Source organism: Sceloporus occidentalis, unplaced genomic scaffold, assembly GCF_023333645.1.
Source record: "Sceloporus occidentalis isolate IW3139 unplaced genomic scaffold, rSceOcc1.0.p SCAF_2, whole genome shotgun sequence".
In the NCBI taxonomy this organism is placed as follows: domain Eukaryota; kingdom Metazoa; phylum Chordata; class Lepidosauria; order Squamata; family Phrynosomatidae; genus Sceloporus; species Sceloporus occidentalis.
The window spans coordinates 116117384-116405741 of record NW_028316982.1 but is presented as its reverse complement, the minus strand read 5'-3'; the positions used below and the strand labels follow the sequence as shown (position 1 = coordinate 116405741).

At 40.1% G+C, this 288358-nt stretch overlaps 1 protein-coding gene and 1 pseudogene across 3 annotated transcripts; both read left to right on the top strand.

Moving 5' to 3' along the window:
- The first annotated feature begins 11849 nt into the window (after positions 1-11849).
- Positions 11850-50439, top strand: BMS1 (BMS1 ribosome biogenesis factor). Of its 3 annotated transcripts, none has more exons than XM_089510675.1 (23): positions 11850-12028; positions 17451-17657; positions 19353-19543; positions 21320-21399; positions 22598-22786; positions 24258-24400; positions 26755-26876; positions 29675-29871; positions 31066-31205; positions 32878-33644; positions 34442-34543; positions 35832-35983; positions 36943-37024; positions 37757-37833; positions 38419-38604; positions 39409-39597; positions 40780-40960; positions 42757-42815; positions 44761-44883; positions 46214-46361; positions 47479-47654; positions 49159-49320; positions 49947-50439. In XM_089510675.1, exons 2-23 carry the CDS (start codon positions 17482-17484, stop codon positions 50175-50177), a joined length of 3873 nt encoding a protein of 1290 aa, XP_089366801.1. In that variant the 5' UTR covers positions 11850-12028; positions 17451-17481; the 3' UTR covers positions 50178-50439. The 3 variants fall into 3 exon arrangements, with proteins under 3 accessions (XP_089366801.1, XP_089366800.1, XP_089366802.1); XM_089510674.1 differs by having other exon boundaries at positions 11851-12028; positions 17432-17657; XM_089510676.1 differs by lacking the exons at positions 11850-12028; positions 19353-19543 and having other exon boundaries at positions 17482-17657.
- A 54811-nt stretch (positions 50440-105250) lies between these two features.
- On the top strand, positions 105251-280557 carry LOC149318912 (heparan-alpha-glucosaminide N-acetyltransferase-like; annotated as a pseudogene).
- The last annotated feature ends 7801 nt before the right edge of the window (positions 280558-288358 follow it).

Sequence of the window (288358 nt, the reverse complement as noted above, 5' to 3'; positions counted from 1 at the left end):
GGCAAAACAAAGCTGCTTCGGGTCACTTTGGAGGTATGCTGTTTAAACGACACATGCATCTTAAGAGGCCAGAAGCTGCTAAAGCTGTGCTCCAGGCCTTAGGAATGGAGTGCGGTTTTGGTGCAGCTTCTGGCCTCTTAGGATGCATGCATCATTTAAACAACATACCTCCAAAGTGACCTGAAGCAGCTTTATTTTGCCCTGTCTGTACAGGCTTACAGTCTTTCAGATACAGTTGGCCCTTCTTATACACGGATTTTTTATACACGGATTCAAGCATACACGGTTTGAAAATGTTCCCAAAATGTATAAATTTACCTTGATTTTCCATTTTTTCTAAGGGACACCATTTTGCTATGTCATTACTGTATATTTAATGGGACTTGAGCATACACGGATTTTGTTATACACGGGGGATCTTGGAACCAAACCCCAGCGTATAACAAGGCTCCACTGTAGTTTGAATTTAAGCTGTCTAGGGCTTTATAGGTCATGACCAGCGCTTTGGATTGTGCCCAGAAACAAACTAGTAACAACTGGAGCTGTTTCAACAAGAGAATTATATTCTCCCTATTACTGGCCTTGGCCAGAATTCTGGCTGCACATTTTCAATCCACTGAAGTTTCTGAACAGTTTCCATTTTTTAAACTTTTTTTAAAAAAACTTGTTATATTAATGTGATGTTTTTCACTGTGCTTTTAAAACTGTACTGCTTAAAGCATTTTGAGCCACCTTGGGTCCAGTTTACCTTAGGAGAAGACAGCATATAAAGAAATAAAGTCATAATAAATAATCAAGTTACTTGTGGGGACTGCAGTTCCCAGAATTCCTCTGTACAAGCCAAATCAAGTGATCGTTCTGAAAGTGTCTTTTTCCCAGGGTTTCAGGATCCTTCTTGGAATCTCAAAGGTTGATTCCTTGGTAAGACGGGTAAGGACTCCTTATCCCACCTACAGCAAATTCCCTTCTATGCCACTTGCCTAGCCCTCTGGGTTTTGGAAAGCTCTGGATCATGAAAGGGCTGCATCAGAAAAATCCTTATTGCCCTCTTGCACTCATATTTATCATCAGGAAGAATTAGACTCCAAGAAGCATTAAATATTATAAAACTTCCTTTGAAATTTGATTTTTGTTCTCTCCAACCTGAGTCCTTCCAGGTAGATTGAGAAAATAAAGAAAGCAAGTCAAAGCAGCATTAAAGGGAAACTGATAAATTATTCAGCACCTCCAAAGGAACAGTCAGATACATCCTCCCTCTCTCAGCCTGAGGAGATCTGGGCCTATGGGGGATGATATTCTATGTGACCCCCGGATTAGGCACCCTGAAGTGTTCCTGGTTTCTTTCTAGAGATTAGAGGTTAGGGTTAGGCCTTGTAATATATTACACGTGAGGCTTGGCCATTGCTTTAACTAGCCCTTAAAAAATGGTTTCTGCACTGAACTTTCCCATATTCCTTATCAACTGCCCATCTGTGTTGCCTACACACCTCTACTGAGCTGCTTTTATTCTTAAAACTCCTTTCTAGTTAGCCAGGGTTAGGCAATGTAGTATATGTTTTCAATGTACGCTTCAATAGAACCAGTAAAGATTTTTTTAAAAATATGAAACTTGCACATTACCTGTAAGCCTTATTTTTCCAAGGCTACAGCCTCAACAGACTGGCGATAAAGGCCGGCATCGGGCGGAGTGGGGTGTGGCATCTGTATGACGCATGCCCCGACTACATCCCCATTCTGATGTGACACTTCATGTTCCACCGGGCCCCATGGTGCTTCTCTGGCACTGCGTCCAGATGACAAAGGAGTGCTGAAAAGCTGTGGTGCCAGTGGTTATGGCGCCCTTTCAACAGCACAAAAAGGAATTGCTTTTTGTGGCTCCATTGTGCACAACAGAAAGGCCAGATTGGGGCTATGGCATCTAGTTGCCACGGCCCCAATTCAGTGCTGAAAGGGGCAGCTGCAGGCTGCCTCTTAGGGGCAGTCTGTTCAGCCCCTGAGTGCTATCGTTTCATAATATGCTGAAGAATGCTTGATTCTTAATTGGACAAGTCTTCATCTTTCCCCTGGGAACCCACACTTCACCCAATACTGAGCCAGAGGTTGTAATGCAAGAAAAGGCATAGAAAGGTTTAAGAATGGAACCAGATATGAGATATGCACAGTTAAGCAGCAGCTCCAGATGAGTCCCTTAGCCAGGCTCCCCAGAAGAAATGCTCCTACCAAGTACAGCAGTGGGGACGGCAGGAGCCACAGCCAACTTCAGCACCAAGGCCAGCAACTGCTACTCATGAAATACCAATTGCAGTGGCCACAGCAGCAATATAACCAGCAGTAGTAGCTCCAGCAACAACACTCCCAGGAGCAGATGCAGCCACAATACCACCAGCACTAGGCTAGGAGGAACAACGGGTTCAATATCAATAGCACTGGCCACAGCCCTAAACTTTAGACTGAAAGATGACACAATGGAAACTGGGAAACTAGAGGATGCAGAAGGGAAGGAGGAAACAGAAGAAGCAACAGAACGTGGAACCATGAACTACCACCTGCAGTGCCCCTGGCAGCAATATGGGCAGTATGAGTTCCAGCAATGAAATCCTGAGGAACAGATGCAGCCACAATACCACCAGCACCAGACTAGAAGCAACACTGGGCACAATACCAACAGTCAACACTAACCACACCAACAAGTGCAGCCACAATACTCTGTGATTCATCTCTTTATAAATCTGCCACATGTGTGCATGTTGCCTTGATAGATTAAGTGCCTTGAAACCAAGCTGGATAGAAGCTGGCCAGCATGTAATCGCTGGTTCAGCTTTTGTCCAGTTTGGGGGCATGTGGCATCTAAACACCATGCTCCCAAGCCAGCAAGAAGCTGGCTTTACCGGGCCATCTGTTTCAGCCCTTTGTTTATTTTAAGGGTTTCTTCTTTCCTGTTGAAGTTGTTTAAGTGTTTGTGGATTTCATTGGCCTCCCTGTACATTCTGTCCTGAACGCTGTTGGCATGGTCCAGAATTTCAGTGTTTTCAATAGCATTTTATGCCCAGGGTTGTTTATAATGTGTTCTGCTACTGTTGGTTTTTCTGGATGACCCAGTCTGCAGTGTCTCTTGTGTTCCTTGCTTCATGTTTGAACACTGCATTTGGTGGTCCCTATGTAGACTTTGCAGCTGCACAGTATGTGGTTAAACCCCTGTAGCTGTGAGAAGATGCCAGCCACAGATGCTGGAGAAACACCAGGAATAAACTCTTCCAGAATATGGCCACATAGCCTGAAAAACTCACCCAAAATGATGGATGCTGGCTGTGAAAGCCTTCAACTTCATATTATCCATTTATTTATTTACATTGGCCTGTTACAGACTGCCAAAATAAAGCTGCTTTGGGTCTCTTTGGAGGTATGCTGTTTAAATGATGCATGCATCCTAAGAATCTGGAAGCTGCACCAAAGCTGCCCTCCAGTGCTTAGGAATGGAGTGTGGCTTTGGCGCGACCTCCGGACTCTTAGGACCCATGCATCATTTAAATAGCATACCTCCAAAGAGACCCCAAGCAGCTTTATTTTGGCAGTCTGTAACAGGCCTTAGTATTCAACCTTTCTCCCTGGATGGGACCCAAGGTGGCTTACAATAAGTCTATCAATTAAAAGCAAATACAGTTAGAATAATGACAATGATAAAATACAGCACACTCCAGTTAAAACGTGATCTGCAATGGGAAAACACTGTAAACGTTTTGTCCATTTTCCTTCCTTCCTCTTCACCTTTCTCCTGCATCTTATTTAAATCAGGCCCATGTTGTTTAAATCAGGCCCTGAGAAAGAAATTTTAAAAATAGCATAGAAATATATGGATATCTGTTGTAATGTTAATGTCAAGCGAATGTACTTATTTCTAGATCTCTTACTATTGTTCAAGTGCAATAACATCCAAACAATGATATCTTTATTGGTCCAACCAAAATAAACAATTACATCTTGCATGCTTTCGAAGTAACACTGGATTCTTTATTAGGCAAACAGGAGAAAGAAATTGAAGATGTTAGTCCTAGGCCTGTATTTTCTGATTCTGGTCTTAGTTCAGATGGTAGGGAGGGCTATCTGCAGACTGGCACCTCCCCCTTTGGCCATGCAGTCACTGGTAGATTTTCAAAAGAAATTCAATGTCTATTTGCAATTCAAATATTTGCAATTCAAAGAAGGCATTTCCTTGGATTCCAGCATATCTCCTTGTTTGGGTGTTATTGGATTTGTGAAGCCACAGGCTCCTATGTAGGTAGAGAACACTGAATATCTCAAGACTTATTCATGTTTTGCATCAGGAAAAGTTTAGGTGATCTAGAGGCAAAGCATACCAATCAGTCCCAATATTAGAAAAAAATTGCTTTACTTTTGTTGGAATCAGAAGCCTCAGATGGCACTGTCTTTTTCCATAGGATTCCCCTGTGACAGCTCAAATGTGGTATCTTGAAATCCAAAAAACATCTAGGGGTAGCCGTGTTGGCCATATAGCAAATCCAATAACACCCAAACAATGATACCTTTATTGGACCAACCAAAATGCACAATTACATGTTGCAAGCTTTCGAAGTTACACTGGCTTCTTCATCAGGCAAACAGGAGAAAGAAATGCTTCCTTCCTTTTGTGAAGCCACAAGCATTGTTGAAATGGTTCTTTGTGAATTCTGTTCTGGTCAAAGAGGGTAAGATTTGTGTGTATGGAAACATTCTCCCTGGCATATTGAACAACTGACTACCTGAAAACCATATAATTATCAAGATTTCAGGGGTATCTAAATTTAGCTGATTTTCTTTCTCTTATGCAAACTAACCAGATTAAAACTGTTGAAAATAATCAGGCAAAAAAAGGGAGTGGAGAACTACCTGTTTTAAAAACCCTAAATTTCTGGTGAAGTGCATATGATTAGGGATTCCTTGAGCCCTGTCTGTTACCTTTGCTTGCTGAAATACAGTATAGTCATAGGAGCACCTTTATCAACTTTCTTTCCTGAGCAACTTGGCTTGAGATTCAAGGGGCTGATCTTTGCTTTTGTGCTATTGTTTAAGTAAAACCTTCCCCTGAGCAAGAAGACTGATAAAAGTAAGAGGTAACCTTTTAGTTCTGACAGATTACAGTCACTCAGCACCTATATCTTGTTACACACTGGTGCCAGCTAGTTTTGCTTATGCTCTCCCTTTCTGTATTTTTTAAAATGTATCTCATAGTGCTGAGTTCAAATTCGCACAAAATAGACAAAGCTGGTTAAAGTAGAATATTTTTCATTTAAGATATGGCCTCTATATCAGAACTAACATTTAACTTAATTTAATTTAAGAGGTGGAAGATAAACTAAAAACCATCTGAAAATTAGGTAGCCCAATCTAAGCAGCTTTTTCTCTGAAGCACAGATTAGTTCATGTTACTAGACATGATACATTTGCATCACATTCTTAATCTTGCTGCACTTCAGTTTTGTTTTCCATAGCAGCGTGGTATAGTGGTTAGTGCATGATACTCAGGTTGGCATGTCCCCTCAGCGATGAAACTAATACCCATAAACCAGACATAGGATGCATTCACACTGGAGAAATAATCCAGTTTAATACCACTTTAACTGCCACGACTCAATGCTAGGGAATTCTGGGAATTGTAGTTTGTTTTGGCACCAGAACTTTCTGACAGAGAAGGCTGACTGTCTCACAAAACTACAGTTCTCAGAATTCCCTAGCATTGAGCCAGGGCAGTTAAAGTGGTCTCAAACTGGATAATTTCTGCAGTGTGTTTTGGACTATTGTCTTTCCACCTAATGCATTCTACAGAAAGGGTTGTTCTGAACATAAGGTGGACAAGAAGCGGGACATCATGTCCATTGCCTTGAACTCATTGGAGAAAAAGTGTGCCATGAACTAGCCAATAAAGAAATTACAGTCATAACATAGGTCTGCAATGGGGAAAAAAAGCCTTTTCAATATTGTAGCTGTTTTTAATGTATTCTGGGGCGCTGAATTTGAAAAAACAAACAGACATAAAAATAGTGCAACACAGATCTTTCACGGTAGTTTTGATCAAATGTGGATGCTGATGTTCTAGTGTGATTTCTTCTAGTGCTTTTGGACTAATTTCTTTGCTTCATATCAGCCAATTAAAGTGTGTTTTAAAGTCTGTTAGTAGACTTTAACCCCTTTCTTACTGCTTTCTCTACCCTGCAAAGAAATCTTACTCAGTCATATATTACAAAATAAAAACATCAAAGCAAGTTTTGGAAAAAAAAACCTGTATGTGATGGAACAAATCTGAGGTCATTTTGGGATTTAGAACACCAAATTCCTATAAAACAACAATGCATTTTAAAAGAAGTTTTGATGACCCTCAGTTTTGCAGGCCTGTGAAGTTAATTAATAAATTAATTACTCATTCCATTTTGCCTCCCAGTCACCATACTCCATGCACCTTTGTTATATTTTCACCTGAAAATGTTGTACAGATTGACTCTCCCTTATCTGGAATTCTGAAATCCAAAATATTCCAAAGTCCAACAATTGTCCACAAAGGAGGCAGAGATAGTGAACCCTTTGCTTCCTGATGGCTCAATGTACACACACTTTGTTCTATCTACAAAATAATTGTATATATTATGTATAAAATTACCTTAAGTCTATGTTTATAAGGTGTATACAAAATATAAATGAATTTCATGCTTAGACTTGGGTCCCATCGCCAAGATATCTCATTATCTATATTCAGATACTCCAAAATCTGAAAAACTCCAAAATCCAAAACACTTCTGCTCCCAAACATTTTGGATAAGGGAGACTCAACTTCTACTTGCAGTCTCGGTGACTTTGATGCCCACTGATCAGAAAAGAAACCAAGCCTTAAGAATATTTTTCATTCATCATAACTCCTTTGATTCCCTGCTTAACCATGAAACACAGGGAGTGACTTTGGGCAAGTCACAGTCTCTCAGCCTCAGGGGAAGACAAAGGCAAACCTCCTCTGTACAAATCTTGCCAGGAGAACCCCATGATAGATTCACCTTAGGGTCTCTATAAGTCAGAAACTACTTGAAGGCATACACAACACACACACACTTCCTTTGATCTCAACTATCCTTCTGATATTTTTGCAGGCTTGTTGCCTTAGACACAAGCAGGACAAGTTTCTTCAATTGTCAAAAAACAATAGAAGGGAGAAAGAGGAAGCAAATCATGCCACCCCACAAACCTTCCCAGAAAGACCTCCCTCCCAGAAAATCATGACATCTGTCCTCCTGGAATGCTGTAGATTTCTCAACTGGGGCCTCTTCTCTGCTGTATGTCTTCTTTTTCCCCACTTGATAACTATTGTCCACAGAAACATGGGGATAACAGTATCTCTTTTCTTCTAGGGGTGAATGTTAATGAATGCCTTTATAAATGGGCCATTTATTAACTTGTGGAGGGTCCTAATCTCTCCTGATAAAAATAAAATGAGTTTTTAAAGTGTAGATATATAAAAATAAAATCAAGAGAATTTCTTTCCCTGCCTTCAGGCAGCACTTGTTTATACAAGTCAATACCAAGAAGTCAATACCAATATACTCAGTCAATAACAATAAGTTCTTTATTGTGTGTATATTTTAAAGCCACTTCCTCTTAAAAGTGAAAAGAAAAGCTCAGATAAATTTAATTTGTAGGTTGTAGAATGTAATGCAATAAGTAACCTCATGCTCTCAGCCTCAGGAGAAGGCAATGGCAAATCTTCTCTGAACAAATCTTGCAAATAAAACCCAATGATGATTTCGCTTTAGGATCGCCATAAATGGAAAACAACTTGGAGGCACACAACAATAATAAATCTCATATTTACAATTACTTCTGCAGATTACTTTTTCTGCCTGTAAACAGGCATTCTAAGGTTGGGGAAAATCTTTTTCACATTGCAATCATCCTTTTTTTATGACAGGTTGAGCTAAAGATATGATATGGTTAACCATTGCCTTTTAACTGATTAACTAACATTTGATTGCTGCTTGAGCCTTACTGTAGGTGCCCTTTCGGGACTAATGTGGGAATGTGAACTTAAGAAATAAATAAAAATTGTTCATTTAATTATTCATTAAATAAAGGTTAATAATAATAATAATAATAATAATTGCTGAGAGTAAGTTGGAGTGCAACAGCATCTGGATGATTCTCACTCCTGGAAATCCAGTATGCCATTGCATGCAGATTTGTTTTCCATGTGCCGCAGCCCTAAGTGTTAAATATTTAAAAACTGTAAAGATACAGATCTTTAAAGGTGCCGATAGAAATTTGGCATTGTTACTGTGTGGTTAATCATAATCTTTACATGAGTTTATCAGCTGATAACTTGATGAAATTCAGCTATGTTTGCTTGTGTGTGTGCCTCTTCCAGTTGCCTGTCGACTTGTCAGTTACTTGAAGACAGACAACCAATATTTGAAATGATTAATTACTCTGTAAAAACTGATTTGCTTAATCAAATATATTTATTTACTGAGATGACAACGCATCTCTAATATACATGCAATTGGTTGCTGATTAATGTTATTTCTGTCTTTGATCAGGGTGACTAGATGTTCTCCTTTTCCAAGACATGCCCTACCTTTCAGCCTTCTGTCTAGGAGGCATTTCAAAATGTCGTCTATTTTGAACTTGACTAAGAAGCATGAGTTTACATTTATATTCATGTTTTAAACTTTTATTTGGTAATACCCTACATTTTCTTGAATGTCCTCCATTTTGCGGTGCCTTGTCCTCCTTTGCAGTTAGGACATCTGGTCACCCTGATCATACTTTATGCAAGAATTTTTTTAGTGTGATAATATCATGTAGGAAATAGCTGTACCTGGTTACAGTTGGCATAAACTTTGGCCTTAATTTGAAATCATCAGAATTATAGCACTTTGAGACCACTGTATCTGCTATATGGCCCATCCTATGGAAATCTGCGATCTGTCTTTTAGTGAGACACTAAGGTTCAGAACACACTGCAGAAATAATCCAGTTTGACACTGCTTTAACTGCCCTGGATCAGTGCTAGGGGATCCTGGGAATTGTAATTTGTTGTGGCACCAGGGCTCTCTTACAGAGAAGGTCAAACAGTCTCAAACCAGATTATTTCTGCAGTGTGTTTTGGGCATTAGCTTTCTGCAAGGTAGGTTAGAGGACTGCCATCCAGCTTTCTAAGAAAAGACATCTAACCACAAATCTCAGGATTCCCTGAATATTTATGGATTGCCTGCTCCTTGGCTAGTTTTAAATTTGAACTGAAGCCATTCTTGTTTGCTAAAGCATTTGGAATTTTGCATTAACATTGTTTTATAATTTTATATTTGATTATGTGTCAGTTGCTTCTATAGTATTGTATTTTACTTGCATGATTTGTTTATAATTATTGTATAGTTTTTATTGTATCCTTAGTTTGTACACTTCTGGCGGGATTTAATGTTTTGTTTCTGTAAAGGGCATGCAAATTTATGACACTATATAAATAAACAATAACAACAATAATAATGATAGTCAAAGTGCTGTAACTGTGCTGTGTGGATAGTCTTTCTCTCCACATTTCCACACTACCCTCTTATAGTGCTGGCTGCTATTCCACTTTTACTGCTAGTGCTCTGGCTCCCTCCAGTTGCATTCTGGGATTTGTAGTTCAATGAGGCCTAAGAGCTCTCTGGCTGAGGATTCTAAATGCCTCTCCTTAAACTGCAAATCCAAGAATGCAACAGGAGGAGGCAAACAGAGCAGTTAAAGTGGAACAGCCACACTGAAAGAGTGCAGAGCAGAAATGTGGTCTGTATGTGCCTGCCAAGCCTGGTTAGTATTTGGTTACAGACCATATTCCATAGGATTTTTGTAGGCAAAGAATACCGTCATTACTTTCCTCTGGCAATTTAGCCTACAGCACACAGTATTCCCTGGTGGTCTCCCATCCAAATACTAACCAGACTTGACCCAGCTTAACATCCAAGATCATACAGGTCAGGTGCCTTCAGGATATTTAGATCTTAGTGTGGATACACCTTTTCTTAATTTGTTCTGCTTATAGAGTGGAATGTTATACAGTAGAAAGCGTATATCTATGGAAATGGAGAGGATGAGGTGCTGCAGCTCCTGTTTCTGCATAATCATGATTTAGTAGTTCAAACTAATAAAGGAACAAAGCAGATGGAGAGAAGAATAGAGTTTCCAGGGATGGGAAATGTGTGGGGGAAGCATCTGGTTATCAGAGGCAGGGCAGCATCTAGACTGCAGAAATAATGCAATTTGGTTTATCTTAAACTCTGTAGCTCCATCCTATGGAATCCTGGGATATGTCGTTTTACTTTTTGTGTGTGGTCATTTCTCATTATTTGTGTATCTTACATCACAATTATTTTCTTTACACTTATACTTCCAGTTAATGAATTATAATCAATATACTTCTAATATAACTTTTTAAAATCCTAAATCAATCATATCTTCCTTTCTTTACAGAGTTTAGTTTACTTCTTATATACACAATGTCTTCCGGGAAGTTCCGACGGACGTGCCTTCTTTTCCTCCTTATTTGTATATCTTGTTTTTCTTCTTTTCGTTATTATTTCCTCTTCTTTCTCTTCCTCCTTTTATTCTCATATATATATATATATATATATATATATATTCTTTAGCTTTCTCTGGTGAAGAGTGCTGGTGCCTCACAAAACTACCAGTCCTACATATCTGAGGAAGTAGACTTTAGTCTAGCAAAGCTCCAGCTGCCACCTTCTTTCAGTCAGTCTCAAAGGGGCTACAAGAGCTGTCTCTACATTATTATTATTATTATTATTATTATTATTATTATTATATCCAACTGATGCATCTGAGGAAGTAGACTTTAGTCTAGCAAAGCTTCAGCTGCCACCTTCTTTCTCTCAGTCAGTCTCAAAGGGCTACAAGAGCTGTCTCTACATTATTATTATTATTATTAGCCAACTGCATCTGAGGAATTAGACTTTAGTCTAGCAAAGCTGCAGCTGCCACTTTCTTTCTATCAGTCAGTCTCAAAGGGGCTACAAGAGCTGTCTCTACATTATTATTATTATTATATCTGAGGAAGTAGACTTTAGTCTAGCAAAGCTTCAGCTGCCACCTTCTTTCTCTTAGTCAGTCTCAAAGGGGCTACAAGAGCTGTCTCTCCATTATTATTATTATTATTATATCCAACTGCATCTGAGGAATTAGACTTTAGTCTAGCAAAGCTGCAGCTGCCACTTTCTTTCTATCAGTCAGTCTCAAAGGGGCTACAAGAGCTGTCTCTCCATTATTATTATTATTATTATTATTATACCCAAGTGATGCATCTGAGGGAGTAGACTGAAGTCTAGCAAAGCTTCAGCTGCCACCTTTTTTCAGTCAGTCTCAAAGGGGCTACAAGAGCTGTCTCTACATTATTATTATTATATGCAACTGATGCATCTGAGGAAGTAGACTGAAATGTAGGAAATCTCCTGCTGCCTATTTCTATCTTTTTTAGTCTCAAAGGTGCTACAAGAGCTCTCTAGATACAATCCCAGGATCGTGTGGGATGGAGCCATGGCAACTTAAAGTGTCGTCAAGCTGCATTATTTCCACAGAGTAAATGCACCTATAGTAGTTGCTCAGTCTTTGGTGCCCCAAATATCCCTTTCCTTCTAGTACGGAACCAATGATTGCCGGCTGCTGTTTCCGGGGGGAAGGTATAAAGGAACGGACGCGTTCTGTTTAAGCCACATTTGGTTGCCATGGTTTCCCTAAGCATTGCCTTTTTTTGCCAACGAGGCTGTTGTTTCCGGGAAGTGGGGGGAGAGGAATGGGAAGAAAACAAAACTGAGCCCCCCCCCCGTGGCTCAGAGTCCGTCTGCCATGGTTCCCTATGGGTGTCCCAAGTAATGTCTTCCCCCATGGTGGCGGAACTAAGTGTCGAGGGTTGCTGTTTCCGGGGGGAAGAGAGTGGGAGACGGAACACTGGGGCACATGGTCTCTTTCTTGGGAGGAAAAGGGACGGAGAGGAGCGGAGGTGAGTCCAGGCTGCTTCGTCCTCCATGTTATGACGTTGAACGGCGGCGGAGTGGGTTGAGTGTCGGACTCTGGGTTCGAATCCTGGCTCAAGGCATGGAAGCCCATTGGGAGGCCTTGGGCCAAGTCACACTCTCTCAGCCTCCTCTGAGCAAACCTTGCCAAGAAAGCCCCATGATAGGCTCACCTTGAAAAGGCTCGAAGGCACACAACCACAGCAGCCCCACTCTAGACCAGTCTTTCCCCCAAACAGTGCTCTTTAAGGGAAGTCTAGGAAAGCTCATGCTGGCAACTTCTTTCTTTCACTTAGTAGATTACCATGCTGCTCTTAATAGTGCTGCTATTCCGCTTTTCTGCTCTGGCTGCCTCCTGTTGCATTCTGGGAATTTGTAGTCCAGTGAGGCCTAAGAGCTCTCTGGCTGAGGAGTAAACTGCAAATCCCAGAATGCAACAGGAGGAGGCAGCCAGAGCAGTCAAACTGGAATAGGAGCAGTATAAGACTGTAGTGAGGCAGTCTCCTTAGTCTCAAAGGTGCTACAAGTCAGTGGTTCCCAAACTGTGCTCTTTCAGGGGATTTTGGACTCCAGCTCCCAGAATCCCAGGCTGTTGGCCAACATGGCTGAGGCTTCTGGGAGCTGGAGTCCAAAATCTCTTAAAAGGTACAATTTGGTGTACTGTAATTCTCTCTCTCTCTCTCTCTCTCTCTCTCTCTCTCTCTATATATATATATATATATATATCAGTGGTCCCCAAACTGTGCTCTTTCAGGGGATTTTGGACTCCAGCTCCCAGAATCCCAGGCTATTGGCCAACATGGCTGAGGCTTCTGGGAGCTGGAGTCCAAAATCTCTTAAAAGGTACAATTTGGGGTACTGTAATTCTCTCTCTCTCTCTCTCTCTCTCTCTCTCTCTCTATATATATATATATATATATATATCAGTGGTCCCCAAACTGCTCTTTCAGGGGATTTTGGACTCCAGCTCCCAGAATCCCAGGCTATTGGCCAACATGGCTGAGGCTTCTGGGAGCTGGAGTCCAAAATCTCTTAAAAGGTACAATTTGGGGTACTGTAATTCTCTCTCTCTCTCTCTCTCTCTCTCTCTCTCTCTATATATATATATATATATATATCAGTGGTCCCCAAACTGCTCTTTCAGGGGATTTTGGACTCCAGCTCCCAGAATCCCAGGCTATTGGCCAACATGGCTGAGGCTTCTGGGAGCTGGAGTCCAAAATCTCTTAAAAGGTACAATTTGGGGTACTGTAATTCTCTCTCTCTCTCTCTCTCTCTCTCTCTCTATATATATATATATATATATCAGTGGTCCCCAAACTGCTCTTTCAGGGGATTTTGGACTCCAGCTCCCAGAATCCCAGGCTATTGGCCAACATGGCAGAGGCTTCTGGGAGCTGGAGTCCAAAATCTCTTAAAAGGTACAATTTGGTGTACTGTAATTCTCTCTCTCTCTCTCTCTCTCTCTCTCTCTCTCTATATATATATATATATATATATATATATCAGTGGTCCCCAAACTGTGCTCTTTCAGGGGATTTTGGACTCCAGCTCCCAGAATCCCAGGCTATTGGCCAACATGGCTGAGGCTTCTGGGAGCTGGAGTCCAAAATCTCTTAAAAGGTACAATTTGGGGTACTGTAATTCTCTCTCTCTCTCTCTCTCTCTCTCTCTCTCTATATATATATATATATATATATATATATCAGTGGTCCCCAAACTGCTCTTTCAGGGGATTTTGGACTCCAGCTCCCAGAATCCCAGGCTATTGGCCAACATGGCTGAAGCTTCTGGGAGCTGGAGTCCAAAATCTCTTAAAGGGGACAGTTTGGGGACCACTGCTCTAGGCAATTCGGCACTACGTTCTTATAGTGCTGCTATTCTACTTTTACTGCTCTGGCTGCCTCCTGTTGCATTCTGGGATTTGTAGTTTAAGGAGGGGCATTTAGAATCCTCAGCCGGAGAGCTCTCAGGCCTTACTGGACTACAAATCCCAGAATGCAACAGGAGGCAGCCAGAGCAGTAAAAGTGGAATAGCATCACTTTAAGAGAGTAGTGCAATAATGTGGGCAATGTGAAGTGTTAATGGAGGGATAACCTTAGCTCTGGTCCATGTAGCAAGTGCTGATTTGAGGCAGTCGTTGGGAATGGAGGGCTGTGCCCAGATTATTGAGGCCAGATCCTGGCCCTGATTCTGCAGGTGGGAAACAAGGGTGCAGATTCCCCAGTTTTGCCGCTTTCAGGTGGAGGGAAGATTATTGTTCTGTACCTGCCAGTCATTTCTGACTTATTGCCACCCTATCATCATCAGCAAGAATTGCACATAGGACTTTTATTGTCGTGTGCCTTCAAGTTATTTCTGACTTATGGTGACCCTAAGGAGAACCTATCATGGGATTTTCTTGGCAAGATTTGTTCAGAAGGGGTTGGCCGTTGCCTTCTCCTAAGGCTGAGAGGATGTGACTTGCCCAGGGGCACCCAGTCGGTTTCCATGGCTGAGCTGGGATTTGAACCCTGGTCTCCAGGATCGTCATCTAATACTCAAACTACCATGCCATGCCTCACCCAGAAAAGGGCTGCAGCCCCGCTAAGAGAGCAGGGAATTGCTATAATTTGCAAGACAAGGCCTGTTACCATTCTGTGAAATTAATGCAGTTTGACCCTACTTTCTTATGGCTCTGTCCTATAGAATCCTGGGATTTGCAGTTTGTTGTGGCACCGAAGCTCCCCAGTGAAGAAGGCTATCTTCCAAAACTAAAAATCCCATGATTTCCATAACATTGAGCCATGACAGTTAAAGTGGTGTCCATCCTCATTAATTCTGCAGCCTTAGTTGATTTATTGTTGCAGTTTGGCAAGGAGTTAGGGTCTGTGTACTTACTTACTAGATTGCTGCACTACACTTTATAGTGCTGCTATTCCACTTTTACTGCTCTGGCTGCCTCCTGTTGCATTTTGGGATTTGCAGTTCAAGGAGGGACATTTAGAATCCTTAACTAGAGAGCTCTTAGGTCTCACTGAACTACAAGCCCCAGAATACAACAGGAGGCACCCAGAGCAGTAAAAGCGGAATAGTAGCGCTATAAGAGTGTAGTGCAGTAATGTGGTTAGCTAGTATTCTCTTTCTTTCCCAATTATTGTCGTACCAGGGCTCAGTAACATTTATCTAAAAGTGAGTAGACTACATTAAATATTCATTATCCTTTCATAGGTGAGAAGGAATAATCCTAATTTCATCTTTATCTGGGGATAGACCCTTTAATTAAGACTAATGTCTTAATTTCCCAAAAGAAAAATATTTTTGCTCCCTCACTCTGTATTTGAATGACAAATTAGTTGTTACTTAATGCAAAATACTTAATAACATCACCAAGGTCTCAGGTTTTGGCCCATAAACCTCAGGATTTGGGATGGTCCTGAACTGAGAGCCCTAGTCCAGATGCTGGGCTACAGCACCCATCATCCCTCACTGATTATGCTAGCAATTGGCTATGCAGTCCAGCAAGATCTGGAGGGCACCATGTTTCCCATCTCTGATCTATACATTCGTACACTTATTTGTACAGTTATTCTCACGTAACATTCAACATGTGTATAATATACACAGACTGCTAATCTGCACCTTTGTACAGTTTTGTTTTGTTTTTTTGCATATAAAGGATGTTCATCAGGAATTTCTGAGGCCTGGCTATGAAACAGAAATGGCTACACCAGGAACTCCACAGAGGAAGTGTGCCTTTGTTAGTTCTGCTGGAATTCTCACCAGTTTTTGATGCCAGTGACATTCTTCTGGGTTGCTTTTCAAGAGGGACCTGAAGGCACAGTTTTGCACTGGCACCAGTCCTTCCTGAAGCAGTGAACCCAGAAGGTAGAGTAGGAAGATGCCTGTTTGATATTCCAGACTGTTGGCCTGGGGTGTCCCTTAGGACTCAGTTTTGTCCCCCCTAACATATACATGAAACCAATGGGAGAGGTTGCCTGGAGTTGTGGTGTTCAGTGGCACCAGTGTGCTGATACATTCAGCATTCTTCTTTTTCCATGGAATTCCAAGGAAGCTGTTCCATGGAATTAAGCCAGTATCTGTTGTTAGTAACAGAGTAAGCCAGTGTCTGTTGTTAGTAACAGAGTAGATGAAGGCAAACAATTGTAGTCCAGATGTTCCTGGTCGGTCAGAAAGCAGATAAAGGAATAATAGGGATCCAGTCTGTCCTGGACAGAGTTACACTCCTTCTGAGATTGCAGGTTCATAGTTTGACTGTATTCCTGGTTTCAGTCCTGAAGTACAGGTTTCAGCGATGGCTGGGAGTGCATTTGCTCACTTAAAGCTAGCATAGCATGTCAGCTATGAACGGTCCTAGGAAAGTCAGATTTGACTGTGGTGCAACCTGCTTTGATTACATCCCTATAGGATTACACATGCTATGTGGGCGCTACCTTAGAAAACTTTTAAAACTTCATCAGATCTAAAATTCTGTGGTCAGATTGCTGGCTGGGGCTGGTTATATGAACTCCTTGTCTTGTCTGCCTGGCAGACTGTATCTCTCTATATGAGCCTGCTTGAATTTTAAGATCTTCAGATGGCTTTCTCCATATTGTGAGTAAGGCAGAATATTAAATAAATAAATGCTGTGTATCATTTTCCATACAGAAGGGCATTTCTTTCCTGACAAGAAACCTGTTGTGAAAATAATTCTTTCAGACTGCAATCCTACATACTATCAATAAGTCCAAATAAGGATACAAAGGTTGCTAGCAGGTTTCTTCCATGTAGTAAGGGATGTTTTGCATTACAACTCCCATCTGTCTCATTCAACATAGCCAGTGATTACAAATATGGGGGATTGTAATTCAAAACTGCTAAAGGGCGCTGGGCTGGGAAAAGCTGCTCTGGAGTTGACAGGGCTTCTCTATTTCACATCCTTTAGCTGAGGAGTTGAATATAAAGCATAGGAAAAGCTACTTCCACTAACATGTCTTTGATTAATTATATAAATAATAAATACATACCTTCTTTAAAATCATTGAAAAAGATACTAGATTATATTGGATTATAAAGTTAATACAGTATTGGAGACAGAGTGAAAGAGGAGGTTATTTAGATTGTAAATTGGTTTGGCAGTGGGATTGTTACAAAAAAAAATTAGTTTGCTCATATTTTCATTCATGTCATTTGGGAAAATGTGTACAAAATGTCCACATGTTTTCACTCATGAATGCTGACTAGCTGTACATCTTGAAACTAGAGTCCTTTACCAAGTACTCAAGATTGCTTTGCATAATGATAGGAATGTGTTGGTATTAATAGTTGTTGAAAGGATTTGGTTTCTTATCTATGTGATAATAACACCTTATATATAATAGATATTTTTGTTTATTTGGTATCGAGAAAGACATTACTTCTATTGTTAGCTGTGGTAATAGCTGACCATTGAGAGAAAGCATGGAGGAAAATGACAAGAAACGGCATAGCAAGAAGCATAGTGGACCAAAGGCTGGGAAGAAAAAGAAGCGTCACTTGAAAGATTTAGGACTCGAAGATGAGGAAGATGCCAGGAAAAGAAATCCAAAGGCCTTTGCAGTTCAGTCTGCAGTCCGGATGGCCAGAACATTCCACAGGTATATTGCAACTTGATTTTGTTATTCTCACAGTATTCCTCTCCCTGCCCCTGGTAATGTTTTAGAGCAGTGGTTCCCAAATCTTTTTGGGTCACCGTCCCCTTTCCTCTTGGGATACAACCCTAGGCCCCCCATGCCTATTTCACAATATTATGTCTACTGTTTTGCTGCAAATTTAAAACAACTTATGTTGCTTACTACTCCCTTTGCACCCACTCACCTTGGGAGCAGCAACTGAACAGGTGGTTGAGTAGCAACCAAGAAGCCTCTTTCCTGTGCCAGCCTTTCAGTAAAGGCTGGTGCAGGCGAAAGGCTTCTCAGTTGCAGCTTGACTGGTTGCTTGGTTGCTACTCCCTTTGCACCTGGTCGTTGTCATAGCAGCAGCCATGCAGCTGGCAGAACAGTGCCAGAGAAGCATCTCACCCATTCCAGCCTTATGGCAAAGGCTAATGTGGGCAAGAAGCTTCTTGGTTACTGCTCAGCCAGCTGCTTGATTGCTGCTTCCAATGTGACTAAGTGCAAAGGAGAAAGCTTCTCTCTAGTGAGGATGGACTCTCAATCCTTCCTCATTGGGGTGAAGAGAAGAGCAGCGGTATACATATAGTGGGGTTACAGAGGCTACATGCTCTGGATTGGAGACCTCTTCTCTTAGTCTTTCCAACGAAGGAAAGCAAGAGCAGGCTGGAGCAAGCAAAGCTTAAACAGGACTCCTACGTGAAAGCTCCTTTTTGCTGCTGCTGTTTCCCGTCTGCCGTGTACTCTAACTCCTTGCTCTAGTCAGTCAGTCTGTCCCAAAATGGTGCTGTTCCAAGCCACAGAAATGATGGCTTGCACTCAATCCTTGCAAGAGTTTCCCGCCACTACTAGTGAAAGATGTGGCTAAGAGTGAGCTCTCATGGGAAGGTGAAGAGGGGGAGATAACACCACACAAAGAGAGGCTTCGTGGTGGTTTTAAGAGACCCTGAAAAGAAGTTTTATGCAACCCTCGTCCCCACCATGCTCTTAGACCACTGGTTCCCCTTTCTTACACACCAATACTTTAACTGAAGGCCCCACGCCCTTTCCCCCTCACTGACCCCCTGCTGTCCCCTTTCTCCTTTACTGCTCCCCTGGATCTTTCTTCCACCCCCAGCGGGGGCATACCACCCACTTTTGGAATCACTGTTTTAGCTCATTTAACAATGAATAATATCACATATGACACTAGGAGCTTCAGGAACTCTTCTACAGTTGGAATTACTAACTATATAAGAGATAGTTATAGAGTTGAGCTGTCTTCAGAAATATATCTACAGAAGTTTCTGCTGTTTCTGTTATGGTTCATGCATGCATTTTTGTTGTATTTTTATCCTGTTCTTAAGGGAGATCAGAGCATTGTTTTAGCCTTGCATTAAGTTTATATGAGCTTATATTGAATGACTTGCTGAAAGCCATGCAGAGAGCTGGGCTCCAAGCCTAGCATGTTATCACTGTATCACATTGGTTCTCATAGTGCTTTATAAGATTCCCAAGTAATGTCTGTATAATATAAGAATGAATAAATATCTCAGTGTAACTGATGGCATAAAATATTCTATTAGAATTTTGGGGTGCTATGGCAGTTTTTAGGATTTGTTTGTGGGGTGGTGAATTATTTGCATAGAACCAGTGGATAAACAACAGCTAATTTAAAGTAATTTTAATGTTTAAATACAGGACTCAGGATCTGAAGACAAAAAAGCATCATATTCCTGTGGTTGATCGCACTCCTTTAGAGCCTCCCCCAGTGGTAGTGGTTGTTGTTGGCCCTCCAAAAGTTGGAAAGAGTACCTTGATCAAATGTCTCATTAAGAATTTCACAAGGCAGAAGTTAGTTGAAATCCGAGGTCCTGTAACAATTGTCTCAGGTAAGAATAGATGTTCACATAAAAGTCTGCATTCTGCATTTATTGCTATTCAGCCCAGATATCACACTAAAGCATATGTGATGCTAACTTAGTCTGGAACCTGAACCACCATAATTTGAACTTGCAATTGTACAACAGGCAAACATGTTTTAGGGTACTTGTTTGCTTTTGCTTTTGCGTTGTAGGTTTATTCTCTGTAGCTTCAAAAGGTGAAACAATAGTTGTAGCTGTGGTTTGTCCGTTCAGCTATAATTATCACAAGCTATGAGTTACAAATTCATTTTCAAATCATATTTTTTTATTCAGCTCTGTTGGCTAAATTATATGGTTTATCAGCTGTCATAAATAAGCTTCCTTAATCATAGTTTGATGTAATTTATTAATTTGAGACACAGTCAATAGCACTAATTTCCTGCAATGTAAACTGAAGACACCACCCATTGAGAAGCTGTTTTATCAGGGTTGCAGAAACTATGGCGGGATACAGACCGCCCAAAAAGGGCGATCTGCCGCCGCCCTGGTTTGCTGCGCGAGGGAACCGCAGCGGAAAAACCGCATGGCTCCCTCGCACAGCAAAAAGAACCCCCAAAAAGCGGGTTCTTTCTGCAGCGCCATATGACAAAGGTGCTGGGACGTGCGGACGCTACATGTCCATCACGTCAAAATGGCGGCGCCCGTATGTACAGGGTGCCGCCATTTTGACGCCCTCGTCACGTGCGAGCAGCGAGTCGCATTTGGAAGCGCTGCGCCTCGCATGTCACGACAGCGCACCGTAGGGCCTGTCTATCCAGCGCCAAAGTTTCTTCTAGCTTTTTCGAACCAAAGAGGAGAAAGGAGCACTACTGGAAGTGAAAGATATACCACTGTAAACTGAAAGAAGGGAAAATTTTGAATTTTCCAAACCCATATTAAGACTTCTACTACCAGTCCTGTTGGTAGTCCTACCTAGGGTAGATCCATTGAATCAGTGTGGGTTACACAGGTTTTTAATTTCTATTCAGCAGTGGATCTACTGTACTATGGACTAACAGTAGGATTCAGGTCTATCGGAAAAATCCAACCAGAACTGAATGTTTTAAATACTGTTGGTTTAATGCAAAAATTGTGTGTTTGCTGAATTCTCCTGTTGAGATCATTGTAATTTTAAGGAATAAGATACCATCAGTCTTCCTTATCCATAGATTCTGCAGCCACAGATCCAACCATCCATGGCTTACAAATATTCACACATACACACCCATCCGAAAAGCAAGTTTTGATTTTGCCATTTTATATAAATGACACCATTTTACTATGACAGATTATAATGGGACTTTAAGCATCTATGGATTTTGGTATCCACAGGTGATCCTGGAACCAAACCCCAGCGGATACTAAGGGCCCACTGTAGTTCAAGGCTTTCATCTGATATCTAAATGTTATAAGTAATTATCAATTAAATCAGACATGGGAATTGTACACCCTGCCATGTGTTGTTGACCTGAGTATCCTTGCAACATCTGGAGGGCCACAGAGCCCTCACACATGAAAGCAAATATTGCAGAGAATGTCACAAGGGTGGCATCACTTGGAAGAATCTAGCATTGATTCCCACCCATCCTGCCTCAGGTGGGGGAATGCATTTCATGGCAGTGTGGCTTTCCTTGAACAACAAAATAGTTGCAGCCCTATGTATAGCCTGTCAGTTAATTCTATATTTTTACAACTAGAAAGTTTTCTTTTACTTTATTTAGTATTAAAAAGTAATGTTTTCTGCTTCTTTTGTTTTCTTTACAGGTAAAAAACGTAGACTAACCATAATTGAATGTGGTTGTGATATTAATACAATGATTGACCTGGCTAAAGTTGCTGATCTGGTATGTTGATACATTATTTGATGAACAGGCTTATAGCAGGTTTTCTTGCTATTAAACCTACATTGGAAAAAAATTGCATGCTAATTCCTAGATGTGTATGATTCAAATTTTTATATAGCGTTGGTCTCTATAGATAGTAGTTGTGTTGTGTGATCCTTCATGATTACTCAGAATAAAGTTGGACATATGTTCTAGTAAAAACAAGAAAGAACTTTCTTGCACATTAAATATGAATAAATGGGTTGTAATAAGTGCAGAGAGAAGGAACTGAAATGCAAAAAGATCACTCAGTGATTTTGCTTTAACAATGGTTATTTTAACATATAGTGATGAGTGGTAACTAGACATTCTTGTGTTGATGAGTTGTTTAATTCAGTGTTGTGGTGGCTCTATCCCTAATCAGGTAACATAATGTACAGTTGAATCTTTTGATGGATTCTTGTTTAGTTGTTTCCCTCATGTATGTGATTGAATCCCATTCTTAACTTTGGACCCTAAAATCTTTATCTGTGAAAAAACTTCAGCATAATTGTTCCACATAAATCAGTCCACTGTATTATAGTTAGGTCTTACGATTGCATTATTCCTTTTTCGGTTTTATTTGTTCAAATTAATCTTCCACTTGGAAACAATTATTTGCCCTTATTTAACCTGCTTGTTACAATTCTATTTTAAGCTTACTGGGAACTGTGGCCAGAAGATGGACACAGATGATGTTTTCTAACATGAAAAATTCCTTAGATTAAGAAAAAATATATTATTTCAGAGTAAGAGTAGAGTTGTGTTTTTCTTATGCTGCTAAGAAATCTAGATGAAAATCAATGAAGCTAAAAAAGACTAACTGAAGAAGTGTATAGTCATCCACATTATACATTGTTGACAACTTTGTATTTTCATATACATGTGGGAAATGTCCCTGCAGTGACCTCTGTTGGTAGTATAACTAAGGTTATATATTGCAGTTATATATATTTTATTTGAAAAGAAAGAGCTATTTATATTCACTTGACCATTGTTCTTTAAATCATTGTATAAATTCTTCCCTCTATTAATTTTTCCAGAATGCTAGCGAAATGAGATTTCTTCCTTCTGAAAATCCCCTTGGAAACTGTTATTTTAAACTGAAAACATGTTATAGCTCATTGTTGGTACATTCATTTTTCAATTGACTGTTGATTTTTTTTAATTTCTCTGTCAGGTTTTGATGCTAATTGATGCTAGTTTTGGATTTGAAATGGAAACATTTGAATTTCTGAATATTTGCCAGGTACATGGCTTTCCCAAAGTAATGGGTATTCTTACACACTTGGATACCTTAAAAAATAACAAGCAGCTTAAGAAGACTAAAAAGAGACTAAAGCACAGATTCTGGACTGAAGTGTATCAGGTATGATCTTGCAAGAATGGTGCATAAATGAAGTGCCCTGTGTGAAGTAAATCTGAAAAGGAGAAAGACACAAGTGCCTATATCATTTGAGTGGGCTTTGTAGTTGCACTTAGAAGTATAGACAGTGACACTAATAAACAGAGTTCTACTTCTTTGGGTGATTTTTACACTATTTAATTTGATTCTGTCTTGAAAATGTGTCGGCTTTTATAGCTGAATGTGTATTTATGGATAAGATCAATGACTTATTTATTTATTTATATTTATTAAAATGTTTATACCCAGATTTATATCAAAGTTCTTGAGGCGGCTTACAAAAAGCATTAAACTGGGTTAAAACAATAAAATTAAAATAAAAAAAATTAAACTGCAGCAATAAGCTACAAAGTTCAATATTTGAGAGGATTATTACATCATATGTGGCAATTATCCCTAAGAATGCAAATAAATAGTTATATGGAACAACTCTCCATTAGTTGCATCATTTCTCTATATTTGCACATTAACTTGTAACAGTGTTGTTTATGCTTGACTGTGGCATAAATCCCGTTGTTGATTCTAATTAGTCCCATCAATTGGCTTTACATAAGTAAAGTATTCATTCAGCAATCAGTTAATTGAGTCTACTGTAGTTGAGACTAAAAGTTACATTCTGGTCAGTTGTGGGAATTGGAAGCCCTTTACCCATGTTAGATTATAGCTCCCAGCATGCCTCACCAGTGATTATTTCAGTTTAACCACATCCAGAGTGCTGCCCATATAATTATGCCTTAGTGACATGCACTTAATCCCCTCCAATAAGATCCCAGCAAGAAATGTTGACTGTTGTGATCTATATAAAATATGTGTTGCTTTGCTTATTTTACTGTAGTTTTTACCCCCTCCTCCACCCCTCTTATTTTACTAGAGCTTCTTTTTTGGTTCTGTTAATCATGGGGTGAGGAAAGATGAACAAGAAATTGTGTAAGGCACTGAAGCTTTATTCTTCTAATCAATAAGTCTTATAGACACAGAGATGGTTTATCCTTCACAGTAAGCCAAGGAGCTGCAGAAAAGATGTTCACCTGCAGTATGTACGTATAAGAGTACAAGCACTGCTCTGGTACATACTGCAGGTGAACAACTTTTCTGCAGCTCCTTGATTTGCTGTGATGGACAAACCTTCTCTGAGTCTGTAAGGCCAGTCAGAGTTTCTGTGATTCCTTGCCTTGTAATCATATATGAATTGAACATTTGTCTGGCTTCTGAGGCCTTAATAAGTACTGCCCACACAATTTCCAGCATATTGTTGCAGTCATTCATGAGGGAAAAGGATGAAAATAATACACCACTATCTTTGTCTAGAGTTAAAGCAAGCACATAATCCTATGTTCTGTGCTAAGAGGAAATCACAGCCTTCCTAGAAAAACAACTAAGTAGTGCATTGGCGCAGTGGTAATGAGAGAAATGTCTTTTGTATTTGTTAATTTAGGGTGCCAAATTATTCTATCTCTCTGGGATGGTACATGGAGAATATCAAAAACAGGAAATCCACAACCTGGGACGCTTTATCTCTGTTATGAAATTTCGTCCCCTTACTTGGCAGACATCTCATCCATATGTTCTGGCAGACAGGTAATGTTTGTATTAATTTTGTTTGTGTGGAGCCTTCTCTCATGCTAGATTGTTTTTGTTACATGAAATTGTTGATATTTTATCCTTGCAGAGAGAGTGAAGTTAATAAAATCTTTCAGTGCATGGAAATTGTCTAAATGGGCCAGAGCTGTTACATGTACGCTGGGAAGATATGGATCTTAACTGTAAATAGCAATGATCTCAAGTGCTGTAAAGTTAACACTATGGGGGGCGGACAAATTAGTTAACAGCTGAGATGCACAAATTATCAGCTCATATGTTACTACAGAGAGAGATGTAAAAATAAGATGCTTAATATCATGAGCCTGAAAGTAGTGGTGGGAACCATGTCACTCTTCAGATTTTGTTGAATGGGAGCCCCCATCAGCCCTAGTTAGCATAGGAGTTAAAGGCTGACAACATGTGGAGGGCTCTCATCCCTGTTCATAGTTTAAAATCCTGCTAATGTCAAGGTCGTGCCAATTTAGATTATTATATTCCCCTCAGTTTTTAAAATTGCAATTACCTCTATTGTGACTTTCGGTATATAAATTTTTCTAAAGAAAATTATGAGTAATATCCAAGTGAACTGTATTATGTTTTTTCAGAATGTTTCAATGTATAATGAATTAACAGTATCCTTCCCAAATGAGCAGAAGTGGCAAATGGCTCTTTGGGGCAGAAGGAGGCATGCCAACTGGATCACTTGCTTCCTGCAATCTTCCCCACACAGTAATGGATGATAGATTCCCTTTGGGCAGGAAGAGAAGGAAAGGGCAGTCCAGCAGGAGTACGCTCTGAGACGCTTTACTTCATTCAGCTTAAAGGGCTGTTTTTTCTTCAAGTCTGGAGATGGGGAAAGGTTTCTGTGGCATGCATTTCCTGCCCATCCAAGTGTTCTAAATACTGGGTCTAAATACACCTCATAGACACACAGACAAATATATTTGAGGCATGGGTTAAACTTGAGGCATAGCTTCACTCTTCCAATCTAATATGTGTATACTTCCGAAAGTATCTTCAATCAAGTATCTTCTTAGCAATTGTAGATAAAGGTAAAGGTAGTCCCTTGACATGAATGTCTAGTCGTACCCTACTATAAGGACCAGTGCTCATCTCCGTTTCTAAGCTGAAGAGCCAGTGTTGACCACCTGAGTCATTTTCGAACATGTGGCCAGCATGACTGCACTGAATGCTGTTACCTTCCCACTGAAGTGATACCTATGTATCTACTTGCATTTGCATGTTTTCGAACTGCTAGGCTGGCAGAAGCTGGGACTAGTGATGGGAGCTCACCCCATTATGCAGCACTCAGGTATTGAACTGCCGACCTTCTGATCTTACAATAGTCAGAATTGGTGTCTTAAATACTAAGGCACCACATCCCCTTTTAGCAATTGTAAAGTATCCCAATTACCTCCCTGCATTATCTGGTGCCTTTTGTCTAGTAATTTGTTCAGAAGTGCACTGTATTATCTGGTAGTGCCACTTCTACTGAGATTTCTCTGCACCTGTCTGAAGAAGTGTGTGTTGGAGCACAACTTGAGCTATGCATTGTCAAAGCAGAGGGAGGTGTTATACCTACCTTAGATCTCTTTTGTCAGATGTAGAATGAAAGGGGTTTCTGACATGGTGGCTTAATTTATTAAGAGACATTTCATCCCTTTTGCCCGCTCTCTACTATAGTGTCTGCCAAGCTGTTGTCCAAGTGCTTTCAGGGTAGATTTGATTAATTAAAATCACTACTCAGAAACATTCATTTTAATCACCCCCCCAAAAGGGCAGCCTTCTTCACTATAGGCCTAATACATATTTACACCTCTCATAGTCACAGAAGACTCATTCTTGCGGGTATAATTTTAATATTTACAACCAGATGAAGGTTTCACTTTTAGAATAACAAGTTTTCAGGTTAGTTTTACTGTTATGTATAAAAAAATACTGATTTGGTTATACTATTAGAAACATGTCATAGATAAATATGCAATTATCATGATGTGAATTCAGTTTAATAGGTTAATCATTCATATTTGGACAACTTTTGTGCTGAACTTTATTGGAAGGAGAACAATAAACGTTACCCTGATAGTAATAGTTTGTATAGTTTAACTTAACTAAAGCTATAACAATATAGCTTATATGTTATTGTATTTAATTTGACTTTTGTTGTTCCCGTGCCTAAAATTGAGATACAGTGCCTAAAATTACAAATAAGAAAGGTTACATGGTAAAATTCAGGTTCTTGCTGAAGATAAGAAGGGGCTGTTATAAGTGAGGGCTATCTATGGTATCCATGCTAAATTTTCCTATTTCATTCTTTCTGAAAAACTAAGTTATTTCCTTATATCCTGTAGAATGGAAGATCTGACAAATCCAGAAGATATCAGAATTAATCCAAAATGTGACAGGAAGATTTCACTTTATGGTTACCTAAGAGGAGCTCACATGAAAAACAAAGGCCAAATACACATGCCAGGTTGGATATTATCATTTTTATTTTCTTATTTATATTTTTTTATTCTCAAAGGACCATCTTGGACTTTAAAGGCTTCCCATAGAGATGATTTGCATACAGCTTGATTCACTGGAACGCATATGGAACCTTTACTTTTTTAAATCTGCATTTCCTCCCTGTAGCTATGTGGCAGGAACAATAATTCAATTTCACATCCCTCCATTCAGTAAAATGTTTTGCTTTTATAAAGAATTTACAAGAAATTAAGTAAATATTACTATCTCCAAATTGTAGGTTTGGGGGTAGAGTCACTGATATTGCAGTCTTAAGTCCCATTGGGCACATTGAGACTTACTTCTGAGTAAATATGCATAGTTTTACATTATAAATTGCTTGCCCAAAGCCTCCCAGTGATTTAATGGGTGAGGTGAGAACTGAACTGGAAATATCCAGCCATGCTGCTCAGCAAAGCAGACAAAATTTTGCATGAATACTGGAAAGTATTTTCGCATATAAAATATCTAGGACTCTTTTATGGGAAGTTTGAAAAGCCATTCTAGAGTTTGAAGTGGTAGATTAAGGAATTGTAATTAAAAATGGAAGAAGATTTAGTGGGAAATATAATAGAATATAACAGCAGAAAATGTGATGATCTCAGTAGACCAGGACCAAAGAATACTAAACTATCAAAAACAAGGGCAACACAATTCCAGTCATTTTCAAAGTCTTTTGAAATCCAATTACAGTTCTCCCTCCATATTTGCAGGGGTTGGGGGAATGAGACCTCCACGAATATGGAAATGTCGTGAATAACTCCGCCCCCACTCATAAGCCAGTTAAAGGGAAGGGTGAGTGAGGGAAGAGGAGAAGGGCTGAGTCCTCCTTTTTTCCCCACCTTCCTGTCCCTTTCATTGGCTCCCTGCCCCTTCTCCCCGATCCTCTCCTTGGGCAGCCCAGGGAAAGGATGGGGGAGAAAAGGCAAGAGGTGCCTTGTCCTCTCCATGACCCTTCTCTTCCCCGATCCTTTCTCTGGGCATCCCAAGGAGAGGATGGGGAGTAGAAGGCAAGAGGTACCTTGTCCTTTCCAAGACCCTTCTTCCCGATCCTTTCTCTGGGCATCCCAAGGAGAGGATGGGGAGAAGAAGGTAAGAGGTATCTTGTCCTCTCCAAGACCTGTCTCCTCTGTGATCCTTTCCCTGGGCAGCCCAGGGAAAGGATGGGGAGGAGAAGGCAAGAGGTGCCTTGGCCCCTCTAAAACTCTTCTCCTCCCCAATCGTTTCCTTGGGCTGCCCAGGGAGATGATTAGACAAGAGAAGGCAAGAGGTGCCTTGGCCCCTCTGAGACTCTTTTCCTCCCTGATCTTCTCCTTGGGCTGCCCAGGAAGACGATCATGGAAGAGAAGGCAGGAGGTGCCTTGGCCCCTCTGAGACTCTTCTCCTCCCCTGTCCTCTCCTTGGACTGCACAGGGAGAGGATTGGGGAGGAGAAGGGTCTGGGGGGGGGGGCAAGGCACCTCCTGCCTTCGCCTCCCCGATCTCTTCCTGGATTGCCCAAGGAGAGATTGGCCAGGGAATGGGAGGAGGAATGCCTACATTAGGAGCCTTGACCTTGCGAACAATCGAAACCGTGAATCTCAAGGCCGTGAATATGGAGGCCTGACTATATGCATTTATGCCAAGGGAAGCAAAGGCTAGAGCCTCAACCCACCATAGCTCTCCATCCCAAAAGTTTTATTTCCCATCTGGCAAATTGAACTTCCAAAAGTCTCGTGTGTATGTGATTTGTTATTCAAATGTAATTTTGTTCTCTGGACTTGTATTCTAATATAAAATGCTTCTGAAAATCAGTTTTTAGAAGTAAGAGGACTGTCCCTTGTTTCTGAAACAAAGATTGTGTGTAATGGGTGAGGTGAGATTTGAACTGGAAATATCCACACTTAAGTTCAGTATTCGTAGCTACTATGCTACTTAGCAAAGCAGGCAAAAATTTTGCTTGGATATTGGAAAGTAATTAAAATAATTTAGGGTGTTTACATTTAAACAGAAAACTGCATCTTTTAGAAGCTTGTTTCATGCATTTGCCATCTGGGCGTGAAATAAAAAAATGGAGGTAACGTAAAGTACTAAGGAGTACATAAATTGTCTCAGGAGTTAATTTAAGTTCATTTATTCTATAGAATGAAGAACACACACACACACACACGTGAAGAAAAGACATACAGTTCTTAAATGAAGAAAAACAAATTTAAATATATACATAGTTATAATTGCTCCATTTTTCTATGTGTTGAAGGAATGCATTATAGTTCTTAATATTGTAATCTGCTTTATTTGTTCATGTGGGCCTGTTACAGACAGGCCAAAATAAAGCTGCTTTGAGTCACTTTGGAGGTATGGTATTTCAATGATGCATGCGTCCTAAGAGTCCAAAAGCCGCACCAAAGCCTCACTCCAGTCCTAAGGACTGAAGTGCAGCTTTGGTGCAGCTTCCAGACTCTTAGGGCACATGCATCATTAAAACACCATCCCTCCAAAGTGACTCGAAGCAGCTTTATTTTGGCCTGTCTGTAACAGGCCATGGAATAGGAATATGAGAAATTAATATTTAAACTGGATGCTAGGATTCAGTGAAATAGGTAGCAGGTTACCAATGGTCAGAATTGACAGCCGCAATCTATGTGTATCAGATTTCTGTATCTAAAGCGTTATGGGAAATCTAGCCCATATAATGCTTCACTGACATGATTTACTGTCATGATGATTTTGATTCATGAATGGTTACTTTTAATAACATTTCCCACTTCCATACCTTTCCCATCAGGTGTAGGGGATTTCACTATAAGTGACGTCAGTTTTTTACCAGATCCCTGTGCGCTTCCTGAGCACCAAAAGAAACGTTCCTTAAATGAGAAGGAGAAGCTGATCTATGCCCCATTATCAGGTGTTGGAGGCTTAGTATATGACAAAGATGCGGTTTATATTGACCTAGGGGGAAGTCATGCTCATCAGGAGGAGGAGGTAAGGCTTTAAGGCTCTGGATTTATTCGTTATTCTCTAATAACCCAGTACTAATTCTTGTACAGTATTGAAGAAATCAGTTCTAACTATTCTTGGTTTTCTATCCCCATCTGCTTGATAAATTATCTTTTTTTGTACAGAATTAATCTTTATGTGGGAAATCTGTAATATTTTGTGTCTAGTATGAATGAAAGTACAGTGGGCCCTTGAGATCTGGTAGGGTTTGGTTCCAGGCCCCCCATGGATATCAAAATCCATGAGTGCCCAAGTTCCATTAGCTGCAGTGGCATAGTGAAATGATGTTCCTTATCTAAAACAGCAAAATATTGAGAATACTGTGGATGGCTAAGAAGACAGACAAATAAGTTCTAGAATAGATCAAGCTAGAACTCTGTGGAAGCTAAGCGGCTGTACAGACCAGCAGTAAGCGCCAGCATCGGGAGGGCATGGGGTTGTGGTGTTTGGACAACTCATGCCCCAATGCTGGCATCACGCCACCTGCCTGACCACACGGCAGATGGCATTGCGGCACTCCTTTGGTGCGGTGTTCACATGTCACACAACAAAAGGAATGCTGAAAATGCGGTGGCAGCAGGAAGGACACCCTTTTTCTGGGCCAAAATGAAGAAGCATTTTGCCACTTCTTTTTGGCCCAGAAAAATGCCAGATTGGGGCAACAGCATGCGTTTGCTGCGCCCCCTTTCCAGCACTCAAAGGGGCGGCCTGCTTCGCCTCTAAGATGACTAAATTGATGTTGTCATTTTGGCCACATCATGAGGAAAAATGAATCACTAGAAAAGAAAGTGATGCTAGGAAAAGTGGAAGGCAGTAGAAAGAGAGGAAGATCTCATGCCAGATGGTTAAACTCAATCAGGGAAGACATATACTTGGTCCCACAGGACCTGAGCAGAGAGGTTGAGGACAGGGAGACTGGGAGATTTATCAGCCACAGGGTCACCATCAGTTGAAGTCGATTCAAGGCAGTTAACAACAACAAATGTAAGTGGATATATCAAGTTGTCTGAAAATGACTGCAAAGGTTTTTAAAGTTTGGGTGTATTCCTTACAGTTGTGTGAAGGGAGAATAAAGCTTGTTTCCCCCCTAGCTTTTTGAATCCGGTGCAACTGTCTATAATTAATGATTGTAAATGAGGTCAATAGAAAATAGTTACTGAAGCAATTTTGTTTTTCCAGGATGGTGTAAGACCAAATCATGAACTAGTCCAGAGCCTTATTTCCACACACTCAACCATTGATGCCAAAATGGCTTCAAGCAAAGTGTCCCTTTTTATGGATTCCAAACCATTAGAAGCTGAAGATGTTGAAAACCAGAAGTAAGTTCCAGGTTCCTGCTTAAGTGAAGGCAAAAGTTCTTGATTACAAAGAGGAACTGAGAGAGGAGCATTTACACCTACTGATTTTACATTTAGTCCTTCTAGAAAATGTAGATCTTATTAAAATGTTAAAGAAGTGGCTTGGACCCAGGGTACTTGGAGGACCGCCTCTCTCCATATAATCCGCCCCACACAGATCAGCCGGGAAGCAAATGTTAAGAGTTCCGGAGGCTAGATTGGCTATCACCACCAGGAGGGCCTTTTCTATCTCGGCCCCCAAGCTCTGGAACTCGCTCCCCGGCGAGCTCCGCTCGGCCACCTCCTTAGACCAATTTAAGAAGGGGCTGAAAACACACTTTTTCGAGCAGGCATACCCCTGACTCCTGACTCCTGAATGCTCTCCCTCCCCTCCTGACAGCATTGTTGAGCTGGCATGAGATATGGTTTATTTCGTTTGTATGTGGGTTTTTTTAATGTATTCATGTTTTTAATGTATATGTTGTGAGCTGTATATGTTGTTAAACCGCTTGAATCAATGGAAAAGCGGTATATAAATAAAATTTTATTATTTATTATTATATAAGTTAGGTGCAATCGTTTAAGAACGGCTATTCTGTAGATCACTAGGCAGCATATACATGCAGGGAGAACACATTCATATTTTTCACCTGAACAGTACCCAGTGTACTGATTGGGTGAAAGAGACCAATGTTCTCTACCTAGCCATGTCATCATATAACCTTCATATGCCTGGGATTCAAAGATATAGCCATGTTAATCTGTAAAATCAATATGTAGAGAGATCTTGTAGCACTTTTAAGATATGAGTGTGAATTTTACTTTAGAGTTTTGGGAAATTCCAATATTTGCTTTAATTGAGGCACGTAGCCCTCATAATGAGAGCCAGCTAAGTATAGTGATTTATTTGAGTGTTGGACTAGGAGGTTTGATTCCCCCATTCTGATGTTGAAACTCACTGTTTGACCTTGGCCAAGTCACACTGTCTCAACCTTAGAAGACATTGGTAAACTTCTGAATAAAATCGTGGCCCAAATACCCTATAGGTTTGTTCTCCCTTCCAAAATGCTTGGGACTAGAAGTATTTAGGATTTCAGATTTGTCTTTTCCAATTTTGGAATATTTGCATATATATAATGAGATATTTTGGAGATGGACCCAGGTATAGACACAAAATACATCTATGTTTCATATACACCTTATAAACATAGCCTGAAGGTAATTTTATGCACAATATTTTAAATCATTTTGTGCATGAAACAGTTTGTGTACACTGAACCGTTGAAAACCAAAGGTGCCACTATTTCAGCCACCCATGCAGACAATTTTTGATTTTGATGTATTTTGGATTTCGGGATAAGGGATACTTAGATTGTATAGAGTCACTGTATATTAGAGTTGATTTGAAAGCACATAACAACAACAGAATCCTTATAGAGAGAGTTCTTAAGTGAATTTAACTGTAAGAAAATAATTTAGTTTAAATATACAATCCTCATTACTTCAGTGGTAGGATTGGGTTATTTCTCTAGACCAGTAGTTAAGTTAAAAAGTCTCTAGTGTCACTACAGTGAAGTAAACTTTTAATATCTTCATTTTTGAACAGTTTGTGAAACCTGACTTGGTACTTGTCTTTTTCTGCTCATTTTGAAAGAATTTTTCCAATGCCTAAAGAAGAAAAAAAATTTGACCCGCTTTCTGGGAGGGTACGGCGGAAGGCAGTGTTTGAAGATGAAGAAAATGAAGATGCAGGCATTGATGAGGAAGATGAAGAAATGTCTGTGGATGAAGATGAGGATGGAAGTGACAGTGACAATGATAGTGACAAAGGAGAACACAATGATAAAGGTTTTTCAGATCAAGCTCTGATTTTGCCATCTGCCAGACATGTTAAAAAAGAAACCAAAGAAGTAACACTAGCAGAACTACCAGCCTTTGCTGACAGTGATGACAATCTTGAGATGAGTTCAAATGAGGAAGAAGAAGAAGAAGGCCTTGATAAGGGCAGAGAAGAGACAGATGGGGAAGGACAGGAGTGTGAGGGAGAGGAGATAACTGATTCTGGATCTGCACCCAGAAATGCAGATTTAGTTAATCAAACTATGCATTGTGACAAAAAAGACAGAGAGTTAAAGAGTAATAGAAACTTGAGTAAAATAGTAGGTTCTATTACAGAGTCTGGAAATGGAACCATTGAAGAAACATTGGCATGTGAATCAGAAGACTCCTCCTTGGAAGAGGAAGGAGAATCAATGGATGATTCTGACACTGAGGAATCTGACAGTGAAAATCCCAAGCCACAAAGTACTGATACTGAAAAACAGGAATCGGAGTTTGTAAACTATAATGATGATGTTGAAGAGCTGTTGAAAGAGGAGGAGGAATATAAAGAAGCATCTGACTTTTCTGCAGACACAACTGGTAAGTACTTAGTCTCCTCTTGTATATCTGATGCTACATTTATATGTAGAATTCATAGACATTGCCATGTTAGTTTGGAATAATAGTATGCAAAAGGATCTTGTTGCACTTTAGAGAGTAACTATGGTGTGGTGTGGTACAGACCGCCAATAAGCAGAAAGGGGTGGATGCAGGCTGCCCCAAAGGGGTGGTCTGTACTGTGCCTATGTGAAAGAAGATGTAGCAGAAGATGTAGATGTAGTAGAAGATGTAGCCTACTTGCTCAGCTGCAACTTGTATCTTCTTACAACTTTTGCACAGTTAATTTCAGATGCTACAAGGTTCCTTTGCATACTGTATTTAGATGTGGTTGCCAACTTTTCTTTGAAACTGTACAGTTGCTGAAAAAAGGAACTGTTTGAAATGGTTTACTTATCGATTATGTCAGTCAGCCTTCCTATCAAGTTTGGAGCCTTCGTTTGCTTAAAATCTAATTCAGTTTTATTGATGTCCAGTATTTTTTACTTATTGTATTGCAGTTTTTTGAACCAAAGCTGAAAACCTGTGTACCCTTGCTTGTTAGTAAGCTTCAATTTAATTGGACATGATGTTAAGAAGATTTGTATAGGTTCATACAACAAGTTATATATTTGACATCAGCTAAAGTAAAATCACACTCAGAAACTGAAAAATTCAAAGTATCTCTTGGAAATCATTGCCAGCAAACACAATTTATAATGAAGGTGTTTCTGAAATCATTGTCTGATTAATCTAATCTAATCTAATGGAGATAAGGAAACAATATTTTCTTCTTCCAGGTGCACTTAAATGGAAAGAAGATCTTACTCGAAAGGCAGCTGAAGCTTTTCTGAGACAGCAGCAGTCAACTCCCAATCTCCGTAAACTTGTTTATGGCACAGGTAAAAATATTCTCCCCAGTATTTGCTAGATAATGAAAAAGGGGATAAAAGGATAGCCTGGGGAAGGAGAGTAAAAAGAGCAGGAACAGGCAAAATTGTGAGCCTGTTAACATTTCTGCTAGCTTGCATGCTGATTGTAGTTAAAATTCTTGTTTAGAATTTGTTTGTCCTAGAGTCTATATTGTGATGAACATGATAGTTGGAGATAATTTCCAGCTCTGTGAAGTGATGGGTAGAAGGGAGTTTCTTCAACAAATAATAGCTGAGAAAGAACAAAGTTTGGCAAGTTACAGCCTCACAAGACAGAAATAATCCCATGGTCATTACAGTGAGTGAATTTACTAACTATGCAAGGAGAGATGAAAGCTAATGACATCAAATATGGATTGTTATGAAATAAAAGTATCATGGCTACTTTTAGAGGAAGAAGCAAGAATTTTATCAGAAATAAGGTTAAAGGTCTTGTCTTCATTACTAAATGATATTCAAGGTTCTTCACTGCAGCACAAATAAAAAAACCTCACTTGCCTCAAGCTCTGTGATAGATGTAGAAGACTTGTGGGAAGAGTGGATGTTTTGTCAGCTATGCTGACATGTGCGCTATGTTCCAAACTATAGGACACAGTGGCTTAGTGGTTAAGATGCCAATTCTGATGATTGGAAGGTTGGCAGTTTGAGGCCCAAGTGCCATGTGACAGTGAGCTCCTATCAATAATCCCAGTTTCTGCCAATCTAGCAGTTCAAAAGCATGCAAATGCAAGTAGATAAATAGGTATCAATCCAGTGGAAAGGTAACAGCGTTCTGTGCAGTCATGCTGGCCACATGACCACAGAGTCATCTTTGGACAACACTGGCTCCTTGACTTAATAATGGAGGTGAGCACTGCTCTTACAGTCAGGCATGACTAGACATTCATGTCAAGGGAAACCTTTACCTTTATAAAACTCATGAAAGCATACAGGGAAAAAATGTGCACTACACACTTTTGAAAAGTTGTTTTGTGGACTACAGTTCCCAGAAGCTCACTAGCATGGTCATGGTGGCAGATTCTGAAAAATTCTAGGAATTTTCTTGAATTCCAGTGTTGCTTTCGTACTGGAGGACAAGAAGCTACCAACTCTGATAATGGTCTTGTGGATCATGACTTCTTAGATGTACATCTTTATAAAATAGCTATAAGTGTTCCATGACTGGAATGAGGGGGCGGACAGATGATGAACGACTGTTTCGTGGAGAACTGAAGCACATAAAACTTTATTATAGCTAAAATGTCTTGTTTTTATTCAGTGGCTGAGGATGAGGGAAATGAAGAAGAAAATGAAGAACTTGGAGGATTGTTCCATGTTAGCCGTCCTGACAAAGAATCAAAACGAAAAGCTGATGCCCTTGATTGCTCCAAATTCCCTGTTGAAGCGCCACAAGACTGGGACTTGGATGAGGTGCTTCTACTTGAAATGCCTTGCTTACATTGTTCTGAGAACTGTATATTGTAGGGTGGTCACCTTGTGATCCTTACAGAGCTCAAGCAAGTAAAGGAATAATTACAACGAGCTGTTCCAGAATGCAGATGTTTAGGAATACTGTACAGATATAATCCTTTTTGTGCTAGTTGCTAGAAGCAGTGAAGGTTGGGAGGAGAGGGGTGCTGGTGATAGACACTGAATGTACTAGTTCTTGAAATCAGAGATCTCCAGGAATTGTTGATCTTATTGGAGAAAAGAACAGAGTTGTGTCTTGGGTTTGGAAAAGGGAGAATTAATTGATGTTGTGTCAGAATTAGAGTGAAGATAGCTGGCAGTGCATGGCCATGTCAAATAAAAAGAACAGGTGGGGAGCATATTTTAAAGGGAAGAGCAGCTGTACTGGAGTTGCAGGTACATGTAACCAGGATTTATGGTTTTAGGCACTTAAGACACAGGTCACCTTTGTCTAGAAAACTGAAAGAAGAAGAAAAAACCATATTGAGACACAACAGGCTAGCTAAACCCCTCACTTAAATGCTGAGCTGAGCCAGTTCTGTTGACCCTGTAAGCCCTTGCTTGTAGGAAAAAATGCAACAGATAAAATGTTCTTTTTACTTCCTTCAGAAAGCTGTGGATTGGCTGCAGCAAATAATTTGAAAAGAGTTCAAATGTTTAGTATGGCTATCTGAGATCAGTGTAATTTACAGTGATTACATTGATAGTTTTTTTCTGTGTGTGGGTTTTTCAGGCTACATTGATAGTCATCTCTAATATGAATTTGTAACATATAAAATGTAAATATACATATGTATGACACACAAATATCTATATGTATGTTTATATTTAAAATATTATGTTTATGGTGTTAGATTTCTCTCCTCCTTCCCCCCCCCCCCCTTTTATCTAATAAATCTGGTACTCTACCCTATTTGCAGGTTAGGAACAGTATCAGAGACTGTTTTGTGACTGGAAATTGGGAAGCTGATAAAGATGCAGCAAAACTACTGAAAGAAGATGGTAAATTGCAAACTTTTATTTGCTGGTTAGTTATCTGATAGCTGCAGTGATGGTTCTTTTGTAATACTGTATGTGAGTGAAGCTGCTTTGAAGAGAGAAGATCAGAAATAGAAGGTGCTGGAAATGTCCAATGAATCTGATGTAGAAAGGCGAGGAAGTGTTTCAGGATGTGTAAAAGCAGATTGTACATCCTGAAACTGGTTTGAGTCTATCATTAGTGAACTAGAGGCTCATGCAAATATGAGTAAGGAAGGAGAGAAAATGATCAGTTCCTCATTTAGGAGCAACTTTTGTATTTGGTTAGAGCTGCTTTGTTTGGGAGAACAGCAGTATCTGAGAGAAGATTTTTGTTTGATATATTTCTCTGGTTAAGAAAGAATAGGATCTGAGGATGACTGGGATTCCTTGGTTGGGTGATCTGAGTGGCACTACATGCATTTCCTTGTTTTTAATGAGGGATGAGAATTTAGAGAAGCTTGGAAAAGAGGCTTCATATAGCCTCTGTAAGTTACGGCATTATGTTTTGGTTTTTTTACAAAATTAGTATGTTTTTAATTTGTATATTACCAAAACCCGCTCTTAGCCTAGAAAGAAGGACACATAACCAATCTAAGTAATAGATAGGACTCAAAAGCATGCATGATTTAGAGTTTTCTGGTTGTATAATGTCAGATGACTGTACAAGAAGACTAAATTGAAAATATTAATGTTTTTGTTTGCTGCCTTTTACAGAAGAGTTATATGGTGATTTTGAAGACCTTGAAACTGGAACAGTACACAAAGGAAAACCAGCTGATCAAGGAGATGAGGTTTGAGGAAAATACATATGATTATCAAAGATTACTTGCTTAACCAATATGCAGCACTACAAGTATAGAATCATAGAATCATAGAGTTGGAAGAGACCCCAAGGGCCATCCAGTCCAACCCCCTGCCATGCAGGAAATCACAATCAAAGCATCCCCGACAGATGTCCATCCAGCTTCTATTTAAAGACCTAAGGAAGGAGACTCCACCACACTCTGAGGGAGTGTGTTCCACTGTCGAACAGCCCTTACTGAAGACATTTTGATTCTTACTGAGTTTTGTTGCATGCATAACATCCAGCCTTAGCTAGCCTTTCTTGCTGTTCAGTTAATGTTGTGTATAGAATATGATGTGACTCGTGTATGTTTTTGCTTCAGTACAGATAACTCATTCTCAGCTGCCAAAAACATGGCTTTATTTGTTTCTGTGCCCGCCTCCTCTTTGGGGGAATCACCTTTCTTTGCATAAAGGTAGTGGTGCTGCATAGCAGAAATTTCATTAACACTGTGCAAGGCCATCACACAACCCATGGCTAGTGGTTATTTTATAAAAGGCTGAGATAAGAAAATACCTCCCTCTTCTCTTAGGGAGAAAGTGCAGAAGAAAAAGAAGACAGTGCAGGAGAAGATACCAAAACTGTTGAGGAAGAAGAGGAAAAGAAAAAGCGCATGGATAAGAAACGTAAATTAAAAGAAATGTTTGATACCGAATATGACGAGGGGGATGCCACGTACTTCGATGATCTAAAAGGGGAGATGCAAAAACAAGCTCAGGTATACTCAACAGAATACTAGAAAATCTTGTTTGAATCTCACCTTTTCTACCATATTAAGGGCTAACTACTCTGTCTCATCCTCAACACTCATTTGCCATGACGATCGTAAGGAAATGTATATGAAGTGGTGTGAACTCTATGATAAGAGAATGGACATTTCCTTGTGTATTAATAAGTACTGAGAGAAAACATTTGAAATACTTGTGGAGGATATGCAATGGTGGAACTCTGCTGAAGAAAAATCTGTATAGGTGATAGTGAGAAATAGATAATGTATAAGCTGATAATGTCATGCAGTAGTAAAAAAGCAACCATTTGAGGGTTTTACTCAGAGTTTATTAGGTGCATACATGTTGCAGACAATCCAATGAGTACAAAGGCAAATTATTTTCCTCCCACTAAATCTAAACATTGAGGGAAATTGAAGTTTCTTATTAGCAGTGTTTCCCCAATATTCTGAATTTGCTCTGCTAGCTGGATTCTGTATATTTAATTCCTGGCCTTGCAACTTCTAGTTGGGTAGAAGCAGTAGGAATTCTCTAGAGGCAAAATGCTGTCATTGTGAATCTCTCGGCTTCTTTTAACATGGCATCTGACCAGGTTGCAGAGCATCATTGCAAGAAGTGTGTTTTGTCAAGTGCCCCATTATTTCTCTCCAGCTTCCTGCCATTATATTCATCTGCATAGCATGATGGGTAGATGACTGATCAAAAATGTTGATTATCTGAGTGAGGGACAATTTCTTTACTTCCTTGTTTTTAATTTACTTCTTTCTTTCTTTGGTCCCCTGAACTGGACATAGCTTAACAGGGCTGAATTTGAAGATCAAGATGATGAGACCAGAATTCAGTATGAAGGTTTTCGGCCTGGAATGTATATCCGGGTAGAAATTGAGAATGTCCCTTGTGAACTGGTGCTGAATTTTGATCCACACTATCCACTTATCCTGGGTGGCCTAGGAAACACAGAAGGAAATGTGGGATATGTTCAGGTAGGCAGACTTTGCTGTTTGTTAAAAGTATGGCATAGGATGTTCTTGCACATAACTTGCTTGTATATACAAACCTTTTGTTGTTCTTTTGATTTGGTTTTAAACCTCTGAAATGAGTGCATGAGATGCTTTCATAAAACTGTGCCTTGACCAAGCCTGATCTTTACAAACTTCTGTAGAACAGAATAGCCGCCCCGATTGTTCTCAGAGGGGCGGGATACAAATAAATTTTATTTATTATTATTATTATTATTATTATTATTATTATTATTATAGAACATACCTATTAAAATACTGTACAAGTTCTTAGCTAGTGCTTATGTAACAATTTGCAAAACAGTGGCCTAAACGTCATTGTTAGTACCTACTAGACTCGATTTATTGACTTAGGGAATTTATGGAAGCATTGATTGACCTCTCAGCAATGGATTTATTCTAGGTAAGATTAGCCTTTCAGTTCAGACATGTTGTCAGCTTTCCACTCATTGGTGGGGAAGGGGGCAATACTTTAAGCATCTGTTTGGGATGAAAGTTGTGAAAAAAATTTCTGCATTTCCTAGATCCTTGAGGCTTAGTGTGTTTCAAGTTTTTCTGTTTAGGAGCGCAAAGTCATACCACATGTACAAGTTATTATTGTTGAGCTAGTGGCTAGCAAACATTCAGTATTTCATTGATACCTTTATATACAGCAAATGCAGGGACTGCTAAACTACTTTATATACTCATGTATAAGTCTAGAAATTTTAGTCAAAAAAATTGACCCCCAAAACAGGAATTGACTTATCCACAGGTCAATGTTAGTACTGTACTTTAACTCTGATTTTAAAAAAGAACCATGCACTAGTGAAAGGCAAATCTGTCCTGGAAGCACCTCCCCTCCTCTATTCTCTCATCCATCCAGCTTTTAGGATAAGTACAAACAGTGATGCCTTCTGGAATTTTGTTAAGTTCTTTGGCATTGTTTTCCTTTGCTTCATCTTTTAGATCCTTTGCCCCTAAATTTTACCCTCAACTTATCCACAGGTCATAGCAAAATCCATAATTTTGGCCCCAAAACTTGCCCTCAGCTTATACATGAGGTCAACGTATATATAGAGAGGTCGGCGCATATATACGGTAACTGATGTTAATTATGAGGTATGCTTTTGTGAAAACATACCACTGTTTCTTGCTTTTCCTCAGATGCGCCTGAAGAAGCATCGTTGGTATAAGAAAATACTCAAGACTCGTGATCCCCTGATATTTTCATTAGGCTGGAGGCGGTTTCAGACCATCCCTATGTACTACATTGAAGACCATAATGGTCGTCACAGACTACTTAAGTATACACCACAACATATGCATTGTGGGACAACTTTTTGGGGTAAGAGCAAACTCCTACAAATTTCTATCTTCAGAAAAGCAACAGTAATCTCTTATAAAGCTGTCTTTAAGCAGGAACCCCTTTCCTCTGTTTTGAACTCAGCGTCCAGAAACCTCAGCTTGGCCAGTATAGCTAGTAGTAGAGGATCATGGAAGTTCTAGTCCAAAATAAGTGAAGAATCAAAAGGTCCTCATTCCTGTCGTTAAGTTAGCATGGAAATGCTACGTAAAAGGTAGAGACATTGATCAAATCTGTAGGTCTGGGAAGGATCTGAAAGCTGTTCTGATCTCTGTTAGGAAACAGGACTGTTTTATCACCAAGCATTTATAGACCAGCTACTTTACATAATTGGTCTTATTGTCACTGGGCTGATACAGTGCAGTCAACATCTTGTGCACATAAGATACAGAGTTAGTGCCCCATACAGACAGGCCAAAATAAAGCTGCTTTGAGTCACTTTGGAGGTATGCTGTTTAAATGATGCATGCATCCTAAAAGTCTGGAAGCCATGCCAAAGCAATGCTCCAGTCCTTAGAACTGGCGTGTGGCTTTGGCACGGCTTCTGGACTCTTAGGACATTTAAACAGCATACCTCCAAAGTGACCTGAAGCAGCTTTTATTTGGCCTGTCTGTACAGGGTCTTTGATTGCTTGTTGGTAAGTGTTTAGAGCAAGGGATAACAATCAGAGCACCCAAAATGACAATTCTCTGGTACTGGATATGAATACAGTATTGGCAAATAGTTTTAAAGTGAAGTGCCAGGCAAACTATATACATGTGAAATATCCTCACCTCCTTTTTTAGTTACATAAAGTCACTCCTCCTCCTTTCCAAAACAAGAACTAAAATTAATCTCAGAAAATGACTTGCTCTGTTGTTGTTCTTGTTCTTGTTGTGTCTTCAAGTTGTTTCTGACTTACTAATAAAATCACTTCGAGTAATCCTTGCCTAAGAAAATGCTTTAAAATTCATGGTGTCACCATAAGTCAACAAGTAACTTGCGCATATTTTTTTTTTTATTTATTATGGTATTTATACCCCGCCCTTCAGCCCTAATGGCTCTCAGAACGGCTTACAATTATTATTTTTAATTAGATGGTTCCCTGCCCTCAGGCTTACAATCTAAAAGACACGACACAAAAGGAGAAGGGAATGGTGGTGGGAAAGGGGATGAGGTCCAGTGGTTCTTCCCTCCCTCTGAGGCCTGAACCAAGGCAGATGGACTAGAGGGAGGGCTCGTCTTCTTCAGGCTAGCCCTGATGGAGCTGGGCCTGCCTGGTGAACTCCCTCGCAGGCTGAAGGATGACAGTTACGGAGGGAGGAGTCTCTTCCTTCACATAAACATATATACACACACAAGGTGGACTTATCATGGGGTTTTTATTGGCAAGATGTGTTCAGAGGATTTGCTTTAGTCTTCCTTTGAGGCTCAGAGAATGTGTCTGTCCCAAGGTCTCAAAGTGGGTTTCCATGATTGAGCAGAGATTCAAACCCTCGTCTCCAGAATCATGATCACTGTATCATCCTGGCTTTCCTAGACTTCCCTTAACATACTGTAATATGTTTACAGTCTGATGGAAGTAGTCTGTACGTGTTTTTAAACCTTGAATAACACCCATGTTCCTTGATGTTTACTTATGCAGCCATTTGATAAATTAAACTCTTTCTATCATGTTAAAGGGAGTCATCCCATTTTGAACATTGTTTTTTGCATACTTTCTCAATTTTTTTTCCAACAAAAGGTACACTGTTGAGTCTTATCCTCAAGATCTTGGTCAATATTTGCTTCTTTGCAGGTCCTATCACGCCACAAGGGACAGGATGTTTGGCAATCCAGTCAGTCGGTGGTGCAACTGTAAGTATTTTACTGTAAACAGTTTCCTATCACTTCATGACTGCTTCCAAGTAGAGAAAGAATATCCTCTGATTGGCTTGTTCCTCCCACTCATTCTGATAGGCAGGAAAAATAAAAGCTTTTCAGGATCCCAACTAAGAGGAGCAACTGCTGGAAGGGTGCTCCTTTTCCTGTCTGCTGCTCTGTTAGCATGTGTTTTTGCTCTTTACATCACTTTGCAAATTTGTATGACTTGTGTAGGAAGATAATGGTCTTTCAGGTAATCTGAACGCAAACTGTGTAGTGCTTTAAAGGTCAAAACCAATACTTTGAATTCTACCTAGAAAAGTTAACCAGTGAAGCTGTTTCAACAGGGAAGTTATATGTTCCCTGTAACCAGCCCCATTCAACAGTCTGGCTGCAGTATTTTGGATTCACTGAAGTTTTCAAACAGCTTCCAAAAGCAGCCCCATGCTGAGCATATTACAGTTGTCCAAATTGAATGTAATCAAGGCATATGTCACCATAGCCAGATATGACTTTTCAAGGAACAGGCACAACTGGCACACTAGTTCTAACTGTGCAAATGCACTCCTGGCCATAGCCAAAAACTAGGTATGCAGTTCCAAGACCAGGTGCACACTCAAGCTGCAAACCTTAGGATTCAGGGGGAGGGTAGCCCCACTTGGTGCAGATGGAATCCCCTGATTACAACTTGCAGCTAACCAGGAGTACCCCCTTCTTGCCTGGATTAAGTTTAAGTTAGTACACCCTCATACAATCCTTTACTGATGGCAGAGACTGGTTTAGTATAGAAACAGCTTCCTTGGAATCAGATGCAAAGGAGATACAGTGTTGATTATCATCAGTGTACAGGTGACACTGAACCCAAAACTCTGGATGACTTCTCCCAGTAGTTTCATGTAAATATTAAATAACATGAGTGACAGAACTGAGCCCTGAGGAAAACCACAAACCAATGGACAGGGTGTTAAACAGGATTCCTCTAGTACCACTTTCTGAGTCTACCCCTCCAAGAAGGATCAGTACCTCTGCAGAACATTCCAGAGAGGCAACCCAGAAGAATACCATAATCAGTGGCATCAAAAGGCGCTAAGAGATCCAGCAGAACCAATAAGAACATACTCCACCAGTCTATTTTCCTGTGTAGATTATCTGTGTAGGTGACCAGTATTATCTTCATGTATTCATCATCTCCAGCAGTCCCTTTTGGGCAGCTTTTAAGAGCCAGAAGGGCATGGGTCCAGTATGCAAGTGGTGGCTCTCTCATGTCTTTATTCTGCCAATTTTAGTTTGGTTTTACAGTTGTTGTCTTTAGTCATTGCTTTGTTTTATACTTGCAATTTGCATTTTAGCAGATAGTGCACTGCCCACAGAACTCTGCTTCGTATGTGGTTTAAAAATGGAATGATAAGATAAATAAAATAAGAAGGAGGTTTCCAACCATTGGTCCACAGGTGTTTCTGGACTTACGTTCCTTGATGTCTAGCCAGTATAGCCACTGATAAGAGGGTGTGGGTGTGGTATAGCAGTAACATCTATGGACCTACAGGCTGAGAATAATTTATTTAAAATCACAGTATGAATCCCTGAGCCATTGTGGTATAGTAGTTTGAGTGGTGGAAAACAGCTCTGGAGACCAGCCATGGAAACCCATTGGGTGATCTATGGCAAGTCACACTCTCTCAGCCTCAGAGGGAAGTGAAGGTAAACCTCCCACAAATCTTACCAAGAAAACCCCATGAGAAGTTCACCTTTGGGTCACCATACTGTAAGTTGGGAACAATTTGAAGGCACAGAACAACAACCCCAGTACGCACAAGGCCAAAATGTGTAAACTGAAGGTAAAAGTAAAACTTTAAGTCTGACATTTTCAAACTTAACTGTAGTTCTGAAAAGTGTGTGTGTGTTAATATAAACATGGCTGTACTTTGATATATTTCAGCCTGATTTTCGGATAGCTGCCACTGGAGTTGTGCTGGACTTAGATAAATCTATAAAAGTTGTGAAGAAATTAAAGTTAACTGGTTTCCCATTTAAAATTTACAAGAATACAGCGTTTATCAAGGTATGTGTTTGAGAAATAATGTTTTTGTTGGTATGTGTTATGCAATCTCTGTGAGAATTTCATTTTGGTAAAAAAAAGTTTCTTAGACAAGTGCCAATGAAATATTGGCCGTATGCCACTATATTTATGAAAGGCTTTCAAATTAGCATAGTCATATTTATATTTACAGTAGGCCCTTGGTATCTGCTGGAGTTTGGTTTCAGGATCCCTTGTGGATACCAAAATCCGTGGGTGCTCAAGTCCCATTAAATACAATGGATACTAAAATTGTGACCTTTATAAAAGCGCAAAATCAAGGTTTGCTTCTTGGAATATATATTCAAGCTGTGAATCAATGAATAAAGAATCTGTACATATGGAGGGCCAACTGTATCTTCAAAGGGTTGAATTAAAGGATTTAGCAGCTGTACTTTCCTCATTAAACTTCAAATTCTAGGTTTAATTCTGTGAATTTTGCAGAACTCGATAAGTTTGGACAACTGGAATAATGTGTCAAGGATAGTCCTATCAAGGTTTATAATTCTGTAGTACCATATGTTAAACCACCTGTAATCTGGGAATAATAATACAGTATTGGCCTGCTTTACAGGGCTGTTGTAAAACATTAAAACAAACTAAACTGATAATTCTTCCAGCATCACATGCTCAAGAAATGAAACAAAATACTTGCTCATGTATTTGTTGCAAATAAAACAAAAACTAATCACAATTTCAGTGTTTACTTTAATTTGACCTGTATTTGACCTGTATTGAATTCCTAACTCAATACTGGTTTGGATTATTTTGTGTATTTGTTGTTTATTCTGTTTACAAATAAATAAAATGTGTATTCCAAGGGATAATCACCTAAAAGTATTAATAACAACTTTAAAAATGCCAGGCTTTCCTAATAATTGTACTGGCACCCATTCATTCTTACTAATGAAATTTATTAAACATTTTTTTAAAGTCTTCCATAGAAAATTTGAGCAGTGAATGATTTTTCAGTCACATCACTGCTGTCCAGTATTTGATGAGTAAGCATTCACAAATTAGTTCAAATTCTATATAGCCAAGAAAGACTTGGATTTATGTTTCTTTAAACAAGCAGCTCTCTCTGCAGCATCAGAAGCCACTTCTAAAACAGGAACAAACTTTGACTGGCCATGCCTTAACTCAGCAACTCTAAAGTAGTTCTTTTTGATGTTGACCAACATTTACAGTGCTAGAAATTTTTAAGACCCATTGGTAATTAATTATATGTATTATGGTTTTCATAAATAAAGCTAGAAAGTAGTTAACAAGGTATATGTTAAATGAAATACTTTTGCCTTTGTTTTGTACTATGCAGGGGATGTTTAACTCTGTATTGGAAGTGGCAAAGTTTGAAGGTGCAGCCATTCGCACTGTGAGCGGTATCCGAGGGCAGATTAAAAAGGCCCTGCGAACACCAGAGGGTGCATTCAGAGCAACATTTGAAGATAAGCTGCTAATGAGTGGTAAGCTTGCCTTTACCAGTTATGTACAATTTAGATAACAGGATTATTGACTCATGTAACCTGTCTTCCAAGACAGTTTGCATTCTTATAGCAGTATTATTGGATTGATTCCACAGTGCTTTTTGAGAAAGAAGCTGTACTTTGACTCAATTCATGGAGAGAGATCTATTGTTTTAAACTATGTCTTTGTGGAAATTAGTGATTGCTATATCAGGGATGAAAGCTAGGTCTCATTCAAGAGCTCAAAAAGGATTCATGTTGTGATTTCAGTATATATATATTTTGTTGGTAGCAGGGAGTGGAAGAGATGAGTGAAATGAGCAGGATATGTATAAGGCAAAAACAGTGTTGGGGCATTTATGATTTACTTTGAGACAGTAAAGCCTATTTTTATATTACATTTATAATCTACCATTCCTCCAGTGACTTCAAGGCAGCATACATGTCTTTCCTCATCCCGACTTTATCCTCACAGCAGCTGAATGAGGTAGAGGATCAGACTTAGGGAGAGGATCTGACCCAAGGCTACCCTGCAAATTTAATGGTGCAGCAGAGAGTTAATTCTGGATGTCTCAATTCTGTCCCTTCTATTACAGAATGAGTTGACTGAATGACCCAGTGTATATGATGAGGGTTCACTTTATTGAATGTGCCCTATGTGAAAAACTCTGTTGAAATAGAAATATAGTATACTGGTGAGCTAAAACATTGCTCCCTCGGGTGCTAATTTCCATAGCTAAGCTTTCCAGGATTCTTCCACTTCATTCTGTACAAATATGGACAGTGTCTAGGAGGAGAATGTTGAATGGGCAAAAGATCCACACATGTAGATTGAGGTTCACATACCAGTTCATCACTGGGCAACTCTGTGTTGTTTATTTTCCGAAAACTGCTTTTATGCTACATTGGTTTTTCTGTGTACCACTTCTAGGCAATACCCACTCAAGTTCATTCATATAACAGAATAAAACTAAAAAGCTTCCGTGCAATATACTTAAAGCAGCAGCCTGAAAACATTACACAGCCCAACACATTAATTTAAAACCAATGTAAACAATGAAGGAAAGTGTCTGTTTTTTAAAAAAGAAATTGCTTAACTGTTTTCTCCCCTTTTCAGATATTGTCTTTATGCGAACATGGTATCCCGTATCCACTCCAGCCTTCTATAATCCAGTGACCTCCTTGCTAAAGCCTGTGGGTGAAAAAGACTTCTGGGCAGGAATGAAGACAACAGGCCAGCTAAGGCATGAGAAGGGCATCAGACTGAAACAAAACAAGGATTCCCTGTATAAGGTATGGTTATCTGTGGTGTGTGCTCTCTTGTTTTATTACTGAAGATATACTGAAGGGCAACCCTTGTACCACACCCAGAAGCTACAACTAGTGTAGAATATGGCAGCCAGACTGGTTACTGGTATATCCAGAGCCAGTCATATAACACCAGTGCTCAAAGATCTGCACTGGCTGCCTATTCACTTCCGGGCACAATACAAGGTGTTGGTTATCACCTATAAAGCCCTAAATGGCTTGGGCCCAGGATACCTAGAGGACCGCCTCTCCCCATACAATCTGCCCCGCACTCTCAGAACATCTGGGCAACAGCTATTGAGGGTTCCAGGGGCCAGACTAGCCTCCACATCAAGGAGGACTTTTACCATCTCGGCCCCGACCCTCTGGAACTCTCTGCCCATTGAGCTCCGCTCGGCCACCTCCCTGGCCCAGTTCAAGAAGGAGCTGAAGACTCTCTTGTTCACACAAGCATTCCCTGACACAGGGTTCAATTAGTCTCTTCCCCCCCTTTATGTCAGCAGTGACATGCTGGCTAGAATGTTTTTAATGTATATGTTTTTAATGTATTTGCTGTTTTTATTGTATGTATTGTATATGATTTTATGTTGTACACTGCCCTGGTTTATAGAAGGGCGGTATATATATAAATAAATAAATAAATAAATAAATAAATAAATAATTTATTATTATTATTATTATTATTATTATTATATAACTGATAGTTATTTCAGCAGTACTCAATAGCATTGAAAGAGTGAAAATAAGTACAGTGCGCCTGTGTCATACGCGGCTTCCAGCACCGGAAAGGCTTCTCCTGCACCCCAGAAGAAACAATGAGGCGTGCACCTGTGGTGCGTGTCCCACGGTGCACCGGGTGTGCGCCACGGGAACAAGCCCCATTGTTTCTAATGGGGTTTGACTTTACACGGTATTTCCCTTATGCAGCAGGATCCGGAATGGATCCCCCACATAAGGGAAGGGCCAACTGTATTGATTTTATCGTGAAGTGGCAGCTAATAGAACACAGTCTTAAAGAGAATTTTTTATGTGACATAATTTTTTATATAAATTTCATCCCACACATACATTATTTGAAAGAACTGAAGAAACACTGTGCTACATATTTGGAATTAGCAATGAGATTTCCAATAACATCATTTGTGTCTTTTCATGTCCCTACCATTTTACACTCTCCCATTAGCCCTTTTCCCTAATTTCCTATTTTCCATAATAAAATAAATGAAAATGCCAAACAGTGCTTCCATCTTGCAAAACAAATGTTTTTCTGGGGTGGGGAATCTGGCCCTACAGATAGCATTGGACTGCAAATAATATAATTCCAAATATGTCAGTAGTTCATAACAGAAGAAGGCATAAGTCAAATGATTTTTCACTCATTTTCATTCAGAAATGTATTATTAATATGAAGTGCCATATGTGAACAGAAAGCATTTGCATGAAAAGTAAAAGAAATATTGCAATTCAATTTATGTTCAACTTTTTTTAGCAAATTGTGCGGGAGAAGAAACATTTCAATAAGCTGCATATCCCTAAAGCTCTTCAGAAGGCCCTGCCTTTTAAGAGCAAACCTAAGATGCGAGAAGGAAAAGGAAAAGTCACAAAGGACAAGTGGAGACCAGCTGTTATCAGGGAGCCTCATGAGAAGAAGGTAAGTTGTCTTCTGTGTTTTGCTATATTCCTTTCTTGGACACAACTAAAATAACAGTTTAGGAGTTCGTTCTTGCATTGACTGATTACATATTTGCATGCTAACCTTGTAGTTCAACTTTAATTATGTATTTCTATTAAATATCAATTGAACTAAAATGATTTGGAGGATTGCCATTTACTTGGAATGTTATGTCATACACTGGAGTACTTCAGTTGCTTCTGCATGTTCTAGTCTCAGTATTAAGTTACGTCAAAGAAATTGGTCCTTTAATAATTCATTTTTTGTTACTATATGTGTGTTTTTAAATCAGAGCATGGGAAAATAACTTTCTGGATTACAGATCCCAAACTCCTGGCCGTTCTGGTTGAAGAATTTTGGAAGTTGCAGGCTAAAAGCATTAACTTTTTCATGCTTTGTGTAAACCTTTGTGTATATTACCAAACTCCAAATTAGTGTATATGTTGATGCAACATCCAACAGCATATATTGCTTCAGCTACCACTGAAGTCCTTTTTTTGTCTGTAGTCATTAAATCCTTTGAATTGTACTGTGCTTGACAGTTCTTATGCTGTTTGTTAGTTTTGTCATGTGGCTCTCTCATACCTTGTTCTTATTTTGTTCAGATTGCAGCACTTCTCTCTGCTTTGAGTACAGTACATAGCTACAAGCTGAAGAAAGCCAAACTGAAACACCGTCAGGAACTTAAAGAACGTCTGAAAGTGAAACAGAAAGAGGAGGAAGAGAAGCTTAAGAGGCAGAAGGAAGCAAAGAAGAAACTCTTCCGCATTATTGGACAGAAGGAGAAGAAGAGACAAAAGTCAAGTCTGAAAGGGAGTGCTGAACGAGAGAAGTGAGTTTCTTTTTCCAGTCTTTAGGAAGTGAAAAGACTTTCTGCTCTGAGGTTTTTCCTGGAAAGCAAGACCCTACACCCCATCTCTACAAAATACTGCAATTGGTTTCTGGACTCCAGTGAACTTGCCTTAGAGGAAACAGACATCAGATGTAAATTATTATTTGCGGTGTTCACTGCAGTATGCTTAAGGAATTCAAGTTCAAGCATTGGACATAGCACAGTATCTGATTAATCATTAAAGTATTTTACATAATATTTTCAAATTGGATTCATCTGTGTTTACTGTTAGAGCAGTTTTATTTGCTATCATGAGTACAAATATATGATAAGCTGTTTGTATGTGGTTTTAATGCTGACGTGTAAATTACACAGTCCTTACATCCCTTTACTAAATTAATTTTACCTATAAATTATTGTTTACACATTGAAATATATATCAAGTTTTCTCTTTCTTTTCTTAAGAGATGGTACATGGGTGCCCTTCCTTGACTATTAGCCACATCCAGTACAGTTGGCCCTTCTTATAAACTGATTTTTTATACACGGATTCAAGCATACACGGTTTGAAAATGTTCCCAAATTGTATAAATTTACCTTGATTTTCCATTTTTTATAAGGGACACCATTTTGCTATGTCATTATATTTAATGGGACTTGAGCATACACGGATTTTGTTATACACGGGAGATCTTGGAACCAAACCCCAGGGTATAACAAGGGTCCACTGTATAATCATAGTAAGGGTATATGGTAGCTGTACTCCAAAATAACTTGAGGGCACCACATTAACTTACTCCTGATATAATACAACCAGCTCAATTTCTTTGTGCCATTATGCCATTTTCTTGTCCACATCAGTAACAACCAGTTGAAGGAGAGTTGCACTGTATTATGATGTTAAGGCTCATGACTGAGGTGGAAGAGTCTAGCTGTTATTTCTTATAACATGTAATTTTACCTGACGTAGGCTCCTCAGCTAAGAAGACTGATCACCTTATGTGTCAATTGCAGCTTCTAAAGTCCAGGTTCCTTGTTTATCTTACATAAAAAGAACAAAGTTAATTAAGCACATATGACCTCTGATCTGTATGCGCTCAAATCCATAAAGGTTTATTGAGATCAGGCTTCTGAAGAAAATGGAGATAAAAGCAAAGGGGGTCTTTTTGCTCCTCATGGGAATCAGTTTTGTACAAGACAACAGAGCAGGTAAGAGAACATGTGCAGTTTCTGGAAGCAGTGGTGTGGAGTTTTAAATTTGCAGTTGGTAGATAAGTAAAGAGAGGAATCAACTCAGGGCAGCTAAGCAACAGAGGCAAGACAGTCTTGGCATATTTAAATATATAAAATATATTTTAACAGGGCTTTGTAGCAGCGTCCCAACTGTGGAACTGACTATGCAAGTACGTTAGGCTGGCTATATCTTTTTTTAGCTTCCTGTGGGCAGCTATGTGGAAGATTTAATATTTGAAAATGCTCTGTTTTAACTGTTCTTCAACTAGATTGTTTCTAGAAGGTTTTAAAGAGTAATTTAATGTGCTCTTAAAATATTTTTTGAATCATGCACTGCTTTAATAGTTTCTGTTTGTTTCAGTGCCCTTGTCCCCTGGAGGTGATGCAGAAATATTTTAAATTTATTATCATAACAAAACATTGCTTACAGTTGCTATAATTAACATTATATTATCCCTATTACCATGTATGGATGTCAGAGCTGGACAGTCAAGAAAGACGATAGGAAGAAAATCAACTTATTTGAGATGTGATGCTGGAGAAGAGTGCTGAGGATTCCATGGACAGCCAAAAGGACAAACCAATGGGTCCTAGAGCAGATCAAGTCATAAATATCTCTAGAAGCCAAGATGACAAGACCTAGACTATCATACTTTGGTCACATCATGAGAAGGAATGAATTGCTGGAAAATGACAATAATGTTAGGAAAGGTGGGGGGAAGTAGAAAGAGAGGAAGGCCACATGCTAGATGGAGGGACTTAATTAAAGAGACCACAAATATGAGTTTGCAGGAGCTGAGTATATCAGTAGAGGACAGGGGGGCCTGCATATGTCTCATCAAGTTCAAGACCAGCAAAAGGGCCCAAGCTCGACTCAGGCTTGCATCCTTCCGAGGTTGCTAAAATGAGTACCCAGACTTGAGGGCAAATTAGCTTACTTGCTGTTCACCGCTATGATCTTTGGAATAGCGGTATATAAATAAAACAAATTATTATTATTAATTAATTAATTATTATTATTATCCATAGAGTCACCATGAGTCGAGATCAATACAAAGGCAGTTAACAACAACAAAATCAGTCATCTAATATCTTTCATTTTACAAATTAGAACAGATTTGCCTGGGAAGTTAGCTTTCTGGTGAAAGCATAAGAAGACAGTAAGCCTTTGTTACCCAATGGGAGATCTTGGGTGTTCCTTTGCCACAGTATTTCTCTCTGGGTATTGAACAGTGGGGCCTAGCCCACTTTCAGGTGAGTCAGTGCTGCAGCTTGCCCAATAGTAGGCAACCCTATAGTGAGGCTGTATCATGCAGCCTTTTCATTGGATTGATGAAATATTTGCCAGACTGAATGCAGGACAGGGCTCCTATATGTTTAATAGTTAACATATTTTGGCAAAGAATGATACAGCCTTAAGTTATGCCTTGTGGAATTATTCAACATCTCCTCTCCCTCCACACCCAACTTTCTACTATTTTATCCCCCACTCCATAGAAAGCCCTTGATATCTACAGGACTTTGGTTCCACCTCTTTCCTTTCAGCTCAAGAATATGAAAGAGTTAAATTAATCTTAGTGTAGAAGTGCAAAGATAAAAGAGATGAAATCTCAGACAGCTGGGATTAAATTTTGTTATTTTTCAGCTCCATAATGCAAAGCTTAAAGGCTGGTCACAAAATTAACCAACCTCTGATGAGCTTTGGGAAGAGTTTACATTGTGTACAATCACCATTTGCTAAAATACCGCGAACTGTTCGCTTGCTTCTTTTCATACAAAATCAGATGAGATAGTCAGTGTGGTAATAAAATGTGAGGAGGAGAGATAAAGCCTCCCTGCCCTGTCTTATGGAGTGATCCATTGTCATGCTGATTTAGTGGCAGTGATGGGTCTAATCTTGTAGATCTGAAAAACACTTTTCCATTCCACCCCTCTACAGATTACTTTCATAGATCTGCTCACCTCCCGGGAAGGTTTTACAGTACTTAAACAATAGAACAAAAGAGAAGGGCAAAAGAGAACATCAGCACAGGAGGGAGAGGATATGCTGATAGGTGTTTCCGAGATAGACATTATCCTCTGTTACAGCGGGAAAAACCCACACCAGACCAAAATGAAAGGGGGAAGGTTAAAAAAACAACAACCTTGAAACACAAGGAATCTTGTGGTACCTTAAAGACTAATAAGATTTATCTGGCATAAACTTATGTAGATTAAAGGCCACTTCATCTGCAGTGTTCTATGAAAGCTTATTAGACTTTGAGGTGCCTTAAGACTCTTATGTGGTTTTTGCAGATAAAAGTATTCCTATATTTAATGCAAGAAAGACCAAACTGAGGCTAAAATACATTGGCCATATCATGAGATGACATGACTCATTATAATGTTGGGTAAAGGGAGAGGCAGTAGGAAAAGAGGAAGGCTGCTTTACAGTCAATCCAGTAAGCCACATTCCTGAGTTTGCAGGACTTGAGCATGGCTGTTGATGACAAGGTGTCTTGGAGATCTCTCATTCATAGGCTTGCCCTAAATATTATACTGGGCATCACTTGGGTTTACTAGGCAGCTATCTTAGGTGTGGAAGAGAGGAAAGCAATTGAATTTCTGGAGATACCCCTTTTGCCGGAAGGAGAATCCTAATACAAAGTCCAGATGATGTTGGGCTGCAACTCCCTTTGCTAGCATATACTGGTGAACGATTACAAGAGTTGCCACCCAGCAACATATGGAACTTGCCCTTTGGCTCTTCCAGTCGCTTTCACTTTGGATTTGTTCTTCCCATTTGCCTTCAGCTCAACTCTGAATTATGCTGCCCTTGTCATAAGGTTTTCTTGGCAGGATTTATTAAGAGGAAGCTTGGCCTTTCCTTCCTCTAAGACTGAGACAGTGTGAATATGCCGAAGGCCATCCAGTGGGCTCCCCTGGCTGAATGGGATTCAAACCCATATAACCTAGAATCCTACTCCAACACTCAACTGCTGCATTACATTGGTACTCTATAATTACAAATTAGGTTTATATCCCTCTTTTCCTCCATCGTCTCTTCTGCTTACTTGATCATCAGAATAAACTTGTGAGGTCACTCCAACAAAGAATGGCCAAAGATCACCCAACAAATTTCATGGCTCTATAAGGACTTGAACGTGGATTTCCCAAGTCCCAGGTCGCCACTATAACCAATACACTATGCAGGATCTACAGCTTCCATTGAAAAAAGAACAGGCTAACAGCGGGGATACTGTGTCAAATGTAAGTGATTGTAGGTACTCTCTTGTTAGAAAACATTGTTCTTTTTTTGCAATTAGACAATGAATTGAAGCTTGACCAAGCCCTGCTGACTGTCTGCAATTACCTTCCTGAAAGAATTGCTGTTTTCTCTGAATCTGATGGGTGCTACAAAGTAAGTAGAAGGAACTTGGCTCTGTTCAACAAGTAACACGTGGGTTTTTTTTGGTAATTTTGTGTGTATAACTGCCTGAATTTGGAGAAGGCGAGAATTGGAAGTGACAAATGTGTGTTTAAGGAGCCAAATTATGTCAGTTTATGAAGTGATAGCAATTATTGCAGGCCTGTTTATAGAGCTGAGAAATAAAATTTATAATAGACCAAGAGGCTATCTACTTCAGAGATTGGAAAAGTTAATTTGTGGACTATACCTGAATTCATGCTGGTTTTGTTTTCTTCTAAATTGTTTCCCAAAAAAAGGCACCAGATCCTGTCTGATCTTGCAAGCTGAGCTGGGTCATCCCGGTTAGTACTTGGATGGGAGACTGTTAATGGCAGTTCGGAGGGTGGGTGAGCAAGACAACAGGAGGTGGGGGGAAGGCTCATACCCCCTCTCCACACATTCCCATTCCAGGCACCTGTGCCAGGTGACACCAATGCTAGGGATGCCACTGACTGCATTGCATATGGCATGGCTGGACAATCCCTCCCTCACACTGCCATACCCCCAAACATTTAAAAAGAATTTTTGCATGATTTTTGTCCAAATCCCAGCCCCACCCAAATGAAGCAAAATCTCTTACAGTTCATTCCATATCCATAGATTTTTTATCCATGGATTCAACCATCCTTGAATACACACACACACACACACACACACTCCTAATTGACTTTGCCATTTTATATAAGGAGCATTATTTTACTATGCCATTGTATTTAATGAGACCTGAATATCCACAGATTTTGGTATCCAGGGGTGGGGCAGGGTGGTGTCCAAGAACAAACTCCCAGGGAATAACAAGGGCCCACTGTAGTTTTGTCCAACAAACACCACACTTGCATACACACACACCGATCCCAAACATTCTGCTTCTGGTTGGCTGCAACTTGACCAAAACTGAAACCGGGAATGACGTGGCATTATTTAGGGTTGCAATGCATGTGCCAGTGTGGACTGTGAGAGGAGATGGCACAGAGATGAAAATGGCCCCCATCCCATCCACAGTTGCCCATATCTGCAATACAGGCTAAAGATTTTTAACATAGCCAGGACCCAGCATGATGTAGAGGCTTGAGCATTGGACTATGAAGATTTTCTATTGTCATTGAATTGTACTTGCTTTTCGGATGTTCTGCAAATGTGCAAAGGAATCATTTCTGCCAAGCCATTCAGACTTTTTAATCATTTATGACTTATTCCAGTAGCACAAGGCTTCCATGATGTTTCAAGAATGATAGGAGGGTGATGTAGTGTGGAAATCTTTTCCCCAGTGCACAAGACTGATGGTATAAGTACAATTCCTTAACATTTTTTTCCCCATGTGAAAATCTCTTATGATTCTGGATACCAGGGTTCGAACCCACACTCAGCCATGAAAACCCACTATGTGACCTCGAGCAAGTCACATTCTCTCAGCCTCAGAGGAGGGCAAAGGCAAGCACCCTCTGAACAATGTATCATAGCCATTCAGTTTCAGGCTGAGTTTTAGCAGCTTTTTAAAAAAATAGTATTTGGACTTCAGTTTTTGTAATCCACCAAGACAGTCTAGTGTCTGGGGGATTCTGGGATCTGCAGTCCAAAAAAGTAATTTTTCCACACACTGGCTTTCAGACTAAATTCACACTATTTATTGTACCCATTCCATTCCTGCTTCCTGAAATGAGAAAGCTTCATATAAACTTCAAGCAAAATATATGCATATTGATTCAAGTATGAGCTGGCATTTACATGATCTTATTTGTGCTACAAACACTTCTGCTCAGTGATACCCTGTGCTTGAGATCAGAGCTTAAAAACATTACGTTTTTTAATCACAACTCTGAAGCAGTTACTATTTTTTCCACACACACACATCCGTGCTTTAGCGGTGCTTTTACATTCCTGATACATTTGTGCAAAACAGAGGGGGACACTTTACAAAACCTGGTTTTAAAAAATAAATTATTTATTATTTGTATTTATTTTATTTCTATTCAGCCTTTCTCCAACAACTGGGAAAGTAAAGAGACAGAACTAACTGCATATCTTCCTGACTTGGCCATGCTGCCTTATAATTATTATGATGGAATAAGACACGCATTTAGTCCATTGCCTGAGAAACTAAATGCAATAGTTTAGTTGGTAAGCAGTCAAACTTTGGCTCAAGATCTTATTCTTTTTGCAGTGGCTTTTGGGGAATAATGAGCATTTATCAATGTAGGATTCCACTTTTCCAGCTGGGACCATAACCCATTGAATATTGATCGAAATGTCCACATCTTTTCTACCTAATAGAATTTCTGGGCAAACTAATTGTTTTCTCTCCTTTCATCTCACTAAATGAGGTCAATAGCAAGGACAGAAATAGGAGAGGTAGTTTTAAGTGCTCTTGGCATCAAAGCTGGCTTTGGAACGGGTGATGCACCACAGTTGAATTCTGACAGCACAAAATTGTGGTTTATAAGCCACAGGCAGACTTTCCAAGAATGCTAAATATGGAGTTGCCTCATATTATTGAGGGAGTAGCTTTAATGCAGAAGTTAAGTCTGCTGAATATTTTTGATTTCTATGTTACATATGCAGTGGTGGTCCCTTAATATTGCAATCTTTCATCCACCTGCCACTAAATCTCCATGAATTCAAACAGGTCTTATTGCTGAGGAGACATGCATGAGATTGTTACATAATTCAGTGGATTTATACATGTTTGATGGTGTTCAACAGCAATATAAAAGGCCTTCTAAAAGACAATCTTGTACAGGTTTACTCAGAAGCAGTTCCAATTGAGTACAGTAGGCTCTAACCCAGATAACTGAGTAAAAGAGAAGATGAGTGTGTGTTGTGTGCCTTCAAGTATATTTCGACTTATGGCAACCTTAAGACAAACATGGGCCTGTTACAGACTGCCAAAATAAAGTTGCTTCGGGTCTCTTTGGAGGTATGCTATTTAAATGATGCATGGGTCCTAAGAGTCCGGAGGTCGCGCCAAAGCCACACTCCATTCCTAAGCACTGGAGTGCAGCTTTGGTGCAGCTTCCGGATTCTTAGGATGCATGCATCATTTAAACAGCTTACCTCCAAAGAGACCCCAAGCAGCTTTATTTTTTGCAGTCTGTAACAGGCCATTGGGGGTAGGGTTTTCTTGGCAAGATTTATTCAGAGGTGGTTTGCTATTGCCTTCTCCTGTGACTGAAAGCATGTAATTTTCCTAAGGTCATCTAGTGGATTTCATGCCTGAGCTAGGAACTTCCAAAAGTAATAAAGGTGTTGTTTTTCTCCCCTTTATGTTCGCTTTATTTTCACATTATTTCAGGTTTGCAGAAATGTCGTGTAATAAACCTCCCACACTTGCAGTTTTTTTCTACTTTAATTCTACTTTAAATCCTGTTTCTGAGCTAGTGTGATAAAGTCCTAAGACACATAACATATCCGGAAGGAAAATAAGGGCAATGTGAATAAAATGACTGCAATGATCATTAACCTGATGATACTGTTGACTGTACATTTTGCATTTTTGAGTATTCAGCACTCCCTTATGGCAATCAGTTTTTCTTTGCTCCATCAGCAATCAGCTAGTTTAAGGCCTGGTCAGCAGACAGGCACAACTGCATGTATGACCAACAGTGACTTGAATGTTGTGACTGGTAACATCCTGCCACTGGAGAAGATCCCAGATAAGATGTTTGCTTGCCTTGGCCTCAGCTGTCTCAACATTGCTTGTGCCTAAACATGATTTTACTGGTAGTATAACTGGGGTTCTTGCTGTTGCTGTGTGCTTTCAAGTCCTTTTTGACATATGGCAACCCTAAGGTGAACCTATCATCGAGTTTTCTTGGAACAGTTTGTTCAGAGTTGGTTTGCCATTGCTGTCTTCTGAGGATAAGAGAGTGTGACTCACCCAAGAGGGTTACATTTAGGCCAGTTTTACACCAGTGAAGTCTTCTGAGGGACAAGGCTGGTGTTTATACATAGTAGAAAAGCCATTGTGTTGCAAATTATTCCTGAAAAATTATTAGTGAAAGTCCTGACTCTGCTTTCCAGAAAACAAAAATAAACCTATGAATAGATAGTATAAAATTGATAATAAAAGTTAGTAATTTTAATCAGACTTTTAAAATAAATTTTAAAAATGGCCCAAGAGGTCCTATGCTCAGTGTCTTCCTATGTTCAGAGGTCTTGAACCACAGAATATTGAGGGTGTTCATTGAAAATAAAAAAATGGACCAGGAGGGATGCATTGGCCTACTTATATCCTCTGAAATATATTACAGAATCCTTAGGAATGGCCTTAGGGTTTTGGGGGTACAGACTATAAGGTTGAAACACACATTTTTTTCAGAAAGGATGAAAAGAAGAGAGTCACTTGTGTTTCTTTTCTCTATGTGTGTATATGGCTTCAAGTCATCTGTCAATGTATAGTGACCATATGAATTTCACAAGGTTTTTGGGCAACAAATATTCAGGGGTGTTTTATCAGTTCCTTCCTCTGACATATAACCTGCATCACTTGATAATTGGCAGGCTTCCATCCAAATACTAACTAGGGCCTACCCGATTTAACTTCCAAGATCAGGCAGGATCTGTTGCCTTTAGGATATATTCGCTAGAAATCTCCCACCAAGTGATCAGGAGGATGGAGTGGGAGGAAGGAACCATTTTGACTTGTGCACCTCCCTTTGCAAGTCCTAAAGAGCTCTTTAACACTCCTCTTCCAGGTTGACTGGAGCCATGAAGGGGGACATTTTTTCTAGGCTTGATGTCTGCCTTCACCATTTTATTGTGAGGCCCAACGTATTCTGATCATGCAATTGTTCTTCAGATCCACCCTTCTCTGAAAAGTTTTCTCTCATTCAAATTATTGCTCCCATGTCAACGTATAAACTATTCCTTTCTTTCCTCAGTGTTTGCCACAGTCTTTCCTCGTGGTTCCACCAGCTTCTACTGGAGCACCTTCTAACATGAGTGCAGTTGTTAGTTCTCACTTTGCTCTCACAATCACAGTATTCACAGAAGTGAATGCTACTGACCCAGTTTGCAGGTAAATGGTGCAAAAATGTTGAAAATGAATTTCAAAGAAGGACTGGTGGGGTGGAAGAAGTTCTAGGGGCCTAACCTGTTTGGTTGGAACAGTGAGAAAACAAAATATCATATGAAATAAATGTTGGCATTGCAATAAACTAGAGAGTGGTTATGATGTCTGTTGCTAAATTTAGAGAGATGGGATGGATGGTACATCTTTTCCTGGGACCAGTGCCAACTGTCTGTGTCCCTGTTTCAAAGCAGAGGTTCTTATGTAGGAAATGGTGCAAACTGAAGGTCAGTTCATACATTAATTAAGCAATGATGTCTTTTCAGGATTGCATATTTGAATGAAAGTCATGTCAACAACATTCTGCCTACAGAGGAAGTGGAAAATGCTGCCCCGTTGATTGTCTGGCCAGCTTCTGTAACTGGGTAGCAAGCAAGGGGGATGGCCATCTTGTCCAAAGCATTAGGCAACAAAATGCCTCTTATTAGTTCTGATTTAATTTAGTTGAAAGTATAAAGCGGTTCTAACATAGGGATTCTAAGCCAGGAGGTGGAAACTAGGGGGCCACATTAGCCCAACAGGAGATCCTGGAAAGCTACTTCTCCCACCACAAAAATAATAAAAAATGTCCCCAGATGACATCTAGGTGTGTATGGATTCCCCCCCCCCCCCCGCCATGTTTTTAGTCCCTCTGGGACATATTTGGTTAAAAAGATGCCCGCTTTTTAGCAATAGAAAGTGAGCTGAAGCCACTTCCTATCTCAGAAAAAAACCCTCTCTTGGGCATAAATTACCCACTCGAGGACATTTAGGGGCACCAAATGAAAAAAATATTGCCAAAATTGCAAACAAAAATGGAACCTTTTGACTTCTGGTGCCACAAAAATGGCTCTGGAGGCCACATGTGGCCCATGGGCTGCACCTTGCCCTTATGCTTTATATCAACAATCACTAACAGGGATGGGGAATGTGTAGTTTTCCATATAGTGCTGGACTGCAATTTGCAATAGTTCTAGCCAGCCTATCCAATGGTGAGGAGTCATGGGAGCTGCAGTTGGAGAACCATGAGTTGTGAGTTGCTCACCCATGTTTTAAATCCTGAAACATCATGCTTCAAAATACAATGTATTAATCATGTTAGCTGGAAATAGGAAAATTAATTCACTGCTTTTAATATTGAGAAGGGGTGCAAATTAATAGATTGTGTTAATCATTAACAAATTAGATTGGTTTAAAAAAGCAACTGTGACATTTACACACAATGGCTTGTGTAATGCTTCACCATTGCCTCCTGGTGGTACATTTTATTATTGATTCCTTGCTGTTAATATTACCAATATGTCCTTAAGCTAATACTTCCACGCTTTCTCTTTTCTGCCATCTAGACTTCCTCTGGCATACAAGACCTTTTCAGTTTGCACAGCTGAGCTTTTGCAACATACAAATGCTTGCTATTCAGAGGTGTTGGGCTACATAGGTCCTTGCAAACCACTTCAACAGCCATGGCTCCTCTGTGCGTTTGTGTGTGTGTGATGGTGATTGTATGTGTGTGTGTGTGTGTGTGTACGTGCGCGCATGTGCGCAAGTGCCTTCAAGTCACAAATTTCCATGACTTGATAATGAAGCGTTTTAAATAAACAAATAATCAAATTTTATATTGCTTAACTGTAGCTAAAGCTCAACAGGGTTTTGAATTAGATTTTCTCACTTCTGAATCCAGATCACGCTAGCTACTGTACCACACTGTTTCTCAATCTATAAAGATGCAGATTTGAGGCAATGTATTTTAAGTCATGCTTGACTATCAAAAGAACAAGTCAGTTTACAGAAGTGAAGAGATTTAATCAGGAGGTGCTGGGAGAGAAGGCTGAGTGGGTTTGGCCTCACTTTATTGTTGTTGTGTGTCTTTAAGTTGTTTCCAACTAATGCCAACCCTAAAGCAAAACTATCATGGGGGTTTCTTGGCAAGTTTCTTCAGATGGGGTTTGCCACTGCCATCCTCTGAGGATGAGAGAGTGTCACCCAGTGGGTTTACATGGGTGAACTGGGATTCAGAACCTGGTCTCCAGAGTCCTAGTCAAAATTCAGTCCAGGGCTCTGCCATATGATGAGAAAGTTTCAAGGAGACTCCTGGAACCCCAAACTGAGAGGGCAATTGTTTAAAATGGTCAAAACCAGTAATGAGAAATCTGAAACCATAGACCTTCTGCAAAATGCATTAGAACCCTAATGCTTGTGCCACTACTTCTCTGTGGAAAACCATAGTACTGCTGGAGCCTAACCTGTTCTTTGAGTTTCTCCAGTCTTCCTTAAAGCATCCATTCACTGCCCTTTCCTAAACCAGATAAAACTTTTCCTGTCTGTCAGCTTACTATTTAACAAAAATAAGATATTTCAGAGGTTCCATTCCCGGCCTTGCTTGTCCCTGACTGGTTCTGGACTACCTTTCTAGACAAGGCCCAGTTTTGAGAAGGACCTTCTTTCTCTCAGGCTGCATCCACACTGCAGAAATAATCTGGTTTAACACCACTTTAATAGCCATGGCGCAATGCTTGGAATTCTGGGAATTGTAACAAAGCTGCCACAACAAATTACAGTTCCAAGAGTTCTATAGCATTGAGCCATGGCTGTTAAAGTGGTGTCAAATTGGCTTATTTCTGTAGTGTGGATGCAGCCTCTGTGAGACCTAGGGTTGTCCGGTGAAATAAAGGACAGAATTCCTGTCCCTTTAATAGTTGTGTAGAAGAGGGAATTTCAGCAGGTGTTGCTTGTGATGCACAGTCATTAAACTAACAGGAGCCCTCTCTCATTTTTTACTTGGGAATCTTACTTTGAGCTGTGTGTTTATTTACTAAGCAGTGCGATCCACTTTGCAACATCACTGCAAAGAGGGATAACAACAGAAGTGGTTTGGCATGAAATAGTTTTGCTCATTGTCTGGTAAGTAACATGGAATTGTACTCTGCAGATTATGTTAAGGAACCAAATTGCATGTTAAAAAACATTACAATGAAGAAAGCAAGTACAGTTGTTGTTGTTTTACAATACAACCAATATAATAATACAACAATAGGTTACAGTCTAAGACCTTCCATGAAAAACATGAGTGGAACATCTGCATTTTTGAAGCAGAAGATACAGGGTTTGTATATCTCCAAAGATGAATACAGCAGAGCAAACTATCTGAGAAATGAGCAGTGAAAAAACAGTAAGCCCAATTTTGTGGGGAAATTAGGTTATAAATAGGTAAGAAAGGGATGTAGCTATCAGGAGGCATTAAATATATACTATTCACAGAGAAATCTGTGTTGTACTTGTTCTCTTTCTGATTTGTGTCTGTGCACTTTTATTTAGATGGAGAGCATTATATGGTGAACAAGGTCAGTTTTTGGCGTCTGTTGAACCTGAGCCTTCTGGAGAGAATGCAACAAAAGTCTCTTGTAATTTAAGTGTGGAGAAAGATCCTGTGAATAGTTACATTCGTAAGTATGCACACTAATAAGTCAAAATATGAAGGGAATGGACTAATGTGTCACAAACATGTTGAACAAACTGCCGGTTGCTGCGTCCGGGAACTGCAGCAGCCAAACTGCGCACCACTTCTGGTGTGCGATGTCCAGACGCTGTGCGTCCGTGACGTCAAAATGGCGGCACCCATCTGTATGTGGTGCTGCCATTTTAACATACTCGTTACGCGCGAGGGGCAAGGTGTGTCAGGAAGTGCGCCTCTATGGGTCTGTCTGTAACGCACCTGAGTTTGCTTGAATGTGGATTTCAATGAAAAGCTTCACCAAGAATGTGTTTCTTTTTAGTTATTTCAGCCTACAGCCAACTCCTAATTCTAGAACAGAAACTCTGAATCAGTTATTGAATGTTAAGGTGTTGATTCAATGGGTTTACTCTGGTTAGGATTAACTATATGATTTAGCCTTGTATTTATTTTAAAAGTCTTTATATCCTGCCTTTCCTTAAGATTCCAAGGTGATTTAGAATTTGAGATTTAAAAAATCCCATATCCATTCTTTTTTATCAGATGTTTATATTGGAATTTTCATTCCCTGCTGGCATATTGAATGATTTGTTCATTGAGGATTTGGGTATATTGAATAGTCTGTAGTATTATTTTTACAGTATGTTACTGGAGCTTGCTAGAAGATTATTAGTCAGGCATCACAGCATACTGGGCTTCAGGTGAGATCACTCTTGTGAAATCAAACACAATGACCCAGAACATGAAACATGAAAAGCTGGCCTCCCTGAAGATGCGATATTTGTCTCTGCGTTTGCAGATTGTTAGCCAGATGTGGCTCAAATGGGTACAATGATGTTTTATCTTTGCTAGTCTTGCTGGCGTCTCTTGGGTGTTGTCCATTGAACTGTATCTACTCAAGAGGAATGTAGTCTTGCACTAACTTATCATTCCTTACTTGTTCGCACTCCAGTCATCAGATATGCAATCTAGATATGTTGCAGCATTACAAAGCAATATGTTTTCAGTCCCTTGTAGTTACTGCACTAAACATTTTACTGCTGCAAGAGGAATACAGGTACTTTTTTTTCAAGGCACATAAAATCAAGAAGAATCACAGGTTATAAATGGTTGTTCTCATCATTCAAAAGGTTTGAAATTTAAAAGCTAAAATCAGTCCATTTTCCTTTTGGAAAAAACAAAAAACAGATAAGTTGTTTTTGAACTTGAACAGACAAGCCAAAATAAAGCTGCTTCGGATCACTTTGGAGGTATGCTGTTTAAATGATGCCTGTGTCCTAAGAGGCCGGAAGCCACGCCAAGGCCATGCTTGAGACCTAAGGACTGGAGTGCAGCTTTGGTGCAATTTCTGGCCTCTTAAGATGCATGTGTCCTTTAAACAGCATATCTCCAAAGTGACCTGAAGGAGCTTTATTTTGGCCTGTCTGTTCAGGCTCTTTGTTAGGAAATTGGGAGTGATGATCTATTCATGAGATGTTCCCAAGTATTGGCTTGTCAGTTTTTGGGAATAAGATTCTGGAGCATTTGCACAGCAAGCTTAATACACCAATGCAAATAACAGCTTAGCTTCTTTGATTGGTATGGATTCTAAAGAATATAGGACAGGCTTACAGACTAAAAATATTCCAAATCTGTTGGCACATTGTGTTGATCTGAAGCCAAAACTTAATCTTTGGAAAGACGATTATGATGATGAAAGATCACATATATCAGAGTAACCAAGGTTGTGAAGATACTGTTTCAGAAACTCCTTATACGTGAGCTGGTCTTAAAGCTCAATTAGTTACTTAAACCATTAAAATTTTCAAAGTAAGTTTGTACCAATCTCAACTTTATTAGATGCTAGTAGAAGTATCAGTTTCACCTGGGCCAGAAACCTCTTAGCTCTCCCTCCCATTTTTCTTTGTTCTTCTGTTTCCGCCTCTGACCCACTCCTTTTCTTTCGCACTGATTTTAATCCCCTTCCCCACACTGTGCTCATTAAGCCTTTTCATCTCCTCCTTTCATGTCCTAGACACCAGTAAGTCTTTGTCTGTCAACTGTTTGAAACATTCTGAGTCTTACAGGAACATAGTCAAAGTAGAGCTATTCTGGAACATCTATGGATCAGTATGTGAGCCATTGGTGTTTGCAGCAAATTTCCAAGGAGCTCTGCTAATAAAATTATAATACAGCCCCCCACCCCAAATATGGTACTGATATCTGGCACACTGGCAAAAAGTAAATAAATAAAATCCAGTCTACTACATCAGATTTTTTTCTTTCTTTCTTTTTTATTATTTTTAATTTTAATTTTCCCCATAAAATCCATACATTACACAAGAAGCACTGGTTTAGAAGCTCAGTGAAGAACGGAATCTGCCAACCTCTTGTCTCTAGGGGAGATTGGAGACACCTAGTGTCTGAACAATGTATGACTATAGACAGATTTTAATTAATGATAATATGTGGTTGTGATAAATTATTCTCAAAATTCTGGAACATAGACTCCAACCATACAGGGAGAGAGAAATCCCAGAAGTCAAAGCGGGGTTTGGAAAGGAAGAGGCACTAGGAACCACATTGCAAACCTAAGATGGATAATGAAGCATACCAAGAAATTCCAGGAAACAAATCAGCATGCGCTTCATAGACTATAGCAAAGTGTTTTGACTGCATAGATCATGGAAAATAATGCAGGACTCTTCAAGGATATGGGAACTCCACTCCATTTGATAGCACTGATGTGAAATCTGTACTTAGCACAAGAGACATCTGTCAGAACAGAATATAGAGAAAAAGAATGAATCCCAAATGGCAAAGGGGTCAGGTAGAGCTGCATTTTATCATCCTACTTGTCTAACTTGTATGCAGAAAATGTCATATGAAGAACAGGTTTAGGTTCAGAAGAAGGAGTGAAGATAGGAGGAAGGAACATCAACAATCTAAGATATGCGGATGACACCATGCTACTAGCAGAAAATATCACAGACTTGGGAACATTATTAAGGAAGGTCAAAGAAAGTGGAAAGGCAGGCTTACTGGTGAACATAAAGAAAACAAAAATAATGACCATGGAGGATCTACTTACCAAGTGTTCAGTGCCTCCTGTTGTTGGGAAAAGGAACTGTCAAATTAAGGACTAATCAAGGGACAGTTCTTACTAGCTGTACTGTGTTGGTGCTGATTGTTTTTAGTCAGACAGTGTGACTCTGAGCTGACTTAAGTGCAAGTTTAAATTGGGGGTTAGGGAAACATCACAATGCAGGTGTGTGTGGGGGAACCCATCTAGATTTACCATAAAAACAAATTATGGACTCCTAATTTCAGACTTCATGGCTAGTCTGCAAGCAACCAAAGATTTCTTTTTAAAAAATTTAAACTGTTTATTATTATTATTATTATTATTACAGAAAAAACACTGGCTCTTATCTACCTTCCAACTATTGCCTTTTCCAACCCTAACTGATACGTGTTGTATTTTATTATTGCTTTAGCTATCAGATCTTTTTCTCAAAGCTGGGATTCATGATCGCCATAAAGTATGTATGTGCCCTATGTCTGGAGTGAAATATGTATATAACTGTGACTAGGATTAACAGTACAACATATAATTAAGACACACAAACTAATGTCATGAACAAATAACACAATGGCCAAAAGGTGGAGATGGGAAAAACAAGAGGGACCTGGAAGATTAACTTTGGCCTGATGCAGACAGGCCAAAATAAAGCTGCTTCGAGTCACTTTGGAGGTATGCTGTTTAAATGATACATGCATCCTAAGAGTCCAGAAGCCACACCAAAGCCACGCTCTAGTCCTAAGGACTGGAGTGCAGCTTTGGTGCAGCTTCCAGACTCCTAGGACGCATGCATCATTGAAACACCATACCTCCAAAGTGACCCGAAGCAGCTTTATTTTGGCCTGTCTGTATAGGGCCTTAGTATGACAGCTTACATAACCCTACATGGATTTAGACTCCCATCAAAAAATTTCCAAAATGGGGCCCCACACAGATATTAAATATAAATTTAATAAGAAAGCTATTTCCATGATGGTGTTGCAGAGTCAAAAGGGGGGCAGTATGCAACATGTGGGACAAGAAACTTTGACAATGTGTTATATAAGGAGAGCCAATGTGGTATAGTGATATGAGTGTTGGACTAGGACTCTGGGAACTCGGGGTTCAAATCTTCTTTCACCTATGGAAACTCAAAGGAAGCCTTGGGTGAGTCCTGTCAGTCCTACAGGAAGGCAGTGGCGCACCACTTCTGAATTTTTTTTGCCAAGCAAACCTTATTATGGGGTCACCATAAGTCAGTCCACTTGGCAAACTATCGCAACACCAAATGCTTGTAAAGGAAGAAATAATCTGTGGGATAAGAGAAGGGTATTCCAAATATGACATGCCCTTTATTACATCTGCTAAATTATTGCATGCCATACATGTGAAAACATAGAATATGAATTGTTAATATACATTTGCTGTTGCTTTGTGCCTTCAAGTTAAACCTACAGTGACCCTAAGGCTATCATAGGGTTTTCAGGGGCTGAGAGTAAGTGACTCACCCATGGTCACCTAGTGGGTTTCCATGGCTGAAGAAGGAACTGAACCCTGATCTCCAGAGTTGTAGTCCATTGCTCAAACCACTACACCACACTGGCTCTCCAATACACATATAATTAATAATTAGCTCCAATAAGTGGGCATGCAACAGAATGTTGCAGTGTGGAGTGCTTCTCTTCAGGATTTTAGCCAGCCAGTTAGGCCTCCCCCACCCTTGGATATTCCATTCTGTTCCCCTTCTCTGTTTTTCTTTTCTCTTCCCATAATACCCAGGCTGCATCTGCACTGCAGAAATAATCCAGTTAACACCACTTTAACTGCCATGGCACTATGGAATTTGGGAATTTGTGGTTTGTTGGGACACCAGAGCTCTCTCACAAAGAAGACTAAATGTATCACAAAACATCACTTCCCAGAATTCTATAGCACTGAGCCGTGGCAGTTAAAGTGGTATCAAACTGCATTATTTCTGCAGTATGAGTGCAGCCTCAGTCAGCATCTCAGGGCCACTGTGTCTCCTTCGCCCTCATTTAATTGTTTGTGAGAGTTCTTCCCACTTTAGGATTCTCAATTTTAATAATAATAATAATAATAATAATGATAATAATAATAATGATGATGATGATGATGATGATGATGATGATAATAATAATAATAATAATAATCTACAAACCTTGGATTTCTCCTAATACCCCTCTCCTGTGCATGAGTTGTACTGTTTTGGATACTCACATTCATAGAATGAATTATATTATTATATTTAAATGATCTCTTGCCTGAAGGAGGGATCTGGAGATCTTAAGCCTGTATAAGTTTTGTGACTTTTTGGTTGTCCTAATCATGGTATTAGCATGATACTGTATGGCTGCAATTAAATGATTTGCCACACGAGGGAAGTACACACAAGTTCATAAATTTCTAATCATAGGCTGAACTGAGAAGGAATGAAAGGACCCAGATCACCAGTACAATATGGGGAATAGGTTTCATGTATACAAAAAAACATTTTTAAAAACCTCTAGTTTCCTTGTCTCACTCAGATCAGAGTTCTCCATACGCATGCCAGGCCCAAATGGTGGAAGTACACAGGAATCAATGGAACATAATAAATAGGACAGTGTGCATAAAATTTCCTTTTGTTTTGTGCTTTGGAATAAAGAAGACCACTGATCAGAAGTTTGTTTACTTATTCTCATCATCTATTGAAACAGAACCCTACCTTTTAAAGAAAAAGGAAGCTGCTGTTGAGAAGGAAGAAGACCCCAGGGATACTGAAAGTTGGCATGAATTGTATATGGCGTTTTATTTGTTTTGCTTATATATATGAATTAGAGAACGTGGTTTGGAAACTGAGTGTTCCTGTCTCTTTTCAGTCCAAGTAATGCTACTGGAACAATTTTAAAGCAACATTTAATTCCATCCTTTGATGAAATGGTTTACCACGGAGACAGAAAGGAGAGATTATAATTAGGCTAATCCAACAGCAAAAAGAGAAGAGAATATTTGCTTAGAAAATAACAAATAAATGACCCATATTTCCAAATGTAATAGTAGGCAGAGCAGACTAAAGCATGCAGTACTGGGTGTGGGGGTGGGGTGGGGAGAAGGAAGCATTTATCTTCTGCTCTTATTCTCTTTGTTTTTGTTGTTATATGCCTTCAAGTCATTTCTGATTTATGGCAACCCTAAAGTGAGCCTAGCACAGGGTTTACATTGCAGGATTTGTTCAGAGGGGTTTGATTTTGCCTTCCTCTGAGGCTGAGAGAGTGTGACTAGTCCATGGTCACCCAGTGGATTTCTGTGGCTGAGTGAGGATTCAAACCCTGGCCTCCCAGTGTCCTAATACAACACTCAAACCTCTATACCAGGCTCGTACTTTTCATCTAAAGAAGTCAACAATGAAAGTTCACATATCATGACTAGTTTGTCCTAAAGAAGCTGATGCATGCCCCAAGTAGCATCTTTTCTTCTCCAAAAGACAGGTGCAGGATAAAAGACCCTTCTCTCCACAAATCCTCTGCGTGTGCCACATGCATATGCACAATCATTGTGTCCAAAGAGATGGTGGGGTACACACGAATTGTCCTAGCTAGCAGCTGCTGCCACCACCCTGTTTCAGTATCAAGCAAGAGACTGATTCTGCTCCTCTGCATATGAGGATTCAGGGACTGGGTGGCTTGGTCTTGTGTGCCCAACACAGAGACCTGCTCCCTTCAGACTTAAAAATTCAGAAAGAAGATATAAACAAGGGAATTTGGTAAATTGTACGGTAGGAAACCTGTGTCTCTCCTGATGATAATGAAATATATCTTCTATGAACCCAGCTGGTGTGATCAGATATTAGAGATGTTGTGAATCCTGTTCCCACCACATCTGGAAGGTCACACATTCTCCAGCTGTCCTATGTGGTGGTAACACTGGCCTGTTGTTTGTTGTTAACTGCCTTCCACTGCCCCCAACTCATGGCAACATCTCTAAGCTTCTTTCTCCTCCATTGCTCTGCCTAGGTCCTGCAAATTCAGACTTGTGAGTTCCCTAATTGAGTATATCTATCTAGCGTGTGGTCTTTTTCTCTTTCTACTTCCTTCTATCTTTTCTAACAATATTGTCTTTTCTAATGAGTTATGCCTTCTCATGATGTGGCCAAAGTATGACCACCTCAATTTGATCATCTTGGCTTCCAGGAAGAGATCAGGCTTAAGATGCTAATTATGATTAACAGAAGGCTGGCAGTTCGAGGCCCAAGTGCTGTATGATGGGGTGAGGTCCTGTCACTAGTCCCAGCTTCTGCTAACTTAGCAGTTCAAAAGCATGCAAATACAAGTAGATAAATAGGTAACAATGTAGTGGGAAGGTAACAGCATTCAGTGCAGTCATGCTGGCCACATGACCACTGTAGTTGTCCATGGACAACTCTAGGTCTTCGGCTTAGTAACAAATACAAGCACTGCCCCCTACAGTCGCTTATCAATAGATATTCATGTCAAGGGACTACCTTTACCTTTACCTGTATATTTTTATTCTTTAGGATCTTTTCTAATTCTTTCATAGCATTCCATCCCATTCCTAATCATCTTCTGAGTTCTTGACTGCAGTCTCCATTCTGATCAATGTTTGATCCAAGGTACAAGAACTCTTTTTCTATTTCCATTTCCTCATTGTCTAGGAATGATGGCCAACAAACTGGAAATGATCAATATACATCCTCATCCACAAAAATGGGAGACACAAAAGACTTCTGCAATGATAGGACCATAGCATTAATTTCCCATGCAAGCAAAATTCTGCAACACAGACTGCAACCATACATGGAGAGAGAAATCCCAGAGGCCTAAGTGGGATTCAGGAAAGGAAGAGGCATTAGAGACCATATTGTAAAAGTGGCCTGGCTCTCCTTTAAAGCATTGAGAGGGTTGCTGATACATGCAGAACGTTTTCACTCATTTAAAACACTTCAACAGTGTCAAGTAATATTATAGGAATGCAAAGAAACTGCAGTGTGCAAAGGGTTGGAGACACATGCAACAACAGCCACAACCAAGTGCTTTGTTTTTTTAAAAAACATTGCAAATGGTTTCTTCTTTGTTGTGATCGAGGCGGGTGCCATTGTCTTGGTAAAATTTTGGGGAACAACATTGTTTCAGCTTGAATCTAAATAAGCAGACATCATTGCTGCTATTGAACATATGTTCGTATTTGCCTTCAAAACACTTGCTGATTTGTGGTGACCCCATGCATTTTAAAGGAAAGACTACTCAGAGGAGATTCTGCCAGTTTCTTCCTTTAAAATAGATATTAAAAAAAAAATGTTCAGAAGAAGGGCTAATCTGCTTTGTATATGGAGATTTGGATTGTGTTTGGAAATGATGGCAGACATATTTTCTTCTGTTTGGGGATGTAAACTTATCACAGAGACATGAAAAACATTTCTACTCTGACAGCCATAACAGGCAGGGGGTCTCAGACCATTTTCTTTGTGAGCAAGATTACATGTCATAAAGCTGTCAAGAGAGCAGCCCTAATTTGACAGTCTGTTGGCTCTAGAGGCCGCAAGATGATATATGTTAGAGATGGGAATATTTAAGGCATGCCACAAAGTCCTCATGAATGGCACTGACAAAGGGCAAGTGAATTTTATGGGCAAGTGAAATTGTCTTTTCAAAGAAAAGAGAAAGCCATTTTCAGTGCTGTGAGGAAAGATGTCACCCAGCACACAGTGTTTCTGAGGACTTGGTGTATTTTTGATTCTCCACTGGCCTCAGACTGTACTTGTGAATATTAATGCTGTTTGTTTAAATTTAGAGAACTCACACTTTACCATTTTGCAAATGGAAACATAGACACTCCTGTATGAAGAACACGACTTGCAATTCTTCCGGTATTCTTGATGCCTCTGCCCTAGCTTCTGAGAACCCAGCTTCTTGAGATGAGGTTATGTATACATGCCTTCAAGTCATCTGTTCACTCAGTTGAAATCCACATGTATGTGATTGTTTTCAACTGTCAGAAATTTGTAGCACAGACCTTACACATCACCTGTAGTTTTGCAATGAACTGGATGCATTAGTGAGCTGTCCAGAACAGCTTGCTATGATATTTTAATTTTACAGTTCAGTTACAGGAGTTGATTTTGGTCCACACCCTACTCTTTTCTATAGGGGCAAGAGTAGCGTACAACAGCATTTCTGCATTTTAACTATTCTTTCTCTAGGCAATTCATAAACCAAGGAAAACAAATGATTGAGGGTGCTGCTACTCAAGCTACGTGTCCATAGATCAGTGCTGATGCATGAGCCATTAACTTCTGGTCCCTGAAGAATTTTCAGGAAAGAAAAAAATTGCAAACAATGCATACAAATATGGTATCAATCCTTGGCGTGCTGGGGAAAATTTACCGGTCCTAGAAGTGCTCGTCTAGGGGATAAAGAAGGCCAAATGAAATAAAACAATATTGTATACAAAACCCATAATGGATCTTAGGAAAGAACAAGTGATATTGGTGAGCACTTTGTCCATCAGGGGTAGGAGCCATGTGGCTCTCCACTTGTTGAATCTAAGAACTTTATTGCACCTGTTTTTGTCTCCGTTATGGTTACAGAAAGAGGACGCTTGTGTGCACGTGCAACCAGACAAACACTGATTTTATCGCACGCCAATGCATTCTCCAAAAGGCCCCGTTCCATCCCCTTGCACCAACCGTCCCTGTTCAGTGCTGATGGGCGCCATTTTCCTTGGCTGGAAGACTTCTGATCAGAACATTTCACGCGTCTCAGCACTGAACGGGGATGGCTTGGTGCCAGGGGATGGAATGGGGCCTTTTAGAGGATGCTTTGGTGTGCGATAAAATCCATTTTTGGCCGGTCACATGCGTCCTCTTTCCGTACCCGTAATGATGAAAAAAACGGGTGCGATAAAGTTCAGAACTCTGAGAAGCTCTAGCCGACATAGTCAATAGTGAAGAATGAGGAGAGGTCTTTCAACATCTGGAGGACTGCACAAGGCCCACTCCTGATCTCTGTGAATGAGTTGGAGACATAAACCATCATGCAAAAAATTCAGATTCATTCAGATCCAAAAATTCAGGGTCCTTGGTATCCACCAGGGTTTGGTTCTAGGACTCCTTGTGGATACCAAAATCTGTGGATGCTTAAGTTCCATTGAATACAATGGCATAGTAAAATGACATCCCTTATATAAAATGGCAATATATATATTTCAAGTTGTGAGTGCTTGAATCCTTGCATATGGAGAGCTGACTATACTAGAAAATAAGGAGAGCCACAAAAGAATGGGAACGGTTGTAATATATATTTATAAATCAAATCTTAAGATAGTTATTGGTAAGTGCACATTTTAATTTGTGGACTTTAGAGTGAACAATGTGTTTGTTTTGAAGGTACTGGTGAGTTACTGTAATAGAGAAATGAGGTAGGAAAAGATTAAAGGTGTTCTAACAAGGAATGTAAGTGCTATGTTACTGAACACTTCATTCAGTGTATTTTCGGAAGCACTTCTGTTCAAAGTGGTTATAGGCACATTTACTTAAACAGAAACTATAAAATCCATTTGTTAGATTAAAATACACTAAGAAATGATCAATAAAACAATGAAATTGAATTAGCACTTATTTAGGCAATTATTCTAATTTACAATTTCAGGCTTTACAACATGTTGGCTCTGTTGTTACAACGGCTTCCTCTTGTGTTCTCAGATGAGCAGTTCAGCCACTCTCCTGCAGGAGACATATGGGACTCCAGGATGCTTCCCATGTGGATCCAGCTGGGTATCCTCAGTGAGTCCATTTCATACGGAAAATGTAGCCTGTGCAAATGGTGAAAATTCAAATTCTGTTTCTAAACTTCCTGGGCACTTCATTCAAACTGAGGTGTTGTTCTTAGATACATAGGCTCTTTGCTGGTCGTGTAGCCAAGGATGCCAGTACTTTAATGTTTTGGACTTTCTCTTGGAATTGAAGAGAAGCTTTTACAAGATGGCTGCCATGCTTACAATCACAATCCATTCTTTTATTATTTCTACAACTAGTTGTTGTATGCCTTCAACTCATTTCTAACTTATGATGTCCCAGGGCAAAACCATAATGGGGTTTTCTTGGCCAGGTTTGTTCAGAGGGGTTTGTCATTGCTTTTCTCTGATGCGGAGAGTGTGTGACTTGCCAAAGGTCACCCAGTTGATTTCCATGGCCTAGCAGGGATTTGAACCCTGGTCTCAGGGATCCTAGTCCAACACCGAAATCACTGCACTTTGCTGGCTCTCTTACAACTACTAACCTCCTCTGTTCTATGTACAACCCTCAGGCTATTTTCTGCTTCATGCTGGGAGGACAGGCAACCAGCATTAGAACTCCCTTGCAGAACTGCTGACCCAGTGACTGTGGGACCTGACACCAAAAAGTGTAATGTTTCCAAGACCTGCTTTGTTCTCACGCAACAAAACAAGCTGCCATAGTTCTGAACTGTAAAGAATTATTTCAAAGGGGCCAGCAAATGAAGCAGAATGGATCGATCTTTCTTCTTTATATAAATCCCCTTAAACTGTTATTTCTGTCAAAGTGCTAGGACTGTCTCTTTGGCTAGTGTCCTGCCTCATAGTTTTCCATATTTACAGGTTAATCTATCCTTCCTTTTTTTTCTATCCATATATGTTAACACAGGCATCTATGGGGGAAAGCACTCATTTATTTAATTACACTTAATCCATGTGATGCAACTGGGGTAAAGCAAGTTCATGGCCTTTCTTTGCAGCGGAGTTCATTTTGTTCTCACTGCAAGTTTATACTATTAAACTGGTACATCCAGTCAATATCTAATTTAGCACAGCAGGCAAAGCTCACTGACAGGTCTGATGACAAATGTGGTCCTTGCAGGCAAGTAGCAGAAGAGACAAACAGAGACAAAAGGCCACAGGACTACCAGAGGATTAGCTGTTGTTCTCACTTATTTGTTCAGCTGGTTGAGCTGAAAGAGAAGCCAATGTTAAGGTTATCCCCTGATCAAAAGTGTCTGGTAAAACAGGTAAAATCTATTAACCAAGAGTGTGATATATGCAATGCCATCGTTACAGAGTAAAATTAAAAATGGTAACAAGGGAGTCCTGAAATAGAGGAAAACACAGTTAAATGGTCACTGCAGAGCCGGCTCATCTATGTAGGCGAACTAGGCAGCCGCCTAGAGTGGCAAAATTTAGGGGCGGCTTGGCGGCTTTTTTGTATATTTTTTGCATAATTAATATTAAAGTGAAATTTCATTACAGCAAGCAACGTAAAAGCAAGCTACTGTATGATGGTTTCTTTATACAATGCCCAAAGCATAAAAGTGTGCCCCCCTGCGTCCATGGTACGGTCACATGGTACATCATCCGCCTTCCACATGTGCCAAGGTCAACAGCCCCCTTTCTTCTCACCACCCACCCGCCTTACGCTTGGTGCCACAACACACAACACCAGTCGCCAGTCGTCTTGAGTTCACTGTTTACAACAAACAAACTAGTCTGTTTTTGTGTTTTGCTTTTTTGGTAGTGATCATGCAATAGTGTTTCAGTGTTTGTGTTTGATTTTGAATGTTTGCCTAGTACGTTTAATACTGTGTTGTATTCTTATGACAAGTTTTAAACTAAATGAAGAGGAAGTTTTAGTTGTTTAGGTGAGCACTGTATTTATTATTACATTATCTTAGGGGATAGGGGGCACACAGCCGCCCTGTATTATATGTCTTTTATCATTACGTAATCAGAAATCATTTATTGAAACTCCATTCCAAATGTCACAGCAATAAAAAAAAGTCTTTAACCTGTAAAAAACTAATTGGCCTTTTCACTGATTTGCAATACTATGGTGAGAGTTTGGAACCTAAGTTTTACGTCATGTTTAGCTTTAATAAACGAAAAAGCGGAAATCAAGGGGTGAAAATAATTATGAGGGGCGACGGGGTGCCAAAATATTTCTCACCTAGGGTGGCTAAATACCTAGAGCTGGCCCTGGTTCACTGAATACATAACTTTAAAGGTCTCTCCATACAAATGAGGCTACATCAAATTGCAGACCCTCCAGAATTTAACACTGAAGGCCAAACAGGTTTCTCAGGAGCAATATTAATCTAACTTTGCAACTAAAATGTATGCATGCCAGTAAATCAACCGCTGACTCTCAAGTAAGTTGGTCTTTAGTCCTGTCCTTTTCCTTAGGTGCCAGGCCATTCAGGCACATATGTGTTTATGCATATAGACAGGGTCCACCCCTTATAAATAAGTTTGGAACAGTTACAAAACTTCTGCATGGATTATGGTGGAAGGCAAGAGAATGCTTGTGATTTAATAGTTCCTAGTCATTTGGCTATGGATAGAACACAGTGAATATCAGAAGGAAAAAGAACTCCCCTCAATTCAGCAAAAATTACACCAGAAATGTACAAAATTGTTTTGACTTCACCCTGAACACATAATAATATACATATATTGTGAGAACATAGTGGCATTTTCAAACTGTCTCTTCCCCTCTGTTACTACCCCATGGGCCCCTGATTCACTCCTCATATTTTTATGTATCAAAAGTGCAATAAAATCTATAGGCTGAGTGATCCTTCCATGACCCTGCTACAGGTGATAATAATAATAATAATAATAATAATAATAATAATAATAATAATATATTTATACCCCACCTCTCCATTAAGGTTGAGGCAGCTATCAACATTAAAACATTAAAATACAATAAAATACAATGTCTGCCAAAACCACTCACCTACCATAACCAATAAATCATAAACAATAGCAATAAAAATAAAACAATCCCGTTAAAATTATTAAAACGGACAAGACAGGGTAGTCAATGGGGGCGACTGAGATGCTAATCTGGGAAGGCCTGTTGGAAGAGATCTGTCTTGACCACCTTTTTAAAGCTGTCATTGTCAAAAATGTCTTCTTGCTGTCTTTTAGTGTAGTGAAAAAATTGGAAGATCAAGGCACACATGCCCAAAATAATAAATCCAGGCTACAAATCCTATGTAGGTATCATTCAGACTTTATTGTTTTCTCATGTTGCATCACTATGGAGTTCCAAAGGGAAAATTCAAACCATAGAGGAAACATGGTTTCACCCTGGCAGCTGAACATATTTTAAAAAAACACCTAGCTTTGAAATGTTCCTTATAAAAATGATTTATTACATGACATGGTTTTTCAGATATCAAGAATATTCAAATGGAAAGAGTACAATGGCAGTGGTTTTGAAGTGGGAGTTGGTGGGGGTTGTATTCTGGACAAGACAGAACATTAGAAGAAGATTTTTTTTCCTGGACCTTAACTTGATGGATCTGGAACCATTCCAAATGGGCAAGAACTCCCACACTCCTTTTAATGAAAGAGATCCTATCTCATAACTTAATTCAGAGAGACGTTTTTTAAAAACATCTTTCTATTCTCTGTCACAAAAGGTACCCAGAATAATTTGGAGCTACCTTCTTCCGAATTAGTATCAGTACTGAAAACATGTATTGATTGTATGGATGTTCATAGTTTCTTACAAAGAAGCACTGGGAATTTTTGTTTTGGTGATGATATGTCCAGAATCAGCAGGGGGGAAAATACTCAATTTCAACCTGGGTTAAGCCTCTGGTACAGAGATAGCTGCCACATTCTGTCTCTATGCAACTTAAATTTGTTTTATGCAGAACTCATATGGTCAAAACTGTGCCCTGTTTAGTAATTCCCAAGGCAGGTCACACAAGATGGAGGAAGCGACAGAAGGATTTCAAGTAGAATGAAGCCAACATGTAGGTGGGATCATCCACTCTGTAGTGTCTATCACAGTGGATAGTACTTATGGGTCATTGCTTCTCACCCTCGGTATAAGGACAATGAAATGATATCTGCTTGAAGGAACATGTAAAGATATGACAGAATTCACCAATAATGCCAACAAAGATTGTGAAGATGTATGACAGAAGTATCTCCATGGTTCAGAAGATACAGATCCATTCATGAGCTATTACTGACTTAGCAAAGGGAACGGTAGAAGGCAACCATAACTGAAGTACTTCATTTCCAAAGAGGATGAAAGGATGCTATATATTTTGAGTGAAGAGATCAGAAAAAAAGAATGATCCTGGTAACAAAAATGTCTGTTTATTGAGACAAATAACCAGGGCTTCAGAAGCCATGGATCATGAGCACTGCTTTCTCTTCTTGTCTTGATACTAGCTTCAACAATAAAATCATGGTTTATGTTAACACAGAGTTTCCTGTTACATCTGGCTTTACTTTGGTTAGCAAAGTAGGGAAACAGGTCATAAAATGATTATGTGACTATAGATATGGACATGGTACTCAGAACTGAGCCAATGTGTCAATCCTTTTGGAGTTTCCACCATATAAGCAAATGTCTTTGACTGTATAAGATGATAGTTCATGTTATAAAAATTATGCTGCAAAATCTATGTTGATTGGCCATGGTTCTACAGACCAGTGTTGATGCCAGGTCTGAGGGCACTCTGAGCAAGATATCATGGGGGTTGGGCTGGCAGCAATCCTTCCAAACATGTACTACACTTGATCTTAGCCAAAAGGCTGAGAACTGCTTCCAAACATGTTAGTGAGCCCATTTCTGTCCCTGCTCCTATTCCATCTGGCTGTTTTACTCTCCCTCCTTCCACAAGATTACAAAGTGTTTGGAAGGCTATTCCTTCTCTTGCTCAATGTTGTCCTGACTATTCTCCTGTCCCTCCTTAAAACCCATAAAGTCAATGTGGCAAGGAGGAAATGGATCTTTTATGGTTTTTCTTTCTTTGAAACTGTTAGGACAGCTAGGCTATAGCACACTATGAAGCAAACTGGTAACATGAAAAGATTCCAGCAGTTTGCCATTTTTCTTTCCCTGGAATGTGTATAAAATAAGTAAGGATTTATGTACATATGTGGAAGAGTCAGGTGAGGATAGAGGTGGAGGTGGTCTTGCTAGGCATCTTACTGTTCTCTTTTGTCATCTAGTAATGGCGCAAGCAAACTCAGGGGCCAACAATACACTGCTCTTAAAAGTAGAATTCTGATCATTTACTGCACGGTTTCCAGGAGAGTATTAAGGTTTTTCCCACCACAACCTTTGAAGGTCGGGCTCATCTAGGTTCAGGATGTTCTTTTCTTTCTGTTGTTAATCCCTTTTCCCATTATGTGTGTGTGTCTGTTTACTTTTGCAGAGGCACTTTATGTATTTTGAAGGACAGCTTCCTATATTTTACGCAAAGTACACCACAGTTTTTCTGTGACCTTTTCCAAAGGCATTTGGAAAGCAGGCTTCTTATACTTAAGAGCACGGCAATTCTGCATGCTCTGTGATGCGGTGGAGATAAATGATTCCATTTAATAGGAAGTACTGCTTGGAGCTGTTAATTTAGCTTTTGGCAGAGTTGCATAAAATGATCCTATGCGGCAATAGATATTAAACTGAAAAAAGTACTTCATGTGGCATGACAGTGTGCATAAGCAGGGTAAATCTTGGCAGCTGATTGTAAGGCCACTATGGGATGAATGTATGGACAGCTTGTGCAGTTATTAAACTGTGGTAAGACAGATGTGCCTGTTGAATCACTAATGCCAAATAGCACAGCTCCTCCCATTTGTGTCACCATATAACTTTAGGGTTTTGCTTAGCACTCATAAACCTATTGAAAGCAATAAATTGCCTGTTAAGACTTTAAGGAGGCTGGTGATTGGAATCAACCAAGGACTGACTTCACTAAAGAGAGACAAGTTCTTTAGAGAAATACATATTAAACACACACACACACAGAATGGGGTCTGTTACCACTGGCTACATGACTTAAAGAAGGAAGAGGTATGAAGGTGCAAGTGAAGTCACATTTGAAAACATTCGTCTATAAAAGGTGAAGCCATACAGCAGGCAAGACAAACTCTAGGGAACTCTAGAAAGCACATCGTTACTTGTGCAAGCCTGGTTTCTTTGCTTCCATCATCACAGGCCAGTTTTTAAAAGGCTCTGTGATTTCTTGCTGTATAGGTCAGCCACATCCATCTAGTCATATTTAAACAAAAAAGAAAAAAAAATGTTGTTATTACCCCTCACATACACAAAGTCCCAATGCCTTACAGTTTGGTGAGCCTTTTTGTAAAATATTCATGTTTTCATTTTAAATGCTGCACTCTATTCACAGCTTTGTGAATAATCCATGGCAGTTTCATTTCCTTGTTTTCATTGAAAGAAAGGAAGGATTATTGAACAGAGGAAACTGGACAAATCATTAACAGGAGGAAGGGAGGAGGGGGAGGAAAAAGACGGCATGTAGCAGCACCTTCAAGACAAGAATAACTGGTTTTTATTTTAGCATGAGCTTTCATGGATATAAACTTGCTTTCATCAGATTCAGTACAGTCTGTTATCCAGAACTCAAGATATAAAGCCTATGTTCACAGTTGTAGGGGCGGGATGGAATGTAATAGGCTCCAGAAAGATGCAAATCGTGTCCCTTGCCTTAAAAGGAACATTCATGTTTTTTATATTGCCTTCCCTTCACCCTACCCTTTGAAAACCTTGTTGAACTAAAAGGCTAACTAAAAAAAAGGAAAAACATATTACTTCTTGCCATTGCTAGGATGTACAGAAAGCTGGCACTTTAAAAAAATAGTATAGTTAAAGTACACAACAGCATGGCCATTTGCCATTGTAGGGACTGCTCATTCAATCATAGAATCATAGAATAATAGAGTTGGAAGCAACCACAAGGGCCATCCAGTCCCACCCCCTGCCATGCAGGAAATCTCATGGTGTTTTTATCATAGCTGTGAGAGACTGCATAAGAGGGGAAAACCTGTGGCAGGGACGGATGGTACAGACCATGGTATACAGTCCATGCAGTAAGGGTCCTCAGGTGATAATGGACTGTAAATCCTATCATTTCTCACCAAATCCTAAGATGGTTTGGGGTAAAAGGAATGGCTGCTGCACAGCATCTGTACAATCCTACATTTTCTAGCCCCATCATACACAATTGTGTATCTAAGCACAGACAAGGAGAAATATCTGTTATGAACTTTCAATAGGTTTCTGATCATTTTTAGTGCTATACTTTATCTTTTCCTTTAAGCTCCAGGAGAGAGGAGCACCTCCCACAGTTCATAATTAGAAAAGCAGATTTGGTTAGGGCTGCACCAAGAGAAACCTGCAAAGGTTGAGGAAGTAGGCTCAAGACTACAAAAGCTCATGGTACCAACGTCTGTCTTTCAGTTAGTCTCAAAGGTGCTGCAAGACCCTTTTGCATACTGATTGTCCAGACTAACATGGTTTTGTCTTTGAACACAACATTTATGAGTTTACTAAAGAGATTAATGCATGGGAAAACAGACATTGGTTACATGTGATTTGTATCCGTCTCTAACGGATCTTACTGCACTGCCCCATGCCCAGGCAGTAGGCAGTAAAAGCCCGTATGCAACCAGCGCTTCTGCAGTGCCTTTTCACAAACATGATTTTCCCATTCTTAGAAAGGTGCTGGAGAAGCCCAGGTTGCATATGGGCTGTCTACTTCCTGGGCACAGGTTAGTGCAGAGATGGATACACAGCACATGTAACCCGTGTCTTGTTTTCCCATGCGATAATCTTCTGTGGCAACTATAGTTTTTCAGTTTCTTCTGTACAGACAGATATAAACATTGTGCAGAAAACCCTTCAGAACTAAAGCTTGGCAGCTCTTTATATGGTCATATCCATTAGAACCATTGTGGTGTTAGTGGATGAAGCGTTTGACTAAAGACTAAGGTCACCTGTGTGCTTGTTTCTGGCCAAAGGAGTCACCCTTTCTCTTATCAAAGTTTGGTTAGGTGAACAGCCAGTGGAACCAAACATCTCTATACTCTGCTGAAACGCTGTCATCTCACCACAAGGCAATTTTGTGTCCTATAGGTTTTGGCTTTTAGATGTCAAAATGTCCTTTTAGTTAACAGTTAAGATTTGTCATCAGTATGTGTCATAGAATCATAGAGTTGGAAAGGGTCTCATGGATCATCTAGTTCAACTCCTTGCTCAGTGAAAGATCTCAAGTTAAAGGATCTCCAGCAAGTAGATGTCCAGCCTTATTTTTTGAAGATGTCCAGTGAAAGAGATCCCACAAGCTCTCTAGACAATTGGTTCCATTGCTAAACTGATCTTACTGTAATACAAATTATCTCTCCTGGTACACACTGTTCCCCTACACACATCCGAGGAACAAAGTCATTGTGATCTATTAGGCAGCATGTTGGACTGGGACTGGGAAGAACCACATCTGCACTCAGCCCTGTAACTCATTGGATGATCTTGGGCCAACCATTTTCTCTTAACCTAGGTTACTGTACAGGGTTCTTGTGAGGATAAAGTGGTAAGGAAGAAAGCTTTATGTTGCCAAGAGCTTATTGGAGGAGATGTGTGATATAAATGTTTCAAATGACTAAATAAGGTAAATTCATTTTTAAATGATTAGTGTATGGTCCAAAATTCAGCCTAACCAGTTGTGCCAGGTATGGGCTTTCCTGCACAAAGATTACTTGGACACAGTAGTTCACACATTAGTAACTTCCTAATTAGACTACAGTAATGAACTGTGTATTGGGCTGTATTGAAGACAACTGAGAAGCTACAGTTTCTGCAAAAATGCAGCAGCAAATTTGTTGATTGGAATAGTATATAGGCAGCACATAATACCAGTCTGGTAGCCAAAGTCTCCTCTCTCAACCCAGGATTTTCTCTGCCCCGTCCCAGATCCGCCCCTTCTCTCTTGCTGCCCCCCATTCCTGGAACCTTCTTCCTCTGCGTGCACGGCTCATCACTTCCCTAACCAGCTTTAAGGCTGAGCTGAAAACCATATTGTTTAGGGAAGCGTTCTCAGGGAATTTGTGATTGTCATCTGGCTGTCTGATAATGTTTGATGTGATGTGATCTGCTTTTATATTTGATGTTTTTAATTTGTCTTTTCTTTCTACATGGTAATTTTATCTATTCCTCTATTTAATTCTTATTATCTTAGAGTGTACGCCTTGGGCAGGCTTTTATTTACTCCTTAATTTTACCGACTTTGTACAGCGCTGTGTATAATTACAGCGCTATAGAAATAAAGTTTAATAATAATAATAATAATTAAAGGAGCAACACTGATTGCCAGTTCACTTCAGGTCTGAATTCAAGGTGCTGGTGCTGACATTGAGACAGCACTTGAAGGAGTGTCTCTCCCTCTGTATATCTGCCTGAGTCTTGCAGGGGACAGTATGGCTTGGAGGAATTTGGGAGAGGGCCTTCTCAGCTGTATTTTCTCCTGTGAGTTAGATGGGAGTAACTTTCAGGGCTTTTGTGCTATTTTCATGGTTCAGCACCTTTTGCCATCAATGAAAAAATGATGGCAAAAAAGTAGTGATCTGATGAGAACAGCATATTACATGTCAAAATGACAGTACTACTACTATCACTACTACCATCACTATTATTACTACTAAAAACTCTGAAAGGTAGATTTGGTGAGAGATAGTGATGCCCCAAGAGTGCATGGTAAATTCCAAAAATAAGAGGAGATTTGAATATAGGTCTCTCTGTCCAGTGCAAACATTATTCTGTACTAGTTCTCTCACAAGAGTAGATACTATACAAAATGGTAAAAGGTAAAGGAAAAGATTCCTCCTTGACATGAACATCTTGTCATAACCATCTGTAGGCACAGTGCTCATCTCCATTACTAAGCGGAAAAGCCAGCATTGTCTGAAGACGACTGGTGGTCATATGGCCAGCATGACTACACAGGATGCTGCTACCTTCCCACCAAAGTAGTACCTATTTATCAACTTGCACTTGCATGCTTTCAAACTGCTAGGTTGGCAGAAGCTGGGACAGGAGCTCACTCCATCATGCAGTACTTGGGCCTCAAACTGCCAACCTTATGATAGTCAGAACTGGCATCTTAACCAATAAGCCACCATGTCCCTTTATACAAAATGGTACCAAGAGAGAAACATAGTGGTAGGAAAAATGCAATTATTAATGTTATAAATTTGCATTATTAGAATGCTAATTAATAATATGCATAATAATAATAATTGCACAATATACAAATTAGGTGCCTGGATTTGTTAAAACTGTAGTATGGTGATCCTAATTGCTGTGTGGTGGAGTATTTTGTGCAAATTGAGATCATGTACATTTTGCACAATTACAACTCCAGAGGGACCCACATGAACTGACTTGTCTCTGTAACCTTGCATGCAAGTTGTCACTCTGGAGAAAATAAGAAGCTGCTTAGGTACTTAGTGTCCATGCTAATTAGAAATTTCATTCTGATACTCCATTCCAAGTTCATTGTTAGTTGGTAGCCAAGAACAAGCCATATCAATCTCTTGAATGGTATGAAACTACTTTGAATGGGTTTTTTCTCCTTGTGCTAAGTAAATGAGGTTAAGTATGATCACAATGGAATATATATCACAAATATGTGCATTGTTGCTAATTTACTGCATGAGATCAGTATATCTTACATCAAGATGCACTCAAACTTCATGTTGTCTTGCAGGAAAAATATGTGATTCTGACCCACATCTGTAGTGACCTGAAGTGTTTGTCCAGAGTGCAGTGATATTATGTATTTCACTTATTTCTCACCTTTTTCTCAAAATGGGATCCAAGGTGGCTTACAATAATTTGAAAAAGATCCAACTAAAACATTAATTTACAACAGTTAAAAAGGAATTCAATGTCAGCATGATAAAAAAACTTGCTTAAAGCAACCAAAACACTTAAAACATGTTTCAGACACATATGATATGACAGTCTCAGGCTTCTTTTGGATATTGCATGGACAATCCAGTATCCTTTTCAGATCTCTTCAAAGGTACTTTTATGGACCACAATTCTCAGACTCCACCAACCAGTAAGAACCCAGGCCATGTTGGCTAAGGAGATTCTGGAGCTGTAGCCCAAAAACTAACCTTTGAAAGTTCTGATCCCTGTATGCCTGCATTTTGTTGCGTCAGTCCTGATATGATCTGGTCATATAGTGGACCACTGCCTTTCTCCCTTTCAGTTCAGAGCAAGGGTAGGAGAGTCTAAAGACTCACTCACAGCAGGGCTGTGTGTTATTTATGTGAGAGGAGAAGAGGAATGTTTATTGTCATTTTCCTTCCAAGGGGACAACTAAGCTAGCATTAGAGCTTTCACTGCTGTTTACTGTGGGATTTCGGCAGGTCCTAAATCTCAGCATAAAGTGTGGTCTCTTCTACATTTCATAAAGAGCAGATTACTAAACTATACTATACTATACTATACTATACTATACTATACTATACTATACTGTCAAACTGTACTTCAGTTAGGCAATGGGACATGTGGCAGGACCAGGCTGGCCATTAGAGAGAATGAAATGTGGCTCTCTCAGGCAGTGATTTTGGGTGGCCTAAAATTGCTAGCTCCAACTACAGTAGACACACCGAACCAGTGGTACTTATGTAAATTTTAATTTACAACCTCCTTGTTAATTCAGTGAGTCTGCTCTAGTTAGATTTTAAAAAATGGGTTTAGACCTGGGGTAGGAATGATATGGTCCCATAGAGGTTATTTGGCCTTACGTTGAAGTAGTAGTGGCAGCCACCAGCGTAGCCAATATCAAGGGATAATAGAAGTTACTCTTCAGCAACATTTGGAGGCCGCTTGATTCCCCTCCTTAATTTAAGGCCACAACAGACAATTGTTAATTATTTGTATTGTCTTTATTGTTTTTATTCCCAAGGAGAAGACAAATCCTTGTTAGCTTTTCTGCACTGGGGGAGGTGGAGGTGGAAAGGAGCAAAATGTTTTGGACTAGCCCTGGGTTACTTACAACTCCTCTGCCCTCTACCAAGGGGACGAGTGGGGGGCTCAGGAGAGATAACCGAGGCGGTGCTGTCACTTCCCTCATAAATCTGCCTCTTGGCACAAATAAATTGGTCCTTAGAAGGAACTGCAAAGCATAACATACCATAAAATATGATGATAAAACACCAAGCAATCCTTCCGTTCAATTTCATACAGTTGTCTTTGTGAGTCAGTGCTTTCAGGCTACGTTAATTCTCAGCATAATTGAATCCTATCATCTTTGTGCCATTCCACTGGAGGGACCTAGTCTGAAAAATGGGAGAGTGGTTAGTTTATAGACTTGGAGGGAAAGCGGACTTGCATTTTGTTACAATAAAAAATAACAATCCTTCTTTTCAACAAATATGAGAAAACCAGTAGGGAATAGATAAGTTACTTTCTTTTATGTGATGCACAGTAGCTTGTGACTGAATAGAAGGAAGCTAGTTAATCCTGAACTTTTCGAAGACTTTCCCAACACATTGAAAGAGAAATTCCTTGTTCCTGAAAGCCACTACTGGATGGTGGTTGTCATGTGAGTGAGGCAGTAACTACCATATAGATTTTAATCAGAACTTTAAGGGAACTATCCCAAGTGCTGGACTTACGTTGGAAATAGGGTTTAGCACCACGGACATTTCCTTTAAAGTCTGAACTATAACCCAGAGTTGTTTCACTGCCCATCAACATGGGAGCCACCAGGGCCCACTTCCAGAGTGGGGATGTACAGAACTGGTATGAGCAGATGTCTGAAAATACTACAAGCTGAGCCAATAGGGTAGATCTTAAATAATACATTACAACAAATTGTCCAAATTGTATTTTGTATCCTTTGCTGTACATCGCTTTGAGACGTACTGGGTAATTAGGATTCAGTTATTTTTGATATCCATTTACTGAGCTCCTGTCAGTACAACATGCATAATCACATTATTGTGCACTGTTTCTCTGGGTAATAATATTTTTCCTCCAATGGGAAACGTGTAGAACTAGTGGAGTGCATGGGGATGGTCCAGGTACTGCATGTTGTTTCCTCAGTGGGTGCTTTTGCAATTTTCAACCCTTCCAGCCTTCCCCCAGACCACACATTTTTTGTCCAAAGAACAGAGGACATATCTTTGAAGCCTTCAGCAATTCACCTTTGAAACAGGTTGTGGTCTCCCTCTGCACACGATATAGTGTCAAAATATACCCATATTTCAAAACCAGAAACAGACTTCCACTTTTTATTTTTTCAGGGTGTGTGTGTGTGGTGTAGCTATTTGTGTGCTGGACTCAGGGACGTAGCCAAGGGGGGGGGGTTCTTGGGGTCCGGACCCCCCCTTCTATTAGAAAAATGAATGGTGCGTGCTGCTGCGCTGCCACACCCAAGCCCCATTATAATGGTGGCACTTAGTCTGGACCCCCCCTTCCTAAAATCCTGGCTACATCCCTGCTGGACTATGACTCTGGAAGACCAGGATTCGAATTCTCATGCAGCCAGGGAAACCAACTGGGTAACCTTGGGCCAGTCACATTCTTTGCGCCTCAGAGGAAGTCAGTGGCAAACCCACTTTGAACAAATCTTGCCTGGAAACTCTATGATAGCTTCATCTTAGTGAATGCACGCAACAAGAATCATGCTGGAACAGAAAATTGGTCAATGGATCCACTGCCTACCCTTTGTAGTGTAGTGGATAGAGTATTGGAGATAGACTAGGGGGGGAAACAGGGTTCAAATCTTACTTGGTTAGTTTGCACTCTTAGCCCTGAGACAGATTCATACTATAGGGCTATTTTGAGATTCAGTGTAGTTAAACAGAGAGTTCTTGGAGCAGGAAAAGGATATTCAGAGGTTGGAAAAAGCTAACTGGGGGAATCTGGGAATTGTGGTCTAAAACATTTTCAAAGTTCCAGACAAAACAATATTTTGAGGATTGAGATCCCTAACAGAATTCTCAGCACTTTCAGAGGAGGGGTATTTAGGATTCTCAGGCAGAGAAGTTCTCTGCCTGAGAATTCTAAATACCCCTCCTTAAAACTGCAAATCCCAGAATGCAACAGGAGGCAGCTAGAGCAGTCAAAGTGAATAGTAGCACTATAAGAGTAAAGTGTGATAAACATCAGAGTAATCCCAGAAATTACTGGGAGACAGTTTTAGTAGTGACTGTAGTAGAGGTATGAGCTGCACAGCTCCTCTGAAAGGCATACTCTATGGAGTTACTATTTGTGAGCTTGCCATATAGAAAATTTGTGAAGTAAACTTGCCTCTGCTTTTAGGCAAGTCAAAAAAGAACAGTTATCTGAAGGCCTTTTTGTAATAGCAGGAATAGAGCCCCCCTACAATTGTTAATTGGAACCACTAAAATATTTTCAATTATGATTAACTTCACCCTCCATAGACAGCTAAGAATTTCAGTTCTGGCAGATGAAGAGGTTCAGAAATCTACCTAGGCTGACGTTGTTCCCAGGATTAGTTGAATGTAGTCCAAATGATATCATCTCTTCAGGATTTTAATATGTTGGAAACGTAACAATTTTAAAAAACATAATATTGGCTAAGATCCTATGCCCTTTCAGCACAGCATAAATATATGTCGGCATTGATGTGCTGTATTCTGTGGGTTGTGTAGCCAGTGGTTCAGTGAGCTATACAGCCTTTTCAACAGGGTTCGGCACATTGTCTTAATTATTATCCCTGTCAGTTCCTATCTTCTGGGAATTACAGTTCCATATTTGCATATATTAAGTTCATCTGCTTCTAACTCTGCACAGGATCAGGCTCTAAGTACCTCTTTGCATCTAAGCCACTCCTCATGATTTGATTCTCCATTTATCTATTGAAATTACTGGCTAGGTAACTGCATTGGCATTACTTGGAGTATCATGCCAGACATGGCCTCTAGCTCATCCACCTCCAGCCCTAAATGACTATTCCTTTTCCATTTGAATGCCAGACATCATTAAGCACAGTGTTTTTTCCATGAATCCTGAGATTTTAATCAACTAGACGTGAATCTTGGCCATGATTGACTTTTAAGAGTTTGCGGTGCTATTAAATGTAATACTGTACACATGTATGCACATACACATATATGTACAGAGTTAAATCTTTTCTGGAAATCAGTGAGCTAGTGACAGCTTTGCTTTCTGATATACACGAACTTGGTTTCATGCTCAAAATTATTTACAAAATTATGGATAAAATGACCTTTGGGCTATGTGTATAAGATGTATACAAAGCATACATGAATTTCTTGGGTCCCATCTCCAAGGTGTCTCATTATGTATATGCAAATATTTTAAAATCTGAAAAATACCAAAATCCAAAACATTTCTGATCCCAAGCATTTCAGATAAGGGAGACTAAACATGTGAACTAGTACCCTCTGTGATGAGCTACTTGAGACTGCTGAATGAAGGAAAGAGGAACAGTCTTCCTCCTAGGAGCCAGTATGGATCACAGCTTGGCTCAAAGCTTGAAGAAATTACTTTTCCGGACTTTTGGTCCAAGAGCCTCCAATCACCATGGCTATCTCTGGGATTCTGGGTGTTAAAAGTCATGTTTTCAAAGTCAGGCCTGGTGTCTCTTAAAGTATATCCCTTTCCCATGGATGCTTGGGCCCTGGTTTGGGTGTGTGCGTGAAATTTCAACTGTTGTCATTTGCTTTGTGTGAACAATACATGTAACTCACCAGTCAAACCTGAAGTTCTTAAGTGGCAAATGTGTAGTCAATTAATTAACTCAGAGTTCTAAGATGAGATAGTCTCAGTTGCCCTTCCTTCATCACTGTATCCCCTGCATGCTGATAGTGGTAGCACTGCTACTGCTTTGTAAAATAGATCCAGGCTCTGAAGGCACTTGGAACATACTCAAATTTTATTCTTTTTGAAGAATGTAATCAAGATTAAATAATGCATGGCACATAAAATTTACTGGCTTATTTAAGGCAGTACATGTTAATTAAGCTAACAAGAACCCAAGAGCAGCCAAGTTGCTGCGGAACAAGTAATAGAATCCCTCCCCATATAGAATTATTATATACTCACCTTTTGGTAGTATTTTGAGTGTACCCACTGATTTACAGGAAATAACATATTGATCTAATGTCATAATTTATTCTTGGGTGGACATTCTTTAGATGTTTCAGAAAAGAATGAATGTAAAGAAACTGGACACTTTGGGGATAGTAATCCACCCTGTAAAATATTATAAAGGTGGTATGAGGAGAGAGTTGTTTTCTATTAAGAGAATTATCCTTTCTCTTCGTTTACTGTGGTTGAAGGTCACTCCCTCTTCGCCATGCTTCCTCACCTTTCAGAATAGATTGCAGTCATTCCCAGTTCATGTTCTAGTGATACATACTTATGATTTCCCCTCAGTCTCATACCTTCCCTTGACATCTTTTATGTACTCTTTTACACATGGGTAGCTCAAGCATGCCATCCTATACAGATGTAATCTGCATACTCATAAACAATCTGCATAAGAACATTACTTAAACAAACAATTCACCAAATTGTTTATCATAATAAAATGGTCCTAACAAAAAATCATTAAAGTGCTGCTGATACTCTACCCTAAAATAGTACATCTTTGTGGGTTCAGCAGAGGTTTTATAGGATTGTGCTGTCAGAAAGTTTCTAGTCGCTGATATGTGCTACATGATGGGATTTGAAGCAGTTCTGTATTTTACAGCCTTTTCCTAGTTAGTGACTTTTATTCATTCATTCTCTCTATGCTCTCTTTCTTACTGTACTATCTTTCTTCTTTCAGATTTTCCACACTCTCAGAACGGGCTCCAAAAATGCACAAAACAAAAACATAACCCTCATCAAAATCTTCTAGAACAAGTATAATTACAAAAAGTGTTGTGCTTCTGATAGCATGTAGGAGACTTCACTTAACATAAAAAGACCAGAGGTTCCCAGATTTTGTTCCTGTTCTTTATGATTTTATTTTAACAATTGATACACATTTGTTTATCATAGAATATTTTTTTATCCGTTCCTGGTACGATCAGAAACTTTTTATTCCAACTCCACAGGTTTGTCTGTTTTATACCCAATATAAAATCAGAAAGTCCCAGATTTTGTTTTATATTAGGTTAAAATAAACTAAGGGCCCAAACAGACAGGCCAAACTAGAGCTGCTTTGGGTCATTTTGAAGGTATGCTGTTTAAATGATGCATGCGTCCTAAGAGGCCGGAAACCACAACAAAGCCATGCTCCAGCCCTAAGGACTAGAGCGCAGCTTCTGGCCTCTTAAGATGCGTGTGTCATTTAAACAACATACCTCCAAAGTGACCCGATGTAGCTTTATTTTGGCCTGTCTGTTCAGACCCTAAACTGGGAAGCTGGTATAAAAAGTCTTTGATCCTACCAGGAGCTGACAAAAAATATTCTGGACAAACAAATGTGTATGGATCAGCAAAATAAAATCAGAACGAAGAGGAAGAAAACCTGGGACTTTCTAGTCTTTTTAATCAGTCTGGATGCATACATAATTACATGAAAATATGTTTATCAGTTCACATAACTGTGTGTGTGTGTTTTTAAATACAACCCAGTGGCAGCTATATACCCTGATCTGTATCCTGGATTTGCTTACTTATTACTTAAAATATTTATCACCCCTTAGCTAAGCAGGACCCTCAAGGAATCTGTCCCTCAACAGATAGAAACAGAGAATAAATTCTTTCAAAACAGATCAAGATGTGTTTTAAAAATGCACACAGTTAAAACATTTCCCCAAGCCAAAGCTGGTGTTAAGGATTAAAAAGCCATATGAAACAAGGCTGGCTTGATGGTCTACCAGATGTTTAGCAGGGTAAAACTAGCCTGACTCATCTTAGGAGGGAATTTCACAGCTGAGCTGTCACCACAGAGAAAGCCCCGTCTCATGCATTCAGCAACCGAGGCAGAACTTGCAACAGGGTCCTCTGTAGAGGATCAAAAATTCTAGGCGTGTTCATATAAGAGGAGGCAGTCCTCCAGATATTCTGACTCCACAATGTTTAGGGCTTTGTAGGTTAAAACCAACAACCAGAATTGGGCTTGGAAGTAAATTGAAACATAACTGTAGCTTTCAAACACTAAGTATTGTGTATAACAATGGTGTCATTGGGAGGAAATTTAGGCATGAACTACTGTAGGCAAATTAGTCTTACCTGAGAAAGAGTACAGCTTCCACACCAATCAAAACTGGGCAAAGGCATAATTAGAATTCTAGTGTATTTGGAGTCAAACAAGATATCAATGCATATTCTCATAAGCTTCTGAATAGGTGTATCTACAGTGTGAATGCACATTCTGTATATTGTGTGTACACTCTAGTGTACATATTGATTGTAATGTGTTATCCATTCATGGGTGGGGCCGGTATGTGTGGATTAAGATCATGCTGGCGGATGGAAAGTCAGACACTGTGTATGTGAGGCAGTAATTAAAGTACTGTGTTACAGTATCAAGAGCAGCAATCTGTTTTTCAAATCAATAAAGGTGTCAGACAGCCAAATAGCTGGAAGTTACAATTCCCCAAACTCCTGTGCAGTGCTATTACACTACACCTTCATAGTTAATCAGTTGCCTAACATCTGTGAAACGTCTCCTTGGTAAGATGCTGAGGGTGCATCCTTCATCTCCCTGACCAAATCTGAATTTGGGGATAACGATAAATGCTATTAACTTGGTAGAAGCATGGGAAAGACAAACTAAATCTGCTTCATTTACTTAGCAGAGACTTGTGCTTACTGAATGGCTGCATTTGGAATGCCTGCTCTTCATTTTTTCCCTGACAGGTCAATGAAGCAGAACCATCCATTTCATTACTGGAAATGACCCAAGTCCTCCTGCTGTGTGCATCTATGTCTATTCTTTTTATAATATCAAAATTAATGGCCACATACAAGCGCACTTAGTTGCTTACAGCAATGTAGTTGAATTTTCATTCTTTAGTTTAAAATGTTTTCTTGAAATTGCTGAAACCATGCTGAGTTGGCGCTGTCACTAGACAGCGTGAGGTAGCTGATGCGAAACGCTGTGCAGGACAGCAGAGAAAGCCTCCCTAGCTTTTCTTCATAATCACCTCCAAACTCATTCTCCTCTGCTGGAGGACAGAAATATGGGTCATGCAAACTGACCTTGTTATCAAGCATGCTCTCAGAACATATGAGTTAGTTCATACACGTTGGAGTATATATGTCTACCACAGATCTTGTAATTTTGACAGACAGTGTCCAAATTGGACTCCAAAACCCACATTCACACAGAATTCTCTTAAATAGGAATTTTACTGGACAGCAGTGGAGATATACACAACAGTTACACCAAGGAATAGAAATGTTGCAGCAGAGTTTTACACATGGCAAAATAGAATAGCAAACTTTCAGGGCTGCGGGGCTTTGGAATTAAAAACAGTTTGAAGTTGTAGGGCAGTGCTCCCCAAACTTTTTAGAGATACCACCACCTTTCCCCTTCTGGGACAACTCTAGCACCCCTAAAATCTATCTTTTGATATTAGATCTATTGTTTGTGAAGCAGCCAGCCATCAAGCAGGATCTACCCAGCTTGCTACTTCCTCTGCCTCTCATATATGAATACGCAGTGGCAGTGACACAGGCCTGCACCTTCCTCTTGCTAAAACCTTCTATTTAGTTATATTTAGTTCCTTGGCCAAACCAACAATAGCAACGAGACTGTGAAACTTTGACCTCTATGTTCCAAATTTAGACTTACCTATTTGGGGAAACTCTCTCTCATATATATATATGAAAAAGGTTATTTCAATTTCATTCTTTCTTCTGTCAGTAGTAGATTAGTTGTGTATTTTCCATTATAATTGGAGCTTGTTGACTTGCCTTCTACTGAGAGAACTCAAACACTGGAGTATGTTCCATAGCAACTAGATGCTGATGTAACAAAGGTCAGAATGAGACCTGAGAAGTTGTACCTTCTGTTAAGCTGCTAGTGACTAAACCTCTTTACTACTGCATTTGCGATGTAAGATTTGCACACAGAGCTATCTTAGAGTTTTCAGGAGTTTTTTTTTTTTTAACATCTTCACCAACAAATGTGTTAGCCTATATGGAACCTAAGGTTTGGACTCATCAACCAAAGACCACCTTCAGTGAAGAGAAAGATGTTCATCAGAGAACCATGTATCATAAGAAGAGAAAGATTGAGTCTGTGACAACTGGTTACATGACCAAGGGTGTATCTACACTGTAGAATTAATGCAGTGTGACACCACTTTAACAGCCGTAGTTCCATACTATGGAGTTCTGGGGTTTGTAGTTTTACAAAGTATTTAGCCTTCTCTGCAAAAGAGTGCTGGTGCCTCACAAAACTATAAATCCCAGGATTCTGTCGGATAGAGCTATGGTGGTTAAAGTGCTGTAAAACTGAATTACTTCTGCAGTGTAGATGCACCCTAAAAGGCAAAGGAACAGGTGTGGGAGAGAAGGTGAAGTCAAGCCAAATATCACTTTATAGGCGGAGAAGCAGTACAGCAGGCAAGACAAAGACTTAATGCATCAGAGAAACATAACTATGGAGATTATCGCACATGTTTTTCTCCCGAGCTGGGCAAGGGCTGGATATGACCGTAAACCACTTTAAAATGGATGTTTTTGCACGTCTCTGTGCCCAGCTTGGAGGCACTGCATACCCAATGTGGACTTTGCAAAGAATGGGATTTTCTCCATGCCCAGCTCGGCATTGCGTACCCAATCTGGACTTCTCCCAGACTTCACAAAGAAGTCCAGTTCGGGTACGCGGTGTCATATAGGTACGCAGCGTAATGGGATTTGCAGTAGCTTTTCAGTAAGATCACAGTCTATTTCAAGTCTGCTTGTTGCCATGTCATGAACTGATGTGGCTGATTCCAGAGAACAGCAAAACTGAACATTTGTCAGGGCTTCAAGGGTAGTTTTTATTTGGTTTGGTTTATTATTTTATACTGTGATTAATCTTTTTGCAATTCCTTGGTCACACATACAAAGGTTGCCTTTAAAAAGCAAAGTGGAGATAGGACTATGGAGAGAAAGTTCTAATGGAAACAACCAATTTATCAATTGATACTTAGTAAAACCTTCCTTTCCCACAGATGTATATCACTAGAAGTGATGGAAGATATGACTTCACCTGTTTTTTGAAAACAGATTGAAGGAAATGCTCTAGCTATATCCAAAAAATGCATCTCAAGCCACAGTGGCATTGTCCTTCAAATGTTTCCCCCATCTCTTCTTTTAAAAATTGCTTATCCATAGGATTGTGGAGATTATCTTGTATAAGTGAAGGGTTACATTAGACGTGAACCTAGCAGTACAGTCATTCTAGTGTATGGACTCAGAGAAAATTTTAACACATAAGCAAAGCCCTTCAGCATTAGGATTGTGTGCAACTGTATTTGACTTGAAAATCGGCTTTTGGAAGCCTTAATTCTGTTAGCTTTTGGACATTTTATGCATGTGTGTGCGTATAATGGTTATTCAAGGTTAGCACAGCAGCACTGAGGCAAAAGTGAGTCCGTCCAAGGCAATATTTATGAATGGGCTTTCATCTCTCTCTAATTGAAATTAGCATTGAGTCATCTTTTTTTCCAGTAACTTTGGAAGGAGACAAATTTAACTTGACAGAGGAATAAAAGGTCTGAACTCAAGCTCTCCAACAGAGAGCACAAAATGTGGCCCAGATCATAAATTACACCCAGGAATTATAATTATAATGCATATGCTAATTGGACTCAAGTTCCATTTTTAGCTGTTCCTGTACTGTCATGAGGACAAGAAGGGTATATTAGTATTTTCTGCAGAAAAAAAAGAGAGCAAAGCCAAATAAGGAGTATCCTGTGACTGTAAAAGTTTGGCAAATTCTGAAAGTATTCTGTCTAACCCGTGTCTCCTTCAAGCAGAACCAGTTAGCCATGGTGTTTTAAAGAAGCCTCTGCTTTCAGAGGCAGCATACCGCTGAGTATCTTACTATCCTATTTTAGCAGCTAAACAGATTGGGATGGGAGCAGGAGCATCACAAAGTGAGTGCAGGGTGTGTGGATTGCACCAGGTGACATCCTGAGGGGAGGGTGACACCTTTGCTCCTCAAACATCAGGCCTTAGGCAGGTATGGGTTATGGCCTTTGCCTGCATCCCTTTAAAAAGCTGGAGAGATGGTATGAGTGGAGCAAGGCTCAGTGAGAAAGGAGAGGCCCCAGGTTTTGATTAATTTCTGGGGCATCCCACTAGGGATCCTCCTATAGTGAATTTTCTGTATACCAGATGGCTTGCATTTTAAGGCAGATGGTTCAAAGCATCCTCTTCAAATTTGAGTGAATCCAACAGTTGAGTAAAGTGTGCTGCTCCACCAAGGATGCCACAAATATGACCATCCTAAACATATCTATCTAGCCAACTCTGAGGAAATTAGTGGAGTGCTTTGCCAGTATCCCCAAGTGTAGTTTATAAGTCAGCACATCCCAAATGTATCTTCCCAATTTGGTGGAAATCCATCTAGGTGTTTTTGCATGATGCAAGAGTAAATAGACAAAAACATTTTTTTTAAAATAGATGAACCCTGAGTGGGGTAATGTGTCACTTGCGGGAAAAGGGGTGAGGACCAATTAACACTGACATTTTTGAAAATGTATTAGTGAAATAGTCAGAATTTAGTCAGAATTTTTCAAGATGAATGCCTCTCTCTGTGTGCCATTCTCTGTAAATCCCATGGTCTGGACCAACACTCATGGATTAATCAATGTGTCAGTTAATGCTAACATACTGGTTTTAACAAGTTCTGTTATCAGTGTTTATACTTGTAAATTGTCCAAACTCTGCTACTAGAACATATGTCAGGTTCTAAGATTGCTCCATATTCTCAGTGGTTGGAGAAGGACACTGCTATAACCCATGCTCAGTGCTAGAGAAAAGGTATCGTAAACACAAGGTGGAACCTGGGAGAGAAGCTGATGTAAGATGGGGAACCCGTGTTGATCAGATTTGTAATGCAAAAGAACTGAAAAGCACTATTTATTTTATTTCATTTCATTTTCATGCCACCTTTCCCCCAGAAAGGGACCAAAAGCAGATTTCCCTACTTCAGCTTTAAGGCATCCACTTGGGTAGATGTAACTAAGCAATTCACTGTATGTGTGACTAAGGAACATGTCACAATGGTCCTCATCTAGAATTAACACAGTAGGCATGCCAGTATAAGCCACAGACCAACTGTATGACCACCATGGAACAGCCACTAGGTAAGTTTTTGCTTTGTAGTTGATGGATCAGGCCCAAAATCTTAATTGTCTTTGTTTTGGTCCTATCAGATATCAAGCATATGGATTTGTATAATATTACAGATAGACACATTATTAATTTATGCATGACTTTTGAAACTGGCTTGAAGTGATTGGACTGCTGTCATATACTGTATCAGCAAGCCAATAGTGAACTAGGAGACATTAAAAAAGAAGAAGCAAACTTAATTACTCAGCTCTTGCCAATTTTCCATCTTGTTTTTAGATTTAACATGACATAACATCAGCTTCAAGAGCTCTCGTGGTGGGCTAGTCTATTACTGATTTTGTTACCTGTGGAAGTATTCCCAGGCATTACTTTGGTTTCCTGTTGTGAAATGGCTTCCGCATGACTTCAGAGACCAGCTTGATGTCTGGGAGCTCTACCAACAATTCCATCAGCAATGATACATAACAGATACACTACACTCACTTCATCCCCGTTCTGGCCGTTCATTGACTTGTTCACCTTATTGTTTTCTGAGTAGCAAAACACAGTTAACCATGGGTCATGAATTCTAGCATCCTAAGTGAGCCATGAGACTATGGCCTTGCCAGAATCACTGAACAATTACTCTCATGTGGTGAGAAACTGCCTGTTCTAACAGGCTTTATTCCAAAACTGAGATACTCCAAACATGGCTTGAAAACTGATTGGTTTCAAGGGGATTATTACAGACTACTGAGCGGAGGATTCCAGTTTAAGCTATGGCAAGCTGGGAGGTAAGCATCACATTGGAATTTATTCTTATCAGCCAAAATCATTTCAAGATGTTCAGATGTGGAAAAAATATTAGCTGTACTCTCCTCCTCCCAAAAGAATAAGCAAAAGACTACAGATTATTTTAGCAGTGGGGTATTTGTCTAATTCACAGACTATTTTTTAAAGTTCTCATAGGCCAGAAGTATTGCTGAACTTAAGCAATTTGAACTTAAGCATGTTCATTTGAGGCCAAAGAAAAACAGAGCTAGCAGTCCTCATATTTTTGTTGTTAACTGCCTTCAAGTCGACTTAGACTTATGGCAACCCTATGAATGAGAGACTTCCTAGTCATCCTATCCCTGAGTCAAATTAAAATACTATTTTTTCTGATAGATTCGTATTTTTCATCTGACTCCAAATCCCATTTTGGAAGACTTAAATATCTGGCATAGTCAAGATAGTAGAGGAGCAGTGAGATAAGGCTTCAGGGGCAGTCCACAGTGCAATTCACAGCTATTTCATAAAGGATTCATTCAGATAATTTTTGCCTATTGTTCATCAACTGAAAAGACTACGGTATACTGCTACCTAGAAAACAGAAGTTATATTTTCACTTACTATTGCAAGTAATGTGAGACATGCTTTAGGAAAGAACATGGGATCTGAGAATGGGTTTGCATTTTTAATGCTTGTCTTTGGAAATTGAATGTATTATGATTTTGTTGTTGTTAGCTGCCTTTGAGTTGGCCTGGACTCATGGAAACTTTGTGAATGAGATGTCTCCAGACCTCTCTATCCTCCATGTCTCTACTCACCCCCTGTAGGCTCAGGTCCATGGTCTCCCTGATTGAGTCTATCCATCTTGCATATGGTTGTTCTCTCTTTATACTGCCTTCTACCGTCCCCAGCATCATTGTTTTTTCTAAACAGTTGTGCCTTCTCATGATAGAAGTATGGCAACCTCAATTTAGTCATCTTGACTTTCAGGGAGAGTTCAGGTTTGTTTTGTTCTATGACCCACTTGTTTGTCTTTTTGGCCACACATGGTATACTCGGCACTCTTCTTGACCAGCACATCTCAAATGAGCTGGTTTTGTTCCTATCTGATTTTTCATTGTCCAGCTCTTACATCTGTACAAAATAGTTTTGCATTTTTCTGGACCTATGGGTATGATTCACAAGCACGCTTCTTTTATGCTTCAAATGCCCCAGAAAGTCACTATGTTTATATGAGCATGAAATGAACATTGCTAGACAACACAGGTTTGTTTATTTATTTTTTGATAAGCTGCCAGGGGCAATTGTAATTGGAAGTGTTATCTCCTTGCAAAGAAGGAATTATTTTCAGTACTCAGTCTAATATATGTTGGTGCTTGTCCTGGGTACTTGGGCTGTAATTATCTAGAAACTGGATGCAAATGATATTACTGTCGTCAGGCTTTTAGGAAACAGCAGACTGAATATCTGTGAAGGAATCAGTTTATCAGTATTTCATGAGAGAAACTTTAGGCTTCAGCAAAGCCAGTATTCATAGGTCTCTACTGCTTTCCTGGGTGACATTCTGAGGCATCATTTAGTTGGTGAAACTGTGCCCCACTTTGTTTTGTAGGTCTTAAGATCGCTAGTATTGAAGGAAAGGAGCATTCCCCAGTTATATACCTGGTCATTGGAACCTCACATTCATCTTTATTTCCATTGCAGTGTCTTTAATTTCTTCTTCTCTTTCTTTCTCTCTGTATATTGAACGATGCACAAGCAAGAGACAATAATTTGCTTTCACCACTTGGAGGTGCTACTTCATAAATATACAAAATGAGATGGAACTGACTGTGGAGTCTGTTTCTAGGGAATTTTTGGAGCAATTTAGGTCTGCCTTGTTTAACTTTCTCACTCAATTCCTCTTGCAACCAGTGTCACTTATTTTGTGTTTCTTGTTCTTCTTATTTTCAAAGTGCCAAATTGAATGCATCATTTTAATGTACTCAGGCTGCAAACCTATGCACTCTTGCCCAGAAATATGGCCCACTTTAATGAATGGGACATGCTAGTAGAAAAAAAATATGGATAGGGTTGTGTGTTGCAGTTAGCTTGGCTGTGGGTTCGACTGTTTTTGGCTTTCCAGAAAATTGAGAGTCCTTGTTTCATGATACAATCCTGCTTACTGAGCACTATGACCTGGCGAGCTGCATAATATGTGCAGAATTTTGCACCCCTTCTCACTCATGTATTTGTTGTTACTCAATGTCTATGGCTCTTTCACATCACTCAATCATAGCATTATGATTCCACTTTACTGCCATGGTTTCATCCAGTGGAATTGTGGGGTTTATAATTTAGAGAAGCATTAGAAATTTCAGGCTGAGAATTTGAAATACTTCTCCCTAAAGTGCAAATCCCGTAGTTGCACAGGATGCAGCCAAGGCAGTTAGGAGTTAATGCTATAACAGAGTGGGAGAGAGCCCAAGAAATACCTGTGGTAGTCAATTGCAGCAAAGGGGTTATTCACATGACACAAATAATCCAGGATGAATTTGGGAATCTCTGTTGTTCACACACATCCCAAATGCACTTGATGAAGTCTGGGGGCAGCTGCCAAAAAACCCATTTATCCCAGAATAATCAATATTAGACTTTCTCCCCCAGTTTTTACAAAAGATTTGCATTATCAACAATGTGAATAACAATGCGAATAGACTCAGGAGAAAGCTCTCCATGCCTTTAATGGGTTTCGAATGCATTCACATCATCGACAGCATATGAGGTCAAGAAAGTGCTGCCCCTTCCCCAGAGGAACAGCCACCTTCTGCCTGGCTAAGGGGTGCTGGTGGGTGCAGGGACAAGGGAAGGATGCCCACTAGTGTGAGCAACCAAACTTTCAGAGATGTGGAGTGCTGTGGTTCCTGGAAAGATGCGGTTCCAAGATGTGATAACTAACCCGGAATGTGTGAGTGGGGTTATTCACATTGTTCTGGTAAAAAAAAGTGTGAATTACCCCAAAGACAACAGAGAATCCTATGGCAACTTAAAGACTAGCAGATTCATTGTAACAGAAGCTCTCATAGACCATAGACAAGTTGACCTGATGCAGAGACAATTGGTGCATATTCCATTTTACATTTTTTTGTGAGCGGCAATTTGTATGTTTTGTGACCTCTATTTTGAGGTCGAATTAATGGAAACTATAAGGAGAATTATTTCACTTGCGGGATGAAATAATAACTGAATTGATCTCTTTTATGGCTTGATGGAGCTTTGAGTGGCGGCAGACGGAGTTGTGTTTTCAGAATGCCTGGGGCTCCAGCCCAGCCAACTTCCTGATTTCCTTCTGGGGGCCAAAAGTGACCATGTAATATGGAAACTGCCCTAAAGTTGCCATATCCCCACTTTGTTCAGGTTTTACACAGATTCTAGGAATGTCATCCAAAGACCATTTGGACCATCCTCTGGCTTGGATTAAAAGATTTCATGTTGGTTTTTTTAAAGGGTACTGTACATTTCTAGGTGTTGTAGGAGCCAAGCTATGAGGGAAAATGTGAAGGAAGTCTTCTGTGAGATTATTCTGCTAGAAACAGGCCTACCTCTGCTTTTCAAGCGTGAAGGAGGCAGTGAGCAGCAAGAGTGACAGCTTGTAAGAAACGAGGAGAGATATTGTAAGGGTGTGATTTTAGGCAAGAGTAGGGAATAGAAAGGGAGAGGAGTAAGCTGTGGAATCAGCGGTTTGCAAAAAGTAAGGGAGAGGAGCACTGTGAGGGTGTGAGATCAGGCACAGGAGGAAGAATGAGGACAGGGTGTAAGAAATAAGGTGGCTTTAAGGCAGGTTGCTAAGTGAGTGCCCATGGATAGATGATATATACCAGGACCTAACAGAGATTGGCACCTGTTCCAAGTTCAGCATTTTAAATGTTATTCTGCACTGGCCATCTCAGATCAGCTGTAACTATTAAAATAGTATGAAGTTTGAAACATGGAAGAGAAAAAAATGCAGCAATGATTTCCTGAATTTGCATATTTAGAATGCAAATGAAAGTAATTTGCATAGTTGCCATATGCCCCTTCCTCAAATCTGGCCACCCAGTTTGAACATTATGTAAATTATTCCATTTGCATACTGTTCAAATTGAATGGCCAGATTTGAGGAAGGGGCACATGGCAACTCTACACTGTCTCACTTCTTTCAAACATCTACTCAGCCTGAGTACTCCTAAGAGTCTAAGAGCCAAGGATCTAAGCCAGCATACTCTGGTCTGGAACCTTAGATAAATACTTTCTAAAAACCCACTGGGTGACCTTGTGCAAGTCACATGCTCTCAGCCATAGGGGAAGGCAGCAACAAACCTCTGAACAAATCTTCCCAAGAAAACCCTGTAATAGGGTCACTATAAGTCAGAAATGACTTGAAGGCACACAACAACAATATGACTAAACCACTAGGAATGGACTTAGTACCACATAATGGTCAGAACAAGATGTGCTCACAATCAAATTAAAGAGATGAATTTATTTAAAAGGGGTTGGAGAAAAGGGATGGCTTTTTACAGTTGGAACATACTTGGGGAAATATAGTACAAAAGGCAAAAATAACAAAGGCGTAGATAGCTGAGCTAATCATGCGTGAAACAGCATTAAGAGTCTTGGTTTTATCTTTGACTCTTCTCTGTCGTGTATCCCTCAGATCCAGACCACAGCCAAGGCTTGTAGATTCTTTTTGTACAATATTGCCAAAATCCGACCATATCTCTCCGCCTCTACTGCCAAGATCCTGGTCCATGCCATAGTGATCTCATGACTTGATTACTGTAACGTCCTCCTGGCTGGGCTTCCTCTTTTTCACCTCCGTCCTTTAATCTCTGTTCAGCGTTCAGCTGCACGCATTATCACTTCCACCCACCGCTCTGACCACATCTCTCCTGTGTTGGCATCCCTTCACTGGCTCCCCCTCCCTTTCCGCATTCAGTATAAGCTCCTGCTGTCGACATTTAAAGCCCTCCATGGACTGGCCCCTCCTTACTTATCAGACCTTCTTTCTCCTCACCTTCCCACCAGGGCCCTCCGTTCTGGTAGTCAAGGTCTACTGTCTCAGCCCAGGATTTCCTCTGCCCCATCCTGGATTCGCCCCTTTTCACTTGCTGCCCTTCACTCCTGGAACCTTCTTCCCCCGCAAGCAAGGGCCATCACTTCTTTAACCAGCTTCAAAACGGAGTTGAAAACCATCCTGTTCAGAGAAGCCTTCCCAGGCATTGCATAATTGTCGCTTACTATTTGATGTTCTTTTGGTGCCTGTTTATCAAACCATTTCCTGTATTGTTATGTACTGTATATGCATTATCCTACTTGAGAGTATGTATTTTCCCTGGAAAATGATTAACCATCCATTCTGAAGCCAAGCCCTCCCTCCAGTCCATCTTCCTTGGTGCAGGCCTTGGAGGTAGAGAGGAACTGCTGGACCTCTTACCCTTTCCCTCCACCACTCCCTTCTCCTTCTGTGTCATGTCTTTTTAGATTGTAAGCCCAAGGGCAGGGAACCGTCTGACTAAAAAGATTGTATGTACAGCGCTGTGTAAATTTACAACGCTTCATAAATAAAGGTTAATAATAATAATAATAATAATAAGAGTGAGAGCCCCAAGAACAAAGTGCAAGTGCTGTACTCTGAACAGTAGGCTAGACCTCATGAGCTCCTCCAGATAAAGGAAATGTGTCAGCAGGATCTTAGAGGTTGTGATATTTATTACAATATCCCAATATATTTTGTTGTCCCTGACTATTTTCGGGCAATTTCCAGTACCAGCTAAAACATTCATTTCCCACCCTCAAGTGTTTATATAAAATTCCGAGGTGTACCAGAACAATATGTTACCTCGTTTTCCCTACCTTTCTCTCTCTCTTTAAAAGCATTTTATTGCTATAGTATATCAGTGAAATGTTACTTCTGCCCTATCATACTATAGTGCTTAAGATTTTCTTTTAAAAATGAGACAAGAAAATTTGCCCTGCAAACCATATGTCCATCTCAGCCATCTAATGAAGCATGCCTTCATTAGAAGAACCGGTGGAACATGCCTAGTGTGGATTCAAGAAACCACTACAAATACATATGCACAAACCTGGAATGAGTGGATGAGAAAACAGCAACAACTGGCAAATCCCAATGAGTTTTTGCGAGAAGTTGCATTTCTTTAAACCATTCCAGAAGAAGCCAAAGTTGTGCTACAAAACAGAAAGTGGTAAGGGATGAAATATACTTTCATATACAGGTTGAATCTCTGTTATACGAAATGATTGGGACAGAGATGTTTTGGGGTTTCAGATTTTTCTCGATTTTGGAATGCCTGTATTTGCATATATGTACATAATGGGATATCTTGGAGATGGGATCCAAGTCTAAACATAAAATTCATTTTTGTTTCATATACAGTTTATACATATAGTCTGAAGGTAATTCTATAAATATTTTAGTACATTTTGTGCATGAAACAAAGTTTGTGAACACTGAACCACGAGAAAGCAAAGGTGTGACAATCTCATCCACCCATGAAAAAAGTTTTGGTCTTTAAAATATTTCAGGTTTCAGAATTCCGAATAAGGGAGACTCAACCTGTATATACATCCCATAGCAGACTCATATAAGCTTCTCTGTCAGAGAGCTCTGGCGCGACAACTACAGTTCCATAGCACTGAGCCATGGCAGTTAACGTGGTGTCAAACTGCATATTTTTTTGCATTGTGGATGCAGCCTTAGAAGAAATGTTCCCAATTGGTTGGTCTGATTATGATTCAACCAAACTGAAACTGAACTGAAAGCTGCCAACAACTTAGAGAAAATGATGTTTTCATCACATCATGTTTCATCTATAGACAGAGCAATTGTTGATTTAACACTCCTTAAAAAAAGCACACTCCTAAGCCCCTAGAAATCCCAGAAAATATGCTTTAAAAATATAGAAACGTCCACATATCCTTGGTGAAGTTTAACTGTGACTCTTTGGATCTGAACATTACATTGTATCTATTTTAAAACATGACTAATTTGATGAATTTGCTTTCACTGCATGCTTGCAAGTTCAAAATATTTTATCAAGTACAGCAGACTCTTTGATGCTGGGTGGGCCATCTGCCAGAGAAAAGGCACTCAGATGAGGGACTTGGCTTCTGGAAGACTGTTGCTGCGGTAGTGCTATCAACAGAAAAGAAGGAGGGTCAGACAGTTGCCAGGGAAAGGCTGCAGAGTCTGGTTGTATCCTCCAAGCCTAATTGGGAGGTATGTTCATTTGCTGTATGCCTTCAAGTAATTTCTGATTTATAGTGAACCTAAGTCATGGGGTTTTCTTAGCAAGGTCTTCAAAGAGGGTTTGTCATTGCTTTCCTCTAAAACTAAGAGAGGAAAGATCACCCAGTCGGTTGCTCAACCCTTTGACAACAGTGTTACACTAGCTGAGGTGCCCAGTGAGTTTTTCGTGGGTTAGAAACCACATTAGTTAGGGCCCATACAGATGGGCTAAAATAAAGCTGCTTCGGGTCACTTTGTAGGTATGCTGTTTAAATGATGCATGTGTCCTAAAAGTCCGGAAGCAGTGCCAAAGCCACACTCCAGTCCTTATGTTCCAATTTGTAGCAATCTCTGTCTCTTGATTATTGCAATATTGGAAAAAAATATCTGTTACATAGGTTCAGGACATGTATTCAATGACAGCTGTGTTAGCTATGCAGAAAAATACAACAAAAGGAGTGATGCCTTTACTAGCCAACAAAAATGGACAAAATACATCATGCAATCTTTCGAAGCTTTGCTGGCTTCTTCATTAGGCAAAGATGTTAAAGATCAGGCAGAAGAAGATGTTACTTCTGTTCTCATTTAAGATGGTCTGGAGGGATGTAAATGCAGGCAGAGGTCACTTCCTTTCTTGGCCATGTGAGTACTAGGGACAAAAAGCAATAAAGGCAGCTAATAAAATTTTAACTCCATTAGCAAAAGAAAAGTAACTTCCCTTGAGATGTAAGCTATTCTTGTCCTGTGTGAAGCTAACTGCTCCTTTCTCATGCAGAGAACTTTATATTTCTCAAAAAGCCTCTGCACTGTTACATCTGGAAAATCCTTTAGGTGCTGTATAGATAAAACATGCCAGTTGTGGTCCAAATGAAAGAGTTTTACCTTTGTTGGAAGTAAAGACCTCAAAGAATTAAGTCTCAGTCCATTTTCTCCCTCTTCTTAAAATATCTTCAAATTCAGGAAACATGTTCGGGGTTAGCAGTGTTGGCTATGCAACAAAATATAGATATAACTTCTATGTTGGAATTTTATTACTTTTTTTTATTATTCGTTGATCCTTGTTACCATATTGCCATGAAGGGGAATTCACTGCCTGAATTGAGACCATCTTAACTAACAACAGAAGTAGCATCTGAGACAGAATATAGGCCTGTGACTGTAACAACATTTTTGTTCTCCTGTATTACAGTATTTTTAACATCTTTGTCTGATGAGAAGCCAGTGAAGCTTTGAAAGCTTGCATAATGTACTCTGTGCATTTTTGTTGACCAATAAAGGTATTGTTGTTTTGCGGATTTTGGATTTTGTTGTATAGGTCAGTGGCATTGCTAGGATTGGTGTTCCCTGGAAAAGGCTGCCAGGGGGATGGCAGCAGACTGCCCTGCCCTCTCTTCTTTCACTGCTTTGCTTTCTTGCTTGCTTGGCCCCCTACCCATCTCCCTATCCACCTGCCTGCTGCCCAGTCAGACCTGGAAAGAAAATCTGGGCAATGACAGTCCCTCCCCTCCTTTCCTACTATCTTGCTTACCCTGTCACCCAGCTGCCTGCCCAGACCTGAAAAGGGCTGCTGGGGGGCTGGCAGCCAGGGAAGCAAGGCATGCAAGGCAACAGGAGGGGACAGAAATGGCATGCACTGTTGGTGGAGAAATCCAGGGCTATGGAGAAACTCAACCCTTTTTCTCTGCTGCCTTGGTTCCCAAGATGCTGGCAACCGCACTGTGCGCCACTACCCCTGCAGCAGGAGGAGGATCCGACCAGGTGTCACCCTCCCTTTTTGCACCCCCCAGTGCTTTCTCATTTCAGAATGAAACATACAAATATCAGAGGTATCAGAATGAAATGTCAGTCTACATTTCAGTTTCAAATACCAGCTCAACTCCTGTACCTGTATTCTAAAGAGGTCCCTCTAGATTATATTCTATGATCACAGTGAAATTTGGTACTTATGTTTAAGAGTTGTTTTTTTTAATTGGAAGGCTGACCATGAGCTCCATCACCGCACCTAATTTTAACAGACAGGAAGGAAAGAAAAAGCAAAACACACTCTCCTGGGAGGAAAAAAACCCAGAATTTTTTGGTTCGAGCATTTTTTTAAACAGAATGCTTCAAGTATCATGTATTATTAGCCTAGGCAATTGGAGGGTGCATTGCATCGGAGGAAAAGTTGTCACTTTACAGAGGCTTTGAGGTGTAGGCAGGAGGGCATCTATGGCTTTCCCCCAAGGTGGCATGTTCATGCCAGTTCCCCACCCCACCTCTATATGTGTCTGTTGGCAGATACAGTATCAAATATAATGAATAATTGCAGGATGAGATTTTTGGGTTTCTTTTTGACAAGACCTATACACCAATAGTTGGGGAAAATGTGAGAATTCTGTGATCCCTTTATCCAGGTTGGCTTTGCAGTTCCAACCCTTAGGAATCCTCCCACTCACCCTACCCTTGTCCCCCAATTCTTTCCTTGTTGGATTGGGTTACTGGGCCTCGGGGTGACCCTTATAAATGTAGACTTGTGATTATGTTGTTGTGTGTTTTTTTTAGTTTGGTATGCATGGCTTGACTCCAATTCAGGCTTGCCAGCTAGCCAGAAACAGGTTTAAAACAGTAACAAAAATAGATTTATTAAAGATAGTATGAGGATAAAATAAACTCTAATATTCCGTCCTTTAGGCTCCTCGATATCATAGAGCAGTGATTCCTAAACTGTTGCTTTCCTGAGATTTTGGACTTTGCCTCCTAGAATCCAAGACCATTGGCCAAGATAGCTGAGTCTTCTGGGAGATGAAGTCTAAAACATCTGAAGGACCAGAGTTTGGAGATCACTGTCATCAAATGCAAAACTCTGTCTATCAGCTCAAAATCCTGTCTCTGTCAGTCCAACACTCTTCATCCAAACCCTATAAATCTCCTTGCAGGCAAACCTCTGTCTTTTGATACATTCTGTTTTTCCTATGCCTGCCTTCACAATTTCTCTGAATGAGGATTCGGTGCCTGCCTAATGCCTCCTTTTCACCCTTATCTTCTGCTTGGACTCACAGTCATATATATCTAACTTTGCCCAGTCCTGTTGCATCACTTTGCTATGCAACAAAAATTGCTTTTCAACTATGCTAACAAGAAATGGTTGCTTTAAGGTAGAAAGATTTCGAGAGATCAGGGAGCCCACGTTCCTTGGTTTGACACAACAAGCCTCACCTCTTTGCAATTCAACCTATGATGTCATGTACTTTCCTATTACACACTGAATTATGCAAGGCACTGGCCAGAATATAATATTCAGATGACTAATCTTACAGAGGAACTTCCTGATGTATACGAAACATTAAGGGGCAGATACGTCTCTGTTCACTTACCTGGTAGCAATCCATTTTGATGCACAGCCATTAATCAGAGTAGCAGAAGTATTATTGAACAAGTATATATAGATTTCAAGGGACACATGCTGGATGTCCTAACTAGACCAAAGCCATTGAATCAATTGTTGCATACTAAGGTTCACTCTGCATGGGCCAGAATATTCTGGGAGCAGCCTGGAATATTCTGTCCCTGGAGCTGCCCTGACATCCAGTGATTACCTGGGCCTTTGGGCAGCTGTTTACACATGTGTCCAGCTGTGGTGCCTGGTGCCTCCACTGCTACAGTGAGTTGCTCACTCTGAAGTCAGAACAAGGAACCCAGCATCGATCACATGGCTGGATGCCTCATTCTGACCTCACAGCAAACAACTCATCATGATGGAAGCAGCGGCAGGTGCCACAGCAGGACTCATTGTAAACAGCTGCCTGAGATCGCAGTGGAGGGCTCCAGATCTTTCCGGAGCATCCAGAGCAAAATGTGAATTTAAAAAAAAATATTTTAAGAGGAGTATACAACAGGTTTGATGCTGAACTGGCCAGACATCACCTGGACAGTTCATACCAGAACCAGGGTTTGGGCCATGCATCATCTAGATCAGTGATGTCCAAACTCTGGCCCTCCAGGTATTTTGGACTTTAGCTCCCAGAATCCCAGACCATTGGCCAAGGTTGCTGAGGTTTCTGGGAGCTGAAGTCCAAAACACCTGGAGGGCCAGAGTTTGAACACCACTGGTCTAGACCTTCCACTGAGAGGACTGGGAGGGATGATTTATTTAGCCCATTTAGATTTATTTAGCCCATGTGGACAGCGTCTTAGTCATCACTTACATAACTTGCATTGATTCAATGGGTCTACTATGTTTAGGGCTAATAGTTTTTTTAGTTTTCAAGACTGCTTCAGTGAAAAAGTATATTACATAGAGTGCATTCCTCAGACATTTCAGACAGCTGATTCAAGTTTTAAAAAGGGATCCTACACAGACAGCACAGATGCCTAAAATTTGTAAGAATGAGGATGTTGTATCAGCAGTTGTGAACCTCATACAAAACTGTGTCAAGCCTTTTCTTGATAACCACAATATCATGTCCATCTCAGTTGCAAAGAGAGCTCCTCAGAAATTGTTTCTGATGCAGTAAATGCCTTTGCTTTTGGTGAGCAATGCTATGTCATCTTCCAGGATGAAAGGTTAGAAAACAAGCCACTTATCAATTTTTTTTTCAAAGCCCTAGGAGAACAGTTGGAAAACTTTCAACACTATCTGTAGAATATGTAACACTGCCTCTCTTCCATTTCTGGGGTTCTGGCTTGCCTATTATATTTATGAACATTTGCACATATGTAAAGGCTCCTTTCCAGATGTCCAGATGTCTGTGAGTGTGAGGGGGTCAGCAGCCAGGGCCTTCTCCTTGTTCTACATATAGATCATCTTCACTCCTGTAATGTTTGAAAGGAGTCAATGAGAATCCAGAGCCAATAATGCTAATAGCATTAACATTCAGTACAATATATATGTATTAGGTATTCACAAGTATACTGCAAGGTAAATTAAGATTAAATCCCAGGGACATGGAACACTGCCTAAAGGACATCTATCAGTCTAATATAATTAATTCACATACAACAGTGCCACGTCTAGACATAATGCAAGTCAGGCAGTCAGAAATGTAAAGAAAAACCAGAAAAACAAACTAAAGACATTGAAGGACTAATGAAGCTAAAGGATTCTAATCAATCCGCACATTTCAAAAAGTGAATATGCATTGGACATATATGCTTTTTGTGAGGATAGATTACTGGGTAGTTGTCATTACTATGCAAAGTAAAATCAAATTAAGTTATTTCAATGCCAGACTGAGAATTTTCATTATGTATGAAAATGCATTCTTGTTGTTGGATGAATTAATATTTAAGAATCTAAATCTATGGGAAATAATTCTGGAATGAGGCACCTTAGCCTTAGACATTCTGGCTAACAAAACATTCGATTTATATTATTAACTCTGCTGGAAATAGTCCAGTAGCATTACATTTGATTGGGCTTGCATCTTCCATTGTACGCTTGATGAATAGATATTGCTTGCTGGCAGGATTATAAATCCAGTCAGATTTGTCATCAGTTTGCAGATAAGAGAAAATAGTTGTGCATGATTTTATAGAGCAGTGGGGGCAAATAGGACCTTCAAGTTCTAAAAATGAATGCCATTACTAGAAATTACTTATTGAGACTAATGTTAGATAGTCATGTACTAAAACTGTTCCTAGGCTGTATTACTTTGCTATGGGTTGAAAGTTGAGTAATATATCTTAGGTCAGTTAAAACTGAGAGCCAGTGTGGTGTAGTGGTTTGACCACTGGACTACAACTCTTAAGACTAGTATTTGAATCCTCACTCAGCCATTGATACCTGCTAGGTGTCCTTGAGCCAGTCACACTCTCTCAGCCTCAGAGGAAGGCAAAGGCAAAAGCAAATGTCCTCTGAATGAATATTGCCAAGAAAACCTAGTGATAGGGTTGCCTTAGGGTCACCATAAATCAGAAATAACTTGAAGACACACAACAACTACAATAATAACAAAGCTAAAACTACTCTACTTTATCTCACAGGATATCAGAAGGGGTTTAGACTTGCCTTTTATCAAAGATATTAATTTTCTGTGTATCGCCCTATGTGGATTTTGTTTCATTATTGAATCAGATGGTTTTCCCACTTGTATCTCAAAATGATGCAGTCCAGTAACAATTCTACAACGTAATCTGCCTGCCAAAATGGGTCCCAAAACCCATTTCAGCTATGACATAGGAGATTATCACATAGGGAAATACTGCCACAATAGACTGGGATTGTAAAGATGAAACCAGGTTATCTCATGCGCTCATGGCTGGGCAAGTGATGATTTTGTGAGGGCACAGTCCACTAAAACACACAATTTCTAGCCTATCCTTCTTAGAGTTGCTACACTGGTAACACAGCACACATGTGTGCAGACATACATGCCTGTTTGGTTCCTCTGGTTGCTCTTTGAATAATCCCAACCATTAGTTAATACATACTAAAAAGATATCATACTCTGCATCTCCTCATGTTTAATATACCATCCTATCCTTTTGTGAGAGATAGGGCTGCTTTGGCCAATAGGTGAATGATAAATGTAGCCTGCACATGAAAGGGCAGAGCCTAAATTGAACCCAAATAATAATAATAATAAATAATAAAAGCTTTATTTCTAGCCCACCTTTCCAAAGATCAAGGCAGGTTACAGTAGGTAAAATGTACAATTACACGGCATACAAATACAATAAAAGCAGCAGTCCAATACCAAATACAAATAACAGTTTCCAAACTAGCACAATAAAGCAACAGTGAGGGGAGAGCTGGAATTACATCGGGGGCATTAGGGGAATGCCTGCTGGAAAAGGTATGTTTTTAGCCCCTTTTTAAATTGGTCAAGGGAGGTGGCCGGGAAGGGAGTTCCAGAGCTTAGGGGCCGAGGTGGAAAAGGCCCTCTGTGCGGTGGTAGAATATCTTGCTTCTGGAACTCTCAGCAGTTGCTTCCCGGCCGACCTGAGTGTGCGGGGCGGATTGTATGGAGAGAGGCGGTCCTCCAAGTACCCTGGGCCCAAGCCATTTAGGGCTTTATAGGTGATAACCAACACCTTGTATTGCGCCAGGAAGCGAATGGAGAAAGATAGGAATCCAGTAATCAAACAACTGCTTTCTGGGGCCCAAAGGTCTCTGGGCACATGTCCAGATGCTTCTTCCAGATGTGCATTGTAGTTTCCTCCATTTCTTTTTCTAACTGCAGCTCTTTGCACTGCATTAAATGACCCTGCTGTAGAGGATTTTTTATACTTGGCTGTGGATTCTCTGAGGCATGGGATGATACAGGATGAAAGCAGAAAAGGCACATCAGTTTTGGAGTATGTGTGGAACATATAAGTATTCCTTCTGCTGTAGTTCCAAGAGATCTGTGGTAGTTCCTTGAAATATCTACATATTTTTTCTCTTCTTTTTTAAAATATGTTTCACCGCTCTTTTATCATTTCCCCCGTCTATATTTCATAAACTATACTTATGAAATTTTTATGAAAGTTATGAAATATTTACTATATTTATATTATATATAAACTATATAACTATATTTCATGACAAACAGGGCCTTTACTCATAGGGGTTGTTGTGAAAGGATGGACCAAGGACCAGAATCTTGAATAACAACTAACTGCTATGTTTTCTCTTCAGCTCTGCTGGTTGCTTTTGCTATTTTGACTGCTGCAGCCCTTCTGTGTTGCCTTGTTCCCTATGTGTCCACGTAAGTGTGCCTCTTCTTTTATATGACTGTGTGATCTTAAGTGAAAGATGGAATTGTTGGGCTTACCAGTAATTATGGAAACAAGAGGTCAAACAATTAAGCAGCATTAGAAATATATTATAATTATAAAGTTATTATCAGGTTATATTAAATGAATCCTGTAAGGGGGAAAAAAACATGTGTGAACTTTGCGAAGTTTGCTAAATGTTGCCAAAATAAGCAACTTGGTACTAATGGTGAAAGAGTTTCCTCTAAATATGCATATCTGGACTGTCAAGATCAGAATGAAAAGTGTAATTTGTAAAGTTTGGACCATGAAAGTGATTCCAGATGAGGTGATTACTATATGTGTACACTGCCTCATTCATGGCATCTTACCAGTACCTGTGTGTCCATCCAGATGCCATTGGCTTCAATTTGTAACCCTCTCACGTTTTCCCCCTGCTTATTCTGCCTTTTATTTTCTTACCACAAAAATCCATTAAGAAGGGAATAACTTTTCAATGCCTTTGACAGCACTAGAGGCTGTCCTTGTGGAAGCGTTCTGAGTACATATGCCTATAAGCAGGAAGACAGTGGAAGAATAGGTCTATTGGAATTTGTTTGAAATGAGACTCATAATCACAATCTTTCTCTTTTTTTTTTCCAATCCCCTCTTATTAATTAACTGGAAACTATTAATTGAATATTTATCTACTGTTGTTTATTCCTGTTCTTGCATTCCTATATTGTGGTTTCTCCATATTTATAGTAATGGGCCTTTAACAGGGGGTTTTTTTGGGTCAGATTGCTGTTGTTTAGCAAGCTGACGCATACAGGCTGAGTCTCTTTTATCCAAAATCCTTGGGACCAGAAGTGTTTTGGAATTTCATCTTTTTCAGATTTTGGCATAGATAGATAGATAGATAGATAGATAGATAGATAGATAGATAGATAGAGATATCTTGGAGATGGGACCCAAGTCTAAACATGAAATTCCTTTATGTTTTGTATATGCCTTATACACATAGTCTGGAGGTAATTTTATGCACAATATTTTAAAATGATTTTGTACATGAAACAAGGGTTGTGCACAGTGAACCATCAGAAAGCAAAGATGTCACTGTCTCAGGCACTCATGTAGATTCGATTTTGGAACACTTCGGATTTTGAAATTCAAGATAAGGGATACTCAGCCTGAAGCATCTTTCCACATTGGTGATTCAAATACATATATAATTGCACATTACTATCAGCATCACAATATATATATATTTAAAAAGTCAAGAGCCATGAATTGTTAATAGTAAGGTTTAGAACTGGATGTTCCCTTATCTGTGTGACATTACCACCTGAATAACTGAAGGATTACTTATATGGTTATTTAGGATATATTGCGTGACAAATCTTCACATTCCAGATTCAATAGAACAAGACGTATGCATGGTGGCATCTTTACTGCAATCAGTGTGGGAATCAGAATACAAACAATCCGGTTTTCACTCTTGGCAAACCATTTCTGCATGTAAACCTTGGCTTGTTTTTAAACTGAGCAAGCAGCACAAGAAACCTCTGACAACATGTGTTTTCTAGCTGTAAAATTTTCTGACTAGCCATTGATAATGGCTGAATCGTAAACTGATAACAGTAATGAAATCTTTTTTTGTTTTTGCAGTCTTCACTGTACACAAGAATATTGCCATTGTCTTCAGAATAAACGTGCTTCCTTTGTAAGTATTTATGACTTTCCACATTTTAAACATTGAAGTGTTCATGTCTCCTGTGTGTGTAGGGATAATAATGTCCTGAGTTCTCAGCAAGGAACACAAAAACATCCTCATTTTAAAATTTAAAAAGTGGTGGGTTTTTTTTTAAAAAAATATCAACACATAGCTTTTAATAATATAAAACAACATGTATGGAAAATAAACATACAAACTACACAACTAACTACACAAACTAATATATTGCACACACACACACACACACACACACACAAAAAACCCAAAGAGGAAAAGGGAATATTCATGACTTTCATCTTACCGAGTGATGGTTATAATGATCAGATTATTCTACTTCTTCTAAATAAATATATAAAATATTCTTCTACATGGTATACTATTCTATTATTCTTCAAATCCTAAAAGTGCTGTCCCCCCCCCCGATATATTCTCATAAAATCAATTATCAATCCCCACTCTTTTAAAAAAACATTAAGCGACCCCTCTCTGATCAAATTTGCCAATTTATCGATCTCAGCAAGTTCATACAATTTTATCAACCTTTCTTCCTGTGAGGGGATATCCACATCCTCCCCAAAGTTTAAACAGTGTTTTGACGTATGCACACACCACACTTTCCATTTGCGTGGAAGAGCTTCAAAGTTCTCAAAAAAGTCTGTTGCCATTTAAAAAAAAGTCTTTGCCTGACAACAGGACAGCAAGAAGGAGGCCATCCTAGCTTAGTTCCAGAGCCTAGGAGCAACCACTGAGAAGAACCCATTATGCACACACACTGGTCATGTGTGTGAAAATGATAGGCCTGAAATAAGGACCTCTCCTGAGGATCAAGGGGTCCAGAGAGGCTCCTATGGTGGATATGGTTTGTCAGACAGCTTGAGCTTCAACTGTATAGTGTTTTATAGGTCATAACCAGCACTTTGAATTATGCCTTGAAAAAGACTTACAACCAGTGCAGTTGTTGCAGCAACGGAATTGCATGCTCCCTGTAACTAGCCCCAATTAATAATTTGGCTGCAGTTTTGCATCAGCTGAAGTTTCCAAACACCGTTCAAAGGGATCCACATGTAGAGTACATTACAGTAATCCAAACAATGTAAATCCATTAGTCTGAATTCAACAATAGGTACATTCCTGGTTATCATTTCAAAGGCCTTCTCTTGCCATCAGAAAATGGTTCTAGTGTTTGAACATGGAAGTCTTTCATACCACCATGCAAGTATCAGTTACATTCACTTTGTGGTGTAACATATCTTAGGTTGGATTAGTTGCTTAAAGCAGCTGTAGTAGTGCAGTGGTTAAATGCCTGTACTACAGCCACAACATTGTAATTTCAGTCTTAGAGAAGGGCTCCATGTTCTACTCAGCCTTCCATCCTTTCATAGGCCGGTAAAATGAGTACCCAGCTGGTTGGGGGCAATTGGCTTACACACTGTAAACCACTTAGGGAGTGCAAGTTCATTGATAAGTGGTACCAAAGTGTACTTGCTATTGCTATGTTTCTTCCTCCTTCTCAGAGACACTCTCTTCCATTAAAGTTTAGTTACTAAATAGTAGCAATCATATCATTACAGTGAAGTGCTGTGAGGTTCTTGTTTGTATTCCTGTCTTTCTCTATAGTGTGAGCTGTCAAACAAGATGGAAGTTGATTTTTTTTTTGTTTAATGTGGCAGCTAATGAGACAATGTTGCTTCTGGGATAGGATTGATGTGTGCCAAGGTCAGCAAAGTTGATGGCAGCTTTTTAATATATATATAGCTGGTTAGTAGAAAAGTCTGACATTTTATTCTTCTACAAAAGGCATTTTCAAGTTGTGTCTCTGTGTGTGTGTCCATGTATGCACATGTACCTAGCCTCAACTTCAGAAATTCAACTATAAACAGGACAATCTGTTGTGAGAAGTTCAAACTAGACATTAAGGGTGCAAAGGGATCTTGTAGCACCTATATCTGAAAGAAAGAAGCTAGTAGCATGAGCTTTTATAGACTAGAATCTACTTCCTCAGATGCATGAAGTGGATGGTCCAGGGATAGACCTATATAAACAGGCTTTGTGTGAGAAAAGCAGTAGAACTTGTGGTTGTGGAGATAAGGTGATGCATAGCAAACAGCTACTGGGCAGCAGCAGTAGTGATATATGTCACTGACAAAAAGCTCATAGAGAGAACAGCAGTGACACCATAGTTAATGCAGGTTAGCACTTCATGAGAGGGGACAAAGGTGAACCTCTTTGCAAGATCATTTCACCAAGAAAACTCTGTGATGAGACATCCTAAGCTAAATAAAAAAAGAAGTAGCTAGCAATTTAGTAAAACTTCCAGATTAGGTTCTATACTGATTTCTAGCCTCCTAGTATTAGCCATGAGATTGTTTGCACTTTGAGCATGTTGCAGCACTGTGATAAATCATATAAAATACAGCTTTCAAAGCAAAAGAATAAAACCAGTGATGAGATGGACCTGTGTGGTAAAGGTTTTCCCCTTTTTTCAGGTTGTACAATATCTGCTTAGTTCATAAAATACTACTTGTCCTTCTCCAAGAAAAAATGGATGACAATTATGAGTTGGTTTGAAATGGTCCTCACTTGGTTAGCTGATATGAGGATATGAAATTCACTGTCATATATCAGGGAAGAGGGGAAAAAATGAATTTGGAGGGATGCAATCTGCCCTCTAGCTCTGGCTTTTAATACTGAAGGGCATTTTTTTTAATCATGAAGGGCTTTTTTAAAAAACATAATACTTCATAGCTAGTTTGAGGAAATTAACATTTTGAAAGTGGGTTGGAGTAGTGAGGTAGACTAGAAAATGCAAATGCAGTTTGTAAAGTTTCTAGATGCTTAGATTTCTGCTTGGTTATGCATTTTAAGGACTCTGTGCTTAAAAATGTGAAGTGCACATTTGACATTTGGCCCTCCTATTCTAACGCCTTGGACTGGGGTTTTTATATATAGAGATTAAAATGAAGAGAAATAAAAAATAAAATAAAATTGACTAAAAATAAAACAGCTGAAACCCAAGCCTCTACCAAAGACCATTCCACATCAGACAGAATAATTTATTGTAAGAACTTCTGCTTTAGATATGTCTTTGCTGTCTCCTATGTTCTACTTCGGATTCTTCCAGATGGGGCAAGTGTGTTGGGAAACTCTGATGCTAATTATGTCTTCCTCTCTGTCCTCTTTCATCCAAATGACATTTCTGTTGTGCTGGTCCATTCTGGGAATACCTGGCACCAGCCATGGCATTTTAGTCCACTGGTGAAGGTAGTTTTTCTTAATTCTGAGACATATGGGAAGTGCTTTCAATCATATTCATGCTCTCTGTCATTTGGAATTCCTTGCAATGAGAGCGAGCAAGCTGCTGTTCCCTCACCCTGTAATTGTTCATTTTCTTCTTCATTTTGGTGATGGCTCTTTTCCACACATTAAATGAATGCCTCACCAGTCAGAAGCTGCCAGGAAGAGGTGAATTGTCCCCTGCCCTCAATTTACTTAATGGAAAGCAGCTGTTGCCAGAATTAGGTATATATGGTGAATATGCATTGTGGTGTGACTTGAGCCTTCCAGTGCCTGGAAGATCTCACAATGTAATCTCACACTGTAAGCAAGGTGGCCATAATGTATCCCACAAGATGCACATAGCCCCTTGGCTGCACTTTAAGTCCCTTGAAGTGGGACCATTTCTCGTAATACCCCATCCTCCTCCTGGAATGATTTTCAGATAATTTGTGACTACACAGAAAGCCCCAAATCTGTGAAATTGTGAAAATACCCTCATCTACCTCCACAAGCACTCCTGAACCTCTTACTACTCCCATATACCTTTATTTTCCTCTGCAGCCCCTCTCAAAATGGCAGAAAGTGATATGACATGAAATGTTGCCATTTTGACAGATATTCTAGAGGACAAGAGTTATTCGGGCTTAATGGTATATGTGTTGTGGTCCGTAGGTGCATCAGGGGGGAATTTAGCTTATACCCCCCAATTGTTGACCCCCGTTGTACAGTGTGATTGGAGAGTTGGCATACTTGAAGCCCTCTCCAGTTGTTTCAGGTATTAGTGACCATTTGTGAGAAACCATTTGCTGCTTCCTTCTAGAAACAGTACTGGCCCATTGACAGACAAGGAGATAGATTTGAGGGAATGATGGGTCCAGAAAGGAATAATTCTTCTCTCTCCACTTCATCCAACTTGTTGCTTTTTCTGTCTCTTCCACCACACGCCCACATCATTTTTATCTTGAGTTTGTCTGTTTGCTGCTAGTTTTTTTTTTAGACGTCCTTAGTTGTTTTAGCTCTTTCTGTCCATCTTTACTGGAGGCATGCATTCTTCCTGGCCCAGATGGCTTTTCATCTGTGTTGTTTCTATACTTTCCCTGAGTAAATTGTTGGTCCAAGCTGAGTGCTGCTTGTCTAACTCACTTCTTTATTCTTTACCAAAATTCCATATTCATCCTTTCTGAGGGAAATCAGTGCTTCATGGCTTTGTTCTAAGCACCACGACATGATTTGGGGTTCCTTAAGTGACCTGATAGTGAATGGAGATCTGCAGGTCCTTAAAGTCCTCTGGGATGTAACACTATGGGAAGGGGACACAAACAGTGCCAAGGTTGTTTGATCTCTTAACAGGTCTAATTACCCCAAGAACAAAAAATTGTAATAAAGCAGTTATCATTTGATCTACCAGTAGTTTCTGTTTATATCTATTGCTAGCTTCCCCTGTCATGGGGTTTTCTTGGCAAGATCTGTTCAGAGATGGTTTGCTTATGCTTATGAGGCTGAGAAAGTGTGATTTGCCCAAAACCACCCAGTGCGTTTCCATGGCTGAGTAGGGATTTGAACCCTGGCCTCCCAGAGTCTTAGTCCAACATTCAAACCACTACATCATACTGGTTCTTTTTTTTATCCTACCTTCAACTATTTGTCTCACTAGATGTGTTTTTGATTTTTTTCCCCATTAAATTTTTAGAGCAGAAGCTAAACTGGGCTAATTGCCAATCACATCTTGAAGTTTCCTCTCTTTTACTGATATAAAATATATCTGTGGGTGCATGGGTATGATTATCAGGGGTGGGGACTGAAACTGTCATTCTAGATGGAGTAAAATGAACACATTTGTTCTGGAAAAGTGAGGCACAAAAACTGAAATTCATCAAAGGGTGTGTGTCAATGTAGAAATATTCTTAACAGACATTGATTGAGAGACTGCACCAGAAAAGTTTGAACCTGCCTCAATTTTGTAATAAGTCCAAGCCAAGGTTGTCAAGCAAATCAACAATCAAATCAGCATTTCTCAGAAAATTAAATTGGGCCCAGTGCTCTGCTATATAGAGAAAGGATTATGACCGCACTTACAAGATTCCTAGATTCCAAAGGAGCAACTGTTAAATGCTTCTGATATCCAAACATAAGAAGTTGAAAGTGCCACACTAAGCAAAAGACTAAATATTATGGAGTCAAGCCAGGTATTGTTTCATCACTGAAGTTCCCACTTGGATGGAGGTAAAAAAAGAAAGAAGCAATGGAGACACGGAACACTGACAAATGCATGCTGAACAAGGTTTTCAAGAGGAATGCAGTATTTCATTGGGTCAGTGTTTTGTTCTTAAGGAATTCAACAATCTGTCACCTGTTTAATGAAGACATGCTCCAAATGTCAAGCTCACATAGATGCAACAGTCAGGAGCGTCCATTGTCAGCTTTGTTTAGCTGCACCCCTTCCGACAATTGGAGGACCTAAAGATGGTACTGTATGTACTGGTAATCTCAAAGCTGGACTTCGGCAATGTGCTGTACTTTGGACTACCTTTGTACTACATCTGATTACAGGTACCTCTAGGAGTGTTAACATTTTACCGATCTCAAAATCACTCCACTGGCTGTCTGTTAGTTTGCAGTCAAAGTACAAAGTTGTGGTTATTACCTTTAAACCCCTACATGGTTTGGGTCCAGATAATTACAGGATCGCCTTCTTCCATACAGTCTTCCCTGTATGCTCAGGTCCTGTGGGAAGTGTTTGCTCCAGCTGGCCAGGGCTAGACTTGCAACAATTTTCATCTGCTCCCCAGTCTGTGGAATGACCTGCCAGAGGAGATAAGTTGGCTGAAAATGCTGACTGCTTTTAAAACAGCATTAAAGACATATTTCTTCCAGCAGGTCTACCGAGTCAATTTTAAATGACATCTTAACTGTATATGTACCATACTCTTATGAGTGTATTTAAATGTTTTATAGTATTGAATTTTAATTGTGCATTTATGAGTTTTTGTGTTTTGCATTTTAACATGCTGTACCATGCCTCAAGCCTTGAGTACAGGTGGAAAAGAAATAAAATTGTTGTTGTTGTTTCCTTTCTGTGTACTAGATATTACAGTCAGTGGGGCCCAATGTGTCTATAAGCATCACTGGTATTCTAGACTCAATGTGGACCACAATAAAAGAGATTAATCGGTTGTTGTTTTAAAACAACAACAACAATATCTTGAGCCCTTACAGTGGGTCATAGCAACAGTGGGTCTAGACGAATAAATGGATGGAAAAGGCTCAAGAAGTATATTTAACACAGACAAATGCAATGGTGGAAATATACAGATCCATATTAGACATTTTGATTCATGGGTTTATGCCTGAAGACACAGCATTCCTGCCTTTCTCATCTAATAAAGAGAGATGATTCACTGATAAAGGAAATGGTTCCTTAAGTAAATTGCTCCTTCATCCTCGCTTCGATATTTGTGAGCAATAACTGGAAGCTACTACACAATTTTACTATTCTGTCTGGAACATATTTTGATCATAGCTCATAGCTTTGTTCTGATGTATAGAATGAGAAGATCATACAGTAAAACTGTTTCAGGATTCGACGATTTCTGAGTGTACTGGTAGCCAACCCTCCCCAACTGGTATACTGAGAAAGCCAGTATTGTTTCCGTGTGTCCTCAGTTACAAAGGTCCACATATATCAATATATTCCTATGTATTTGTCTGACATAATGCTTCTCTGGGATATTGAACCAAAAGTCACAATATGCCACAAGGCAGTTATACCATACATTGATTCATGTTTGTCACATTCAATGTTCCTATATATGTTTTGGAGCTTTGGACTTTGCTGTCACCTCTGAACAGGTCAGCAGCTGAATATACCTTTGGCTTGAGTCCAGTTGCATCATTAGCCACAGCGCTACTCATAGTTGTCCTCTGCCATACCTCAGTAGCTGATAGAATGCCATCCGACCTGGATGTTTTATTTTCTGTACTATCTCTTATTCTATTGTGAACTGTGTCATCATAAAGTTTTCATGGTAAAAGACACCCTCTATGCAGTACTATCTTGCATTAGCTATGGTGCCATTGCTGTTGTCTCTGAGAAATCCTCCACCAGTGTTACTCCCCACTTCTGCTTCTGTTTTGCACATTTAGTCCAGCTCTTAAACCAAAGCCTATCAGACATGGAAGACCCTACCAGTAGCACTACTTCCAGCAGCATAGTTCCCTTCCTTCACAGGAGCATGCATTCCCACCACCATGGAAAGGCAGTCTAAAAATACAACTTTTATAAATACGTTTGCAAAGTGAGAGTGTAAAAAACCAACAGAACAAATTTTCGGGTACTTTCACATTAGCCTTAAACTGAAAACAATTCCATAATGAATATATCCTCAATTTATTTCCCCTTATTCTAACTTGTATAGGCACAGCAGAAATTAGCATTCATGAGCCCTTCTACTCAAGAGTTTTTCCCCCAGATGAATGATGTTTCTCTTTTTTTGCCTTTCCACTGTGGTGCTACATAGTCAGCCTAATGAATAGCTTTTTTAAATAACAGGAGCTCGGTCCTTATAAAGTATGATTGACAAGGACACGGTTCTAGATTCTTAGGCCTTCTTGAATAGTAATAGCAAAAAAAAAAAAAGGTTGCATTTACCAGACTTTAGAGCAGAGGTGGGAATCATGTGGCCCTCCAGATGTTGCTGGACTGCAACTCTTAGCAGCCCTTGCCATTGTTTGTGCTGGCTATTCCTTCTGGAAGTTATAGACCAGCAATACAGTGGGCCCGTTGTATACATGGGGTATCCGTTCTGGACCCCCTGCATATGGGAAAACCTGTGGAACCTCAAGTCCCATTGATTTCAATGGTGGTGTGCTCCTGTGCATGACATTTTGTTTCCCTGGGCTTGCCATCTGCGTGAGCTTAAGTCTGCGTATGGCAAGACCGCGTATGGGGCAGGCGGACTGTATTTGAGGTAGCTATTCAAGATGATTAAAAAAGAAATGTAATTCCATGGGGCTTCATATATCACTCTAAAGCCGGGTAGGCATCTGGTTGCCAAAGCTGTTTTTGGAGTCCTTAGGCCCTCACAGCGCATTGCCCCAAGAGTAGGTCTTTAATTATCCATAAAATATACTTTCCTGCTTCAAGGCCTTTAGGAGTGCTGAGTTGTATATGGGTTGGGTGTCATAGGTTCCCAAAGCCCTTCTCCAAAACCAAAAATTAAAACTGGAAGATTCCTTCCCCATATTTTCACCATTTTTCAGCTTGTGGCAGTGTGGGACATGTACTGGAGACACAGCTCTGCAAAGTCATCCCTGCTATAAGCACAGCCCTGCTCTAAGCATCAACTACTTTGATTAAGCCATCTCTTATCTTATATAAACACCAAGTGCACCCTCTGAGTTATTATGTGCCTTCAAGTTGACTTTGACTTATGGTGATCCTAAGGCAAACCTATCATGGAGGTTTCTTGGCAAGATTTCTTTAGAGAAGGTTTATCATTGCCTTTCCCAGAGGCTGAGACTGTGTGGCTCACCCAAGATCATCCAGAATGTTTCCATGGCTGTGCAGGGGTTTGAATGCTGGTCTCCCAGAGTCTTAGTTCAACACTCACTACATCATCCTGGCTCTCTGGATCCTTATGTAACTAAAATAACACAATTAAACACAAGATAGGAGTAAGATCAGATTTGGGGAAAGTACCCAAAGAAAAGTACAAAAAGGGGATATGAGAAACCCCTCAAAAGGTCAGTGAGAAACAAACATACTAAGTGGCCACAGAATATTGAGTAATGTGGCAGAGCAGAAAATAAAAAATTGGGTGGAAGAAGAAGAAGATGAAAATGGAATGTTCTGAAAGAGGACATGGGTAGCTGGTTGGAATCCTTCTGTTAGAATTAGAATTACAATCAAGAGAATATAAGGGAATATAAAAGGAATGTAAGGACATAGAAAAAAAGCCCATTGGGAACCATCTAATTCAGGGGTGTGTAACTGTGGAAGGCTAAAGGACCTATTAGTCCCTTGGAGACCTTGGAGGAGAAGAGTGGTGGGAGATCGCTTGGGGAATGTCCGTTGGTACCCCTGTGGTTTCAAACCTGGATGACAGCCAGCATCCCATTCCATATCACGCCTGTTCTTGCAAAAAGAATACCCAAATGTTTTGCCCCAAATGCCACCATGCATCCTCTAGGGGATATTCTCCCTATGGATGCCCCCCCTGCTTTCCTGGCCCCCTAGAGAATCTCTTCTTTCCTTGATAAGTCTCATTCAGATTTCACACTAGCTGTGTTTTTAGGAAGTGCTGTGCAAAATCTGAGAACTCTTAGTTTTCCATTTCCACCAATTTTCCATCCATTTATTTTAAAAGGGATTTGATTTCTGATCAAAAGGTACTCTAGGAGATGTGCAATTAAAAAGAGCAAAACATAGCAAGATGTGAATTAGGGAAATAACCTGAAAACATCTCCAAAACAAAATAGTTTGCAATTCAAATGAAGTAGGTAATTAAAACATGCACATGTGAGCATGTAAGAGTCAGGAACTAATTAGTTAAAATAAATTAAATTATCTATTAAGTTAAAATCAATTAAGTTATCAATTATCAATCAAGTTAGAAATTTTCAGATAGAATTGTGCAAATTAATTAAATTAGTTATTTCACTGACTTATGTTCGATTTTCAGCCTCAACCTAATTCCAGAATTAAGTTATTAATCAAGTAAGTAAACGAAAGACACCGCTATAGAGGCCACATATGTAACAATTTCCCACCTTTTTACCGAGAATCTAGTACTCTTATGTTTCTACAATATCACTTCTTGCTCATTGTTAAAGCTTCAGGTTTGGAGCCTTATGATGTTTGAAGACTCATAAGGTCCAAACCACTTGTTTTGATTCATTATTAGTTAATTCCAAGGATAAAACATTTTAAGAGGTTTAATGGCAACGTGGCAGGAGGGTAGTGTTCTTTGCACCCAAATAGTAACCTTGTGTTTTACACATGGTACTACCCAGAAACTCCTCATCTTTCCCTGGAAATCTGAAGCTCTTAACTCTGGGTATTTTGCTGGGATGCATGTTGGAATTAGTAAAACAAAAAAGATGCTGAGGAGATTTTTTTAGGAGAAGGGGAAAGATGAAGGTTGGATGAGAAATGGCTTAGTGGTTAAGATGCCAGTTCTGACGACTAGAAGATCAGAAGTTTGGCAGTTCGAGGCCCAAATTCTGCATGATAGAATGAGCTCCTGTCACTAGTCCCAGCTTTTGCCAACCCAGCAGTTCAAAACATGCAAATACAAGTAGATAAATAGGTACCACTTCAGGGAGAAGTAACAGCGTTGGGTGAAGTCATGCTGGCCACAGTACCACTAGAGTTGTCTTTGGACAACCCTGGCTCTTTGTCTTAGTAACAGAGATGAGCACCACCCCGTACAGTTGGTTATGACTAGACATTCATGTCAAAAGACTATATTTACCTTTACCTTTATGTACTTGTAAACTCTTTGAGGTTCAAAACAAGATCAGGGGTTGGGAAGAGCATGGCTGAAACAGCATTGGACAGTATTGGATGACTGGACAGTATTTATTTTAGCTTTATTCTGGTAAGGGTTTTAGTTTAAACAGCAATCTAATATATATGTGATATTTAATTTCTCCCCTGCCTTGCAAATATATGCAACTGAATTAGCTTTTTACTTTATTAACAATACACTGAACACATTAACCTTTTTCCGCTGACTTTTCTATCTCTACATGCACACACACGCAAAGAGACACAAACCAGTAGCTCAACAATTTAAATGTAAGTAACTTTAATTTAAAAGCTGGAGAATATATTTCTTATTAGCTAGTAGATGCTTGAGATGGAAGGGGTCTGTTGGGCCTCTAGAGGGAGGGAGTTCTCAATGTGGCAATTCCACCACTGCAGAGGTCCTAAATCAACTGGGTTTTACATATTGAAGAGGTGGGATAAAAGCCAAAGAGTAAGAACAACCATACCAATCTTAATGGGATGGTAATATGCACATGGAAGGAAATGTATCTATGCATTCAGCTGTCACACAAAAGGAGATGGCTACATTGTTCAGAATCTAATTCCATATAAATTGTCTATAAAAAGATTTCTAATACAACATTGGCGGGTTATAGACCGCCGCTTTGAGGCGGTCTGCCGCCGCCGCCGCCGCTTGCTCCGTAAGGGAGCCGTCGCAGCCACACTGCGCGGCTCCCTTGCGGAGCAAAAAAGAAGCTCCAAAATGGAGCTTCTTTCTGCGGCGCCCTAATGATGTCGCGAGGCGCCGCTGGTGCACTCGCGACATCATTAGCGCCGCAACACGTTCGGACGCACAGCATCCAATACGTAAAGATGCCGCCGGCCGTGTGGAACGGCCGGTGCCATATTGTACGGACAGAGTCCGTATTAGAGCCAGGGGCGTTTAGAAGAGATGCCCCTTTTTTCAAATGGGACATCCGCAGGACGTCCCAAGTGCCGGTCTGTAACCAGCCTATATGTCTAAACACTTTCTTTTGGTAATTCAAATAGAAATAATGGATATATTTAGCTTTCATGATCTCTGCAACCTTCTTAAACAATTGGCATTAATAATTTTAACTAAAGATGCAGTGAGGAAATTTTGCTCATCAGGAGAATTAATGGCCTGGCAACTTTCTTAGTGTTGTATCACAGGCCTGTGACCTTCTGATGAAGGTTTGATGACCTTGCTGTGCTGCCAGAAGGGCTGGATTAACTAAAAATAGATGAGACTTGAATGAAGCTCTCTCTTAAGATCACTTATCCTAGACTGAAGGCCTAAGACCATTTTCAAGTGACCCAGAGTAAGACACTAGAAAGGTCAGGGATCCATTAATGTCTCCAGCTGAGACAGGCTCATTATGGTTTGCAAGAGGAGAATAGCTAATTTCCCACATCTAAAGGTGAAAAAATGTATTTGAGAGATTTCTAATTGAGACAGTTCTAGCAGAACATTTGACATCTATGGGATTTTTAAAAAAGTTATCACATACCTGTATACTGCTTTTGGGAGGATCCATATTATTTCTCTGAATCTTTCTTGTGTAAAGACCCTTATAGCTCAGGGGAAAATGAATCAGAGGTAAAATTTCCCACTTTTTACCTATGTAGGAAATCATAACCACTACACATACCCCTCATATTTTTAAACTTTAAAGATGTTTTTCATATTTCTTGTTGTGCCCTCAGAGCAGAATACATTTGTATCACCATTTTCCCCCTCTCAACAACTCAGTAAGGTAAATCAGGCCAAGAGAGAGTGACTAGGTGAATATGACTATGACTCCATCCACACTGTAGAAATAATCTGATTTGATACCACCTTAACTGCCATGGCTCCATATGATGGAATTCTGAAAATTGGAGTTTGTTGTGGCACCAAAGCAGAGCTTTAATTCCCAGAATTCCATAGCACTGAGCCATGTCAGTTAAAGTGGTGTCAAACCAGATTATTTCTGCAGTGCATATGCAGCTTATGTGAACTTCAGGGTAAGAATTTGGGGTGCAGAGCTCTTTGGTCCCCATACTAGCTCTGTTTGGACCCTTTTATCAGTGCAAGTTATCAGTACTACTATTTTCATGGACATTTGTTATTTGACATTTCTTATTTAAATCCAGAAGGTACCAATAAGACACAATTCTGCATAACAGTATAATGGGAAGAACAAGAAAAGAACAGCAAGAATGATTATTTTTGTTTAAACAAAAACACAGCACCAAAAAGCTATCAGCCCAGAATAATAAATCAAGAATCCTTCCACTCCCCACAAAAAGCCTGATAAAGAAGGAATAGTTGAACTTGATGTCTTAAATTTTGTAACAGATAGAACATGCCAGATGGGATGTTATATAAAGTGACCCTTTAAATGTCAGACCACAGCTCCCATCATTTCTAGCCATAGGCCATAGTGGCTTGCCTGATGACTTGCCCTGGGTGTAAGTATAGTAGTAAGGTGGGATATAAAACAGGAAAATAGACTAGAGAGCACCAACAACTGAAAAGGCCTCCGGTTCCCTACCCCATTCTAAAAGAAAGGGACCAGCATAGTTTATCATCTGGTGGTAAACAATTTGAAGCAGAACTTGCAAAACATAATTCTGGCATTAGTCAATATATTTTATAGTTGAGGATTATTAATATTGTATGGAAAGACAGATTTTTCTCCTTCCCACTATCTGAGTCTCAAGTTTTGGTAATGATCTGGAATATAAAAGGTCGAATTTTTGATGCATTGAGGCTAATAATGGTAGATCCTTCATTTGTAATCTCTTCACAGTCAATATTAAATTATGCAGAGCTTAAATGGACTATTAACAGATTTAAACACCACTGGCTTTTCTCTCCTAGCCAATATGATGTTTCCAGCTTTCCAGAAGTATAGCTTGTTGTGTGTTCCCTTTCTCTGGTTCCAACCCATGCTAATTTCTTTTGTACTGGACATAATTCTGTTCCCACTACCTTGCAGACTAGCAGATTCCTGTTGCAGTTGCCAGTCAGAAATGCATTCAGTTATTTAAAGCCAACCTGTTTTGTTTGTGGTTTTGAGATCACAGCCCCTAATAGTAAGCTTGTCAGACTTGGCCCAGGAGACCTTGATCTTTGACTGACTGTGAAAGTACTTTACAAACCTGAAATCCTGTTTTAACAGAGGCACTAATCAAAGAAAGGACTCTGTGGTGAGGGCTCTATAATATCATCTTGGAGGATCTTTGGGGTCATTCACACACTGTTTTTTTTTAATGCGAATAGTCTCAGTCATGCATTGCAGGTTTGTTGTTCACACTATGGAACCACATCTATGTGCATCTCTGCAAGTTTAGTTGCTCACACATATCAACACTTGAATAAAGATGGAGTCAGGGATGCAAATGTATTCAAAGCATATTCAAGGCATGCAGAGTTTTATCCTAGTTTATTCCGGGTCTGTTCACATTAGTTAATTCACACAGCTGAGAAACCAAATCTTTTAGAAAAATTCAGGAAAAAACTGACAATGACTATCCTGGGTTGTTGTTTTTTTTGGTAGCCCCCTCCCAAAAAACCCCGTAATCGGATGCATTCAAAATGCATGTGAACAGCAAAAGATTCAACCCAGATTCTACCTGGACTATTGTCACTGTTTGGATAACCCCAGAGAAACTAGATCTGTTTCCAGACATAGAGCCTCTATCTGTAGGTGTATAATGCCTTGACAACAGTAAGTCACATGAGTCCTAAAAAGTGTTGCTGCTGCTCTAATATGCCTAGTTTAGCACATTCTCAAAGCAACTTGATAATAAATGGATTGCCCTCGCTTGGGGATGGAGTGGGGGAAAGAAACTGCAGCACATACTTTATAGCAAGCTGGCAGTCTCTGTGCATATGCTAGTTTAGCATTAGCGCTTTCTCCCGATAGCCTAGAGCTCTAAAGCACCATTCTCTGCCAGGGAGAAGGCGTCTATCTCCAATCTGGCATCTGAAAATGACAAAGTGATCTATCAAACAGAATTAGGCAGGCAGATCCTTCCTGTTCTGTTTAGCGTTGTAATTCAATATGGGCCAAGCCAGAGGCCTGACCAGGAGAGAATCACTCCTTCAAATCTAATGAAGCACGGCTCGCCTTTCCCATCCCACCAGCATTAGTATGTGAGCTTCCTCTATTTCTAAATGAAGAAGGGCATACTGTACATGTCAAGCAAAATTTATCAAGGTACTAGGGCTTTTGGAGGTGCTGATGCTATTATATTGCAATTCAGTGGGCGTAATGTACTTCGCAATTAAATCTGTTGACTTGTGAATACTTTTTAAAGAATTTTTCACTTTTGCGTGCATGCTTCAGTTTTTATGGGTAGCGTTATATTGATCTCTACATCTTAAAGTATCCCAAAGCACAGTTTTGGGAAAGAAAAACTGCATATGGTAAGATTACAGAAAACGTATAAAATCCCATGGTTTTCTCCTCAAACTAGGGCTTTTTGAATTCCATGGATGTAGACAAGGGGAAAGAATTTGGCTTTCTCAATATGGTCCAAAACACACTGCAGAAATAATCCATTTTGAGACCACTTTTACTGTTCTGGCTCAGTGCTAGGGAATCCTGGGAATTGTATCTTATTGTGGCACCAGAGCTCTCTGACAGAACACTAAATAATAATAATAATAATAATAATAATAATAGAGTTTATTTATATCTTTCCGCCTCTCCCAATTGGATCGAGGCGGGATCACAGCAGAGTTTAAAAGTTTGTCTCACAAACTACACTTCCCAGCCTTGAGCTAGAACAGTAAAAGCAGTCTCAAACTGGATTATTTCAATGTGTTTTGGACCTATGTTCACTTTCTAAAAGGAAATGTCTGCATAAAAATAGGCATGAAAATGTGTGGAACCACTACTTGAGACCATAGAAGCCAGAGATGATGCATGTATTCTGGAGGCTGTCTTCCAAAAGCTTTTTATTATTATTATTTCAGTGTCTGGATTGCATTAGCATGTAATGCTTTGATTATTTTAAAGCTCTAGATGCCAAAACAAAGATTCGTTAAAATGTTTTAGTACCTTAAAGATGCAGTTACGACTGCCCATCATATACCTGTATTACAAAACAACCTTTAGCTGTCAGACGAAGGGGAGAATTCTTGTTTGTGTTTGTCCTGTTATATTCTGATTTTTTTCTTTTTACTGGCTTTTGGAAGAAAGGGTTGTTCACCTGAAGTTTCATCTCACTTTACCGATGCAAGCTTTCTGCATCTCAAAAGCTGTGGTCAGTGGCTAGAGATCACTAGGAAGCTTCCTGTTTCCTTTGTTGGATCTTTTGTTGGATATGAAACACCTAAAGAACAATGAACTCTTAAATCTGCTGTGGAAAACATTTGAAAAATGATCCAGAAAAATTTGAATTTGATCTTCCAATCTCCCTGGAGAGTTAAAAGTCCTGCTATAACTTGAGATATTCTTGATAGCAAAAAAAAAAAAAAGCAAAAAAAAAAAAAAAAAAAAAAAGCAAGCTGTCATTTATCCTTCTGTGGGCCCATTCACATTACAAAAAAAATCGGTTCTGAAACCAATTCAATCACATGAAGTTCCTACTCACCCCGAATCTCACACAAGCGAATCCGGGGCTTGCACACCCGTTCCGTGTTAAATGGCCCCTAGCGCGGTGTTTTTGAAATCGGCGCAAATACCGTTTCTTTTGGAAAACCCCGGGTCCTAGGAATGAGAACTTGGCCTCGATCACGATCGAGGCAAATTGAGGGAGGGATTTAGGTCAGAGGGTGGGCAAAGGGCAAGGCATTTCCTCCCCTCATCGGAGGGGAGGGGTAGGAGGAAAGAGCCCTGGGAAGAAGGGAGCAAGGGAAGGCATTCTTTAGGAGCCTCTTTTCCCTGCATCCCCTGCCCAAAGCCCTCTGTCGCTGGGCATTCCTTCCCTTGCAGGAGGAAAAAATTCAGGTCACGAACGGAGCTCATGTCAGGCAAACCCCCCTCCCCCCCTTTTCAAATTAAAACAATTTTTTTGGAGCAAATATGCGCATTGAATACATTATGTTTGTATTCCAGAGGCAGATGGAGCTGGGCTTGCACTTTATATCCTTGGATCTCCTTGCCTTCTGCAGAGAGGGAAGCTACAAATGTTGCAAACAATCAATGTTACATTTTTAACAATTTTTTTTGAGCAAATATGCGCATTGTTTGTATTCCAGAGGCAGATGGAGCCGGGCTTGCACTTTATATCCTTGGATCTCCTTGCCTTCTGCAGAGAGGGAAGCTACAAATGTTGCAAACAATCAATGTTACATTTTTAACAATTTTTTTTGAGCAAATATGCGCATGATTTGTCTTCTTGAGCAGATACAGCAAGGGAAGCAAAGGGAAAGCTAATGTTGCTTTTAAAAGCATAAAAAAAATGCATGGCAATCCCATCCTTTGCCTGGGACAGGGGCAGATCTGACCCAAAAGCCCACAGGTTTATAAAAAGAGAGAGAGAGAGAGAGAGAGGCATCTCTCTCCCTGCTTCAGCCGCTGAAACCCCTGTGCCTGGCTCTTTAAAAAGGGAGGACACTTTTCCCGATGCCCTGCAAACGTCACCATGACGATAGCTTGATTGGCAGCGGCCACCTCGCCAGCAGACACAGAATGCATTCGATTTCAAATTTGTAGTGGGCACTTGCTAACGGAGCGATTCGGGGGAGGGGCATCCGGATCAGCCCAGTTCCTTCCAGGTCTTTTAGACCAGTATGAATGGGGCCTGTGTTGTACCTTTAACTGCTTTGCAAATACATTCCTGAGGGTTTTCTTAAGAAAACAGTAAGAGCTGGTCATTAAATCAATGCTGACTTTTAACTACTTTAATGTCTGAAGTGTTTGAACTACTAACGAGTTGGATTTGGCCATTAAGATAACAACCTTGCTCCAAACAAATTTGTTGTTTTTGTTGTTTCTTTCACTTTTCTCTTTAGGAAGTTGATCCTGGAGAGGACCTGAGACCAAAGACAGAGAAGCCCAAACATCGGAGACTTCTTTCCCTGGACACATTCAGAGGGTAAAGTAGATTACCATACTTTACTGGGTAGAGACATCATTCTACAGTTCATCATATAGCCTTGGAGAAGACTCTTCTCACTCTGGGAATGGCCAAAGACGTAGACATAATATATACCCCTTCCTCTGACAACTGCAAGTCCTATAAGTTCAACTAATCTAAGTCCTTAATATTATTTCTTCTAGAAATTAATCAGAAGCTGCTCACATACCTTTGAACTCAGCATCTCCCAGCCATATGAGGCAGAAACATAATCCTTCCATTATTTTAAAAAATCAAAAATTATATTAATTCCACACCCAGTCATAGCTCCTGTGCTTGTTCTGTTAGTGTTAGTTGCTGGTTTCCATATTAGAGGGGAATTGAACCAACCCTTGCTTTTTAGTCCACATTTTGAAGGGGTTGTCCAAGAGACTGAATCCTGCTTCCAAAATAGGTTCAACCATTTCAAAAGGTATTTTTAAGATTATACATACATCTTAAGAGACCAGAAGCTGCACCAAAGCTATGCTCCAATCCTTAGGACTGGAGTGTAGCTTTGGCATGGCTTCTGGCCTCTTAAGATACATGCATCATTTAAACAGCATACCTCCAAAGTGACCCGAAGCAGCTTTATTTTGGCCTGTCTGTATGGGCCCTTAATTTCCAGTCAGGGAATTTTGCTCTCTCTCTCTGGGGACCTTATCGCACACAGAAACGTAAACGTTCTAGGGACGGGAGGAGGACTCTCGTGTGCGCGCGCGGCCGCCCAAAAACGGATTTTATTGCACACAATTCAGTCCTCCAAGAGGCCCCGTTCCGTCCCCCATCGCACACCCATTCGCGTCCAGTCCTGATGGGCGTGATTTTTGCCTGACGGATTACCTTCCGTCGGCAAAAAATGGCGCCCGTCAGGACTGGATGCGAACGGGTGCACGACGGGGGACGGAACGGGGCTCCTTGGAGGACGTCTGCGTGTGCGATAAAATCCGTTTTGGGGCGGTCACGCGCACACACGAGAGTCCTCCTCCCGTCCCTAGAACATTTACGTTTCTGTGTGCGATAAGGTCCTGGGTGTGTGTATATTTGAATAAGGTGTGAGCAACTGTGTTTGGTACTTATTGCATAAGACATCACCACAGACTGTCCCTAGGCCTCAGGTTTTGGCTTGGAAATCTCAGGACATTACTGAACTGGCCACCCTATATATCACCCCTATTTAGAGTTCTGGATGTTTTTCATATAGTGACTTGTTTTGAATTTTGTTCACACAGCTAGATGAGGAAAACAGTTTTTTCCAAACAATACCCTAGATAGTACTATAGTATAAATAGAAAGTGTAGCGATAATGTTAATAGCATTTTAAGAGATCTATTGGGTTGCTCATATCTATAATGTCAACAAAGACAAGCAGTTCAGCAGATTATTTTCCATGTCCATCTGCAACTCTTTCTGCTATTAGCTATTACAGTCCCATGGAGTACAAAACATTGGCCTTACTGAAGTAGCTTTGTCTGTACAGCCTCCTGCCCCATGTGCTAATATATTTATCCTGTTCTGGGCCATATGATCATTTTAAAATTACTAAAACTAGAATTGAAGTATTGACAGCTTCAGAACTGATATTTCCCAAAATTAAAAGTAAAGATTTTTTTTTTAAATTAAGTGGAAAAGATAGTTTGTGTACTATATGTAGTTGGTTCTTAAATGTTGCCCTTTTAAAAAGACAGAATTGCCTTCTAGTTTTTAGCAGAAGGTGAGCACCTTGTTTTATTCACTGGTTGCACACTCTGTGGACTCAAGTGTTTATAGGGAATGCCTTTCAACTACTGCATGTGTTAGGATAAATGCATAGGTGCTACTAAAAATAGTTTTGCTATGTTGTATTCTTGCCTATCTCCAGATATGCAGCTATTTACTTAACCATTTCACTTATGATAGAGCTGTTTCCCCTTGCCAAAAATAGTAAAGTGATTGAGTATAATTTGAATGTGGCCATAGACATTTGAATACTAATTGAGTATTAAGATGTGGTTTAACAACCTTCCTTTTAACCAGGAGAATACTCTGGGATCATAGGCAGTTGGGATAGTTACTCTGTCAAAGCAGTCATATTTCTGAGGAAAAAAGAAATACAGTTTTAGTTAAGTTGAAATGAAAAAAATAGAATTCTGTAAAAGCTGATATCTCATGGGATCCTGGATTCTCAGCACTAGTGAAAAACTAGATTCATTTTAAAAGTTAGGAGCAAACAACTTCAAAATGAAGGTTTTAGGTGAAGTATAAAATAATTCCAACAAATGCTTTAGGGTCATATTTTTCATTATCTAGGATGTGTATTATTGTGGGATTCGGGATTTGTTGCTGGTCTTGCTCTGCTTGGCTTAATACAAGGCACTGTGTTTTCTGTACTAAAAATGTTATGGGCCCTGACTTTATTTATTCATTAATTTATTATCACTCTTCAGTCAAAATGTACCTTTCCTCCAAGGACCTTATTTGCTTGCTTGCTTATAATCTACCTTTTCCTTAAGGAAACAAAAGTACCAATGCATGATTTGCTGTTGCCTTCATACCATCCTAACATCAGTCTTTGAGGTAAATTAGGCTTAGAAAAGATGACTGGTCAAAGACCATCAGGGAACTTAGTGGCAGAGGACTGACTAGAAGCCAGGATGCCTACATGTTAGTTTAAAACACCAGGAATTATTATTATTATTAATCTTTTGTGTTTTTAAATTGTTTCCTATATCAAGGTCTCTCCACCTTTGCTGGAGTTAGGGACACAGGACTCCTGTGAAAATGGAAAAACCACAAATAAGAGAGAGCGCACCTCTCTAGGAATATCTAGGTCCTGCAGTGCAGCATCTGCTGGACATTGAGCATAGAATTACACTGGAGGGCCTACAAATGCCTAGAGAATTGTTCTCTTTAGGAATTTCCAAGTTCTCCAGCACAACTTCTGCCAGACCTTGTCCATAGTATTGTGTTGGAGGACCTAGAGATTCCTAGAGAGAACAAATTAATCAAATCCTTGAATAATCAAATCTGCAGAAGTCAAATCTGCAAATGTGGAGGGATGGCTGTATAATGTTTTGGTAATCTCTGCAATGACTTCAAAGACATAGCCATGTTATTCTGGAAAATGAGTATGCAAAGGCATCTTGTAGCACCTTTGAGATTAACTAAAATAAGCTGGTAGCAGGACCTTTCATAGCTTTAAGGTGAGGAAGTAGGCCCAAGTCTATGAAAGCTCATGCTACAGGCTTGTTTCTTTCAGTCTCAAAGGTGCTACAAGATTCCTTTGCATATAGATTGTACAATGACTTTTTAAGGTTGGCCAATGTTATCTCCACATGGCGAACAGAAAACAAACTAACGTTGTGAGACAATGGTTTGCTTTAGGGCCATCATTCTATGTATCCATGGAGGCAAGATTTGAGCCAAGGCCTTTTGGGTCACATTTAGTCTCTAAGCCACCATGTTATCCCAGTTCAACGGTAGCAGTGATGTGAATATGATATGACTTGCTTCTGTTTAGTTGAGATGCAAGGAAGCAAATGCTTAGCCTCTCAGTGTGTGGCTTTCTAATAAGTAGCTACTGATAGGAGACCTGTGTAATGAAAAGATTGAGAGGTCATGAACCAGTTAGGAGGCAATTTAGTCCCCTCCTTGCATGCCTGCTGGGTCAATGAAGATATCAGCCTGCTTTGGAAACTAACAATGAGCTCCCTGTTGTAAATTCTGAAGGAAAAGCAAACTGACTGAATCCAGCCTGGCTATCAGAGTGACACTTAATTGCATTTCATGGCATTTGATGCTGCATGTTCTTCCAGGGAGGATATGGACAAGGTTTATTTTGTCACCACCACATATTATAAGGTCAGAGATAATGTCATGATATGACATTTGGAAAACAATATTTACACCAGCAGTTACTCAAGCAAGAAAAAAGACTTTGAGGGGAAAAAATTCTGAAAAAACAAAAACAAAAGAGAATACAGAAACACATTAGCATAGGTGAAGCAAAGATAGCTCTGTTGCTCTTGAGAGAGAATAAGAGGTTCACTAGATATTAAGGGGAATGTGTTTTTCTTTTGATGAACCTATTTTTCTCTCACGCAGTGGGATTTTCTCAGGAATATGTACCTCATCATTCAGATATGTACATTAAGCCTGTGTTTATTTTAATCCTGCTTACTGGCAGCCTACCACTCATTTAACACACCTCAAAGGAAGGTAATATTAACCAAATCTGACATTTATTGTTGCTGTGAATTGCCATCGAGTTGACCTCAACTTGTGGGTTACCCTATGAGTGAGAGACCTCTGCTTAGGTCTTGCGGACTCAGGGCCATGACTTCCTTGATTGAATCTATCCATCTGGAATGTGTTCTTCCTTTCCTCCGCTACTCTGAAGCATTACTGTCTTTTCTATTGAGTCATATCTTCCCATGATATGGCCAAAGTACAACAGTCTCAGTTTACTCATCTTGACTTCTAGGGAGACTTCATACAACTCTGGGACCCATTTATTTGTATTGTATAGATGTTTTGCTCTAGGACCCGTTTATTTGTATTTTTAGCAGTCCATGGTCTCCATGGAATTCTTCTGCAGCATCACATTTCAAATGAGTTGATTTTCTTCCTATCTGTTTTCTTTACTGTCCCACTTTCACAGCCATATATAGAAACAGGAAATACGATGTCATTGACAATCCTGAATTTATTATTCAGTGATACATCTTTACACTTCAGGATCTTATCCAGCTGCTTGCCCAAGTCCTAGTCTTCTTCTTTTTTCTTGACTACAGTCTCCTTTCTGATTAATGATTGAGCCAAGGTATGCAAAAATCTAGGGATATGAACATCTCTGTCTTCTTTTGCTAGAATGTTTTCAAATGCCATTTGCATCCTTGTCCCTTCCTAGTTCTGATGCTTAATGCAAAAACGGATGCATTAAAAACGTGTGCAATAACACACTCCATTTTTAACTGGCAGGGGGAAACCCTGCACAAATTCCATTACAAAAGAAAACAACAACAACAAAGTCTCACAACCAAGAATCCACTTTTGCATGCATCAACACCATTGACTAAAGTTTCTTTGTGCACATGTCCCAGTTGTATGGATTTTGAATTTTTTTTTAAAAAAAAATTGTGTTTGTTTTATTTCTCTGACATATTCTGCAAGTCTCACAAATGTGTAAATTTCTAAGGCAAGATGTGCTTTGTCTTCTAGCAAATTTTAGGTATGAATCTGATTCTTCATTACAAATCTTGAGCCCAACTGATTTTTCCCCCATCCCTGTTGCTATAAAGGCTGCTAGAAAGGTCTGCAGAAAATATATTCTTCCAGAATAACTAAACTTTTAGAACATTTATATAACTTTTTAAAAAATTCAGTAATGGGCAAGCTACAGTCTTCCAGAAGTGATTGTACTACACCTCTCACCACCCCAAGCCAGCATAGGTGAAGAATGGTCCAACAGCATCTAGTGAGCTCCTCATGGACAACCTTTCCTGGAGGGCACTATTTGGACATAAATGGTTGTTGTTGTTGTTGTTAACTGCCCTTGAGTTGATCTAGATTCATGATGATCACTATTTGGACATAAATGTAGCTGTATTAAAATAAGCATTACTATAGTGCCATGAATCAATTCGGGTATTATTTGACTAAAAGGCACATGATACAATGTAATCCATATTCTTGTAGGGTTTATATGATTGTTCACTAACTAAAGAACTTTAAGTTGATTAAATCTCTTTAATATAAACCCTAGAAGTCTATGGATTGTATTCCACCAGTCCGAAACCCATTTTTAAACAGTTACAACAATGTTTTTAAAATTATTTAAATTAGGACCATAAGGATACCCTTGGGACAATGTCCTTAATTAGTGGTCAACTGTATAAATCCTACAACTATATGGACCACATTGTCCTAATCTGATTACTGTTAAACACTTGAAACAATATTTTTAAAGTTATTTAAATCTAGCCCGTAACAATCTTCTTGGAAATTAGTGATCGGTTGGAATTCTCCTACTCCACCCCATGGATGATATTGATGAGGCAGATGTATCAATAGCAAGCTATAGATATCATCACTTGGTTAACAGAAATCTGTTTTCTACATTGTCATTGTCTGGGACTGAATATATCTATCACTTTGAACAGGTTCCTGCTTTGTGCCGTACAAGGCAGTGATGTGGAACCTTCATGATTGGTAATGTTAAACATGAGTGATGGGTTAATATTCTTTGATTCACGAAATAATTAGATTCTTCTCCTGCCGCTCCCCCCTCCACAGCTTCCTTTCCTCTGGATAGCTTTCTTCTTCTCAACAAATCATCTCCCTGAACTTTATCTTTTGCCTTTTTTTGTGGTTTCATACTGTGTGCAGCTGCCACCAGCTAACTTTGGCTAGCCTTTCTAAAGTGTCAGTCAGTGGCACCTTCTGTGTGGTTGTGGCAAGCGGCTAGTGGAGATGTGAGCATTCCCTTGTTGTTTGCACATTGCCTATTTTTCTACCTTGGGGAGGGGGGGATGGTCAAAATAACCAAGCTGCTGGCCCTTATGATAGTGAATTTGAGGCAGAGGCAGGGCTGGTTCCAACACTAGGCAGAGTGGGGCATCTGCCTCAGGGAGAGGATGTGGATGTGGAAATCTAGCAGTCATTTAATTCATTATTGGTCTCCTGGAAAAGAAAAGAAAAATCTCAACTTTTCAAATTCTTTTATATTTTGATTATACCTGCACATTCACAAGTTACATCCATTCTCTATCTTGAAATATGCCATATTTCTCTCCTCCCACTTTTTTCTTCCCTTCGTGTCATACAGTATCATGAGATATTTCAGAAATTGATTTTCATCAATTTCCAGTGACCTTTAAAAAAACAACAGGCATTTGAGAGCCAAAGTGGTAAAGTGCTATAGCAATATTACACTAGTTAAACATTAGGATGATTTGTTTTAGTGCTGTTGTTGCTGTGTGCAATGAAGTTTTTTCCAGCTTGTGGCGAATCTAGGGGAAACTTCTCATGGGCTTTTCTTGGCAGAATTTGTTAAAGTTTGTTAAAGTTTGCTAAATGACCAACATACTTGCCCATGCATGTTTTGTTAAAAGAAGATTTGCCTTTGCCTTCCTCTGAGGTGAGAGACTGTGACTTGCCCAAGGTCCCCCAGTGACTTTCTAAGGCTGAGTGGGGATTCAAACCCTGGGCTTCAGAGAAATAGGAATTTATCACACAGGTCACGTACCACTGCCCAAACGTTCCTGAAGTGTTGCCAAAGTGTTACCCAAATGTTTCTGAAGCGCCGGAGGTGGGATCATCTGTCGTGCTTCTGAAATGTCATAGAAGCTTCCTGATTTCCTTCCATTGCAGAAGCGTTCACAGGGAAGCCTCGGAAAAGCTGTTTTTATTAACAAAAGATCCTGTATATTCAGCTAACTCTGACTTTGGGGCTGTACAGACCTGCCATTAATGCTGGCCTGTGGGTGGAGTTGGGGAGTGACATCCATACGACTCATGCCCCAACTCCACCCTCAGGCTGGCATGATGCTGCACACCACACCACATGACGCACAGTGTCACAGTGATCCTCTGCCACTGTGTCTAGATGACACACCATCAAAGCAATGCTGAAAAGCTGCAGTGCTGGCGGCTGTGCCACCATTTCCATGGCACAGAAAGGAGACACCTTTTACAGCTCCTTTTTGTACTATGGAAAGACGAGATCGAGGCCGCAGCATAAAGTTGCTGCAGCTCTGATCTAGCACTAAAAAGGGCAGTCTGTACAGCCTCTATGTCTCATTTGTCTTCCATTCTAATGGCATAGCAAGAAGATCTGTTAGCATTTAATGTCTTAACTAAACTGAAGTGCTGAAAAATAAACTCTTGTGTTGCTTCAGTAGACTTCTCCACCATCATACTCTTTAGCAACTGATGGTGATGCTTGTGGTGGATTACTCCATGGTTATAAAGGGAAAAGGCAAAGAGGTGAAGATTATCTGGAAGAATAACCTGGGAATGAGAGAGGCAGTGTCCTATTTGATCTAATGGTCCAACACCCCTGGCACTGGGGGTGACATCCCTGCTACACTGCCCAACAACCTCTGAAGGTTGCCTGTTCCCCTAAAAATACTCATAGCTGAGGAAGCAATGGATACAAAATGAGCCCATTCAGTAGGGGTAAACCTTTATTTCAACCTAAAGGGGAGGTGTCCTCCCCCACCAGTTTTAACATCTGTATTTATTTAATGTTAAGTTGTGCCAGAAATGCAATGCAGGTTTAACCCTCTGCCAATGGTGTTCCTGGACCCCTTCATTTTCTCCTTTGTATGTAAGAAGGAAGAATGAAAGGCCATAAGTATTAAATGAAGGCATTAAAGAAAAGTAATAAAAGAAAGTGTATCAGTGAGAGAAGAGGTGCCGTCTACACCAATATTTAATTCTAGCAATAGTCATTTTCTTTGTATATCACAACACTTGAAACAAATTATAAAGAAAAAAAATTAGTTAACAATATGTTTTCACCAACAGGAAACAAAAGGCAAGCCAAAAGGTTCAAGGGGAAAAAAACATATTAAAAACTTTTCAGCATCTCCAAGGCAGAATGTGAGAAGTAATCATTCACAGCTTCTTAGTAACAAGAAGAAAGTGACATGCCCTCTGACCTAGGAAATGGTAGTGGCACAAGCCCTCCCCCCTTTAAAGAGCTGAAAATGGAAGTGAAATCAATCCTTCAGGCCCAGAAGAGTCGCAAGAACAAGAGGAGGCACCAAGGATGGACAACTGCAGTTGAGGTCATTTTTGGTCCTGTAGTCAGACACCGATTCAACTCCAGCCAATAGCAGTACAAGAAGGAAAGAGGTTGTAATAAACTCATTTTCACTTCTGGGCTTGAACCATGCTAAGGATTGCATTGTATTCATGCTATGTACGTTTTCTAGTACACAAATCTTGGGTTGTTGACATGTCATGAGACTTGTGTGCCACGATTCATTAATACTTTAGCTTTTTCAGCACGGGTTGCACTTACAAATGTGCAGCTGAACTAGTTGCATTAATCTTTCTTTGTGGGTCAGATGTCATCTCTTTTTGGCAGGTAATGAATCATGAATGAGGGGTCCGTGACTTGATCTAATGCTTCTTCATATAGCGAAAAGCAGCACAGCTCAAATGTGTAAGTCAAGGTGGCCTTCTCCCTTATGCCTGTATCCTGGATGCCTTGAATTCTAATACACGCCTCCTTCTGCATCATCTAAATGAGGTTAGAGTCCATTGATCATCTTCTCAATTAATCATCATCTTAGTTTTCTTACAGGTGCAGGAGATGCTTTGATCTCTTTTGATCTTGATCTGCATCTAAATAATTGAGACTTTGGTAGAAATCTTTTATAAATGAGCTAATCATTGTACATTAAAAGCTATTAGAGTCAATCTGCTTTATTTCCATTGGGGACCAAACACAGGAGGAGGTATGGAAGAATACGTTGTTGAGTCAAAACTGTCAGCTACAAAAGCCTGTGATCAGGCAAACCCTTCCTGTTATATTCCTGGAAATCCATTTTGAAAACTGCTTCATGGTAGGTGAGAATGTTCCATGGCTAAAATTGGAGACTGACAGCCATTTACAACCTTTTCCTATTAACATTAAGGAAAGAAACATGAACTACACTGTGTAAATTTACAGTGCTTTCTAAATAAAGGTTAATAATAATAATAATAACTACACTATTTCGAAGAACAATTTAACACTTCACCTTTCATCTCCCAGAAATTCCAGAATTAAGTAAAGAGAAAACAATGGACAGGATCCTAATGGGCCAAACTGTTCACACAGCAGACTGTACATTTCTGGACATTTTTGCTACTCATAGTGTGAGGCAGATCAGGTTTTGTTAGGCAACCAGAAATCCCATTTTGACTAAGGGCAATTGCTGCATGTGCAAGGCTGAACTTAGCAATCTAGCATTACTTATGAACAGGGATTTCTGTTTCTGGTCAATCTATATAGTTAAAATACTACAGAAGCATTGAGATAGCAATCAAAAATATAGCATCCTACCAGCATCATGCAGCTTTAGAGTCAAATGTTGAAAAGCTTTCAAAGTTCAGATCAAGGAAAAAAGGTTTCACCTGGTCATGAGGTTTGGTGCTAAGGAGAACATTCCAGAGACAAAATGCCACCACCATTTCCCAATTTGGATGCAAGCTACAGGAAAAGAGATTCCAGCTCAACATTAGGAGGAACTTTCTGACAGTAAGGGCTGTTCGACAGTGGAATACACTCCCTCAAAGTATAGTGGGGTCTTCTTCCTTAGAGGTCTTTAAAGACGCTGGATGGCCATCTGTTGGGTATGCTTTGATTGAGAGTTCCTGCATGGCAGGGGGTTGGACTGGATGGCCCTTGTGGTCTCTTCCAATTCTGTGATTCTATGGCGGGTTACAGACCGCCCATTTGGGGTGGGCTGTACCCGCCCCTTTCCCAGGAGTATCGGGGCCTCAGTGGCCAGAACGGCAGCCACTGAGGCCCCGATCCGCCGCTTTCCGGGCTGCGGGGAGGAGGAGGAGAAAGGGGCCGCTTGGCCCCTTTCTCCTTTGGTCCACTGAGCGCAGCCGTCTGAAGGCTGCGCCCAGCGGACCAAACCAGGAAGGAGCTCCGAAACGGAGCTCCTTCCTGCTCTGCGGAAAGGGCGTATTATGCGCCTTGGCGCGGAACGAGGACATCACGTCCACGCTGCCCCGTATAGAGGCGGCACGGTCGTGACGTCCTCATGGCGGCGGCCATGTGGAACAGCCACTGCCATTTTGTGCATGCGGAGCGTGCACTAGGGTTAGGGGGGTGCGGAAGCACCGCCCCTTTCTAACCCTTGTGCGCACTCCGCACGCACAAAACGGCCCGTTTGTAATTCTAATTTGTGCTTGCCTGATCACTGAATGGCAGTGTATCTGGAAAAAGGCCTTGGGGGGGGGGAATGTAATTCAGCCAATTCATGTGAGAAACAGCAATACATGTTCTACATGCTCAAGGACAAACTAGTCCTGATGTTGAAATGCAATGACATAGCTGTGTTATTCTGGATCTGTATTAAAGGGATATTGTAGCACCTTTGGGACTGAGAGAAAGAAAATTGTAGTATAAGCTTTCATAGACTGACTCTATGAAATATAATGAAGTAGACTCAGTCTATGAAAGCTTATGCTATAGACTATCTCAGTCTCAAAGGTGTTACAATATCCTTTTACAGACTAGTCTTGATGTTAGTTGAATAAATGTAACAAACACACATCTTTTTATTATGCTAGCAGTATAGTAGCAGCCAAGATGAAACCTGACTCCCAAACAGTCTTGGAATGGTGTGTTTTGTGGCTCTAAACACAAACCCTACTCTATACCTGGAACTGGCATTTCAAGAGAGACTTCCACTGGTGGTGATAGAGCGGAGGTTTTGCTGTATCTTTGGCTGCATCTGCACTGCAAAATTAGTGCAGTGTAGCATCGCTTTAACCATCATGGCTCAATGCTGTGGAATTCTGAGATTTGTAGCTTTGTGAGATATTTAGCCTTCCCTGTCAGAGAGTTCAATAAACTATGAATCCCAGGATTCCATAGAATGGAGCAGTGAAAGATAAAGTGGTTTCAAACTGCATTAATTCTGTAGCATGGCAGCAGCCTTTGTTAGTCTGAATGGTGATGGATAACAGATGCAACAACAGTTGACTATTTTATTTGTATTTCTTTAAGAACATTTGCTGCTGCATGTCAGACTTCTGGATGCAGTTGTACATGTTGGATAGTTAAAGGTATTAGAATAACAGAAAGTCACATGAGATCTAGAAAAGAGAAAGATTTGAGGTCAAACTACGCTAGTTTTTTAAAATCCCGGAACTGTAACGTCTGGTTTATGCATGTGATGTATTCCCCAATGTGTCTGAGTGTAGCTGTGTGAGGCACTTTCTAACCATGTGTTTGCTTCATTTAAAGTGTTTTTGCAAGTGTTTTTAGGTATATCCTTGTAAAGTTAAAAGTGTGTGTGTGTATTAAAATGTGTCAATAGACCATGGGACTGAGGTGACCACCCCACTCTGGTGTAATTCGACATCATCACCTAATCTTTGTCTAAGCAGCTGCTTTGGTTCATGTTCAGAAAAACTCCCGCTGGGACTGCATAGTGGATAACAATCTGAGTTAGTTGCTTGATGTATAAAACCTGTTTAACAGAGGGGAAGAGTTGGGGTGGGTGTGGGATGGAGGAGTAACTTAAAATAATCAATTTTTATGACTAGCGTGCAAGTTGAGTATTGTGTTTGTGTCACTGCGTGAAATACGCTTTTGTGTTAGCTGAGACAAGTGCTCTTGCTGTGAGACAATAAGGTCCTGACCTTTTAAAGCTATTAAGTGTATGTGTGTGTTTAAAGTTTTAAGTCCTGTGGGATCCCTCAGATATTGAAAGTTAAGTATGTTCTCAGATCAAAGGCCGGACATTTTCAAACGTTTTCCTTTAGCAACAGTTAGAGATCTTGGGCATCTGCCTCCAAGCATTTTACTATCTGAAGATAAGCTACTTTCAAAGTGTTTCAGACTCTGCATAAAAATAGCCAGGTGACATGATTGTGACTGATTTTCAAAATAGAGATGATTTTCCCTGTGAACCAATTGGCAGATTTTAATAGGTGGAATCTTTGTAGTAAAACTGTAGTGAACGTTGTCAGAAAGAGATTTGAACTGTCTGTTGGACCTGGACTGGTTTAAGATAAATTTCCATCTGCCAGGGAATCCTTGAAACTGTAGTTTTTGTGAAGAGGGAAAAGTAGATCCCAATAACAATTCATGCAATTTGCTGTCAAGCTGTAGCTTCTTATGCTGACCTTCACTACAAGAGGACAGAGTGATGTGTTGTCCCTTATGGAGAACATTGCAAGGTAGAGCCACAAAGACTACTATTTGTGTGGCACAGGTATAAGGTTGTTGAGTGACTAGCACAGACAACACCATCAGCAACCTGTACCCAGCACTGTCTCTAACCACCTAATTGTGTATCTGTGCAATGCTGAAACAGCAGTTTCATGCCTTTGCCTCAGGATAACTTCCAGCAATGGTACGCTGCCATGTTGTAATGCTCAGCAGGAGTAGCTCAATGCTTGCTTACCAACTGCTTGCTATACAAACTAAAAGAAAAATCCTTTCCAAAGCAAGGTCTAAGCACCATTTCAGGGATGTTATGGTAACTATATTGTTATGAAACCAATATATAGTACCATATATACTCAACTATAAGTTGACCTCATGTATAAGTTGAGGGCAGGTTTTGGGGCCAAAATTATGGATTTTGATATGATAAGTCGAGAGTAAAACTTAACAGCATGTAACAAAGGATGTAAAGGAAAATGATGTTAAAGATCTTTAAAAGTTTTGACAGGCACAACTATTTGTGCTCACCCTAAAGGCTGGATGGATGAGATAGTAGAGGGGGTTGATGATTCTTTGAGGTGCTCCGAAAAGAGACTAAGGCCTGTTACAGACTGCCTAAATAAAGCTGATTCGGGTCTCTTTCGAGGTATGCTATTTAAACGATGCATGGGTCCTAAGAGTCCGGAGGATGCGCCAAAGCCTCACTCCATTCCTAAGCACTGGAGTGCAGCTTTGGTGCAGCTTCCGGATTCTTAGGATGCATGCATCATTTAAACAGCATACCTCCAAAGAGACCCGAAGCAGCTTTATTTTGGCAGTCTGTAACAATTCTCATCTTTTACCAGGGCATGGTTCCTGTTTTTATAAGAATTAAAGTACAGTACTTACATTGACCCCGTGGATAAGTTGACCGAGGTTTTTGGGGCTCAGTTTTTTTACTAAAATTTCTAGACATATACATGAGTATATACAGTATATAGATAGACATTTTGTGAAAAGTTAAGAGTTATTTATTCGAGTCTTTATTTTCATTCCGATATGGATTTCTATATTCTCTATGGACAGACTCATACAGGCAGCTGCCACTCAGATAGGTGTTGCCCTCATCTTTAGGTATTGCTTAGGTGAACCAGCACATTCATATGGGGACTGTAACTGACTGTCATCCCAGAAGCTCTGCTGAAGGCATTGTTGTGAAGACTGTTGTCTATTTCTACAGTGTAGATGCACCCTAAGTCAAAGCAGTAAGTGAACCCTTCTTGGGCCTCATTCCCACTACTTTTTAAACTGGACCATGATTTGGTTCAAACTTGTTTAAGTGACCATGGTTCCCATTCAATCCGCGTCTTTTTTTAAATTAAAATTTAATATTGAAAAAAACCCACATATATACAATCATAATACATACAATCTTATGCTTACAGACATATACAAACATATACATACAAGCCTATACACATTTGTCTCATACACCCATCTTCATAACATCTTATTTATATGTACCAAATGAAGAATCTCCCCTCTCTTTCCCCTTCCCCTCATATTTTTGATGCTGATTTTTTCCACTTCTTTTTCAATAAATCGATTCCGCGCAAGTGTGAACCACAAGCAGATTGGAATTTATTCAGATTTCCTCTTCGGCTGGCTGGAACCAAATAATTTTGAATCGATTCATTCATGAATGAGAACCATAAGTGGGTTATTTTGATGTGATCACATGACAGAAAATGCAATCAGGACAAATGTAGTGGGAACCACGATCCGATGCCAAATTGATCCATCAATTCAAATCAGAGACCAATTTATCTGTAAGTGGGAATGAGGTTCAGGTTAGAAGAGGACACTGAGTTACTGCACTCCCACTACTAACCATAAGAGGTCATACCTGGACAAGAAAAACTAACAGGTCCCTTTTGTCTAGGGGTGATTGGTTGGGATGAAGAGGTGAGAAAAGAACTCCCACTTTGTGATATGCCCCTTTATTTGCTCACACTTGTGTTTTTGCTCTTTTCCCAAGGTTAGGAGGCTCACACCTCTGTGCCTTCCTAGTCCCTTGGCTTTTAGAGACTTTCAGTTTCCTACCTCACTTGGCATCTGCTGAAAGCTTCCTTTGCTGCTCATCAGTTTCCCTCTTCTCCTTTCTCTCTGGAGCAAGTGGAGTATGCTTAAATGTCCTTCATCCACCCACATATTTTGACTGGGTTGGTTTTCTGCTAATGGGGATATTGACTCAGGGAGGGGTAGATTGAGGGAAGTTTAGTGGAGAAATCTGTTTTATTGACGGTTCTTGTTTTGATACTTGTGAAGCACCCTGAGGGCATTGCCAGGGAGGCTGTATATAAACTAATAATATGTGACTAACTGGTAACAAGCTGGGTACTGTTTCTTACCCATCTCCCACCCTGCAAGAGATTTGCCCTTTTCAAATGGGAAGCTACACTGTCAAACTGGGCAGACATTAGAAACCACAGCAAATATAAGTCCAGTCCATTCAGAGTCTTACAGATAGTTAATACAATCAAGATGAAACCCTCTTAACTATAGATATGAAGGCTTGGGGGATGTACAGGAATGTTTTTGAGAAAAAATGTTTCCCTCTACCTGCTTTCTCCCGTCTAAGTCTTTATGTGTGGAAAATCTGAAAAACGTATATGTGTCCTTTGAATAAATAGTGCAGGCAACAAGTTATATGAAAAGAGATGCTTCTTGAGGTAAGAATCGAGGCCATAGAAGTTCTCTATGGATGGAGGGATGGACAGAGACATTGAATCTGTCCCCCAAAGGCACAGGAATCAAATACAGTCAGCCCTTCTTATACATGGATTTTTTATACACGGATTCAAGCATCCACAGTTTCAAAATATTCAAAAAAAGTATAAATTTCAAATATCAAACCTTGATTATCCATTTTTTATAAGGGACACCATTTTGCTATGTCATGACTTGAGCATCCACGGATTTTGTTATCCATGGGGGATCTTGGAACCAAACTCCATCAGATAACAAGGGTCCATTGTATAACTGCTGCAGGATAGATTGAAAGAGACTATCTCCCCAGGCCTGTTAGATGATGAAGAGCTGCATTCTTTACCAAATGAAGCTTCTGAGGATGGTTCCATGCAAAGTACATTGCAAGGTTCACCACAGACGTTTCAGAGATTTTGAGTGAGTATGGCTCAATCTGATCTGCTGAGAAGAGAATATAGTCTTTCTTAGCAACTGCATATGGGGAAAAACATTCCTAGCAAGATCTCTTTCTCCTTTTCCAAAAGCCACTTCTAGGAGCACTTCTTAGCTTTTCAACTCAGCAGGGAGACTCACACAAAACCCATCAGTCACAAAAACTCATCTTTTTCAAGTTGTAACCATTTTCTATCAGCTTCATTTCTGTCTTCTTTGGGTTCAATTTCACTTGATTCTTCCCCTCATTTGATCGACTACAGCTTCAGATGGATGGAAAGGTTATTCTCTGCTATTTGTTTCATGGATGATAAATAGCTTTCCAAGAGTTAGGAAACTTCATTGCAAAGATTGACTGAGCAGCAAAACTTTCATGCAGTATTTTGTCTAAGCACCCCAAAGTGTTCTGGATACTTTTTTTGGCACAGAAAGATATATGGGGTGTTGGGGGGGGGGGAGTACCCATATTTGCTCAGCAGAAAATGTGTTTCCTATGTAGAAAGCATGTGGTGTTTTTTTTGTCTGCCCCCCCCCCCCCCATGTGTCTCTCTATCAGGAAAAATCCTTTGGGACAAATACAAGGAGACTACAGTTATTATTTGTCCTTGCATGCAAAGATGAAGGTGCATTGCTGACTATATACAGCAGCATGTTGGTGACACCCATCCCCTGAACGATTGCCACTGCTGGCAACCACTGGGGAATGACACTTGCTTTGTGGAAGCCTACATGGTAATTGCAAAGGTCCTGACCTCTCCTGTCCAAATGACTACTCTACAATCTCTCCAAAATAAGGAAAGAAAGAAAGAAAGAAAGAAAGAAAGAAAGAAAGAAAGAAAGAACCCATCAGAATGCTTTGTCTAAGAGTCCAGCCAGATGTTCCAAATCCAGTAATCTGCCATGGTCTATGGGTGTATAAGGCTGCTGAAAGGTCTGACAGAATTAAAACAGAAAATTCTTCTGTAAATCGTAGGATTTAGGTGTGATAACAGACTAATGGGAGTCAAGAGTACAGAACTTTAAAAAGTGAATTTTGGGACTACCATTTCCAGAGTCACTTGGGACTCATAAATATGCTACATTTTAGTCAAGACTCATGAAGTCTTTGTTTTGAAAGAGCTACATGTTCTTAGTGTGCCAGTGATTTTTGTTTTGCTTCTTTAGCATGATTATTGTAGCATTACACTTTACCTTCATAACTACAGAGCAAAAATCTACCCAAATGTGGTTTTCATCAAGATTGGCTTGAAGGTAAAGGGTTATTTCCCCACCTACTTAACGCCTCCTGTGTCCAGATCTGCATGCCTCCCCCCAATCTTCCATTTGTAGAAATTTAAATAAGTCAGAGATGCATTCACACATCTCTGCCACCATATGTAGTTTTGGCCAAACAGTTTCTTGCCTTATTAAACTGAACATGAACCAATGGCCATGGAAAGGCTGTAGAAGATACTGCAATAGGTTCTGTCTGTATTTTTGTATATAAAACAAATATTGCAAAGACACCACTGCTTTCTTGCTGAAATGGCAGGGGCACCTTATAACATTATTTGAGAAGATATCACTACTCGGAACTAGGGAGTGTTTAATAACAATGTCATTAATTTTCATAGCTCCTGTGGCAGTTGTTTTCATATCAAGGCACACTGCACAAAACACATCCATTTATATACCATTATGGTTGAATACCAGCTTTCCCCCCTGTTCCATTCTCAGTCTTTCATCTCCTACTCCTTTGCTGTCCCTTTGCTTCCTAGTTTCAGCTTCTTTTGATGAGACCTCTTAAGGTTTAGACCCTGGAGTTGCATTTACCTTCAGATTCATCTCCCTCCCGTAAACCACACACACATCCTGCCTGCCTGCAACAGAATTTGTTCCAATTTTTGTTTTAATCCTGCTAGGTTTCCTGCTTTCAGCATTCTGTGTCTATGTCTCTCTGTGGAAGGAAAACATGGAACAAAAACAAAGTTTAGGGTCCCCCCAGCAAGTGCAGATTGGAGGCATCATTCCAAGAGCTGATAGTGAAATACAAGAGTCCACATTGTTGATACTATCTATGCTCCCATCCAGGCACTGTACATTAAGTGATATTGGGGTCATTTGGCCTCTGCTCTAATTTATTACCAATGCAGTTTCTCTGCAGAGATTACAGAGTACAATGTGAAAGGCTGTGAAAGGCTTTGACATATTGTATCTGCAAAAACCATATGCATGAATAAGGACTCTGTGCCAAGCATGTTTCATGTAAGGCTTTGGAATTAGAGCCAACAACCTTCAGCTATAGCATGATAGCTCACAAAGTTTCTGAATTTAAAAGCAACCTGTAGTTCTCAGAAAATACATAGGTATGTGCATTTGTCTTTTCATGTTTGAGCTATCAGTGGAGGCTATAGGGGCGATATGGTATCATATTAAGGAGCGGGAGGAAAAAGAATGAGTCTCACAGGAGATACAAAAACAGGTTGTTGTTCTAATTGTAAAGCTTCGAAGTATGTAGAGCTATTTGTTTTGCACTTCCTCCTCTTAGTTATCAATGTTTGTTCTGCTGACTGCTTCTGGCTATCTATGTTCTTTCTTCCCTGTACAGTTTGACTTCTAAGTGGGATGTTATGTGAGTGGATGTTATGGAAGCCAAAAGAGCAGCAACCAAAACCAACAAGTTCGTGTATGTAAAAGTCAATAGGATTGCTATTGTCTTTAATTAATTTTATTATCTTTAAAAGCATTAATCACAGGGTGGAGTGCTGTTCTGTGGGATCAGAGCCAAATGCTAGAGGAATTCTAGAGCAAAAGATATCATTACATGTAGGACTCCTTATCCTATAGGCCCAGATGATGTAAGTTACAGAATACAGTCATCTCAGCCAAGCCAGTAAAATAACCAAATATTCTAACACCACTAACTAGTACACATTCCTAATCTTACTTACAACTCAGATGGGATTTGTAGTTCTTGGTGTTTCTGGACAGCTGGGAGCCTGGACTCCATTGTCCAGCTCTACCAGCAACTTCAGGTCGGCCTCAGTGCAGACAGCCCCCAAAGGCAGATTGAAAAGGGATAATGGCTTCCTTACTCACTACACACATTTCATCACTATCTGACTCCATCCTCAGGGGGGTGTCCTCCAATCATCTATTTCATCATCTACAGGCTAGTTTCCATTGCCAAACTGGTCTTTCCTCTTCATTTCCATGCACATTGGCCAGTTCACAATGCCTTTGTTCACTAACAACCATTGTTAAAACTGGACTTGTGCCTTCATTTCCATACAGAAATGATTTTGAATTATTGATATTCTCATTCATATATATATATATATATATATATATATATATATATATATCTGTCTCTAGTTTCCACTCCACTATATGCATCTGATGAAGTAGACTGAAGTCTAGGAAAGCTCATGCTGACAACATCTTTATTTCTGTTAGTCTCAAAGGTGCTACAAGATCTCTCTACATACTGATTCTCCCTTTGACCCAGACATTCATCTTTGCTCCTCCACTGCTATAATGCCAAAAGTCTTGATGGCACTTTGAGTTCTTTCCACCTAGTTTTCCTTGCTGCCTTCTATAGGTGGAACTTCTAGAACGCCAATGTCATCCTACCTCTCTCTTCTCTCAAACTTTATTACCTTTGGGAAGTATCAATTTGCTCAAACTTACCTCTTTTTCCCTCTTGCTTCTCTACCCACTCACCCCCCCACACCCAGTTTAAGTCAAGGACCTTTAAATTTAAGTAAAGTTCTGCATATATTTATGGCTGTTTATAAATAATATTTCCTTCCACTTAACTCTTTTTGCAGAATGATGTAAGATTGCCTTTTCCATTTATTAACTAATATTTCAGCAAAGCTTGCAACATGTATATGATGGCATATGGGCTCTGTGTGGCAAGCTACTAAGCACTTTATGCACAACTCAGTGATTCTGTTAAAGACATGCCGAATGCATTAGTCCTATTAAGACCATTTGATGCATTAGAGCTTTCTGGCTGAGAATTTTAAATACCCCCTTCTAAACCTTGAGATGTCATAGGTCACAGGACATTGCCATGGAGCCCTGGTGGCGCAGTGGTTAAATGCAGCCACAACGTTGTAAGTTTGATCCTAGAGGAGGGCTCCAGGGTCCACTCAACCTTCTATCCTTTCGTAGGTCAGTAAAATGAGTACCCAGCTTGTTGGGGGCAATTGGCTTACATGTTGTAAACAGCTTAGGGAGTGCTAGCTCACTGACATGCAGTATAGAAACATGTTTGCTATTGCTGCTGTTATGGAAGTTAAGGCAGAATCATAGCACTATAATTGTGCGGTGTGGAACGGCCTCTGGGCTCTGGTACTCCCTTTCTAAAGAGGTTAGAATTGTCCCCCTTGACACCAAACAGACTTGTTTTGACAAATTCTAATGGGCTTTCAGAAACTGTCTGGTTCAAAGAAAGTGTTTTTTTGTTGTTTGTTTTGTGATTTATTTATTTATTTTTTAAAAACCCTGCTTTTAACCTTTTATATTTTTCAGATTGATCTTTTAAAAATACTAAATTGTTTTAGTATTTGTGTTCATGCATGTGTGTGTCTTTGTGTCTTTAAATCACCTGCCAACTTTGGGTGACCCCATGAAACCTATAGGGTTTTCTTAGGCAAGGAATCCTCAGAGACGGTTTTGCCAGTTCCTTCCTCTGAAATGTACCCTACAGCCCCTGCTGTAATGAATAGTTTAATTATAGTTCAAAGGCAATATTTTCTATGTTTTTACCTATATTCTATTTATTTTATTTTTCTACTCTCAGTTCTGGGGGAAAGGTAGAACGAACAATAACTTATTAACCAACTAAATAAATAAAATGTCCTACAGAATATTTAAAGCATTTCATTAACTTCAGCATTCTGTTGAAGATAAAGTGTTTGCAGAATCATGCCTCACTTTATTCCCTCTGCTGGATCCCTGCACCAGTGCCTTCCTTATGCGAGTTTTAATCTTCCTTGGATGAAAGAATCCCCAGGTGTCTTGGTAATTATGATACATGTTGCACCATCTGTTGAGATCAAAACTTGCTTAAATGTTTTCATCCAACCTTTGGGAGTGCTTAGTCTTCTCTGAGACGTCGACATTGTTTTGTTCTTTTTCTAAGAGAGAGAGAGAGAGAGCGGGAGGGAGGGAGAGAAATGGCGATGAAAGCATGCTTGACAGATCTCTTACCATTATCTAGCCCAATTTCTGTGATCTTTGTAAAAGAGAGAAGGAGAATTCCTGTCCAGGAAATGAATCTTGGGATTAATGTAGTCCCATTGCGGAGGATAGGCTTTCTGTAATTTAGTGACAGAATCTCCATTCTGTGATTCTAGTAGACAAGATAGATTTCCCCCCCTAGATATATGTATATATATATATAGATATATATATATATATATATAGCGCCAAGGTGGGATTCTTGGAGACTCAAAAAATGGGACTCTTGTCAGAAATTTCAGAAGCCAACACTTAGGATATATTAAATGGAATATTATACGACGTTTGCTTTTTTAAATAAACATCCAAGTCAATAAATAAATGGAAATACAGGCAGTCTGGGCAGTCTATATTAAAGGGCATAAGCACTGTCAAAGAACTAATATAAAATGAGGTTCTGCCTCCACTCATTATATCTACTAGCTATCTCCTGATTAAATAAAAGCACGTTTTAGATACAGTAACTTTGGTCTGGATATTTGTGGCATCATCGTGCATGTAATGGTTTTTAATAAATTTCATTTCCAGAGCCAGAGAGGCACTCACCAGCCGGAATGAGCGATAGCTGGAGTGTGTTAACGCTTTGGAAGCTTATTCCCCACTGCTAGTTTGGAAACAAGAAAGAAATATAGGAGCATCCCATGCGATTGTACTGTGGTGTTCAGAAAATAATGTTTGTATGTTTTATTTATATTTCCCCCCATTTGGGACAGAGTAGCAGGATGTTAATCAAAAAGCGCCAAATTGCACTTGCAAGCTTTTTCATGACTGATCCCTAGCCACCAAAAAGCCAATTTCAATAAAAAGATATTAACTTGCTTGAGAGGCCTTGACTTCATCACCAGTGAGTGGGGGAGGATTTCCAGAGTTCAAGAATGGCCACCAAGGTCACATCTCTTCACACCCTTGCAGTCTTGACAGATAGTTCATCATCTGCCTTGGTCAATATTAATTGTCATGATGGAACAGAAGGTTGGAGTTGATCTTTTAGTCTCAAATGGGACAGACGGCCAAAATAAAGCTGCTTCAGGTCTCTTTGGAGGTATGCTATTTAAATGATGCATGGGTCCTAAGAGTCCGGAGGTCGTGCCAAAGCCACACTCCATTCCTAAGCACTGGAGTGCAGCTTTGGTGCAGCTTCCGGATTCTTAGGATGCATGCATCATTTAAACAGCATACCTCCAAAGAGACCCGAAGCAGCTTTATTTTCGCCATCTGTAACAGGCCTCAGTCTGTTTAGACTTCTTACAAATCTTCACTAATGACTTCAGTTTTGGTCGGAAGACAATAAACAGACAACAGTTAATTAGTACACAATGTGCCGTTTGTAATTTCCAGGGTTTCATGCCTAATTTGTTTATTTATCAAGGTGGCTCACAAATGAAAACATGTTAAAACATGTGAAGTTGAAGGCTTTCACAGCCGCCACCCATAGTTTTTTGGTGGGTTTTCCAGGCTATGCAGGGATGTTCTGGAAGAATTTATTCCTGAAGTTTCATCAGCATCTGTGGCTGGCTTCTTCTGATAATGCTGGCATGGAAGTGAGTGGGGTATATAACTGTATAGTGCAAGAATCCTTTGTCTTACTTCATATGGCTACAACATATAATGCAATGTCATAAAGACTGATAGCAAAGGGGGAAAGTGGATCCCATTCACTTGCCTGGATCTGAGTAACCCTTGAGAGGAAGTGATTTACATGTTAATCCGTGTGTTGGTCTGTTGTTGAATGGTAAGGCCTCAGGGTGTCTATGAATGATCTATTGTCTGCTTGGAAACCCCCCCCCCCCCCACCCTGGGTGATTTTCATTTTCATTTGCTGATTTTTGATTTTGGTGTTTTTCTGGACTGGTAGCCAAACTTTGTTTACTTGTTGAAATTGTCCAGGTGTTTGTGGATTTCAATGGCTTCCCTGTGCATTCTGACCTGATAGTTTTTGGCATGGTTCAGAATTTCAGTGTTTTCAAATAGCATCTTATGCCCAGGGTGGCTTATAATGTATTCTGCTACTGCTGATTGTTCTGGCTGACCCAGTCTTCAGTGTCTCTCGTGTTCCTTGACTCGTGTTTGAACACTATATTTGGTGGTCCCTATGTAGATTTGCCCACAGCTGCACAGTATGTGGTAAACTCCGGCAGCTGTGAGAGGGTCTCTCATGTTCTTTGCTTAGTGCAGCATTTTCTTGGTTGGTTTGTAGATCATTTGGAGGTTGTGTTTTCTCACCAGTTTCCCTATTCTGTCTGGGACTAATTTTAAAACTTTAAAGCAGAAGTTTTAAAAACAATTAAAACATCAAATAAAAACAATATAAAATTACATAGATTAAAAATGACAATATACACCCCTATAACAAACACCCCCACATAACAGACACCCCATGATTAAAAGACTGTCTGAATAAAACCATTTTTGCTTGCCAACAAAAGGAAATCAGGAAGGGGGACATCCTAGCTTCCCATGGAAGGGAATCCAAGTGGGTGAGAGCAGCCACCGAGAAGGCTCTCTCTTGTGTCGTCTCCAGGCTAAGGTCCTTTCAGTCTCCCCAGTCCAAAAGACATAGTACTTCTTCACTAATTAAGAACGAACCTGTGCTAGTCGTCACTAGTCAAGGACAAACAGGTCAAGTTGCCTGTGAAGTAGGACTGCTAAGAAACCCTTATGACAACATAGAATCTGATGGGATGCAGATGACAGATCCAGGCAAGTGAATGGGATCCACTCTTCCCCATTGCCATCAGTCTTTAAGACATAGCATTGTATGCTGTAGCCAAAGGATTCTTGCACTATATAGTTATATAATTTTTTAATCTCAATTTAACTGTCTTGGCTCCATCCTATGGAATCCTGGAATTTTTAGTTATTATTTATTATAATTTTATCATGTCTTTTCCCCAATACAGTATGGATTTAAAACATACATAAAACATCTCTCTGTCTCCTGAAACCGATTCAAATTTACTAAAAGACAGAATATAACAATTCAACAAAACAACACATCATTAAATGCCCATCACTGTCAGTTCCTAAAATCCTGACAGAACAGGAGAGTTTTCACTTGCTGATGGTTTTCACTTGGTGATGTTGATGGATAACAAGGAGAGAGCCGTCCCAGTTTCCCTAGAGAGGGAGTTTCAAAGTCTTGCAGTAGCTACCAAGAAGTCCTCCCATGTTCACGTCAGTGGTGTTTCTCCACCAGGTGTCACCCCAGTGATGCTACTGGTACATATAAATGTGCCTGGAAAAGCAGTGGGGCAAAGACAAGGGTTCTTCTGAAGAACCCAGGGGATAAAGTCCTTGAGACCTAAGCCATAGTTTTGTGAGGTATTCAGAATTCTTTGCCAGAATTCTATGCCAGAGAGCTCTAGTGCCTCAACCAAAACTACAAATCCCAGGTTTTTTATAAAAAAAATAATGCTCCCATGGAAATTAAAGTGATATCAAAGATTGTACAGTGTGAAAAATGCCGAAATGGCTCAGATATTCCTACTGACTTGTGACTGTCTTCCAAAATATTTGTGATAACTGAATTTTTTTTCCCTGAGTGGTGGTGATGGTTATGTTGACCCTTAGATAAGATGAAAGACACTGTGGTGGAGTGATAACACCTATTGCATGAAATTATTTTGATGTTATTTCTAGTTTCACCCAAACCAATTAGATGTCTATCATGAAAATGCAACCAGTGGAGTTTGCATAGTGAGAGATTTTGATTTTCTTTAAAGGATCAAATGCTCAATTTACAGGAGCTATTTTACCTGCTATTTTTTCAGCAGCTGAGGTTTTGACCTGTGAATTGTTAGCACTGTGTCAGAGTTAACAATCTCCTTTTCAAGAATTAATCATTCCACTGCTCTGGGAAAAGAACGTTGACCTCTGGTTGGTTGGGTTGCTTTATGCAGCTGCTTTGCTATATTTTGCCCTTTGAGATGAGAATCAAAGCTACTTCTGGAATGCTGTGCTGTAGTTTTGAAGAACCCTTTATCTGGAATAATTGCAGCGCATTTATAACCAAAACCCAAGAGATGTGCTGCTGAAAAGGAAAGAAGGAAATGTGTATTCTCTTCAAGAAACTAAGAGAAATCTGTGGGGTATTCACTCACATTCTTACCTTGTTTCTCTCCACTTTAGGTACTTGTAATCATATGTATTTTTAAACATGGTGCTGTATAGCACCACATACTCTAATAGTGCTGTACAAATAATAAATGTAAATCACACAAAATAATATTCCTGTAGTTCATCCTTCCTGTATTTCCATTTTTACTAAGTTACTTATACTATTCTAAATACAGTAACTAAAGGGCCCAAACAGACAGGCCAAAATAAAGCTGCTTCAGGTCACTTTGGAGGTATGCCGTTTTAATGATGCATGTGTCCTAAGAGGCCAGAAGCTGTGTCAAAGCTGCACTCCAGTCCTTAGCACCTGTACCATTTTTCTTTCACTATTCAGTGTGAATATTCATCTTGATAACTATAAAAATAATTTAAAAGTTACACTGACCCTGCAAGGGAGTGATATTATCCCTTGTTAATGTTATATTTGTAATGAATCATAGAATCATAGAGTTGGAAGAGACCGCAAGGGCCATCCAGTCCAACACCTGCCATACAGGAAATTTAAATCAAAGCATCCCCGACAGATGGCCATCCACCCTCTGTTTAGAGATCTCTAAGGAAGGAGACTCCAGTACACTTCGAGGAAGTGTGTTCCACTGTCAAACAGCCCTTACTGTCAGCAAGCTTCTCCTAAAGTTGAGGTGGAATCTCTTTTCCTGGAGCTTGCATCCATTGCTCCGGGTCCTAGTCTCTGGAGCAGCAGAAATCAAGTTAGCTCCCTCCTCAATATGACATCCCTTCAAGTATTTAAACAGGGCTATCATGTGATATAATTATATTGTTAGAAGATGGTGCAGAAACTATTATAAATATCTACTTGATTGTAAAGAGACTTTGTGATGCAATGGTTTGAGTGTTGGATAAAAAATGGTTCTCAAATGGTGGGATGGACCCTCAGGGAGGCACAAGAGTTGCTCAAGGGGGGCATGAGACCTGGAAGCTCTGATCCCTCTTCCTCTTCCCAAACCTTTTTGCATGTAAAATTTACACATGCCCTGAGTTAAATATTAAATTTACTTAAATGAAACTGTTCTAATTTGAACAATGTTATTGTTCTATAAAATATTAAAATGTGAATATGCCTTATTGTGCAAATGAAAAATACACATGCTAAATAAACAAACATATGTTTATTCATATATTACATTGATTGGGGAGGAGTGTGACATCCACGTGTCAATGTAAAGAGGAGTCCCAATGGTAAAAAGAATGAGTACTGCTGGATTAGGACTCTGGGAGACCAGTGTTTGAATCCCTGTTCAGCCACGGAAACCCATTGCGTGACCTTGGACAAGTCATGCACTCTCAGCATCAGAGAAAGGCAATGGTGTGCATCCTCTGACTAAATCTTGCAAAGAAAATCCTAACATAGGGGACTATGGCACTGGCCTTTATTCCCGCTCTCAGCACGGGATGTAAACACACAGGTCCAGGAGAAGCCCAGATTAGGTACAGGATGAATACTGTACCTGGGACAGAGCTATGCAGTACATCCTGTGCCTAACACGGGAATAAAAGCCAGTGCAATAATCTCCATAGGGTCACCATAAATCCAAATCAACTTGAAGGCACGGAGCAACTAGTTTACTATAATTAGTTACCTCCAATCTCTTGGTGATTTGAAAATTAATACTTCTGTTAAGCAGGAACAAGCAGGCCTGGTAAAGTTCCAGATCTCATCTTACTGTTTACAGCTTGTTTCCTACTCACTGGTCCCATATAAACTTCGGCTTTCCCCCTTTCACTCCATCTGTTCATCTTTGGCCCACTTTCAATATATGCATGTGTAAATCTGCCTTATGCTGGCTAAAACTCATAATCTGCCTGTCCCACTATGGTCTTCTTTGACTGGCAGCAGCTTTCCAGAGTCTCAAGTGCAGGTCTTTTTAGCTCAGCTTTCTAGGATTCTGTTACTGGAGCTGTTAAGAACTGAAATGAAGACCTGGCACAAACTAACCTACAAAGTTCCAAGCCTTGCTCCCTGGATAGTATATGTAAAAATGAATCCATATGACATTTTGGATAGGAATTCAACTTGGTTTTACATGAATTGCAGAACTGCAGTCATACATAAAGCAAAACCAGTATCATAATCAGTATCATGCACATACATAACAAGGAGAAAATTAGTAATAAGCCAGAAAAGGATAAGGGAGGGGAGTCAGTCAGATCTCTGTATCAAATTACTGTGAAATTTCATGGCAGGATGTGAACTAAGGTGGAGGGTATGTTCCCTGACCTTTTCAGCTATTTTGAAATGGACTTCAGCTGTGACAGGGAAGGACTGGAAAAATTAGTTGTGGCAAAGAGGCACACTTTGCCTGTGGGCAGGGGTTAATAGGCCAGCAAAGTCAGCCTACTGCCTGTCAGAGCAGATCACATCTCAAACTGTGGCTCGTGGCTTCTATTTATTTCTTTTAAACCACCATAAACTATGTATTTATAGGATGTATTCCCATTGTGATGAAACTGCAGGGTGCAAGGGTGCTGCTGGCTATAAAATATGCTCACATATGATTGATTGTGAAAAATTCAGATTGATTTGGGTGGCTTGGGAAGGGAACCGTCATGCTAAGGCATAGATTAGCTTCGGTGGACCTTGTGGCTGGGACTAGCTTGTGACATATTAGCACAGTGTGCCTGCACAACCATTGACACATACAACTTACTCTGTGAATCAGATCCTGAGGCTACTGACCTGGAAACCTTATGCTCAGATTGGTGGTGGCCAACACAGCCTGTGGTTCATCAAGCTAAAACCAGGTCACTATCCTTATACAGGGTCATTGGCTTTGTTACCTGCTTGAGATCGCTGGGGAAAGAGAGTAATTAAACATTTAAGAAACTATGTTATAAATTATTATTAAAATATAATGAGAAAGAAGATTATTTAAAGACAACATGGGAGGTTGATTTAGTACAAAAAATAAATGACCATGAATGGGGGAAAATTTGGAATCAACGCCATTTAAAATTTTATTCTATACGAATAAAAGAGAACTATTACAAAATAATTTGGAAATGGTATTTAACGCCTGTAAGGTTAAGTCATATAAATAAGAATTATTCAAGGTTATGTTGGAGAGGGTGTCAAGAGATAGGCACTTATATGCATATGTGGTGGGGTTGCAGAACCGTAAGGAAATTTTGGCAAATTGTATTTGAGGAGATAAAAGAAATAACAAAAATTGATTTAGAATTTAGTCCAAAGATAGCGTTATTATCTTTATATGATAAAATTAACTGCACCCAAGTTATAAAGGATCTAATTACAAATTTATTAACAGCGGCGAGATTAATGATAGCAAAAAAGTGGAAAGACCAGGGAGATTTACAAATACAAGATTGGTATAGAGAGATTTGGCAAATAGCAATTAATGATAAGTTAACTAGTGAAATTAAGTTTAGAAGAGGAATAATCAAGAGAAATGATTTCGAAGCAATATGGGAAACATTTGTACAAAAAGTTTTAGGAAAAGAAGGCGGTGTTTTACCACCAGAGGAAGAGTTACAATTCTGGAGATAGAGTAATAAGAAGACAGGCTCGGGTGATGGGGAGCACTTGGGGGAAGGGGGGAATTATGAAAAATATATGATGAAAAGAAATATGAATTAAAGTTAGATAAAGTAGTAAAGAATGGAATATAAGGGGATATATTATATGTATGGGGAATATAATGTAAAAGTCTTTTTTATATATTATTGTAAGGTGAATTTAATCAATATTTTATCAATTTATTATAATAACATGTATCAATTTCATTCTACCAATAAAATAACCCAGTTACAAAAAAAAGAAAAAGAAAAAAGAAACTATGTTATATGATGCAATAAATGACAACTAGGGATGTTACTGGTATTCAGGTTTGGTTGCAGTTCCAGGAAAAAAAAAACATTCCCCAATCCAGCTGTTGTGCCACAACATAATAAGAAGTTACTAGGCATAAATATAAGAGTGTGGGTGTGGATGTGTATTTGTGAAGACATGCAGTCCAACAGATCTGTGGAGGCTAAATAGGATAGCTCTGCCTGCAGATCCTTGGTTATCATTTCAAGCCTCTAATTCTGCTTCTCCAGTTCTGCCTCTCCATACTTTAGTCCCGAACTTCCTCTTCTTTTTAAATATACACATGCCATATCTAAAAACAATCACCATATATGCATTCGCAAAGGGTGTACTTTGGTTCAGTTTTGCCCCTTTTCACTCCCTGCTGCATACTCTTAGAACTGCCTCTCTGAACATTTGCAGACTGTTCCTTCCCTTGTTATTTTATGTCAATTAAAAATCCAAAGCTCTTTGAAATTTTGTAAATTTTTAAAATAATCTTGTATATTTTCATTGTTGGTATTGACCAGTTTGCTTTATATTGGGGTTTTTTTTTTTTTTGGTTTTTTTTTTGCATTTTATCTGGATAATTTGTTTTAGGATTGTATTGTATAGCGTGTGTGTATATATATATATACAAATTATAAACCTTTGGTATATTGATGGTGCTGCATAAATAAAGGATGATGATGGTGGGGATGGTGATGGTGATGATGATGATATTGTGTGTCATTGTGTGTCATATCATCCTCAAAGTAAAGATATTCTTTCAGTCAGTTGCCCTGAGGCCAGGCCCTATCTTTAAGAAGAATGAGGCAATTGCTTCAGGCAGCAGATGGGGATGGCAGTGTCAGCCTCCCCACCAGTCTTTATTAATGCTTTGGTTGTTTCCTCTGTTGGAAGACTCATATTTTTGCACCTTCTAAGAAGGTCTGTTACTAGTGTTCCCAGATCTCAGGGTCCGGTTCTGAGTCTCTGGTTTTCTGAGTGAGGACTCTCAGGGTGAGAGCATTATCTTGAAAATTACATATCTCTCTGTATTCCTGCTACTCTGCTGCTGAAGGCTGCTTTCAACCAGCTACTGTACTTTTGGCAGTTTTCTGTTCAAAGCAGAGCTTTGAAAACTTCATTTGGCTGAGCGATCACTCCCATTTGTTCTTAAAAGCAGTGCCTGTAAAGGTGTTAAAAACAAAGCTGGGGAAAGTGTGTTTAATTTCCAGCCAAGTTAAACCATAATTTCCAACCAGGGTGACATTTCCTCAGCTGTTGGACTTGACATTTATTGTTTGAATGGCAAGCTATGAGCCATTTCTCATTGCTACTTAACTTTCAAATTTTGGTCCTGCAGTCTCAGTGAGATGCTCCTGACCTGCTGCCTTCAGGTGTGGTACAGGATGTTCTTCCATTACCAGTGTTGAAAGATTCAGCTGCTAGTCTAGTCAGGCTCTGTGCATGGACAGGGCTAGGTTTCATCATGTCCTTTGGTTCAGGCAACAAAATGTTAAGGGGCAGTCCTGATGCTGATCACACATGTGCTGTTGCATATGCTTTCAAAAATTATCAACTTTTATAACTGGGCAAGTAGTGTGAATATTTTTGATTTTCTGAGAACGTTAACAACTGGCTGCCAATGCAACTGCACAATACGTGTTGTGAACTTCATTGGTACAGATGCCATGAAATGTATGGAAATGGTTACTTTGACCACGACTTCTTTTCAGTTTGCTAAGAATAACTAGCACCAGTGGTCTCCTGAACCAATCAACTTCTTCTGTCTTAAGATACTGAGTCTGATGTATGGAAAAAACAAATTACAGTCGGCCCTCACCTTACACGAGGGATCCGTTCCGGATCCCGCCGCATAAGGTGAATTCTGCCTATGCTCAAGCCCTATTGGAAACCGCTCCTTCCATCCCGCGTGCTGCCCGCGGCTTGAGCACATACGCTCAAGACTGCATATGGCGCGCCCGCATATGGTGCGGGCACGCTGTACAAAGAACTTTACAAAAGCAAGTTTCAGTTTAGAGTATACTGGACACCTTGACTTCTGCTGGAGTTTGGTTCAAGACACCCCCCCCCCCCCCATGGATGCCAAAATCCATGGATGCCGAAGTCTCATTAAATACAATGGCATACTAAAATGGTGTCCTTAAATACAATGGCAAAATCAAGGTTTATTTTTTGGGATGGGGGGCAGGGGGAATATTTTGAAGCCGTGGATGGTTGACTCTGTGGATGCAGAATCCATGGATACAGAGGGCCAACTATATTTATGAGTGAGGTACATGTCAGAATAGTCAGAGGACTTCTTTTTGTGCTTTTTGCATGTCACAGCTGAGCAAGATCTTTCACATCTCTTTTTCTTCCAAGATGAGTAAGGGCTCCTTTAGATGAGGCAAGTGTGTCAGGAGGTCGTGGTATTTCTTGCTGTAGTTCATGGGCTGTTGTTGTTTTTATTAAAACAATTATCCAAATAATATTTCTATTGAGGGATAATTTTGTTTTAGGATTATTTTTGTTACTCAAGGGTTATACTAATTTGTTTCCTAATTGGGAAAGAAAGAACTTGAGGTTTAAAATGCATGAAATGGAAAGAAAGTGAAACTGATAGGTTTCCTCAATTCAGCCCAGAATAGTCTACCACCTCATTTTGTACAGTGTACAGAGCTGAATCTATTTTTTATTTGGTGAAATAGCTCCATAAAAGCAATTTATGTGTTGTTTTAGCACATTTGGGAGCAGTTGCCCAAATGCTAACCCAAATGATCTGTTCTTATAATTTACACCACATTGTAGTTTAACTCCAGTATTTGGAATGATATAACTAGGGCCATTAATTTAATGAAGCCCCTGTGGTGTGCCGAGCACAGACATCATTTATAACAATCAGGAAATGGGTTATCTTGCATTAGTGACATATATAACGAAGAGATGAACATTCCTATAAATGAAGCAAAACTAGTTATATTCCATCCTGAACTACTAGGCCTTTTGTTTGGCCAGTTTTTGTGTGCAACTTTTATGCTATTTAATGATATGGCAATTACCCTTTGTTAATGAGAGGGAAACATGTAATTTGTGTTGAATGCCTAAAGAATAAAACCATTAACATCTCCTATTTCTGTTCTATGGCTTTTATTAGCACTGTGCAAATTTACAGTGCTTTATTAATAAAGTTTAATAATTATAATTATAATTATAATTATTATGCTTTATTTATATAGCACTGTAGATTTACACAGCGCTGTACATACAAAGAATGAAATAAAGTAAACCTGCCCATGGTGTACATTCTAATAAATAATAGCATAATACATATAAATAATACATAACAATACAGGAAAGCATTCAATAAAGTAAAACAGGCAACAAGTTAAAAACGTCAAGTAACAAATAATAGTCACGTAATGCCTGGGAATGCTTCTCTGAACAGGATGGTCTTCAACTCAGTTTTGAAACTTGTTAAAAAATTGATGACCCATGTTCATGGGGGAAGGAGATTCCAGGAGTGAGGGGCAGCAAGTGAAAAGGGATGAATCCGGGATGGGGCAGTAAAAATCCTAGGCTGGGACAGCAGACCTTGACTACTAGAACGGAGGGCATGAGTGGGAAGGTGAGGAGAAAGAAGGTCTGACAAATAAGGAGGAGCCAGCCCATGGAGGGCTTTAGAAGTCAACAACAGGAGCTTATACTGAATACGGAAAGGAAGGGGGAGCCAGTGAAGAGATGACAACAAAGGAGAGAGATGGTTGGAGTGGTGGGTGGATGTGATAATGTGTGCAGCTGAATGCTGGACAGAAATTAAAGGACGGAGGTGAGAAAGAGGAAGCCCTGCCAGAAGGATGTTACAGAAATCAAGTCGTGAGATCACTAGGGCATGGACCAGAATCTTGCCAGTAGAGGCAGAGAGAAATGGTTGGATTTTGACAATATTGTACAAAAAGAATCTACAAGCCTTGGCTGTGGTCTGGATCTGGGGGATACATGACAGAGAAGAATCAAAAATAAAACCAAGACTATGGGCTTGCTGGACTGGTCGAATAGAAATGTCATCAACAGAAACAGAAAAGAAGTATTGAAGAGTAGACTTAGGTGGAAAAACGAGAAGCTCTGTTTTGGACATATTGAGCTTCAAGCGTCAATGCCGCATCCACTGAGAGATAGCTGTAAGACAAGATGAAACTTGCTTTTCCAGACCCGGAGAAAGGTCAGGGATGGAAAGATACAGCTGAGTATCATCAGTGTACAAATGATAGGAAAAGCCAAAAGAACTATTGAGTTTACCTAGCAACAATGTGTAGAGAGAAAACAAAAGGGGACCCAAAACAGAGCCCTGAAGAACTCCAACAGATAAGGGAACAGAGGACGGGTCTGACCACACGTGACCACTGCAAAAGATCTATCTGACAAATAAGATCTAAACCAGTCAAGAACAGAGTCCGAGAACCCAAGGTCAGAAAGTATGTCAACTAGAAGACTGTGATTAACGGTGTCAAAGGCCACAGACAAATCAAGAAGAATGAGAACAGAGTAAAGGCCATTAGCCTTGGCCCATAAAAGGTCATCCAAGATCTTAGTGAGAGCCATCTCTGTAGAATGCCATGGGTGGAAACTGGACTGAAAGAGATCGAGGATGGAGTTGGCTTCAAGAAACCCAAGACAGTGAGAATAAACAACCTGTTTGAAAACCCTAGAAAGAAAAGGAAGAAGAGAAATCGGACAATAGCTAGACAACAAAGAGGGGTCAAGAGAAGGTTTTTGCAGAATAGGGGAAACTAAAACATGTTTAAAGACCGTAGGGAAAGAACCCCTAGAGAGAGAGAGAGAGATTGAGATTAAAGATATAGAAAAGTGAGGGCAGAAAAGAGGGAGCTATAGAAATTAGAAGATGAGTAGGAATTGGATCAAGAGAACAAGTTGCAGGTTTGGAAGAGTTTAGCAGCATAGAGAGTTCATCCAACGAAACAGGAGGAAACACAGAAAAATTTTTAGTAGTGGAAGAAAAATTGGGAGGGACTATAGTAGGAGTCTTCTTGGGAACATGATTGGCCTTTATTTGAATTGGCTTTGCCATGAAGAGGAGTCCACAGAGTATAAAGGATGGCACAGGCAGGCTAGATAGCACCTAAGTGACAACTTGCTCTTACAAGAGGGGAGGGCAGCTGTGGTCTTCCAGATAGGGTTGGAGTTGTACCTCCCATAATCCTTCAAAATTGGTTGTGCTGCTGAGAGCTTGATGGGAGCTGCTACACCACAGCATTGTGGGCTACAGTTGTTCATCCTAGACTTCAAGATTTGTAGTGGAAATAATTTATTATTCTTGGCCCAAACTACATCTCTTAAGCTTTCTCCTTCCTGACACATGGAAAACTTTAAAGTCCTGGAACCTAGTACTTATGTATATTCTACTCAGTCAGTTCCTGCCTTAATTGTTGCTTGAACTGGCAAGTAGGCTTTATAAAGAATGAGGCCCCTCGTGAAAAGGTGTGTGCTGTTTTTCACAGGAATCTATCACAGAGAGTGCTGTCTCTGCTTTTTCTGGGGTGCAAACTTCACTCTAGGCCTGCATGAGAGGCTTGAAATCCATATGGGAGCCTGACTTCAGCAACTCTGTGGTTTATACTGCTGGTATTCCTGATCAAGATGATTCCACTGAATAGAAATAGATTTGTTTGTTTGAAGGCAGAAGTGTGTGTCTACCTACCAGGCAAACCCAGTCTTTTTTTGTTTCTTTGTTTGTTAATGGCTTATGTTTGAGAGGAAACAGAAACTTCCTGAAACAGCACTCCATTTTATAGACTACAGGGAATGTTGTGGATGTTCCCTTGTTGAGGTATGAATTCTGAATAGCTTTGCAGTGCAGGCTGGATCTGTCTTTGTCCATTTTCACTTTCCTTTCTTGTTTGTCATTCTTGTTCCACTCAAGTAGAAGTTAGAATTGGCTCCCCCTGTAAATAGCCGATTATCCTGTATAATGGGCCCACGGTATCTGCTGGGGCTTGATTCCAGGACCTTCCATGGACACCGGGGATTCTGGGGATGGTCAGGTCCCATTATATACAATGGCATAGTAAAATGCTGTTGGCTATATAAAATGACAAACTCAAGGTTTGCTTTTGGGATTTAAAAAGAATTCAATCTGTGGATAGCTGGATCCATGGATGCAGAATCCATGTATAATGGAGACTCAACTGTACCATCCTAGCACTTCAGCTAGTCAAAGGCTTTGCTTGTGCAAGACAATGTCAAAGGCTTCACTGTTGCAAGTACAACACATCCTAGATGTCCAAATGATTATAGCACTATGTCTCTCAAATGTTGCCCTTTTCTTCCTGATATCATTTATTTCTCTGAAGCTACCCTTTCAGCTCTTCTTTCTATATACCATGTACTATGTATTTTTTCTGAGGGCCCGTTCACACCACCCAATCATAGAACTATGATTCCATTTTAATTGCCATGGCTGCACCCATTATAATCCTGGGGTTTGTAGACTCTAGGAAGCTGCCATGGCACTCAACATGGAACCATAGTGCTATCGTTGTGTAGTGTGAAAGAGTCTTTGGATTGCATGGATTCCTGAGACATGTATTTACACTGTAATTGTATCAACTTTCATTTAGAGAGCAACCTCTATTAATGTTAAATTAATTTTAGATAAATGGGTAATAAAATTTTTTAAAAATTAAAAATCAGTGTTCTTTTATGGTTGAAAAAAGAGGAAATTCTATAAATATTAGTATCTTCTTTTGATGTTCCTTTGTTATCCTGTTTCAGCAGTTACAGCTCCTAACTCATTTCATTGTTGTGTACTATTTATTTATTATCCTGCCTTTTTCACCATAGGAACTCGGAGCAGCTCACAGATATTAAAACAAAATGCAGCCAAAAGCCAATCATAATAATAAAAAAGGGAAAATGTTAAAAGCCATTATATAAACTGTTCTATAAAAACAGCACTCATCTAAGACAATTTAAAAGCATTTAAAACATAACAATGCACAGCACATTGTTAATAGCCGAAAACTTATGTAAATGAAAAAGTCTTTGTCTGCCAGCAAAAGGAGAGCAGAGATGGGGACACTTCTCTAGAAATCTCTAGCTCCTCCATTGCAACTCTGTGGTCAACATCTGCCAGACATTGACCATGGAAGCTACAAATGCCTAGTGGAGTGTTCTCCCTAGGAATCTCTTGGTCCTTCAGTTCAACTTTTGGATACAGTTGACCATAAAGTTGTGCTGGAGGACCTAGATATTCCTGAGAGAACATATTAATAAAATCTGTATATAATCAAATTGGCAAAAGTCAAAGCCACAAATGTGGAGTGCGAGTGTGTGCATATATGTAATATATAATATAATATTTGTATGTAAAATTATCTGAAGCAGCGTGACATAGTGGTTTGAATGTTGGACTATGACTCTGGAGACCAGGAGTCGATTCCCACTCAACCATGAAACCCAATGGGTGACCTTGGGCAAATCACATGCTCTCAGCCTCAGGGGAAGGCAGTGGCAAGCCTGCTCTGAACAAATATTGCCAAGAAAGCCTCCTGACAGGGTCGCCTTAGAGTCATCATAAGTTGGAAAACAACTTGAAGGCATGCAACACACAAAGGTTTGGATGGTTATTTCAGATCAACAGATCAAGTTCATCCATTCTTATCCCTGCAAGCCTTGCCAAGGTGCACCCTTTCTCTCTTTCAGTTTTCTCCCTCTGCCATTTTCTTCTTTCCCCATTTCTCTGCACCAGGCAATCTTTGTACCTTAATTTCCTAAAGCTTGGTTACTTCTTTTGGTCTTGTCTCTTTGCAGCTGCCCTGCCTTCTTTCTTGGGGCCCAACTACTTCTCTCTTCCATTATTCTCAAGGCTTTCTACCCTTTCTTCTGCCCACTGTCAGATCAGATTTCCCTTCTGTTAAAGACGGGTAGAGATTGTGTTGCCTTCCTAATCCTTCTATGAATTTAGGGCAGTTTGACCAACTACACCATTAAGCTGAAATGATCTCTTTAGAAATAATTGCTTGTCATTGATGGGAAATGAAAAAAGACAAGTAAATTTGGTTTTACTATCACATCTCTATTTATGGCAAGTGATTTTCAGAGTATAATAGAAAGAATCCTGGGTATCGTATAAGCCTCTCATCCATTTCTATCATAAGGGTTGCCAAGCTTCCCTGCAAAACAGCTTGCCCACAAGTTTTACTTTTCACCAGTGACATGTAGATTGCAAGCGAGTGCTGAATGGATTTGTTTCTAGATCAAATGCAACTAAAGTGGGACAACAGGATGGCTCCACAGCCTTGGTTTTGCCCTACAAGAACTGGGCCCTGGAATAAGTACTAGAATTTTCTACAGCACTTAAGAATAACGGCCCTATCACACTGCACCACTAGAGTTCTATATTCTACTTTAACTGCCATGGCAACAATGTGTGGAATTCGAGGGTTTGTACTTTAGTGAGTCCCAAGAGTTCTCTGGTTGAGAATTCCCAGTTCTCCTCCCTAAACTGTAAATCCCAGGCTTCCACAGGACTTTGCCATGGCATTTAAAGGTGGAATATAGCGCTATAAGTGTACTGCTGTAAAGCCTTAACTTCACTATTAGTCCCAACTTGAATAGACCCACTGAAATCAATTGCATTTTTAAACAAGTCCCATTCATTTCATTGATCTGTGATACCTGGCACTAAAATGGGCTTTAATTCCCAGGCGTTCTGTAACAGAAATGGCCATGTGGGAAAAAAATTCAAAAAAGGAGAATGTTTAAGAACTATATTTTGCTTTAAAAAAAGTGAATGAGCTGTAGTTGTAGATTTTTAATTGTGTGAGATATAGGTTTTACCTGATTTCATATTAACTAAAAAGCAAAAAATGCAATGATCCATTTATCAAATGTCAGTTTGATATCTGCATACGAGTAGAAGATTTATTATATAATTTATTATTCTTTAATCACAACTTGGTCAGCAGATACGGTTTCAACTTAGATCATGATGAAGACTATTTGCAACCAAAGACGCTGCTGTGAATGAGTTAAAGGACAGCATGAAATAAGGATAGGTTATTATTTTGAAGGGATCACGGCTCTAGCTAAATTTATTTCCTCTTCAATGACAGTCAGTATTTTAGCACACAGCTCCTATATACCGTGAAACATGTCTGGCCTAGTGTTAATTGTTCTGTCTAAATTAATATGGCGGTGTTATTTATTGGAACTGAGCAATCAAACCCAGCTGCCGAGAGTAGCATGGGGTGGCCCATTTCAATTAACAGGCTTGTCCTCCCCAAGGAGCAATTGGGTGAAATGAGCAGTAGATGTACAATGAAAACAGGAGGATGCTTGGCTCTTGCTTTTGATTGCCTTTGGGTGAACTAAGATTGTGTTCTTGTGTGAAGGAAGGATATAATTAAATGCATATTTTGTTGCTTTCAAACTGGAGATAGATTTCAATTTCGGAATCCAGCGTATTTGCTGACTTCATGGTAAATCTAAAATGGTGAAGAGGAAAAATATCTGATTTTTTCCCCTCTTGGTCTGAAGAACTTGCTAGACAACTGAAGAGACCAAGACGATGCTTGGTTTAAATATATTTAATTTTCCCATTGGGATTTAAAAGTGCATATCGTTTGCTGAATTGTGCCTTCTGTTGTCTTTCTTAAAGCCTCCTTTCTTCAATTCTCTACTTTTTCACAAATTGATGTACCATCATTATTCCAATGTTGACAATGCCAGATTTGATCGTTGTATTTCTGTGGGCACTTGCAACAACACTGGGTGCTATGTTCAAAGTCTGGTTAGCAGACTGATTTAGCACCTTAAACTGTGTCATTGGACTGATTTAGCAGCACTTGTGTAAGACACAGTTCAATTTTTAGAACACCTCATTTGTCTTAGGAAAATGTCTACAGTCCATTAGAAGTGTTCTTGATTCAAAAAAGCAATCATTCACTCCATTTGGGCTTTTTGTTTGGCTTCGACCCAGAGAACGTCTCATCCCCAAAGGAGCTACTAATCTTTCCATGACTGAAATGTTGGTACACAGGGCATCACCCTCCTGGCTTTATAGAACTATTAGTTTGTGTGCGTTATGTCATGACAGCATGCTGCTTTTCTCACTAGACGTTTCAGTTCAGATAGCTGCATAGGCTTTTTCATGTGCATCTGTGTGATTGTGTTTAAACAAGCTGCCTGGTGAATTGCGATCCAGTAAAAAGTTAAATCTTTGATCAAAATATATCAGTTCTGGTGCTTCATTGTTACTCCAGAATCAGTAATTGCCAATCTTGTGGGAGCCACTTTTGTGGCTCTGCAGAGGCACCAAAGTAGTGGGAGCTGGCATTTTCCTTCGGCCAGGAATTTTTGTCCCAGAAGCCAGTGTATTTTGTGTGAACTTCAAAACAGGCAGTCAGTCAGAGGCTAAACCTTCCAAAGCTGGGAAATATGTGGAAGCTTTCCTTCTGACCCACCAGGGAGGTACTGTATGTGTTGAACTGCTCCCTGGACAGTCCACCTTTGGCAGTATTCCTACCTACCTACCTACTCTACATTTGCATGGTCATTGTAAATTTCATGCTTCTATGTTTCTTGTACTTTGTCACAACTTTAGTGGTGTGGCATAGGGACAGGGCCCACTTTTGGGAAGGATAGGTCTGGGGTACCTTGCTCCTCCCACCTTTATGGGGGCTCCTCTTAGAGGACCTTGAGGTTTGGCAATAAGACTTGAGTCTAGCTGGGGGGGCAAGGGGCATGCCTCACCACCAGGTGGTAAGGAAATACACAATGGTTGTGTGCCCATGTGATTACACAACTGCCATTCCCAGGTTCCTCCAGCAATCAATGTGTAAGCTTATTGCTCCTAACAAACTGGGTACTCATTTTAGTGACCTATGGAAGGATACAAGGCTGAGTGGTCCTTGTAGCCCCTGGGATCGAACTGATAACCTTGTGGCTGCAGTAAAGACATTTAACTACTGCACCACCAGGGAAGAGAAGGTTGAAGTGACTTGATAGTGATGTTTAAATTTTTGAAAGGATGTCATATTGAAGTAGGAGTTTTCTGCTGCTCCAGAGACTAGGACACAGAACAATGGAGTCAAACTACAGGAAAAGAGATTCCACCTAAACATTAGAAAGAATTTCTTGATGATAAGAGCTTTTTGACAATAGGGTACACTGCCTTGCAATGTGGCGGAGACTCCTTCTTTGGAGGTTTTTAAAGAAAGTGGGATAATCATCTGTTAGGGGTGCCTTGCTTGTTGCAATTCTCTGTGACTGAAGGTTGGGCAGGATGGTCCTTGTGGTTTCTTCCAACTCTATTATTCCACCCCTCCCCTTAGGTATGTTTCATGTTACATTTTTTCAGTAGCATTCCACAAAATATGATCACCCCCCAGGTGATCATTTGAATTGTACATGTAGTTCAGATGGTTGAAAACAGCTGAAAATACAAAGGGAGTGTTGTTAGCGTTGATAGCATCTTTAAAAAAAGAAAACTTAGATAAGGTTTCTTTGATTCTTAAATGTTAAGGTGTGCACCTTGTGAACGTCAGCATTATTTGTACTTTGTGTGTGTCTGTGCCTTTTTATCTCAATGGTGTAGCTATCAGTGGATTGGATGGGGGCACTGCCCATGCCTTAACTTCCCATGTCATCCCCAGCCAGGCTGAACCATCAGTAGGTGGCAGCTTCCTCTGTTGCCACTTATTCTTCCAAACTGGGTTGCCTACATTGGTACAGCTTTTCCATTACTGGCTCCAGTTATCCTCTCCCAACCCATGCCATTGGCATTAATACCTATCCTTCGGTACCCAGGTGAGTAGGAGACCGTAGAAAACTAGATGGAAGGGGGGAAAGGGAAAAACAAGGTAAGGTCTCAGAGGAAATCAAGAAAAAAATAAACGGGGAGAAGTGAAGAAGGGGGAGTTCAAATGAAAGAAAATCAGCATGAAGGAAAATGAAAAAGAATGGGAGCAGTAAAGGAGGGGGAAAGTAGTTAAGAGGCTGGAAAGAGGACAATGAGAAGGGGGGAAAGGATGTAACGTATTCCTAACATCTTGTTGTAAGAGCATGGTAGAGTCTGAAGGAAAAGACAAACACTGAGTCTGTGGAATGGACCCAAGCTGCCATACTAGATCTGTCACTATCCATTTGCCTAGTTATCTTTGCTTAGTAAGAATTGTCTCTAGACAATTATATATAGGGAAAGTTTTCTAAACTGGCAAAGCATCTGTTCAGTTTTTCTTTAAAGTCAAGCTGCAAACAACGTATCTGGGTGGGTGGGTTAGGAGCCCTTTATGGGCCAATAGCATTTGTAGATTTATTGCTCTATTTCAATTAACCAGCAGCACCACTGATTATAAGAAAGACTGTAGTCTGAAAGGTGCAGCAGACAGAAGATGTAGCATAATCGTGTTATTTAGCTATTATGCAATACTTGGAAGCTCACCCCTTTCAAAAGTGCATGTGTATATGTAGGAAGGATTACTCTGCTGGTATATTAATGCAAAAGAAGAATCAAATTACAGGAGCTGCCCTTGTGATGTGAGATAAAGGTTGAATGTAGGAGGCAAGATGGGTAAAACCATCTATGACCTTTTCAACTAATACATTTTCTGTCTGTGCCTTGTGTAGAACCACATGTATTCATAGAAAGGAAATCTCCACTCTGGGACATACACAGTTCTTCTTCAGTAGGTGTGCACTGGGCTTCCTTTGCACACAAAGCTAGTAAAAGGCATAATTTACCTTTGAATTTCACCGATTAATAAACCCTTGTTACATGTTAAAATCAATATCTAGATGGGGCAGGGCTTGACTGTGCATGCTTGCCTTTTTTCTTGTCTCCTTCATGAAAAGATCAGTTTCTCTTATATAGCGCGCCTGCTTCATATGCGGGTACGCCATATGCAGCTTCTAGTTTACACGGAAGCCACGCTGTAATATTTTCTATGGTGCGCGCACGCATACTGTGCGCACATGCTGCACTGTGTTAATTGTACACATGTAGATTTGTCTGCACAGTAAGGAATCCTGGAGAAGTAAGGTTTACAGATGTGAGTATGGTGCGTAAACATATACATGAACTTGATACGCCTCCCCTTGCCACCGGACTCCACCGAGAGCTGCGTTTGCTGCCGGGCGGCCCTTCCTGGGTTGTCGGAGGTGCGCAGCTGCGCACCGGCCCGGGGAGGCTGCCCACGGACTGTTTGCTGGGACTCCCTTCTTTGTTTGCATCTCGGCAGCGGCTCTGGTGAGCCAAATTTGGGACATCTGGGGGGAAGGTGGAGAGAGGGGCGTGTCGGGGCAGCGGCACGCTTAAAGCCAGCTTGACTGGTCTCCTCCTCCGTCACGCCTCCCCTTGCCACCGGACTCCACCGAGAGCTGCGTTTGCTGCCGGGCGGCCCTTCCCGGGTTGTCGGAGGTGCGCAGCTGTGCACCGGCCCGGGGAGGCCGCCCACGGACTGTTTACTGGGACTCCGCAGCTCCGCAACTGTGCAGCTGCGCATTTCTGCAGCGGCGCTAGGGGCAGGACGGTTGTGTCAATGCCAGCTTGTGAACAGAGTATGTCTGCAGTGGCACACCTCTGTTCTTTCTGTTGCTTGGTAGGGGGAGGGGGAGGATATGGATGCGGGGAATGCTTTGGCTGGGGAGGGAGAGGGTAATGTCTGCACGAGCGGAGCTCCCATTGAGGTGGTGTGGGGCAGGGGGAGGTATGGTGGTAGGAGAGTGGACTTGCGTTACAGAGGAAGGCGAGATCGATGCGTCATATCTATCTCTCCTTCCTGTCCCCCTCCTAATCAAAAGGACCTGAGGGTCACTCCAACCGTGCCACAAACCCTGTCTCTGCTCCTGTGCAATGCCAGGTCTATCAACAACAAGACCCACATCATCCACGATCTGTTGGAGGATAGCAATTGTGACCTGGCTTGCATTACCGAAACCTGGCTTGGGCTTGAGGGGGATGCTGTGTGGGCGCAGGCCCTCCCTGCCGGGTTTTCGGTGAAGGACCAGTCCAGGTTAGGTGGGCGGGGGGGGGGGGGTGTTGCCTTGGTACATAAGAACACCTTGTCTCTCACCAGGAACCACATCCGTCAAACTTCCTTTATCGAGTGTATTTACTTGACCCTGAGGGCTAGGGACAGTCTAGGGATTTTGTTGGTGTATCGGCCACCCTGTGCACTAACAGACTCCCTTAACGAGCTGACACAGCTGGTCTCGGAGCTGATGCTGGAAACACCCAGGCTACTTGTTCTGGGTGATTTCAACATCCCCTTCGTGGCCAACTATGTTCCATCCGGTGCGGCTCGGGAATTCATGGATACCATGGCGGCCATGGGCCTGTCCCAGCTGATCTCGGGACCAACGCATTTTGCGGGTAATACACTGGATTTGGTCTTTTGTACGGATGCGGAAAATCCGTGGGCGGAAATAACTAATATTTCCCCCCTGTCATGGATGGATCATTTCCTTGTGGAGGCAAAAATCAAGGCTCCTACCCAGATCCCCCCCGGGGGTGGTGGACCTATTAGGATGGTCCACCCTCGAAGGCTGATGGAACCCAGTAGGTTCCAAGAAGCCTTAGAGGGGCACATGGTTGGAGATGACGGCGACTCTGTTGATGCCCTGACTGGTATCTGGGATACCAGTCTCTCTAGGGCTATACACAGGATCGCTCCCAAGCACCCTCTCAGGCCTGCTTCCAAACGTAAGCCCTGGTATACGGAAGATCTCCGGGCGAGGAAGCGGGTTCTGCGACGGCTAGAGCATTGCTGGCAGAAACACCTACGCTTAGCCGACAAGGCTCTCCTAGACCGCCTTTTGGAGGACTATGGAGAGGCGATACGAGCAGCTAAGAACTCGTTCTATGGTGCTTGTGTCGCGTCCGCGGAGTCGCGTCCAGCAGAGTTGTTCAGGGTAGTCAGGGAGCTAACTCAGCTCCCTCCTGCCCCGAACCAGATCCTTGAACCTTCTAAGGCCTGCTGTGACCAATTTAACAACTTCTTCGCGGATAAAATCGCTCGGATAAGCGAAGGTCTTAATGCCGGCATTAGGGCAGAACCTAGGGTAGAGTTATCCAGAGCCTCCGTGGACTCCATTAAACTGGATCAGTTTGAGTTGGTTAGTACCGATGATGTGGACAAGATCCTTAGAAGCGTTCGGAAGACAACCTGCTCTCTCGATCCCAGTCCCTCATGGCTAGCGGCTCAGGGGGGACCGGTGGTAACTTCATTGTTACACCGGATTATAAATACATCTCTGAGGGACGGGCAATTTCCATCCAGCTTAAAATTGGCCATTGTAAAACCGCTGTTAAAAAAGCCCTCCCTCGACCCCCTGATGCATAATAACTATCGGCCAGTTTCACTACTGCCATTTTTGGGGAAGGTGATCGAGAGGGCGGTTGCAATCCAGCTCCAAGCGATCTTGGACGAAACGGATTATCTGGACCCATTTCAAACTGGCTTTTGGGCGGGTTACGGGGTTGAGACGGCCATGGTCGCCTTGGTCGATGATCTCCATCTGGGCATCGACAGGGGAAGCATGTCCCTGTTGGTGCTCTTGGACATCTCAGCGGCTTTCGATACCATAGACCATGGTATCCTTCTGGAGCGCCTGGCAGAGGTGGGAATCGGGGGCACTGCGCTCCAGTGGTTCCGGTCCTACCTCTCTGGGAGGTTCCAGATGGTGCAGCTGGGAGACGTGTGCTCCGATAAGAGGGCCCTTATATCTGGGGTCCCTCAAGGAGCCATTCTGTCTCCCATGCTTTTCAACATTTACATGAAACCGCTGGGAGAGATCATCCGGAGACATGGGGCGCGGGGTTATCAGTACGCTGATGACACCCAAATAGCCTTCTCTATATCTCCGACTGATGCAGTGACTGAGGATGGCGTCTCTCCTCTCGTGGCCTGTCTGGAGTCAGTAATGGGCTGGATGAGGGAAAACCGACTCAGTCTGAATCCAGAGAAAATGGAGGTACTCGTGATAGGTTCCCCTGGCCCGGGGATGGCGGTGGTTCCACCTGTCCTGAACGGGATCACGCTTCCCGTGAAGGACTCGGTACGCAGTCTGGGGGTGCTCCTTGACTCGTCGCTCCACCTTACATCTCAGGTGGATGCGACGGTCAGGAGCACCTGCTATCAGCTTCAGCTGATTCGCCAGCTGCGTCCCTACCTGGGCCAGAGGGACCTTGAAACGGTAGTACATGCTCTGGTAACCTCTCGATTGGATTTCTGCAATGCGCTCTACATGGGGCAACCCTTGTACCAAACCCGGAAGCTACAACTGGTACAGAATACGGCAGCCAGACTGGTCACTGGCATACCCAGGGCCAGTCATATAACACCAGTGCTTAAAGATCTGCACTGGCTGCCTATTCGTTTCCAGGCGCAATACAAGGTGTTGGTTATAACCTATAAAGCCCTAAATGGCTTGGGCCCAGGATACCTAGAGGACCACCTCTCCCCATATAATCCGCCCCGCACACTCAGAACATCCGAGCAGCAGCTATTGAGGGTCCCAGGGGCAAGACTGGCCTCCACATCTAGGAGGACCTTCACCACCTCGGCCCCGACCCTCTGGAATTCGCTGCCCGGAGAGCTCCGTTCAGCCACCTCCCTTGCCCAGTTCAAGAAGGAATTAAAGACCTTCTTGTTCAAAATAGCATTCCCGGACACAGGCTCCAGTTAGTCTTCCCCCCCCGACAGCAGTGGCAAGCTGGCCAGAATTGGTTTTAATGTGATTTTAATTTTAAATGTTTTTATGGTATGTGCTATGTATTATGTTTTCTATCATGTTGTACACCGCCCTGATTGCAAGAAGGGCGGTATAAAAATGAAACTATTATTATTATTATTATTATTATTATTATTATTAGTGTGTTGGCACTGTCAGAAATTATGAATTTCCAAAACAGGCAGGAGTAAAAACAACAGATAAGGATAAAATGTAGTAAAATATTTGTAATTTCAAGCATGAAAAAAAAATAGGTTGCATAGCCTGCAGTGGATATTCCAGTGTTTTTGAATTAAATTTAAGCCAAAAATTCGGTATAAAACTGTGAATTGGTTGTAATTATGATCTTCTTTGTCAGGGAGATATAATTATTAATTGGCATCAGGCATTAATTCAGACCCTGGCATTAGAATACGTTCCTTAATGAAGGGACTAGCTTACTGTGAAATTACCTTGCTGCTTTCTATCAGTGTTGGGAAACTTTTAGTTCATTGTCCATTGAACCATAACTATTTCAAAAGATTCTTGTTTCCTCTGCCTTCTTCAGTAGTAACCATCCAGTAATTCAGTACAAATGGCTTCTCTGAAGATGAGTCCCATTTTAAAACTGTGCAATTGATCAGGCTCACTTGCTATCTCGGCTGTTAGCTGAGTGGAAAAGCAAGGTGTTTTAGTTAAAAGGCCAGCAATAATTTGGTATAATATCATAATTTGGGAAGGGCCTCTTATAGCAAATGGCTTAACCTCTGCCTCTGTTGCCAGGACAACTAATGGACATAATTGCAAGAATCTATGTTAAAGAGGCGCAGGGTGTGAATGAGTAGACGGCCAGGAGAAATTTTGAAAGGTTGTGGCATAATGATGAAATTAAGAGACTGAAATGCAATATGAATACTGTATGTTGTACTCCCCCGTAGCCACACACTTTAATACCCACGCTTCAGATGTTTTCTCTTAGATGGTTGATTCTCTAACTAGAGCATTTCAGCATCCTATGAGCAGCTCCTATGAAAACATATGTTGCTTTAATGCATCAACATGTAAGGCTTAATAACCCTTGATATAAACTGAAAATTGCAATACATTCTCCTGGGATTAAAAATAATGTGTCTAATGGCATTTTCACGTGGATTCTTATTGACCCACAAAAGAGTTAAGAATTAGATCATACCATATAAATCTACTGAATTTTTAGTCAAGAATCCATGAAAAGCATGCAGTCAATGGCCTGTTACAGACTGCCAAAATAAAGCTGCTTCGGGTCTCTTTGGAGGTATGCTGTTTAAATGATGCATGGGTCCTAAGAGTCCGGAGGTCGCGCCAAAGCCACACTCCATTCCTAAGCACCGGAGTGCAGCTTTTGGTGCAGCTTCCGGATTCTTAGGATGCATGCATCATTTAAACAGCCTACCTCCAAAGAGACCCCAAGCAGCTTTATTTTGGCAGTCTGTAACAGGCCTTTGACACATTTCATTACTCAACATCAGTGGTGCTCTGCGGGATTTCCCCAAAAGGATATTGGTTACTACCAATCCCAGTTATGTCTAAATTAGTGTTTATGTTTGTGTATCTGCATTTGTTGTTCAACTGTTTTATTATTATTGTATAGCTTATTGTAAGTTGCCCTGATGGCCTAGTTGAGATGTGACAAGTTTTAAAAAATAAATAACACTATATTTACATGCACAATGCGTAAAGATGTGTGTTGATGCAAATATACATATTTATACCTTTGGAAATACATGCGAACATATGAATTGGCTTTTTACTCAGTCAGAACATTTGTCTAACTAGGCTAGTTCTCCACTGATTGCCACAATTAAAAATAAATTCCTAATGTATCTAATATTAAAAATAATCTATTGGGATATTTTTGTTAAACCTTTTATACAAACTTTTTTTAATTTTCTAAAACAAAATTGAAAATATAATTTAAGAGTACCTTGCTTTATGTGTTTTGTATATCATAGAGAGAATCTGGAGTATCAAAATTGCTCAGTAATCACCTTTACTTTAATCACTTGTAGTTGGGGGAGAGGCACTTTCTCATTCCTTGTAGCTGTAAAGACTGGCTCTTTCTTTGAGCAAGAGCAATAATTAATTAATGCCATCTATGCTTCTGCTTCTGACCTCAGGATGTCATATTCCATTTTCCCATTCATCCGACCTCCATTTCCTGCTTAAGCTGTTAAGTAAAATAAAATGTGCAATGGTTGTATTCCTGAACTGCCATAGCACCTGTGGGGGCCACATGGAAAGCTTCAGTGTGCATCAACAACTGTATAGATGAAATGAGCTATTCTCCTATCTTAGTAACCATGCATATTCACAGAAATACATGATAGTAATAAGTATCTTCAAAGCTAGTGGGATGCCAGAGTTCTGTCCTGGACCCAATGCTATTCAACCTCTCAGTCAATGACTTGGATAATGGAACAGACGGCATCCTTATCAAATTTGCAGATGACACCTAATTAGGGAAGTGGGCAGCCAATACACCAGAGGACAGGATCAGAATTCAAAATTACATTAACAGATTGGAAAACTGGACCAAAATTATCAAATTTCATCCGAGAGAAATGTAAGGAACTACACTTAGAGATAGAAAAAATGAAATGCACAGATACAGGATGGGTGACACCTGGCTTGACAACAGTACATATTAAGGACATCTAGGAGTCTTAGTGTGCCACAAGCTGAACATGAGTCAACATTATGATTCAACAGGTTAAAAAAAACCAATGTGATTCTAGCCTGAATCAATAGGAGTATAGCGTCTAGATCGAGGGAAGAAACAGTACCACTCTATTCCACTTTGATATTCACCTGGAATATTGTGCACAGTTCTTGGCACCACAGTTCCACAAGGATATTGACAAGCTGGACTTTTCCAGAGGAACGTGACCAAAATGATGAAAAGCTGGAAGCCATGCCCTATGAGAAGCAGCTTAGGGAGCTGAGCATGTTTAGCCTTGGGAAGAGAAGGTTAAGAAGTGACATGATAGCTGTGTTTAAATATTTGAAAGAATATCATATTGAAGATGGAACAAGCTTGTTTTCTTCTACTCCAGAGACTATGAAACAGAGCAATGGATTCCAAATTCAGGAAAAGAGATTCTACCTAAAGTTTAGGAAGAACTTCCTGATTGTAAGAGTTGTTCAACAGTAGAACACAATGCCTTGGAGTATAGTGGAGTCTCCTTCTTTGGAGGTTTTAAACAGAGGATGGATGCCCATATGTTGGAGGTGCTTTGCTTGTGTATTCCTCCATGGCAGGGGTTTGGACTAGATGGACCTTGTGGTCTCTTCTGGGTCTATGATTCTATGTTCTTTCCACTGTCCAAAAGAAAACATCAAAGAGCAACCCCTGCCAATACCCTTTTTTCATGTTAAAATACCCTTCCTTATTAACACCTAAATGTGTTATCCTCCAAGGGGCAAACATGAAAGCTGCTCATTAAAGTAAAACTAATTAATCTCCGCTGTTTCCTTTTTTTAAAATAAATAAATACCTAATGCCAAAAGCAATATGTTTTTGTACTCTAAGGCAAATTAAAGCAGCAGCTGGTGGTGTCCCATTTGCTAAACATAATGAACAAAATTAACAATTTCCGTAACTGTCTTTATCTAGGGCCTAAGCAAGCTGCTACTTATCATGACCTAAGTGGTTTCTTTACACAAATACTTTGTAACAGGGGCTCTAACTTGTTTTGCAGCTTTGGACTTTTGAAGCTGTAGGAATCTGAAGATAGTTGTGTAACCTGATACAAGAACTTCCTTTGGAAAATAAAAACAATTGTTTCTTTTCATAAAAGTAGCGAATGAATCAGAGGTACCCAGTCAAAAACAAGTGATCTCAGATTAGATATGACAATAATTCTTCAGAAATCCACTATTTGTTGCTCTAACAAAGAGTACAGGACCATCTTAAAACTACAAATAATTAGTTACTAGTAATTAATCCCTTTCCCCAATAATGGGAGTATAACATTACATTGTGATTGTAACTTAACTTCACTGTTTAAAGTTGCCAGGTTGCCACTAACATCCTAGTTTCTGAGGCTTCAGGGCCAAATTTGAGACTAGGGGGTGATCTCTTTCAATATGACAGGCTTTGGGTTCTTGTGATATCACAGAAGTGGGCAGAACTGCTTCTGGATGAAATGATTGTGGAAACAAGGATGAAGGTGATGGGCCCAGAATTTGTTTAAATCCAGTTGACTTGGTAATATGATAATCCAAAGCCAGTGGAAAAAGAATCTAAGCATTCTTTGAGCAGGGTTGCCAGTTCAGGATTGTTGCAGATCCAGAAATTTCCAGACATGAGACCTATGTTCTGCATTAAACATCACCCATAGTTGCTCAGTGCTTGTCATTCACATGCATGCGCAGAAGACAACACATTACTGTTTGGAAAGTAAGACAGAAATCTTACCTAAAAGGGCTGTTCCCAGAACAAGGTGAAAAGGGGGATTATTCAATCTCATTTAGGAAAGTGGGATATGGAATATTTAATCTAGCCAGCTTGCTTCTTGACAGCAGGAGGATGTAAGAACAGAGTGAAGAATGAGCCCTGGCACCAGAATGACTGGGAGGAATTGAGGGAGCTGATCAAGTAAATACATAGACACTCTGGAGCATCTTGCAGGTTGCAGCATCAAAACAATTTTGTTGTAAATTGCCATCAAGTCAATTTCAATTTAGGGTGACCCCACAAATAAGAGATCTCTGAGACACCCCCACCAGCAACACCAAATTAATTAAGCCTTGCAAACTGTAGCTGAGCAGAAAATTTACAACAGCCCTTTCCTTGGCTTGAAACTGAGCCCACCAAAATGGGAGAATTTTCACCTGTACCTCCTGCCTGGAGAGAACCCACAAAAACTGGAGATTTAGGGCCAGACAACCCTGTTTTTTCAGTAATCAGGCAGATGGCAATATAATGCCCGTTAGCTGCATCAATTGCTGCCATTCCTGGCAATGTGCCCTTGTCTACAGGATGCATGACAATGCAACTGTTTCCAAGTTTTGTGCTGATGATGGTGCTTGTGGAAGTTTCACTGCCAGTCCATAGAGAGTTCTCTCCTTCCCCAAGTCCTTTGCCACTATTTCCAGGGCTTGTACAACAAAAAGGCAGATAAGTCATAATGTCAGTACACCTCTCACTTTCTCTCTTACTCCACCATCTCTCTTCCTGGTTCCCTCTTTGGTGCAACAATATGGAACAAATGCAACACACCTCCAGATTCCTGTGCACTAAGCCAGTAAGCTCTTGGCACCAGCTGGGAAAGAGCAGAGATAGGGATTTAATCCTTCATGTGTGAAGATGAAATAATTAGGGTAGTTTACTCCCTATTGTGGGAGAAAATGAATATTCCTTGACAGTATTTTTCCTGTATTCAAACATCCCAATGTTTTGTGGAGGAATTATTCTGCAGAGAAAAATGTGTGGATTTTTTTGCACACACATCCCTTCTTGGTTTTCACCACAGAATAATTGTTTCACAACACTTTGGGATACCAGGAGAGAATTGCACCAAATTCTTACTGATCTGTTCTTCTAATTTCCTGACCTAGAAATAAATAATCATGCATATTCTTTCCATCCCTGAGTGGAGATGGGTACCTGGCTTTAAAAGGTTTTCACATTCAAAAGTCCAAACATCCCTCTTTCTTACCTGTGCTCACACTTATTATTTGTCTCCTCATCTGGAGACCTGGAAAAAGATTGCAGTTGCTTAAGGCCTGGAAATGCCACTTCTCCAGTTTTGTAATGTGACTATAACTTTTCAGTTGCTTTTAAAGTTAAGGGGAGAGTATGATATCACAAAATGGCAAAGAAGGGATGTCACATGCTTCGAGTGCTCTTTCATGCTTGATCTTGTACTACATTGTGCTCAGTTGTCGGTGTGGAGGTGAGGATGTGGTGAATGGGAAGACAGTGTTTCCATATAAAGATGGCTACTTGTAGAAATTAATAACCTCTCAATTCCTATTTTGGCTACTTTGAGACATAGGAAAACAAAGAGTGGCTTTCTACAAAAACTGTACCTACAATGATGATGCTGAGAGTCGGCATGATGTAGTGGTTTGAATACTGGACTCCATTTCTGAAGACCAGGGTTCAAATTCCCACTTGGCCATGGAAACCCACTGGGTGATCTTGGGCAAGTCAAATACTCCCAGCTTCAGAGGGAGGCAATGGCAAACCTCTAACCAAATCTTGCCAAGGAAAGCCAGTGACAGGGTCACCTTAGGGTCTCCGTACATTGGAAATGATCTGAAGGCAAACAAAACAACAACAGTGGTAATTAACTAATTAGATGGAGCCTTAGAACTATAATTGTAATTAATAATTGTTTTAAAAAAGTTACTTTCCAAGTTTTGACTAAGACATTCATTATGGTATAAAGTTTTGTGTACTATAGTGCAGTTCATCAGGTCTGTGAAAGTTCATGCTATAATAAATGTGTTAGTCATGAAGCTGCCATAAAGATTCCTTGTTGCTTTTGTCACAATAAATGAAACATTGCTGGAAGTGTTCTAGATATTTACTGATCATTTTCCTCCTTCAGATTTTCTCTTACGATTATGGTTTTTGTAAACTGTGGAGGCGGTGGTTACTGGTTTTACGAGCACGCTTCATGGAACGGTATGGTACAACTTTTTTTTGCTCTGCTTCACCCCAAGCATTTTACACAAATCAGCAATCTCATTATTGATCTCCAAAAGAAAAAGGAATTAATATGGACTACCATATCCTCTGTAGGTAAAGAGTATTTAACAATGAACTCTGCTTAAACTTCATAAAAGCCTCTTCAGCAAATCAGCAGAAAAAATATTGATCTTAAAATAAGCATGTGAATGCTAATTGTATTTTGCCTTTCCACTGGAGGACCATTACTTTATTTAGCTAGAGTTCATTCTTTAATTTTATTGTCTCAGTGCATTGTCTATGAGGCCATTTTCTTTAGGTTTAAGCAAGGTCTGTAACAGCTCCGTTTTGCTGACCCTTCCTTTTCAGAAGAGGTATATTGACTTGTGAGAGCTAGAGAAGCTTTTAAGATCATGTTACAGTCGCCCAAATCCGAGTTACATATTGTGTAACAATGGTTTCCTGTTATTGGGCTCTCGGTTAAATGGATTAGCATGATGCCAAGTACAATAATTGCCTCGCTCTGTATTTTAGCTCAGAAATCAATTGGCGGTACTTTTGAGCTGCCATCTTCACAACACTGGCTTTAATTACATGCACAGTTTAATCTGGGAAAACCACATGTATTTTCCAGTCCAGCATCAGTCATGAGAGTATTGGTTTGGTGGATCTCCTCTTACAACTTGTCAACACTCAACAAATGTTTCTTGAAATATTCCTCTGTCCCTGCCAATTGGCGTTCATCCACCACCAAATCTGTGGAACAAAGTGAGATGAATCGTCTTAAAAAAAATTTGTAGCATAGTTCCTGAATATGACAAAGAAGGTATGCTAAAACAAAAGGGTGATTTCCCATCATGTTGTGTCCTCTCCATCTCTTAACATGTGTACCAGGACCATACTACTTACTTACACAGCCATTCACTTATTAGATCATGAGCTCTGTCCCACTGGTAAACTAGCAAGTCAGACACCTTCCACCAGGCATTCATAGGGGCTTGCCAAATACTTATGACTTGCCTGTTTTGGATAAAAAACAGGCAAGGTATGGCACATCTGCACTGTAGAAAAATGCAGTTTGATACCATTTTTAATTGTCATGGCTCCATCCTACAGAATCCTGGGATCTGTAATTTTGTGAGGCACAAGCACCCTTTGGTAGAGAAGGCTAAAGTCCGTGTAAAACTACAAATCCATAGGATGTAGTTACCACACTTAAAGTGGTACCAAACTACCTTATTTCTACAGTGTAGATGCACCCTGTGTTTTACCATGCTGAAAAATATTACCTGAAGTTGGGCCCTTGAGGATATATTTCTTCATATTAAGTATTACTTTAAAACAACAACTGGATTGATTCATGGAAGATGTGCCTAGCAATGCTTATTAGTCCCAGATCTTGAAAACAAACAAAGGTGCTTTATAGAGCGCCCAAAAAGGGCGCTCTGCTGGCGCCCGTGTTTGCTGCGTGAGGGAGCCGCAGCAGACAAATCGCGTGCCTCCCCCGTGCAGCAAAAAGAACTCGCAAAAAGAGGGTTCTTCTTCCGGCACAGCTGTGATGCCGCAAGGCATCACAACCGTGCCGTGACGTGCGGACGCTAAGCGTCCATCATGTCCAAATGGCTGTGCCCATGTGTATAGGGCGCCGCCATTTTGATGTCCCCAGTTTGTACTAGGGGTGAGGCCTGATTGGACGCTGCATCCTCGGCCAACCCCTAGTATGTACTGGGGGCGGAGCAAAGGCCCGTTTGTAACGGGCCATAAAAAATTCGGACTAAAACTCCCCGAATCATTGAGCTATCATGACCTCTCACTATGATTAATTTTGGCAGCTAAACTGAACATCCATGTATAGAGTCAGTATGCTTTCACTTCTCAGACACCGGTAACAAATATGGGACAATAATCACTTTCCAATGTGTGAACCTCCAAAGTTATTACATATTACATATTCTATTAGAAACAGAATTATGGTTAAAGGGTTTTTTTTAAGGTGAACTAGATAGACTGATGTTGGGAAGGTAGAGGAAAGAGAGGAAGACCACATGCCAGATGGATAGATTCAATTGAGGGTCACTCATGGGTCTGAGCCTGCAGGATCTGAGCAGAGAAGTAGAGGATAGAGGGGCTTGGGGACATCTCATTCACAGAGTCGCTATGAGTCGAGATCAACTCAAAGGCAGCTGACGACAAATATAGACTGTGGTCAGTCATGGCCAAAGACCTTTTGCTGCCTGAAGCAGAACCCAATAGTAAAAGAAATTAACTAAAAACATCATAATAATAAAAGAAAACATGAATCAAATATGCATGCTATTTACTAAGGCCTGTTACAGACAGCCAAAATAAAGCTGCTTCGAGTCACAGTGGAGGAATGGTGTTTCAATGATGCATGCATCTTAAGAGTCCAGAAGCCACACCAAAGCCATGATCCAGTCCTTAGGGCTGGAGCGTGGCTTTGGTGCGACTTCTGGACTCTTAGGACGCATGCATCATTGAAACACCATTCCTCCACTGTGACTCGAAGCAGCTTTATTTTGGCTGTCTGTAACAGGCCTAAGTTTCCAAAACCTGCCCCCCAAATTTCTCTCCAGGGTTTTAATATAGAGGGCACCACAATACCATAATTAAAAAAAAAGATTATGTGAAATATCTTCTATTTCCAGATTTCAGGTACTGAGCTGCAGCTTTCTTGATGTCTGTTTATAGTTTACTTTAGCCACTGCATGGATTTGTAAATTCTGTTTGGGAAAGATCACCATTTTAAATTCTTCAATGTTTTTTAATTGTAGGTTTGACAGTTGCAGATCTGGTCATGCCATGGTAAGTTGTCAAAAATTCAATAAGACTATTTCTGTCTGATTCCAAGGTATATACTCTGATTAGTTCTTAGGAAAAGTTTGTAACTCATGCACATCAATTGATTGCCACCACACACTTGTTGATCTGTAACTGAGCATGGGAAAAACAAGTATTGCAATTTAAGGTGATGTGAGATAACATGGAAGCCATCACTTGAAGATGCACTTACCAAGTGAAAAACTTGCATATGTGAACCTGTCCCAAGGTGAAAGAGAATCATCTGGATGCATATAATCAAAATGTCACTGAAGTTAAGACACAACTTCCAATAAACAAAGTAACAGTATTTAGGTCAGATGTTAATTTGTTTTATTTGTTCTTGACTGACCCATCGGCAAGGCAAACAGACTTTGAATTCTATCAGAGTTGCTCCACTGGTTGCTGTGGGGACCTTGGAATGTGTGGGAATGCCATTGTCATAGATCAGAATATGAGCTCATAGCAGATTCTGAACTAGTGGCCTGTCAGACCTTTGTGACACATATAGCCTATGTGTCAGCCCCAAGGAATGGATTGTTCTGACTTTGGTACTTAAGGATCTATTTTTACACTTGAGGAACTTATGATAGAATTTTATAGAGGGTCCAGATAATATCATCATTAATTCTGCGTTTTCCCATGGCTCTCCTCATCATTTTCCCACAAGTGGCAAAAGACCAAAAGCATGGCTCTAGAGTGTCTTTCACTGCTTGTGTCAGATGCCTTCCATCTGGACGCACCCTCGGTTTAGATGACTGAGCCCATTCAATTGATGAACTTATTCCTAATACACCAGTTCCTTTCCTGGACTTCTTTTTTTCTTGTTAAAATTGGTATTTTATGATAAAAGACCGTGCATTGTCTCTTTCAAATCAGTGTGATACTATTAAAGGCTCTGGCATGTTAGCAATATCATTAGTAATAAATTATTAGTAATAAATGTCAAGACCAGTTATTGTGGTGTAGTGGTTTGTAGAACTAGGACTGTGAGATACCAGGGTTCAAATTCTTGCTCATCCATGGAAACTCCCTAGGTGATCTTGGACAAGTCACTCTCTTTCTGCCACAAAGGAAGGCAATGGAAAAACCCCTGAACATATTTATCCAATAAAACTCTGTGATAGGTTTTTCATAGGATTGCCAGAAGTTGGAAATGACTTGAAGGCACACAGCAATAACATATCTTTCTAGGTGCAACAAATACAACCAAAGAGTCCAATTTTTGTGACTTTCAGGTTGGCTTGATAATTGCCTTAAAAGGATTTGTGAACCAAGCTCTGTTTCAAAATTGTTCCTATTCAGGCTCTCCCTCTTAAAATCAAGTAACCTTCAAGATGTTTGAATTCCTCTGTACCATATTCTTCCAGCTCTATTAGTCTGTCAAACCAAAGGCACCAGCTATATATCTAAATAGTCACTTGGTTTTACATTCTCCCCGGCATCTATCTATGACTGTCAAATCCTCAAACTCAGCATCTTATCAGCATCATATCCCCTTCTCCATTTTGGCCCAGTCACCTGGGGGGTATTCATTTTTTGCTTCAGCAATAAAAAAAAATCTCAGCATATATAATGGAGTTTATTTAGACCCCTTTGCTTTAAGTAAGCAAGTTTTTAATCTAGTGTGCATTCCTGTAATGTAGGTTTGATGTTAATGGGTTGTAAAGTGGGTAATAATTTTCTTACTGGCCCCTTCAATCAGATTAGATCATGTTATTGACCATGCTGTTCGTTTTATAACCACAATCATATTGTGGAGGAAGATCTTTGGCAAGTTGCACATTTATAAGTGCCCATTAAGGCAAAGAATGACAGATTTGCACATTTGGCATTTTTTTCTTCTTTTAAAAAATGTCTTTCCCCTGTGGACTGTTTTCCTGGCCACATCCTATATTAGCAACTTTGTAGTCGTCTTGGGTTTTCGTGTTCTGTTACTGGACAATACTGGAGTCTTCAGAATATTCATTTTATAAGGCATTTATTTAAAAGTATCCTCTTTGAAAATTTAAAAAACGTTCATCTTTTTTTAGTTTTTTCATTCAGCCGAATTGCTTCTTGATTTTAATAGTCGTTCAAATAAAGTACTAATAAATAAATAAATAAATAAATAAATAAATAATAAAATCTTTATTTCTATACCGCTTTTCCTGGAAGATCAAAGCGGTTTACAAGTTCCAGTACAGATGTGCCACACATCATAATACAATATAAAATACAAACAGGAGAAAATAACATTACTTTAAAACATCCTATAAAAACATTTTTAAATCACACAATACTACACACACACACACACACACACACACACACACACCATATATACTCAACGATAAGAGAGGCTGTGGTTTCCAATGCAATGGGTGCCAGAAACCTCAAAACCAGGCATATTTATTTTATTTCTATGCCACTTTTCTCCCAGAAAGGGACCCAAAATAAAACATTTTAGATGACATTACAATAAAAAAAAAATTTTTTTTAAAATAGTCTTTATTAAATTTTGTAAAAACACAAACAGAATATACAAGATAAATAAAAATTTAAAATCAATTAAAATCATCTACATAAAACACTACAACATTAATACAAAAACATACAAAAGTTAAAAACATAACTAAAACACACCCCATTTAAAAACCACCCTGTTGTGATTATATAGTAAAGAAGCCGACCTAAATAAAAATGTTTTTGCTTGCCGGCAAAAGGAAAGCAGGGAGGGGTCCAGCCTAGCCTCCCACTCTCTTTGTACAAGATATGGAGGCTTAAACCAACTGCTCTACCACTACTATGTTTCATTCCTTTGTGATTCAGCATACTATTTTTTTTTAATGATGGAGTAGGATGCCTGAGTATTGAAACGTAGTGGGAATCCATTACCCCAAGGTATTTGGGGAGGCTGCCAGGATTTTGCTTCCGCTCTGCACTCTGGAGCGTAGCCCAAAGCCATCTCCACACAGGGAGGGGCCAAACACAAAGAGCCAGAGTTTGCGTTCTTGTTTACTCTACTATTGCATTTTTTGCCAATGTGTTTTGAAAGTAATCTGCGGCTTCGTTTACCAGCATTGGGGCATGATGCAGCTGATGCTAACGCTGTTCTGTTCCTTCAGGTGATTCTGACTTACAGTGGCCCTACCATGGAGTTTTCTTATTCAGAGGAGGTTTGTCTTTGCCTTTCTCTAAAAGTGAGAGAGTGTGACTTGCCCAAGGCCACCCAGGGCATTTCTGTGACAAAGCAAAGATTCAAATGCTCCCAGAGTCCCAGGACATGTCTATGCAAGCCAAATGACACCATCCCACCTTCACAGCAAGCTGTCTTCATGATGCAGGACCAACATTCACATTCCACTGTGGATGTTATCATAACATAAGGCAGTTCCACATCAAATCAGTCCCATCCCTCACTTATACTGGTTTAAAATAACTCACCTTTTGCTCTGGATTTTGCAGGAACCCTGGAGCACTGTAGCAATGCTGGCAGCTGTCTATACACATGTCCCTAATGGCCCCATTCCCACTTACAAATAAATCGGTGTTCTATCTGAATCGATGGATTGATTTGACAGCGGAGTGTGCTTCCCACTACATTTGTCCCAATCACATTTTTTCCCCTCTAAAATAATCCACTTGTGGTTCTCATTCACAAATGAATTGGTTCAAAATGATTTGGTTCCAGCCGGCCGAAGGGGAAATTTGAATTGATTCCAATCGGCATGTAGTTCTCACTTGCACAGATTCGATTTATTGGAAAAGAAGTGGGGGAAAATCAGCATCAAAAGACACGGGTTAAATGGGTCTAGCGCATGGCCCCCCTCTTGGAATCGCTTCAGCAATTCAGATTAAGTGGGAACTAGGGTTGTTTGAACTGGTTCAAACCAATTCACGATCTGATTCAAAAGGTAGTGGGAATGAGGCTGATGTGTTAGCCAGCACTACTGTTGCTGGTACAATTCCCTCCCTCTAAGGACACAACAAGGTGCATAGCTATGTGATCAACACTAGACACCTCATTGTGACCTCAGAGGGAGCAACTCACATCAGCAGCAGTGACACCAGGCAACACAGCAGGGGCATGTGTGTAGAGCCACCCAGCATCACTACAGATAGTGGAGGTAACGGGGGAAATCTGGAGCAGCTCCAGGGGCAGACTACTCTAGGAGCAGCCCAGAGTATTCTGGCCAATGTAGATGAGCCCTTCCTCTTACACTCAATCCACTGCACTACACTGGCTGGTTAATGCCAAAGAGACAGACAGTTCTTCTAAAACAGGGATGGGGATGATGTGGCCCTCCAAATGTTCAGCTGTAAGTATTGGCATCTTTAACCAGCATAGCCAATGGTGAGGAATGCTGGTAAGTTTAGGGTGACCAAATGTCCTAGAATCATAGAGTTGGAAGATGCCACAAAGGCCATCCAGTCCATCCCCCTGCCATGCAAGAACTCTCAATCAAAGCATCCCCTACAGATGGCCATGCAGCCTCTGTTTACTAAGAAAAACCAGAAAAAGCAAGAAACTGCAAAGGAGGACAAGACACCATAAAATCTAGGCCATTCAAGAGAAATGTAGATCATTACAGAATAAAAGCTTAAATATAAATATAATATCAATTTTAATATAAATAAAATAGAAATATTATTTATAAATGATATAAATATAAATGTATTTCATATGCTTTATTTACAACCGTATTATGTATACTGTACGTTCTTATGCACTCAGCTGTATTTTTATTTGTTAAAATGCCATGTTGGCTTGCAATATACTTATAGAACTCTGAGCAAGAGAAATGTTAAAAAAAATTGTACTTCACTTGAAACAAACCCTTGACCAAATCTACATTTAAATTATTCCTTTCATTTGTCCATTGTGTTGAAATTTAGGGAAAAAACCCTTTTCAAGATTTGCATTGTGTCCTCAAGCAGTCCATTGCCTAACAAGTTTGCTGTTCATTACCCATCCAATAAACAAATGTGCCCGGGGTTCTGGGGGTACGTTTTGTCTGCTGCTGCTCCTAGGAAAAACGAACTTCAGAAAAACCCATCCTGTTGTCCTGTTTGCAGTGAGGACAGGCTGCCAAGTACATGAATTTCTCAAAGGGAGACAGCAAGCATGGTGTTACTAAATGGGCTTCTTAGTCATGTTCAAAGTGGAGGACATTCTGGAATTCCTCCTGGACAGAGGATTGAAATGTAGGATATGTTTGGGGGAAAGGAGGATATCTGGTCACTCTGTGTAAGCTGCCATTCAAAAAAATTTGGAGGGCCACATGATTTCCAGCTCATTTCTACCCATATATTGTATATAATGTTGTAAACCGCCCGAATTGGTTCACCACAGGGCGGTATATAAATAAAAATTTATTATTATTATTATTATTATTATTATTATTATTATTATTATAAAATGGCAAATATTTTGGAGTCCCAGGATTGGGGAAAAGGCAAGATGTAGGTTGTAGTCATTGTCACCACCACCATTTTAGAAATGAAGGTCATTTTGTCAAGGGAAATTCATTTCTTTTTATTGATGTATGCCTTCATGTGGTTTTCAATTTATGGTGACCCTAAGTGAACTTACCACAGGGCGTTTTTGACAAGACTTGTTCAGAGAGGGTTTCCCTTTTGCCTTCCTCTAATGCTGAGAAAGTGTGACTGACCCAGGATCACACAATGGGTTTTCATGGCTGAATTGGGATTTGAACCCTAGTCTCCAGAGTCCCTAGTCCATTGCTCCAACCACTACACTGCACTGGCTCTTTTATTAGAGAGCAATTTTCATCCTTACAAGCATGGTGTTTAGAGCAATAAACTTTTTATTGCATGTGGTCTTCCATGGATTTGAATCAAAAACTTAAAAGGAAAGTTAATGAGCATTCTGTCTGAGCCAGTTTTAAAATCTCTTTGATGTTTAGGTTTGTTTTCATCATTGGCACATCAGTAGGATTGGCTTTCCATGCAATGATGAAAAGAGGAGTGAGACGTATCCAACTCTTGCGTAAACTGACTTGGAGGACCATGATCTTGCTTGTGATAGGGTTCTGCTTCCTTAACTACGGACCAACAGATGGTCCATGTAAGTCCAATTTATTTTCTGTCATTTGTGTTTTATAGTGTTTGTTGTTGCTTAACCATTCATATCCCCACCACTTCCTTTGCCAGGGGGAAAACAGAGGCCTCTCATTATATCCCACCCACCCAGAACTTCAAAAAAGTACTAAGGACTGTGTTTCCCAAAATCCCCAGCAGCATCGCCACTGGAGTTTTTAAGGAGCTGTAGTCCATAATATAACTTTACTAAACTCTGCCCTTAATTTTAAAAACTAAATGTGGTTGTGGGAGAAGATTTTCAATTGTCTGTACCATTGAAAAATTCAATGGGAGAAAATTCAATTTAGTTAGTGCGGTCCATACTACTGTGTAACAGTAAAATCATGGAATTTTGAGCATACAGCATTTAGAAAGAAGTGCCAGCAAGGTAACACCGCTACACCTTTCTGCTATTGCATTCACCTGTCTATGATTTCTTTGTCATTGGACTTATCTCCTCTTTACTGGAAGCCATTTGTCTGGCTGGCACTTCTGTGTACATCTGGTAGGAATGCAGCTTCCAGGGTCACAATAATGTTTTCCATCCACTTGGAATTCTTCAATAGTGACTGCAAGATAGCAGGTATTGTCTGAGAAGAAATGCAGCAATCAGATCTCCCCCCTTCCCTCCGGGGCAAATTAGGTACAACCACATCTGGGTTTTAAATAAATTAAATACAAGGCACAGTTCCTCACCCCTGCCAAGTTTTCATTGAACAGAAGCACACAGAGAGAATAAATTTAACCCTTCTCTTGCAAGACACAATCCCAGTTAAAATACTGCTCCACCACTGTCTTTGTTTAGGGAGAATGAATGCTACCCCAAGGGTATCCTCTAATACAGGAGCTGGAAAGACAACAAGCACACACTAAAGCTAGCCAGGGAAGTTACAATATATATTTCTAAATGCCCTTTTACGTCTCAGTTATAGCATTGTGAATGTAGTTTAACTGCCATGGCTCCATCCTATAGGTATAGAATCCTGCCATTGGCGTTTAAGAGAGATGCTTAGAATTCTTGGCCAAAGAACTCCAGCATCTCCAACCAAACTACAATCCCCAAGATGACATTGGATGCAGCTATGACAATTAGAGTTAAATATACCACTATAATTGTGTTGTGTGAAAGGGTCTTAGAGTCAAGAGCATCACACTTTTAAAATTCCTCACGATTTCAGCTTCGCCAGAAGGATATGGTTCTAGCTTCCCTAGGCTGTATTAGTGGCTGAAATACCCTAAAGGCACAAAATCCTGTCTGATCATGGAAGCTAAGAAGGGTGAGTCCTGGTTAGTACTTGGATGGAAGACCATCAATGAATATCAGGTGCTGTGGGCTTTATTTTAGAAGTAGGAACTGGCAAGATCACATTGAGCATTCCTTGCCTAAGAAAATCCCGAGAAACTGATGGGGATACCATAAGCCAATAGGTGACCTGAAGGCACATATGTGCACAGGCTGTATTAGTACCCATTTGTGCTTTAGACTTTGGCTGTATCTACACTGAAGAACTAATGACATCACTTTAACTGCTATGGCTGAATGCTAAGGAATCCTGGGATTTGTAGTTTTGTGAGATATCTAGCCTTCTCTCTCAGAGCACTCTGCTGCCACAACAAACTAGAAAACCTAGGATTCCATATACTGAGCCATGACAGTTAAAGTGGGGTCAAACTGCATTAATAGTGTAGTGTGGCAGCAGCCTTTGCTGAAAGTAAGTTTTACCCACCCTCTCACAACCTTTCTGTGGCATTTTCTGAGTGGCTTCCATACAGTCTCAGCTATCCACACAAGCACAAAAGAGTGTATCCTATACCCTTGTAGTCTTGGGCAGCTTCATTGCATCCAGTTTGGTTCTCCCTGCCCCCACAAAAAGGGTAATTGCACAAACAGATGTATGGTAAACTGGTGGAGCAGTTCATTTACATTGACTATCTGCACTAGCTGAGGATGGGAATATGAATCAGAATGTGCACTTCATTGATAGTTATACAGTGCTGACAGACATCTGAACTCAGATGTGCATTCCAGTGCTTTTCCTTTCCCTCGGCTTATGTGGGAGTCATTACATCTGGCTATTGATATTCTGCATCCCAATCCATAGAAAATGGACCCAGCAGAGTGGTATATCCAGAGGTTTACATTTGTTTTGCAGAACAACAGTATGTGCTTTGCTATCAGAATTGGTGAAACAGTCCAACAGAAATAGCCTTTTTGAAATGATTGCTCCTGTGCACAGTGCTGTAACCATTGCTGAGGCTTAGTCTACTGCTTGCATACCTTGTTTTTTTTTCCTTTTTGGTGTATCAACCCAGAGAATCTAAGGAGGGGGTACTTCCAGGATGAGGAGTGACAATGTTAAGATTCAGAAAACATAGTACAGCTGTTGATTGTTGTTATGTACAGCTGTTGATTGTTGTTACATGCCTTCAAGGTGACTCTGACTTACGATAACTGTGACGTTTGGTGACCCTGACTTACAGTGATGCTAACACAGAGTTTTCTTTACAAGATTTATTCAGAAGAGGTTGTTTTCCTCTGAGAGAATGTGACTAAGGCTACCCAGGGGATTTCCATGACAAAGGCCCCATACAGACAGGCCAAAATAAAGCTGCTTCAGGTCACTTTGGAGGTATGCTGTTTAAATGATACATGCGTCCTAAGAGTCTGGAAGCCGCGCCAAAGCCATGATCTCATCCTAAGGACTGAAGCGCAAAGTGACCCGAAGCAGCTTTATTTTGGCCTGTCTGTATGGGACCTAAGTAAGGATTTTAACTCTGGTCTCAGAGGACTTTATCACACACTGACCTATGGGCTTCAGTCCCGAAAATGGTTAAAGCATTGGCATCCCAGAAAAGCAAGCCAATTTGCTAATGGTTATCACACAGAGAGCACAACAAAGGGTTAAAAGCACATTACGTAGGCAAGAAAGTGTGTCGAATGCGAATTTGGGCTTCAGACGGATGGGGACAAATCCCCATTGCTAGCTTGGAAATGACATAAACTGTCATTTCCACAAGTGCAGCCACACACATTCTCCAGAGAGGGAAGGGAAACCAGGGAGGAAAACGCCTCTTTGCCCCTGAAACTGTTTGAGAGGAAGGCAGGCTGAGGATTCCCTTTGCAAACTCCTGTAAAACCACAACCATACATACACACACACACACACACACACACACACGAGAAAGAAAGAGGAGGGGGCTGCTCCATAAACCTCCTTGATTCCAGCAAGGGCTGATACTCCCAGGTGCCCTCTTTTTCCAGGACATGTCCTCCATTTCTCCCTCTTCTGCAGGAGGAATGCCAAAAACATCCTCTCCTGCTGCCTTCTCCCACCAGTTGTTCCCTTTCAGAGGCTGCAGGAGGAAGGAGAGCAGCCAAGTGAGGCAAAGAGGTGAATGTGTGTGTGTATCCCTTTAAAAATAAGCCTGCCTTCCTCTCCCTGGCGCATCAAGGGATCCTGGGAAATCTGGGAACAGGTGGCATTCGGGGACTTGGTTTTCAGACAGCTGCTATTATGTGACGAGAGCAAATTCGCAAATGAAGTGGAAATGCAAATATGGTAGTTTTGCAAAAATGCTTAATTTCTTATTCATCTCATTTTCTGTCTGGAGTCTGCCCTGTTTGCATGCAGCATTATGTGAAAAGCAACTGCAAACATGTCCCTAATGCCCTGGATGACCCTGCATTGGGACCAGTTTAACCTTCCAGTTTTCCCTATGTGAAAAAAATCCCTAGAGTGAGTCCAACTCAACTACGCTACACTGACTCTCTTCAGCTATTGATAGTCACCTTTGAATACAAAGCAAGTTTGTTTTCTGTTGCTCCAGAGACTAGGACATAAACCTATGGATTCAAATGAGAAGAAATTAAATTCCACCTAAACATTATGAGGCACTTTCTCATAGAACTGTTTTGCAGTGGAACAGATAGGGATGGATTCTCCCTCATTGGAGTTTTTTAAAACAGACATTAGATTATCATCTTTCATGAGTCTTTTTGCTATGGATTTCTGCATAGCAGGGGGTTGGATTAGATGTCCCTTGTGGTTTCCTCCAGCTCTGTGAATCTATGGTTCTATTAATCTTTCTGTTCTTAACAGAATTTCTGTGATTTAAATAAATACATAAATAAAATGAAGAAGTCACAGGACTGAATTGTTGTGTGCCTCCAAGTCGTTTCCAATTTATGGCTGTCCTATTTTTGCAACTGAGAGGGAGGAACTGCAGAAAAATAGACCAGCAAATAAAACTTTCAATCTGCTCTGCTCTAGATATGCATATTCTAACATCCAACTTCAGAATCAACATAGCTTTCCATGCAAATAGTTGCCAGTGCTTTACCACAGCTCTGCCCTTTTAATAATGGTTTCATATAAAACAATTCAAAGGTGAACATATTACCTGCAAGACATAAAAGCCTTCCCTGCAAATTTCTGAAGATCAAATTTTTGTTAAAAGGATAGGAGCAGACCAGGTTTTGGATTTTTAGTCATTTTGCAGCCTAAAGTGTTCTTACACTATTCTCTACTGTTCTGTCTTTCATTATAAAATAAATATCTGTGCAGGATGCAAGAAGGCAAGTGCAGCCCAGTGATAAAAATGGAGGTGATGCCTGAGGGATCTTTGGGGATATCCAGACCTCCATGCCCCTTGTCCCTATCCCAACATCTTATTTAAGATGGACCAGTTTCTTTATCCGTACAACTCATTTACAGCAAATAGCATTTATGGCAAGGGTGAAGAACCATGGACCTCCAGATGTTCTTGGATGGCAGCTCTCACCAGCCTTAATAAACATAGCCAGTAGGGAAAGTTTATCAGAATGGAAGTCAGGCAACATCTGGAAGGCTACTGTTACTCACTTCTATGGGAATGTGTCTTGTACATGTCCTCTATTTTTGTCTGCTGCTTTAAGCCCAGATGCAACTTTAGTGTTAACTGAAATATGGAAACAAATATGGAAAACAAAGCAGTGGCCAACAGACTGGAAATGTTCGATATACATATCACTCCACAAGAAAGGAGATACAAAAGACTGCAACAATTATAGGACAATATCACTAATCTCACATGAAAGCAAAAATAATGCTCAAAATTCTGCAGCATAGACTCCAAACATACAGAGAGAGAAATTCCAGAGGTGCAAGCAGATTCAGAAAAGGAAGGGGCACTAGGGACCACATTGCAAACATGTGATAGCTAATGGAGTACACCAAAGAATTAAAAAAAAAGAATCAGCATGTGTTTCATATACTACAGCAAAGTATTTGATTGTACAGATCATAAAAAGCTATGTGCACTCAAACAATTAGGCATGCCACTATATCTGATAGTCCTCAGAGTGGTTCCCAATAGGCAAAGGGGTCAGGCAAGGCTGCATCCTATCACCATACTTGTTTAATTTATATGCTGAAAATATCATAGGAAAAGCAAAATTAGAATTAAAAAAAGGAGGAGTGATGATATGAGGAAGCAACATTAACAATCTAAGAGATGCAAACAACACCATAATATTAGCAGAAGACATTCAGGAATTGGAACAGTTAATAAGGAAAGTCAAAGATGAAAGTGCAAAGGCAGGTCTGATGCTGAACATAAAGAAAACAAAAATAATGACCACAGAAGAAATACACAAATTCAGTCTAGACAAGGAAGTTGAAATACTTAATGAATTCCCATATCTAGGATCAAACATTGACCAGAATGGAGACAGCAGTCAAGAAATATAAAGAAGATTAGGAATGGGAAGGACAGCTGTGAAAGAACTGGAAAATATACTGAAGAGCAAAGACATACAACTGAGCACTTAAGTCAGAATCGTTCAGGCCATTGTATTCCCAATTACCATGTACGGATGTGAGAGCTGGACAGTGAAGGAAGCAGACAGAAAGAAAATCAACTCATTTAATAATAATAATAATAATAATAATAATAATAATAAATTTTATTTGTATACCGCTTTTCCATAGATCAAAATTCAAAATTTAAAATGTAGTGCTGGAGAAGAGTACCTAGGATACCATGGAGAGCCAAGAAAACAAACAAATGGGTTCTTGAACAGATCAGACCAGGGTTCTCCTTGGAAGCGAGTTGAGACTATTGTACTTTGGCCACATAATGAGAAGGCATGGATCACTTGAAAAAACAATAATGCTTGGAAAGGTAATGGATAGAAGAAAGAGAGGAAGACCACAAACCAGATGGATAGACTCAATCAGGGGAGTTGTGGGCAAGAGCTTGCAGTATCTGGGCAAGGCAGTGGAGGATGGATTCTTGGAGATGTCTCCTTCACAGGGCTGTCATCAGTTGGAACCAACTCGAGGGCAGCTAACAACAACAACTGCCAATTTTAGAAATTTCTCCAGTTGTCTTCAGCACTTGACTATCCTCACCAATTCTGCTACCTTAGTACATGCTCACCTTTATCCTATGGGCCTGCTTTTAATTCCTAAACCCCCTTCTACTTCTGCTTTTTATTCCTTCATATATACCACTTGCCTCACTTTTTGATTGGTGGAAAGCAGTACAGAAAGATAAATATAGGTGTCTTTTCAGAGCTATGGTTCAGAATAGTTTGTGCTTAAATTGGTTTGTAGAGTAGACATAATAGCTTTGTTGATTCCATTTCTTTTCTGCATGATTTTTAACATTTACACCAGATGTTGTTGTTGTTTGGGGCCGTCAAGTAATTTCTGACTCATGGCAATCCTAAGGACGACCTATCATGGGGTTTTCTTGGCCAGTTTCTTCAAAGGGGTTTTGCCATAGTCATTCTCTGAAGCTGAGAGAGTGTGACTTGCCCAGTGTCACCCAGTGGGTTTACATGGCATCCTTTAAATAAAGGAGCAAATAAAAATGATGGCTCTTGGGAAAAGAATAAAGTGGCTGGCTGAGGGTAGAACTGGCTTATGTAGCTCCTTAAGTTCACAGTGGGCAGCATCCATGTGATATATATCCACACACTACTTATGGACCACAACTCTTCCTTAAGCTGTACCCAACCTTCTTCCCACAAGAAACCTCTCAGATAATACAGAGAGGGAATAGGAGTTCTCATATGTAGACACCACATTTTGAGTGTTTACATACATGAATTACAGCATTGGAAACAATGGTGAAACTTCCGTTGTTTTGCTAAAAGCGCAGCCTTCTAAATTACAGCTGTGCATTTACCAGTAAAACTGCTAGTGATTGCCTGTGAAAACCCAAGCAGCTGGGGCTGTGTGCATCGTAACATCCGGCTGTTAGCACTTTTCTACTTCCAGCAAAAATGGCTTGCTAATTTAGTTTGGCAAAACAGTGAGATACTTCTAGTGATAATAATCAAATCTGGGGACTTTTAGAAACAATCATTACCAGACTGGAGGTGTCTCGTTTCTACTGCCACCAATGGCAAATCCTATAAGCATTGGAAATATTTGGAAAATCCAACAGCAGTTATAGCAGAATAAGACCCTTCCCTTGATCATTTATTTATCGAAATGCTTTCTTCTCTCTTTTGGCTGTTACATGTAGCATCCATTTTCCAGTAGAAACCAAAGACAACTCTTTTTATAGTGCCCAAGGGAAAAAAGAGAAATGAGCACAAACTAAGAACTTGGCTCTTAGATTGGATATTTTGTGACCCCCCCCCCCCCACCTCCGCCCCATCTCTGCATTTCAGAACTGCCTGTTCAAAATGCTGGGAACTCATGAAGCAGTTGTGATATTAGCTTTCAGACTCTGATTTCTTCTTAATGCACTATGTTCTTGACTATTGCTCTTCTGATTCCACAGTTCATTGCAGTGGTATTTTCACATACTTCTGCCTAACCACAAGTTTTAGTTTTCTTCAAAGCAAGACCCTTATGAATTTAGTAATGGAAGCTTTAAGAAAGATCTGTACTTGTGAGATTCTGTGGCTGGAAGAGGAAAAGAGCAGCACTGGGCCATCGTATTCCTCCCCCTGCTCCTTGGTAATGCTGAGTGATGTAAAACACATGAGATGAGGTGGGATGCTTATACATTTCATATTAAATTGCCATACACCTATTCACTTACATTTTACCAGGCTTCTCCACAATGCTGTCCTCCAGTAATCGGTGTTTTTCCTGTGGTTCTCATTCAGATTGCAGGAAGTCTGACTTTTTCAGAATCAATGATGGGCACTATCTCCATAGGAGTTTTACTTTTCTGTTTTTTTTAAAGGAAACTTAAAATTCAAAGCATGTGTATTATAACCCCTGTCGTGGGTGCCATTTTGTGTCCCTGTTTTTTAAAACAATAATTCCTTTATTTAGTCAAAAACATTTTTCCAGCTGTTTTTTTTAAAATCAATTCAGCACTTTGGGCAGCTTCTTTAAAGTTTGGAATAAAACCTGGCTATGGCATTCACTACTCCACTGAGACAAGCACCGTTGCCTAACACTGTAGTTTATGGTTAGCGCTGGGTGTGCAGAATCTCAGCCCAGCTGTTGGAACTGAATATACAATGTTTGGTGGTAGATGCAAAGATCTAGCCAACTGAACCACTCACCACATTGGAGATTATCACACACAGATGGGATAAGCAAGGGATCGCTCCCCCATCCTTATCCTGCCTTTGACTGCAATCCCGCAAAAGGCTTTTAGATTGCAATGCTATTGTCCCATCATTGAAGCAGCATTGCATTAACACAAATTCTCGTTAATGCAAAATGCCAGGCAGTGGCAGTTCAATCACAGGACAATGATGGGATGTACACAACGTAATTTGAAAGTCTTTCATGCAGTCGTGGTCCATCGTCCTTTCTGGACAGCATAATGACAGGATAAGCATGATGTAGTGTGAAAATCTTCTCACAGTCGTGCTATAAGAACGGGGAAAGGACAGGACAAGGACATTTCGTCCCCATCTGATAATTTCCTGTGTTTCTGCAATTGATATTGCAAGTGTCTTTCTATTCTGACTGACAGTAGCTCTCCCAAATCCTGTACATGTGTCTTTTCTAGCCTTTCCCCTTAAGATCCTTTAACTGGATGTACCAGAGACAAGGTTGTGGGGTGGGGGACAGTTGGAAAAAAAATCACCCAAACCCCCATGGTTTTTGCTTTAAACAGTTTTTTTAAAGCAAGTATTTTGCATTAATGTGTAGGGCTGTACATTGTATGTAGTGCAGACTTAGACTCAGAGGCAGGAGGACAACACCCCAAGATATGCACTTGACACAATACTACCAGCAGAAACCATCAAAAACTTGGAGCAGTTACTGAAGCAGGTTAAGGAGGAAAGTGCCGTGGTAGACTTGAAGTTGAACATTAAGAAAACAAAAACAATGACCATGGAAGATCTGCAAAGTTCATCCTAGACAATGAGAAAATTTAAATAGTCAATGAGTTCCCATACTTTGTATCTAACATTAATCAAAATGGAGACTGGATCCCAAAGTGTAAAGATAAAACTCTGAACGCTAAAGTAAGGCTCATCCAAGCTATTACCATGTACCAGTGTGAGAGCTGGATAGTGAAAAAAGCCAACTGAAAAAAAAAATAAACTTATTTGAGATGTGGTACTAGAAAAAAGTAGGGAGAATACCAAGGACAGCCACAAAGACAAACAAATATGCTCTATAACAGATCAAGTCAGAACTCTCTCTGGAAGCGAGGATGACTAAATTGAGTCTGTTGTACTTTGGCTACATCAGGAGCAATAATGAATCATTAAAAAGACAATGATAGGAAAGGTGGAAGAAAGTCGAAAGAAAGGAAAACCACAAGCCGGATGGCCTTCAGGACCTGAGCAGAGCAGTGGAGAACATCTTGGAGATGTCTCATCCACAGTTTGCCATGAATCGAGGCCAGTTACCACCACCAACAACAATACCAATATCAGACCAAATCAGAAAATTAAGTATTAAAATGGATTTGAGATGTTATGTCCCCGAGTTTAAATAATAATTGTTCTTTTAAAAGTGCTCTTTTAAAGCAAGTTATTTGGGTTGACCTTATGTTAACTGAAGGATTTGAACTGCACAAACCAGAGTATGGTAGAACGTAAAAACATTTAATTTCAGTGCACACAAAAATTATACACAGTAGTAAAAATTATTGGAATGTATTTCCCTCCCCCAAAACATCAATGTGAAAATATAAGCCACATGGACAAACCTTTTGTTCATCCTTCCCCAGTATGATTATCTACCATGGACACTTAACATTGTAACAGAAAAATATGTTTTAATCAGTAAACATAAGTGAAGTCGAAGGCTTTCATGGCCGGCATCCATAGTTTCTCTGAAGATGCCAGCCAGATATGCTGGCAAAACGTCAGGAAGAAAATCTTCTAGAACATAGCCGCATAGCCCGAAAAACCCACAAAAAAATAAAAATAAACATAAGATTGTAAAAAGGGAGATGAAAAAAATCTGATAGAACAAACAATTATGGAAATCAGGTTTGACCCTTTTTCTGAAGTGTAAATTTATATTGGCCTGTTACAGACTGCCAAAATAAAGCTGCTTCGGGTCTCTTTGGAGGTATGCTATTTAAATGATGCATGCATCCTAAGAATCTGGAAGCTGCACCAAAAGCTGCACTCCGGTGCTTAGGAATGGAGTGTGGCTTTGGCGCGACCTCCGGACTCTTAGGACCCATGCATCATTTAAATAGCATACCTCCAAAGAGACCCCAAGCAGCTTTATTTTGGCAGTCTGTAACAGGCCTTATAAATATTAGCCAATAGACCCTAATCTTGAAAACAATTCAATTAATAATAATTCCAGTAACTGAGAAAGTTTTATGTGCCTGAGAAAGTTTCATCTGCTTATTTTTTTAAAATAAATTTGGAGTATAATGATTTGAGATAGAATATAAAATGTTATTTGAACGAGTGATAGAAAATCTCTGCATTCTGCATGTGTTTAGGGATTCCTTTGCAATGTGGTTACTTTTCTCAACCTACCCCACAACAGCTTTCCTCACACAACTGCCACCAGGCCAACACAGTGGCTATGTTCTGAGCTTTGGGAGCCAGAATGATCATTGTGGCATCATTGTGGTCAAAACCAGAGCTGCTAAGAAATAAGAGGAATGTATTCCTATGCTGGGGATACCCCTGAGGCTTGCAGACATTGCCAAAATATTTTAAATGGGGCAAAAAACAAGAATAACAACCTCAAAATGTCTCAGTGATGATTGAGCATGCTGAGTATCACTTGGGGAAAAAAACCTGGAATTTTAGAGGATGGATAGTCTGGAATATCCCAGGAGGAAGCATCATGAGCTGACAGAAACCCAGAACAGGACTATTCCTAATAGATTATATATACTGCAACATTTTTAACAGGTCCCAAGTGTTAATAATGAAAAGAGAAATGTAAAAAAAAAAAAAGTCACTTGTTGACTTATGGTGACCCCATAAGTTTCATAGGATTTTCTTAAGCAAGGAATACTACTACTTCTTCTTCTTCTTCCTCTTCCTCTTCCTCTTCTCCTTATTATTATTATTATTATTATTATCATTATCATTATTATTATTAATGTTTGTTTATATAGCACCATAAATTTGCCTGGCACTTTACAGGCATCATCAAAACAGCATGTAACCTGTCAGTGGCGTACAACCTAAAAGTGATAAAATACAAACTATAAAAAATTAAGCAAGTTATGCAGTTACAAACTGTAAAAACTGTAAATACAAACTGTAAAAACAACTAATACATATAATCAAATATAAAATTATAAAAAATATATTAAAATACAGTTCCAAATGCTTTACAGAACAAGGAAGTCTTTAATTTGGATTTAAAACTAGCAAGAGAAGAGATGTGGTTTTGCCATGTCCTTCCTCTGAAATATAGGGGGCATTCAAACACATTTTTTTGTTCTAAGGAGATGTGGATCACCGTGCTGATGCATATTGGGTTTATAGTTCCAATTTTGTTTTGGGTTCACAAATCTCTTCGAGTCATTGTAACCCATTTGTTATTCACACATGGCATCGTTTCAGGATAAAATGGAGCTTCCTCCATTCCCTTGAATGATATAGAGTGATCCGAATCAATTTGGAAGCTTATTCACACTGCCAAAGATGTGGATCAATGCAGATCTTTCAGGAAAACTTGGGAGGGGGGAGGAAATGGTAGCAAATATTCCAGTTAAGTGGAGGTTTTGCCAGCCCTCCCCCCCCCCCCAAAAAAAAAAAAGTGCATCAAGTGCATTCGGAACATGTGTGAACATCAAGGATTCAACCTGGATGCATCCCGGATTATTTTCAAAGTGTGAATGGGGCCATAGTCTACTGTACCTGGTATTCATTGGTGGTCTCTCATCCAAATACGAATCAGGGTGACCCTGCTTAGCTTCCAACATCAGATCAGATCTGGTGCCTTTAGGGTATTTAGACAGCTAAAAAGAGAAAGAGAAAGGATAAGTACGCTTTAATACTTGAGGTCTCCCACATCACTGCCACAGCCATTGTACAGGATTCAGATGTATTTTTAGTGTAGGTACTTTTTATTCTGTTCTGATGTAATTGCAAATTAAACCTTACCAACCATTTAAACTATTTTAAAAACTCACTATTGTGTACATTTAATAATGTCCCTGATCCACTTAACTCTTCCCTCTTCCACAAGTGTTTGTTGTCCTGGGACTGCAGAAGAAAGCCTAGGAATAACTAAACCAAAACATATGGCTAGAAGTATTTCATACATACTCAAATATGTCATAAGGCCAGAGGTGTTTTTGTGAGATGGTCATCTTTGATAATATCTGAAGAAAAGCAGGATACAGGTCTTACCATACTTAACCCCCTTATGGGTTATGAAGGTTATGAAGGTACCATATATACTCAACTATAAATCAACCTCATGTATAAATTGAGGGCAGATTTTGAAAGCAAAGTTAAGGTTTTTATATGACCTGTGTATAAGTCAAGGGTAAAACGTAAGGGCATGTAACAAATGGGCCAAAGGATGAAGCAAAGGAAAACAATGCCAACGAATTTACAAAATTCCAGCAGGCATAACCATTTGTATTCACATGAAAGGCTGGATGGATGATAGAATAGAGAGGGGTCAGTGCTTCCAGGATAAATTATGCTCTTGCCTTTCACCAGGGGATGGTTCCCTTTTTAAATAAGAGTTAAAGTACAGTACTTACATTGACCCATGGATAAGCTGACTCAGTTTGTTTCAGTCAATTTTTTACCTAAATTTCTAGACTTATAAAGACCTGGTTTTATTGGGGGATAAGGAGTTGGTTTAGATTATTTTTAACATTGTATATTTAAAATTTTGTATGTTTTCATGTTTTAATTGGATTATTTTAATTGTTTTTAAAGTGTTGTTTTAATGTACATGTGTTTTCTCAGGCAAGGAATACTCAGAGGTGGTTGCTAGTTATGTTGTAAGCCACCTTGGGTCCCAACTTGGGAGAAAGGTGGGCTATAAATAAATAAATAAATAAATAAATAAATAAAGCAATAATGCTAACATCATTGATGAATACTATAATAATACTAAAATAAATTATTAAAATAACTTGAGGATATATTTGGGATTTGTAGCGTACATTTCCAGCATCTGCTCACTGCCTATGCAGGCTCCCAAGGGCAATGAGAAGGGCCTCTGTAATGTATCATATGATTAAAAAAAACCTAATACTAACCCAATCACATCTTGGTGTAATTTAACAAATGTTTGTAATGGAAAACTGGTAACATTATACCACACTTTTCTTTTTATCTCAACCAGAATGGATTTTCTCAACAAGTTAACAAATTCCAAAACATCTGACTGCTCAAGGTTGGGAGCCTAAAACAGTACTATTTCCTTGGGATGATCCCATAAACCTTATGGCATATAGCTTGACATTATTTTAGTGTTCTTTTATTCTGAGTGGCCGAGTTCCTCTTCCAGGAGAAAGAACGAGAAAGCAAAGCACGCCTTCAAAGCCTCCTCCCTTTCTGTCTTTGTCCCCGTTGTGCTTGCACAACAAAAGAACAGCACATTAAGAATAAATGGCAGTAATGGACTGATGGGAATACTTCCTTTTTAAGTGGACAGCACAGGCTGGAGCCCAGAGCTTTAAAAGTATGAAACCTGCTGATTAATCCTCAGATACAGTATCGTAAATGCAAGCACTTTAAAAATGCTGGGTGGCAATGTGGAACTGGCCTAAATACCCTAAAGGCGCCGGATTCTGTCTGATCTCAGAAGCTAAGCAGGGTCAGCTCTAGTTAGTACTTGAATGAGAGACTGCCAATGAATACAAAATGCTGTAGGCTTCATTTCAGAGGAAGGAACAAGCAAACACCTCTGAGTATTCCTTGCCTAAGCAAACACATATAAATCAACAGGTAACTTGAAGGCACATATACTCACATACAGTGTGGAAGGGATAGTCTTTTAAAAGAAGAGACGTCATCATTGAGAAGAAGCTGAGACAAATCTGAGGTCGAGAATGATGGGCAGAATATCCAGATGGCAGTGAGGACTTATGGACCAAGCTGGGAAGGAGCACATCCTGAAATAGGGGAGGGATATTGAATGTAGTCAGTCTTCAAGCCACCTATTCTATTAAGCTATCATAAGGAGATTGGGGAATTTTCAGCTCTTGAAAGGGAAGGCAAGGGATGAATTTAATTTCCCTTATAGGCTTTGTCAGAATAAAACCATTGTTGTGAGTAGCCATACCTAAATCAAGACTGGGAATGGGGAAGTTTCTATTGTCTATGTTATTCCTTGCTGGAGGTGGAACTGGGACAATGAGCTGATCCTGTTGGGAAATGTAAGAGATATACGACGGCCGCCCGTCTCGCCGGGCAGGCCGTTTTGCCGAAGAACGGCAGAAAACTACAAGTCCCAGAGTGCTCTGGGGCTTGCCCGGCTCCCTATTGGTGCACGGGGCGGAAGGGGCGGCCCTTCCGCCCCGCGACGCTCTGGGAGCCGGACTTTGTGGTGCGGGACTTCCGGTCCTCCAGGGCAGCTCATTGGTTGGGCTGCCCTGGAGGAGGAGCCCCGCGCTGCACATTGGAGGGGCGGGGCCTAGGCCTCTTTCTAAGGCCGCGTTGTCGGCCCCGTCCCCTCAGTTGGCGCTTGGCTTTGCAGGGAGCGGAGCCAAGCAGGAAGGGAGGAAGACCGGAGAACTTCCCCCGCCCACCCACCGCTGTTTTTGTGGGTTTTTGTCACAACTTTGGGCGGCAGCATAGGCCAGGATCGGCACGGTGTAGGTACCAGGGCCACGGTGCTCTGGTCTGGGAGTCACTAGGTACCCGGGGGTGAATAGGGCTGGCGTATGGCCATTGCGGGGGCCATAACGCGGGTGCGCCTCCCGGTGACTAGGGGCTTAGTGAATATGTGAACGCATGGCATGGTTTGCGGTCAAATTGTGTTCCTTAGCCCCTAGGTCATCCCAAGCGCCTGGTGGGTGCCAGGTTGGGTTAATCAGACAACATCGGGTTGTTTGATTTCGCAGATCCTGACCTCATGCTTTGTGCCAACCCATACCAATGGCGTGCTAATAAAGTTGTGGCCTTTCTTCCAAGTTGGTGTTGTGTGGTTTTTTGCAACAGCATCTGAGGCAACAGAGGATCTGTAAAGCAGAATGATCAGTTGGTAGGACAGAAGTTGAACAACATCAAATCCCATATCAATCCCCGTACACATAGTGCCTTATAGCATGTCAAAATAAAGACGAGAGACAGCGAGAGAGAAGTGGGTGTCACCTTGCCTCTCCACATGTTGTTGCAGCACTTCCATTCTCATTCTAGAAGGAGATGGTTGTAAAAGTGTGCCTTTTGTCAAACAGATTTTTCCAGTGAAAAAAAGACATGCTTTTGCAACCAGCCCTCTCAGAAGAGAACAGAAGTGCTTTGGCGGCATGCAGAGTGGAAAGGAGAGGCAAAGAGAAAGCTGCATCTCTTCGCTGCCTCTCAACTTTCTTTTGTCATGAGATAAGGCTCACAGTGTTTACCAAAAAGTGGAGTTTATTTATTTATTTAAGACAGCTCACAAAAGTAAAAGCAAATCAGCTAAACATGTTTCTGAGCTCCAGTCCCAGAATGCTCAATACTGGTTAATTTGGTCCAGTTTAGAAATTATGTCAAATGACAATTTTGTATATGTGTGTGCGTGTGCAGGTTGATGTAGAATAGCAGTTGCAGGAAGGCTGATCATGACTGGCACAATAACATGCTGGAAGATGAAATGATCTTTTCACCCCATGCTACGGTCACAGTGACAGTAGCCTAGGAAATATGCTTTTTGTTGCAGGAGAGATGCTCCTATATAATTGTGGGGAAGGCTTTGTGCACAACCTCAGTGTCAAGGAAAGGGTAAACCATGTCCTTTCATGAGATGTTGCTGGCCTCTGTGCAGAATTATTATTTAACAACAACAAAAATAACAGCCAGATGGATGAATTGAAATCACACATTTCATGCATTATCTACTGTGGCCCAAAATAGGTTCTAACAAATAATTGGTTGTTGAATATTGACAAACTTAACTGGACATGTGCAGTTTCAGCCTTTGAGACCACAGATTCAATCAAGCCTTCATTATAGTAAATCATACTCATGGAATAGTAAGTCTTAGGAAAGCTGTCCCATTTGTAGCTCTCCCATAGCATGTAACATCAATAAAGTACTATTGTCCTTTATACATTTGAGGATTGAAGACTGAAATTAAAACTGGGTTTTGGGATTGTAGGCCTTTGTATCAGACATTCAACTTTGTTCTTGCAGTGTCATGGAGCTGGGCAAGAATTCCAGGAGTTCTTCAGCGTCTTGGCTTTACTTACTTTGTTTTGGCTTTGATGCAGACCTGCTTTAGCATAAAGGATTTTGACAGCTATCAGGTAAGGTGCAATAATGGAACTGATCTTTTAAAATTTATTATTATTATTATTATTATTATTATTATTATTATGGAACTGATTTTACTTCCTTCTGCTACATGTATGATGGATCCAATCCTGTGTACTCAATAAATTTCCATCATTTGATATGGTGGTATGTATATGGCATCCATCTTGTTCCAAATTCTGTATCTTCAGAACTTAGAAGTAGTTTGTGATAAATCACAAGTTGCATATAATTAGTTATTTTTATAACTAAAGTACAAATACATGCTTGTAATACTATTTATTTATTTATAGTTGTTGCTATTGTTATTACAGTATTATCTTTACCCTGCCTCCCCTCCCCCCACAAACTCAGACTCATGATGATTTACAAATTAAAGTAAATACTACACATCTAAAAACATACCCAAAGAAATCACCATTAAAATAGTGAAGATAATAATGATAATGATAGGAATCTGGAGATTACCCCTCCTTCCACATACAAACACCTTACTACTGGAACTTAGGGTCATCATATGAAAATAAACTGTAGCAGTAGCAGGAGGAAATTAACCTAGGGCCAGTTGACCATTATTTCAGTCTAGGTAGCACTTTTACATAGCATCTCTTATGCAAGACCAGTGCTAAGGGATCATTTCTTGGCTGTTGAATGGCTTGGCTCAGTAACCACACAATCCTGTTGCCATTAATGACTGGTTCAAAATAAATGAACCAAAGATCTAATTACAATTATTGCACAAATAACGACCAGATGATTGTGCCATGAACTAATTTTGCTTAGTAAAGAGTAGTATGGTTCAAGATGGTTTGAGAAATGTTGTGAGGGAACACCTACAAAACAACAACGGGATTTCATGTTTTACACAGAGTCTTATTGCATTAGAAACAAACCCAACAGGCAACTGGAGGAAAGTATGTTTATCTTCCTGTCTCTGAATTATGTAGAAGCACTTTCATTCTCTTCCATTCATAAAAGTGTGGGAGAGGGTGGTAAAAATGTCCCTTTTGCTAAACAGATTTTTCCAGCTTGGCAAAGGGGACACTTTTATGACACTTAGGACTGAAGAGAATGAAAGTGCTTTGATGTCATGCGGACACAGAAAGAGAAACTTGCTTCTCTCCATTTGCCTGCTGTATTTGTTTTTACTGCAATATGGCGCATAGACACAGATACATGTTTTCTTGTAACAGGGGAAATGCACCTGGGTGTATGTGATTTGGAGCAGAGACACGATGGGGAGTGAAAGGGTTATATGTGCACACATTCATGCACAAAAACATCTACTAATTCTTTTTTACTAGTTCCCCTACCAAAGCTGTTTTTTTCAACAGAAAGCAGCCCTCCAGGTTTTAATATGTGTAGTTAATAGCCCAAAGAAATGAATCTCCTAGGCACAAAACAGAAATAATATGTTATGAGTAGTGAGAGCTATCTAAAACACCCTTATTATGTTCAGTGTCTCTGAGGTACCTTTTCTTTTCCCAGGAAGACCTCTGAAAAACTATTTCTGCAATTTTCAATGCAGTTCACTTTATAGAACTGGGAAACAGTTAGCTTTGGGTGAGTGTATCAGCTACACTTTACCATCAAGAACACACATATGTCAACCTCAGAGTACTTTGTACCTGTTTCAGCAACTCTTTTCAATTAGGTGCAGGTTGAATTTTTAGGCATGTAAACATAAATATATTTTTAAAGTGTGTGTGTGTGTGTGTGTGTGTGTGTGTGTGTGTGTGTGTAGTGGCAACTACCTTAAACACGGGGAGGGGCAGGGCATCTGAAATACCAATAGCAATAGCACGTACATTTCTATGCCACTTATCAGTGAACTAGCACCTTCTAAGCAGTTTACAAGGTGTAAGCCAATTGCCCTCAACAAGCTGGATATTCCTTTTACTGACCTATGAAAGGATGGGAGGCTGAGTGGATCCTGGAGTCCTGCAGGATCAAACTCACAACCTTGTGGCTGTAGTACCAGCATTTAACCATTATGCCACCAGTGTACATAAGTAAGACAAGTTAAGTGAGCTTATGCCTCCTTACTACATGTTCCTTATGTTTTAAGTTTGAGAGGATACTTTCATGTTAGTTCATACACTAGTCTGCTTATAGTTGCAGTTTTCTTGGAAGAAACATATGTGTAGCCAGGGACCCAAGCACTATTTTTAAGGAGAAGTAGGGGTCAACATTTGCAGGAAGTAATTTTGCCTAGTTGCAGGTACTTTTTTTTTTTTTTACAAAACAGTGAAAACACAGAAACCATTACATTAATATAACAATGCAACAACAGCCAACTGAAGAAAGAAATACTCTGACTACCATTAAAAGAATGGCAAAATAATAAATGACAGTTACAGAATTAAGTACAGTGGACCCTGTTATATGCTGGGGTTTGGTTCCAAAATCCCCCCTGGATAACAAAATCCGTGGATGCTCAAGTCCCATTAAATATAATGACATAGCAAAATGGTGTCCCCTATAAAATATGGAAAATCAAGGTTTGATATTTGAAATTTATACTTTTTTTGAACATTTTCAAACCATGGATGCTTGAATCCGTGTATAAAAAATCTGTGTATAAGAAGGGCCAACTGTAAATAGGAAAAAAACAGAATTGAAATATCAAGCAAAGAAAAATGAATACATGAGACCCTATTTGATGAATTCAAAAGTGTCTTATAAGGCCTCCTATCACAACCATCCTACCACTTTACTACTTTAAAAGCAAAAAATGTAGAAGTATGGTGGTTCACAGCCATAATCTCTCCCTTCAAAAATGCAGAAACATTTATATCTACCAAAGCCTGCAAAGTAGAGAATCAGGTGGAGAGCAAATTACTTCTTCCATCCATTATCATTCAATCATGGGGAGAACTACATTACTCCTGGCTGCCATGCTACTGTTAAAGATGACAAGCCTGTGGAGAAAAAATTGCTATCCATATACAGAAATTCAAAGCCAGATATTTAAGAGCTAAACATTTGAAACAATCACTGGCTTGTCAAATCAAACAGTTTCTCTTTCTTATATAATTGATTTCTTATTATATTTAAATCTCAGGAAGGGGAGGACAGGCTGGTCAAGAATTTTTGGAAAGTGATTTTTTTAAAACAAATACACAGTGACATTTCACTCATCCTCACTACAAGGCTAAAATGAGACCCTCAAACCAGGGCACACTGAACAGTCTGTGTATCATACTTTTCTTTGGTTAGGACATTGGAGTTGAGAATGCTTTTTTTTTTGTTTAGAGAAAAATTACACACAATTCTGGGTGCGTGTAACAACTCTGATCAAGTTGCTCCAGAAACTGTTGGGTGAATTTTCCCTTATAATTTTTTACAAGCAGAAAACATGCTCACCTATACTCTTCCCCAAGTGTGATGGCAAAAGAAATGAAGAAACTAAGAACAATAATTGCTTTCTTTGCTCTCTTTTTTGGCTTTTGACCGAACTACAAACCCCAGGATTCCATAGGATGGAGCTGTGGCAGTTGAAGTGGAATCTTAGTGCTATGATTGCATGGTGTAAAAGGACTCCAGATTTATTTTCTTGACTGTGGGCGGGTTACAGACCGCCCATTTGGGGCGGGCTGCACTCGCCCCTTTCCTTGGTGTATCGGGGCCTCAGCTGCCAGAACGGCAGCCGCTGAGGCCCCGATCCGCCGCTTTTCAGGCTGCGGGGAAGCGGCAAAACGCCGCTTCCCCGCAGCCTGAAAAGGGGTGTCCTTGGGGCTTCAAGCCCCAAGGACACCCCGCGGCGGCGGGGAGAAGGAGAAAGGGGCCGCTTGGCCCCTTTCTCCCTCGCTTCACTGGGTGCAACCATCTGAAGGCTGCGCCCAGCGATGCAAAGTGGCACTGCAAACCAGGAAGGAGCTCCGAAATGGAGCTCGTTCCTGGTCCGCGCTAAGGGCGCGCTAGGCGCCCTGGTGTGGAGCGTGGACGTCACGTCCACGCCGCCCCATATAGAGGCGGCGCGGCCGTGACATCCTCATGGCGGCGGCCATCTGGAATGGCCACCATCATTTTTTACGCGCAGAGCGCGTATTAGGGTTAAGGAGGTGCGGAAGCTTTAATGGCGGTGTGTAACCTGCCTGTATTTCCTGACTTCTATTAATGTCCTTCTCTTTGCAGTTTGATACCTGGTGGGCTTCAGTCAGAGATATTGTTCTCTACTGGCCTGAGTGGATCATTATGGCAATCCTGGAACTTCTGTGGCTGTGCCTAACATTCCTGTTTCCTGTGCCTGGATGTCCCAGGTAAGTGGAAGGGAATGTAGATAAAAAAGAATGTGTGTGGCTAAAGACGTATGCACAGCTTCCTACTGCTTTTTGTGGGATTTTCCTTTCCTTTTTTTCTTTTTGGTAATAAGAATATTTAATTATATAAAAATTTGGCTTCTACAGGAATTAGGGTTGCGAGGTCAAGACTGTCACAGGCCCTGAGATTTCTGGGTGAAAATGTGAGAAAGCATGATACATTAAGTGTTATACATTAACCATCAATACACTGTTCACAATTGACAGAAATGGCTTCTCCATTTCAGAGCAAGCAGCTCTCAGCATGGATGTTCTTGATGGTTTGTGCACCTGCTTCCTAGCTCAATTGTTTGGTCAATATCAGCTTGAGTTCCAAGTGCCTAATAGAAACATTCATGTTTATTAGATTAGCTAGGTCAAGAAACATCCCTTTCTAAGCTATGCTAGAGCACTGGCTCTAGCTGGAGGAGGACTTCCACCCATCCTGTGATCGCTGGAATAGCGATACAGAAATAAATCATTATTATTATTATTATTATTATTATTATTATTATTATTATCCCAGCCCAAGCAAGACCTGCCAGAAAATATTTTTCAGTAAAAACTAAACCTGAGAGCATATTTTCTTTCCACTTCAGAGCAAGCAGCTCTTCCACCAATTGTGATATCTTTCTTTATGAGTTTTGATTACATTTTCTTTAGCTACAGAACGGAAGGGTGGTGATGGTGATGTTAAATATAAGCCCCAGTTAAAGAAATGGACATATGCCTTTTAAAACACCGACCTTTCAGTGGTAGAAAAGAAGAGGTAGGATGTTAACTGACTGTGGCAGGCACATAAGTAGTAATATAACCTGCTGGATGTTTTTGGCAATGTTTCTCAAGCTGTTTCATATACCCCAGGACATGCATCTTTCAAAAAAGCACTTGCAAGGCAATGCTGTCATATATTACATGTCCTGCTGTTTTATCATTTAAAATAATGATCTTGCCATCAGCAGGCACAGCTTGAGGTGCGTACAAGGGATTGAGGAAGAGCTGTGTGAATTCACTGTTATCTGTCTTCATTTTAATATGTGAGCATTTGCACATCTTTGTGAATAAGGCAAAATGATATTGCTTCTTCAGACAAGTAAGAATTCCCCCCGCCATTCCACATGTTTTGACCAAAAAAGAAAGCAATATAGTTTTTGCCCCGCACAAATAAACGTTGTAGGGTTTTTTTTTAAAAAAAGTACAAGTGAAACAGAAACTAATTCTTTTTTCCGTGTAATGTTCACTATGTAGGTAGATTTATTTCTGTAAAGCAAAGAGAATAATTGGTTCTTTCAATTTACAACCTCTCCTTTGTCTTATGACACTCAGCCCATTCTGGCATTAGTAGCTTAATTATAAAAAGCCTCAAAGATTGCTGAATGGAGAAAAGTCTGTTGGGTTTGTTTTCTACATATGAGCCAGTGAGTTGGTGAATTTAACTAGACTGTAGAATTCAAAGACCTACCCGCCTTAGTCTGGAATATCAGTATACAAAAGCTGTGTGAATTCACTCAGACTTAGGGCCCAAACAGACATGCCAAAATAAAGCTGCTTCGGGTCACTTTGAAGGTATGCTGTTTAAATGATGCATGCATCCTAAGAGGCCGAAAGCCATGCCAAAGCCACACTCCAGTCCTAAGAATTGGAGCGTAGCTTTGGCGCAGCTTCTGGCCTCTTAAGATGTGTGTGCCATTTAAACAGCATACCTCCAAAGTGACCCGAAGCAGCTTTATTTTGGCCTGTCTGTTCAGGCCCTTCCTGAGCGAAAGAAGTTGTGGTTTTCTGTACTTCCTACCATGTCTTAAATTTCCTTCCAGGGAGTAAGATGGAAACAAAGGAACCCAATGCCAACATGGGAAGGTTCTCTATGGTCCTGCTCCACTCTGCTGAGCTGAATGGGACCCCTTGAGACCACCTATATCTCAAAAACAACTTGCTGCCACCAACAAATGATTAACTTGTCACACCCCAGTAATGCATTGGGACATTGCTGGGCCTTCTAATGGTAACCTACACTCAGAACAGACAGTAGGCAAGCTAAGGCCATTAAAAGGAATGAACAAAGAGGCAGAGTAGTGAAGAAAAGGGTTTTAGGAAGTAAAGAACATTAAAGAGTAAGACATGGAGGACAACTGGAAAACTTTATTTTTGCTTGGAAAAAAACAGAAACTACAATTTCTCTGTGTTAAAAGCAGTGATTATAGCAATGCTGAAACAGTTTTGGGGAAACTTTCATTTATTTTTCTGTCCAAAACACAGCTTGTGAAACTTTATTTATTTTAGCTTGTTGTTGTTGTTAACTTCCCTCAAGTTGGCCCCAACTCATGGGGAACCTGCAGATGAGACACCTCCAAGACCACCTGTCCTCAACTGCTCTGCCCAGGTCCTGTAAATTCAGGCCTGTGATATCCTTGATTGAGTACATCCATCTGGTGTGTGGTATTCCTCTCTTTCTGCTGCCTTCCATGTTTCCCAGCATTATTGTCTTTTCTAGTGAGCCATTCCTTCTCATGATGTGGTCAGAGTATGACAGCCTCAACTTAATCATCTTGACTTCCAAGGAGAGTGTGGGCTTGATCTGCTCTAGCACCCATTTGTTTGTCTTTTTAGCCATTCATGGTATACTTGGCACATTTCAAATGAGTTGGTTTTCTTCCTGTTTGCTTTCTTTGCTATCCAGCTCTCACATCCATACTTGGTGGTGGAGAATAGAATGGACTTGACTATTCTTAACTTTAGTGTTCAGTTGTATATCTTTAAACTTTAGCATCTTGTCCAGTTCTTTTGTGGCTGCCTTTTCCATTCCTATTCTTTTTCTGATCAATTGACTGCAGTCACCATTCTTATTAATTTTTGATCCAAGGTACAGGAGCTGTTTAACTGTTTCAATTTCCTCATTATCTAGATCGAATTTATATAGATCCTCTGTAATTATTATTATTTCTTTATGTTTAGCAGTAAGCTTTTCTTTGCACTTTTTCTTTTATCTTCCTTAGTAATTCTTCCAAGTCTGTGATGTTTTCCGCTAGCAGTGTGGTGTCATCTACATATCCTAGATGGTTGATGTTCCTTCCTCCTATCTTCCTTGCTTCTTCTGAGTCTAACCTTGCTCTTTGTATGATATTTTCTGTATACAAGTTGAACAAGTAGGGTGATAGACTGCATCCTTGCCTGACTCCTTTGCCAATTGGGAACAATTCTGTTTCTCCATATTGTGTCCTAACACTAGCCTCTTGTCATAGATACAGATTTCTCATGAGGACTATCAAATGTAGTGGCACTCCCATGACTTTACAAATGTTCCATAGTTTTTTGTGATCTATGCAGTCAAAGGCTTTGCTATAGTCTATAAAACACATGCTGTTTTACTTTTGGAATTCCTTGGTGCACTCCATTAGCCATCATATGTTTGTTATATGGTCACTAGTGCCTCTTCCTTTCATGAGCCCCACTTGCAACTATGAGATTTCTCTCTCCATATATGAGTGTTGTCTGTGTTGCAGAATTTTGAGCATGATTTTTCTTGCTTAGGAAATTAATGCTGTGATCCTATAGTTGCTGCAGTCTTTTGTGTCTCCTTTTTTGTGAATTGGGATGTATATTGATCTTTTTCTATCTGTTGACTCAAAAGTTGTTAAAAGCTTTGTTTGCAAAGGGGTTAAAAACAAAGCTAGGAAAAACTGAAGATTTCTTCAATTCAGTGCAGAGTTTGCAAAAGATCATTTCTAAACAGAGAAATAGTTCCACGTTTGTTAGGCTTGGTGTTTTTTTCTTGGGTTGACTTGCTCTGAGCAATTGTCATTGATTCTTACAGCATCATGTGTAATGTCATTATCAGGGTCTGCCCCCTATGACATCACAAAGAGCTGTTTCTGTGTTCCAGGTTTCCTGGCAGACCTATGGGCTGAAATGGCTGCATACTGTATGGTGGCAGGGTCAGAGACAGCAGAGTCAGCATTACTAGAACTGTGATCAGTAATGCACTGCCTGCATGTTATACAAAGTCCTACCTACTCCTACCTCACTTTTCATTTTACATTTCCATCCTCTGATGAACAGCCCACGAGAAACTGTGAGTAGGCATAGCTGAGGCAGATGAGACTAAGAACATTTCTTTCCTGCAACAACAACAGCAGCAGCAACAACAATAATACTATGAAATGCAGCACTGTTCTTTTACAAACTTTCACTTTGGTGTGCTGTTTCTCCCATGTGAGAAGAATGTTTTTAATAAGATATGCAGTGATGGCCAATAGGTAGTTACTGTTAATTTTCAGTATAGTGAAAGAACTATACTCCCATTTTCTGCATCATTTAAAGTCTGTGGTGAGTCGTTGTCTATTATTGATAGAGAGAGTTTTTGCAAAATTGCTTGGAACAGGAAGTTAATGTTCAAATCCTTCTGATGTATCCAAAGAGCATAAAAAAGACTTGTAACAGCTAGGCTAAGTCATTACAACCGTTGATTTCAGTTATTAGGAGGAAATGATATGCCAGAAAAATGCAATAGATGGGGGAAGTGTTCTCAATAGTGTAAAAAAATTGGATGCACCTTGTTCCTCTGAATTAGATTGCACAAGACAAGCATGAGTGTTTAATATCTCTCTATATAGAAGCTAATGTGAAATCATAAATCACACATATAAGTTTTTCAAGGAATAAAATCCTCTCTTCTTCAATAAATATTGAGCTAGAATCCTAAACTATCAAGAAAAAGATGTGTAGTTTCACACATAGAGACTGAAGTTGGGGGCAGTTAGACCACCTTGTCTTTCGCATTATCCCACATAGGTCCATATTTTGTTTTGAGTGTTTGCTGAGACAGCATTTCTGCCATCTTTTTATGTCTTAGCTTAGTTAAAGCCTACCTGAATACATTTTAAATCCCAGAAGTCTTTGCTTTCCTCTCTTAACATTGCAAATCTGGTAGAAAAATCATTCACCCATACACTATTATATTGCTGGGATCTCAAGGTAAGAACATAAGAACTATGATGGATCTGACCAAAGGTTCATCTACAGCAATCCTAAACATACAGTGTAAAACAATATCTATAAACTGTATAGAATATCTGCATTATTCATAAGATAAAATCTATAATAATAATATTAATAATAATGATTTATTTATAGCCCGCCCAATCACAAGGAATCCAGGCGGGTTACAACAGTAAAAATAAAGATAATAAAATAAAATACAATAAATAAATAAAATACAATAAAATTAAAGAGAGTGAAGCGAGTACATTCACAGTTAGGCCTGATGGAAGTTGGGCCTCTCTTTTTAATTTCCTCCCAGGTCTGATGGTGATGTCATGGAGGGAGGGCTCTTCTTCTTGAGGCAAGGATTTTATTTTAATTAATTTTAATGTAATTCTTCTCATTAAATTTAAGAGAAGAATTGGTGGACAGAGTGACATAAGTCACAGTAAATGGGGAGTAGAACTAGGTAGGGAAGGCCTGCTGGAAGAGATCCGTCTTAAGAGCCTTCTTAAAGGCTGTAAGAGTAGAAATGTCACGGATCTCCTTCGGCAGGTCTTTCCATAGCTTCGGAGCTGCAATCGAAAAAGCCCTCTGGGTGACTGAAGTTAGCCTAGATTTTATTGGCTGAAGTAGATTCTTCCCCGAGGACCTTAGAGTGTGAGATGGACAGTATGGAAGTAGGCGATCTCTCTACAACTGATAAACTAGAAGGCTTCTCTGCTACTTTGTGATGTTTAGTGGATCTTCCAAGCGATATTTTAATAGATTATCATCAGCCAAGTTGGATCAGACCAAAGATTTATGTACTCCAACATTCTCTTAATATAGTAGCCAACTAGCTGCCTATGGAACAGCACAATAATGCCTATGTTCCCCAACAACTCATATACAGATGCACAGTACCTCAGACTAGAGGGAACATATATCTGTCATGACAAATAGCCCCTGATAGTTTTAAATTTGTTTAATCCTTTTAAAAAAATGTTGAAGCTGGTGGCCATTACTCATATTCTGGTAGTAGATAACATGCTGTAACTGAATTTTTCTTATGTATGAAATGGTGAAATTTGTTTTATAAACACGATATCCTTTATATAAACATGATATTAAATGTATATAGTTCCATCAGCACACCTGGCAGAATTCCATAAGAAAAACAAAACAAAACAGGTTACTGCTCACCAAGGAACATATGCTCCAAATTCCGACAGTGGGTGGTCAACAAAGATGAGAGAGTGCCAAAAATGCAGTGGATAAAGTATGCAGGTGCAGTTATGTGTAGATGGGGTTCATTTCAGTTGGTGATGAGGATTAAAAAAAGAAGTCTTCTTGGGGTTATAGGTACAAAGCAAGGAGTGGGTGAGAAAAGGAGAAATGAGGTTATTAGTTGTCAAGAAGAATTTTGCCTCCCATGAACTTTCCTTCATCCTCTAAATTTCAGGCACTGCAGAGAGTGAGAAACTGAAAATCATTATAATCTAGAACTCTTATATTTGCTGAGTTCACATTCCCTTGGTAACTTTGTCTGCCCTGTTTCTTCAGATACCTCAGCTGTATTTCCAGATTCTCAACTGAAGTTACTGCAATGCTAAAAATATGGGGACTGAAGGAAAATTCCATTGGAGGGGATTCTTTATTTAGGGGGAAATGACCAGATTTTGCTCCTTGCTGTAGTTATACTCCTGTGCCTTCTACCACCACTGTAGCACCACTTATACCCAAACTGAATTAAATGGATTTCTACATGTTGTTGGAGTTTGGTCTGTTTATAGAGAGGGTCTTCATTCTCCAAATACTGGAGAGTCACATTAGTGGATTACTGAGGGGAGGCTTGAGCCATAGTCCCTTCTCTCACTGATGGCACATTCTGTACCTTGTGAAATCTACCTACAACAGTAATCAAAATATGCCCATTTCGCAAACATAGAGTAATGTGTTTTTTGTTAGTTTTACTCTGTGCCTCATATTGTGTCCAAGCATTACACTTAATGCTAGAGAATGATTTGAATAATGGCTAGTTTATGGTTTATGAAGAAAAAGTTGCCATTGCCTCTCTGTTCTATCATAACCTGGGGCAACCCTGTATGCTTTTGCACAAGGCAGGGTCTAGTTTTGCTAAGTCAATATAACATTTTCCCTTTTCCCTGGCATCCCATTTTAAGCTCCTTGCATACCACCACTACTACTATTATATTTATTTATATTGTGCCTTTTTCTTGGTTTGGGATTCAAGCTGTCTTACATCAGTTAAAACAGACAGCCAAAAAAATATACCTTGTTGAAGTTGTTGTTGCTAACTGCTGTCAAGCCAACATTTTAAGGGCCACTGCTTCCCCAGCTCCCATCTGTTATTCAGTCTATATGTTCACCTGTACCTTCATCACTTGTTTTCACAATATGTCATGTTGTGTTTGTTGTTAACTGCCATCAAATTGACTTCAAGTAATGGTGACCCATGAATGAGGGACCTCCAAGTCCCCCTATCATCTATCACCCTGCTCAGGTTTTGCAGATTCAAGGCCACATCTTCCTAGAATGAGTCTATCCATCTGGAATGGTGTCTTCCCCCTTTCCAACCCTTTCTATCCAACCAGCCATTATTGCCTTTTCTAATGAGTCAGATATTTTCAGTATATGGCCAAAGTACAACAGTTTTTAGGTCCAAAACAGCCCTAAAAGCTACCTTTCCAAGTCTCAAGAGCCAAACAGACTGCCCCAAAATGGAAGACTGGGGCAGCCACAGAACTGCTTGCCCTGGTGCTTCAGCAATCACATGCCATGGGCCCAATCCACCCCACCATTGGCCCAAATAGGAGTGGAAAAGATCTGCTCCTATTTGGGCCAGTAAAGCACCACCATAGGTGGCCATGGTGCAATCCCCAGGCAGCTTCCGTGTACTCAGGGTGGGGGGTATGGTCAAAACACCACACCCCTGGAGCGGCTTGAAGCCACCCCAGTCTGATTGACTGGGTGTCTTCTGGGCATCTTGAGGGGCATGGGGCATCAAAATGCCACACTCCCAAGACACCTGGAAGCTGGCTTTTCTGGGCCGTCTGTTCTGCCCCTTAGTCTTCTAATTTCCTGACTGCAGTCTCAATTCTGATTAATCACAAAGTATGGAAAATCTTGAAGTATTTCAGTGTCTTTATTGTCTACTTTAAAATTATATAAATCATCTGTGATCATAATTCTTTTTTTTCTTATTGTTCAGCTGTAAAACTGACTTTGAACTCTCTTACTTGACTTTCTTCAGTCATGGTTCCAAAATCTGCTTTTTTTTTTTTTTAATTATTGCCCTCTTGTGTCAGGGGCAGACAGCAGCCTTCCTCACATGCACTCCCTCTCATGGATGGGGCCAGGACATACTAGGAGGATGGAAAAACCCAGAAAGTCCTGCCCTGTCTTTTCCTCTTCTCCCAGAGAGTGTTTGAAGCTCAGTGGTAAGAGAAAGGAAAGGTCTCATTTGCCCCACCTTCTGGCCACATCTTCTCTTCCACTGAGCTCCTCATGTTTTACAAGGTACATTAATGATACACCCTGTTTCTTCCAAAAGCAGACATTTAGGGAGCAACAGTGGCATTGCTGGGATGGTGGTCATGGTTTCAACCCCCATATGGTGTGACCCAGTGCAGCCTACCCCCCCCCCCCATGCCTCCTAGTGATGCCTCTGTCACTAGGCCAGCACAGGTAAGAGGCTTTTCAGTCACTGCCTAGCCAGCCATTTAGTTGCTGCTCCAAGGATGACTGGGTGACAAAGGGAGCAGCAACCAAGATTGGTTGTTTTGAATGTTCCATAAACCAATAGATTTAATATCAAGAAATATGCATAGGGAGGCACTAGGGTTGTCATTCAAAAGAAAAGGGGGCAGTATCCTAAAAACACCTGGGGACCACTGCTTTATGTCTTTTTATGTTAAAACAGACTAACAGACTATCTCTTTGAATATTGATAAACTGGAAGGCAGAAGTTGAAAGCATTAAACTCCATTTGATGTTCCAAATGTTCACTACTCACTTGCCAGATTTCTAGGAGGACACAGTGCCGATAAGTTAAAAGACTGAGGATCAGTCTGAATGATCTTTCATGGTACCTTTAATCTTTATTATTCTATGATTGTAAAGTTGAGGTCTGCACAACAAAAGGGTGGATTAAACAGTCAAACCTCCTGCCAAACAGTTACAGTTGTATTAAGTAATGCAGTGGCCATACACTTTTAGTAAGGAAATTACTTTTAACAAAACCAGGGTGACTCCTGGAAAGAGACATATCTTTCGTCCTCTGTCGTCTCCCTCCTCTCGGGAGATGAGGTCAGCATGATATGTGTCTGTGAAGAAGCAAGCAGTTTGGAGTTAAAAACACAGGCAGAATCAATGAGACGAGTTTGAGGTCTGTGACAGCATCTAGGGATCTGACTGTGTCCTCCTAGAAATCTGATGAGTGAGCAGTGATTTTTGGGACATCAGTTGGATGCTTTAAACCACCACCATATTCTCAAGGTACTTCTAGATAAATGCAAATATTACCACAATGATAGTAAGGTTCCAGCAGTAACCTCATTTGATAGAAACAACTTTAATAATCACTGGAAATCCCCAAAATCTCACTCTTGGAACACTGCAATGCACTTGATAGTGTTATACATATGATGACACTCTCCACTGTGTAAGATTTTCAGAAGAGCCCTGTTGGTTAGACCAAAGGCCTATCTACGCCAACATTTTTTTCATGCACTGGCAATTTTGACCATGGGAAGCTAACCAGGGGAGCAGTTGTAACCCTGCCAACGGGCAAATAATGACTATCTACTTGATAGGGGGTATTTGAAGTTTCAGTCTTACATTTTATGTACATACGTTCAGTGAGAAAAGGCTAAAAGACTAGAACATGGAAAACACAGCTTTGATGGGCCTAAATCTGAGCAGTAAATACTGACACAATAGAACTAATTTTATATTCTGATCATGATATCTTCTTCCATTGTTCAACAAAGATGGTGAAAGCAAAGTAACATCAAACATTTGAATTAGCTGGGATGCATTTTGTAGATATTTTGCACCAGATGGTTTGCCTCAATTAGAGAAGCCTGTTTTCAGATTGCCTTATTCTAATGCATTTTAAAAATTATATTCCATTCCAAGGGAAGATCAGAGAAACTACACAAAACAAATACAACCCAGTGGTTGCCAGAATTAGAACTTTTGAGGCCTTCATAGATCAAAAAGATCATTACATTTAATAGTGCATATGTAGCCAATGCTATTTTGGGATTGAAAATAAATGACTAATTCATTTTCAAATTCATTTCATTTCACTCTGCTCTTGTGACAAAAAGAAAACTGGTTGCAATGCTTGGAAAACTGACAGATGCAATTAATATTGTGTATTCTCTCTGCAGAGGTTACCTGGGCCCTGGGGGAATAGGAGATGATGGAAAATACCCCAATTGTACTGGCGGTGCAGCAGGGTACATTGATAAGTTGTTGCTTGGAGAAGAACACATGTACCACTATCCTACATGTAAGGTAATCAATTATCTCAGCAGCTGCCTTGGTTGAAATCTTAATAAGTGGTTGGTTGATTTTGCCTCTGGCTTTTATACAAGAACATCACTCACTAATAGCCCAGTCATTCCCTGTACTCTTCAGACATTGGCCACATATAGCCAGACAAAAGAAATATTTATTGTGGTAGGATCAACTTATTCATCCTGCTTTCCACTGCTGTTGGATGGAAAAATCTGGTACTGAAGTCACTGTAAGCCTTAAAAACTAGGATTGTGAGGTTTAAGTTCCAAAGCAATTTTAGTTCTCAGGAAACTGATTTCCTTTTAGATGGACTTTTTAAAGTTATTGGATATCTTAATCTCTATTCTAGAAGTTGTGCTTTAATTTTGCAGAAAGTGGTCAGTGTCTGAAAGTATATTTTATGGAATGAACTAATTCACTATGTATACAACTTTTTGGGCTCTATCCTTAAATGGGCAATATCTAGCAATAAAGATTTTGCAGCTGGTGCACAAGCACAGTATTACATATGTTATCATGAGGCATTAAAAATCTTTAAATGAAGTCAAAAATTTTTATTACTAATTACTAGCTTGGTAGATGAAGGGAATGCTGTGGATATAGTATATCTTGATTTCAGTAAAGCCTTTGACAAGGTTTCCCACTTAGAGCAGAAAAATAAAATGCACAGATATAAGATGGGGGACACCTGGCTGAATGAGACTACATGTGAAAGGGATCTTGGAGTCCAAGTACACCACAAGTTGAACATGAGTGAACAGTGCGATGTGGCAGCTAAAAAGGCCAATGCAATTTTAGACTGCATCAATAAAAGTATAGTGTCTAGATCAAGAGAAGTAATAGTGCCACTGTATTCTGCTTTGGTCAGGCCCCACCTGGAATATTGTGTCCAGTTCTGGACACCACAATTCAAAAAGGACATTGAGAAACTGGAGCATGTCCAAAGGAGGGCGACTAAAATGGTGAAAGGTCTGGAAACCATGCCCTTTGAGCTGGGGATGTTTAGCCTGGAGAAAAGAAGATTAAGAGGTGATATGATAGCCCTGTTTAAATACTTGAAGGGATGACATATTGAGGAGGGAGCAAGCTTGTTTTCTGCTGCTCCAGAGAACAGGACCCAGAACAATGGATGCAAGCTCCAGGAAAAGAGATTCCACCTCAACATTAGGAGGAACTTCCTGACAGTAAGGGCTGTTCGACAGTGGAACACACTCCCTCGGAGTGTAGTGGAGTCTCCTTCCTTGGAGGTCTTTAAGCAGAGGCAGGATGGCCATCTGTCAGGGATGCTTTGATTTGGATTTCCTGCATGGCAGGGGGTTGGACTGGATGGCCCTTTTGGTCTCTTCCAACTCTATGATTCTAAAACATTAAATAGTGGAACACTTATCTGAGTGCTTCCTCTTTTCTTAAAAACACAATTGGCTAGTATTTCACTGTGATATGATTTCAATTTAGTTGTGTTGTCTGGAGTCTATTGAAATAATTTTGTTTGCTGAATGTAACTAGAAGACACCATCTATGATGAGCATGTCCCTTCATCTTTCAAAGTGAAGATGTCCTGATGAGACACTTGGCTTCTCTAATTCTTGAGGCCTTTTTACTGGGTGCATACCATCAACAGGGATGGGAGGGCAATAGGAATAAAGATAGCTGAGGAAGAGAACAGGCACTGAAAGGAAGTTGAGGCAGGATGGAACCTAGAGTCAACAAACAGCAGTTTGTTGGCAAGTCTCATAGTTACATTTTCTGCTGTCTCCATAACCCATGCTGCTGGAAAATGGTTGGTGTAGTGATATGTACAATTTTGCTTTATCAGTCCATGGGAGGAGTCAGTATGGTTTGCAGCAAAGCACTATTAAAGGGCAGTGAAATAAACTACCAGTGCAGCTTCAGATACATACAGTTCACAAAACTATAGAAAACTGGAAAGTTTGCTGTTGGGTCTCTGAACACTTGGACTCAACCCCCTAGTTTGCATTATTGTGATTTTATTATCCTATTTCTTAATAGAATGTATTGTTATATTTTACTATTCATATGACATTTGTAAAATGTCCTATGAGGACCTACATACATTCTACCTAGACAACGAGGAAATCAAAATAGTAAAAGAATTCCTGTACCTAGAATCAAACATCAATCAGGATGGAGATTGCAGTCAAGATATCAAAAGACTAGGATTGGGAAGGGCAGCCATGAAAGAGCTAGAAAAGTTCCTAAAGAGTAAGGATATACAACTGAGAACAAAAGTTAGAATTCTCCAAGCCATTGTATTCCCATCATCATGTACAGATGCAAGAGGTGGACAGTAAAGAAAGAAGACAAGAGAAAAATCAATTCATTTGAGATGTGGTGCTGAAGAAGAGTGCTGAGGTACCATGGACAGCCAAACAGATGAATAAATAGATCCTTAAACAGATTAATCCAGAAGTCTCCCTAGAAGCCAAGGCCCCATACAGACAGGCTAAAATAAAGCTGCTTCAGGTCACTTTGGAGGTATGCTGTTGAAATGATGCATGTATCCTAAGAGTCTGGAAATCATGCCAAAGCCATGCTCCAATCCTAAGGACTGGAGTGTGGCTTTGGCACAGCTTCTGGACTCTTAGAAAGCATGCATCATTTAAACAGCATAACACCAAAGTGATCTGAAGCAGCTTTATTTTGGCCTGTCTGTATGGGGCCCATGGAGCGTTACGGAGCACCGAAAAGCGCTTTAAGTTGTTTCTGACTTATGGTAGCCTCAGTGCAAACCTATCATGAGCTCTTCATAGCAAGTTTCTTCAGAGGGAGTTTGCCAATGCCATCCTCTGAGGATGTGTGTGGGACTTGTCCATGGTCATCCAGTGGGTTTTGATGGCCAAGCCAGGATTCAAATCCTGGTCTCTAGAATCATAGTCCAGCGCTCAAACCACTACATCATGCTGGCTTTTATTTGTTTTTTAATGTGTCTTCAAGTCAACTTGGAAATATGGTGCCCTTTAACAGGCATCTCCTGACAAGATTTATTCAAAGGATGTTTGTCATTGCTTTCTTCTAAGGCTGAGAACCTGTGACTTGCCGAAGCCCTCCTGGTGGGTTTCCATGACTGAAGGATCATTTGAACACAAGTCTGTTGGCATTCTAGTCCAATCTGCTCTGATTTTCTTCCTGTCTGTTTTATTCACTGTCCAGCTTCCACATCTGAACATGGTGATAGGGAACACAGTGGCTTAGGCGTGGAACAGACCACCCAAAAAGGGCAGCCTGCCAGTGCCTGGATTTTCTCTGGAGGGAAGCCTCAGCTACCAAATGGCGAGGCTTCCCGCCGGTGGAAAAAGAACCTGCAAAAAGCGGGTTCTTTTTGCGTCATGCTTGCAACGCCCAAGTGCGCAAATGGCGCACTGATTATGTAACAAGCACAAGGTGACATGCGGACGCTATGAGTCCATCAAGTTGTAATGGCGATGCCCGTGTAGACAGGACTCTGCCATTTTAACGCCACCAGTATGTACTAGGGTTAGGGAGCGTCTGCATGGTGCGTGCTCCCTAACCCTAGTAACGCCGTCGCCACACCACATTTTGCCCATCTGTACCGGGCCATCGATTATTCTAATTTTAATGCTCAGTTGTATATCTTTACTCTTTAGGCTCTTGTCTACTTCTTCCATAGCTGCTCTTCCCATTCCTAGTCTTTTTCTGATTTCTTGACTCCATTCTCCATTCTGATTAGTATTTGATCCAAGATATGGGAGATCTTTGACTGTTCCAATTTCTGTATTATCTAGGTTGAATTTATGTAAATCTCCTGTGCCCATTATTTTTGTTTCCGTTACATTCAGGAGTAAGCCTATTTTTGCACTTTCTTTTTTAAACTTTCCTTAGTAATTGTTCCAAATATCTAATATTTTCTGCTAGTAGTGTGGTGTCATCTGCATATCTTAGATTGTCTATGTTCCTCCTATCTTCACTCCTTCTTCTGAGTCTAAACCTGCTCTTCATACAATATTTTCTGCATACAGGTTGAACAAATAGGGTGACAGAATGCAGTCTTTCCTTACCTTTTTGACAATTTAGAACCATACAGATGCTCCTAAATCGTTGCCACCTCTCCTTCCCAAAGTTAAAAACAGTCATCTTGAGGCAGTTGGTCATCTGTATCCAGCTCATATCTTAGAAGCGGTCTGCCATTGCTACAGTTACCATACTGAGGCTTCTGTGACCAATACCCTCTATGACATCAGCAGGTGTTCAACCAGTCATTGTCATGGAGTGCCCTGGGTCTGGCACAGTCAGAGGATTCAGACTCTGAAGACATAGAGGAGGCTGAGACAGGGCCAGATCTGGGGCTGCCTGGATCAGCAGTCTCAGAGAATGCTCAGGAAGCTGCAGAGGGAGAAACAGACTCTATGGACTCTAGGCTGCATGCGCTAGAACGTGTGGAGCGAAGACAGATGAAGGAGTCTTTGAGGTGTTCTTCTAGGCTGGAAGCCAAGAGGAGAGCAAATAGGTTTCAGCTGAGAGAAGCATTAAAAGACCTCCAGGTGCAGAGATTCTATGCAGCCAACAACTGGTCTTGCAGCCTTGTTGTTCCTTTCTCTTTGATTCAAGACTCTGGTTATCTGATCTGTGGACTTGCCTTGTGACTACGCATTTGCTTCTGCCATTTGCTGTGATTTGACCGACTGGTATTGTGTGACCTTTGGACTGGACTCTGGATTATTCCTTGTATAATCACCTGCTGTGCTGCCCTCAATAGAGGTAAGCAGGACAGTCATTTATTTTCATCTCTCATCATTCCAAGCATATACTAGTTATTAGCAGACTGGGGTTTTTTTTTTATTTAAAAACTTTCAAAATGAAAACTGAAGTCAACAAACCAGAAAAGGAAGAATAGCTGTAAAGGAACTAGAGAAGATCTTTCAGTGTAAAGATATATCATTGAACGTCAAAGTCAGGATCATTCATGGTGTAGCATTTTTGAGTTCTAATATGGGCGAAAAAGCAGGACAGTAAAGAACGCTGACAGGAAAAAGGCATCAACTCATTTGAACTGTGTTGGAGAAGAGTTCTGTACATAACAATGGATCACCATGGACAAAGACAAATGGGTCCTAGAGCAAATCAAGCCAGAACTCACTGGAACTCAAAATGACTAAATGGAGGCTATCATACTTTGGACGTATCATGAGGCACCATAACATATTAGAACAGAGATTAATGCTTGGTAAAGTTGTAGGCAGTAGGAAAAGAAGAACACATTACATATTGTTTTCCTCAGTTGAGGAAGACACAGCTTGCAAGAGTTTACAAGACTTCAGCAGGCCTGTAAATAGCAGGATATCTTGGAGGTTTCTTATTCATAGGGTCACCATACATCGAAGCAGATTTGACAGCGCATATCAACAGTGAAGCACATATCTGCTTGCTTAAAGTTACCAATTCACCCCCCTCCACCATTTTTCATCAAGGTACAGGTAAATAGAAAAGGTGTGCATATGCATGCATGCACTAACTTGCAAACACACACTATATTCAGTTGTAAAAAGAAGTTCACATTCATTTGCTCTCCTTTGAGCTGGGGTTTTAAGAGTTTGCATGGGGTGGGAAAATTGACTATTGCACTTGACTTGACGTAAATAGATGGGGTCATTACTGTTCTCCACTGCTGTAAATTAGAAAATGCTCAATTTCTTGTGTTTCTACCAGGTCACTTCTTTTTTTTTCCAGTGTGCTCCTTGACATCTAAATATCTCCTTCCTGAAGCTCATTTTCTTAACCACTCTGTGCTTATTTGTGTTAACCATTTGTGTGACGGACGCTTAGTTGTTGTTTTTGTTGGAGCTTAAAAATAAATTGAGGCAAAAACATATATTATTACTAATTACATACATTTGTACTTCTGTGTCCTTAATACAGTACTGAGAATGTTGTTAGAAAATGTATTACTGGGTTTTTTTGGCACAGGATAAATGAACAAATGAACTCACTGATTCAGAGATTTTTGTGTTAATGGCTGTGTCTGTTGCATTACAACACAGATACGAACCTGTAATGCAGTGACACAATCTGATTGTATGCCACATGTCTTATGCACCCCAAATTTATTCTGTGACCCACTATTTTGTCTCTTGGGAGGTTGTGTGTTGCTTTAGATCTGTAATTTGAGCAATACGTTCTTTTCTTCTCAGGAGATGTACAACACCACTCAACCTTTTGATCCTGAAGGTGTGCTGGGTACAATTAACTCCATTCTCTTGGCATTTTTTGGACTTCAGGTAATTGCAACAGGACACCAAAAGTGAGCAAAGACCTCCTGTTTGTTAAAATATTTGATGTGTTAATGGTGCTGCAGTTAACATATCATGTGCATTATGTTCTGTAGGAATTAGATGGCCATTTCCCCTCATATCATATATTGTCAGCCATGGGCAGCTTGGGGATTAGTATGGCTGTGAAGGGGACAGATGACAGTGCTGGGGTGAGATGGGGAAAGAAAAGCTATCCAAAGCCACTAGAATCCTCTAGAAATGTTATAACAGAAGTTAGAAATATTTATTCTTACTAGTGGGATCAGCAACAGAATGTAGCAATGTGGTTTTCTATTTATGAATGCACTCCATACCATTTCCCATCCTTCTATGCTTTCCAAAGGCAAGCCTTGCGATTACTGAAAATGAGGTAACTGCTTCAGGCAGCAGATTTTGGCTGACATTGAAAGGGCAGAAAACGGTTTAATTTATGATTGTTGCATTTTTCTTCCAGGCAGAGGCATTTGTAGGATTTCCCTCCCCCTCAAATGCCCCTTCAGAAGCAAAACAGAAAGCAACAACAGTATTTAATACTTTGATAGGGCATTATTGCCCTCTCTTAGAGCACTTCCAGATTAGTCTGAAAAGGTGTGAATTCTTGTAATGTAACTCCTTTAGTTTTTGCCAGGTCTTACTGGTTCTAGTTGCCTTCCCATCTACTCATTCTATTCTTTGGGGAGGCCATTTGTAACTGTTTTATGGATCTGCACTGGGAATCTTTCCAAAGGTGTTTTTTTTTTAATTGGGGCATGATTTGTGAGGTTTTCATATGGTTTGTAGGACAAGTTTTCTCCTTTTTGAATTTTTGAAACTTGTTGTTGTTGTTGTTGTTATAAAGTTACAGTGCAAAAGTATTGTATCACTGATGCACAATAGCACTATAACTCTAAATCAACGTTAAAAAGAAAAGAGAAGATGATATTGTTCTGATATGTACGGTAATTAAAAAGAAATCAACTTGAGGGTGCAAATGAAATGGTGCAGCTGATGCTGGGAATTACCAGATAACAGCTCAGGTAAAAGGAAACATCATTTAGATATTTAAAAAACCCGCAAGAACTACAGCAACAAATACCACAACCTCCTGACACAGTTGCCCTGTCTGGAGGAGCTCACAGGCAGCAAAATATTTTGGGTTGTCCCCATCCAGCAGATAGTAATCCATGCCCCCTGAATGCTTTTTTGAGTAGTAGTTGGGATATTTTCAAGGATCTCATCTGTGAGTGTTTTTTTTTAATCCCTGAAGTTTTGTGGTTTTAGGGGGCAGGGAGAAGGTGGATTTATGCAAACTTCTGCATCTGCTAGAGACAATGCTTCCATCATGTGTGAAGGTAGAGCACCAGAGGCTAAATAAGTACTTGAAGAATTAAAATCATTGTTACTGTATGGTAAAGGCTCTTAATGGGTGATTCCAAAAGAGAAAGTTTGATTGTTTTTGTTTTTATAATAGCAGACCCTCAGGCATATCAGTAAAATTTGTTTTGTGGGTTGCTATGCTGTAACAAATTTCCTTCAGAGGAAGAAAAGAAAAGGAAGACAAAGAAAAAAGTGACAAAATGAAAACAACTTCTATGCAGTTTCCATATGCCATTTCAAGTCAGACTTGTTTAGCTCCCAAAATGGAAAAAAATAGCAGATGACTCCCAGGCAGCCATTCTTTGGATCTTGAAATGCAGCATTTTACAAGAGAGAATCACTGCTTTTGAATCGCTGATGCAAAATCTTTGTAAGTTTTCCATGGCGGGGCAATAGTTTCCTTATGGCAAAACCAAAAGACGATTTTTAAAAATTGTAGCCTGAGTTTTCATGGACTAGAGCCCATTTCATCTGATACAAGATGAAGTGCATCAAATGAAGTGGACTCTTTTTCACAAGGCTTATTCATTAATGTTGCTCAGGACTCCTTTCTGGTTTTGCTGTATTAACACTGCTGTCTCTTGGGAAGTATCTTCCACTTGGATTTCTCTGCAGAAAGAAAAAAACCCAAAACAAAGTTGTCCCAGAAAGTGCCTTTTTGGAGTTTTTGGCTGTGATAGTGATGGCCACAAATACATGACCCATCTCTTTTAATCTTCCTTATGGACTGAATTTATGAAGAGGAAGAGGTTCAGCCATTTTATATATATAAACCCACAATGCACGCACAGGGATGTGGGGTTCTTTTATGGACAGAACGCAATCCTGCTTATTTTCTTTCTGTTTTCTAGCATTTTAAAGACATTGATTTGTTTAACAGATGCTGTACATCGTGAGAATGCAAGGAAAACAAGTAAAAAGCAACAGCCTCTTTTGTCTGAAATGCTTAAGAAAATGGGGTGTTCTGTAAATATATGGAAAAGCTGCTTTTTAAGGAATCTTTTATGACTCCCCTTGGTCTGAAGCTAGTTACCCAGAGTTTTGAAATCCAATGCTTGTTACAACTTTTATGGGACTCTTGTTGCCTAATTTTACTGCCACAGTTAATTCTTGGGTTTGTATGAGGTGTCAGGTCTGTCAGCTGGGAGAAACAGAGAGCGGATTAGAAAACAAGTCTGAGAGACTAGTTTTCCCCCCCAGTGTTCCACATTTGCCATCAGGGCCCTTTCAGCAGAGTCCTCCTTCAGGACAGCTGCTGCCTGACATCATGGTGAAGGCTAGAATTCCCTGCAGATGTTTGCTGTGTAATTTGCTGAGAGTGGTTTTTGAATCTAGCAGGGTGTTAAGACCTCAGTCTTAACCAATTCCTGCTTTTTAGAAGAAGACAACTCTTCAAGGTTGGTCACACTAATCCCAAACAAACTCCAGGTGGGAAAAGCGTAGTGAAGGCAATATGACTCCACAATAGGAACACAGGAAACTACATTGCACCAGGCCAAACCTTTGGCTCATCTCCCACAACATCTAACTGGCAATGGCTCCCCAGAGTCTCAAATGTAGGACGTTCACCTCACTTGCTTCCTGGTCCTTTTAACTAGAGGTGCAGCATATGGGTTTGCTCACACCAAAGTCTCTTGTGCTGCTCCTTCAACAGCATAATGTGAAAACCACTAAGTGTGAGAGGAAAAAGACATCTGGAAGACAAGGTTTAACTTCCTGTTGATGAGGTTTGCATTCCAGCAATGCTATTTCCTTGGTGCGAATTGCACCACCTCTGAAAAGTAGAAGGTGTTTTATCTTGCAGGCTGGGCAAGAAGACAGTGCCATTTGGCTAGTCCCAGTGAAGAAGCTGGAGAATTTGATGGGACTGAAAGGGGTACGTTTCTTTCCAGTAAGGAAGGAGAGATTCTGCTCTACCAGTCTTCAGGACTCTGTAGTGCAGGTTGGCACTATGATTGCAACTTGCAGCAATGATGGGAAAGTTGGGGACAGCATTGCTATGGTCCCTAGTGGGGTGGGAAGATGGTCCAGTACACACACACCCTATAATCAGGAAGTCACTCTCCCCTGATGTATTGGGGGTAAAGAAATATGTGTGGAATGGGCATGGATACCACTCTGTGGTTTGGCTCTGCTAGCAAAAAAGCTACTTGTTACAAATAATTGAATCCAATTCTTGGGGCAAAGGGAAGGACGGTAGCGAAAGTCTAATACTTTTATAAATATTGACACTGTTCATGGTATATTTTCTTGATATAAATTTGAACTATCTCATCTCTAATATTTCCACAATACAGGATTTCTCCCACCAAAAGACTTCTGTGCCTGGATGTATGTACATTTGGCCCTTCCCATACGTGAGGGATCCATTCTGGACCACCACCACCCCCCACATAAGGGGAAAATGTGTATGCTTAAGCCCCATTGAAAAGAATAGCTGCATGTGTGGCGCAGGTGCACATGCCATTTTGTTCCCCTGGGCTTGCTGTGCGTGTATGCTCAAAGCAGCGTGGAAAGCCCATGTTTGGCACAGGCGGACTGTATATGGGATCTGTATAGAAGGATAATATATCAGCTTTTGGCCCAGGGTTATTTGGTGATTTTTTAAAAAGAGAGTTTCAAGACATTTCTACTCCACTCTTGGGTCATGCCTATGTCCTTGTAGGCTTATGCAGGCTTGCATGTAGAGTTCAAGTGAGCATAGAGGTTTGGAGGCACACGTAAACCTCTCAAATGACTAAGGACAGTTGTGGGCCACGGAGACAATAGCAATAGCATGCACATTTCTATACCACTTATCAGTCAATTCATCACTTTCTAAGCAGTTTACAGTGTGTAAGCCATTGTCCCCAACAAGCTGGGTACTAATTTTACCAACCTATGAAAGGATAGAAGGCTGAGTGAACCCCAGAACTGAACTTACAACCTTGTGGCTGCAGTACCCGCATTTAACCACTGCGCCACCAGGGCTCCTTTGGTAAATGGACAACAGATTTGGGAGTCTATTCACTCAGGATGGAGTCATGCTTACCCTGACAAACAATTCTCCTGATGTAACCATCTTTATGCACATTTACCCAGGTATTATACCTATAGGCCTTAGATAATAGTGAGCAGCAGGGATCACCTATACAGAGAAAAGAGCAGTCAGGGAGACAAAATCCCAAGTAGCAGACTGGAAACCTTACTTTCACTCTGTTCATTGTGAATTCTAGGGAATTATTCTGCACATATATACCTTATAGTGGTATCTGCATCAGTGTTGCTGATAAAATACAATTGGTTATTTAGCATTTTCAAGGTGCAATTGATATCTAGAAATAGTGATGATTGCGCTTTGGCAGTTATTCTTCTTTCTGGGAGAAATCAGACTATGGCCTGTTACAGACTGCCAAAATAAAGCTGCTTCGGGTCTCTTTGGAGGTATGCTATTTAAATGACGCATGGGTCCTAAGAGTCCAGAGGTTGCGCCAAAGCCACACTCCATTCCTAAGCACTGGAGTGCAGCTTTGGTGCAGCTTCCGGATTCTTAGGGTGCATGCATCATTTAAACAGCATACCTCCAAAGAGACCCGAAGCAGCTTTATTTTGGCAGTCTGGAACAGGCCTATGTTTGTTCAGTATGCACTCAGCTCTCTGGTTTTCATGGTCAAAGTTTTAAAAATGCATTCATCTTGATGTTTGCAAACCCCATAGTGCGGTAAATTTTCCAGTTTCTATTCCAATGAACTATGGTGAATGTGTTGAAAGAAACTTAAGTGATGGACCTCATTCAACATATGCTTGTGGGGCAGCTCTGTGAGACATTTTACTTATTCAGCCATCGATATTAATAAAATTATACCAGAGGCATACCTAAGTTAAGTAGATGTTTTTCTGGGCATGATTTCTTTAACAGAACATTTTTTACCAGAGGTAGAAATAACATGAAAGAATAGGGAGAGGCTCCAACATCATAAAAAAGAAGAGTAGGTCAACACAAAGCAAAGAATATGCGCATGTGAAATGAAACAAGGAAAGGTAAGCCTAAGTAAAGAAAAACATTTTGCATCTTCCAGAGACCACTTAAAAGTGTCTTCCAAAAGGCACCTAGGAGTTACTATTATTTTTTTACTGCTCTTCATTTTTTTATGATTTGCATCTTGGTAGCCAAACACATAGATATATGATTTTTAACATGCTGGGTGTGGCAGGTGAGTCTGGCTAGTCTTCTCTGTCCATTTCTCTCTGTTTTACTGTCCACATCTGCTCACTAAGGCATTCTGCATTTGTCTACCTTGCTTGTTGTAGGCAGACATACAGGACTATAGTAGGATTGGTTAGAGCAGAACCCTGTTCTCCCCCAGTCCAAGCTTTATTGCATTATTTACTACAGGCATGCTACTGCAACCAGCCACTGAAAGTCTGTGTTTCTCCAGCCCCTTTTCACCGTCTTCTCAATGCTGATGCTGATTAAAAAACCCCTCCAACTAGACCAATGACAAGGAGTAAAGAAGAAGTTGGATTGGCATAACAAGACTTTGTTAAAAGGAGCTTCTTTGTCAGAGGCTTTGTTAAGTGAGGTATGGCTGGAAACTGATATTAACTACTACTACTGCTACTACTACTACTACTACTACTTCTTCTTCTTCTTCTTCTTCTTCTTCTTCTTCTTCTTCTTCTTCTTCTTCTTCTTCTCTAAGCCTCTTCAGCAAAAACATTATCTTCAATATTATAATACTAATTGTGAAAGAGTGCATCATAAATACACCAGATCAGGATGTTGTTTTTGCCATTCTACCCCTCATCTTGTCCAATTAATATGAAGACTATTTAGCTTAAATATGAAGTTTTAGGTCCAGCTGGAAGCAGTAAGATAAAATGAGCTTCAATTGATTTCTTAAATCCTCTTATTCCTAAAGAACAACTGCACAGTTGGTAGTCCTGTCCTGACCTGTTATGACAGGAAAGCTCACTATTAGTGGCACAGACCACCTCTTGATGGAGTCATTATTAGACGTTGTGGTGCTGCTTGATATTTATTCCAGAAGCCAGCTATCTTTGTGTGCTGCCTTAGAGATAGCGCCAGTTCCACTAAACAGTCTCCTTGCACTGGCAGCACTGAAGTGAAAGATGCCAAATTTGCATGACTTGGGGACACCCTTGGTGTTGCTGTGGTGTTGCTCTGGAACTGGTTCCTAATACACCTTTTAAAAAAAATTATCAGTTTCCTGAAAAACTTTTACTCCAACAAAATCTACATTTGAGTTATTGTGGCACTCTTTTCTATTGATAATCTGTTGATTTCCATTTATTTGGATTGTTATCAACAGACCATGTCCATGCAGAGGCATCACTGGGGGGAGGGGGCAGGCTGCACAGGGTGATACCCCAGAGGGGGATGTACACTTGGTGGGACAGTACACCCAGAGGGACTAGCACAACTAGTGGCAAGTAGGAAAACGTGTCACCCCCTTTTCCCAGTCACCCAGCAGCTGTGCCTGACACCAATTGGTCCCTCCAAAGGTCACAGCATGGCACCACACCACACCCCAACAGTGGCCGCTGCTGGGGGAGTGGTGTCTTCCATTCAGAGCCTGGTATGCCTGCTGGGTGAATAGCTGCACCAGACCCTGAATGGGCCCTCTGGAGGCAACAGCACTGCTCCTTTCAGCAGCAGCCACTTCTACGTTACAGTACTTTCAGAATCCAGTGTGGCTGCTAGGCAAGCAGCCACACCAGACTCTGAAGACCATTGCTGTGGGGAATGCCTTCAGAGTTTGGTGCAACAGCTAGGTGAGCAGCCATGCCAGACTCTGAAGACCGTTGCTGGGGGCAGTGTCCCTTCGGAGTCCGGCACAGCTGTCTGCCCCCCATCTGCACCAGGTAACACCAAGTACAGCAATGCTAGTGGGTACATGTGTGCTTATTGTATATGTCATTGTCTTTTTGGCTATAAGAGTGGAGCAGGGATGGAAAAGTTTACTTTTTTTATTGAATGGGGCAGTACAGGGAAGGGAATGAAACCTGTCCCCATCTCCACCTTCCATTGTTACACTCTGCAGCTTTTCACTGTTTCCTCCCTAGCCTTTCTATAATATTGGAATTGATCCAGGTTGCCAAGAACATGGCTTTAAGAAGCAGGATGCAATACATGAGAAATATCTTCTGTACTCCATTTGGTATTCAACCAGTGGTTACTTGTGTATTCCATGGTACTGGTGTCATGATCTCATTGACCCTCCCACATGAGCCTTCCAATCTCTTAAGTTCTTCTGGGAAGCTCCTTCTTTTTCTGGGCTGGTGCTGGCTTTTCTTTTTGGGCAGGCTTTTGATGGCTGTTAGCTTAGGGGGAAAGGCCTTCCTTCTTTTTGACTGATATTATACTATTGCAAGTTTCATTATAGGTTTTTTTTTAATTTTTGTATGATATGAATTTTAAAATTGTCTTGAGTCCCAGACTGAGGAAAAGGCAATATATAAATAATGTTGTTGATGATGAGGATGGTGAATCTTCTTCGTGTTTTAGTTTCAAGTTTAAAGGAGCTATTCAAGTTGTCAGATCTCTCCATTGGCATGAACACTATCATCCACCATAGATTAAAAAAATAGACTCTCCTCTCTTCTAAGCACTATTTAAAATAAATCCTTACATGACTGCATTGAATCTAATGCTAGAAAAACTATGTTCTGTTTTCAAAGTCTTTATAGCTTACTTACTGTTTAGGTGAAATAATTGTTATTTGCTAGAGGGAAAACTTTTTACCCCTAAATCTGCTATGTTCAACCCCATTTATTTCCAAAGAAGCCCTACTGAGGTCAATAGGCATTCTCCAAAATAATGTATTGAGCGTGGAGCTTTGATTAACTTGTTCCTATAGAAAATCTTATTTAAATATTTATTCCATCATCAGTTGCACTCAAATGGCTTTGTGCTGCCAGTATTATTGAGATGGTGACATACTATATAACTAAGCAAACAAACCATAAAATTGGGATTTGTTATTATTGTATACGGAAAGTTAGTTTTGGAAAGGAGAGTTTTTCCAACGTTTGATAATAGCTCAAACCACTGAATGATGATGTACATTTTGCAAGTCCCATTTGTGACAAATGGAAAATGTTTCTGTTTACAAGAAAGGAGTCTTTTGGCAATTTACTAACCAATTTACTAATTTTTGCATAGGCTTTTGTGGATTGAAATCAATTTCTCATAAAACATTTGGATGTGTATTGGATTAATTTAAAGTAAATATTTTAAGACCTTTATGCTACATAATCTGAAATAGTGACTGAAGCAAATTCACTGAAGCCACAGTCCTGACATGAATGTACAGGGAGAACTGGTGGGGAGTGGGAACACATTGAAATGATTGTGAGACAACCAGTTTTTCAAAGTACTTTTTTTAAAAACGTTTTTTAAAATCTTGATTTCATGTACTGAAATCTTTAAAACTACTACACTGTAAACCAAGGCTATTAAAAAAGCTCTTTGTATATATTGAAAGGCAGCAGCTAACAACATCAGTTCTTTTTCTTTTGCAGAACAATAAAAAAATACATTTCCTAAAGTGAGATAAAGCCATGATGGGTTGAGAAGTGGAGATGATAAGCATGTTTCTTGTGGTGTCTTTAATTGTATTCATTCTAAATTCTCATGAGCAGGAAATTACATCAACCACTAACTCCTTTTACACAAGAACTGTATCTGATAGCGGAGGGAGAGAGAAATGTGGCAGGCACCTTTGAAAGTAACATAACCCCTCTTTCAAATGCATTTCTGCATTTTGTCTAAAAGATAGGCTTGTAATTTTATGAGCCTAAATGCTCGCATGATTCTTCTTGGAAAACCAGACCTTCTCAGTAGCATCTTAACTTTTTTCTTTCCAGAGAGAAAGGAATATTAATAAAGTCAGTGGTATTACCTGGAAATTTCCCCCCAGCCATTATTACCTTGGTGAATATAATTATCAGATATTCTTGTTCTTATTGAAATGACTAATGTAGGCAGGTCAGTATAGATTTTCTGATGGACTGAGACCCATACAATATGTAGGAGATTATCGCATGCCTCTTTCTACCCAATCCAGGCATGGGCTGGGCACAGGCTTAAACAGGTGAAAACGGATCTTTCTGCACCTCTCCATGCCCAACTCAGCCGCATCACATATCCAGTTCAGACTCATGGCATACTTTTCAAAGAACTATACTTTCCGTTCTTCAAAAAGTATGCCAGGAGTCCAGATTGGGTACATGATGCAGCTGAGTTGGGCACAGAGACATGCGATAAAATCCGTTTTCACCCATTTAAACCCATGCCTGGATCGGGCAAAAAGAGCTGTCCGATAATCTCCGTAGATAAGAGCTGAGAGGACTAACCTGGAAGGAAAAGTTGATAAACAGCAGGTGGCAGTAATGAATAGTTGGTATTAAAAAAAAACAATGCACTTAAATTGCAAGTTGCAGGAGTTAGGTGACCAGAGGTAGTGAGTATGTTCTACAGGACCTAGGACAGCTCCAAGGTAGAATGAAGGCCATCTTAATGGAAGAGTTTACTAAGGCCTGTTACAGACTGCCAAAATAAAGCTGCTTCGGGTCTCTTTGGAGGTATGCTATTTAAATGATGCATGGGTCCTAAGAGTCCGGAGGTCGCACCAAAGCCACACTCCATTCCTAAGCACTGGAGTGCAACTTTGGTGCAGCTTCCAGATTCTTAGGATGCATGCATCATTTAAACAGCATACCTCCAAAGAGACCCGAAGCAGCTTTATTTTGGCAGTCTGTAACAGGCCTTAGTTTGTTGGTTTTTTTAAAGGAACTTTTCAAAACAGGCATATTTCTTCATCAATTTGACAGAAGGCTGTGATATTCAAAGAGTCTAATATGGGAGAAAGCAAAACTAGTAGCTTTAAATATCTAGACATGCTAGCTTTAAATCCATGTGTATTCAGCTATATTTGTGCTTATGAATTAAGGTTGCCAGTTCTTTCTTTTCTAACTGCAACATGGTAGGCAGTTGTAACATGAATCTCTGTAACAGTTCCTATTGAACTGGAGTAGGGCAGTACACTGATTTTTTTAAAATAAAAGTTTATTTTTGATTAAAATTTCATAGACTTAATTTTTGTTTATATATTTGGCAGAAAGAACACAATATTAAAACATTTGAATGTGAGCAAAAACAAAAGTGACCAATTTGCCAATCTTTAGCAGAGTATGAGAAAATTGATTTATTGGACTATGGTCCCCAGAATCCTCCAATAGTCATGCTGGCTGAGGGAATTTGCGAGTTGCTATTTTACTGATGGGATGTCTGTACTGTGAATAATATTTCTTCAGTGGACTAGGCCCTTCCTCAGTGACTCAGTGGTTTCACAGATGGGAAGGGAAAGAGTAGAGCCAGGGAGGAGTATTCTTGGTTAGAAGGTATAAAAGGCTTTAGTTGAGCTCAGACATTTATTGGAGCAAGGTGCTTGACTGAAGCTCTTTCAGAACTGCACTAACTGTCTATCTTTGATGCCTACAGTGCATTCTTTTATTTTTATTTAAATCCAATTTTTTGAAACCTGTCCTTATTAAACAGTAATATTAGTCGCTGTATGGTTATACACAATTACAGATTTCTGTGTTACCTTGCCATAGATAAAAATGTTGGATGCTGTGTCTAGGGAAGGTACCAACATACTTTGAGCTGCCTAAAAACCCTGAAGGCATCAAATGGAAGAAGTTGCCATTTGATCCAGTAGTCAGTGAGTGAAACTGCTATATGGGGTGAGCAACATGTATTGGGGAAACTGGTCCTTAGCACCTGGAAACTAAAATCTGGAGCATATGTGATTGTAAATTTAGCAGAAATTAATAAGATATCCTGTGGCTTCCAGCCCCCTGAGAAAATACCTGGGTGGACAAATGGACTGTCCATCTTTCACATGAACTGGTGAAGTCAAAAGAATCTGAAAGAAAATGTGTTCAGGTTAATTCTCTTCTAAACTTAAGACAATCTAAAATGAATGTTAAAGACATCTGATAGACACAAAATTTCACAGTAAATGTTTGTTTATTTGGGGGAAAAACATTTAGAATAGCAATTTAATTCTTAACATCCCCCAGCTCTTAAGCTCTTGCTGTGCCCTAGTTAAGCTTCCAACAACTACTTTTCCCCTGTCACTGTACTTCATTACCCTACTAACAGCATTTGATGTTGTAATCAATCAGGTAAGAAAAATGTGCGGAAAATAAGTGATCCATTTTGTGAGGAAATGTATAGTTGGCTCAAACAAGAATGTGCTGTCAGTGCCCTGCATACAGTGCGACACTGGTGCAAGCCCTCAGCTCATGTGTTTGAGTATATGCACATGTGTTTGGGTGTAGCCCTCCCTCCAGCCCATCCACCACTATCCAACTTCAGAGGGAGAGAGGCAGGCCAGCTCCATTGGGCCTAGCCCAAGTAAGATGAAGAGCCCTCCCTCCAGTCCATTGGCCATGGCCCCAGAGGGAGAGATGAACCAATGAACTCGATCCCTTCCCCATCACCATTCCCTTATCCTTTTGTGTCATGTCTTTTTAGATTGTAAGCCTGAGGACAGGGAATGGTCTAATTAAAAAAAAGTAAGCCACTCTGAGTACCTTTGTGGCTAAAAGGTATAAATACTCTAAATGAATGAATGAATATGTGCCCTCCCCACTAACATGTCTGTTCAATGAATGTGTACTTTTTGAAACCTGGGGGTTAAAATGGCATTGCACAAATGATTTCTGTGAGCATAATACATTATGTTTCAGTCTGAGTAGGAATGAAAGTCTACCAATGGCATTACCTTTCTGTAGTGGTTGGACTGTATGCTAGAGGCTATGCTGCTGGCAGTAGTGTTGGTGGGCTCTCCCGTGTCAGACAGGCTTTTGCTGTCACTGGCATGTTACAGACTGCCCAAATAAAGCTGCTTGGGGTCTCTTTGGAGGTATGCTATTTAAATGATGCATGGGTCCTAAGAGTCTGGAGGTCGTGCCAAAGCCACACTCCATTCCTAAGCACTGGAGTGCAGCTTTGGTGCAGCTTCCGGATTCATAGTATGCATGCATCATTTAAACAGCATAATCCAAAGAGACCCAAAGCAGCTTTATTTGGGCAGTCTGTAACAGGCCAATAAATGCAAAACAACTACTGGGAAACAACATTTTGTTCATTGCAAATACATTCTTCAAGCAACCCAAGAATTGGAAGCAGAAGATGGAGCTTCTCCATTCTCTCAGCAAAAACAAGACAAGGAGCAGAATGCGACATGATCCATGAGCTGCTACTATCAAAAATTAAAGCTAAAGCAGAACAATGAACCAGCCATGTGAAAAACATCCCCATAGAATGTAAAGATAATGTAAAAATAGATTTGCACTCTTAAGCTTAATTGATCAGGAGTCAGAAGTGTTCTGAACTGAAGCCAGGGACATTGTTGGGGAGGGATGCAAAAAGACACTATCTGTAGCAAAAAGGAAAGACAAGCTTCAATGGATGTCAGCTGAAGCTCTTCAAGCAGTTAAGGACAAATGACAAGCAAAACTAAAAGGTGACAGGAAATAGAGTCAGAACCCTAAATGCAACTGTTTAATGACTCTAGAAGCCAAGATGACTAAATTGAGACTGTTGTACTTTGGCCATATCATGAGAAGCCATGACCCACTAAAAGACAATAATGCTTGGTAGGATAGAAAGCAGCATGAAAAGAGGGCCTCATCTAGATGGACAGAGCATTGCTGTTGGATGGTAGGATGACTTGGAGATCTCTCATTCATGGGGTCACTTAAGTTGAAGTCAACTTGAGGGCAGTTAAGAGCAACAAACAATGGAAGACACCATAAACTGGATGTTGCCACAGGCTTTGAAGTGAAAACCTGCCTCTTTTTAAATTGGTTTCAAAAGTTCATGGACTTGCTTAATTGCTGCCCTCTAGTTTTGTGTAGTGGCCAAGTGCTAAATACTATTCCCAGTGGAGACAATTACACATATGACTGTGAAGTCCTTTCTGATGTCAGTCATGGGGCATCACCTACCAGGTGTTCCTTTAAAGTTCTTAAAAGGGCAGGCAGTGTCTCTCAGCACCACTGCATTAACAAGCCAGCTCACAATGACTCATGGCTGCTTCAATTTCCTATTGATGCTTTCTTAGCAATCCACACAGTCTCTCCAAAGAGCTTAGCATTAACAAAACAAAGAAATAAAAGGGCAGCAGAGTGGAGCAGGAAGCTGACCTTTACAAGGATTGGAGAGCACAGAACTAGTAGGAGCTGATACCTTTACCTATGCTGTGGAAGTGTTATTGTGAAGTTGGGCAAAACATGAATTTAACCTTGCAGAATCCTCATAGATCATTATGGGCGTATTGGTAAGTTGAGACTATGGTGGTCAATTTGCCCATTCCTGCAAACAAATTGTATGTTTTTTAAAGAGGAGCTTCCCCCATGCAATTGGTCAGCCACCATGTCAACAGACTGTTTTTCTTGCTGGGCCTTTTATCTGATTCATCCTGACAGTTCTTATGTTCTAAGCTCCATGTGCACTCATGAAATCATATGTGAGGAGCCATGGCTTCCTAAGGCAGTGCAAGCTAAAGAGGGTGCATGATCCTTATGTAATATTTCTTGAGGTATACTTTAGTTATCATCCTGACTTCTGCTCTTTTGTTCATCTTGCTACTGCATGTTGAATTGACAGTACTGTGGCCTATTTATTTATTTCTTAAAGCATTTACATCCCACCTTATGAGATCTCAGGTGAGCATACACCATAAAATCAGGTTAAACAGCTTAGGATAATAATATTTTAAACACACTGAACGTATTAAACAATTTAACAAGTTAAAACAAGTTTAAAAATTTAGGACAGTTTAATAATATGCATGGACATTTTGAGATGCATCACTTGGCCTTGTTGTTAATGATGATGTTGTGTGCTATCAAGTTGTTTCTGTCTTATGGCAAGATTTGTTTAGAGGGAGGTTTGCTTTTGTCTTCTTCTGAGGCTGAGAGCATGTGACTCACTCAAGGTCACCCAGTGGATTTCCATGGCTGAGTTGGGATTCGAACATTAGTCTCCAGAGTCAGCTTAGTTTTCATGGATGTTTATCTATTTTTCCTTGGGGGAAAAACAGTCAAGTTATCAACTTTTTTCCCCTTTTAAATAAAAGCTTTGTGCTGCTAAGGTTAGTCCTTTTTGACTTGGGATAGCAAGGGAAGAACAATTTTAGAAAGAGGTATCATCATATTTTAAGAAAGGAACAAATCAAAAATAACCACTATATTAATTTTTAAAAAAATCTGTGGCAGCCTAATACAATTATTAAGCCAACTCAAATCCAAACAGTTGGATTTTATATATATATATTTAAAATGGATGATTAGTTGTCTCTTGTTCCCAGAAACTCTGGGAAGAGTCCCAGGAGCAGCCAGAAACCATCTCAGTACCTGGTAGAGCTTAATTTGGATGTCTGAAGTCTCTTGCCATCTTCCATCTTAAGACTGTAACCAAAAGCAGACTCTATGCCATGAACATTATCCCTCCTGCATTTGTTTTCTTTAACTCTCAATGAACAGTTCTGGAAATCTCCAAACTTACACAGTATTATGCACAGTATTTTGTAACTTATAAGTTAACTTAATAAAGATATGAATAGGTCTAATCATAATCTTCAAACCTTTGGCAGACAGCATAAGATTTCATGTCCATGGTGTTTCTGTTTGAGGTTAGGAGTCTTCTGTAGACCAAGTCCTGCTGGGATTCATTTTGGTTTTGGAGGAGGAGACGATAAATATAGTGTATTCTGTAACAGCCTAAAATGTTTTGTATACATTATTTCTCTCTTTGCTACAATTGACTTGGAAGGGAGGCCAGTGTTATTATCAAAACTAGATTCATAAGAAAGTTCTTCATACAGTGCCCTTTGCTGGGCCTGCTACCACTGTAGGTGGCCTACATATATGGTGCCTCCATGTTAATTTCCTAGTACCCCAGAGAGACGCTGCATTGGAGAAAATTAAAATGGCATCTCTAGACTACCCAGACCAAAGGGCTTGGGGCAGGCATAAATGAAATTGTGGGCCCTTTTGTGAGCAAGGATTGCTGACGAGTCAGTATTGGACTGAAGATGCAATGTGGTAATGGCAGGCAAAGATGTTATCCCCATCCTACAGAGGAGAACAAGTACTGAGGGAGCATGATTCAGTTAAGGCCACTTGTTCTTTGCTAAGAGAAAAATTAAACTGGGATTCTAGGGCAGAGTGAGTTGAGATAGAAATGGTGCACATGCATGTCCTCCAACATTTCAAGATGACAATTATCAACGGGGAAGGAGACACAAGCTAGGAGAGGCAACAAAAGTTTGCTTTTGGCTGAATCTACTGGAAAGGGTAAAATTCCACCCATCCTCTCCTCTCCAATGAATTAACTGAGTTTGCTGCAACTGAAGTAAGCTGAGCCCAAAGGGGAAAAGGAGGAGGAGGAGGAGGAGGAGGAAGAAACAGACATTTTAAAAGCTGCTGAAAGAGTGGGACAACAGAGGATTAATTGGAACTGTCCCTGCCAAATTGGGACAGTTGGAAGGTATAAACATGTGGGCCTCCAGATGTTGTTGGACTGCAGCTTCCATAAGCCAGCAGACCCAATAGTGAGGAACCACAGGAGTTACTGTCCAACATCATCCAGTGGGCCAGAATTTCTCCACATCTGGGGCAATCTTCATGCTAACCCCTTTCTTCCTCCAGAGAGTGGAACTTCCCTCCTCCATTTGCCCTCCTTTTTTGAAGGATTAAACCTGATGTTTGTTACAGAATGCAGCTAGAATTTCTGAAATTATATTTAAAAACCCTGACATCTACTTCTGAGTCCATTCTCCACAGATTCTTCCTCTTTACCTGAAAAGTGGTATAAAAAAAGGGAAGGGAGCAGAAAGAAGCAGTGAGACTTTGTGACACAAATCCAGTTATTAATCACCATGACAGTTACATTAGTCACAGGTTCATTCAGACTGAACGCTGCTCCCAAATACCATGGCAAGATATTAACCTGAGCAAAAGAAAACTAGATATTGAATAAAGGTCTTTTTTCTTATTTCCTAAAATATTGAATTGATGGCTCCCATGAAATCAATACTATACTTTTTTTTTCATTAAAGAGTCTGGCAGGTATGTTGCTCCAGAGCTACAAGGAGCACTTTCAACATAAGGGAGATATTTAGTTGCTGGAATTGATACATTAATGATTTAAGTAAAAGTCTGAATATAATGTTTAGACTGATTTTAGAGTGCCACTTTCTTTTCAGGGATTTTAGTGGGAGACAAGATGTATTAAAAAAAAACAATAAAATATAGGCTTCTTCAGCCACCACATACTGTGTCCCCAACAATTTCAAAATGCTGGTTTCTTTGTTTCTTGCAAGTGTCATGGTTTCCTATGAAGATTGTCACATGGGTTTAAGAACGGATCCCTCACATCCTTATGGCACAATTGCGCAAAGATTATAAAATGATGTCTGTCCTCATCCCATCCTTCAGTCATCCTTATCGCGCAATCACAATGAGATTATCCAACAACGTCACACTTATCCTGTCCTTCTTCCATCACTGAAATGGCATGGCTCCATCACACTGGAGATTATCACACAGGGTAAGGAGGGATCTCTCCTGTCCTTACCTTGTCCTTATCATGTCCATCTTTATCCTGTCCTTCTTTTGTTAGTGGCCTCATCCTTGTATTGTTTGGAATTTCCATTAATACTCAGTGGCAGGGCCATGCCACTTCAGTGACAGGAAAAGGACAGGATAAGTATGATGTCGGATAATCTTATTACAATCGCGTGATAAGGACAGAGGTCATATGATAATCTTGGCTCAATCATGCCATATGGACAGAGTAAGGATGGGAGGGATTTGTCATTTACCTCATGTGATAATCTTCTGTGTATTAATGGAATCTCCCATTAATACAATGACGGGGCCGCTAACCGGAGAATGATAGGATAAGCGTGAACTGGGAAAGGAGCCCTGGTGGCGCAGTGGTTAAATGCCTGTACTGCAGCCATTCACTCTTAACCACAAGGTTGCGAGTTCAAGACCAGCAAAAGGGCCCAAGCTCGACTCAGGCTTGCATCCTTCCGAGGTTGCTAAAATGAGTACCCAGACTGTTGGGGGCAAATTAGCTTACTTGCTAATTAGCTTACTTGATGTTCACCGCTATGATCTTTGGAATAGCGGTATATAAATAAAACAAATTATTATTATTATTATTATTATTATTATTATTATTATTATTATTATCCCTCCTTACCCTGTGTGATAATCTCCAGTGTCTCTGACAACGCATACACCAAAAGGCTATCTTTCTTGATTTGTTTAAATGTCCTATGTGTCCATGGATCTTGACCTTAGAAAAATAGTTTCTTGCTCTCTGCTTTCATTTTGTTCAGCTTTGTTCCCTGCCCTTCTTAGACATCTTGCTGTGGATGGAAGCACAAACCTGAGACAATTTAGTGCTTCACCATTTTCAGTTACATGAAGAAGGATATTGTATACCTGGTCTCAGTTCTGCACTTGTGTGAGTAAAACACTAAGGGAAACGATATGTTTGCTTAGAAAGTTTCTTAATGTTACCAATGGCCTGTTTTTGTCAGCAGGCCACTGTTATCCCTGCATAAAAGTAATGCTTTCTTGTTTGTATGTCCATATGATTTACTTGTACTTCTACTGTATGATAATTTAGAATGCATTTGCAAAGTGTCCCATGTTTCCACAATCAATTGACTCTGAAGATATATTTTTAAAGGTCTTTACCATATGTACCAATGTTGGAAAGAACCCTAAAGAATTTGAGATCTCAAACTTGTGACCAAATGAGGAATCCTTTAATTCTTTCATGAATTGAATATTTAGGCCTACTTCTCTTCTGGTCAAACCCTAATCTCATCTCCTAAAAATATATCAAGGCCAATTTGAGCATTAATGTTCCCTACTTGAGTTTTAAAATAAACAATGAAATTAAATAAAAATGTGTGCCTTGTGATATCACATTACATTGTATTCAGAAGATGGATTTTGGATCTTATTTCAAGGCGGGGGGTATTATGCCAATACAGCTGTCCCTACAATCTTATGCCCTTAGAAATGGTATGGGGGGGAAATAACTATGCAAAGAGGATAGAATAGTGACATATTACTCTCCATTTTATCTAGGCAGAGGCAGTATGAGAAAGAAAATATGTCTAGTCCAGTGATTCCCAAACTCTGGTCTTCTGGGTGTCAGCTCCCAGAAGCCTCAGCCATCTTGGCCAGTGACTTGATCTTCTGAGAGCCAAAGTCCAAAACACCTGGAAAACCAGAGTTTGGGAATCACTGGTCTAGTCTATTCAAGGACTCCAGAATATGTGATCCTCCAGATGTCGATGGACTCTGTTTTCTGACAGCCAGTCTGGTCAATGTATTAGAATGATGGGAATAGAATGAGGTTCATCAACATTTGAAGGGCAACTGATTCGCCAGCCCTCGTCTATTAATTAGTCTACACTTTCACCAATACCATGTCAGTTGTGCTCACAATATGTCATGTTGTGTTTGTTGTCAACTGCCATCAATGAATGAGAGACCTCCACGTCCCCCTGTCATCAACAACCCTGCTCAGGTCTTGCAGACTCAGGGCTGTGGCTTCCTTGTTTGAGTCTATCCATCTGCAATGCGTTCTTCCTCTTTTCCTACTACCTTCTCCCATAGCAAGCATTATTGTCTTTTCTTATCATGTCTTCTCACGATATGGCCAAAGTACAACAATCTTATTTAGTCATGTTGGCTTCTAGGGAGAGTCAGGCTTGTTTTGCTCTAGGACCCATTTATTGGTCTTTTTGACATTCCACAGTATCTTTCTCCAGCACCACATTTCAGATGAGTTCATTTTCTTCCTATCAGTTTTCTTCACTATCCAGCATTTACCGCCCTATACCAACACATATGGCATGATGTTATGTGATGTTATTTTCAACTTCATACACTTTTGACCATATCCATGGAAGCAGGTTCTGTCTCTGCAAGTTCAGCTTCCACGTCTTGGTTGGATCATGTGTGTAGTAGTGGCCTGGGTCTATAGATGGGTATCTTATGGCTTGTACACTGGAAAGAGGGGTGGGATTGGATATAATGATCTCATTCTTATTTATGCAACCAAAAATGTCTGTTCTCACAGGCTTTTAAGATGTGGCTGCAACAACCTTTTAATGGTGTGCTGTCTTACTGATATTTATCTTCTGTCTATTAATGGACTCTATACAGTTTTAATTTTACAGATTGTTTAGTTGCATTTTAAAACAGCTTTTATATATTTTACTGATTTTTTGGTATGTATTTCAGTCTGTATTATTTTATTGTTTTGCAAACTGCTTTTAATCCCATTAGTGGGGGAAAGGCAGGATGTAAGTGGACTACATGTTGTTGATAATGAAATATCGGTTCCCTTACCCAAATTCTAAACCTGTGGAAATTACCCCAACATATAGAGACGGTGAGGTTTGTAACACAATTGTCTCCAAGCACAATCAGATCTAGAGAAGAATTTTAGCAGAGACATTTAATGACCTTTCTCTATTGAAAAACTTGTGAGGTTATAGGTGAAGTGAAAACACTGTATCATTTGATCTATGATGGCTTAGACACACATGGACATTGCTACTTGATTTTACACTCCTAAAAGCAGGGGTGTCACCACCACTCTGTATGTCACCTAGTGTGGTGCGGCACTTCCCCAAAGGGGAAGGAGGGCCCATCTGTCACCCCTCTTTCTGGGTGTCACGGTCTGAACCCCTCCGCACCTCCCCGCATTCCCCTAGTGATGCCACTGCTAAAAGGATGAACATGGACCTGTGTACCAGCTCTTAGTATTGGGATAAAGAAGTGTTTAGCAGATATGTCCTTACTGTCTTTTTAAGAGCACACTGAGCAGGAGAGTAGGAACCAAAACAAAGGGGGGGGGGGTGTTCTTCATTCATCTTTGATACTTTATATACAATAATAATAATAATATTTATTTATATACCGCTATTCCTTTTTAGATCATAGCAGTGTACATAAACGTCAAAAACAATATAAACAGCAGAAACAGTATAAAAACAGCAAAAACCCTCCAACCCCCAGAATACCATATGAACAGTTAAAAACATCAATATTGGCATCTTAAAACACCATAAACCAGCATAAAATCCCAATATACAAACTGCAATACACAAAATGACAATATAACAAACCATAACAAACTCAAACTCATATGATTCTGGAGATCAGGGTTTGAATCCCAGTTCTGCCATGTAAGTCCACTGGGTGACATTGACAAATCACACACTCTCAGCCTCAGAGGATGGCAATGGCTAACCCTCCTATGAAGAAACATGCCAACAAAACCTCATGATAGGTTTGCCTTAGGATTGCCATAAGGCAGAAAAGACTAGAATGCACAGAACAGCTAGCATGTTCTTTCTACCTTTAGAACATAATTTCTCTGTCTGTAGGAGTCTTAACAGAAATGAGCCACAGCTTGGAAAAGATTTATTTGGAGCCACAGTTTCAAGAAATCTCCCAGGCAGCATGGATCTTAGTTGACTGTTTGGAGATTTTGGGAGTTACAATGCAAAGCAGCAGCAGCAGGAACAACAACAACAACAAAACCAACAACCACCTCTGAATTTAATCTGGAAATAAAGACTGCTTTTATCAGTACGTCTGAAAGATGAGGAATTTATACTGTTGATAACTAAGAGAAACAAGTTATTTTCAGTAAAAGAAACCGATATTGAAGCCTGCCTTGGCTTAACATACTATTATTATTATTATTATTAAACTTTATTTCTAGAGCGCTGTAATTATACACAGCACTGTACAAAGTCGGTAAAATTAACATATGCTTTTATTCTGGTGATCCCAAGTGGGAACTGTTTACCACAGCTGGCAAAGGTTTCAGTTTATCTTCCTGAATGTCTTCCTACCCAAAGTGTGTTGAGGAAAATTGCCATAGACTCTTTTGTCTGGGAATATGATTTCAAGGAAAATGCCTTCCTCCACAAAGAGAGTTCTCACCATGCATCTTAGCCCTGTGTCTGGTCTCTGTTCAGCTGACAAAATCTCTCATGATTTTAAGTGATGACAGTGTAATTTTGAAATGGAGAGGCGGTGCCGGTTTGGGTTGCAGAACTGGATCCTGTGTCCCTTTAAAATTCTGAAGAGATGGTGTGAGTGTGACAAGGCTCAGTGGGAAGAGAAAGGAGAAGCCTTGGGGATTTTTTTAAAAAATTAAATGTAATTATTATTATTTTTAAAAAATTAATTGTTATTCTTTTAAATTTTTCTTTAAAAACATCACATCTTACTAAATTTTTACCCGAACTCCAGAAGCTATGGACATGTAAATACATTTAGTCTGTGCATATGATACTGTAATTTAAAGATATAATTTGAAGTTTACTAATTGTTTACATCACAATTATTGCCATTATATTCAGTGATATACAAGAATAACAATTTATGTGTAACATTAGTACAAAAAAACATTACTAAGGATTCTGTATGGTATAGTATAGGAGGAGGTCTATGGGGAAGGGGGGGTAATATCAGGAGTGATCTTACTGGGTGTCACCAACCCTAGTGATGCCACCTGTCCCTGTGTTATACAAAGAGAGGGAATCATTTTGAGGGCAGTTCAGTGGTGAGGAGGAGAGGATTAGAACTTTCTTTCTAAGTAGCAGACTTTCACAATTTCATTACGTTTCAGTGAAGCTTTTTAAAGCCTCTGTTGATATTAAGAAGCTTTTGAAAAATTCAGTGTAGTAGTGGTAGGAATAGGAGAATACAAGGCAAGTCTTTTATTTCTTGTCAACATTTCTTAAATCTGAGATGAAAAGGGCCTGCAGAGATGGTAGGGCCTATGGGGAATGCTAGATGGCCAGCTGCTTTATTTGTATCTCAGCAAGAGCCTGATAAACTGGAAGCAAGGAGTTTATTGCACAGCTTTAAAAAGCAATTTACTACTCCTGAATTGAATTCTAATTCTGCCTGCATCCTGATCCTATCGCATGGCTTTTGTCTCCAAATCCAACATCCGAGTACAGCCCAGCTGCAGCCAGGATCTCTTAACACGCTTCAGCAGCCATTTTTCAAACAGGAGCTTTCTGAATTTGAAAAATGGCCGCAGAAGTGCATTAAGGGACCCGGGCTGCAGCTGGGCTGTACTCAGATGACAGATTTGGAGACAAAAGCCATGCAATAGGACCAGGATGCAGCCCAAATTAGAATTCAATCTGGGAGTGGTAAATCGCTTTTTAAAGTGATGTGATAAGCTCCTAAGGCAATGAAGGACCAGCTAGAGAGTCTCCTGATGAAGAGGAAAGATCTGTCTATCCAAAACTCTTAATTATGAACATTCAGTGGAGCCTCCATGTTCAGAAACAGAAGATCTTTTGTCATGAGATGCTGAGGCCAAACAACAACCATCATCTTAATTTCTTCTCTATGACCTCCCACAAAGATCTGACTGGTTGTTGTTGTTAGAAACTGAATACAGGCCTAGGAGTGTCTCTTGTTTGTTGCTGGTTCAATTGCTTTGTGTGCAGAAGTGGCAGCTGGGGGCTTTCATGTCAGCGAGCACCAAATCTACTCTGGATTTTGAATCAAATTTTAAAGGAGATGTCCAAGGTGCTGCAGCCTATCTCCAAAATAGAATCACTTGGATAGCTCCTTTAACATTTGAACTGGAACCCAGAGCAAATTTGCTGTCCGCTGACACTGAAGCTGTCACTGTGTAGAAGGTTGCATGTTTAGTCAGTGGTGTTTTCAGTTAAAAGAATGTGTACCAGGTGATGGGGATGGTGCAGGCATTGCATGAATTGTGAGCATTCCTGTTTTAAGTGCATCATGTAAAGGCAAATATGCTAGGCACACTCACTAGTTGTTTGGAAGAAGCAGAGGAGGAGCAGTGCCTGCTTAAGCTTATGTCTAGGAGTGACAGGAACTACATCCAGGGACCAAGGTCAGTGGCTATATTGGTTGGGAGATTCCATAGCCCAAAAAGTAACTTTGCTAGGCTCTGCTGCCTAGTTTTTCTCTCTCTTGGTCCTCAACTCTTCTTCCCTGTCCACTCAACTCATCTGTGAACTGAAACTTAAATTGGTATCAGACAGCCATGTCCAATTCCACAGAAGACCAGACCTCTGCTGGTTTAGAAACCTCCCCTGCTTTTCTTCGCTAGGTTGTTTTCTCTCTGCCTGCTTTTGCTTGTGATGAAGGGCAGGAAGATGGATTGAAGCTGGTCTTTGCCACCACTTTAGCCAGTAGCCTCTCTTTTAGAGAACATGGTGAAATAACCATAAGACCTGACTGATAATAGTTATATGGTTTTTTGTTTATGTTTTTATGATTTTTTTTTTTGTTTCTTTCTGATTTTCAGGCGGGGAAGATTATCCTAATGTACCGCCAGCAGCCACTGAGCATTTTAAAGAGATTTCTCATCTGGGCTGTTTTGCTGGTGAGTTGTTGAATCCTGATGTTAGATAATAGAATTAGGAGTGCGGCCAGGGCCCTTTTGTAAAAATTAAAGTAGTTGCTCTTAAACTGCAGATAATCTAAAAAGAAGGGAAATGATCCAGAGGCCATAACTATTAAAGCACAGCCTCTTGCTATCTCACACAGTTTTGCGGAGACAGTCTAGCATAACCTCAGTCCAGCCATTCCTTCCTCAGCAGTGTGTGTGAGTGCGTCTGTCTTTCTCTCTGTGCGTTTGTATGTGTGTTTAACAAAACAAGAATGGAAAAATTAATGTGAATGTCTCCATACTACTTTGATGGAAGACACTGAAGTAGCTTTAGGGAAGGATGCCACTCTATCTCTTGATGTCTTATTGTTAATTATGTTAGTCACGCTATTGTTTTATAATATTTATTTTTACTGGTCTCCTATTCTCATAAGTCTACAGTCATCCTCGGGTACAAAAGCAAAATTCAAAATCCAGTACCTAATTTTCCCCCCATCTTGGTCTGTTCATCACAGATCGAATTGTTATTACTAGCCTATTTATCATCATTCTGCTAGCTGGCTTCAATTGAATCAATATTAATTACTCTGTATCAAGTGTAGTCTGAAAACAAAACACAGTACTGTTTGAATTCCATGTGGCTTTCAAAGAGAGAAGGAGGCTGCCTGGAGAGGCTTATCGCATTTTCCAGGGGAGGCATCAAGAAACTGAAATACTTGAAACTAGAGAAAGAAGAAACAGTGGGGAAAGGTTGTAGTATAATATACCGTGAATAAAACTAATGAATGGCAACCAGTAGCAGCAGTAAGTAGAATAAGATCCTTCATCTGGTCAATGGATTCCTTAAACATTGACTATGTTTGCCAGAAAAGACCCCTTGACACAGCAAATTAAGGCAGGTGTAGCTCCAGATGATAAAGGAGTTTGAGAAGCAAATAATTGTTGAAAACATAGACCACCCCTCCTTTAATTCTGCCACAGAAGTTAGGAAATACATGTTAACATCCATTAACTTTCATGAAATTAAAGAGGGGTTCCAGATCAAAGATGGAAAAAGTTAATTTTGGATTACAAGCCTCCCACACCCAGCATAGCTACTCTCCCAGTGCTCAGTACTGAAAGATTTTGGAACCAGTCATTGTGGCTGAGGGATTCTGGGAGTGGTAGTCCAAAAAAGTAACAATTTCAAGCTGTAGTCTGGATTTAGGGCCCACCAAAGCAAATAGCTGATTGATAGAATTGTGGATTTGCTTTAGATATGAACATGCCAGAGCTGGGGTCATAGGATTTTCCCCCTTCTTCTCCAGGGTATTGTCTTTCTCTGGGTAAAGCATATTTGTTCTTTTAGAAGGTAATGTATTAAATCACTTAAGTGGGGAAAACAAAATTCTGCTGATTATATTCAAAGGCAAGACTGAAGCATCAACCCAGCAAGGGTAAAGAACAGACAGTGCCTCTCCTGTCCCTTCCTTTTCTATTTTTGGATCCCCCCCCCCCCCACCAGCTTAGGGCCTGCCATGCATTTTATTTCTATATAAAAACATCTAATTCTCACCATAGTTTATTAAAGCACTTAGCTAGACTGCTGAAAATCTCCTCTTCATGTCCTTTCCCTTCCATTCACCTTGTAAGTTATAGACATCATTTCTTCAGTCTGTTCCAAGTCCAGAGAGATGGCTTGCCAAGGCATAGATGGGTTCAGCCTGCGCAAGAACTGTAGGCATGCCAATTGCATAACATCATCGACCATGAAACACAGAAACGTCCTTGTGAGAGCTGATAACCTGTTGCAAGGAACTGATCTGCTTTTAATGCTGGGGAGGGGGCACTAAAGAATTGCCTCTTTATAGCAGTAAGGAAAGGAAACAACACAGTTCTTTGTGAACATGAAAACTGGGTCATAGGTTTTATCAAACATAATGACAATTGATAAGGAATTATCAATATTCAGTCAAGAAACTGTAGGTGAGAATTGGTCTCCAAATTCCTTAGCCAGTCCCTTGAGGTACTGTGCCAACATCCAGACTGGCAAACTGTTTGACCAGTTGCCCAAATCTCGATAGTGACTTTCTCATGTTTGGTTTACCCTTATCCAAGTTCAATGTCATATTCATTGATTGGTGCAACTGCTGAGAAGTCTCAGTATAGCATCAACTGTCTCTTTTTCTACCACTGTCCTCCTGATAGGCTGCCAGAGATTGGAGACAGGAATATGCAGTGACATAGACTCAAGTCGATTGACTTGGACTCAAGTTAGATTCAGTTACTTCAATGACTCAAAAGCGACTTGACTTGTGACTTGTATATTTTTAATGATTGACATGATGGCCTAACTTGGTTCAGAAACATGGAATGGAAAACAGTTTTCCTCCTTTGAACAATGATTCATCCTCACTGTTTTTTGCCTATTGGTCATGTGATGAAAGTGGAACTTTATGCTTTCTGTACAGGAATCCCCCACTTTCTGTAGACCCCTTTCTCAAGCCTATTGCCTAACATATTTATTGTTCCCCTCCAAGAGATGTGCCCTGTGCTATGGAGGCAAGTCTTGCCTGCTGCTCCTAGAAAGAGCTTTAATAAGCTTCTCCAGTGTGCAGCAGGGACAAGCTGCTGAGCAGACTCATTTTTCTAAAATGCAATCTTGATAAATTGCCTATGATAACATAATTTGTTTATGGAACTTTTTGCATGTCTTGAGTTTATACTTCTTGAAACTCCACACACACACACCATACTCTCCACCTCCTTTTTTCTGCTAAAGTTGGTTCCCAGATTTAAGACTCAGCTTGACTCCTGACTTGAAAGTATCATGCAAGGACTTGAGACCCAACTTGAGACTTGAAGGTAGAGACTTGAGTCTTGGGGTAAAAGACAAATGTATCACTAGGAATATGTGGATGTTTTTAAAAATCAACCTATTGAATGCCAGTTTAAAAAATTATCAACAAGCTTTTTAACCACAAATCACAAAACTATGATGCCATTCAGAAGATCATAGACCAACTTCATGTTTAATAGTGGTTCCTACACAAGTACTTTGAGAGAGTATAGGGTTGATGCCAACTTCCTAGTCAAACTATGCTTTCGTGGGGTTGCACTTTGTAAGCATTAGCATCACCACATGATGGATGGGCTGTAATTATGGCTGCTATGAATTGTAACAAAATGATGAGTCAGGAAAGAGCTGCCACCATTTTTGAATCATAGGAGCTTTTTGTGCAGTCATTGTATGGAGATATTAGTTCCTCCAAACTAATATCTCATCAGAAGCACTGCCCAGCTGCAAGCTCAACAACCATCCCATCTGTTCTCAAGGTTTAGATTGGGCCAGTAAAAAAATATGAACTATTAGAAATAGTAGCCTTGTAATGTCCTCAACAGTTAGTTTGTCATCTGATGATATAAAAAAGGATATCACATTGTGCTCTCCTTGTAAGCTTCCAGTGCTCATCTAATCTGCTTGGGTACTGTTGGATTTAGAGCTGCATTAATTCTGTTTCCTTGCTACAAATTCATTTCCAAACAACTGATTCAGCGTCCATCCATAATATCCATTGTACTTTCCTCTGAACTGATGGTTCTGTGAGCTACCCTTAAGTATCTTTGAAATCCTTGAGTATAATTAAGCCATATAATTCACCACATCCCCAGCACTGTTGTGGAACTAGCAGTAATCTTCCCATTACATCTGCCCTTTGTTCATTTGTTCAACTTATTCAAATTTGTTCATTTCCCAAAGAACAGCGATAAAGATCTTTGCCTTACTTCCTAATCTGATTTTGCAGTTAATCTGAACTGGGTGGTGGTTCAAGTCTGTCAAGACTGATTAGGCCAGTCTCAAAGATCCTCAGTCTTGGCTCTGAGGTGGAAAGAGGGTATCTCCCTGGTCACTTACTTGAATGAGGATGTAAATGATTGATGCATCAAATTAAGAAAATCAATGGAATGTTCATTTACAAAAAATTAATCAGCATAGTCCTAAATGCAAAATCTTGTTTGTCTCAACAGAAAAGGCAAGTGGCTGATTAATACTGACAGCAAATGAGCTAACAAGAGTGAGGAAATCCACATAATCAGACATGCTAGAATAGCTGAAGATATAAAGAGATTCCCTCTCCTTCCTACACACACAGTAGCATTTTCCTTTCCTTGAAAATCTGGGTTGCCATTTTATCTCGTTCACAGATTGTATTTCAATTTATGTGGAAGAATGGTTTGTATATTTCATATGTAGAGGATAAGAACTCCTTATTATTCCTCAACTCCTTTGCTACCACAGGAGGTTGATAAGATTGACAAAGCTAAGATGGTCTGGCTGTGTACGCTGCGTAGATGAGAGAATACCTAGAAATTAGTTGTGCCATGTCCTGAGCTCTCAGAGGAGGAACATATCCTCTGATCATGTCTTCAGTGAAAGTAATGGCATCTGTTCAGCAACATGTAAATAAAAGGCTTTCTGGATATGCAAGAATGTTTTTAGAACTCACTGCAGGAAGGTAATGAATATTGTTTAACATGCTTTAGAGAGCAATAAATATCTGTATATTGCAACAAAGAGATTTCCTGCAATTGTAAAAGATAAAGTCTCTAGAGATACGTTTATTATAACTAAAGAGTTTATTAAAAACTAAAGAGATTGCATGTACAGCGCTGTGTAAATTTACAGCACTTCATAAATAAAGGTTAATAATAATAATAATAATAATAATAATAATAATAATAATATTCATTGGTTTACACTTCTATCCTGCCTTTCTCCCAGGAGTTCAAGGTGGTGTCCGTGGCTTTTCTTTCCCTCACTTTTATCTTCACAATGTCCTGTGAGTGCTTTGTCTCTCTTTCTCTCTCTCAAAAACCTGCCCACCTGTCTGTATACCCATACAAATATTCAGACAGCTTCTAGCAAATCAAATCAAAAGGTATTGCACTGCTATTCTATCTTTTCCTCCTTAAAAGATTTTCTGTGGTAAGAAAAAAAAAGGTGGTAGAAGCAGTGGGGAAACATGAGGTGGGAGGTATTTTCCAAATGGCTGGTGATATCACCTGTCTTCTCCCTGACCATAAAATTCTGTGAACACTGCCTAGCAGTCTGTATCGCAGTTATCAATTCATAGCCTAGAGTAACAGATCTGCAACTGTGCTCACTGACACAACCTACTCATGATTGTGATACTGTTTCCATGATCATAGCTGCCCTTGCAAACCAACCTTACCAGGCAGTAGCTGTACTGAGAAATGGAAGTTTGTTCAGCTGGTGGTTGGGACACAGGAGGGGGATGCTTTCACCTCCTCTCCTACCAGCAAGAGAGGCTGTAAAAATCAGAAGCAGGACTCCTGTCACAAATCTTTGCTGCAGCCTCACTGGCTGGTGAGAAGAGGATGGAAATGTCATCCTCCTGAACCCCGATTGCCACTGAACAAACCTCCATCTTGATGTGGCTGGTGGTTGGAAAAGTAGGTTTCAAGGCCAAGAGCCATTACTTAGTTATATGAGAGTCATATTGAAAGGTCATAACTCCTTTATTAACAACATGAGGCATATGCAACTACATTTGTTTGTTGTTGTTTACTACCCTTGGGTCAGCCCCAACTCATGGCAACCATGTGGATCTCCAAGCACCCCATCTTCCACTGCTCTCCTTAGATCCTGTAGATTCAGACCCATGATCCAGTTAATTGAGTCTATCCATCTTCCTCTGTGTCTTCCTCTGTTTCTGCTGCCTTCTACCTTTTCTAGCATTATTGTTTTTTCCGATGATACATACCTTCTGATGGTGTGGCCAAACTACAACAGCCTCAGTTTAGGCATTCTGGCTTCCAGGGAGAGTTCAGGCTTGTATATCTTTTCAAACTACATTTGTAATTCATACATTCAAAAAAAGCAGGCAACATAAAATATGGTCCCCTGTCTGGAAGCATGTCAGGTAGAATCTCAATGCTATTTAGGCATTCTTCTAATCATGTGGGAGCTAGTTTTCAGTGAGCACTCCTACACATTGGAAAGATGGGGTTCATCTGTCCTAACCATGTAGGTGAGGCTGTTTAAGGTACAAAAACACACTCAGGCCTGTTACAGACTGCCAAAATAAAGCTGCTTTGGGTCTCTTTGGAGGTATGCTATTTAAATGATGCATGGGTCCTAAGAGTCCGGAGGTCTCACCAAAGCCACACTCCATTCCTAAGCACTGGAGTGCAGCTTTGGTGCAACTTCCGGATTCTTAGGATGCATGCATCATTTAAACAGCATACCTCCAAAGAGACCCGAAGCAGCTTTATTTTGGCAGTCTGTAACAGGCCTTAATGAAGGTAAATGCATTGCTATTGGTCTATATTTTAATGACTGTTAAAGAGTTCTCAGAGCTTAGGAACCCTCCAGGCTGCACAGCCAATGGTTATTCTGGCAGGGGAATTCTAGGAGTTGTAGTCCATAAAAGTAAATTTCCCAAGCTCTGGGATTTTGTTATATTAATCCTGGTCAAATCTTTTGGTCCTTTTAGTCTGGTGTTGTTCTCAGTGACCAGAAGAAGATCTCCTAGACCACTGAAGGAACTTTTGCAGCCCTTTCATCTGAAACTCTTTTCACTGGAAATGCTAGGTCAACAATGTTGTTGGGTTTTTTTAAGTCTCATCATTATCTGGAAAGAATGGTAATCCCTGTTAGTTTGATGGTGTCTCAAACACACACACACACACACACAGAGAGAGAGAGAGAGAGAGAGAGAGAGAGAGAGAGAGAGAGAGAGAGAGAGAGAGCCTGTCAGTACAAAATGGTAGGGAACAGAAAGAGAGCATTGTAGGTGACAAGATGGAAATTATGTGATTGCTCAACCATGATCTAAGAAGCCTGGAAGGCACAATTGACTGCAGCAAGCAGAAATATTTCCAAGCCATTGATCCAGGCTTTGCACACCATGCCAGCAAGCCAAACCATAGCTTGTCAGAGTCACTTAGCAAAACCCTTTTTAAAGCTGCCTTGTTGAGGAAGTCTTTCTGAAGCTTGCTCAGTAGGAATCTCTGTTCTTTCTCCTTTTAATGTGTGGAAGCAGCTTTAGATGTGAAGGTTTTTCAAAATCTACAGTTTCACACTTTTCTTACTGATTGAATAACTCCCTAGCAGTTTTTTTACAGCAGGGGTGGGGAAACCGTGCTTTTCCGATACCGTTGAGTTTACAACTCTTGTGAACATTGGCCTGCCAAATGGAGGTAATAAAAGGTAAGTCTAAAGATTGGAGGACTGTAGGTTCCCCACCCCTGCTTTTGAGGTCAGTTTTTTGCAAGTAAAGAACACTGGGATTGTAAGGTTTTTTTCTTTAACATTGGTTTCCAAATGTGCAAATTGAGTATCGAATACCAAGCAGGCAATCACACGGATAAGCACTATTAGGCTTGAAGCAGACAGCGAAGGTGGTGTAGTGGTTTGAGTGTTGAACTATGATTCTGGAGTCCAGGGTTTGATCCCCAGCTTGGCCATGAAACCCACTGGGTGACCTTGGGCAAGTGCCATTCTCTCAGCCTCAGAGGAAGGCAATGGTAAATCTCCACTGAATGAATCTTGCCAAGAAAAACCCATGATAAGTTCGCTTTCAAGCTCTGGTGTTGCCATAAGTCAGAAATGACTTCAAGTCACACAACAGCAACAGCGACAGCAACAAAGCATGACTTCCAAAGCTCCAGTATTATCCTAATAATACCCTAGACTACTACTTGATCCCCAAACTTCATACTTCTTTCTCACTGGGTATATTTATGTAATTAATTTAAAACATTTAGATTCCAGCTTTTTTCTGGGGAGGGCAAGGCAGCTAACAACAAATAAATTAACAAACAGGGTCTGAATCCTATTTGTTATCCCAACGGAAGTAGACTCAGTAAACCAATGAGATTTTCATATAGGTTAACCCATTGTTTCAAAATTTTGTGATAGGGATTTACTCTTAACTGGGAGTAGGTAATTCAGACTTAAAAGGCTGCTGAGGCTGCATCTACACAAAGTAAACTCGCTTAAGCATGTGCACATAAACACAAACACACCCACACACGACTGGGGCAGGGAGTCCGTCAGGCCTTTATAAGTAGATCAGACTGCCTGGACTCTGATTCTATACAGAAGATACAAGTGAATTTCTGCATCACATTTGTTGGATCCATTGTATTCACATGGATATCAGAGGATGCATTCCTCACACACTCAAGTCTATGCCTCTTCAGTGAATGATGGAGCTGCCATCAACTATTTGATCTTTTTGTTCCAGACTAGATGGCAGTAATGAATATTGTCATGACACAAAATCAAACCTAATTTCATTTTCTGGGGGACAGCTGTGACTTCTGTTGTAAATATGATCCTATTGTGAGGTTTTGTTTTTATTAAGTCTTGGTTTATTTTTTGTGTTACAATGATGGATAGTTGCATATACCATGTACAAGTCTTACCATCCCTTGCCAGTACAGACAATGGAGACAATGTTTTAAAAGGTCTTTCTAAAAAGCATTTTGGAAAGACTTTTTTTTTTAAAAAAAAGTTCCTTATGTTTCTTCTTGAAGTCAAGTCAAGAAGAAACATTTTCTTATGCTAATGATGTTACAGCTTTAAAATACAAGCTGAAAGTAAAGTACATTGGTTATTGGAGCAGGAACTGTGGCAACTTAACTTCACTGCCTTATTCTGTACAGAATAAAGTACAGCTAAGAGAGCTGAACTAAAAATGTGTAGAGAGAAATAAAGGAATCCTGTAGCACCTTTGAGACCAACTGAGATAAATGGGATTTCTAGTGTAAACTTTGATGGAGTCCAGACCCCTTATAACATGAATGGAGTAGCTCTGCAGATAGCCTTACATGCCAGCGGGTGGGCAGGGAGAATTTGAATTGTAATAAAAACAGAAATCATGTGGGTATAGTGATAGAGTGACACATTCAGGCACAACAATGGCCATAAAGAGTTCTTAAAAGGACAAAGATGAGAGACAGGTTTTATACATAAGCCAAGATGACTGCTGCCACACAGCAGAAATAAAGCAGTTTGACATCACTCTAACTTCCATTGCTCAGTGCTATAGCAATGTGGAATTTGGAATTTGGTGAGGCACCTGACAGAGAAGTCTAGATAGTTCACAAATCTACAAATCCCAGAAATCTATAGCACTGAGTCATGGCAGTTAAAGTGGTGTCAAACTGCACTATTTCTGCAGTGTGGATACATACAATGAGCAGATAACATATGAATAGAAGCAGTAGTACTTGTTATACCTGTAAGTTCAGCCAGTAAGCCACACTCTGGAGTGCTGCCAAGATAGTGGTCAGAAGAAAGTACTGCACACTATGTTTGCAGCTTGACTACACAGGTTGAGACCCACTATAGTGTGTCCGGCAGTCTCTGTCTGTTGTTATGTGCCTTCACGTCACATCTGACTTATGGCAACTCACAGTTTCTTTGGCAGATTTATTCAGAGGAGGTTTCCCATTGCCATCTTCTAAGGCAAAAGAAGGTGAATTACTCAGTTTACCCCATGGGTTTCCATGTATACACAGAAATTGGAACCCATTTCTTGCAATCCATTCATCACTCAAACTACTGCAAGTAAGTTTGTTTCTACTACATGTCTTGTTTTTCAGCTTATATAGTAGGCTATAATTGTGACCTAAACAGTAGTCCCCCAAAGCTAAACAGTATGTATGAAAGAGTAGAAATTAAACTAAAGTTCCACTTTAGTTTCCATAGTACTGGGAGGTAGTTTAGTAGACCTCTTTTTCTTGACCATACACATGTTAGGGAACTGCACTGTCCAATTAATCCACCTTTTGTCCTTGGAACAGCATATTTGAAGTCTAGCATGCACATGTCAATGCAAATTATCCAGTTTCTCATGTTATTGATTGGAAAAAATATTTATTACTATTTATCAGACACAGTAGTGAGAACCGATCAACATACTCTCATGTGGCCACATATTAGTAATGTATAGACTGTTTTTAAATGTATTACAATGTGTTTTAATCTGTATGGTTTAGTTTCATTAATTATAAGCTACATTAATGGGCCACATAGACTGAAAAACAGCCCAGGATTAAATAAATACTTTTTTTGTGATTTGATCACTTTAAGTTTACTTTTCCCTGAGAAACATGGAGAACGTTTAATGTGCTATTGGCAATTCATTACTAGAACTTGGAAAAGTTACTTCTCTGGAATACAATTCTTAGAATCCCAGCTTCTGGAAAGTGAAGACCCCCAAAAGTAATTTCTCTGAAACTTTGGCTATTCCTACAAAAACTAACTTGGAAGTTAGACTAGATATGTGGAGATTTTATATATATATATATATGCCAATCAGCCTCTCCGAACTCCCTGGATTTCAAGAAATTTTCAGAATCCAGTTTTGTTTTGAAACATTATCCAGATTCGCAACGTAAACACATTTCTGACACATACTTCTTCTGTATGTTGTGTTCCTTTTCATATAAACAGTATGTTATTTCCATACCAGTCTTTCCGCTAAATAGCAGAGTTCTGTTTTACTGATTAAAAGACTGGAAAGGGAACAAATGTAGATTCTGGGGAGCATAAATAAATCTGTTTTAAATGAGTGGGGTGGGGTTTGGTATGCTCAAATGTCCCAGAATGGTATATCAAATCCTGCGGTTCTTTTGAGGTTTTTATTATAGGAACCCACAAGCAGATCTTCAAGGATAACAGCTCAGTGCCAGTTCACATACTTGATGTCTGAATGCTTTTAAAATGCAATTTTATTTTGTTGTACTGGAAAATAGGGTTGCCACTTTTAATTAATGGCCAGGGGTTGGTGACTTCTGGTGGTGAGTGGAACCATTTGTCAAGGCCATACCAGACAAAGAGGGGCATCCTGTGCTAGAGGACAGTTGCTCCTCTTCAAGGATCTATTCTCCTTCAGAGAGGGGAGGGGGAAAAAACTGAGAAAATTTCCAAAGTCCCCAAGGGCTGCAAAATCAGTCTTGGGTGATTGCAGCAAGAGCCACCAATAACATGCAGCAACGTAGCATGCAAAATAACCTACACCAGTGATGGTGAACCTTTTACAGACCGAGTGCCCAAACTGCAACCCAGACATCACTTATTTATTGCAAAGTGCCATGTCCCTCTGGCTTTCTAGTAAGAAACTGAGGCAAACTCTGTGCTAGGGCAACAGCATGTGTGCCCACAGAGAGGGCTCTGAGTGCCACCTCTGGCACACGTGCCATAGGTTCGCCATCACTGACCTACACTGCCTTGTTCTAAAGCTAATGGCAGTATGGGGCCACATTTGCACCAATATTAAGCCTAATTGTGGTCCATTTTCATTAGCTGGTTGTAATATCTATTTTGACACTAAAGTCCTTACCAAACTACACTTTTTTAGTTGTATATTCCATTTTAATTGCCATGGTGAAATTCTATGGAAACCTGGCATTTGCAATTTGGGGAGGGCGTTTAGAATTTTTAGCCAGAGAGCTCTAAAATATGTGTTTATTGCAGAATTGGAGCAGGAGAATAGTGGCTTTCTCTGTGCTTTACCAAATGGTGTTGTGGCACTTTCATTCCCTTCCCATGGGAGACAGTTGTAAAAGCATATCTTTTGTCGAACAGATTTTTCCAACTTGAAAAAAGACATGCTTTACCACTGTATCCCATATTGAGAATTGAAGAGCAGTAAGGAGAAAGTCGTTACTCTCTGGCTCTGTTTCTTTTTTGTTTTCTGTTGTGATAAGACACTGAATTACAAACCCCAGAATTCCATAGAATATTGCCATGGCAGTTAAAGTTGAATAATAGCACTACAACGGTGTAGTATGATAAGGATTTGGGAATCCTTATTATTAATACTAGTGTAAACCCCTTTTTGTGGCCTGCTTAGCTCACTATAGAGCAAGAAATAGAGGAATTCATGTCCCAAAGAAGGAAGGCAGTCTGTAGCCAAACAGTAAAACATGGTAAGGTAAATGATGCTACGTCTGCACTAGGCCTTTGTTTGGGAATAAAAATAAGAACTAATTTTCATTTCTGATTAGAGCTATGCATGAAAATCAACCATTTCTTCAACAGATTTTTCAATGGCTCATTACTGTCTGAAATGGTGGACAACTATCAAAACAGTTGTGTATGATCATTTTCTAATTACAGTACATGCCTCTTTTCTATCATTCATCAACCTCAGCCTGATCTTTTGATTTCAGAAATGCTTCATTCTTCCATGGAACATGAAACCTGAAGCATTCATTAAACCATCCCAAAGCTTCTTTAACCACAGATCTATACCTGTTTAGGGCGGTCAGTAAGGTTTTTGAAAGTGCTGAATTTTCCACTGAACTACAGATTAAAAGTTTAGAACAGTACTTTCATTAAGCTGTTGGCTCAATACCAATAAGACGCGATTGGCTAATAGTCACTAGATGGGTTATTGGCTGTCTCTCAAGAGTTAAACAGAAACAAGAACATTCAGTGTGTCTTCCTGAGTAAAATGTAGCAATACAATCATGTAGTAAAGTGGATTATCCAAAGAGGAATGGGAAATTGCTCAGCTGGGACAGAGCTATGCCAGTTTGGAGGGCAAATCCCTAGACTGCCAACCAATCCGGGTTTGCCCTCCCCCCCCCCCCCATAGAAGGGGAAGGACCATGAATCAATATGGTAGCAGGACCAGGTATTGTTTTGAAAGCCTTTTATAGCAAAGGCACTGTGGAAAGGTGGTCCAGGAAAATTACCTGTGCTATGGAACAGGTAATTGCCCCAGTTTTTCCTTCCCCAGTTGCTTGGTGATAGCAGGCATTCCAAACAATAGCAAAGATTCCATCACCTTAGCTTATCTCAGCAATGTACAGTCAGCCCTTCTTATACACGGATTTGTTATACACGGATTCAAGCATACACGGTTTGAAAATGTTCCAAAAAAGTATAAATTTCAATGATCAAACCTTGATTTTCCCTTTTTTATAAGGGACACCGTTTTGCTCTGCCATAATATTTAATGGGACTTAAGCATACACGGATTTTGTTATACACGGGGGATCTTGGACCCAAACACCAGCATATAACAAGGGTCCACTGTATATGAGCTGCAACTGGTAGAAGGTGAGGATGAGGTGTGGGTCTTGGGGGCTGGAGACAGTGGGGGATACTGCATTGCTATTCCTTTTTGGCCCAGGACAGACGGTCCCGAAGCATCGTGCCATTGACAATTCTAGGGTTAGGGACTGCGCACCAACCTCACGTTCCCTAACCCTAGCATGTGGTAGTGGCAGCGGCAGCGGCAGCATCCTGTCTACATGGGCATGACCATCTTGATGTAAGCGACGCACAGCATATACACACTGCTGCATGTTGCTTACATCATGAGTGCACCATTGGCGCACTTGTGACATCTGCCCGGCAACCCAAAAAGAACCCAGTTTTTCCGGGTTCTTTTTGGGGTGGAGGGACACTGGGCAGTTTTGCTGCTGCAGCGTCCTGCCATGGGAAAAATGGCTGCCGCCAGCCTGACACAGGTATGTACTGGGCCTGAGTTGCTTTTAGATTGCCGGTACATGAGCTTCACTGTTGCAACCCAGTGCCTGAAAGGACAGAATACATGGCTAGGATGCCATGTTTGGCCTGGTGGCCTGGTTGGTATGCTGCCCAGAGATTTTTGATATAGGCCTGGGTATAAATATATTGATAGATTTTAAAATGACAGATCCCAAATTGAGAAGGTCTGCGCCGGCAATATGACTGTGGTCTCAGCTATGGATATGTTCAGTATGCAAATGAAAATTAGTGTGAAATTGAACCTGAGAGACTTGCCCATCCCTATGGTACATACACACTTTAGAAATAATGCAGTCTGATACCACTTTAACTGCCATGTTTCCATCCTACAGAATCTTGGGATTTATCGTTTTATAAGGTCTTTAGCCTTTGTTACCAAAGTGTCCTGGTACATTACAAAACTACAAATCCAAGGATTCTGTAGGGTTCAACCATGCCAGTAAAAGTGGTGTCAAATTGCATTACCTCTGTAGCATAGATGTACCCCTAGTCTCAGCTGTGAACTCTCTCTTTATTGCCAGTATTAGAAATGACCAGCAGTGACAAGTCTTGCACTTCTTTATCTCAATTTTTTGTAATGTTCCACTTTATAGTGAATGGGAGGAGAGGGTTGTCACTGTAAAGATGAGGCTTCCATATGGATACATTTCCTTTCTCCTCAAAGCAAACAGAGCCCTAGAAACAAATCACCTCTTTGCTTCCTACCCACCCCATCATCTGATTTGCAGCCCATACAGCTTGTGTTGAATTATAGCACACTGTCACATTTATAGGGTGATTTCATCAATTGATTTATTTAATTAATTTAGCGTCTTAACACTCTGCAGAGGGTATGTGGCAGAGTGTGGCATTAACTGTATCCTTCAGCAATAGATTTATTTGAATTTCTTCGGCCAAGATTTATCTGGAATACCTCGAGCAGCTCTTTAGTTCTCCTGGTGCAAAAGGCAAACAGCATGGTACTGTAAAGAGGACAACTAGGCCAAATACTCTTGAGGCCCCCAAAGGGAATATTCAGCTTCTTCCCATTTTGCTGTCCAGATACAGGGCTATGGGAAAATCCTTGGGATATAGATCTTCAGTTCTCTGTTTCACATAAAGGGAACAAGAAAGACTTACATGTTGTAGAGTTAATTGTAGGTGTATATTTGTGTGTGTGTAGTAACTAATAAAGGTGGGAGACAATAATATTGAGGAGATATGGGTGAGTCAGGGACAGAGTGATTAGTATGTTTTTGCTGTATTAAAACAAACCAGTAAACTTTTAACATGGGGAATGGTTCCATCTTAGAGACTGCTTATGTGCGTTCATATACTAGAATTCAACTCAGAGCAAGTAAAGTTACATAATATGAGCAGATTGCAACAAGGGATCTGCTTGAGCCTCAGCTCAGCCCCGGAATATCTTTTGAGGGCACTGTTCCAAGCCATCCTAACCATGGGGGGAATTCAGCAACTATATACATTGAGCTACACCTTAGCAACACACTGTGTGTAACTGTAAGTCTACCTCTGAAGAGTGTTTTAGGAACTGTAGCTGCTGCAAAATTCATTGCCTGGAATGCTCTTGTTGAACATAGTATGGCAGGTTTGCACCTACAGTAATGCTGCTGCTGTTGTTGTGTGCCTTCAAGTGATTTTTGACTTATGGAGATTCTAAAGCAACCCTATCCTGGGGTTTTCTTGACAAGCTGTTTCAGAGCGAGGTTGCTATTGCTTTCTTCTGAGGCTGAGAGAATGTGATTTGCCCAAGGTCACCCCATGGGTTACTTGGCTTTGTGGGAAATAGGTCTCCAGAGTCCTAGTCCAACATTCAAATCACAATGCCAGACTACAGTACTGGCTTCCAGATTATTCCCAGCTGCAACTAGGCCTTACCAATAAATCCCTAAACATCTTAGGTTTAAAAAAAATACCATTTTTTCAAGATATGCTTCGGAGGCCCACCAACAAGGGAGGACAGGATCTTTTCTGTGGTGTCACCCTGACCGTAGGGAGCCTACATTGTTTTCATCTCTATTTAGCTTCAGTTAGGCTGTTAAAACATTTTGTTCCACATGGCTTTTAGATCATTTTCAATATATATCATAAATATTTTGATCCGTTTCCTTATTTTTTTGTAATATGTTTCTTATTAAGTTGTGTCAAAGTTTTAAAGTTAGCTTTTAAACTGAAAAATTAAAATTGAAAACGTATTTAAAAAATTGTAAGCTGGCAACTCATTAACAGTTTTATAAATAAGCAAATAAATACAGAAACTATGACGAGAAGGCTTTATGAAACTCTGAAATTCATTTGAAAGGAACATAATTGGTGGAAGGAAACCACGCTCTTTGAGGAGCTCACTGGGTGGGACCAACAAGATCAGAGACAAAATAGAGCCACAAAGAAACAAAATGGAGAAGTGAAGACATTTTTGAAAAGAAGATTTGTCTTCAAACAGGGAGAGGTGCCAAAATATCTCCATGAAGACTGAGTATTTTCAGTGGTTCAGCACACAACACTGCATGTTCCTATAGGGAACTGGAGGAAGTTGTGGGGACAAGGCACTGAAGTGCCCCAGAATAAGGTATAACTGGCTGGAACACAATGGAAGTACTCTGCTCAGTAACAATTTGTGCTAAACTGGATGGACTAATGCCAGTCGCGGGCTTCATCTCTCTTGCAACACTGGCTCATGGATTCAGGCTAATCCAATTTTTGGAAAAGGCTTTCCTTGAGTAAGTGACATAAGATAAAACAATCATGCCTCAAATGAGAGTCTTGTGTACAGTTGAATTTTCTCTCCTTGCTCTGCAAGTCATCTTTTGATAAATTAATCAATGGAAACACTTAAAACTTGGCATAGAATCTGTCCCTCCTCCTTCCTCTCCTCCCTTTTCTGTGATTTTTGAGTTAGATAGTCTTTCCTTATTACTTGTTATTGACCTCTTCTCTGATTTTTCTTCTTCTTAAGGGGATTGTCTCTGCCATTCTAACCAAATGTACACAAAATGAAGGATTCATTCCCATCAATAAAAATCTCTGGTAAGTGCTTCCACATTCACTGTATAATTGTGATTGATGCAAGTCACCACAGAATTTTGTCAGAGCTTGCAAGAGGAAAGATACTCTCTACCCTAGACACAACCCAATGTGCCCTATTTGGCTCTGGTATTCTAGTGCCAGTTCATTGTTTGTCATGCCTTCACTCTCATTGGGTTTCTTTTGTCCTGATCTGTTTTATTCATACTGATGCACATCACCTGATCCCCCATTATCTGATGATGACTCTCAGCTTGAACATGATGGCTGCTTCCATTGAACAGCATTGTGCATCGAGGTGATGTGCGAGTTTTAGCTGAGGTTGGTAATGGCTCATTTAAACATGGGATTCCTCCTTCCTACAATAAACAAGTAATGTGTGGCCCATCCCCATAGGTCTATTTAAACATTACATAGAGCTTAGAAAAATTACATATGTGGACTTGCAATCCCAGAATCATCCTGCTGGTATCACCAAAACTGTTTCCAAGTGAAAAGTATCTATTAGGTTGCTCTCAGGTGGAGGAAGTCTATCTTCCTTTATTTCTAGTAAGAGACCCATGACACCTTACAAAAATTAAAAATATAGTGCGAAAATTTTAAAGTACAGAAATGAGAAACAATGTGAAATTGAACTTGAGCTACCCATCCCTAGTCTCAGCTGAAAACTTCCTCTTTATTGCCAGTACTAAGATATGACCAGCAGTTACTGATGATACATTTGTTTGTTAAATTTATCATCTTCCTTTCTTCCAGTGAGATCAAAGTAGTGTGCATAGCTTTTGTGTTCCCCAATTTACCCCCACAACAGTCCTATGGAGTTTATCACATGGGGAAAAATTGAAAGTTTAAAATGGTAAGAACTGGTTATTAACTCACAATTGTGCAAATGGTTTTCATATGCAAAGTACGGTTATCCCATTCAGAATCCAAAATCACTCTGCACTTGCACGCAAATGCATGAATGATTTTCACACGATGGGACCAAATGTGCCTCCATTCCGATAATGATAAAAGAGCATGCATTCGGAAAAAGTGATCAAAACTGCAAGTGGTTTTCACACGTATACCCCAACAAATCTCTCTCTTTATGTCCCTGCCTTCTCTCAGTAGCTGTTTCTTTAAGAGCTGTGGCTCGGAGGGAAGACTGAAGTGATCCTCAAACTGTCCCCTTTAAGGGATTTTGGACTTCAGCTCCCAGAAATCTCAGCCATGTTGGCCAATAGCCTGAGATTCTGACAGCTGAAGTCCAAAATCCCTTAAAGGGGACAGTTTGGGGATCGCTGCTGCTGAAGCAGGAGACACACATGGAGAGAGGAACACGCCAGGACTCAGACAAGTATTCTGAGGCAAGCATTCATTCACTCTCTCCTCTCTCTCTTTCTGCCCTTTTAAACTTTCAATTTTCCCTGTGTGATGAATTCAAGTATATCACACTAAGAGCATGATTGGCTCATAGTTCCCCACTTGGGAATTGAACCTGAATTTCACAAGTCCTTCACTAACACTCTAACCATTGCCCCATATTGACTGACTGATAGTAATGTGGCTGTGGACTCCCATGTTATTACTTGTAATAACTGGTTATTTTGGATTACAGTATTTCCTTGCCAAGGTGTGGGGCTGAGTATCATTAATGTGGCATATTATCACGCGATCCACTCTAAATCTTTGAAGCCACATCATGTTCATTACCAGGAGCACAGAACAGAAGCAACCACACAGCAGCCAGTAATGTAGTAAACATGCAGATGGCTGAATCTAAGCACAAGGCATTCATTTTTCCAGAAGAATAGGCTGACATTACTGTAGAATTGTGATTTTCTTATGAACATCTGCATAATAATGTTGATCTTAAGCCCTGTATTTTATCTTGACTGAATATCTTTGTTCCCAAATTCTGTGGCTTTTTCTTCTGTTTTTGAACTAAGCACAAGGGAATGGTACCAAAGGCACAGTGTCTCTTTCATGTTCTCAAGAATGCCTGAGAAAATGCAGTGACTCCTAATGGAGAGTTAACTAGCTTTGAACACCTAGAGAGGTTCAAATGAGCCTGCCCATTATCTCTAGCCCTTTTTTATGGTGCTTATCAGACAGGATGAAACACTTGGATGAAGCACTTGATGGTTTTCAAGAAAAAGTGAAAAATCAATAGCTACTTACTTACAGCTCTTGCAGTATGCAAATAAACTCCCTGTCTAGTTGGGTCTAAGGAGAGGAATGAAAAATAGTGCAGAAGACAATGGACGTTTGAGTTAAAGGGAAAGGTCTTCTGTTGAAGCGAAGCTGCTTCAGTCACTTGCTGTGTGTTTAAATACATAGGCAACCAGATCATGGAGAAGCATTAAATAAACGATGCATTAGAAGAGATGTGCCTTAGCTACATTATACATTTGAACCTTTTCTGCCCAAAGAAAGAAAGATAAAATGTAGAGGACTGGCAAGAGTCTGTATCTGAAGATATACTGTGGAATAATGATGGAGAACCTATGGCCTATGGGCCACATTTGGGCCCCTAAACTATCCCATCCATCCCATGGAGCATCTGCAGAGGAAGCAGAGGCTATACATCCAGCAGGCCACATTAGCACATCCAGTGCAACCAAAAGTGTTATCACATCACTTCTGGTTTCATTTTTCATTTTTGGAGCTTTTTCCTTTTTAGAAAGTTTTAAGGGAATGTGAGGGGGAAGGGTTTGAAGGGACAAAACTGCTGCATCTGGGGGCCTTCAGAGACCCACTTTGCGGCCTGGAAGACCTCCTGTGTTGCCCACCCCCTGCTTTGTAGTCTTAGAATAAGGCTCCTCTCCAACCCACCCTTTTTGAAAGCTTCCCCTGCTATTGAGCTTTGGCCTTGAGGTCATGATTCAGGTTACACAAAGAAGATGAAGGAGAGGCAATTATGGTACTATACATTTAGCCAAACCATCAGGAGTCCGAAGATCAGGAGACTCTTCTGGCTCGCATTCCAATCGTCTTTTTCCTGTGCAGAGTCAGACTTAGAAGACGATCTTAAGATCCAGTCAAGTAGGTATGGATGGAGATGCTCCTTCAAATAACATGGCCCCAAGCTATTTGGGGCTTTAAAAGTTAATACCTGCATTCTGAACTGAGTCTGGAAATGGACTGGAAATCACAAAGCACTAATGTATTGCGATCATATAGCCCTGGCCCTGTTAAAATCTTGATACCCTTTTGAACCAGATGGAATTTGCCAAACCATTTTCAGAGGCAGCATCGTATATAATGCATTGCATTAATCAAAATGAATGTAGCAGATCATAGCTAGTCTGTCTCTAGAGCGGGTCATGGTTGCTGTATCAGCCTAAGCTGAAAGAAGGTGCTCTGTGCTGCCAAAGTTACTTGCAGCTTCAAGGACAATATCCCAACTGTGAACCTCATTGTTTTTTGTGGGTTTTAAGGGCTATGTGGCCATGTTCTAGACGAGTTTATTCATGACATTTTGCTAGCATCTGTGGCTGGCATCTTTCTCTGAAGATGCCAGCCACTGATGCTGGCAAAACGTTAAGAATAAATTCTTCTAGAACATGGCCACATAGCCCAAAATACCCACAAAAAACTATGGATGCCGCCATGAAAGCCTTTGACTTCACATTGTGAACCTCATTGTTAGAAGGATTACAGTTTCCTCCCAACTGAATTATAATCAGACAGCCAATAGAGATGATCTATCCAAGAACACAGCCAGAGCTTCCCTCAATCTGGTACCTTCTAGATGTGTTGGTCAACAATTCTGACCCACTCTCTACCACTCATCTCTGCAACGTGCAAGAACCTGCCAAAAAACCCCAACCTTTCGATCGCTATCTCTTAGCCCATCATCATTTGCACTCCCACATTCTTAGCATCCATTCCCACTCCTAACAAACCATGAGATTTTATTTAATCTCATAAACAAGCACAAACATTAACACAGAATGATGGAACACTACAATGTCCCACCCATTTATCCTTAGAACTAGTAAGCAACCATTTTCAAGCAACATAGTTAACTGTAATTATTTTATTTTTTGTAACCAACATGTACAAAGTCATATTCCAGAAGAAATGAAATGAGTAAAGATGAAGTTCCTGAATATTCACTTTTCAGTGTCATTTTAATACATTTTTACTTGTCTATTGGCAGCGATTTTATGCAATTCGCATATCAATTTTAGAGTTCCTCTATCAAAAAGTAATGGGAAATAAATATAATGAGTTACTTCCCAAACGTCATAGTAAGCAATGACAACTGGCTGCCTCTCAACCTTTGTAGCAAGTAATAGGAATGGATTACCTTTTGAAAGTAAATTTCTGTTCCATAGCTCTTTCCTGAGAGAGTAGCCATTGGGTTTCCAGCTTCCATCAGACACCATATAATGGGCTTGTCTCATGACTCCTTGACTGTTTCCTGTCTCTGCTAGGTCTTTGTCTTTTGTTACTACACTGAGCTGCTTTTCCTTTGTCTTGCTGGGAATCATGTTTTATGTTATCGATGTGAAAAAATGGTGGGGAGGCCAGCCTTTCATTTTTCCAGGTAAGAGACTTACTATGATCCTCGATTGGAACAATAAACAACAATGTAATTTTCCAATAATAGCTCTTTGTAGATGTTTGATTGGTGCCAGCTTGTGCATGTTATCAGGGTAGGATAATACCCAGTGGTGTGATCTGTCTTGCTATGGTAGGCCTGCAGACATTCAAGGATATGTTGTGTCCCAAAATGGATTGTCATCTGGCTTTAAGTGAGTAGAGAGCCAAGCAGAAGTTCACAGGTTTTAATAATCTCATCTTTCTTAAATACGTGGAGTTCTTTGCAGGTAAAACAGCTACACAGGGTCATTGAAAACAAACAAGCAATTGCCATTCAGCAATAGTTGCCAAAAAGACAAAACTCTACTTCCCTGCTCTACTTCTGCCATCTGGTGAAATCTTTTTATTTCCAGAACCTTTCCCGGCTCCTGGTGTTGCTGTGGCTTTCACCTGTGAATGTTGAGAATGTTTAGTGATTTATTGAGGATGTATTTTACAGGTTAGTTTTATGAGAGTTTATGTTTAACTGTCAAATTTTAACAGCCTTTTTTAAAAGTTGCATGGTGTCCTTTTCTGCAGAAGGACAGAAAAAAATAACTAATAAATAGATTACTTATCATGATGTTTGGTGCACAGATCATTCAGCCACTTGGGTGGGAATTGTAGGACATCAGTACCAAACATATGGAAGGGTTGCTTGGTGATTCATATAAGTACTTATAGACATTAACAAGTGATGCTACTTTGAAAGTGGAGCAACTATACCTGGTTGAAGGCAACAATAAATCATTTGGTATTTTGCTCAATCTTACGACTTCCTCTGGAGCCACCTGTCCGTCTCTACTTAATTATGTGTTTGTTCAGGAATACAGCCTTGTAATTTATTAAGCTGCGGTGCCAAATGGCTTATGCCTATAATAGGTCATAATTCAGGTATCCAAGCTAGGCTTTTGCCCTCATCAGTCCCCATAATGCTGCTTAAAAGTGTGCATGGCTGATCTTCTGCTGAACACTGTATATAATATTCAGGCTCTCTAAATCAATTTCCTGTCATCCCTAGCCTTACTAGAGAATATCTTACAGTTGTCCAGGATTAGTGGAGGCAGTCCTTACTTTTTTATATATGTTCTCTGTAGAACATCTGTCCCTTTGTTCTACCTATGTTATCCTTGGGGGAGTTGTTGAGGATGCCTTTGAAAAATATTGCTAGTGCCAGTATTTTGCAAACCATTATGTCAGTTAAACTATTGTTTGGTAATTAAAGTTATTGGCTGCCAAGTCAATCAACCCCAAACCTTGTCACTTCTCCCCTTTCAGCCCATTGAATTCTATTTTGGTTCTGTTACAAACCCTGGCATCCATATCTTTGGCGTTGCCCTTGACTCCATGAAAGGGACCAATATTTTTGACAGTGAACACAGCTCTAGCTTCCACTTAATTTCTAACACTTTTTCCTGCCTAGTGAACAACCTCAGTATATAGCAAGTGTATCAAGGTGGTGCTTATTGATGTACCTTAGTATCAAGGTGGTACTTCTTGATGTACCTTAGTACATTAGTGTTCACCTTAGCATTTGCATTCACCATTGCTTTATGCAACACATGTGTATCTTGCTACTTTCAGTAGGAGTAGTCATAACAAGCATCCTGCATTTTAATATTTTTTTTAAAGTTTTTATATCTGCTGCTTTTATAATCATTATTGACTGTGACTTTAATTGTATATTTGTTGTATGTGAGATTGAAAGACTGATTAGCAAAAGACTCATTAAGTAAAATTTAGTTTGGCCTTCACTGGAGGTAGCAGTAGAAATAATTGCTTCCAAGATCATGTTGTTTGCTCCTGAAGGTTTAGAAAAAGAGAAAAGGAAAGAAGCAGAACAGTTCAGTGACTCCTCATTCAACAGTTGTTTCTATTTGGGACTAACAAAGAGGATTTCAGCCCCAGAATCCCACCGCCACCATGGGCAATGAGTATATCCTGTAGTTCATCATCAAAAAAAGGAACTTCTCCAAGCCCTGGATCAATCTGAGTATATGTAGTATATGAGGCACTTGCCCCTCATTCAGGACGAATTTTCACTGAGGTGGTAAACATGCCTTGGTGGTACCATTTCATGTTGGTAGTTGGTGTCCTTGTAACTCCTTCAGAAGTTACCTCCACAAAAAATGTCATGGAGAAGATTTCTAATTTATTTATTTTTCTTCCTGGCAAATAAGCTTAAAAACAAACAAAACAGTAGCAACAACAACAAAACCCTGGATTATTCAGTCATATAAAGTTGCAGTCTGAACTAGTACAGCCAGATGTTGGATTACCATATATAGTCGACTATAAATTGAGAAATTTATGCTCCAAATTGATCCTAAAATTCTGAGCTGACTTATATACAGGTCAATACACTAATACTGTTTAGAAAGGTCCTGAAACAATTACTGCTGTGATGCCCCACTCTTCCTCACTCTTCATGCCTGGAGGCAGAAGATTTGTGGGTGTGAAAGAGATTCTCAATCAGATTTTAAACCTTCTCTTCCCATCAAAGAAACACCCCTTTTAACTCCACTTCCTTTTCTCCCCAATTTGATTTTCAAACCTCTCCTCCAGCACCTGGGAAGTGGTGTCAGGTGGTTGGGAGAGGTCCAGAGAAGGATAAGGAGGGATGGAAGTGGGTTTTCTCCTCTCCATCCTTTGTTATATCCCCCTAAGTTTTACCCTTGATTTACCCACAGGTGATATCAAAATCCATGATCTTGACCCTGAAACTTTCCCTCAACTTATACATGAGGTCATCTTTACCCAAGTGAATATTGTATTGTTTTCTTGAGAGAACCAGGCTTTTGCTTCCATGAACCAGGATTCCAGTTGACTGTTAGTCTTGTCATCTCTCCAAAAGTGTTAAATTTGGCTCCAAGAAGACAAACCCAGTTTTCTAGAATTCTGAATGCTTTAAGATTTAAGGGGTGGTGGCAAGTTGGCAAAGGATGCCACTTCTTGAGTCACTTTTTAACCAGGGCTCTTGGGCAAGGAGAATAGACCAGTATATGTCCTCACAAGTATAGTGATGACGATTCATACTTCATAAGGAAGCATGTGGGCAGTATAACAGGTTAGCATTAAGATATATAAAATGTCACAGAAAGACTGTATGAACTTCCCCACATGGGTACATCCTAACTGTCTTATTTTTGTTTTTATCACAAATATACAGGGATGAATTCAATCCTCATCTATGTTGCAAGCTCCCTGCTGGGTTCTTATTTCCCTTTCAGGTGGGAAATGAAGTATGCAACTTCACATGCGGAACCACTCTTTCAGCATCTGCTGGCCACTTCCCTCTGGGTATTAATTGCCTATCTGCTCTACAAGAAGAAGTTCTTTTTAAAAATATGACTGGGGGATTCAAGAATGTAATTTCTCTCTCAACTCACATAATCCAATCATTGTTATTAAGAAGATTATGGTTCCAAAACCTGACACTACATACTAGACGTGATATTTTTGATGACTTATTTTGGGGTGGGGGGTTCCACAAAAGCAGCCATGGGGAGCCACATTCAGCTCATTCAATCCATTTCACCCCTAAAGAGGTGCAAGTTGCACAAGTCTAGCAAAAGTGAAGACACTCTTGCTATACAGTTGCACTCACAACCAAAATAAGTGAATGTTCAAGATCTGCCTCTCTTAAATCCATAATCTTGTGCCAAATGTATTTAATGTAATTTGGAGATCATGTATTCCCTTATAAAAATTCTTGTTTGGCCAAAATCCATAGCTTTGGAAAAAATCTGAAACCAATATATCTAGTACTCCAAAGGGCAATTTTATTTATCCTGGCACTATGGCAGCAGCCCAGTCTACTGGCTTGAAAGCCAGAAACTAAGATTTGATACTCATTGGTTTCCAATACCTATATCCTCTTAAAATACTCAGTAGCTACCATTTCTCCTATCCCTAGTTAGAGTTCTTTCTGCCATACATCTTTTGTCATGTTCTTACTCTGCTTCTCAGTTAATCACTGGCTCATAGGTCTGTATTCATTTCCAGCATCTGTAAGGACCTCAGTGTGCTATCCTTCAGATAGTGCTGAAACAAGTGACAGGGTCTTACCAAGTGCCTGGCATAGGTCAAGGTAATGCACTCTGTAGGATCAAATGAATTTTAAAGTTGTCATCAAATTGTATTTAAACTAAACTGGACAAAGTAATGATTCTCTTTATTTTAACATCGGCTCTCTGGAATATCATACTTGCTAAGACCACTGGGCAATGTTATGATTTAAGCTTCAGAATATTAGCAAGACAGGTTTATTTTGTTTAGAAACTTGTCTTATGTTCTCTCTACCTAAATGCTAATGTTGTCTTAGGGTAAAAAGCAGTGGAATTTGTTAAGCAAGGAATTCATTTGTTCATGCAAATGCTTTTCAAACCAGCGTGGCTGCCATGAAACCATGGTATTTTGTAGAGGATACTGGACACTGGAACATATTCTGGGATACACACTTGGCCAATCCTTTTGGGTCTCTCCTAGGGTAAGTCGAGGGTTCCTCTTTGTGAACAAAGTCAGAGCTTGTAAAAGTTACTGTTTTAGACCACAACTGCCCAAATATTTCAGCCAGCATGGCTTTTCCAAACTATTTCTTAAATAAAACAAACAATGCTGCATATTGTAGAGGAAGATCAGTATTAGCAAGGAATCTGTGCTTTAAAGAATTGTATCTACTATTACTGATCTTCTAATTAAAGATCCTAATGCACTTCTAAGGAAGGGTTCCCTATGTCACAGTTGGAAACCTCCCCCCCCCCCACATCTTATGTGTGCATAGAACATGATCATTTCTATGTTCTCATGAAGCATAACTTTATGATGACAGAGACAAGTGCATAAAGGCCTGTGTTCTTTACGTGCATAGGATCTTTCTTGGAATCACCTGCTATATGTTATTTACTGGAGAATGCCTGGAGAGCAGCATCTGCGCTCATCAAGACTGTACTATCGCCTCTCTTCATGGATGCAGCTGCTTTTGCATTGTGTATATGCAGTCAAGCTGAAAACCACAGAAGATGAGTCCTTATGATTGACCTGCCAACTTGGCTGCTTGAACACGATCCTAAACAGGAACTCATATGTCAAAAATTATGTTTCAATCTATAGAGGACACTGTATGGTTTTTTCATTGAGTCTTTTGCCTTTTGTATACAAAATTGTTCTTGAACTTGTTTGTTTTTGAAAAAGGGAGTTCCCAGAGTACTAACTGTAAATCCCAGGGGGTCAGTGCAGAGCCAGTTTCAACAGCTGCAGCAGTTTTCCACGAGGATTGTAAAATTCTATGAAGAGTGCATGCTGTCAAACCAGCCTAAAAGATATAGATTTGAAAATATGACAATTGGCCAATATGTGGTCGAGCAAAAGGAGATTGATTATCATGGGAGGTCTTCATATAGGTAAGCATCCTATTACTGAGATGTCACAAAAACTTTTGCATTAGGGATGGAAAGAATATTCAAATATATATTCCCCCCCTCTGTCCTCCAAAAAACAAAGGCCAAAAACATGTTTCTCAGGAAACCTGAGCAAGAGAAAACAGGATGACAATCTTTGTGGATTTGCACAAAATTCATGTATGCTATTTTTTGCATAGAAAATGCTATTTTCTGCACAAAAATACAATGTATCCCTCCTATCCATGGATTTTCTATCCACTGATTCAAGCATCCATGGCTTGAAAATGTTTTAAAATATGTAAATTTCAAAAAGCAAGCCTCGATTTTTTCCATTTTATATAAGGGTCACCATTTTACTATGCCATTGGGACTTGAGAATCCACAGATTTTGTTATCTATGGGGAGAGGGGGTGCCCTGGAACCAAACCCCAATGGATACCAAGGGCCCACTGTACAAATTCTGCCCAGAATAAGTCCTTAGCGGAAGCATTTTCTTCATAAGAAACATATTTTCTTGCATAGAAAAAAAATCTTTCTTGCGCAGAAAATGCCATTTTCTCGGCAAAAGTACCACATGTGAATACTGTGCAGAATAAATACTGAACTGTGAATAGTCCTTGTGAACTGTTTTTTAAAAAACATTTTCTTGCAGCAGGAAGAAAATTGCTAAAATGACTCAGTGCTTCATTTCTCAGTGAAATTAACAAAGAATTACATCCCTATTTTTCACGTCCTTCTGTACGGACAGTAATTAAAATTTTGATCCAAGCTGTATCCCTTTGACTCATTCAGTGTATCATACATGGAAAGCTCAGAGAGTAGAGGACACATAGATATAAAGGTAGGTAGCTAATGTGAGAAGAATTCCAAACACCCAATGAATTGAAGGAAAATTATTTGTGGATATCTGAAGAGAAATTAATTTGAATTTGGAAAATAATTTTAGCAGAGGAAATAATTAGCTGAGAACTAGGATATGGATTGGAATTGTGCCAATGGCCACAAGTTAAATTGGTTTTATAGTCAGGATCAAAAACAGTGACCCTTGGAATGCCAGTTGCTGGGAAACTTGAGCGAGAAGTGCTCATGCTTGTGAGCATCCCATAAGCATCTGGCTGGCCATGGTAGTAACAGAATGAAGGATAATGCATAGATAATGGAGAGAATTTGGCAGAGGAAAGAATTTGTAAAAGAAGAAGGAGTGGTGATGTTGGATGTTGCATGAGAACATGTTTTTTTTCTGAGTTATGTCATGCTTCACCTTACCTAAAAGGCATCCTGTTTCCACCAGCATCTCACCAGATGCTTCTGAGGACTCAAAATCAAGTTGTGGAAGAGGTATCGATATATTGCAAATGTATTCCAATTTTATACTAGTTACAGCTGCTTTATTGCTTCTCTTGCAAAATCCTGGGAAGTGTAGTTGCTAAGATTTTTTAATAATTCGTCCTCTTTCTCTTTCTCTGCCTCTGTTTCTAGGCTTTAAATCTACATATAGGGTTTGTCTACATTACCTATATACCCAGAATTCCTGCCTGAGTTGGCTGTGTTTACACTACACAGCCCCAAAACCCCGAGTCAAGTCTGGGCTGTTTACACAACACCTAAACCCGATTTCTACCCCTGTTCCTTTATTAAAAAGACTTTGGCTCCGGGTTTTTCAGAAAACCTGGAGCAAAACATGGCAATGGCAATAGCAATAGCAGGTGACTACCATTCCAGGTGGTCCCTGGGAGTTGGGCAATGCTGGCGCTGTGTGGGTGCAAATCACTCTGAGGTCAGAATTAGGTGCCCAGCACTGATGGCTGGGCACCTCATTCTGACTTCAGAGTGATTTGCACCCACAGTGCCAGCACTGACCTGTTCACAGGAACCATTTGTTCCATGGCATGACCTACCTTTGTTTAACCTGTGACCAGCTTGTGAAAGGCCAGAGGACCAGTGTACAGATTGGCCAGTCTCAATTCAGTATGTCACCTTTATTGAGGGTAAGGCCCTATACAGACAGGCCAAAATAAAGCTGCTTCGAATCACTTTGGAGGTATGCTGTTTAACTGATGCATGCGTCCTAAAAGCCAAAATGCCAAAGCCATGCTCCAGTCCTAAGTACTTAAACAGCATACCTCCAAAGTGATCCGAAGCAGCTTTATTTTGGCCTGTCTGTATGGGCCCTAAATCTGCATACAAGATTTGTTAAGCATTTTAATCTATTTTGATTTCATGGAAGGGGCAATCAAGGATGGAAAAGGATTGATAAATCATAACGTGAAACTGGCACTTAACAGCATTTTCTGCGTGTTCTGCCATTAGCTTGCAGTGGTGGTCTGCTTTTTGCAATGGTTGGCATATGAATGACCATTGAGTCGTTCAGTTCCTGCACTATATGGGCTGGACATTTGCTAATAAAGAAAGACGTTGTGGCTTTGAATTTTAGTCAGACCAATCAATCATGGGACAAAGAATGGAGACAGTTATTAAAATTCAAACTGCAATTCAACTTCCTGTAGAATTTTATTATTATTACAGTTAACTGTGTCAGCAGAGTAGATGCAAACTTGCTGCCAGCTGACATAAAAAAATTGTTTTGTGATTTACAATGTCTTTCTTCTGTGTTATTGTCTTTGCCTAAATAGTGGACCAATCTCTGAGTCAGGATGTTGAAAGTCCTATTATTTCCCTTCATGGTTACTTGAAATGAAGTTTAAAATAAATTTAAATCCATTGATTAGATTTTGCAAAGTATCAGGATAGATATGAATTTTGGCAACACAATATTTTTAAATTGTACCGTCTTGAAGGAATCTAATGTACACTTGTATAAACACTGTATTTGCTTCAGTCTAAGATTGGAGCAGATATCTTATCTGCTTACAATTGATGTCATAAATCAGAAAACTACTGTGCTGAATAAAAGTCCTTAAATGTATTTTCTGATGTCTGCTTCTCTTTAGATTCACTGTTGAAACCAAGGCAGAGCTAGAATGTTTCATCTCCTTGCATAATTCACTCTGAACCTCGTTATACAGCCATATAATGGTGTAATAAATACACTGTAGGTGTTGGATTAATATGGAATACTAATACTTTCTGTCCCATGTGCAGAGTGGGTTGTTTGCTCACTTTACAGTTGTTTATTTCAAAAGGTCACAATTTAGACAAATATTTCATGATCTTCAGAGGAAGCTGTTCTCTTAGTTTTCCCCACCCAATTATTTCCCTTAATGGTTCTTGAAATTAAGTTTAAAATAAATTAAAATCCCCAGGTAAATTTGGTGGGGAGGGTCTTCTTGGTGACTACTCCCAGGCTCTGAAAAACCCTTCCCTAGGAAGGCTAAAGTGCTTCTCTTCTTGTTGTCCTTTTAATTGAAAAAGGTTTGGTTTTATTTAATTTACAACATTCTCTTGGGAATTTTGAATAGTATGCTATACTATTTATAAGGTTGCCTTTTTAAATGGATATGCTTCACATAGTTTTGAATTCTATAGGCTGCTCGATTACTTTTTTAACAATATTTTTGGTATGATTTTTGGTCTATGCTAGTTTTAATTTTTGTTCATCTTGAATCCTGATTCTGGAGAAAAGGTAGAATATAAGCAGTAATTGCAGTAAAAGCAATGTAAAAATATTTTTTGTGGGTTTTTCGGGCTATGTGGCCATGTTCTGGAAGAGTTTCTTCCTGATGTTTTGCCAGCATCTGTGGCTGGCATCTTCAGAGAATGCCAGCTACAGATGCTGGCGAAACGACAGGAAGAAACTCTTCCAGAACATAGCCACATAGCCCGAAAAACCCACAAAAAACTATGGATGCCGGCCCTGAAAGCCTTCAACTTCACAATGTAAAAATAATACAAAAATAATGTGAATTCACGTGTAGTTTTAAAAATATGTGCAATGTACTTACCAAGACTAGAAATGCACAAATCCATCTTTTCCAAGTTGACTATGTTCACTGAACATACCATTGAGGAAATATCCAGTCAAAAAGAGAACTGAGCCAAACTTTCCATGGACATGTAGCTGCTGAGTTCCAACTATAGATATTTTGGTTTACTAAGAAAATGGCTTACATTTGTCAGTGATGCTGGTGTGCAGGATCAAACTTGAGCATTTAAATACGCACCACTGTAAGGAGGACTATCATCATCCAAGACTGTTGCAAAAGAGGAAAGACAATCACTACCTAAATGGAGAATCATTTTTGGTGAGTTGTTAATGGCCTGGGATAGCAGGGGATAATGATGGTTAGTGAAAATGTGATAGGCCCACTCTCAGGTTCTTCTTTTGCTTTCTTTTATCAAGGTGTTGTGAAAATATGTTTTTAAATGCTTATACTGTAAACTGCCTACAACTGTAGCAAATCTTTTCTTATGTAGGAACTGGTCTTGCTTTGAATGAAAGAAGCAAACATTACCATGAAGTGATAACATAATTAAAGTTATTTAACTCAGCTCTTTTGAAAATTATGTTTAACAGCTATAACATATTTTCTTTACCTGTATGTAGCACATGTATATCTCAATGGGAATGGATCCTGGTACCATACAGTATGTTAAATATTTTCCTTTGATATACCAGCCCTTTGGTTTGTATTGTAGTTGATTGACTACAACTGTTTGAGGAGATTACGGCACTAGGGTAAAAGCGTTCCCCAATGCGTTCTCACAGGCGCGAGCCTGGAGCGTGATGAGAACCAGAATGCTAGTTTACCGCACAGCGGAACGCCGCCATCGCCGCCGGGCGCTCCAAATGTGTTCCCAATGTGTTCCAGGGACCCCATTTCTGGGAACGGTTTTGAACCGTTCCCAGAAATGGCGTCCCTGGAACACATTTGGAACACATTTGGAACACCTGGAGGCAATGGCGGCGTTCCGCCGTGCGGTAAACTAGCGTTCTGGTTCTCATCACGCTCCAGGCTCGCGCCCGTGAGAACGCATTGGGGAACGCTTTTGAGATTTATATTTGGCATTTCTTCCATCTTAGCATTTCAAGGGGATGTTCGTTGGTTTTCTGGGCAATATGCTATGTTGGCACTAATTCCACCTAAACTTGCTTTGCTTCAGGAAGATAGCTGCAGCCATATGCCATCAGACCATAACTTGGGATCTACCCACAATTTTTACCCGCTGAAGGAACTAAAATAAATTTCCAGTATACCAAATTTGAATTCACTCAAAGTATTTTATTATCTTTTCTGTATGCTAGAAACAATTGTCTCCAATTTACAAAAGAAATAGGATTAAATCCTGATTCGATTTATTTTGACATTATAATTGTATGCACATTTAGTGAGAAGTCAGACCTACTGAAATCAGTTAGATATATTTCTGAGTAAACATGTATAGGTTAATAATGCTGCATGTCTTTTTTCATTATACTCATACCGGTTCTCCTCCACCCTGCAGCAGCTCAAATGCATCATCAAATGACACACAGAAGTATACGTGTTGTCCTGCAAAGTTGTATAAAAATATATAAATTACTGTACATCCTTGAGATCAAAGTCAAGAACAGGTTTTCGTTATATTCTGTGTATTCATTTGAAACAGAATATTTTTCTCTGTGTTAATATGTAGGTTTTTATATATAGCCATATATAAGTTCTTCTATTTAAGCAGCTGCTTTTAAGTTCAAATAATAAAAAAACACTTGTTGCAAAAGTGCAAATGTTAAACATGAATTTTCAAAAGGTCACTTCTTTTGGTAGATCAGTCAAACCAAAGCAGCTCATAAACAGAAATGAGCACAGCCAAA

Bases quoted from the DNA above. Each gene is read 5' to 3' on its own strand.
- BMS1 (XM_089510675.1), top strand. From the start codon at position 17,482: ATGGAGGAAAATGACAAGAAACGGCATAGCAAGAAGCATAGTGGACCA. The intron at 19,544-21,319 runs GTAAGAATAGAT...TTTTCTTTACAG, and splicing joins TCCTGTAACAATTGTCTCAG to GTAAAAAACGTAGACTAACC. The intron at 49,321-49,946 runs GTAAGTTGTCTT...TATTTTGTTCAG, and splicing joins GGGAGCCTCATGAGAAGAAG to ATTGCAGCACTTCTCTCTGC.